We start from the raw sequence: 288,358 nt of genomic DNA, 5'->3' as shown, positions 1-288,358 counted from the left end.
TCAGGTCCTCTTACCTCAAGGCTCTTTTTACTTTCCTTTCTCCAGCTGGGTGTTCAGGGTGGGTTTGTTGGGCCCAGTCTCTCCTGCAGACAATGTACAGCTCCCTGGCTAGCGACTTGAGGGGGGCTGCAAACCTTAGTAGAAGAGGGGTGCTGGAGAAAGGCAGTGCTGCTTCTTGCTGTCACTTTCACCCCCGGGAAGGGAACGGGACACAGGCCTGCCTGCCTGTGCATTGGGCTGAGCTGGAGCCGGCCCACTCATGGTGCAGCTGAGCCAGTCCACCAGCCCTGCATCCCAGAATATGGGCCTGTTCAGAAAATCTCAGCATCTTCACCAGCCAACTCAGCCTTCAGGCCAAACTTGTATTCCCCTTTCTCCTTTGTTACACAGAAGGGACATTTGTGATGGTCTCAGCCTAGCCTTTGTGTGATGGATTTAGATTACTTAGATCGAAGAATACACAAAGCATGTATTTGGACTAGACTTCTGACTACCATCACACCTGCCAAACTGGGGAATTTGCTATGTCAGATTGTAAAGAGCAAACATTCTTACAGTTAAACAGGGAAAACCATCTGATCCTATTCAGTCTGAAGACCCACTAGCTAATACAATGGACCTTGAGCCAGGCAGGGATTGCCAAACACTTCAGAAAGTCCCAACTACCCCACACCCCACCCTTATGGATCACTCACTGGTCAAGTTCAAGACTTTTTCTTCCTACTCCAGAAACCTCAAATTCCTCTCACACCACCCTGCTTGAGGGAAATGATGGCAGCTGACTCAAAAGCACAGCAGGGCCAGAACAAATGGGCATTTGTTCACCCAGTGGATGTCCTCCCTTTTTGACAAAACTCCTGTCCAGAATTGCAAAACAGATTAGATTTGCAGGGTGGGCCCCTCCAGTTGTGTTCTGGGATCCCTGACTCTGTGACCTTCCACCGGAACTTTCCCGGCCTTACATGTTATGCCCCTGTGTGGAGTGAGGGAGACCCTTTTCAGGAGATACCCCTCCACCCCATGCCATCCAAATAGATCATCATTAAATGACTGAAAACCAAAGGACTGAAGAAAATCATGAAGACAACCAGGGAAAAGGACACATTTTGTAACAGGGACACACTGACCACTGGCTTATTGTCACAAAGCATTTTTGCATTTCAGAGTACACAGATAAAAAAAAAAAGGTTAGCCTAGAATTCTGTATCCATGGACTGCATTCTGAAGATGAGCGTGCTGCTTGGGCCACTGTCTGCTATTTCCCAGCGACACTGGCAGGGAGTGGACAGCAAGCACGGCAGCTGGGACTCCAGTATGGGATGAGAGCATGACAAGCTCGGCCACTGGGACCCAATGCCCATCCCACTGCTTCATATCTTGAAAATACACATAAATATTTAAAGCAAAACTTTCAACACTGGATCGTGAGTATATAATATATGTAGTTATAGCAAAAACAGACTAGAATTATGCATCAGTAAATTACCTATTATCTTGAGAATTTTGGTACAATGCTAATTCTACATATATACTAAAGGTATATGAAGTCATCACAAATACATATTATTAAAAAAACTATGTATAGACTTCAAATTTTTTGCAACAATACTTTTTTTCCACAAAAGTTTTGAGGTACACACATATGGTAATCCAAGAAGCAGACACTAATCATTTAATGAAAAGAGGCATGGCAAAAAAATCAATAGATTAATTGAATTCTAAAAAATATGCACACAGCAGAGCAGAATAAAAGAGAGACACAAAAAAAAGACAATGAAAACTAATAGTAAAATCACATGATATTAGTAATTATGAACTGGATTTTATATGGATACCAGTTCGTGTACCAGCAGCCCCATTTCCCATCCAGCTTCCTGCTTGTGGCCTGGGAAAGAGGTAGGCAGTGCCTTGGGACCCTGCACCTGTGTGGGAGACCTGGAGGAAGCTCCTGGCTTCTGATCAGCTCAGCTTCGATCATTGCAGTAATTCGCAGAGTGAACCAGCAGATGGAAGATCTTTCTATTTGCTTCTTCTTCTCCTTGTAAATCTGCCCTTCCAATTAAAAAAAAAAAAAGATTCTTAAGGGAAAATAAAACTAAACCAATTCTCTGCTACTTGAAACACTCGCATCAGGTATTGCAAGGTGGCTGGTATTGATCCAGATCCTTTACTTCCAATCCAGCTTCCTGCACAGGCACCTGGGAGGCAGCAGAGGCCAGCCCAAGCGGGTGGGTTCCTGCACCCCTTTGGGAGACCCAGACTGAACTCCTGACTCCTGCTTTCAGTCTGACCCAGCTCTGGCTCTTAAGGATCTCTCTTTCCCACTATTTCTCACTCTCTCCCCACTGTTGCTCTTTCAAACAAATAAATGAATACAAAACAACAATAAAAAAGAAAGCAGCCATAATAAACAAACTTCCGGAACAGCAGACAAATTGAAAACAATGAAGCTTGCTTGCAAAATAACTTTTATTACTATATAAAAACAAGTCAAGGAAAAATAGATGCATATTTTCTACAAAATTATAAAATATTCAAGATATTTAATATCTTTTCATAAATGTGCTGAGATAAAAAGACAAAGACAGAAATCTTGTCCATTTAAAGTTTTCAGCTACCTTGTAGGGGATTACAGAATCCTAACTTCTTTTTTTATAGACTTTCTTACGTGTAAGACACAGCAGTGTTCTTTCCAAAGTGTGATGGCTGTGAAGGGCTGAGATGCTGTTTAGCAACAGCACAGCTTCCGGCGAAGCCACAGAAGCACACGAGGCAAAGTGCATCGGAGGGCAGGCTGAGTCTGACACCAGAAGCCACACGCTTTGGGTGACGCTGATTCCAAAGAGAATATCCATTTGGGTTCCTCAATAAACCCCTTGACGGAGAAGGCTTGCATGTTGACTCTGGTGAGTGCTAAAACAAAGCTTTCTTTTCTGAATTTAGATTACGGAGTAAGCCAAGCCAGCGGATCTTGGCAAATAACAGATAGAAGCTATGATTATTTAGGTGCAGTTTCAATCACTGTTTTGGAATTGATACCTGCGGCTTTATTCTCTCCTTCGTCTTTGAGGGTTTTTTAATGAGAGATTTTTTGGAGGGGTGAAGGGAAGAGATGCTTTACATAGGAAATGTAGGCTTTGGAAAGATAATGGTGCAATTATCGTTAGAATTAAAAGCCCATGAAAAGAAGAAGAGTCTTAAACAGAAAGGTTTTCTAGAGATATTTTACAATGCATTGTTTTCAGAAAGGCTGAAATAGAAAGAAGATCCTATAATATCTGTAAGATTACCCACACATTAGCCCAAAACACAGGAGAAAATAGCGGCTGAGCCGAGGGGGACTGGGATCACCTGCCAAGGAGGCGTGCAAATGCCAAAACTGCAATTAACTTTGCACTGATGACCTCGTTCTTGGCCTCGATTCTCAGGGCCCAGTGTCTTTATCATTGACCCCCCCCCCCCCAAAACTCTGGTATTTTGTGGAATGCTTTTATGTGCTGAGACATCCATTTATCAAAACATCTTGGTGGGTGACCGTGCAGTTATTCCTTCTAACACCAAGTTCATGTCCTGCCCTCCCTGGGGCAGAAGTTAACCGTGTTACTGAGCGTCAGACAACTAAGTTAGAAGGATGCACGCTGCAACAGGGTAACCATTCCTGGTCACCTGTGGCATCTGAGGTGTGTGTGATGGAGTGGCACTCCCAGGGCTCTGTGGAAGCTACCATCAGTTACCTTCAAAACCCAATGCCACAGGCACTGGTAGTGTTAAGCAAATTTGTGGTCAATGGTACAGCTTTTTTACGTTTTACAATAGTTTAGTTTAAAGCTACAGGAAGGTCAAACATCAATCAATGAGAAGTATAGGCACTACTTAATTCTAGGTAGGGATGTAAGTCGGCCTAGGGCCCAGACAGAGGTTCCCATGCAGGAGGAATGGTCAGGTGAGTCTCCATCAAAACTCAGAACACCCCATTCCGGAGCCACCAGTCGGGAGGGACCACGGCTTGCCGTTGTCCTGGGGAGGAGGTAAGTGTTTCCTGGCTCCAAAGCTCCCCAGCACCTAAGACCCTATCATTATGCTTAGTTAATCCTGAAAGGTACAGATGTTCTTGCTCAAATTTGTCACCAAGATACAATTTCAAGATCAAAGGAACACCAAGGTGCACCGTGGCTTGTAGGCAGCAGCAGGAGCCCCATGACGTATTTCCAGGTATTGGGGGAGTGGTGGGGCGGTCCCCATTCACACGGGGACTCTAATCTTGGAAGAGGGCCACCGACCAAGGGAGTGCCCTTTACCAGCTCCAAAGCTGAAATTTTCTTAGGGCTGAGAGGGTCTCAGCACAAAACAGAAAAACAGCAGAGAAGTGCTTAGGGTCATGCTCCTCCATGTAGGAGCTGTGTGACCTTGGGGCAAGTCCCCTGAGCTCGCCAAGCTCTGGCTCTGTCACCTGTAGAATGAGTATCATGACACGTCCCTTACTGTCACTGAACGAGCTGGCTTTTGTGAAGTGCCCAGAGGAGCGTCTGGTGCAAGGTGCTAGCTGAGTGCTTTCAAAAAAACAGAGCCAGAAGCTCAAGGAAAGAGCTCCTTTGAGATGTGGAGAGGAGCTGAGGCTGCCTGAGCATTCGGGCGTTATCTTCAATACGACCACATTAGAATCTGGATTATACAGGACAATCATCCTGAAAAGCTCAGGCTTGGCTGACTCGTGGGGACTGTTCCAAGTTCCACCAGGAGATGATCTACCTCCTTCACCCAGCAGCTGGCCCCACATGCCACAATACAAGCCAGTTACGATGTGTGTGTCGCATGAAGGTCTATAGCCAGCCCCATCTATTCATGCTGGATTTGAAAACTTGAGGGCTGGTGCCGCCTACTTTTGTAATCACTGGGTTCCCTGACAAGAGGCAGTGGATGTTGCCAGTTTATCAAGTGAAGCAGCGGGCAGGTGCATTTTGAGCTCTGTGCTAAGGGTTTGGTCCATGAGAAGAAAGAGGTAACATCACCACAACTGATATCACCTATTAGTTATCAATCACACCCTTTCCAAATTAGATGGACCTTAATCAATGCAAACACTTTCTAGAACTCCTCTTACACGATTAAAATAAAATCATACGGCTAAATAGAAGAAGCTAAGCTTTGGGGTGAGTTTTTAAAGGTGAAGTATACACGGCTACGTCTTCATGCCACCTCACATGGTGGACCTCTGACCAGTCTCATCCAGGGCGAAGTTTCTTTTCCTCGCCTCACTGTTTGGGTCTGGATCGGATTTGTCCGGGTTGTTGGCAAGGTTTACTGCCACGGAGCCTTCCATCGCCTCTGCAGCGCCCCCGTTTGACTGAAGAAGGGTAGAGTCTGGTTCTTTGGGACGTTTCCACTGCGGCCTGGTGGCGATCCACAGGATGAGGGCCCCGAAGAGCACCATCAGAAGGCCCAGGGTGTTTGTGAAGAGACCTTCCGGGGGGGATGTGCTGTAGGCAGGGTCTTTCCTGTGAGGGGGTGGGAGGGAAGGGGGAAGGCGTTTCATTACAAATGGGCGACTCAGCACATCAGACTTCAAAGTCTCTGCTCAAAACGGACCTTAGTACCTTATGGACCGATTTCCAGGAGAAATTACATTATGCTACAGTGCACTCAGTAGCGTGTTTGGAAATGGTTAAAACTCATTAAGTTGTAAAAGGACATGGCAGCTAGCGGAATGCTTGCATTACTTACATGTGGGAACAAAAGCCAAAAACGTTATGTACCCTGTCACTGCAGTTAATAGAAAAGCACATCCAGAAGATTGGGAAGACAATTTACAGCTTCCACAGTTATTGTGGGGCAGGTGCTTAGCCTAGATTAACTCCCAGCTCTGCTTCCTGGCTGCAGGTTCCCATGGATGCAGACCCTAAGGGCAATGGGGCTAACTCAGGCAGCCTGGCTCCTGCTAGTCTACAGCCACCTCTGCTCTGCTTAAGACACTTCCCCGCCCCAGCCACTGCAGGCATGAGGGAAGCACAACAGCCAACGTGAGCTTTCCTGTCCCTGATTCTCTCAGTGGATCAACATCAAATGTTTAAAGAAGTTTTAAAAAATACACTTGTTGGATGTTTTGGTCCTTTCTAAGCTTTTTTTTTTTTAAAAAAATTTTATGGTACAATTATGTAGGATCTGGGATATCCCCTGAAATTCCCACCCTCTCAACTGATTTTCCCCCATATTGTTAAAATAGTATAGCCCTTCGTGACAGGTTATAATTGCATCAAGCTGTTATTTAAGTGTGCCCCGAGTAGAGACAATGTCAGTCCTTTCTAAGCTTTTAACATGTGTGATACAATCAGTTGTTTCAAAATGAATCTTTAGAATTTTTAAGACCTAAACTGACTTGTTACCTTTATATTGTTTTCCCATTGGAGAAGTACCTAACCTTCTACAGTTTAAGTAAGACAGTTAGGAAGAGCAGGGTAACTTACAGGACAAAAAACAGCTTCTCGGTCACTCCCATCAATGATGTTGCAATCACTGTCCCAAAGAGGAATAGTCCAGAATAAACATGGATGGGCATGGCAACTGCTCGCAGAGACACTGGAGCCCACGGGAGCAGAAAGATGAAAAAACCTAGGAGAAGCTGAACACCAAAAAGTGCAAAGGATCATTTTCAATAACTGTTTTATATCAGTATTGTAAAATGAGCAAGCCTTTCCCTAGGAGTCAAGGGCCGTGAAGTGAGAAGTTTTCTCACCCGTTCCATCAGCCACAGGTGACACCTATGACAGCCATCTTCTCATACAGCCTTCCAGAGAGTTTCTATGTAGGCATATTGCAAACAAAATGTATAATTTACATCTACATTAAACAGTCTTTAAGGTGAGACCTTGGGGCTGGCACGGTGGTATAGTCAGCTAAAGCTCCGCCTGCAGTGCCAGCAGCATCCCATAAGGGGCCAATGATCCAGCTCCCTGCTTATGGCCTGGACGGCAGCAGAGGATGGCTGAGGTCCTTGGGCCTCTGCACCCACATGGGAGACCTGGAAGAAGCTCCTGGTACCTGGCTTTGAATGCCCTCTAGTCCAGCCACTCTGGCCTTTGGGGGGATGAACCAGCAGGTGAAACATCTGTCTCTCCTTCTCTCTCAAAATCTGCCTTTAAGTGACAGAGAGAGAGAGATGGGATCTGAAAATATATACTGCAACAATTTTGTTAAGCTAACATCTCCCATTCATTTTGTTTCTTTTAAAATTATTGTTATTAGACAGACAAGTTGCAGAGACAGAAGTAAGGACACAGAGAGAGATTCCATCTACTGCTTCACTCCCCAAACGGCAGCGGCAAAAGCTGGCCTGGTTGGAAGCCAGGAACCAGGAGCTTCTTGGTCTCCCATGGGACTCAAGCAGCTGGACCATATTCTACTGTTTTTCTAGGAATATTAGCAGGGAGCTGGATTGGAAGTAGAGTAGCTGAGACTCAAACTGACACCCATATAGAAAGCCAGCACTGCAGGGGTGGGCTTTACCCACTACATCAGCCCCAGATTATTTCCATCCTTAAAGCTGCAAATGTATTTAACCATGTCAAGTTGTTTCATTTTATGAAACAGGTGAGTTTAGACTAAGAAGTGTATAGGGTGGGCCTGTGGGGTAGCAGTTTACATGCCAGTTGAGATGTCAGCATCCCATTTCAGAGTGCCTGCTTTCAAGTCCCAGCTCTGCCTCTGACCGCAGCTCCCTGCTAATGCATACCTAGGAGGCAGCAGCAGGTGGCTCAAGCAGTTGAGTCTGACTATTCACATGGGAGACCTGGGTTGAGCTCCTGCTCCCGGCTTCAGCCTGGGCCAGGATGGAGGATCTCTCTGATAACCTCTTTCAGTATGTCTGTCCTCACCTTTCAGATAGACAAATTAGAAAGAAAAAATTAGCTGTCAGAGCTAGAGATGGAACCTAGGCACTCTGACGGGAGACATGGGCCTCTCCACTATTGTACTAACACCAACTTCAAGATAACACTTTGAAAGACATCCAAAGTCATTCCTAATTACACTCTTCATCTGCAAGGGGAAAAAAATGGGATTCTTCTGAGGGTAAGAAAAAATAGCAGCCGGCCTTTCAGCAGATCAGTTTAATCTGTCACCCAGCATCCATATGGGTGCCAATTCATGCTCTACTTCCCATCCAGCTCCCTGCTAATGCACCTGGAAAAGCAATGAAATACAGGCCAATTACTTAGGATCCTGCACCCATGTGGGAGATGTAGAATCTTCCGGCTGCTGGCTCTGGCTTGGCCCAGCCTTGGCTGCTCTAGCTATCTGGGGAGTGGACTAGGAGGTGGGAAATCTCTTTGTGTCTCTTGCTCCTTCTTAAAAAAAAATTTACTCAATACCCTAACATAATATGTCCTCAGCTTTTCGCTGAAGAGGTTAACAGACCCCTTACAGTAGCCCTAAAGTCTCCTGGTGATGGCCTACAGCTCCTTGCTACACTGTTTCTCACATGTCCATCTAGTGACCCTAGCTCGGCTGTGCCCACGACTTGATCTGGCTGCTGGTACTACTGGAGCAAATCCCAATCAAGGAGACGAGCATTACTCTCCTTTCTTGGTGAGGATGCTCCCAGGTATGGGCAGTTAACATTGCTCAGTACACCTTCTCTCATCTGATGGATCAACTGGCTCTCACCCTTCCCAGTGCTTGTCTTCGATTCCCTGGTGGGTTTCTCCCCGTACTGGCAGATGATCTTACTCACTTCTCATGACAGGGTTCAGGGGGAAGTGGCTTCAGAGAAGAGCTTCAATTTCCTGTCACCAAACCAAAATGTCATCCCAAGCCAGTGGTTACTTCCTTTCTCCCTTTATGATGGATTTAGTGTCCCCTAGACGCTTCTTCCTAAATATGCGGTTAGAGGAATGTGACTCTTTGGGAGGTTTCACAACCTCTCTCTCCACCCTTTAGGCATCACGCATCAGTGTTTTCACAAGCCCACGCTTCTCAGGATGAAAAGCAGAAGTGGAAGCATGGTAGGACACCTAAACACCTGCCTTGGTTCCTTGGCCTGTCCGAGTCCCACCCCTCCCCGCCCCTCCTCCCAGGGTGGACTTCTTCCTCACCTCTTTCTTCCTCTCTAGTCTACTGCTGTCCAGCTCCTGCCCTCCAGTGAAAATGCTCTGCAGGGTCACCAGCCACTGCCCTCCCGCCCCACTCAGTCTGGCAGTCTTCACATCTTTTTTGCTGCTTTTCTCAGAAGCGTTTGATGCTTCTCTGCTCTGACCCCAAGTTCCCCTTCTCAATCACCCACTTGCTCAGACATGTGACTCTTGCTCACTCTTTATGTCATTTGCCTCAAGATCTTATTGCTTCCCCCTCTGAAATACCTTTAGGGATGATCCACCTTGCCACTGCTGCTCTTCTAAGCCACCACCACTTGTCAGCTGAGCCTCCGGAAACACCTTCAAGCTGTTCTCCCTGTGCTTACACCTGTTCAGATGAGCCTCCAGCTCATCTTCCAAACCACATTCTGAACCGCTTGACCGCCCTTGTATTTCTCAGATCAGGCAAGCTTTCCCCGCCGCACACTACTGCATCCACCCAGGAAGAGGTAGCCCTCTCAAATCAGACTCAGGATCTCAGGTCTTGGTGTGACTTCCTTCAACCCTTTGTCAAGTGAAGCATTCTCCCAGAACACTCCACAGCCACCCTGTTTACTGAATCCTCAGGTGCGGATCCTCCCAGGGAAGCTTCCCATGGGCAGGGAGCAGGTGTCTTTGAGCCCAGGTTTGTCTGGGGAACAATGTTTCCTCCACAGTCCAGTGAGTGACGTGGCACACAACAGGTATTCAGCTCTCTGCTGAGTACATGAATGAAGCTATGAGTAACATTTCCCATGACATAAAATGCATGCTGTCAACCATGAGTGCACCTGTAATCTACTGGGGAAATGTAAAATGATATCTTCAGATCATAGAGCAGCCCACCACAAGATTTACGCTTCAACCGCAACGGCTGACTGTATCATTGCACTGTGCTACGCCCTGGGCAGAGCCTTTCCATGCCTCAGTTTGGCTTTGAGCCTGAAGATTTTATGAATGGTCACAGGCTTTTGTTTACAGGTGGACAAACTAAATCCTGAGAAGCTGAGCAACTGAACCTGATTCAATCTGAGGTCAGCCTGGTTGCAAATCCAGTGTTCTCAAACCCAACCTGCTCCCTGGAGCTGAGCCAGGAAGAGGTTAGAAGCCAAAATTCCTTCTGCTGCACAAAGCCAAGAAGTTGCGAAATGGCACTTCTAAGCAGCCCAGTTAGCACAGGGAAACAAGGGCTAGGAATCTGGCCATTGGAAAGAGCAAGAAAATCCTGTGGAAATTAAAAAATCTTTGCATTCATCCACGCTGGAAATCATACTCTATGCAACTGACTATCCTAACAGAATAAAGATCATATTTGTATCCCAACAGACATAGAAAAGTCATTCCATAGAATCCACATCCATTCATGATTTAAGAAGTGAAACAAAGTTTTTTACAGAGGCAGGAGGAAATGTGAAGCATTCTATTCATTTACTGATCTTAAAAATGTTGATTTATTGATTCTCCATGAAGAGCAGCATAACAGAGACAGAGCCCTTCTGTGTACTAGTTTACTTCTCAAATGCCCGAAGCAGACCCAGCTCTGGCCATTGCGGCCACGTGGAGTTAGCCAGTGGATAAAAGATGGAAAATTCTCCCTTGCTCTCTCTGTAACTCTCTCAAGTAAAAAAAAAAAAAAAAAAACAAACAAAAAATAAACAAACAAACCAAAAAAAAAAACCTAACAAATGAGAAACTAGTTTCAAACTGGAAGAATAAGATACAGAATTACAACTTTAAGGAAAAGTAAAACTCATATTTTTTAAAGTAGACGAAAACATTTTCAACAGGTTTTTGGAAGAGAAAACACAAGTGAGATGGACATTAAAGCCATAAGAAGACAGTGTTTCACCCCCGCCAGTCTGATGCTCACGAAAAACTGCCAAAGCTGCAAGCTGGCAAGACTGTGCCATGCAGCCACGCCCATATCCTGTCGGCAGGGTTGTAACTGGGATCAGCCCCTGCGAACAAAATTTGGCCTTCTCCTTTGAGGTTTGGTGTATAATTCCACTGCTAAGCATATGCCTGGAGAGCCTGGCAAATAAGGCCTGCGAGACACAGATATGCAGGCTCAGCCAGCCAAGTGTAACAGAGGACAGCACGTGTGTCTGAGTGGGCAGGGGTGGATATAAATCTGTGCTCTGCTGACACAGGAGGAGAGAAGTGTCAACATGAATGGACTGGCATATAGAGGCATCATACAGGTACTGAATCAGTAGAGTGGGGGAAAAAGTTGTAACAGAAATATAGATGTAGAATGAGACTATCTGTAAAAAATCACAATTAAATAATAGGGAGCATCAGTAAAAATTACATAAATATATTTAAATAAAGAAATATATCGAAGCACAATCTGTTCTAAAATTACTATAAAACAGAACAAAACAGAATAAGAACACCAAGAGAATGGTTACCTTGAGGCTGTAGTAATAGATGCAGGGAAAAAAGTAGGGTGGGTGGCAGGTAGTTCAGTGGGTTTTAATTCGGGTAGTTTATGAAATCATGGGCACTAATGGATTATGGTGATGACTCATAGATTTATATCCATGTAATAGCTGAATTTATGTTTTAGGTTGAACTCCCAGGCTTCTTGCTATTTATACTGCAAGCTGGCAATTTAAAACATTCTTAGAAAAACAGAAGTAACCAAAAGAGAAGTAGATTTTGTTACACAGATTTTGAGATCCATGTCTATTTTTTTATAATGGGCATTTTCCATGAACTTTCCAAGAAACTCCTCGGATGCATGGATTTCAACATGCCTTGTACAAAGATAAACTTACCCTTTAATTCCATTTTCCACAAATCTTTTGGAGTGCCCTGGTATAATTGTGTATACATGTTAATGGGGTTCAAAGTAATGTTATGATTTTGTTGTTGTTTCAGTTGTCCCAGAACCTGCATCTTATACCCAGGACAAAATTCCTGGCTGGCCCCAGGCAGGATGGTCCGTCTACACACAACCACGAGGTTGGACAGTTGGGTATCTGCCAACTTGCTGTGGTGGTACTGTTTATGATTCGCCTGCTCCTAGAAGCTGGCTTCTTTCGGCTCCAGGCAGCGGCCACCCCACCCTGCAGGGGTTGAGGTGAGGAGTTCTGTCTGGAACATCTCCCTTCTTCCTGCTCTGCCATAGATAAGGGCTTTATAAACAAGTCACCAAAACAAAACAAAATGACAGGGGTGGGCATTTGGCCAGGCTAGCAGACAGCCACCGCAGGAGCTGCTGAGGGTCCCCATGACTGACAAGGATTTCCAGGGAGTCGCCGCTTCCTGTTCTCCACCCGCAAGTGAAGCCCCAGAAACCACAGCTCGGAGTACATCCTTCCTGACTCTGAAAAGAAAATGCCTCCCCGCTTCACTCTGAAGCCAAGAATCCCGGCAGGAACGCCTCTCTCAAAGCACATGTGTGAGGCGACTGTGTTTTTTTTTTTTTTTTTAAAAGATTTAGTTTTATTGGAAAGGCAGATATACAGAGAGGAGAGACAGAGAGGAAGATCTTCCGTCCGATGATTCACTCCCCAAGTGAGTGCAATGGCCGATGCTATGCCGATCCGAAGCCAGAACCCTCTTCCTCCCAAAGCTTTGGGCCGTCCTCGACTGCTTTCCCAGGCCACAGCAAGGCTGCCGGGATTAGAACCGGCGCCCATCTGGGATCCCAGGGTGTGCAAGGCGAGGACCTTAACCACTGCGCCATCACGCCGGGCCCCAAGGCGCCTGTGTTTTTGCAACTGCAGAGATGGTACCAAGGAAACCCTGGACACCCTCAGAAGGAAAGAGCTACGCTCCTACCAAAAATGAGGCAAGCAAGTATAGAACAGTTTTTGTTGAAAGAGTTACAGAAAGAGTAGGAAAGACAGAGATGGAGCTGGGCTGGTCCAAAAGCAGGAGCTACTTCTGGGTCTTCCATGTGGGCCCAAGCACTTGGGCCATCCTCCTGCTGCTTGCCTAGGCCATTATCAGGGAGCTGACTCGTAAGTGGAGTAGCCAGGATTTGAACTGATGTCCATATGGGATATTAGTGCTGCAGATGGAAAAATCAGCCTGCTATGTCACCTCACTGTTCCTGTAATATATAACTTCAAAAATGTTTAATGTAGTCAGATATCTTGTCTTTCCTCTAGGACTTCCTGATTTATCATCTGCCTTACGGCCTCCCAGATTATATATTTATTTATTTTGGTCTCTTTCCATTGGCTTTAGTGTTGACATTGAGATCATTCATATAACTGGAATCTTTTTTTTTTCTACTGTGCGATCAACCGAGCCTTGCTGTTTTAGTTTTCCTTTAAATGGATAACATTTATTAAATAGGCATTCTTTGCTTATTAAATTGAAACAGCATGTGTCATAGGAAAAGTTCTTAAGACACACAAACCGCTCTGTACTCTCTGTTCTTGTCATGAATGTGTTTGTTCCTGTGTTAATAACTTGGAAAAAGTACATACATCTTCTTTCGCTCTTTTTTCCAAAAAAATTTTTTGGTTATTTCTGGATATTTGTTCTGCACAAAGCTTAAGACTTCCACTGGGTATGAATTTGGAATTATAGGGCAGACTGCCCATTTGAGCCACCTGCACCCCTTATCTGACTGCCTGGACTCCAGTGTAGGCTGTTTCCAATTCCAGCTTCCTGGATGCCTCCAGCAGAGGCCCCGCCATTCACATGGGAAACCTAGCTCATGTTCAGGCTCTTGGCACTGGGCTGCACCAGGCCTGGACTTTTGCAAGCGTTTGTGAAGTAAATCAGATAGACTGCTCTATATGTCTCTGCCTATCTGCCTTTTAAATAAATAAAAATTTACATTTGAAAATTGAGTATAATGAACAGAAACATTGCTTAGGAGGGAAAGGTATTTATATATATATTTTTTGCAGTAACATGCTGGTATGGTATAATATATATCTTATGCTTCCCAAGAAGACTTTGGAGTATTTTATATATTCTGTATATGGATCTTACACTTTCATGGTTCAATTTATAGTATAATCTATGTAGTTTTTAATTTGCATTATAAATGATTTCTACTTCTTTTGAGTGGTTATCACCATTAAAGATAGAAGGGCTGTGACTGTAGCAGAGTGGGTAAAGCCACCACTTGCAACACTGGTATCCTGGCTGCTCCACTTGTGCTCCAGGTCTCTGCTAGTGACCTGGAAAATTCAGTGGAAAACAGCCCAAGTGTTCGGTCCCTGCCACTCATGCGGGAGATTAGGAAGAAGCTCCTGGATCCTGACAGAATTTTACTACAGGAATGTAATCACTTGAGCCGTCACCTGTTGCCTCCAGGAAACTGAACCCCAGATTTGAAACAAGGGTTCCATTATGGGATGCAGGCATTTCACTGCTAAACTTAAGCTTATCTTTTGAAAATAAAATGGAAGCTCTTAAGCCTATAGTCCTCTGATAACAATTTAAGACCTAGAGATTTTAAATAAAGCTTTTTCTCCTTGCTAATGCCTAGATATTCCTGAATTTTACACATTAGGATTTAGAGCAGAGTATAAACTGTTTTTTACCAGCTGTATATTAGAAGGCATATTTGTTACAGAAAATCTATTATTAATCTAGCTTGCTGTTATTATTTACTTACTATTTTCAGTTAGCATTAAAAAACATGTAAGTAACAGAAATATCTAAAGGCTCAGTAAAAAAAAATAATCAACTGGAACGCAACAATGCAAAGATCACCACTTTTAATATTTCTCTCTTTCTCTAACATTTATTTGCAAGCCAGTATTATAGAGAGAGGAAGAAACAGAGATCTTCCACTTTCTGGTTACAACAGATGGTGGCAACAGAAAATGCTAGAGTGAGCCAAAACCAGGCACTTCATTCTGATGTCCAAGGTGGGTTTCAGGGCCCAAACACTCGCGCGGTCCTCGGCTGCTTTTCTCAAGCTCATTAGCCTGGCTTCTCACTCAGTCAAAAAAAAAGCTCTGTATCTAATCTCTTTTTGATACTGCAAGCACAGCCACAGAAGCCTCTTCTAGGCCAGCCACTGGCAGGGTCTGGTGTGTTCTGTGTTGTTCCATAGACACAATCCACCAGAGAGGATGCTCGAACATGGGCTGAGCAACTGAGGGCCAATAAGGATCCTGGATAGGCCTGGCCAAAGTCCAGCTACACTGGCTGCATAGCTCTGGGAACATCACCTCCCTCTACATCCTCGGCACAGGACCTCTCACTTGAAGACATCACGCAAGGGACACAGAACACTCCACCATACACAGGCATCCTGACACATGCAGGGAAACTGGCCTTTGGAAGCCATGCAGAGGGCTGAGAAGGCTTCACGTGGTGCCCATTAGGCTGTGAGGGCCTGAAGCCACTGGGCCACTGGCAGCTTCTCAGTGGTCCGGGTGCCAGGCACATCAGCAGGTGGCAGATTAGGAAGCCACCTCGCACCAATGGTGGCCATGGTTGCAAAGGGCAGAGCCACTGGAGGACAGGACAGTTGGGCTCAGCAGTTCTGTTTGAGGTGTTTTTCTAGTTCTTCTAGACTGGGAAAATCATGTTTGATACAGGGTTTGCCTTCTGCATTCTGCTTACTACCATTCAATTTCTATTCCTAGCCCCTGCCTCCAGGCCTGGTAATGTAAACCTCTGCAATTCACCATGAACACAGAGATGTTAACTTTAACTAAAAATCAGCAAGTCTTAAGGGTTTAAAAGCCTTTCCTTAAGAAGAAAAATAAATATGTATGTGGTAAGAGGGTTTTTTTTTTAGATTAAGGATTTGTCTTGGGGTTTTGTAGATCCATCCCAGGGCCCTATAGCAGCAGAAAAGTAAACTTGACAAAGATGTTCTAATCCTGTAGCTGGACATAAAGACTGAGTAGCTCTTATCCAAAAGGCTTGGAAGCAGGTGTTTTTCAGACTATGGATTTTTTAAGGCTTTAGAATATCTGCATAAACATGATGGGAGTGAAATTTAGTGCTGCCTGTATGCCTTATATACTCAGCCTGCAGAGAAGTTTACACAGTATGTCTAGTGCCCCTGCATTTTGACTGTGATTCATCATAGAAGGTGAAGTGTGGAATCTTCCACTTATGGTATCACAGCAGCACTCAAAAAGGTTCAGAATTTGAAGCATTTTGGATCCCAGATTTTTAAAATGGAAGGAAAGTAAATCCAGTTTATAAAAGTTTTTCAACAGAGTTAACACCAAGAAGATTTTTTAAATTAACTTACTTCAGTGAGCTAGACTAGCCAAATTCCTTTCAACCACAAAAATAATGTTTAAATGCAACACTCTCAAAAATATGTGCCTTTAAGAAGGGAAGGAGAAGCAGCAGGAAAAAAAAAAAAAGATTTTGTGTCTGAACAATCTAACAAAGTTATAAGTTCAACTTCCCATCCAGCTCCCTGCTTATGACATGAGAAAGCAGTAGAGGATGGCCCAGGCCCTGGGGCCCTTGCATCCATGTGGGAGATCAGGAAGAAACTCCTGGCTCCTGTCACCAGCCTGGCCCAGTCCCAGACATTGCAGGTGTCTGTGGCATGAACCAGTGGATGGAATATTTCTCTCTGTCTCTCCCTCACTCTCCCTGTAACTCTGCATTTCAAAACTCAGAACAAAGAATCATAACAGAATAGCCAATCTTGCCTATGTAACTCAGGAAGTCAGGAGGGCAGCTGCCCTGCTGAGGAGACGGTACCACCATTGCAACAGAACACCCAAAGGATTTCATAAGCTCCCACTACCATTGCTCAACCTCAGCACTGGCCACACAGATGTTTCCTGAAAGGCGAACTCATCAAGGTATCTGCAGACTTTTGTGCATGATGATTAAACTTCAATAAAAAGGTACTTGATGTGAAAAATGTCTGGAAAACACTGACAATCTGAATTGCTCTACCATTTATACCTTGTTTGTGAGAACATTGGGTAACTGACCTGCAAGACATACAGTATGACTGCTGCCAGGCCCAGCCAGCTGTGTAGACTGTACATATTGGGGATGCTCCCGACGTTGTGGTAATCAAACACAGCCACCAGGGCGACGATGGCCAGGATGGCGGCGATGGTGTTGAGCCCTGCGTGGATGGATTTCATCAGGAACTTGCTGCACCTCCAGGTCCATGGCAGCCGGTACACGATGATGGCTGGAGACGAGGAGAGGAGAGAATGTGTTTCTTAAACCAGCACCAAACAGTGTCAATATTGTACTCTCTCTCCTGTGACACCCTCTCTTCTAGCACCTGCTCCTATCCCTGTTCCATGTTACTCTGCAGCTCAACAGCTCCTCCTGGGGATCCTCTGTGGCCATCTCATGCCAAGGTCTGTGCCCAAAAGATGTGTGTACAAGACTCTAGAAGCACCAATTACAGTTGCCCAAATCTAGAAATTCTCCCACCAAACCCCACCATAAGCAGAAAAGAATGTAATATATCCATACCATGAAGTGACACACAGCAAACAGCATGAATGATCTGCAACCAGAACCATATTTGTGGATGCAGATCCACCCATACGGTCCAAGTGTATAAAATGCAAAAGCAGGCCAAACTTGCCTATGGAACTCGAGAAGTCAGGAGGGCGCCTGCCCTGGTGAGGAAGTGGTACTATTTATAAAGGAGTCCTGCTTTCAGCAATGAATTACAAGACTTCCTTAACCAGCAAGCAGTTATTTTTGCTCCAAAGACAATTTCCTGCTACTCTCTCCTCCTTCTTGTCCTTGTCAGGGGAAACTGAAATATTTGCAAATGTGTGGCAAATCAAAAAAGCTTAAAGAATACATCCTGGAGGACCGGCAGCAGGTTCAGTCGCCACATGAAGTGTCCACGTGCCATGCCACACTGCAGTGTCCAGTTTCAGCTACTTTGCTTCTGATGCAGTTTCCTGCTAATGCATCCTTGGAGGCAGCAGATGATAGCTCAAGTGCATGAGCACCTGCCAACCTTGTGGGAAATGCAAACGGAGTTCCAGTTTCTGGCTTGGGCCCGGCCCAGTCCTGGCTGATGGGGGTATGTGGAGTGTGAATCAGCAGGTGAAGATTTTTCTCTCCGCCATTTTATGTTTCAAATAAACAGATCCTTGGGCAGGGTGAACCTCTTTGTTGGAAAATGGATTTCAGCATATGAATAGTTATATCATGGGCATTTCTGAATTTCAGTAAGAAAAAAATAAACAGCCTTATCCCATCAAGCGCGTTTGTAATGTGAATACATAAAACTTCTCAGAATCATGAGTGTGTAAGGGATTACCTAGTCCTCATTCAGACCACAAAGAGATGTGTACTTGGCTTTTCTGAAGCTTTCCGCACAACATGCCACTCTTCTTCCTCTAACCCTCGCCAGGTTCTACATCAGGGCAGGATTCCTTCTGCTTACTCCGAGCCCTGCAGCATCACTGCTCACTGACTTCACTGCACATGTGGATATCTTAAAGATGTCCTCTTACGGGGCCCGGCGCGGTGGCGCAAGTGGTTAAAGGTCCTCGCCTTGCACGCCCGGGATCCCATATGGGCTAATCCTGGCAGCCCCGCTTCCCTTCCAGCTCCCTGCCTGTGGCCTGGGAAAGCAGTCGAGGATGGCCCAAAGCTTTGGGAACCTGCACCCGCGTGGGAGACCCGGAAGAGGCTCCTGGCTTCGGATCGGCATAGTATCGACCCGTTGCGCTCACTTGGGGAGTGAATCATCGGATGGAAGATCTTCCTCTCTGTCTCTCCTCTCTGTACATCCGCCTTTCCAACAACAAAATAATAAAAATAAATCTTTAAAAAAGATGTCCTCTTACGCAGTGTTGTCATATGCCATAGTGTTGCCAGCACTATGGCATAGTGGGTAAAGCCACAGTCTGTGGTGCTGGCATTCCATGTGGGCACCAGTTCAAGTCCCAGCTGCTCTACTTCTCCTCCAATTCACTGTTAATGCATCTGGGAAAGCAGCGGAAAATGGCCCAAGTCCTTAGACCCCTGGCTCCTGGCTTTGGACCAGCCTAGCTCCGGCTGCTGTGGCCATTGGGATAGTAAACTAGCAGATAGAAGATTTTCTCTGTAACTGCCTATCAAGTAAATAAACAACGTTTTCAAAAAAAAAATGTTGACTTACTATACTTTGAGAAATGCAGACTTCCTGGATCATTATTTTTATAGTCAAAGATTTTTTCAAAGACTTGTTTATTTAAAGAGTAGAGTGGTAGAGAGCTGTTTCTCCCTTTTATCTGCAGAGCCCAAGACAGCCCCATCTCAAAGTGCACAGCTCCATCTGCGTTTCTGCAAACTGATTTTGAGGTAACTGTAGGCTCTCATTCAGCCATAAGAAATAACACAAAGAGATCTTATCTACTTTCCACTCAGTTGTGAAAAGGAATCTGAATTCAGTATAACACAATGGGGGAACAGACCTGGACACAATGCATGGCTCTTAATCAGATCTCATCAGGTTTGTGTGTGTGTGTGTGTGTGAGAGAGAGAGAGAATCACAAATGTACTTTTTAAAAAATAAATACAAAGCACTTTCCACACACTGAATCAAAACATAGCACTCACACTGATGCAAACTTAAACTAAGGAGTTCCTTCTTCATGCTTTCCCTCGCTGTAGATTCAGTGGCACACCAGCTAATGGAACCCTGGTTTCCAGGGAAAGCACACAGCCATTTCTGCAATGACTTAGGGACCTGTTATCCACAAAGTGGGGTCTTTTCTTATCTAAGCGCAAGTCTGGTGTAGCAGTTAAAACGCTGCTTGTGCACCTGTGACTTGTCCTGCCTGGGCTTGTGGTCCTGCTCCTCTACCAGTCCAGTTTCCCCCTAAGGCACACTCTGGGGCGGGGGGGGGGGGGGAGAGGTGATGCCAAGTACCTGGGCCCCTGCCATCCACGTGGCAGACTGGGGTTCTTGGCTGCTGGCTTCTACCTGGTCCAGGCCTCACTGTTGTGGACATCTACAGATTGAATCAGCAGATGGAAATCTCTCGATCTCCGTCCTTCTCTGTGGCTTTGCATTTCAGATGGGTAAGCGGATAAAACGTATAAAAGTATGTGTATTATACAAGGACCTTGGAATGCGTCATCCTGGGTTAGCCCCACTTATCAAACATGCACACAGAGCTCCTGCTGTCAGCAGTAGGCATTGTGCTAACAGCTTTATGTTATACGCCTTAATTCTCACTTTGACTCTTTGAGGAAGTCACTTTCTTGTTCAACCCCAATTAGTATTTTAAATTAATATCCATGCTATTGTTGTCATTATTATCGTCACCACTTTCTTCATTCAAGCACGGCTGGGAGGAAGGAATCTTAGATGAGTGAACTTGAGTGTCTACATATGAAAAGGAAATAGGATGCATTTGCTGGAAAAGTCAATTATGAATACCAAATCACTCTTCCAAACTGAGCGCTATTACCTCAAAAACTTTCAAAATGAAAACCAATCCCTGCAGTTACAATCTCTCAGGGGTCAGTGAGGAACAGCGATGGAACAGGAATGAGCACGGTTACCCAAAGGACGTGGAATGTTATTTCTTGATCAGAGGACCCAGGTGTGTCCCTGCTCTGCAAACACATGGCTTATGATTTAGAGACTATTATGCACATTATTCTTCACTAAGGAGTTTCTTTTTGCAATGCATTGTCAAAAGTTCAAGACCAAATATACTCCCAGTGAAGATTTTTACTCTTCCCAATACAACCGGCATCAACAGAAGCAAGTGTTAAAGTTTCCATGCAACTGTGGCAAGTGCCTTATAGCCCTGGCATCCTATATAGGCACTGATTTAAGTCCCAGCTGCTCCATTTCTGATGTGGCTACCTGCTAATACACCTGGGAAAGCAGAAGATGGCCCAAGTCCTTGGACCCCTGTACCTGTGTGGGAAACTGAGAAGTTCCCATCTCCTGACTTCAGACAGACCCAGCTCCAACCACTGTGGCCATCTAGGGAGTGAATAGTTGATGGAAGACCTCTCTCTTTTTTTATCTTTTTAACTCTACCTTTACAAAAAAAAAAAAATTCTCATACGTCTGAAATCCATCCTTTGTCAAACCTGAAGTTAAATCTCTAACACTTACTCAAATGGTTTTCAGACAAGTTGCACACTAACATTCCTTCTGCAGCAGCAACATGAATGGAACAGATTTAATGTTTTACCAGTTATTTGGATTCATCAACAAAATATAACACCTTAAACTGTAAGAGAAAGCCCTTAGAGGTTTCAGTTGGCTTGGCCCTGACTCAAGCAGACCCAGTCAATGGTAATGTTAGAGTATCCAGACCTATTTAGAGCTTCTTTTTAGGGTAGAGAGCCTAATGCTAACATCCTTCATTCCCAACAACACCAAGTTCTGGCTTATGAATTAAAAAAAAAAAGCCCATATATTATTACCAGGTATTTGAGAGACAGGCTGACTGTCATCCACTACTTTGTTTCCCAAATGCCTGTAAAAGGAGCTGAAATTTCCCACATGGGTGGCAGGGTCCCAAGTACTTGAGCCATCACTTTTTTCCTCCCAGGATGCTTTAGTAGGAAGCTGGAATTGCAAGTGGAGCCAGAATTCCAGCCCTGGTCCCCTTTAACAGAGGATGTGGGCATCCCAAGCAACATTTTAACTGCTGTGCCAGACATCTGCCTCCTGCTTACAAGTTTCTTTGTTGCCCTCAATCTTAACATCTGCTCAATCTGGATGGCGGGTACACGGAGATCTATTAGATTTTTTTAAAGCAGTTCAAAGAGTTTATTATAAAGTTGAAACAATATTTATATAAGCTTGCAAATTCAGAAGTTTTTTCTTTTTTTAAAGTCTCAACTCCCCAATAAGTAGCTTGTGGGGAGTATGGAAGTGGGACCTCCAGCTCAGGGAATTTTCAGCCTCTGTACTGACTACAGGGAGGTTCTGTCACATAACTGGGCCTGCTTTAAACACTCTCTGCATAAATAACTGCTCACTGCAAAATGCCACGTGTGCAGAAGCTGGCGATGAGCTTTCGGAATCATAAATAACCGAACTACGGCGGACTTCAGCAGAAAAGGGCGAGCGACAAATCAAACCACGTTTCTGACTCAAGCAGTGATTCTCAACGGTTACAAAACTGCCTGGAGAGCAGAATCCCAACTTTGCTGGCTTCCTGGGTTTGGCACCTACCTAAAAACCCTTCTTCTTGAGGATCAGTGGGAAGAAAGAAAAAGGCCTCTGAATCCATGAGAGCGGAAATGTTATAAAACAGCCACTTGTGACTGAAACAAGTCTTTGCTGTTAGAGAGGCTGGTTAGCAAGGCCATTTTCCCCAGAAAATTACAGGGCACGTGAACACACATGAGGGTGCTTCAAAAGGCTCCTGGAAGCAGAATTAAAATGCAAGTTTATTTTGGCGAAAAATGTTTGTGAAATCCACACAGGGTTTTTTCTGAAATGGAAAATGGAATTCAAATGTTTGTTTTGGTGCACAAGTTTTGAACTCCACGCATAGAGGATTGTTTTAAAAGTTTATGGAAAATGAGTACTATAAGATACACCATGCATGAATTTCAAAAATTTTTGGTGCCAAAAACAAAAACTTGACTTTTGGTTCCATTTTCCCACAAACTTTTGGACACACCCTTGTATTTGACAACCATGCTCTTGAAGTTCTTTAAAGAGCAGGGGAGGGGCTAGTGTTGGGGTACAGGTAATTAGGAAGAGTTACTTGTGCCACTGGCAGCCCATACAGGAGAAGCAGTTCAAATCCTGATCCAACTTGTGACTAATACACTGGGAAAGCAGCAAAAGCTGGCCCAAGTGTCTGGGCTCCTGTTCCCATGGGGGACAGCCACGAAGTTCCAGACTCCTGGCTTGGTCGTGGCTTGAGCCTGACTCAGGCCACTGCAGTCATTTGAGGAGTGAGCTTCATGAATGGGAGATTATCTCTGGATCGCTCTTTCTTGCCCCTTCTCTCTCGGTGATGATTCTGTTTTTCAAATAAGTAAATAAATCATTTTCAAAAACAATCCTTGAAAAGGAAGAGTTATGGATGGTAAAAGATGCTAACATGATAATCTCAAAATAAAAGAAAGGATTGGAAGAAAAATTAACACCTGTGTCTAATAGCCTTCTGGACAATGATGATAAGACAATAATCTAAATGTGAAGGTACTTATTATAGTACACAGGTGCCAGAGGAGGACCGGAGAATGTTTTGATTCTGGTTCTCGTGCTTACATCTTGTGATTCGTGAGGCTGGGAATGCCTATTGTGTTGCCAGTCACATCCCAGCAGTCAGCAGGGAATTTGGCACGCAGTAAGAATTCAGAGAATATGGAAGAATAAACAGGTTTCCATAAGTCATAGTAGTTTATTCTGTATTCTCAGAACTTCTTTCCATTTTTTATTTTTTTAAAAGTACAGTGACAAATATGACAAATGTTTGTATATAGCATGTGATTTTTTTTTGTTATAGAAGCACACTGTGAAATGGTTAACTCAAGCTATTTAATATACTCATCACCCCACATTCTAACCATTCTGCACTGTGAGAGATCCCCTTTTAAAAAGCACAGATCAAAACTCAAGACAAGTTGCCTTGCTGGCCCAAGAATTAGCTAACATAGGACCAAGTGATCCTTTCAAGACCATAGAAAGCATTCTGCGCTTGCACTCACTTAAGAGCTTCAAGTGAATTCAGACAGAAGAGCAAGTTATTGAGTTTGAAGTACACAGGAATTTTAAAAACACTTATAAACTCCCCTTACACACAGTGTCCCCAGTACACTTAGAGTATGATTTTTGCTTTCCTGGATAGAATGCGTCAAATAGGATCATCCATCTTTAGAACTCATTTCCTTGTGCACCCAAGAGTGTAACCAGCTGCTTCCTGTCCAAAGGCACTCAGGTTGAAATGAGAAGGCAGAGCGCCCCCTTCCACTTTCTGCAGCAGCAAAGAGAAGCAGAGCTTTCGAACACACCCACGCCTTCAGACAGACCCCAGCCTGGATGGCACACACAACCCAAGACCTTAGGAGAGGGAGAATGAAAGAAATGAGCTGGAAGATTTATGCTCGCCCCCGGCACTGGAAACATCTCTGGAGAATGCCTGAAATCCACACTAAGGCAGTGCCGGGCCAGACACTGACAGATACACAGAGGTGTTTGTGTTGTTGGAGTAGCTGTACTCTCTCGGGCCTCCTGTCGACATGAGGACACATCAGAAGCAGTACTGGCTCTGACCCGGGCAGGGTGTCCCCACCCAGCTCAGGCATGTGACATCCTGCCTGGGGAGCTAACTTGGCACTCCTGCCAGCTCTGACTATTTAGAGACTGGGATCATCTGCCTTTCTAGAAGAGATCTGTAACTGGCCTTTAAGCCCCTCCAGTGGAGACAGCACTGCACAAGGGCTGATCTTACCTGTTTGCTTCACATGGTGTAGGGCCACAGGAAGGGCTTTGGAGACACACTGAGGAAACAGACAGGATCATACACAAAGGAACTGAATGGCTGCAAGGGGAGCTGGCTTGGAAGAGTACAGCTAACTCCTGGCTAGTGACTTCAAGGCCTGTTAACCCTTTAAGAAAGTTAATACACTTTTTAAAAACGGCCTTTAAGGAAAGGGGGAAAAAAAAGTGCTGCATCTTATAAAACTGGCAGGAAACCCAGCAGAATCATCTGTAATCTGGACAGTGAGACTGGAGTCTGGTCCGCAGATGTTTTGTTGTTCGATAAGTACAATGTTGGCGGGGAAGAATATGGGGAAATATTTACTTGTAGTTGGAATTGGTTTTTTCAAATGGTTCAAAATTTTTCAAGATGATTTTTAAAAATCCTTTATTTTCATTTTATTTACAAGGTAGAGGGACAGAGAAAGATTTTCCAGCTGCTAGTTCATTCCCCCAAACATCTGCAACAGGCAGGGCTGGGCCAGGAAAAAGCCAGGAGCCCAGAATTGCACTCAGGTCTTCCTCATGGAGGCAGAAATCCAGGTACTGAGCCATCACCTGCTGCCTCCCAGGGTGTGCATTGTAGAGAGCTGGAGTAGATGAGCTGGGATTCAAACCAGGCACTCTGACACGGAATGACTTAACTACAGTGCCTAACACCTGCTCCTTAGCCTGTTTTTAAAATACGGATTCTTTCAGGAAAAAAAAAAAAAGTTGGAACACCAGGCCTGTATGGACTGACTTACCAAAAGAGGTCTCATCCAGGGTTGGTGTGATAGCCCAGTGGCTATCCTCGCCTTGAATGCGTCGGGATCCCATATGGGCGCTGGTTCTAAGCCTAGCAGTCCTGCTTCCCATCCAGCTCCCTGCTTGTGGCCTGGGAAAGCAGCTTAGAATGGCTGATGGCCCTAGGCCTTGGAACCCTGCACCTGTGTGGGAGACGCAGAGGAGGCTTTGGATATGCTCGGCTCAGGCCTTTGTGGTCACTTGGGGAATGAATCAACAGATAAAGATCTTTCTCTCTGTATCTTCTCCTCTCTGTAAATCTGACTCTCCAACAAAAATAAAATTTTTTTTTAAGATTTATTTATTTTTATTACAAAGTCAGATATATAGAGAGGAGGAGAGACAGAGAGGAAGATCTTCCGTCCGATGATTCACTCCCCAAGTGAGCGCAACGGGCCGATACTATGCCGATCCGAAGCCGGGAACCAGGAACCTCCTCCGGGTCTCCCACGAGGGTGCAGGGTCCCAAAGCTTTGGGCCATCCTTGACTGCTTTCCCAGGCCACAAGCAGGGAGCTGGATGGGAAGTGGAGCTGCCGGGATTAGAACCGGCGCCCATATGGGATCCTGGCGCGTTCAAGGTGAGGACTTTAGCCGCTGGGCCATGCCGCCAGACCCGAATAAATCTTTTTTTTTTTTTTTTTTTTAAAAAAAAGAACAGAAATGTATTCTCTCATAGTAACAATGGAAAAATCAAGGTGTTGGCAGAACTGGTTCCTTCTGGAGGCTCTGAGGGCGACTCTGTTGCCTGTCACCCTCAATGTCAGGTGGCAGCTAGCAGTCACTGGGTTGGAAGTTCCTTGCTTGGTAGACCCATCATCCCTTCCATGCCACCAGCTTTATAAGGTCTCCCTGCCCTGTGCTTAAAAATTTTGTGCTTTCTCAGGAAACCAGTCATTAGATCATGATATTCAAGATCCTTCATTAGATCTGCAAAGGCCTTGTTTCCATAATAAGGTCATGCTTGCAGGTGCCCAGGATCAGGACGAAGATCCATTTGGCAGGGTGGCAGGTAGAGGGGGTCACCAATGCAATACCTATATCTTGCAGGGATCATGGAAATTGGGCCTCCTCGGAGGAATTAGCAGTGTGGGTGCTACTGGTTACTACGTTAGGAGCAATGGGCCAGAGCTACGGTTGGAGAAGGTTGAAAGAGAACAGGAGGAAATATTTTGCATGTTGTAAGACTGGCATTTCAGAAAATAATGTGGCAAGGCCAGCAGAAAATTGGATGGATCAGAGGGTCAAGAATCTGGTTTGCTTTAAGGCTACAGAAATACAACCTGCTGGGAACAACCATTAAGAGAGACATACAGGAGGGAGAGCGGATGGAATGCTGCTGCTGGGGGATTGGAGGGGGCGGGAGGCGCCCAGCAAGAGCTGGTGCTGTGACACTGTGAGGACCCAGAGGCCTTGGCACAGGATTGCATTCCAGGGCCAGCACCATGCCCATTCTCCCCCGAGGCTGAGTGAGCCCATGCTTGTAATACGGCTGCACAGCAGCATCGCTAGGGAAAAGGACAGGTGCTTTTGCCTTTGGAGTTTATCATTACCGCCACCAGTGAGTGGCTGCTCCTGTGCATTTGGTTACTAGTAATGCAAAGATTTTTCAGAAATCACTGTTCATTCATTCAACTACTGTCTAGGTGTTCTCATGCTGGGGATGCAGCAATGAGCAAGATCATCACTTAGAAAGCATGGTGACAACTCATGACATATTATTACGATGCCTGCTCATGTTTATAAATGAGTTTGGGGCCAGCATTGTGGCAAGGCAGGAAAAGCTGTTGCCAGTGATGCTGACAGCCCATTTGGGCACAGGTCTGAGTCCTGGTCATTCCACTCCCAATCCAGCTCCCTGCTAATGGTTTGGGAAAGGCTTTGGAAGAGGTTCAAGTCACTGAGCTTTTGCCACCCACCTGGGAGGCCCAGATAAAGCTCCTGGCTCCTGATTTTGGCCATGCCCAGCACAGGCCACTGCGACTATCTTGAGAGTGAGCAGTGACGGATGATCTCTCTCTCTATGTCTGTCTCTCCCTTCCCCTCTGTAACTCAAAAATAGAAAAAGTTTTAAAAGTTGAATAAGTAAACAAGGGGTTTTGAGTTGCTTTGTCACTTCAGGCTTCAGAAGCCCCTCTCTTTCCTAAGCACGATGCTTTATTCTCAACAGCCTCCCCAAAGGCTCACTAGGGGGAGATACAGGGAATGCTCTGCAAGGTTTCACCCCAAGGCCTTTTTAAGCATATGTAAATGATATTGGAATCTGGTCACAGTTACATATACTAACAGGGTATCTCCACTGCCTTTCTTTAAAGACACTCTGTATTTGTGTGTTTGAAAGCCAGAGTTACAGTCTTCCCATTCATTAGTTCAATGTGGCTACAATGATGAAGGATGGGCCAGGCTGACATCAGGAGCTTCATCTGGGTCTCCCAGGAGGGTGACAGGGGCCTGAGCACTTCAGCCATCCTTGGCAGCTTTCCCAGGAGCATTTGCAGGAAGCTGGACTGCAAGTGGAGCAGCCAGGACTCCAACTGGCACCCACATGGGATGCCGGCACTGGAGTCGGCAGCTTTTACCAGCTACACCACAGCACTGTCCCCTTTTCACCGCCTTTTAAGAACTGCTCTTAATTTCTTTCTGTTCACCTTTTTAAATGTTGCTTAAATGTAGTCACATTGTGTCACAAAACTAAATTGAGATCATTAAACTATCTGATTACTTTTCCCTCAGTTTTCACAATAAAAGAGTTTTACAGGTGGGAAAGCAAGGGGTATAGAATTGCCAAGACTTCTTTTTCACTAAATGTAGACACCTGAATTCCCTACCTTTTACTAAAGAACACATTCCGCCTGGCTGAACCCTTTTAAAGGTCAGCTGCCACTTTGGGAGCACTTAATTGTCTCTGCCTTTTCGGATGCCTTCTTTTCAAGGCTTGTTTCTCTGATTTCCCCGTAGTATACTTATTTCATGGGAAATGTTCCTTTTAGAGAGGCACAGAGCCTCTACTAAGTGCTTCCTTATTCATGGCAGAATCTGTTAGCAAGATTTCCCACTAGTTTAACATGTTATTTTAGTGTTAGATTTCCCATAGTGTGCTACACTTTGTTTTGGAATACAGCCATTTTTCAAAATATACTAGAAATGTGGAGGAGATATGTGGCTAGGGAGGGACAGACAGACTGACTCAAGGGAAAGATTTTATAACTTCTGTGCTAGCCTTGCCATCATCAGCATGTTTCAAAGGAATCATATTTATTCTCACAAGGCTTCAAATATTGCCCACTGTGTACTGTATTTATAAAGCTTTGGGGGGAGGGGATGGCTTGGAGCAACAGCCAGTGTCTCTTTCCTCCCCTCCCCTCCAACTATTTGTAAGAACTCCACTACATCACGTTCAGTTATCAGAAGTAAAATCTGCTGGCTTAAAACACTCCTCTCTGAAATCACTAGACACTCTATAAAAGCCTGTTAAGACATGGCAGGCCCCCTCACAGCCTGTCACCTGCACCTGCCACCACTGTTTCCAGGTTCCAAGGGTCTGCAGCCAATGCAAACCATATTTGGAATTTTGAACTCATGATGGGTTGATCAGGTCAGAATCCCATAGTAAGTGGAAAAAAATTTGTACTGCCTCTTTCTTTTTAAGATTCTTCTGTAGCTTTGGTTCAAGGGCAATGTCATCCTTTCAGTATGTGTTGGAAAAGCATTGCTGGAGCCTTCCTGTGGCTTGGGTGAGGTGTATTCAGGGGCCAAGACACAGAACTGTGCCTGTGTTGACATACGCTAACAATTTCTGTTCCCATCAACTAAACATGCTATGTGCTATTCAAGTGCTTTGCAAATCCACAACCCAAACGTCCAACAGGATGGAAAGGTGGCACAAACACAATCACTAAGCCTAAAGGGTTGCCCAAGAACTGAAGACAAAAATTCCCAAACCTCCATTTACACGTTTTACCTCAAAGTTATTTCAAACAAGATTAACAGAAGTCCAAAATTTACAGAAAGAAGACCTGTTAAGGAAAACTGTAATAACCTCTCCACTGAACAAAGAGATCCAAGGTGTATTTTGGATGAAGCTTTTGTTTCTCTAAGATTGTGCAGGAAACAGGCATACTGCCAGAAAAGCAAAGAAACGAACCTTTTGAGAATCATGCCACTGAAAACCCTCTACTTCCACAGCTAAGTTACTGACTGTCCCTGCCCAGTTCCACCTGTTTGCGCCTAACCAAACACCAGCCATTTTGTGACTCTGGCATCTCTTTGGTAAGTCAGGTAACAGTTTTCCTGTTTTCACCTGTGTGTTCCTCTTCAAACCCCCCTGGGAAGTTCCTGGGTATCAGGAAGCGGCTCGGAGAAGCTGAGAATAAGCCAACTGCTATTTCTGCGAACCAACAGGTGTTGCCAGCCCCGGGCGCTGCTGCAGGGCTGGACCACGCACGAAGGAGCCTGCTCCTAGTGACAGGGCCTGTTTTTCTCATTCTGGTGCTCTGGCAAAATAGCCGCGAATTGCGCAATGGGATCACTAGGCGGCCTGATGCCAGCCTCGCAGCAGGGCAGCCTGGGCAGGACAGAGCCTCAGGGAACGGAGCACAACTTACTGCCTCTCAGGGTGGCTACCCGATGGCCACACTCGCCCAAGTTTACGATAGAATAAAACCAAAACCCACCAGTCTCCGTTAGGAAGGAGGGCGATGCTTCCTGTAGTCGTTGCACATAGAAAGTTAAATACTGGCACGGACAAGGCAGGGGTGGCATCTCTCCCAAACCCTTCCCTCTCTATGGCACAAACCCGTTTCCTCAGTACTTTCTCAAAACCACGGCCTCAACTTTACCTTCTGCAAAGGGTTACACACAGACGCTGTTGCGCCACCAGCCAGCAGACACACCGCAGCAGAGGCAAACCTCGGGGACGGGGTGGAGAGGGGGGACCTGGGGACACCGCGACGCATCCACGATCCACACCCACCACCCTGCCAGCGCCGGCTGCGTCCCCGGGATCGGGGGGCGGGAGGAGTCCCAGGTAGCCGCCAGCCCGAGACACGAGCCGTGGTGGGGAGGAGGGGATCCCGGCGCACCCGCGGGCCAGCTCCGGACTTCTTCCATCCCGGGCTCATTCGGGGCCAGGGCCCCGACAGAAAGCCCCCGCGGGGTAACTTTCCTCCAAGCGGCCTCCCACTGGCTGCGCTCCAGACCGTCCTAAGGCCGGGCAGGGCAGCGAGCGGCCCCGGGGCTCGGCCGAGCGCAGCACTCGGGGACCAGCGCCAACCACCCCTTCCCGGGGGAGCCGCGCAAGTTTTCAGACAAATTTTTCAGGCAAATTTGGCCTCCTCCATTTCCGCCCGCTGTCGCCTCTGAATTCGCAGCCTGCAGGCAAGTTGGGCAACCAGGCCGGGCCGCCGAGCGCCCGGCGAGGCCCACGCGGTGCTTCCCGCGGCTCCCGGCTCGGCTCACTGCGTGCGGCCGCGGGCGGCTTCCCGCGCGGACCGGGAGCGCTCCCCGCCCTGCTTCCCGCAGCTTCTTTCCTCGGAGCACCCCACGTCCCAGAGCGCCCGGTGCCTCCGCGCGCCGCCTCCCGCTACCACATCCCCGGGGGGGTGCCCAGTACCGATGCCCTGGATGAAGACGAAGCCGGTGACCATGAGCACCGGGTGCCAGTTAAACTCGAGAGCGCCTCCGTCCCAGCCAAGCCCCTTGCGGTAGTGGAGGACCCAGATAAGGGTGAAGATCACTGACAGGAACCCGACGAGCAGCGCCGACACCAGCAGCCCCAGGAAGCCCCTGTAGCCTTCCATGGCCATCACAGGCCCATGCTCCGCGCCGCCGCAGCTTCTGGGTCCTGGCGGCCGAGGCCGGGCGTCGACTCTCGGAGCTGTCTCCGCCCGCGGGGAGGGGTTTCCTTGGCCCCGGGCAGTCGTGAGGGCCTCCAGGGGGCGGTGGGCGGCCGGCTTGCCCGCACCCACAGTACGCGTCCCACCCCCGGGGCCGGGCCGGCAGGGTACCGCCCCTTGCCCGGCCTCCAGGCTCTCGGAGGGCGCCTTGAACTTGACTCACACCGCTGCGTTAGCCTGAGTGTTTCTGGGGCTGGGGTGCGCGCTGTTGGCTGTCGGCCACAGAGATCCCTTGGGTGGGGTGGTGAGAGGGCTTTTAACTAGTGCAGCCTATCTCCTGGTCCATGGTGCGGAGGCTCCTGCGGGAAGAGCTTGCGGGGGCATTTTGGGGAGCGGCGGGCTAGGCCGGGAATTGCAATTGACTGAGAGCAGACCGAGGCACCTCCTGGGTCTGGGCCTTGGCCTTGGCCATAAAAGTGCGACAGAATCGCCCTAAACGTCTTCAGAGAGCCCACTTACCCAGCCATTGTGACTCACAGCCTCGCCATGATGAAGTGAACCTCGCTCCCTGCCTTCTTTCCAGCGTTCACTTCACCTGATCCACAGGTCCGGGGACCCTGTCCCCGTTTATCTGCCGCTATCAGAGGTAGAAGGGTTCAGGCCATCCCGAATGCATTTGGGAACGCCCAGCCCGCTTCGTGTTGCTGCAATCCTAAGTAACCTTAGAATGTGCTAGAAGTAATATAGGGGTGATTTTCAAGAGATTCGATTTAGATTTTAAAATTAACTTTTTAAAAAGAAAACATTTGAAAGGCAGAGCTGCTGACAGAGAGGGAGGCAGAGGGAGAGATCTTAACATTCGTAGTTTTACTTTCCAAATGGCTGAGTGGGCCTGGAACCCGGAGCTCCCACGTTGGTGCAGGGAACCAAGTACTCGCGACCTGAATCAGCAGCTGGCACTGCAGGTAGTGGCTTTCACACGCCAAGCCACAGTGTCACCTGGATAAATTTCTAGACCAAGACAGGAGGGGTGTTCTGTAATGGTTATGGGGTATGGTTGAAGGATGCAGGTGACCTTTGACACGTGCCATTATTTTTCCTTCCCCAGAGGAGAGGAAGCAAAGGAAAGAGAAAGATGGGATGTAAAGGGGTGGGCTGACAGCGGTTTTGAGTGGAGACCCACAGGAAAGAAAACTGGCAAAGTATATGCACGTCCCATCATCACAGCCTCCTCCCTCTAATCTGCCGGCTGGGCCCGGGTGGCTAACCAGAATCTTAGCAGAAGCCAGAGAGAAGTTGATGGCCATGCAGACAGGTCAGCCCCCTGACACAGGGCTAGGTGCCAGGGCTAAAGGAAGTCTAGTAGGGCTACATGGCAAATCTCAAAAGACTTCTCTAGTTACTGGGACACTTTTTGTCCCTGAATGTTGCAAGCCTGTCTGTTGAATGTTAGACTGTTTTTCTTCCAGTGTGACAATGTCATCGAAGGGCTCCCTTCCTCCCCCTGAAACGTGCAGTCCTTGACTCCAGTTCTTTTCTACACCTCTTTGAACCATCCCCTTGAGTCCATTCTTGTGTTCACTTGACTTCATAGCAGCAGCAAGTGAGGTCTCTGGGATTCCAGACATCAAGCCGAAACTTGCAGAATAGAAACCTGGTCAAGTGATTCTGCTGTTGATGAACTGCGCTGAAGATTTGAGACAGAATTTTCACAACTTATTCAAGGGGAAAAAACACACAGTTGTGGCATAACAGGTTAGGCTGTTGCTTGCAATACCAACATCCCATATGAGTGCCAGTTCCAGTCCTGGTCATTCTGCTTCCCATCTAACTTCCTGCTAATATGCCAGGGAAAGCAGTGGAAGATGGCCCAGAACCCTGGGCCCCTGTGCCCGTGTAAGAGACTTGGATGAATCTGGCCTCTGGCTTTGGCCTGGTCCAGCCCTGGCCATTATGGCCATTTGGGGAGTGAACCAGCAAATGGAAGATTCTCTCTCTAACTCTGCTTTCCAAATAAATAAAAATGAGTATTTTTTTACAGGGTTGTTTGATAGTAGATTCTCTCAGGAGACAAAGCAGTTTATCATCTACTTATCGGGGTCAGCAATGCCGCATGATTGTTGTTGCATATGGCAGGTGGTTAAGGTAGCAGGACACCCTGAACAAAAGCCTGAGATTCTAGGAACATGTAGGCTCGGCCACAGATTTTTATTATCCCTGACAGAAATGAGAGTGCAGAACACTAGAATGGGTTGGTGACGTGATGGAGAATGCAAAGCTTGTCTGTGCCCTGACCCTAGGGACTGGGTACTCTAGGTCATTCACCTGGTGAACCCTGTTCATTTTCTCCTTTCCCCCCACAGGAACGCGGCCTTGCTTCTGGTACACGCATCCGGCATTCCAAGGCAAAGTGCTAATAGCTCATACATAGTGATTTGCTTTCTGGGAGAAGTGGATCTTTTACATTTTATTTTTATCCGCAATAGCATTGTGGTTAAAGACCTCACCTTGCATGCCCTGGGATCCCATATGGGTGCTGGTTCTAATCCTGGTGGCCCCACTTCCCATCCAGCTCCCTATTTATGTCCTGGGAAAGCAGTCGAGGACAGCCCAAAGCCTTGGGACCCTGCACCCACGTGGGAGACCTGGAAGAGCTCCTAGCTCCTGGCTTCGAATTGGCTCAGCTCCAGCCATTGCAGCCACCTGGGGAGTGAATCATCGGACTGAAGATCTTCTTTTCTGTCTCCCCTCCTCTCTGTATATCCGCCTTTGCGATAAAAATAAATAAATCTTTTAAAAGCTTTTTATATAAAAATTTCCAAATGTTGAAAACATGTTCTACACTTTCCACTTGGCTCTTTGTTCTCTGCCCTTAGCTGGCCTGTGTCCTGGGAGGCGGAAGTCTACAGATATCATCTGGCCCACTGTATCACCTAGCATTCAGTGGGCTTGAGTCGACGCGTAGTGCTGACAGGAGCGCAGACGGCAGGCCGCCTTATTTATACCACAGACCACAGCTTTTGCACTGGTCGCATTTGTCTTTGCTGCACGGATTTTAAGTGTCCCATCTTCCATGGCTGCAGCCCTTGCTGGAGTGTGGCATTACTGTTCCTCCTTGCCTCTATAGACTGGGCTGTTGTATTGATTTTCTCAAGTTGCTTGTTGGTGGTCTTCACCAGTCCTTCTTGGATCTCCGGAGTCCATCTGTGACTCTGTAAATAGTGCATTGATTAAAATTTCTCCAGGTCGATCTTTTGTGGGAATCAGATGTTTCTCATAAGATCCCGGTGGATACAAATGGAAAAATACTGTGATATAATCCTGCTGCTTCCCTAGCCCCACCCTGATTGTCCATGGTTCTTCGGACACAGTATGAATGCAGAAACACGTGGAATAAGAAAAGATCAAAGGTGGGAAGCACAAGATGAGGTCATACAATTCCCTTTGCTTTCTTCTGCTAGACAAGAGATCTGGCCATCAGAAAGTCAACCCAGATGGTCACAGCTGACCCTGTGACTCATGATGCAAACCCAGCGCAGGATGCGGTCAAAGGCTCCTCGGTGGAATAAAACAGGGATGAGTGTTTGTCAAGGGGAAGGGACAGCCTTTTCTCTTGTGCAGTATCTCAGAGATCTACTGGCAGGTAAATCATTCTCTCTAGGAAATCGTTAACCCCAGGAGGGGCAGTTCCAGGATCCACAAGGCCTTAACTGCCAGAGATCAAGACCGCAGCAGAAGGGCAGATAAAGTTAGTACAGCTTGAAGAGGTACAGACAGGCAGGGCATTTAAAAAACAAGTGCTGATTAGGGAGCCTGAGTATGGTTAGAGAATTGGCAAGGAAAGGAATGCCTTGGAACATTTTTCTTATAACCCAGACTTCTTTCACATAAACCAAAGTTTACAAGAGCCTCAGACTGGTGGGTGAGACACTCCGCTCTATAAAGAGCTAGGCTATACTATTATTAGGGAGCAGCCAAAAACATTACTTGACCTTTGGAGAACTTTTATTGGGTGCTTGCTTGTTCGGTTTTGTAATAACAGGAGTAAGTGTTCTAATTACACTCTTCTTTGTTGTGGATGCATTTTTTTAAAGAGCATTCCCACGCAGTGTCTCAGAGACGTGTTTCCAGAATTCTGGCTCCCACTTCTCAGGGCCCACTGATGTGTGAAGGAGCTGTGCGTGTCCAAAAAGGAACTCTAACTGCACATCCGTCAGGAAGAGGTCAGCTAATTTTGACCTACAGACAGGCTACACAGCCATCTTTGAATCTGGGGAAAACTTCAATTAAAACTGATTTTTTTTTTAGATATCAGTTTATTTTTTATGGTTGATTTACTTATTTGAAAGACAAAGTGATGGAAAGAGAAAAGTCCTCCATCTGTGAGTTCGCTCTGCATATGGCCACAGCAGTAAGTGTTGGGCCAGGCTGAAGCCAGGAGCTGGAATCTTACCTTGGTCTCTCACGTAGGTGGTAGGGGCCCAGGCACATGGGCCATCTGCTGCTGCTGCCCCCCAGGTATATTCACAGCAAGCTGGGCTGCAAGCAGAGCAGCCAGACTTGAACCACATCTCTGACATGGATGCCAACATCACAAACATCACCTTGAGCTGTGTCACTCTGCTGGGCCCTTGATTATAATGTAATACCAAGTAAAGCTATTTTTAAAGAAAAAAAATCAATTGATGTGAGCTTTGGAACTTTGAGTCCAAAATAATACAGCTGGATTTCTTTCATTTATATGTTTGTCCCCAGGCTTAGATCCTGGGGACTTGGACCAAAAGCAAGCAGCATGGAGTAAGTGACTACACTTTTATCTGTACTGGGTTATTGTATAATCAGACAATTTACCAGGACCAAAACCAGGGCTACAGGTTGCTAATCAGTGACACAAAGGCTTCAGTGAAGATTTGGGTTCTAAACCTCGTGTACATGCATGCAAAGAGCTTAATGGGGGGATGGTACTTCATTTTCACTAACTACTGACTGAATTAGGTAATTAATTATGAATACAGATGAAAGTATTTTCAGTAACCATGATATGGTCATTAACAGAAGTTAATGATATAGTCAGGCTGTGCAAGAAATGTTACAATCCATCACCCACTAAATGAGTAAAGAAATTGTATATTTACACAATGGAATACTATTCAGTCATGAAAAAACAAAGTGCTGTTTTGCCACAGAATGGGTACAACTTCAGACTATTACACTACATGAAACAAGTCAGTCCTTAAAAAGACAAGTCTTCTGGCCCAGCGCATTAGCCTAGTGGCTAATATCCTCGTCCTGAACACCCTGGGATCCCATATGGCCACTGGTTCTACTCCTGGTGGCCCCACTTCCCATCCAGCTCCCTGTTGTGGCCTGGGAAAGCAGTCGAGGACAGCCCAAAGCCTTGGGATCCTGCACCCATGTGGGAGACCCGGAGGAGCTCCTGGCTCCTGGCTTCGGATTGGCTCAGCTCCAGCCATTGCAGCCACTTGGGGAGTGAATTAACGGACTGAAGATCTTCCTGTCTGTCTCTCCTCCTCCCTGTATATCTGGCTTTGCAATAAAAATAAATAAATCTTAAAAAAAAAAGACAAATCTTCATGTTTTCCCTGACTTATGGTGAAATACAAAATAAAAAAAATGATATCAGTGAAACTGATGTTCTGAGATTTGATAGCTATTTACAATATTTACAATGCTACTTAGCATTCTTGAGGAATAGTGGTCTTTCTTTTTTAACTTAGTGCTTGTTGCAGTTTTTATATAGTGGAGGGTTAAGCTCATGATTATAAAGTAAGTTGAAGGTATGTCACTGTAAAAATTACAAGACAAATAAGAAAGGAAGGCGGAGGGAGGGTGGAGGAAGAAGCATCATTATGCTCTTAAGACAGCATATGTGAGGCCCTGTGCAATAGCCTAGTGGCTACATTCCTTGCCGTGGCATGCACCAGGATCCCATATGAATGCCGGTTTATGTTCCAACTATTCCACTTTCCACCCAGCACCCTGCTTGTGGGAAAGCAGTTGAGGATGACCCAAAGCCTTGGGACACTGTACTCTCGTGGGAGACCCAGAGGAAATTCCTGGCTCTTGGCTTCAGATCAGCTCAACTCCAGCCATTGTGACCACCTGAGGAGTGATCCAGCAAATGGAAGATGTTTTTGTCTCTCCTTCTCTCTATATATCTGCCTTTCCAATAAAATTAAAAGAAATCTTTTTTTTAAAAAAAAAAAAAAGACTGCATATGCGAAAAACATGAATTTTGCTCCCTTCATATGCATTAAAAACATGTTTAAACAAAAAATTTATATAGTTGCCTCATTAGTTATTTATGCTCAACACTGCTTCAAACTAACAGTAGTTATTAATCCAGCAACTACATCTTATTAATGTATCAATAGTGAAGGGATATGTCATCACAATTTTGATTCTGATAACTCCTTTTGGATGTCACTGACTTCTTTTCTGATCCTTTTCACTTTTCTTTTTTTTTTTTTTCCCTTGGTGCATTTTAAAGCACTCCCCTGTAGGGGTGCAGAGTCCTTGCTGGCTTGCCTGAAGTGTCCAAAGCACAGGAAAGTTTCAGAGCCCTGACTTAAGTGGCTTCTGAGCTCCACTCCTGCCTTCTAGCAGACACCCTGGACGATTGAGGTGATGAACTAAATGAGCTCATATCTTGTGACATATGGTTACTGTCCTCACAGCATGAAAATATGAGAAGTATCACATACAGAGCTTGATAGGGCTATTGGAAAACCACAACAGAAAACCTTTTATCTTCCCAACCCAGCGCTGTTAACTGCTGCGTTATCCTGACTCATTCTTCTTCAAGAATTAAAACATCTCTCTTGTTTAATCTTTATTTACAGGTGGTGTGGTAGGTAGGTTCTGTAAGTACACCCAGGCCTGGCCCACGTGCCAGGCAGGCCCTTTTGTCACGGGCATCCTGCCTCTCTTCTCTCTGCACCTTTTTCCCTATCTTGGTTCTCTGTCCCTCCACTGCTTTCTGTACTGGAACCCCCCACCCTCACAGCTGCTGAAAATTGCCAATGTCCCAAGTAGAGACTGGCCCTTCCTTCTCACTTTACCAGTATTAAGTGATAGCAGGTCTCTTTCATGCTAAGTATTGACCATCAAGGATAATACTAACTATGAAAAGTGCTAACATTTATTTATCACTCAGTATGTATCAGGCACTGTTCTGTGGATTTTTCATATATCCATTAATTTAATTTTTTAAAAAAGATTTATTTCTTTTTATAGGAAAGGCAGATTTACAGAGAGAGGAGAGAAAGAGAAAAAAAATCTTCTATCACTGATTCGCTCCTCAAATGGCCTCAACAACTGGAACTGAGCCGATCCAAAGCCAGGAGCCAGGGGCTGGAGGTGAGAATTAGCCAGTTGAGACAATGCGCTGGCCTCTCATTAGTTTAATTATTTTTTTCATTTAAAAAAATTCTTATCATTTTATAATACAACTCCATAGGCTCTGGGATTTCTCCGACCTCCTCCCAAATCCTCTTTCCCCTTGGATTTCCCCTATATTAGTAAAATAATATATTTCTTCATGAACAGTCATATGTCCATCATTGCGGGCATAGACAATGGCAAAGAGTCCAGCATCCTGTTGTCAAGATATAGTAAACAGTTTCATTGGGGGCCCATCTTTGATTTGGAAATACAGATGCATCCTGCATCATATCCTCATATCTGGAGATGACAGTCTCCATTACACAGTCACTATATATCCCCTTAAATGAAAAGCCACAAAACAAAATCAACCACAGGAAGCAAAATAGAAATTTATGACACCATGAACTTAAATAACATGCTACTGAATGACTAATGTGTCATTGAAGAAATGAAAAAGAAAATTGAGAACCTTCTTGAAAAAAATGATGCTACTGTATGACCTATCAGTCAGTGATGGTGTTGTTGTAAGAATTAAACTAGTGAACACCATTTTACAGATGAGAGAACTGAACCACATGAAAAGTAGGCAAGCAGCACAGGCTCCCACAGCAAGAGAGTACTTGGGCTGTCGTCCTTACTTACACACATATTACCTTATGTACTTAACAGATCCTCCTTTATTTGTTTATACAGACATTTGTGTTAGAGGTTTTTTCTGCTATTCTAAAAATCGCCTTCATGAATGTCTTTGTACATAAAGTCTAAACATTTCTTTTATTTTTTAAGAACAAATTTCTAAAAGGGAAGCCTCTAGGTTAAAACAAATTGCTAGACTGTCTCACAAAGGTTGCACCACTTTGACTAGGATTGTATGACTGTGTGCCCCTCTGCAGTCTTGCCAACAGGATGTTACCATTCTGTGGCTTTAAACTGCCCATTTGATGGCTGTAACATGACATCTTGCTACAATCTACATTTCTTTGAGGATGAACACATTTTATATATTAATTGATAAGCTGTTTCTTCTTTAGTGATTATTTGCTCCACTCTTTTGACTTATGCTTTGTGTAATTTATCATCCCTAATTATTTTTTAAAAGGTTTATTTATTTTTATTGGTAAGCCAGATCAGATTTACAGGAGATAAGGAGAAACAGAAAGATCTTCCATCTCCTGGTATATTCCCTAAATAGCCACAATGGCTGGAGATGAGCCAATTTGAAGCCAGGAGCCAAGAGTTTCTTCCAGGTCTCCTGCCTGGGTGCAGGGTCTCAAGGCTTTGGGCTATTTATCTCCATTGCTTTCCCAGGCCACAAGCAGGGAGCTAGACGGGAAAAGGAGCAGCTGGGACACAACTAGCATCCATATAGGATACCGCCGCTTGCAAAGTGAGGTGTTAGTCATTGAACCATCATGCCAGGCTCTCTAATAAATTCTTAATATGAAAGGTGTAGCAGGAAAAAAAAGAAAAACATTGTTTGTGTCATGAGAGTGAGTAAACCAAAATTGCACAGTGTCTCCAATGTCCTGAGAGCCACGGAGAGAATGGTCTGGGTTATGCTAGGTCACTGGAAGCTCTCCTGGCTTCTAATGAGTACACAGAGGTAGGAACAAAGGTCTCATTCTGTTCTCACATCTTGTCCTTCCAAACATCAAGTTGCTTCTCCTCAGGTCTCTACTGCTACAATCAGAAAATAGGGAAAAGAATTTCCTATTAGGCATACTTCTTCCAATCTCCTTTCGTTGTTTCTTTTTTGGTGCATGCTCTTCCCCATTCTATAGGAAATTAGACTTTTCTGCAGCACCTCGGTTTTTTTTTTAATGGAGATTTATTTATTTTTATTGGAAAGGCAGATAAACAGAGAGGAGGAGAGACAGACAGGAAGATCTTCAGTCCGATGGTTCACTCCCTAAGCGGCTGCAATGGTTGGAGCTGAACCAATCTGAGCCAGGAGCTCTTCCGGGTCTCCCACATGGGTGCAGGGTTCCAAAGCTTTGGGCCATCCTTGACTGCTTTCCCAGGCCACAAGCAGGGAGCTGGATGGGAAGCAGGGCCGCTGGGCTTAGAACCAGCGCCCATATGGGATCCTGGTGAGTGCAAGGTGAGGACCTTAACCACAACGCTATCGCGCTGGGCCCTCAGTTTGTTTGTTTTTTAAGATTGATTTATTTTATTTTTATGTAAAAGGCACAATTACAGAGAGAGTAGAGATATAGAGAGTGCTTCCACCCACTGCTTCACTCTCCACAGTGCTGCCCCTGGACAGCAGCAGCGACAGCTCAGGTAACTGGGTTCCTGCCACCCATGTAACAGACCTCAACTGAAATCCCAGCTCCCAGCTTTGGGGAGTGAACCAGTGGATAGGTAGACTCTCTTACAAACCAGTGTTTAAAAATCACTCTGTTCCTGGGTGTTTGCTTGGTATATACTAAGTGGTTGAATCAAGCATTTTACAGGTACACTTGTCGGTCAGTCAAGGGCAACCTATTCATTTAAGGATCTATAGTGGGAAAATGTAAAAGCAAAGGGGGTCATTGACTTCTAATAAGGTGGCTATTTTAATTGAAAACCTTTTGAAACGCACATCTGTGAGGTTTCCGAGGAGAAGGCAAGGCTCTAGCTTTCAGGAGGGGTGAGTGAGTTCCCTGGGCGGGGAGGAGGACCTGCAGTGTGTAAATGTGTCTCAGGGAGATGTCCGCTGAAGGACTCTGGGAAGCTCTGGAAGCATGAAGGCTGCAGGCACCCGAGGCAGCTCGGGAGAAAGTGGCCACTGAAGTGGGAGGTGACGTCTTCAGCATCTGTACCTATGTCACCCATGAGAGAGATCTGAATAGAGTCATATCACCCGGCTTGGACCTGGCCCAGCTTTGGCTGTTGTGTGCAATTAGAAAGTAAACCAGCAGATAGGAGAGTCTCTCTTTCCAAATAAAAGGTGAAAATAAGTAATTTAAAAAATTTGAAATGCCAAAGTATTTAAACATTTTATGCTTCTGTGCCATTGTTTATTATTATTATTATTATTATTATTATTATTATTATTTACTAAAGTGATATTACAGCCAAAGTCCTTCTCTTCAGGATGAAGTGCATCTTCTAAACATCTCACCTGCTGTCTCCTGGGCTGTTCACACAGTTAGCTGGATCAGAAGCATGGAGCTGGAGCTTAAACCAGGCCCCCTGATGGGGTGACTTAAATGCTCTGTCAAAAGCCTGCCCCACTTTGCCACCTTATGAAATGACTTTTCCTCAAGCAGATCCTGTCTCAGAGGTAGAGGGAGTCAGTGTGTTGGGTCCTGTGACTCAAAAGTATAAGGAAGACCGGGGAAGTTCACGTGCTGGCAGAAAGAGTCCCCATCAGGGAGCCTTGACAGCCAGAGTCTAACGTGCAAGGGGTCTGAGATCCTTTCAGACACTTAGCTGATGCCAGCAAAAAGTCTTCATGTTTCCAACACTCTGTGATTCAAAACAGTGATGTTTTTTGAAGTCTAGCATCTATCCTTCTAAAAATTAGGCCTGGAGTCAGTGTGGTGTTTCAGCACGCTAACCCTCCACTTGCACTGTCAACATCCCATAAGGGTGCTAGTTCTAGTCCTAGCTGCTCTACTTTCTTTTTAGTTCCTTGCTTATGACCTGGTAAAGCAACAGAAGATGGCCCAAGTCCTTGGGACCCTGAACCCACATGGGAGACCCAGAAGAGGCTCCTGGCTCCCAGCTTTGGATGAGCTCATCTCTGGTCATTTCAGAATGAATCAGTGAATGGAAGACTTCTCTCTCTGTGTCTCTTCTTCTTTCTCTAGAAAAGTCTGCTTTCAAAGAAAAAAAAAATCAGTAAATCTTAAAATAAATGAATGAATGAATGAATGAATAAATAAATAAATAAATAAACTGCACCTAGAACGGAAACCTAGTAGTTAAAATCCTTTCCTTTGATGTGCCGAATCCCATATGGGCACTGGTTCATATCCCAGCTGCTCCATTTCCCACCCAGCTCCTTGCTTGTGGTTTGGGAAAGCGGTCAAGGATGGCCTAGAAACTTGGGACTTTGTAACCATATGGGAAACCCAGAAGATGCTACTGGCTCCTGGCTTAAGATCAGCCACTGTGACCACTTGGGAAATGAACCAGCAGACTTCAGCAGAGAGAGGAGGAAGATTCTTCTGTCTCTCCTCTCTGTAAATATGACTTTCTGATTAAAAAATAAAATAATAAATATTTAGAAAAAGTTAAACCATACTTTCTTTTTTTTTTTTTTTAAGATTTTTTTTTTTTTTTCATTGGAAAGGCGGATATACAGAGAGGAGAGACAGAGAGGAAGATCTTCCGTCCGATGATTCACTCCCCAAGTGAGCGCAACGGGCCGATACTATGCCGATCCGAAGCCAGGAGCCTCTTCCGGGTCTCCCACACGGGTGCAGGCTCCCAAAGCCTTGGGCTGTCCTCGACTGCCTTCCCAGGCCACAGGCAGGGAGCTGGAAGGGAAGCGGGGCCGCCGGGATTAGAACCGGCGCCCATATGGGATCCCGGGCGTGCAAGGCGAGGACCTTTAACCACTTGCGCCACCGCGCCGGGCCCACATACTTTCTTTTTTTAAAAAGATTGATTGACCTATTGATTTGTAAACCAAGTTTTACATAAAGATGGGGAGAGACAGACAGAAAGTGAGATCTGCCACCTGCAGGTTGGCTCTCCAAATGGCCACAAAGAAAAAAAGAGCAAGGAATCCCATCTGAAGCTTCTGTGTGGGTGATAGGCACCCCAAGTACTTGGACTACCTTCCATTGCTTTTCTTGGTGCATTAGCTGGGGACTGGATTGGAAGCAGAACAGCTAGGACTCAACTTGGTGCTCTGATATGGAATACCACCATCATAGGCAGTGATATAACCCACTGTGCCACTATGCCCGTCCCATTAAGACCATCTTTTTTGTATAAATACCTTTAAAAAAATCATACATGTTGCAAAATAGGGTGAGAGGTGAGACCTTCATATAACATAATCAAAGAACCCAATTAAAAGGGTCAAGGTCCTTGTTGCAAATAAAAGCACAGAACAGTAATCAACACAGAAAGATAAAATGTCATTTCATAATGAGCTGCTTTTAACTCCTTACCTCAAAGCAGAAATCTGGTATGCTAGGATGACTCATATGTAAGTAAGGCCACTTTCCCCTAAATTAGCCAAAGTATTTTTTCAGCTCCGCCTTTTATACAAACTCTGGTTGAAGGATTGTATTATTTTTAATAATATAGGGGGAAAACAGTAGAGGTGAGAGGAAATGGGGAGGGTGGAAGGAGAAATCTATGAGTCCATGGAACTATAACATGAAGAATAAAATTTTTTTTAACTCCTAAAAAATTTAAAAAGACTAGATAGATTTTGATAGACGATAGATTTGGATGGATGGATGGAAGAATAGAGAGACAGATATGACAGGCACAATGCTGATGTTAACAATAGACTTAGCAACAAAGATGGATAGAGTCATGGTCTCCATAGGACTCACAGTCCCCTCTACATACTAAACCTAAGTCCAGGACCCAAATTCAGCTCTGATATGAGGAAAACCAGATTAAGGGTATTATGGTCATAAGTTAAGAGAATAGGGAAGGCAGAGACTTAAAGGGCCATTTCTTAGGGGGATTGTCTGCTGACAGGCCCCACTGAGGGATGAAGTGATACAGTGTTCTTTAGCCCCATACCCACCAGGGACAGACGGTGGGGATGTCCATTAATGGTAAAGTGAGTACAAACTTATACAGACTAGGCAAAAGGGTGGTCCCCAACAGTCCTCCCACCCAACAGTGACACTGTAATTGGCTAGAAGGCATGTCTACTCCTTTAGACTCTGCAGTCATATCACAGGTTACGTTCCACACGCAGGCTGGAAGCTGTGCCTCAAGTCATGGGCAGGTATGCTGGGTCATGCCCACCAGGTAGCAGGCAGACACAGGGGCAATCTCACACACTATTTCCGTAAGAACTGACTTTTCAATGATTTCACCCACTTTTCCATAACCCTCAATCCTTCCTACCCTGGTCAACCACGTGATCATTATCACCCCGCCCCAAAATTGACTTTTCACTGAGCTTTTCACTTCTTTGAAAGCTCCTCAGTACACAACTGAGGTGAGTTGATGTCCACACGGCAGCCTTCCTAATTAGTCAGTGCCCTCCTCACATGGAGGGGGTAAGATAAGGGTGCAGATGGAGAGGAAAAGCATGTGAGACATCTTTGCACTCGAGTCTAAAGCAGGCACACCCTATTTTACTGCATTTCACATTATGGTGGTTTTTAGAAGTACAAGGTTTGCTGCAACCCTGTGATGAGTCAAGTCCATTAGCACCATTTCTCCAACAGCATGTGCTCCCTTGATATCTCTGTGTCACATGTTGCTGATTCTTGCAAAAGTTTCCCTAATTGAGGCCAGTACTGTCGTGTAGCAAGATAACCCTCCACTTGCAGCACAAACATTCCAAATGGGAACTGATTTGAGTCCCCTGGCTACTCCACTTCTGATCCAACTCCCTGCCAATGCACCTAGAAAAGTATGGAAGATGGTCCAAATTCTTGAACCCATACACCCATGAGGGAGACAGAGAAGAAACTCTTGGCTCCTGGTCTCAGATTGACCCAGCTTTTGGCATTGCAGATATTTGGGGCGTGAACCTGCAGATGGAAGATTGTCTTTCTGTGTCCCTCTGTCTCTTTTTCTCCCTCTGCAATTTTGCCTTTCAAAAAAATATTTAAAAATGCTCCTATTATTGTGTCTGTTGTAGTGATCTTATGTTGTAATTGGGGGCATTGCAACCTTCACCCAGAAAAGATAGTGTCCTGTTGGCTTCACCAACTAGTCATTCCGTTACCTCTCTGGTTCTGCTCAGGCGCCCACATTCCCTGAGAAACATCACTGAAATCAGGCGGTTGAATACCCTCTACTGGTCAAAGTATTCAAGTGAACAGCCAGACATTTTCCACTTGGAAACAAAAGCTTAAATTTAATGAGGAGTCATGATCAAAACTGATAGAGATCCAAAGCTAGAATTCAGTAACTTCTTTTGGGAATCCAATGTGGGTGACAGGGACCCAAGCACTTGGCCATCTTCTGCTGCTCCCCCAGGCCACAAGCAGGAAGCTGGGATGGCAGTGGAGTAGCCAGGACTTGAGCCAGCATGGGAAGCCAGCACTGTAGGTGGTGAATGAACCCACTAGGCAACAATGCTGACCCCTTCGCTTTGTTTTCTAATACTCTGTATTCCATTTACTTATCTTCTCCTGATGTTTCTGGTCTGCTGCTAAAACCATCCAATGCATCCTTAAGATCAAATACTAAGTATTTGAATTCTAGAACTTCTTTCAAAAAGAATTATTTCTTTTTATTAGGAAGTCAGATTTACAGAGAGAAGGAGAAACAGAGAGAAAGATCTTCCATCTGCTGGTTCACTCCCCAAGTGGCTGCAATGTCCAGAGCTGAGCTGATCTGAAGCTAGAAGCCAGGAACCTCTTCCAGATCTCCCACACAGGTGCCAGGGTCCCAAGGCTTTGGGCCTTGCTCTACTGCTTTCCCAGACCACAGGTCACAAGCTGGGAGCTGAAAGGGAAGTGGAGCAGCTGGGATGCAAACTGGCGCCCATATGAAATCAGGCGCCAGGAACTTCAATGGGTCTCCTACGTGGGTGGCAGAGGCCAAACATTTGGGTCATCATTTGGCTTTCCTAGGCCATTACCAGGAAGCTGGATTAGGAAGTGCAGCAACTGGGATACCAACTAGTGCCTATATAGCGTGCTGGTGCTGTGGCCAGCAGCTTACCCCAGGCTGTAGTAATTTATTATAGAAGCCGTAGCAAACCAATAGATCATGTATGTCCACCTGTGAAAGGCTGCTTCCCCTGTGAGATTTCAGTTTGCTTTTCTGGTCTAGCTCCCAGTCTGATAGAATACTCTGAAACTCAGGCAATGCCTCACAGGAAAAACTAGCCTTGCAGCTGGGCTTTCCTGATTTTTTATTGGTCACTGCAGGCCCATGTGACTGTCAGAAATTACTGTGGCTTCTTTCAGTAGAGACTCTGTCTGGGGAGAACCCACTGGGGAAGAAAATAAGGTTAGACATTAGCTCAACTAGGAAGCATTCTCACACTTGAATTTTAGAATACCTCTTTCCATAACTAATACCTTTGCAAACATTATGTTTAATTTATAATTTCATCTTCCAGTTGCTCTAGCAAAACCACTGGACTACTGCAAATTAATACATTTTCTTGAAAAGGACTTCCTTAAAACAATGACAAACTGAATCCAACAAAATATAAAATTTATTACAACAAAATTGTGCTTTTTAAAAAAATTATGATCATGTTAACATATACGAGTGAATGAAATTTACCACATTGGCAAAAGAATTATGATTATTTTAATAGTTGTAAAAACTGATAAAATTCTAGATATAATCATGGAAAACTTGGTGTCTATTACTGACACAATGTAACTTCTTTAACTTGTTAAAGGGTATCTGTTGTAGAAAATCTCAGAAAAATGTTGAAATTGGTTACTCAAGTCAGGAACATACTAACAATAAAATTAGGTAAGAAAAAGAAAAAATTAAAGACAGGAGAAGTAATAAAATGAACTCATTGCATTCTGAATTACACATCGAACCACTAAAAGTAAAATTTTTAACAGATTCCATTTCTAATAGTACCAAAGTATATCAAATACCCAGAAATAAATCTAAAGGAAATGGGTTTTTAGCCTCGTGGTTATTCCAAACTGTCAGCGGAGGCTGGATCGCCAGCCTCACCTTCTGGCTCTGGCTTCTTGTCAATGCTCACCCTGAAATTCAGTGGTGATGACTCAAATAACTGGGTTCTTGTCAGCCACGTGGGTGACCTGGATTGTGAGCCCAGCTCAGGGCTTTGGCTCTGGATTAGATCAAACTGTTGCAAGCATTTTGGGGCGGGGCCAGGGTTGGAGGGTGGTGAACCCTGAATGTGACTCAAATAGATTTTTAAAAAAGTAAATTCAGTAGCTCTACACAGAAAACATACAAATGCTTTTAAAAAATTGGAAAGAATCTAATGTCAGAAAGTACCACACAGACCTATTGGAGACCTTAGAATAATGACCATTTCTCTCAAAGTTTGCCAATAAAAGCAATGCAATCACAGTCAAAACTGCACTCAGTACATTTTTGGAGAATTGAGATTTCTAAAATGTTTACGTTAGGATACAGAACAGTCCTGGCATTCTAGGAAGGGAGATGTAAGAAGATGGATACTCTTTATGAAGACATGCTATAAATACAGTAATTGAAACAGTATGACACTGGTGAAAATACTGACAAAGCGACCAGCAGCACAGAGCAGCTAAGGTGTCACTGCATTGGTGGCACCTTAGGATGCCTGAACTGGATTTTTTTTTAATAAAGTGGGGAAGGAGTTATGCTCCATTTCACATCACACCTAAAAGTAAGTTGCAGGGGGACTGTAGCTCTAAAAGTGAAAAATAAGCAGAAGGAGTGAGCCCAGAAAGAGATCTAGAAAGGGAAGAGGAGATTGACTTGTCCACATGTTCACATTTTGCACTGCATGGCATCTGCTATACCACACATAACTAAGTGACAGAGACATGGGGGTTCACGGTAATGCTCGGTGCTCTGAAGGGATCTAGACCTCTTTCCAAAAGCACAGCTGTAACCTAGGAAAAGACAGTGTTGTAAGTAATTTTCCTCCTTTCTGGTTAAGTCCTGTGAGGCCATGGAGCGCTCCTGGGCTGGGATGCCAGGTTTCCTGTCCACAGTTACATCCTGGGGGGACTGTTTCCAGACGAGGTGCCTCCAGCTGCTTCCAGAAGCATGGGTGACGGCTGCATTAGCACCTCTCCCTGTGCTGCAGAGTGCCTCATTCAGAGTCCTTCAGGAATCTGGCAAGTCCTGCTAAAAGTTCTGCCCCAATTTTTTCCCCCTAAATTATTCTCTCTCTCTCTCTCTCTCTCTCTCTCTCTCACACACACACACACACACACACACACACACACGATGATACCCAAATGACATTGTGTATTAGCATGGGTATTAGGGACTATGCCCTTCTGAATCCATCCACATTCATCGATGTTTTAAGTTAGCATCAGCAGATCTGAATATAACTTGGCTCCATCTAGAAATAATTACACTGCTCATGGTCATGCAAAAGCTTACTTTCTGGGCTTACCTCCCTGCCTAATATACACTTCCTCTAGCACGTATCCGTCATGATTCGAATGTGTATTGTTTAACTCCCACGGTTTTAAAAGCACAATTAACAATTCTGTTCTTTGTATATAAAGCACTTAACGAGTTCAGTGATCAAACTCATGAAATAGTCATAAGGACTGTGCATTCGAGTAGTCATGACTCTGGGATGACTCAAATGCTTTCCTAGACATTTCTGTGCAGTCGATTACATTCAAAGCAGGCAACGGGTATTTATCATTGCATGTGACATATTGCCAAGATTCCTTTTTAAAAAAATATTTATTTATTTTTATTGCAAAATCAGATATACAGAGAGGAGAGACAGAAAGGAAGATCTTCTGTCCAATGATTCACTCCCCAAGTGATTGCAAAGGCTGGTGCTGCATCGATCCAAAGCCAGGAGCCAGGAACCTCCTTCAGGTCTCCCACGTGGGTACAGGGTCCCAAGTTCTTGGGCCAATCTCGACTGCTTTCCCAGGCCACAAGCAGGGAGCTTGATGGGAAGCAGGGCAGTTGGGACTAGAACTGGTGCCCATATGGGACGTTTAAGGCAAGGGCTTTAGCTGCTAGGCCACCGTGCTGGGCCCAATTCTGCCCCCCTTTTTTTAAACTAAGCTCTAAAATTATATTTTATTTCAGAGGGGGAAAGGAACACAATGCAAGCTCTGCCCACTGGTTTATTTTCCATATGCCTGAAATGGCTGGGATGGAGCTGAGGTTGAAGCCAGGAACTAACACTGCAATTCAAATCTCTCACATGGCCCATAGGAACCCAATTATCACAATTCTCACCCGTGCCTTCCAGAATCTACACTGGCAGGAAGTTGGGGTCAGGAATTAGACCCAGGAACCAAGTCCAGGCACTTCAAAATGGGAATCTTTACCACTAGCCTAAGTGTTCACCCCATATTGCCAAAATTCCAAAATCCTAGGAGGCAAAGTTCAGAAGTTAATACATTAAGTTCATTATAGAATCACTATCTTGCTGTCACCTATTAGCGCTAACAATAATAAAATAGTAGGTATCAATATCACAGGATTGTGGCATGTATGTTCATTGTAGGAGCATCTGGAAGCCACAATCTGCACTGTGGGGGAAACATACATAAGGGGTATGTACAGGGGCCGGTACGATGGCTCAATTGGACAATCCTCCATCTGCAAGCATTAGCATCCTATATGGGCAGCTCCACTTTTTATCAGCTGTCTAAAGCCTGGGAAAGCAGAAGAAGATAGCCCAATACTGTGAGACCCTGAACCCACGTGGGACAACTGGAGGATGGTTCTGGCTTCAGATGGCTCAGCTTTGGCCATTGTGGCCATTTGGAATAAAGAACTGTACAACAGAAAGCTTGTCATGGTAAGCCTGAATTGGGAACTGGTAGCTCCTTTTTGTTTCTCTCACACTTCATTTTAGAGAGCAGACGAAATTTTTCATTAAAAAAGCTTTTCTTAAAACTGAACTTTGTGGCAGGGGATTATAGTTCAATATACCAATAATTAAAAACCAGTAAGACAGTCTTTTTGAAAGAATAAAAGAGCTCTATTATCTGACATCATTAAGGAAGGCTGGGACCAATTAATTAAAAAAGTTAAAAAGGAAATCACCACATTTAGACATAGACAAGTGTAAACATGTTTTGTCAATTTAAAAACATAAATGAGTACTTTCATTTGATATAGAGTTATAGACTTTTTAAAAAGATACATTTGTTGGGAAGGCAGAACCACAGAGGGAGGGAGGGAGTTGAGACGAGAGAAATTCTTAATTTACTGGTTCACTCCTCAAATATCTAACAGCAGCCAAAACTGGACCAGGTTGAGCCAGGAGCAAAGAATTCCCTCTGGGTCTCCCACACAGGTGTCAAGGGCACAAATACTTGGGCCATCATCTGATGCCCTCCCAGGTGTATTATCAGGAGGCTGGATGGGAAGAGAAGCAGTCAGGACTCAAACCATTACTGACATAGATGCCACTGTGGCAGCCTCAGGACTTTTGTTTAGGTTTCATGCTTGCTGACTCATGCTCTCTGCCATTTTTCTGGCATACACTCTATATTGTCATCATCTCTATAACACTGTTTTAAAAGCTAACCAGAATAGAGATGCAAATGAAGAAACCTGAGCCCACAATCCTTCTACATTTTTTTTTCATTGTTCCTTTTAACAGAAAGCTGCCTTAACTCAGTGGTTCTTGTCCCAGCCCTTCTCTTGTTTTAGCCATTATCGGTTGTCAAGATTATTCTGTGTGGGTTCCACAAACCCAAGGCTTACACAACTTGCTTAACAGCACTTCATGCTGCCCTGGGTTCCCCTGCCCTTTCTTAGCCATTGATGTCTAGACGGAGTCTGTCTTATGCAATCTGGAAACTAAAGAGTTATATTGTAAGGGTGAACTTTGAAGAGTCACAGATAAGAGCTGAGAGATCCACTTATTTCCCTTTCTCCCTACCCCACCCCCACAATACTGGTGCAGTTTATGTAGTTTCTGTCTATGAGATTAAGCAGCTGGTTGCACTTAACCTTGGCCAGCTTATTATTACCATTGCTTACAGATTGATTTATTTAGTTGAAAAAGTTCAGAGAGGGATAGATCTTCCTTCTGCTGGCTTACTCCACAAATAGCCACAATGGCCATAATGGGTAGGCTGAAGTTAGGAGCCAGGAGCTTCATCTGATGTTCCCATGTGAGTGCAGGCACCCGAACACATGGGCCTCCTCCAGTGCTTTCCAAGGTGCATCAGCAGGAAACTGGATGGGAATTGGAGCAATTGGGATATGAACAAGCCTGGGATACTGGTGCCATAGGTGCTGGCTTTACCTGCTATGCCACAGCACCAGCCCCTGATACATTTTCCTATTACACAAACTTTCTCTTACCCTGTTGGTGGTTTTCCATCAGTTATACCACTTTTTTGTTTCACAACAGATTGGTGTCACATTAGGATGGACATAAAGATCCCAGACATTAATGGTTAGGTTGATTTGAAGGAAATCGAAGTGCAGGAAAAACATGGTCCTGGAGTACCTACCACAGGACTGCGCTTGGCATTGTCAATAGTTTATAGCTGAGAACATGAGTTCACTTAAGTAAAATATGTCTGTGGCCTCCTTGATCCTAGGAGGTTAGACCCACGAAACTGATAATGAACTATAGCCTATGAAGGGGCAGGTTTAGTTTGCAGGGTTAAAGTCCAGTTCTGGCCAGCTTCTTGGAATACTAGCAAAACAATGAACTGTACTTTGCAGGTGGTGGCGGGGGAAGTGCAGGTTCATTGTTCATCCCATTCTCATCTAAGCAGCAGCAGCCAAGGTGACAGACATTCCTTTTGGCTAGGAACAAGCTTAGTAAAGGATCGTGATCCAGGAATGATTATTAACGTTTCTTTCACTCTAAAAAAAGTCAGCAGTTGTGCAATATAACATACGATTCCTCCAGCTCCAGCCAAAATGGCAGAGGTGATCAAGACTTTCCAGCAGACAGACAGGAAACCACTGGATCAAGAGTGTAGCTGGTAGAATTGACTGCAACCAATGTTGACAGTGAGACATTCTGCAATGCTGTTAGGAGTGGCAGTGGGGGTCAAGGAACGTGTTATATCTATACTAGACTGTCAGCACATCTGTTGGCAGATGAGGTGTCAACTGCTGAGGTTTTAGATGAGGTAGGGTGGCAGCTGAGAAATCCTTTAACTTTTTCCAGCTTTGCTGTCTACAGCAAAAAAAGAAACATTACAAACAAGGAAATTGGAAGTGAGAACAGCTTTTTTTTTTTTTTAAAGATTTATTTATTTATTTATTTTTAAAGATTTATTTATTATTGGAAAGTCAGATATACAGAGAGGAGGATAGACAGAGAGGAAGATCTTCGGTTCGATGAGTCACTCCAAGTGAGCACAACGGCCAGTGCTATGCTGATCCGAAGCCAGGATCCAGGAACTTGTTCCAGGTCTCCCACACAGGTGCAGGGTCCGAAAGCTCAGGCCACAAGCAGGTAGCTGGATGGGAAGTGGAGCTGCTGGGATTAGAACCGGCGCCCATATGGGATCCCGGGCGTGCAAGGTGAGGACCTTAACCACTTGCGCCACCGCGCCGGGCCCGAGAACAGCTTTTAAGCTGTAATTCTTTGAACATGCTTTAGCTAGTCTTGCTGTTCTTATAGACAGAGTATAAAAAATCTGTGCTTTTGGAGCTTGTTTTTAAAAGAAAAAAAAAGATGTTCAGAAACAATTACTTGAGCACATGCCCTTCTAAGAAAAATTTATAAATACCTAGTAAATAATTTTCTTTCAAAACTTAAGAAATCAACTTTTGGATGTTAAGTAATGTGCCTGAGCATGAACACTGAACACTTTCATTTATTGTATCTTTATGAATTTAGTTATCTGTAAGCCTCATTACACTTGCATCATGATCCAACTTTCAAAGTATATTTAACTGAGTTCAAGGCCGCCATTGGGTGATGGTAGATATTAACTCATATTTCTACCTTGCATGTGATTCTGTTTAAGGTATGGGCCATCAGGACTGTGATAAGACAAGGAGGTTGGCAACAACCCAGAATTTCTCCAAGGTTATAAATCCTAGGAAGAAAATAACTTGAGTGTATGACTCTTGCCTTCTGACACTGGCTCATGCAATTTTGCCTGCCTCCTAAAGAACATGAGGAGGTACAGTCAAAGATAAAAATCAGTGCTGGAAAAGGAGGATGGATATATAAAATGGAAAAATAGGATCAGGAGAAAAATCTATCATATTTGGAAAAAAAGTTGTTAACTCTCAAGAAAGGAGCAGGTGACAATGGGGTTTCATGCCGGGAGCTGTTGGACAGGCACGTACATACCACTTTCTGACCTACCTATGCCAGAAAATGCATTTAGCAAAGCATGGAAGAAGTCTGGAAAGACAAAAAATAAAAGGTGTGCTGTATAGATACAGAAGGTGTGCCTGCACAGGCAAATGTGCAAGTCTTGGACATCTACTCCAGAGTTCATGTGGAGTGGTTCAAGTTTCTGCATCTGCCAGAACTGCCTGCAACTCATCATGGGGACTAGAGTAGGCTGCTGACCCAGCCTGTACCCGCCAGCCCCGTTCTGGCCAGCTTCCTGGAATACTAGCAAAACAATGTGCTATATTTTTGCAGGTGGTAGAGGGAGTGCAGATTCATTGTTCATAGCTACTCCCATCTACCTTGCTTCCCTAAAGGAGTGAGGTTTTTTTTTTGAGATGATTATGTAATTCAAAACATAATACAAAATTGGGGAAGATGTTTAACCATGCAAAAAAATGCAAATGTCTGCCCTAAAATTTTAATACTTGATAAATGCTATTTGTATGAAAATGAAACACTGGCAAAGGGAAAAAATATATTAAATTTGCAATGCCAGAAAGTTATCTAAATTAATAAACTTTAAACTATTAATGTATAAATATCACAGTAAAATATGTTAAATTTTGTAATTCATTATCATGAAGATGATGTTAAGGTTAAAAAAAAAGTGGAGCATCAGAAATAATCTCATTTTAAATGTGGTTAAAAATCTAGGGGTCTCAGGTGGGCATCCCAAGAATTCAGGGTTGGTTTAACATTTTAAAAATTAAGGTAACTTGCCATAATAACATACTGAAATAGGAAAAACCATATGATCCTGTCAACAGACAATGACAAAGCATTTTATAAACTCCAACATTTATATTTAATAAAAACTGAGAAAAAAGAAAGAAAATTTCTTCATAGTGATAATGGGCAACAATAAAAAACTACAGCTCATATAATATTTAATCATTAAAGACTGCAATTCCAAATACACTGAATATCCGTAGGCAAAAAATAACCTTGATCCATATCTTATGCCACATAAAAATTACAGATCTAAATAACAAACACTTAACTGCAGAATTTCTGATGGTTTGGCACACAGATGGCAAAGCTCCTGCCTGTGACATCAGCATCCCACAGGGGCACAAGTTCACGTCCTGTCTATTCCACTTCTGATCCAACTCCCAGCAGATGGCATGGAAAAGCAGTAGAATACAACTCAAGTGCTTGCATTCCTGCCATCCACGTGGAGGACTTGGAGAGAGTTCTAGGCTCATGGCTTCAGTTTGGCCTAGTCATGGCCTTTCCATCCATCTGGAAGGTGAACCAGCAAATGGAAGACCTCGCTCAAATAAATAAATAAATAATTTTATAAAAAGAAAAAGATTTTTTTTATTGGAAAAGCAGGTTTAGAGAGAGAGTAAGACACACACACAGAGGGAATCTGAGAGAGAGAATCCTCTATCTCTTAATTCACTGCCCAGATGCTCCCAATGGTGGCCAGGAGCTTCTTTCAGTCTTCCATACAGGTGCAGGATCCCAAGGCTTTGGGCCATCCTCTACTGCTTTCCCAGGCTACAAATAGGGAGCTGGATGGAAAATGGGGCACCCAGACACAAACTGGCACCCATATGAGATGCTGCCATTCTCACAGGGAGAGGATTAGTCTATTAAGCCACAGCACCAACTCTGAAATAAATAATTGAAAAAAAAAAAGTTCTGAGAGGGACAGCAAATCAACCTTGCACTGGTGGCATTCTGGGCTGGTGACGTTTTGTTGCGTGTGGCTAACCAGCTCTGGTTGGTCTCTACTCATCAGAAACCAACAGAGTGGGCCCAGAGCAGTAGCCTAGTGACTAAAGAACTCACCTTATATTTGCCATGATCCAATATTGGCACTGGTTTGTGTCCTGGTAGTCCTGCTTCCCATCCAGCTCCCTGCTTGTGGCCTGGGAAAGCACTTAACAACGGCCCAAGAGCTTGGGACACTGCACCTGCGTGGGAGACCCAGTGAAGGCTCCTGGCTCCTGGCTTCAGATTGGCACAGCTACGGCCATTGCAGAAGTTTGGGGGAAGTGTATCAGTGGATGGAAGATCTTCCTCTCTACCTTTCCTCCTCCCTGGTTATCTGACTTTCCAATAAAAAATAAAATAAAATAAAATAAAAAAACAACAGAATTTTGGCTGGACAACCAAAAATGTCTCCAAATACTGTCAAATATTCCGTTAGCTGCAAAAATCATCCTCTGTTGGGCAATACTGCATCAGGCAAGCGTTTCTTACTCAAGTGTAATCTGTATATAATAAGACACACTGAACTTCATCAAAATTCGAGCTTCTTTTCTTTAAGTCATTGTTAAAAGATTGAAAGACCAGCCAAAGACTAAAAAGAAGTAAGTGCAATTTTCTTTCTTGTAAGGGACACATTTGGACTACAAGAACATGTATAGTCATAGGAGAAAACAAATCAAAGGGTACAAAAGGATTCACTGTTACCAAAAAGGTATATAAACAATGAACACATTAGGGAAATATAAATTAAAACCACATTGCGATACCAGTACACAACTATTACAATGTCTAAAACTACTAGAGTGAAATACCAGTACAGAACCAAGTGCTAGCAAAGAACAACTGCGGTTCTTTATATTCATGATAGGAATGTAAAAACATGCTACAGTTTAGAAAAGCAGTTTGGAAGCTTCTTTTAAAAGTCAGCTATACACCCAACAGCCATTCCTCCCTTACTATTTACTCAACAGAAATTAAGCACATATCCATACAAAACTGAATACAAATGTTTAGTTCCACTTAGCCCACACTGGAAACAACTCAAATGCCCAAGGAAATGTGTCTTGGTTTTCATGTTGCTGTAACAAAATACCACACGCTGGGTAAAACACCTATAGAAGTTTATTTGCTCCGTGGTTCTGAAGCCAGGGAACTCCAAGGCTGAGCAGCCACATTGGTGAGGATCTTCTTCTTGTCATAACACAATGGGAAGCATGACACGGTAAGAGTATGGGCGAGCATGAGACAGAAACAAGGAAAAGGAGAAAGGGGCCCAACCCACACTTATATCAGCAACCCACCCAAGATGATGGCATTCATCCGTCTGTGAGAGCACAGACCTCATGACTTCATCACCTCTTAAAGAGCCCACCTTTTAACAGGATTGGACAAGAATCAAGTTCCCAAAATGCACTTTGGGAGATACACTTTATCCACAACAAGCTGTGGCAGATCCATACAATGGAATATGACTACACAATAGAATGAACTCTGGATACACGTAATACAGCTGAATCTCAACATGACTGTGCTGAAGAAGTCAGGAGAAAAAAGAAAGAGTATTTGCTGTATGATTCCATTTACATTAAATTCTAGAATGTAGCCTTGGAAAGAGGGAGATGGGTGGGAAGCGTAGATTAAAATTAGAATATGAAGAACTGTTTTAGGGGTAATGTGTATGTTCATTTTCCTGACTGTGACAGTTTCATGGGTGTGTATACATGGCAAAAACTTATGAAACTGTACTTTGTGTCCAGTTTATTGGGTATCAATTTTATCTTTAAAAATCTGCTAAGAAAATTCAAAGACATTTGATAATTTCAAATAATAATCTGATTTCCTTTTGCTGATATCTTTTATTGGGTTTATTTACATATTTTGCAAATTGGATCTTGTAACTGAAAAAAGTTTGCTCAGAAATTCTTAATGAAATTCAATGTTGTCTCTAGCAAAGAATGACACTAGTACCCATTATAACACAGAGCTCAAGGACAGTGGCAGACAAATCTGCCAAGATGTTTGCTGGACTGGATCTTTTTCATTGATATTGTCAGGAAGAGGCTCCTGGTTTCAGATTGCCTCAGCTCTGGTTATTGTGGTCACTTGGGGAGTGGATCAGTGGATGGAAGATCTTTCTGTCTCTCCTTCTGTTTGTAAATCTGCCTTTCCAATAAAAATAAACAAACAAACAAACAAATAAATCTTTTTAAAAAGAAACAAACACATACATTTATATGAAATACTTGTATAAGACTGTCTTTAGCAGCTTTATTCGTAGTGGGTTTTCTCAAAAGTCAGTACCCGTCCACATATCAATCACCAATAGTGAAAAACAAACTCTGATATAGTCATAACAAGAGAATATTTAACAATAAAAAGGAAAAAAATCACTGACACATACAATAACAAGAATAAATATAAAATAATTCTGCTGAGGCAAAGCAGTATTTTACTTCGTATGGCTTAGGTTACAGAAAAACTTTAGAAAAGGCAGATTGCATGTGTGATAGGAAAAGAACAGAACTATAGTTACAACCTGAGGGGCAGGGGAGGGACAGCTTGGGAAGGGGCATTAGGAAACGCTGTGGGGTCTCTGCAATGTTCTGCATTTTCCAAGGGGTTTAGGCTACACAAGTGCTTATATTTGCAAAAACACAATAAATTTATACTTAAGATTTATACATTTTTGTTGAAAACATTAAGTAACAGAAGCTAAATAAATTTTTTACAATCAAAGGGAAAGCCTTATCTTTCTACATCCCTTTGCCTAAAATAAACAATTCTTGCTGTAATATAGAGATTCCATAACAACAGAGGGACAAAAAATTAACCCCTAAAATTTTCCTAGGATTCTAAAAGGTAAATTATATACATGAACCTGGAAAGATCAAAAAATTAAAAATATATTAAAAAGGAAGCTGAGCTACATTCAGAGTAACTAAAATACTAGTACGTTTATTATCTCCAGAAACAAGATGAGAATATAATGTTACAAATTTTATCTGGGAGGTAGAGTTTCCAGCTGCTGGCTCACTTCATATATGTGTATGAGGGTTAGGTCGAGCTGAAGCCAGGAGCTGAGGATTCAACCCAGGTTTCCATGTGAGTGGCAGAGACCATCTTGTCCTGCTTTCCCAGGAGTGTTAGCAGGGACCTGGATCAGAAGAGGAGCTACTGGGACTGGAATTAGCAGCTGTGACTTAACTTGCTCTGCTACAATGCCAGCCTAGAAGAACCATCTTTTCTGTCAAGTAATATGGGTGAACTCTGCCTTATCCAAACATTTCCCAAAATAAGTATATATTCAATAATTTAAAAACAATACTTATTGGGCCAGGTGCTTGGTGTAACTGTATCTCAAGACACTGCTTGAGATGCCTTCCATATTAGTTCTGCAGTGTAAGTGTTCACTCTGCTTCCAATCCAGCTTCCTGCTAATGTGTGCCCTGGGAGGCAACTGGCACCTATGTGGGTGGCCTCCTGATTTGGCTTGGCCCCGCATGGCTATTACAGGCATTTGAGCAGTGAACTAGATAATGAAAGCTGTATCTGCTCTGTCACTTTGCCTTTTAAGTAGCTAAAAATAAATAAAACTTTAAAAAGAAATACTTATTAAGCCTTTTACTATGTACCTAATATTGTAACTGTCAGCATGCTATTTATGGGCTAAAACAACATATATCACCTTTTGAGAATGTTGGAGGAAATTTGGAATAAATTTGCTGAACAAATCTAGATGTTCCCCATTTCTGCATCCCATGTGGGATTTGGGGGCAAACTTATTTCCATAAATCTTACTTTGCTCATTTGTACAAAGAGGAAAGACAAGGGTAGTTCATACCTCATGAGACTACTCTGAATAGTAAATGACACAACACATTTGACACATATATTATGGTGACTGGCAAATGGAGACTACACAATAAATATAATTTATTTTCCTTTAAGGATTTATTTATTTTTACTGGAAAGTCAGATTTTTACAGAGAGAAGGAGATATCTCAGAGACAAAGATCTTCCATTTGCTGGTTCATTCCCCAAAAGGCTACAGTGGTTGGAGCTGAGCTGAAATGGAGCCAGCAGCTTCCTCAGATCTCCCACATGGGTACAAGGTCCCAAGATTTTGGCCACTCTCTTATGCTTTCCCAGGCCACAAACAGGGAGCTGCATTAGAAGTGGAGCAGTCAGGACATGAATTGGTGCTCAGATAGGATGCTGGCACTTGCAAGCTGAGGATTAGTTAATTGAGCCATTGCACCATCACTGATATTTATGCTCTTTAAAGTGTGAATGCAATCTGGGGCTATGTTGTGGGCAGCTAAGCCTCTGTTTTCAGTGCCAGCATCCCATACAGGCACCAGTTTGAGTCCTGGCTGCTCTTTCCAGGACTACAACAACATCAACTACCTGTTGATGGCCTGGGAAAGCAGCAGTGGATGGCCCAGGTGCTTGGGCTCCTGCGCTCCTCCTCCATGGGAAACTGGAAAGAAGTTTCTGGCATTGGAGTGGCTCAGGTCTAGTTGTTGTGGTGACTTACGGAGTAAACCAGCAGAGGGAAGATTTCTCTCTGTGTCACTCCTTCTCTAACTCTGCCTTTCAAATAAAAATAAAGTATATACACAATAGTGTTAAAATAATATAGAACCCTTATTTTTAAAAAATGTAACAGTATTACTGCAACAATAGTAACCATGACAAGACTTGTTTTTTTTTTTTTTTCCTCCCTCACTTTCAAGAAATATTGTGGAAAGTCAAGAACTGAAAGCTTGCTGTACCCATACTGTAAGACTTTGGTCAGGAGTGAAATGCAGAAATGTACCTCTTCTCAGTTTCATGTCTATACTTGCTGACAGAAACTACACTGCTCCTCCTCTTTTTCGTAGTAAACTCAGAAACATTTCAACCTGCCATTGGTGGGTACCTAGCTAGAGTGTCTAACCAAATAGAAGAAGAGGGCAGTTAAGGTGGGACAGGATACAAAGCCACCATCCCACGCCTAAGAGAATCACAGAGTCCAACAGGTGGCAGGATGACATTAGGCAGCTGTGAAACCCTTACTAATGTGATAAGGAGGGAGCAATACTAGGAAGGAGCTGAAGTTCGCCAGCCAGGGCCCACTCTGCTCAAACTACTCCGCTTTCCACACACTGTCCCCTTTTCAGTGTAATGCTTAAACCCGTCTTCTGTGCACTGATTAATCTCTCCCTGTAGAGAAGACCACAAGTTCCAGGATGTTGACATTTGGAAGGACAGCTAGCTGGAACCATCTAATGTGGCTGGAGGCTCTGTCTCCGAGATAACCTTTAAAATGTCATTATAATAAAATGACCACCACCACCACTCCCACTATGAACCTCACAACGTGACAATTCCAAGAGTCCCAAAAATGCGCAAGGAAATTAGTGGTACTCAAGTCTGGCCCCAAACTCTGCTCCCCTGAATATTCGGGCACTACCTTTTCTATCTCCAGATCATACAAAAGGCCAGCCTGAATCATGCTGACTGCAGCTGATTCTCTCAAGTTACCCACACTCACTCCCGAGCGTGTGCTTTTACTTTAAATATATATTGTTCTCTGCTTGCTTTTATTTAAGTCTCTCATGAATGTTTTCTCATGTGGAGACAAGAACTTCGGCCAAATCTAGTCAGCATCTACCCACAACATCTTTTTGGGAAGTATACTGCATTATTTCCTATTACATGCGGTATCTAAATTCTTCACGCTCTTTGTTATCTTCTGTATCTGTTGGCATCTTTCTATCAACTGTCCTGGTACCAGTCATATACTGTTTATACTGGTTCAAACGACAGCAGCTTACATATTTACCTGGAAGCACAGCATGTACATTAGTGACACTGCCCACGATTCCTTGCTGTCTATCACACTAAGCATATTTCACACTAGCTGCTGCTTCTTCTTATTATTATTATTTTGCCAACCTTGCATGACGTTTGGACCCAGATCTAGCTAGATTTTTGCAATTTAGTTGTTTCTTGGTGGTCAGTTCACATCTAGACTAGCAGTATTGTACCCTTGACCCCTAACAAAAAAAGCAGTCAAGACTCTAAAGTATTTCCTAACACCTTTTGAACAGATCATTTAATCAAAAGAAGGCAATAACTTGTAGGGGAACGTGAAACTGAATAACCACCTTAAAAACAAACCAACCAAACAAACAAACATGTAATGTGACTGAAGTCTAAAGGCATCCTATTCTGAAATACCCTTGGAAATGGAGAACAAGCATTCTGCTTATTTATAGCACTGTGTCTGCTCTGAAACTCACATAACACTGGTTTCTTTCTTTTCTCTGACATTTTTCTCCTGTTACAAGACTTATTTTTCAAGCTGTGTACTTACTGAGGATTGAGGTAGAATTTGTGCCAAATTGAAAGTCTGGAGCAATATTTAGCACATTGTAAGTCTTCAATTGTTTTGTAATCATAATCTCATCTCTGAAATGCTTTGAAAGCTTCAGATATTAAACAGTGCTATTAAACATGCATAAAATTTAATAGACTTTTCAATTAGTAGATATAAATGTATTATAATTTAACACATCAAGATAATCTTATTGTCTTGCTCACTAGGCAATCATCTTTACTTTCCCAGATGGTTATTATCTATTTTGAATAAGATCACACTTAGAAATATCTATTTTTAGCCCACATATAAATATTTTCTTTTATTCTAAAACATTAATACAGATGAATATGATTAACCTGAAAATCTAAAATCCTCCAACGTTTGAAACTTTTTGAGTGTGGATGTGATGGCACTAATGAAAAACTCTATACTCGACCCCATGATATATTGCAGTCACAAGACAAAGACAGACACACTAAAAATATTGTATAAAATTACCAAATTACCTTCAGGTTACTTGCATAAGGCATACACAGAATAAATTAATTTCATGTTTAGACTTGGTTCCCATTGTCAATATATCTTAAAATGAATAAGAGCAAATATTCTAAAACCTTGAAGAATCCAACATTTGAAACACTTTTGATCCCAAGCACTTTGGATAAAGGGGCTCAACCTATAATCTTTATTATTGAATGAAAACACAACTTTAGGTTTGTTAAGGTTTACAAACTTGGTTAACTAATTACGTACTAGCTAATACTTCTCTCTGCTTAACTTTGTTGATTTGTAAACTTTCAAGGAAAGACTTGAGCAAAACTCACATCAGTGTTAATATGGAAGCAACCAAAAATTGGAAGATTTTAATAGAAATTATCCACTCTAAAATTCTCTACTTAAAACCTAAGCCTAAGACAGTACATAAGTTTGACTGGTGTTACCTTTATCTTATTTCATAGGTGCAAAAATATTGCCCAAACAAAATAGATAGAATGGTGCTGTGACATATCCTTGCATATGTCAAGAACTGAACAGGCTAAAATTCAGAAAAAATTCACCAAAGTTTTGCTTGGAATCTTTGACATTGTAAAAGGAGCACAAGATTTCCATGGAAACATAAAGCCAAGAGAATAAAGCTATGGAAGACTAGATAATTTGAAAACTGGAAGCAACTCATCATACTATATATAAACATAAAACAAATATATATATATAACACTTAAAAATTGTGAAGACACTTAATACATCTCATTTCTCATCCTCAAAGTTTGTACACACAACATAGAATTTCTTTTTGTATCTTTATTTTGTGTCCCTCTTCAAGCTTTGCCAATCAAAATTCCATTCTACCCTTAAACTCCCCATTGATGACCCTTCCCTCAACAACTGGATTTCAGTTTTTTCTCTAGCACTTTGCATGTACATTATCAACTACCTAAATTCTCCAAATCGTTAATCTTCTTGAAGTTCTCATCGAGTTCAGTCTTAATTATCTGTATTCAACTCAAGACCTTCCAGGAAAACATTAGAGGATGTGTTACGTAGATAAGGAAAGGGAGGACTAGACACAGGTGCTGGTGTGTCTGGCCAGAACTGTAACTGTAACTGATAAGTTACAATTAGCCCGCCTTTTAACTTAACAACTTCTGCTTATGGCTTCTTATTCTTCTTCCCCAGGGTCACATACCATCTGGTACACGTAGCAGCTGAAGACTCTGTTGGGTTTCTGTTCTATGTGTAGCACCAAGTCTCTGTCAAAGTAGACCTCATGGCTGTATGTCTGTAAGAAAAACACAATCATAGGCAATCTCCTTTTCACATAATCATATTCACTGGTGTGTCACTACAATGCTACAGCATCTAAGCTGTGAATATTCAGATTTATACTTAAAAACAGTTGCTAAAAATGGGTTTACTTCTCATTTGTGCATAAGTAGATTAATAATGAAAGAACTATTGTACAAAATGTAGAAAATTTAGAAATAAGTTGGGACTAACCAGTCTGAATACTCAGATTGTACTGTCAACTCTATTACCTATCTCATCATGTGTAGAAGCTGTTAAATCTGAAGCTCCACTGCTAAAAAAGAAGAGGCCCGAATGAAATAACAATGTATCATTTAATAATTTCATATTCTTTTTTAAAAATAATTTTATATTCTATAACAGATAATCGTGCTTGGAAATCCTACATATCATTTTTAAAGAGGAATTTATTAGTACATTAGAATCTCAGGGTCAAACTCCCTACGTCATATATAGATATGATCTCTACAAATAATTATGGGAGTTTGTGACATGATAAATTTTATTTTTTTAATGTTGTCAAACTTATTGGGAGAAAATCTAGGATAATGAGAAAGAGGGAAAGAGCATGGCTCATTTGTAGAAGGCATCTCCTAGTGTCAACAGGAAGAAGGCAAAGAAATATTAATTGTGTCCTGTGTGTAAGACAATAGCCACTTTCATGTGGTCATTGGCCCAGATGGGCCTCGAGTGACATCAACACAGTAACTTGTGTTTCAATAAATAGCATCTTCAACAAGAGCTCTTATAGCTGTATACTGTGGATTCTACTCACCACATCCCAGGACTCTACTAGTGGAATACTTTTAAGTAAAGTTCCATATTCATTACAGTGAAAATCCAGGTGAGCTTTTCCTTCAGCATCAATCTGGGTAACAGCCACCACGGAAAGCAAATCTAACTCATCTTCATAGTCCACAATTTTGAAAGTCTTGGAGGCAGATGGGTAAGGCAAAGGCAAAGAAAAGCAAAATCCAGTAACTCAGTTAGGATTGTTCCTACAGGTATAGTTTAATCATACTATTACTGACACAAATGTGGGAGAATGAATGGGTACAGGAATAGGTATGAATGTTCTCTCTAGTTATACCCTACCAAAATAGCTGCTCCTAGATTTTTCAAGAGCTCAGCGGTGTCCTATAAATTCTGACAACACAATCAAGCCTACATAGATTCTGGCCAAAATGTAACTGAAATGACAGCAAACCAGAATTCCACATCTAAAATAGGTATTCAATTGCTGCCTTAGTCATGTATTCACTCGATTTTGGTCAGGACTAAGTATACAAGACTTGATTCTGAAACCTGAACACTGCTCATGGAGCTCTGAAAGTCTCAAGCCAGAAAAAAAAGTAGTCATTTCAGTAAGAGCTGATGGCCCTTCCTACATTATCAATCACTCAACCTGCCATCCTTTTGGTTTTTAAAACAAAGGCTCGGGGTCCTATAAAGAATGAAAAAAAAATGTTGTTTATTCTTGAGGGAAAAACATTGGCAACTGAAATCCAAGTTACGGAAGAGACCTGGGTTAGCTGTCCACCAGAACAAAAGAAAGCAGACCCTAGTGCCCAGACACGCCCAGGGAGCTGCACTGACCCTAAAAACAGTGAGTTTCCCTTCACCACTTCACACTAATCCCTTACTTGTGTATCTATTTATATTTTCTGTCTCTATCACCTTAAGACAGAAATGGACATAACCAACCAATAGTTCCCTTTTTTTTTTGCCTTAGAGTAAAAATGTGACTTCTTACTCAGGTGTCAGTGAATCAGTTTTTCATCAGAATGCCTTTGGATTTTTCCTTTACGGGCTAAAAAGACTTTGTTTTCTAATCTCATGATACAAAAACTCTCTTTTTTTTTTTGGCTAACACCGCACTTCTCCCAAAAATATTTGCAAGGATATTCACGTTTAACAGTAAAAAGAAGGCAAAAGTCATAAAATCAAATGCACACATCAAGGTGAAAAAACAGAAAATTGATTGCATCTTGAAATTATTTTTGGTCATATTAAGCCTGCTACAAAATCTTATGAATAACTGTAAAACACTAAAAAGAAGACACGAAGTTACCCTGATTTATATAACACACACAATCCCACCCACCGGGCCCTCAACCCTAACCACTATCTCACATTCTGGGAGGTGTTATTCGGAGGTACACACTGGTTGGTTTTGTCATTTCTGGATAAAGTAGTACCTCTTGCTCTGGGTCATCATCCAGAAGAGTAAAAGTTTTCTTTACCATCCGTCCAGATGCTGTAACAGTGAATAAATTTTCTTTCTGTCATGTGGAGAGAAATACAAAGATATCACAAGCTCTATTATATGCGAAGGTAAAATTTTATTAACAAATTTGGTAAAATTGAATAATCCTTCTCAATGGCCCCAATCCTTTCCTTAACTAAGGAAATAGGATTCTGATCCTTCAGTTAATAAAACAACACTTTAAGTGTAATCAAATTTTCAGGCAAAAATGAATTAATTAAAAGGTAACAATTTACTTTATTACTTCATTTGTCCTTTCTGACTTTTTCTCAGTATAGGACAACACACAAAAAGTGAATCTGCTTCGGGCCCGGCGCGGTGGCGCAAGTGGTTAAAGGTCCTCGCCTAGCACGCCCGGGATCCCATATGGGCGCCGGTTCTAATCCCGGCAGCCCCGCTTCCCTTCCAGCTCCCTGCCTGTGGCCTGGGAAAGCAGTCGAGGACGGCCCAAAGCTTTGGGACCCTGCACCCGCGTGGGAGACCCGGAAGAGGCTCCTGGCTTCGGATCGGCATAGTATCGGCCCGTTGCGCTCACTTGGGGAGTGAATCATCGGATGGAAGATCTTCCTCTCTGTCTCTCCTCTCTGTATATCCGCCTTTCCAATGAAAAAAAATAATAAAAATAAATCTTTAAAAAAAAAAAAAGTGAATCTGCTTCTAGAAATCATCCTTTTGAATACTTTCTTCATTTATAATCTGAAGCAAAATTATTGTATGGAGCTAAATTATGACATTTTAAAATTTTTATATCTTTTAAATATTTATTTATTTAAAGGTAAAATTAGAAAGGGAGAGATAGAACAGTGAGCTTCCATCCACATGTTCAAACCTCAGCCACACTGGCCAAAGCAGGGCCAGGAGTCCCATCCAAGTCCCCCACATGGGTGCCTGGGCCCAAGTCTCTGGGCAATTTTCTGCTGCTTTCTCAGGAGTATTAGCAGAGAAATGGATTAGAAATGGTGCAGCTAGTTGTGCTCACAGTGTTTTAGGCAATGACTTACACCACTGCATCAGAATGCCAGCCCCAAGTATGGTATTTTTGAAGATTTATATATATATATCTCAATGAATTAGATCCCAAAATTGGTAATTCACTAATAGAATCTCAGAAATAGAACAGAAACAGAGAAAAGACAAGTTTAATACAGAACAGAAAAAGAGAAAAGACAAGTTTAATACAATAAACTCTCTTCAGATCCCCTATGTACATAAGCTAATACTGATTAGCCCATGGACAAAACAGACTTTTACAGGGCTGTGCTACTGTTTTTGGCTACACTCAAACACAAGCACATTTAAGTATCATTTCTTTATGACAAAGGGTTTTTAAAATAATCCTGACTTACTTTGTTCTCCCTATTGGCAAATATGACAAAATCTTCAGAGACCTGATGCTGAGAACTATCATCTTCTACTTCATTTAGCTTTAAAACTCTGAAAAGAAAAAAGGAATTCCAAGAATTGAAGACTTCAAAACAAGATTAATGTGCCAAAACTGAATGACTGAAATAAAATTCCACAACACGAAATGGGAGTAATAACACTGACTTAGTCCTCTTCTGATGACGAGCCTCCAACATGAACTTGTGACTGGACCATGTAAAGAAATGTCATCAAATTCAGAGATTTTATTAAACAGAAAAATGTTTAGCCCCATGGCAACAGGTTCTCCTGAACTAGGTAATGAAACTGCTGGCTCAGGGCTAAAGCACCTTCCAAAGTGGCTTAAGGAAAATTACCCTGAAGACCCTCACCTATGCTATCCTGCAACAGACTCATTTTAAATGTTTATTTGAATAACAGCTTTACAGCAGAAATCTGCATTTCTATTTTCAAAGATATCTATGCACAATACTGAAAGTTAATTTATGAAACATATTGGATTTTTTAAGAATACTATTTATGTATAAATAAGATTTATTTATTTGAAAGGCAGACAGAGCAACAGAGAGAGTGAGAGACAGAGATAGTCCACCTGCTAGCTCACTCTCCAACAGCCAGTCCTGGATCAGGCTGAAACTAGGAGCCAGGAACTCCATCCTATTTTTCCATATCAGTGATATGGGTTCAAGTAAATGGGCCACGCTTATTAGCTGGCAGCAGATGGGTAGTGGATTAGCCAGAACTCAAACTGTTACTTAGATACAGGATGCCAGAGTTGCAAAGTGGTGGCTTAACTCACTGTACCACAACACTGGCTCCACAACAGAGTAATATTTTACAATGTAAACTGGAGTGGGCATCTAGCCTGTTTTTAAGACATCTCATTATCAGAGTGCATGGGTTTGATAAATGGCCCCAGCTTTGAGCTAATGCAGGCCCTGGGAGGGGGCAATGACTGCTCAGATAATGAAGTTATAATAGCAACACTGAGTTGGGTATTTGTTACCCATATCACGGGACACCTGATTGGGTGCCTGGCTCCTGGGTCTTGCCCCAGTCTAACCTCAGCAGCTGCAGGTGGCTGGTGAGTGAATCAGTAGATGGATGCCTTCTTTATCACCGTTTCTCTGCTTCTTGAATAAAGAAAACAACCCCGCAAAAGACAATACTTTTTCTTTAGTATTATATTCAAAGATTTGTATTTCCTGAGAATAAATGGCCTCATAGATAAAGCTCTCAGTAACAGAAAATAATTTGCAGATCACCCACACAAATCTGTTCACACTGCGAACAAGCTTCAAAAGCACAAGGTTCTAAAAGCTCAGTCTCAAACGCTGGCAAAGAGGACAGCAGACAGAAGTAGCTGCTGTGGCCACAGACAGCTGGAGGCCTCTCAGTTACAGAGACTAAGAAACCAGATAATGTATTATTATTTGAAAACATATTTATTTATTAAGAGAGACAGAGAAAGCTAATACTGTCATTTGCTGTTCCATTTCCCACATGGCTGGGACTGGGATGGAGCCAGATCCAGGAGGCTGGAGTTGGGAGCTGAAGCTACATACAGAACCCAAGCACTCCAATATAGGACATGAGCATCATTTTAATGTACACATGATTTCTCACGCCAAGGGAATACACAGAATCATGCAGAACGAGAATGCTGAGTGAGAAGAAAGGGCGTAAGCGATTAAAGTCTGGGTGGAGGAAGAGGTACATGAAAGTTGGAAGTTTTGCAAGTGGTAGAAAACATGCAGATACAAAGTCAGGGAAGCCAAAGCAGAACATTCCAAGGACAGAGAAGTCAACCTGTACATGTGTCATCCTGGACAAAATAAAATATTAATTACAATACTAATTTAACCACAACTTTTCCTGTATTAAAGCTGTCTTTCAGAACAGACACATTATCTTATTTTTTTTCTTTTCTTTCTTTTTTAAAGATTCATTTACTTAAAAGGCAGAATGACAGAGAAAAACACCTTTTATACACTTCCTTCTACTCCCCAGCGGCCACACAGCTATAGTTGGGCCAGGGAACTTTGAAATGAGATATTGGCATTGCAAGTAATGGCTCAACCTGCTGGGCCACAACAATGGCCCCATCTTGTTTCTTATTAATCCTAGGGAATTAATTAAGGCCTGAGAAGCAAATGTCAATCTCTAATCCCCTCACATATCATCCAATGGAAAACAGACTCAAATATGTTTAAGTTTCAAAAAAATTTTATTTGAAAGGCAGGGTGAGAAAGACAGATGTCTCATCTACTGGTTCACTCTTCAAATGCCTACAACAGTAGGGGCTGAGCCAGGTCAAAGATGGGAAGCTTCATTTGGGCCTCTGATGTGACAAGCAGGGACTCCTCTACTTAAGCTAACACCTGCTACCTTTACGGTAGGCAGGAGCAGAAGGCTGGAATCAGCATTAAAGTATACATCTGAACCCAAGCACACTGATGTGAAATGAGCATGCCCCAAGCAACCTCTTAACTACTATTCCAAATGCCTAGACCTCAGATATTCACAAATAGCAATGATGAACTAAAAGAAAAATGTCCAGTGTTTTGGATGTCAGCTTCTAAAAAAATACCCCATAATAAGCTAATTATTTCCATAACTGGCCCAATAGCTAGCTAACCAGAATAAAGATGCCAATAAATGCTAGGGCAAACTGGCTCTAACTTTAGAAGTGCTAATGAAGTTACTTACTTGACTTGATTTGGGCCAACATGTATTATTCTACCAGAAGCATCAGGATGGAAATAGATCCAGTCAGATTCTAGAGAACAACACTCCATTTCTTGGATTCCATTTTTTGCCTGTAGTTAGAAAAAAAAATCTTGAAGATGAAGATTATGAGAAAAATCAGATACTTTCTAAATAGAACAGTGGTAATGTTATCAGTAAGCAAAGGCATGGGGAACATAAACATTACCCAGTTGAATTAGGGATGTACAAGAGGGCTCATTTGGGACACTCAGCTTTGAGAAATTCAGAACATTTGAATTCAGAAATTTTACAGATTTACTCTGAATCACACAGCATACCTGAAAAATCCTAATAATTTATCATATCTCAAATATTTTGTGTCAGAGACTGCATTAGATGCTTTACAGCCATTAGTTCATCTGCTGTTAGTGATACTCAGATAGTATTCTCATTTCATGGATGAGGGAAATGACACACAAAGAGAATGAATCCTTTGTCCATTGTTTTGACCCTATTACAGCTCCTGAACTGTGTGGCTCTGCCATCAAAGTGCACAGGCCTCCCATGATGAAACCCTGCCATGAGCACAGGGCTCCCTGAAGCTTCTTCCCTTATACTTCCAACAGCCTGTCAATCAGGAGAGTGGTAAACATAAACACATAACCAAATCTAAAGCTTCAACACAGAAACTCCGTCGATAAGTTAACTTTCATGTCCGACAAAATGTCTAATGCTTTGTAAGAGATTTCACTGTAGTATGTTTAAATACTAAAACAAACAACAACAAATCTCTGATATGTGATTACATGTGCACATATATGGATCACTGGGAACCAATACCAACAAAAATATAACTTCACTGGCTTGACTGAAGTCATTTAATTCCTTCAAGGTAAAATTAAATGATACTTATTATCTTTGCTATTAGGTACTCACAGAAGTTCTGAAATACCAGAATTTCTTAATTTTGTCAGCATAGAATCTCAATGCTACTACATTATGTTCCAGGTATCACAGTAGATATTTGTATCAGACATGAATTAAATGTATTTCTTGCTATTAAGAATCTTTCAGTTTAGAGGGGAGGCAAAAGCATACGGAGAAAATACTAACGCAGTACAGAAAACCATGGAATTTGGGCTGGTGTTGTGCAGAGTGGGTTAAGCCAGCAGTACTGGTGTATCCTGTAGGCACCAGTTCAAGTACTGACTACTCTACTGCAGATCCAGTTACTTGATAATGTACCTGGGAAAACAGTGGAAGACTGCCCAAGTGCTTGGGCGCCTGCACTCACGTGGGAAACCTGGAAGAGGCTCTTGGCTCCTGATGTCAGCCTTGCCAAGGCTTGGTCTTTGAAGCCATGTGGGGAGTGAAACATTGGACGAAGGCTTGCTCTCTCAAAGATTCTCTTTCTTTCTTTCCCCTCTTCCCTCGTCCCCTTCCTTTTCTCTCTGCAATTCTAGCTTTCATAAGTAAAAAAATCTCAGACAGAAAAAAGAAAAAAAGTAATTGGGTCTGTGTGGAGTATCATCAAGCAACCAACCTGCATCTGGGGACAGCAAAATCAGAAGCACAGAGGTGTTAATACCTACAGGAACATCAACACAAGCAGCAGCCAGACCTACATTGAGAAGTATGTGTCCAGCCACAAGACTGCAGAGGCCAGGGTGGATAAGTATTTTGTATGTTATAATTTTTAGGATGTTTAATTTAGCACATTTTATGTGTCAAATTGGTAAATGGGCTTCAAGTTTTCATAATTTTTTTTACAAGCATCCTAATTACTTCTAATGGGAATGGTGGTATTACATTTCACTATAAGAAAATGGATGCCATTGAACATCTTGGTTGTAAACTATTAAAATTAATATGACTGATTATATTAGCTACAGATGCTCCTTTATTTAACATAAAACATGTGTATAAATGAGATTGTTCTCTTCATAATATCTAAAAACTGCACACAAACTCACTTTATCCTCTTTGTGTTAAATAATAGGCAGCTTTATTTTCAGTTTCTATAGATTTTGTTATTTGGTCAAATGCCAAATTTGAAGTCTTTTTAATACAGAAAGCTATAAGAGATTTTCTGAAATCTTACATTTGATGCTTATGTGTTTTGGGGTTACCCACTCTTCTGACAGGTGGGGAGGTAAGGATATATGCATCGTGAAGGCGATGTCACTACAGTAAAACCACCCAACAGAGATGAAAACACTTGCCTGGATTTGGCAAATCTGTATGAAAATAGTCAGTTATGACATAAGGGACTAATGTATTAAGAACTTTCACAAATAATTAAACCGAATAAACAATAAAAAAAAAAGCTAAAAACAAAAATGGAACTCCCTGCTGGCACTCATGGAGTGTGTGCATATTTGCTTAAAAGCAAACTACCATACTTAATACACTGCATCATTTTTACCTACATGTCTGCTTGCTTGCCTCGTTTTTCTTTTTTGTTTATTTGAAAGGCAGAGATACAGAGAGAAGAAACACAGAGAGAGACAGATCTCTCATCTTTCATTTGCTGGTTCACTCCTCAAGTGGAGACGAGCCTATCCAAACCTAGGAGTCAGGAGTTTCTCCCTAGTCTCCCATGCGTGCAGGGAAACACGGTCTTGAGACATTTTCCACTGCTTCCCCAGATCATAAGCAGGGAGGTGGATGTGAAGTGGAGCAGCTAGAACACACACTGATGCCTCTATAGGATGCTAGTGCTGCAAGTGGAGGATTAGTCTGCCCCTGCAATTTTGCCCCTGTAATTGTTTTCCCTGAGAGAAAACAATGAAGCCCTACCCATATCTAGCACCGGATAGGCTTTCAGTTGTTTATTAGATGACAAACTGAAAGTCTAAATAATATTTAAAGAAAAATAAATTCAAGAGTAGAAATGTCAAGTATTTTACCATGTACCATTTCTTCCTACTTTAAAGAGATCCTGGGGGAAACGCAGTGCCTCAATGCCCGTGGTGTGACTTGAATTCTATTGGTTCTGCTCTAGAAGGCAAATAGCAACAACCGCATGGAAGAAGACAAGTAATACATCTCATGCACAAATTCAGAGGCAGCCGAACATACTCCATCAATGACTCCCACCATGGAGCTTGAGAGAGATTTTGTGTGGGATCTTGCTAGGAGATTGGTCAAGAAAAAAAAAATTCTTGTAACCCAAGAAATTTCAGTCAACAATTTCAAATTCTGGGTTACAGACGTGTTTTCTATATTCGTTGTACTGTTCTATATTTTAAGATCTTTTTTTTTTATTTTATTTTTATTTTATTTTTTTATTTTATTTTATTTTATTTTATTTTATTTATTTTTTTTTTTTTATTGTTCCTTACATTGTATTATGTAGTACAGTTTTATACGCTGGGGATTCCCCCCACCCCTCCCATACCCCTCCCGCCCATGGTGGATTCCTCCACCTTGTTTGCATAACCATAGTTCAAGTTCAGTTGAGATTCATGCTAGCAAACACATGCCTAGCATAAAGATCAGTGTCTTATATTGACCAGATAGTTCAGTGGCCTCTTGGGGAGACCTCTAAGTCCTAAGAAGACTAACAAGAAAGAACCGGTCATTATAAGCCCCAACAAGGCCTCAGTATCATATACAACAATATGGAATTAATGACAGAGTAAGGGTAGACACTATGTTAAAAGATAATGCAAAGGTTTTCCCATTTCTTCAAACATCTGGGTGAGACAGTATCAATGACAGGTTCAAAAAATAACCAACAACCAAACCAAAATTACTGGTTAAAATCAAGGCAAACACTGTATCGAATCTTTTGGGAGCACTCATTTTTCCCTTAGCATTATAGTTTCCATTGTGCCCCTTTAGCCACAAAGAACTGCATTTTGTTTTTTAAAATACTGATAGTATTCCAAGAGTAATGAACGCTAAGCTTCTTATCCAATCTTCTGCTGATGGCATATCGTTGCTTCCTTTTTGCAATACTGATTGTGCGGCAATGAACATAGGATGCATGTTGGTTTGTCGTAAAACATGTTTTGGATATATTCCTAGGAGTGCTATTGCTGGTCTTATGTATGCAGATTTTGAGTTTTTTGGTGTTCTCCAGACGATTTCCATAAAGGCTGTACCAATTTGCAGCTCCACCACAGTGGAGTAGGTTCCCTTTTTCCCCGCATCCTCGCCACAAGCGTCGTGTGTTCTTGTTTATGTGGGCCAATCTTACTGGTGTTTAGTGGGTACCTCATCGATGTTATAATTTGGATTTCCCTTAGTGCTAGGAGCAGAACATTTTTTCATATGTTTGTTTGCCATTTGACTTGGTCCTTTGTGATATGTTTGCCCATTTCCTTGTCCCCTTTCTTGAGTGGTTGTTGTTTTGGTTTTTGGTTGTTTGAAGTTCTTGTATATCCTGGAAATTAGCCCCCCCCTATCGCCTCTATCGTGTCAAAAGATCTCTCCACCTCTGTTGGTTGCTTTTTTACTTTGTTGATTGTTCCCTTGCTGTACAGAAGCTCTTAGTTTGATGAGGTCCCATCTTGTTTTATTCAGATCCCTCACCTGCTATTGCTTTTGGTGTCCTTCTTAGAAAGTCGGAGCCTAACTCCTAGGTCTTGCAAGGGTATTTCCTACATTTTCCTGCAAGAGTTGAAGTTCTGGATGTAGGTTTAGGTCTTTTATCCATGTAGATTGGATCTTAGTGTATGGTGATAGATGTGGGTCTATCTTTTTGTTTCTACAGGCTATCAGCCAGTTGTCCCAACAACATTTAGCGCATTGGACTTCTATTTTAAGATCTTAATAATAAAATGAATAATAAAGCAATTCTTAGTAATGTAGAGTTACTAGGCAGAGAATAAAGGATTTGAGACACATGTACTACTAAGAAGTCTGTTCAAAAAATAACAAACAACCATACATCAGACCATAGAAGGTCTCCCCAAGGGGCCACTGAACTTATCTGGACAATAAGACGCTGAACTTTATGCTAGGCATGTGTTTGCAAGCAATGAATCTCAACTGAACTTGAACTATGGTTATGCAACAAGGTGGAGGAATCCACCATGGGGGGAGGGGTATGGGAGGGGTGGGGGGAATCCCCAGCGCCTATAAAACTGTACTACATAATACAATGTAAGCAACAATTAAAAAAAAAAAAAAAAGAAGTCTGTTCACTCATGCTTTACCAAGGCATTGTCTTTTAGAGCACGGATGTGGAAAACTCCTTTCTGCTTCTTCTTGTTGGGTGTGATGATGTAGTGCCAAGGATGCCCTCCAATCTGAAAAGCACTCTCCAAAGACGACACCTCAAACAGCAGTGGTGGTGAGTCTGTAAAATGGGCCAAAGGAATTGATTAGCTTCTCTGTTCTGATGGCCTGGGAGTGATCATTACCCAAAGTCAACCTTTCTTTGCATGCACCTTCTGTGAATTCCAATTAACAAAAAGTTACTATTTTCGAGGAAATGTAATACGATCAGGAAACAGATTTTTTTCTAAGAAAAGAAAGCTAACAGGAAATAAGCATTAGGTGATGAGCCAACTTTCTAGACATGCTTGCAAAGTGAGAGCTTATGGTCGGCAGGTAAGCAGAAATAAATGACAGGCCAAAAGGTCTTATGCTGGTAAAAATGACAGAAGTGTTTTTTTTTTTTTTTTTTTAAAAAAAAAAAAAAGCAGCTGCCTTCTAATGAGCACTTGCTCCATAGAAACTGAGTTAGTTGCTCTGTTCAACTCTCATTAGAATTCTACAAGGCAATTAAGTTTAACAACTCCTTCAAATGTCAGATCTTCCATATCCTAGACTAACAGGTATGTTCAGCAAACTTTACAAGATCTGTCTTGTTTAAGATTCCCATTAGAGAAGCAATATTAGTCATAATGAATGCAACCACTTAGCATACAGCATGGAAACTTTATTAAAGGCAGCCCTTTCTACTAGTATTAGCATCAGGAAAATCAACTTCACAGTAGTTCACATAGATACATTCATTCTGTTTGGGACTACACCATAGAATAAATTTTTGCCTTTGATCACAATGGCAGGTGGATCATAACAGATACATAAATGGAAGGTATCACTGCAATTTTTTAGATGAGAATGCCTTCTGGAAGCTTTTGGGAAACTTCATGGTCTATTTGGGCAGGCAGCTAATACATGATTCCCTTATTTACTGCTCTACCTTAGAAATTTAAGTTTTGGTTTATTCACGGCTTTTAGGAAATGAGCCTGGGTGAAGGAGATGATCCATGTGAGAACCATGTTAGACATAGCCCTCTGTGATTTATTGGTCCTCTCCAAAAGTGCAATTTACTATTTAGAACACATAGGAGGTAAAACAAAACAAAAAGCAGCCCACAAACTATAATGCTGAAAAAATATGCAAAAATTTAAGTACATACACACACACATACCACACATACATACATACACAAAGTGATTTTCAACCTATTATGAACACGGTAATATACAGAATCTTTTTAAATAATAAGAAAAATAGGAACACCCCAACAAAATTACCAAACCATTGCATGTGACAATATTCATATAGAGACTACCAAATAAGTGCATGAAGGTAAGAATTACATATAAAAAGAAATAGAGTCTGAAGTTAGGGTTGAAATTTCATTAGCTATCTATAAAGAATATAAAATAAGAATTCAAAATACAAGACATAATCAGTGCAACAGATACATTTCAAACAGAAATATTTTCTCCAGAAGTTGCTAATGATGGTTCAGAAGTGCCAGCAAGTTTGCCCAACATAGTAATGAGGGGTTGCACTAACCTGCTGGATCCCTAATGACATTTTCAATAAAAAAAGCCTAGATGTTTTCAGAAAGTGGCTGAGTCCATGCCCAATGGTAAAAACATTTTAGGATGGGCCTAGGTATACTACTAAATATCCCACAGAAAGATGTTGACAAGAACATCAAGGTGTGGTTAAAGAACAACCAGTTACTGGTGGTTACTTGGGAAAAGAGAATATTAAAAATAAATTAACAGCACAGTAGGAGTGTAAAAAGAGACTCACAAGTCAATGAAAGAAAAGGTACACTCCAGAAACAAACCCACATGTCTACCATCGACTGACTGATGACAAAGACGCTGAAGCATGCACTGGAAAGTGAAACTCTCTCAATAAATGGTGTTGGTGAAACAGGATGCCCACATGCAGCAGACTGCAACTTAGCTTCCCACCCCTACTTTAATAAAATCTAACTCAAAATGTATCAAAGACCTAAATATAAGACCTCAAACTGCGAAACTAGTAGAAGGAAACAAAGGGGAAACACTTCCTTACTGCATAGGCCACAAAAGCAAAAGTAGAAAAACAGATTATATCAGACCAAGAAGTTCCTGAACAGCAAAGGACACAATCAACAGAGTGAAAACAACAGAACGGGAGGAAAAATTACTTGCATGTAATATCAGACACAGGTTCATATCCACTATACATGGAACTTAAAAAATAACACAATTTCCAATTTAAAAAAAGGCAGAAGATAAGAAGTATTTCTGAAAAGAAATAAAATGGCCAATAAACACATGAAAATAATATTACTAGTCATCAGGGAAATGTAAATCAAAGCCATAGTGATATCACTCATTTCAGACAGAATGGCTATTATTAAAGAGATAAAAATTTTCAAAAGCTAGGTAATGGCAATGTGAAATAATGGGTTAAGCTGCTGCCTGTAACACCACCTCTCTCATGGGTGCTGGTTCATGTCTTGGCTGCACTGCTTCCAATACAGTATTTGGGCCCCTATCACTCATGTGGGACACCCAGAGGAAACTCTTGGCTCCTGGCTCTATCTGGCCAACCCTGGTTGTTGCTGCCACCTGGAGAGTGAGCCAGTGCATCCAAGATCTCTATGTTCCTCCTCCGTAATCCTGACTTTCAAAAAACATTATGTATATACGTATACATAATTATGTATATACATATATATGTATATACGTAATTTTTTTGAAAGTCAGGATTACGTATTATGTATATATACATATATATATATATACACACATGCATACATACATACACACATACAGGCTGCTGTGCTGGCCTAACAGGCTACTATTCTGCCTACTGGCACGGGTAACCCATTTGGGCACCGGTACATCTCTCAGCTGCTCCATTTGCTGCTCCAACTCCCTGTTTATGGCCTGAGAAAGCAATGGAAGACAGCCCAAGTCGTTGGGCTCCTGCATCCATGTGGGAAACCAGTAACAAGTTCCTGGCTCTCACTTTTGGACCAGCCCAGCTCTGGCCAACGCAGCTGTCCAGAAGACAGTTGAAGGGGTAGGAATAAACCTGCTACTCACACTAAACTCAAGGCAACAAATGAGAAAAAGTCCTGGAGTCATGGCCACCAAAATAAATAATCATATTTCATGTGCTGGTCAGAGGATGTAGAGAAAAGGAAACTCTTACACATTACAGGAGAGAATACAAACTAGAAGAATTGTTAAGTCGTTATGGAGAACAACATGAAAGCTCCTCCAAAAACTAAAATTTCATCATCTGTCATACCCCATTTCTGAATATCTATCTGAAGGAATGAAGTCAGTATATGAAAGGGTAGCTGCACTACTATGTTCACTGCAGTACAATTCACAGTAAGTAAGCTATGGAGGGAACCTACGTGTTAATGCATGAATAAAGAAAAGGCAGTATATACAAACACAACAGAGTATTATTCAGCCATTTAAAAAACACTGAAAAATGTTTTTGTAGCAAAATGCAAAATAAGTCAGACACAGAAACACAAATGTCCCTTGTTCTCTAGCATATATGAAAGCTAAAAGTCAATTAAGAACTTAGACTGGTAATTATTAAATGATTGGACGGGAAGAGCAAAAGAGGTTGAATAACAAGCACTGAAACACAGACAGACTTAGTAAGCTTTGTTTTCCACAACATAGTGAGATGATGGTAGTCTATAACTGTGTATTACATATTGTACAAAGAACTGAAGGAGATGATATGGCAGGCTCTAAACATAAGTACTGCATTACATGTCATAAAAATGGGTATTACAGGCTAATCAAACATTTTTAAACATAAAAAAAAAATTAGGAAACAGTGCCTGGCACAGTAGCCTGGTGGCTAAAGTCTTCACCTTGCACAAGCCAGGATCACATATGAACGCTAGTTCTAATCTTGGCAGCCCCACTTCCCATCCAGCTTCCTGCTTGTAGCCTGAGAGGGCAGTCAAGGACAGCCCAAAGCCTTGAAACTCTGCACCTGTGTAGGTGACCTGGAAGAGGCTCCTGGTTCCCAGCTTCAGGTAAGTACAAGTTCAGCTGTTGTGGCCACTTGGGGAGTGAATCAGTGGATGGAAGAGCTTCCTCTCTGTCTCCTCCTCCTCTCTGTATATCTGACTTTCCAGTAAAAATATAAATAAATCTTTTTTTAAAAAATTAGGAAACAAAAAAGAAAATATATAAGAATACTTTCAATTTAAAAGTTCATATAATAATATTTCAAATGAAAGTTTAACATAAAGTGAGCAAAATAATTGTTGTTCTGCTCACAGAAGGACCAAAAATGATACGATTCTAAAATAATCTATAAGTGGAGGATAATTCACCTTATTTACTGTTTCAACTAAACACATGATTGTTTTAAAAATTTAGATGCATGTTAAGTAAGAATACAAAGGTCAGGAAAGAGTTCATACCACACTTGCCGCAACAAATATAGCAATACGGTATATACACCTATATTCTTATTTTTGCAAAACGAAGTAACAGAAGGATAAGTCAGTAACTGAAAACCAGGGGGGCAGATGTGAGATGAGTGGTGGGAAGTAACAGTATGGAAAAGCTGGGCTTAGAAACAAAATTCCTCACGATATCTTTTTATATATAGCTTTGACCTTTCAATTACATTTACATTTTCTAACTCTAGGAATAAAATCAGAAGGAAAATAGAAAGACTAAAACTGAATAGAAATGCAAACAAATGGAACTAATTGTATCAAACTGATAACCTAATATTACAGAAAAAAAGATTTCACATTGGCATTGAATGCATTACTTTCTGAGCATACCGAACCTACAGTAAGGGAAAAAAGGACAGCAGGAAAGCCCTAATCTTCACTCCTTACTGTTTTAGGTAGTAACACAGCACCATTTTAAGAATATCGGTTATATATTGTAGGAAAAAGTTTCATTAGGAATCAAGGCATTTGGGTAAGTTAAAAGAAATACCAAAATAAAATTTTTAAAAAAATGGCTAAATTTTAAAATATTAAAATGAACAGATAAGTGGTTTTTATACATCCCCAGTTCTGTTTATTGAAAGAATTAAGAATAAGAACATCTAATCACAATGACTCCCCAGTTTATGTGAATGACTTTTAAAATAAGGCCTATTTCAACAGGTATAACCAAATGAGGGGGTCATACTGGATAAGGGTGGGCCCTAAATTCAAGGACTGTTGTCATTTACAAGGGCAGAGAGGTGTGCAGGACCAGAGGGAAGAAGCCCACAAGGGGAGAGAGGGAGAAGCTGCAGGTCTTCAGCCACAAGGTAAGGACTGCCAGCAACCAGGGGACACCAGAGAGAAACAGAGGGATTCTTTCCAAGAGCCTTCAGAAGGAGGCTGGCTCTGCCGTCACCTCAAGTCCCTGTCAGCTCTAGCAAGCAAAAAGGAGACCTGAGACGCACTATTGCTCCAGAGAGCAAGGAGATTCTTCTAGACTAATGGAGTATGTCAAAATAGAGTTCTTGTCGGCAAAATCTGGAATAATTTGAGTATCACTCATAACTGTAGTTATATAATAATACTGGACAAAAATGACAAAGTCTATTGTTTTTATGTATTTTGCTGCCATTGGAAGTGGCCATTATATCAAATCTTTGCTCTGAATATTCATAATTGAAAAAAAGGAATAAGTATTTACTTTGATATCTTTTTAAAAAGATTTATTTATTTTTACTGGAAAGTCAGATATACAGAGAGGAGGAGGAGACAGAGAGGAAGATCTTCCATCCACTGATTCACTCCCCAAGTGGCCACAACAGCTGAAGTTGTGCATATCTGAAGCTGGGAACTAGGAGCCTCTTCCAGGTCTCCCACACAGGTGCAGGGTTTCAAGGCTTAGGGCTGTCCTTGACTGCCCTCTCAGGCTACAAGCAGGAAGCTGGATGGGAAGTGGGGCCACCAGTACTTCGACATTTTAGGAGGAACAGTAGTTCATCCCTACTTGATGTAGTAAAGACTTTTTTTTTCATTTATAGTAAATACCAGCTATAAAGAATAGAAGAAATGATATAACTTTTAAAACCGCCATTCTATGACTCACAGTGACATAATTAATCCAGGTAAAGACCATTAATTATTATAAATTATTCTTGTATTATTTTTCATTGAAAATTGCAATGATCTGAAGTACGACAAGTAGGCAATTGATTAAATAAATTGTAATTCATTGGCAAAATGACATGTCAGTCAAGTTGTTAACACCTCAAGGATATGCACACACATACACATAAGAAATATTTTTTTACATAAGTATTACAAGCATTACAATTAAAAAGTATTAGAAGTTGTATAATGAAAACTAAATCTTTCTTTCATCAGTATCTCCTCAAAGATGACCACCGAGTGTCAGGTTTCTGTGTTTCGCCATGCACTAAAGCAAATCAATCCAAAAGCATGACATTCCAAAAGCATAAAATTTTTTGTACCCACATTTCCTCCATTTAATAACATACCCTGGGAATTTTTCTATGCCATTGCAATAAAGAATTCCTCTTCCAATTACAATTCATGATGCATCCATAGAATAATGGACTACTGGTGTTATTTACCAATGACCTATCTTTTGCTATCAGAAACAATGGGTTTTTTTTTAAAGATTTATTTATTCATTTATTTTTAATTTTTATTGGAAAGGCGGATATACAGAGAGGAAGATCTTCCATCCAATGATTCACTCCCCAAGTGAGCACAACGGCCAATGCTATGCCGGTCCGAAGCCAGGAGCCTCTTCCTGGTCTCCCGCGTGGGTGCAGGATCCCAAGGCTTTGGGCCGTCCTTGACTGCTTTCCAGGGCCACAGGTAGGGAGCTGGATGGGAAGTGGGGCTGCCAGGATTAGAACCGGTGCCCATATAGGACCCCGGGCGTGCAAGGTGAGGACCTTATCCACTGCGCCATTGCACCGGGCCCAATCAGAAACAATGTTAAACACCTGGTGTGATGGCTCAATTGGCTAATCCTGCCTTTGCCAGTGCTAGAATCCCATTTGAACACTGATTTGTGTCCCAGCTGCTCTACTTCCTATCCAGATCCCTGGCTTGTGCCCTGGGAAAGCGGTGGAGAATGACTCAAAGCCTTAAGACCCTGCACCCATGAGGAAGAAGCTTCTGGTTCTTGGATCAGCTCAGCTCTGACCATTACGGCCATTTGGGGAGTGAATCAGCAAACAGAAAATCTTTCTTTGCTTCTTCTCTCTGTAAATCTACCTTTCCAATGAAAGTAAATAATTTTTTTTAAAAAAAGAAACTGTTAAAATTGTACATTTATCATTTTCTATATTTGTGAATAATCTAGTATAAATTCCTAGAAGTGGAATTGCCAGGTTCAAAGATCACGTTTATATGCTTTTTAATTTTTAATATAGATTGACAATAGTCCTCCTGAAAGGGCTCCAGCAATAAACTGCAGTGTTCTTCCTATCTTTTCATTTACCATGTTGTAGCAAAACTTCTAACCACTTGCTATCTGAAAGGATGTATCTTGTCATGATTCAAGCTTACATTTCTCTGAGTAGTGATCATGGACTTTACAATCCACTCATTAAAAGCCATTTATATTTCTCCTTTTGAAAAACATTCTTTGCTCATTTTTAAACTGCAATTTCACTTTTTCTTACTGAAACGCAGGAGGCTGTATATGTTGAGGAAACTGTTCCTTTTTAGCATGTTCTACAGAGTAGTAGTCCCTGTCTGCTATTTCATCGGGTTGGGTTATGTTATGTTTACCATCTGCCAAGCAGAACTTTTAATGTAATCAAATCCATCAACTCCTCTTTCATGGCTTTGAGTTTTATGTCATAGTAGAAAGATCTTCCTATATTTTCTTATAGAATTTTAATTTTACTAACTTATTTTAGAGGGAGAGAGAGAGATTCCATCTACTGATTCCCAGCACCGAATAAAGCAGGAAGCTGGAGTGAGGAGCCAGAGCCAGGTTTGTATTCTGATGTGGGATGTGTTAAGATTCTAGGTAAATGTCTGCCCCTTCTACCATTTTAAAATAGTTGGTCAACCTATTATTTATTTTGATGTAAAGAGAGCCAAGACTCCAAATTCATTGTTTTCACAAGGTTACCTATTAAACATATCACACAGAAATTGTTATTCATTGGCCCTACTTGATAGCCTAGCAACTAAAGTCCTTGCCTTGAACGCCCCAGGATCCCATATGGGCGCCGGTTCTAATCCTGGAGGCCCCACTTCCCATCCAGCTCCCTGTCTGTGGCCTGGGAAAGCAGTCAAGGACGGCCCAAAGCCTTGGGATCCTGCACCCGTGTGGGAGACCCAGAAGCAGCTCTGGGCTCCTGGCTTCAGATCGGCATAGCATCGGCCTTTGCGCTCACTTGGGGAGTGAATCATCGGGTGGAAGATCTTCCTCTCTGTCTCTCCTCTCTGTATATCCACCCTTCCAATAAAAATAAATAAATCTTCAGAGAAAAAAAGAAGTTGCTATTCATAACACACTGACATTAAAAAGTGTGTTGGGACAGATGCTTGGCATAGCAGTAAAGACGCCTCATGGGATGCCTGCATCTCATAACAGAATGCCTGGTTGAGTCTCAGCTCTAATTTCATCCTAGGAGAAAGGGTGATGGCTCAAGTACTTGGGAACCTGCCTACTGTATGGGAGATCTGGATTGAGTTCCAGGATCCTGGCTTTAGTTTGGCTTGGTTCTAACTGTTGCAAGCATTTGGGGAGTGAACCAATAGATTGAAGATCTCCGTTTCTGCCTTGCAAATAAACACAAAAAACAAAAGTAGGCTAGACTAATGGATACATGTAACAAGAAACAAACTATCAAAAATAATATCCAAAGAAGCCACTTAAAAACATACATACCACAATTCCATTTATATGAAGCTTTAGAAAATATAAATTTAATCTATAATGAACGAAAGCAGATAATTAATTACCTAGGGCTGGGACAAAGAAGGAATTGACTGGGAACAGAGGACTTTTTAGGGAAAATTAAAATATTCCAAATTTTGATTGGTGGTTTCATGGACATATACATTATAAAACTCAAACTGTAGTTAAAATGGGTGCATTTGGTTACATGTAAATGAGTGATTTTTTTTTTAGAAAGCATGTTGTAAACAAAGATTCCTGGTAAAATTTTTCATGGCTTTCAACATACAGAAATATACATACATACATGCTATACACTTAAGAAAAACACATAAAAAAGTGGTAACATGAAGAGGCCATGTGTATTTTAAATTTACCCTTTTGCTAAATCTTTATTAATTTTTTGTCATAAACTGCTTTTACAGTTTTTTGAGTTTATAAAAATTATATTTTATAGAATTTCACAAGCTAAAATAAGTATCATTTTGTACAGATCTTAACAACACTGAAAAATAAAGTTCTAGAAATGAATAGCTTGTCTTTACTGTGTGAAATAAAGACTCAAAGCTTCCAATATAACATGCCATTGTTCTTAGTCAAATATCCAAAAGTCACAGAATCATGCTGTTATCATAATTAATAATTTCAGATTTCAAACATTATTCTTTTGAAGTTAAATTTTGTAAGCCTCACACTGGTTAAGTAATTCTGCCCACCATCACATTACTAAGTAGAATTTCACCTTTAGCAGAAGCAGACTAAGATTCAGACCCTAAATCCAGCATCCCCCAGTGTTCCTTCTATAGACAGACACCACAGCACGATCTTTCAGGATCTGTGTGTTTCGTCCTTTTCACGTTGTTCTTTGTTTTACACACTTAGTTTCTGTATTTCTGCAAGAGTCATGCTACTGTTTTGAGAAACTCTTTTCAAATTAATCCATTTTAGTACTCCTAGATTCTGTAATTTGAAAATTCTTAGTAGATTTTTGTTAGTATATTCATATTGGACCTTTAGCAGGTACTGCTAGAGTTAAAACACATTGTTGAATCTTCACAAAACTGCCTAATTCAGCTTGTTCAAGGTGTCTAAATATTGAGTCATTAAAAAAAATACTGGCATGGATAATTCAACTGGCTCCTTTGAATTCTTCCAGTAATTTTTGTAAATTGTCATTTACTAGTAAAAAAGTTTTTCCTTTTTTACAATTACAATTTTTCATTTCTAATTCTTGATCTGTTGATAATACGTTAAATAATAACAGAAAAAAAAAACCTCATTTGTTTTGTCTGTACTGGAAATATCTTTGGAATTTCATCTGAAAATATGCTTATGGGTTAGAAATGGAAGAAAATATCCTGAACATGATAGTAATGATCCTTAATGAACTAAGAATAAAGACAAACATATCCTAGTATAACAAAATATATTTATTTTAATTTAGTTATATGATTTTTGTATGTAAACATTAAGTCACCCTTGGGTTATTAAGATAAATTCTGGGAAATCATAGTTTATTTCTTCTAATATGGCAGCATTTGAGTAGGGGTTGAGTTTCTTTTAATACACTCCTGAATTTAACAGTTGAATGTAGAACATTCTGATAGAAGTATGTATACTTTCTTTTTATTACTGCTTATAATTTCCTTTTAAAAGAGACCTGCATAGCTGCCTTTTTCTGTAAAGGTCTCTCTGTGACTAAATTCTACCTTCAGTTGATATGGCAATTATATTTCCCTTGAATAACATCTTTCTTAAGAGTTGGGTAAGTCTCACAGAACTGTAAAATCTTCAGTCATGAGAGTGCTGGTATGACATCATCTGCTACACCTATTACTTGTAGGAGATCAAGGAACAGAAAGGAAAAGTGCTTTGCCCAAAGCCTCTGGTCAACAAAGATCCAGACTTTCTAGTGAACAACACAGACTTTTTTTCCAACAGTTATTCAATAGAAAAGAATATGCTGCATAGGAGTAAAATAAATCAAGCTTGTACTTAATTGAGAAATACACTTGGACATGTACAATTAATAGTTACTTATATGACCACTTATTTTTTAAAGTGAAAAAATACTATATAGTAGCCATACCTGTTATTTTAATATTACAAGGAATGCCAAAAGGAGCCTCTCCTACAGTTCCAGCAGTCCCACCCCATCTGCATGCACACCCTAAGTCAAGTCTCTGTTGCATGAACTAAAAACAAAACAAAACAAAAATGGAGCTTTAGCACCTATTTATTTGCTGTCAGCAGAGAAAAAAAATCACAAATATATGACAGAGAAAATAAGTCATTTATTCAAGGGTTTTTCTGTTTCTCTTCCCCACCCATCTTTCAAAAATTACTCTTTCTGCATTTACACCATTTTGTACAATTAAAATCCATACAAGTGTCTTCCTCTGAAAGCATCTCACTTTAAAACAAAACAAACAAACAAAACAAAGCAAAACAAAACATACTTCAGACCAGACCTCACACTAAATATAACATGGCAAATTTCTGTTATCTTTACCTGTTCAGTGATGGCTTGGAAGCTATACAGCCTGACCAGTCCGGAGCTGTACATCACGATCAGGATTCCATGGGACAAAGTTGCATCTGTAACGCTCCCGAAAATCTGGGGGAAAAGGCAGACATCACCTAAGAAAAGACCAGAGAAAGTCCAGTCTTCTGAGTGTTCACAGGGGTCTCTGCATTCCTACTTAATATTCAGGGCATCACTGTAACACCGTTAACTAGCAGCAGAATTTCATCATTGTGTAGCAAACATGAAACGAGGGTGCTGCTAGTGGCAGGCACCACGCTCCCGGTTCTCAAACTGCAGCAAAAGGAAGCGCAGTGGCCCTTCCACCTCAAATGACGCACCAGCATTCCCTGGCTTCACAGCCTTGTCACTACTGATTCATAACAAAGCCCTTTCCTCATGGTACACCGGCATGCACTGAGACTATATAATTCTAAATGATTAATTCACCATTCATACCTTGCTAAGAACCCATTCTTTACTCTAAAATGTTCTTCACAAGGACACAGATGTTCAGGTGAAAAAGTTAAATCTTAGATAGTAATTGTAAGAGAAAGAGCCAATTCCATAATTTTACCACTACCTAGTTTTTGAAATCTTGAACAAAAGAAAGCTTTTTTTTTTTAAAAAGAAAAGGTAAAAACTAAACATGGACAGAAACAGCCTAGCTAATCTTGAATAAGGCTTTGGTCACTGTTTGTTCCCTTTCTGTTGTATATGTAGGAGCCTGTAAGAATTTTCCACACAGCTCTGAAAAACAACTTGATTCTATATTTGAGTATTTACCAAAAGCCCATATAAACAAATATTCATAGCAGTAAAAGGAGTAAAAATGAAGTGATAATCTGCTTGAACTCGAAACAGATTATTTAGTGATGATTTTTACCACATCAATATATAACTTAAAAAAACAATCTGAGCCTGATGTGCTTCAATCCCAGTAACCACTATCAAAACGAAATCCCTAAATGTGTCCCTTGGATAAATAAGAATAAACTGGAATAAATTAGAACTCTGCAAAGTGTTCAATCCTGTTACACACTGCAATAATGCTCAATCATTTAATCCATAAGCACAAAGAGACCAAATAAACCTTAAGTTGTTATATTTTTGTATTTTTTTTTCTCTCTCTCTCTTTTAAAAGGTTTATTTATTTGAAATGCAATTGTAATGAGAGAGAGAGAGAGACAGAGAGAGGGGATCTTTCCCCTACTGGCTCACTCCCCAAAAGGTAGCAACAGCCAGAAGCCCGGAGCCTTATTCTCCCACATGGGTGTAGGGGCCCAGGGACCTGGGCCATCTTGCCTGCTTTCCCAGGCACTTTAGCAGGGAGCTGGATCTGAAACTCAACAGCCAGAACTTGATCCACAGCCCTTATGGGATGCTGGTGAAGCAGGCAGTGACTTAACACGCTATACCACAGTGCTGATTCCTTGTTTTCTCCAAAAGGGTAAGAACAATTTGCTTCAAGGTTGACTAGCTCAGGACTTCTTAATTCGCTGATCCTGACTGTCAGTTCTGAGGAAGACTGTGTAATTCAAACATTTTTTAAAAATACTGGGTGCTATAATACATCAGACATGTATTTAAAAAAGTTTGATACATATTTTTAAAAAGATTTACATTTTTATTCATTTAAGACAGAAACAGAGAGATCTATCTGTTGGTTTACTCCCCACGGCCTACAGCAGCTGGGGCTGGCCCTAGCTGAAGCCAGGAGCTGAGAATCTCCATCCAGCTATTCCACATTCACAGCAGGAACCTGAGGACCTGGACCACCACCTGCTGCACCCCAGGCGCATCAGAGGAAGCTATATGGGAAGCCGAATACCTGGGACTAGAATTGGCTCTGTGACAGACAAGAGTGCCAAGTGCAATGCCCACTCCAGTGATATTATTCTTTAATTGTTATGCACTGTGGTATATCATGCTTCATAATGCAAACATTTTAAAGTACATTCATTATGTTTGGCTAATGATTATGCCCACAAATGGAACCTCAAGATCCTATCCTTGTGGTGGGTATCTTGTACAGTGTTTAAGATGCTATAAAAATGCTGCTTGTGATATTCCCTTTGCATTTCAAGCACTTATGTACTGGCTCTGGTCTCACATTCAGCTTCCTGGCAATGGGTCCCCTGGATGGCAGCGGGTAATGGCTCAAGTAGTTGGGTCCCTGGTACCCACATGCAACATTCAGACTGATTTCCCAGTTCCTGGCTTTAGCCTGGCCCAGTCTTGGCTGCTGCAGGCATCTGGGGAGTGAACAGTAAACAAGAGATCTCTCTTTGCCTTTTAAATAAATTAAAGAATTTTAAACTTAAGATCATGTCCCTCTATAGCATGTGAGGTGTCTATAGATCAGTAGAGCAGCCTAATAAATAATTACTCCTCAGCAGAAAGTAACTTTTTTTTTTTAAGATTTATTTTTATCGGAAAGGCAGATATACAGAGAGGAGAGACAGAGAGGAAGATCTTCCATCCGATGATTCACTCCCCAAGTGAGCACAACGGGCCGATACTATGCCGGTCCGAAGCCAGGAGCCTCTTCCAGGTCTCCCACACGGGTGCAGGGTTCCAAAGCTTTGGGCCGTCCTCGACTGCTTTCCGGGGCCACAGGCAGGGAGCTGGATGGGAAGTGGGGCCACCGGGATCAGAATCGGCGCCCATATGTGATCCCGGGCGTGCAAGGGAGGACCTTAACCACTACACCATCACGCCGAAAGTAACTTTTAAAACATCGCTTCCTATATTCAAATGAGATTTGTCATTTCTTTTCCTTCGTTTACATACTCCACAACTCAAGCACAATGGCAACAATAAAACCCCAAACTGACTGAGTTGGAAAATTTATATATTTAATTATAAGTCTTCTCTATATATAAAGCAAGCTTCAGATTCGTATCTTGCAATTAATATGATTCATTTTGTTGTAGCTTAATGATCATTTTAATAAGCTTCGAAATACTGTCTTTGGAAATAAACAACTCATTAATTTCATAACTTTGTATGACAGAAGTTTATCAATGACCACAAGTTTCCAACACCATGTACAAGAAGGGCACAGAAGATGAGGAATAGGCAGATAATTTTGAACTATCTTATATATTTTGATAAGAGGAAAACCAGGTGATAGAAGATTTTATATTCAAGAGAATGCTGCTAGTACTTTCTAGTTTCTAGTAATTTCTAAGTTTCTAAAAATTATATGGGTAATATTATATTGTTATATTGTAATATTATATTATATTGTAAATAAAATTTATAATATAAATAAGTAAGAAATGAGTTCCTACCTTTTTGCTGATCTCTAGAATCCCTACAAGTGAGAAAGGCAAAACTCGGAACACTGCAAGGTATAACAAAACAGGCTGTTGAATGCCTGCCTAGAAGAAAAGACTAAAATTACAGGCGGTTCTCAAAAGTACGTCAGAAATCTTCTATTTTCAAGAGCTCAAAACACCTATCTGTCCTGGCATGCAGTTCATGAAAATGTCCCTTTGTCTAGACTATAAAACTACTTAATATAGGAAGGGAAACCTATTTAAGGTAGTCCATTCAGTCACTAGACTTTTAGGCACACATGCACATCCAAACACACTAAAATGTACAAAAACAGAACTTTACAAAAATCTAGTTATTTGAAAGGCAGAGAAACTGAGAGGCCCATCTCCATCCTCCGGTTCACCCACTGCCACCATGGCTGTGATAGTGGTGGCCAGGCCAGGTGCAAATCAGCAGCCCAGAGTTCCTTTCAGGTCTCCCAGGTAAGCAGAAGGAACTCAGACAATTGAGCTATCATCCGCTGCTTCTCAGATTACTAGCAGGGAGCTGGACTGGAAGCAGACTAGCTGGAATTCATGTACTCTGATATGAGATGCACAGTGGCTTAACCTGCCACAACACTTTCCTGCTCCCAGGAAATTACAGCATACCTTTATATTAAACCTGGAGTTTTACTAATCAAAAGATATGTAATCATGATTATACAATTTAAAAGTGGTTATTACACTGACATGTGCCTATGAAGTGAGAAAAAAATTAACAAGAAAAGCTTGAATGATTTCTGATTCATGAGAATAGCTCACTCAGTTGAAAGAACAAGGTCCAGATAATTCTACTATGAACTATTATAATAATCTCTTGTTCTATAGTATAAGGTTGAAAGGAAATTTTTTAAATTGTGGTAGACAAAGGTATCAGCCCCATTACTGTTAAATCTTGTTCAACAGAGCCCTAAGGCTCAGACATAAGAACACCTATCAAGACTGCCACAACTGGGGTGGGCAATGTGGCATAGCAGGATAAGCTGCTAATTAGAATGCTCAATATCACATACAGTAGTTCCACTTTTGATCCAATTTTCTGCTAATGCATCTAGGGCAGGGAGACTATGATGGTTCAAGTGCTTGGGGCCCTTACTACTCACAAGGGAGACCTGGATGGAGTTTCACGCTCCTGGCTTTGACATAGCCTAGTCCTGGCTGTTGCAGGCATCTGGGAAATGGACCAACAGAAAGAAGACCTCTATCTCTATAGTTCTGCCTTTCAAGTGAACATAGAATCAAAGCAACAAAAACACCTGCCATAGCAAGGAATTAAAAAAAAGAAAAAAAAAGCAAATAACAAGCAAAAGGATACACTGCAATGTGTAAGACCCAAATTATTCTTCATTTGAAAGGGATACATTTTTATTAAATTGCCACTGTATGGCACACTGGCATCCTATATAGGGCATCTCACTTGGGTTCCTCTCTGTGTCCTGGCTGCTCTAATTCTGATCCAGCTACCCACTAATGGTCTGGGAAAGCAGCTGAGGATGGCGCAAGTGTCTGGGCTGCTGCCATCCACATGTGAGACTGAGATGAAGCTCCTGGCTTGTGGCTTTGCCTTTGCCCACAGCTGGCTGTCATGATCACCTGGGAGAGTAAACCCCCACATGGAATATTTCTCTTTCTCTCTGTATGTGACTTCCAGAATAAATAAATACATCTTAGGAAATTATTTCATTAAATCAAAATCTTCAAGGTACTGATGAGACTAAGATCCTAAGATCCTAAAACCCAAAGGAAAAGTAGTTTTTATATCCCAATCAACAAGTACTAAGTGTTGGCTGGGAAAACAATCTAGCACACAGAAATACCTTCAAGATTCTCTTAACTTCATCCAACCACAGTAAAAAAAAATCTTAACAGAGGATACTGTATAGAGTTAGGTTTAAGTTGTTGCTCTTTATTCAAATTCTTCAAAAGGCATATTAAACAGACACTTTTCAACATTGTCACCAAATATTCTCTTACTTAATTATATAATTTTTTTTTTTTACTTTACCTAAGTGGAAAGGACAACAGAGTGAGAAAGAGTGTAAAGAAAGAAGTATCAATAAGAAACAACACCTTTTTATTAGTTTGTCACACTCAAAAACATCAGAAAAAACGTAAGATTTCAATAAAAGGCACGCACTCATTTTGGTAAGGTGACTGGGTAATAAATGGAAAAAGAGTGCAAAAATACTTATAGATACCCATGGTAAAAAGGGAGAGGGAATAGCTAACAAAAAGTTAACAGTGGCCTTAGAACAAGCAAACAAGGGAGATGAAAAAGGAATGAAGAGAGTTTGCTGGCCTCGGCTGTGATGGGATAAACTGCAGGGCTGCCAAGGGAAGGCTGATAAGATCATACAAATAGGCAAAATTAGAGCAAAAGCTTTAAGTTTTTAAAAGGCATCTTAGAATTTTTTAAGAACTTTACTTGCTGATTAGTAACTAAGAGGCAGGAACCTGAGAAGCCTGCCTGTAGGTTTTTACCTTGTACCAGTGGTGTGGCTGTGGGTGACACAGTTTATCTCTCTGGGCCTCAGGCTCCTAACCCAGCAGAGAACAGTACGGAGCTGTTTTATGAACAAGGGCACTAGTCAGGCAAAGCTGAAGGAGCAAAAATTAAAGGTGAGAAAGGACTAGGAACAGATTTTGCCTCAATTTTTTTCTAGATGTCTTAGGTTACGAAGAAACGGAAAAAAAAAAACCCTTTGAATCTAAAACTTTCTTTTTAGATTTACATATTTCTTTGAAAGTTATACAAAGAGACATATATACACAGAAAGAGAGAGAGAGAAAGAAAAGAGAGATACAGATATGCTGTTTGCTGGTTTATTCCTTAAATGGCCACAGTGGACTGTGCTGGCCCAGGCTGAAGCCAGAAGCTAGAAGCTTCATCTGGTCTCCTACCTGGATCACAGGAGCTCAAGTACCTAGCCCATCTTTTGCTTGTTTACCCAGGCATATTGGTAGGTTGTTGAACCAGAGGTGGAGAAGCTGGGACGTGAATCAGTACGCACATGGGATGCCAGAATGACAGACAGGTGGCAGCTTTACTTGCTTGGGCACAATGCTGGCTCTGAAACTTTTAAGTGTTCAACAATTGTTTTTTCTTTGTTTTGCCGTATTTCCCCGTAAGTCATTAAAAGTTTCTTGATATAAATTGCTGAACTATACTTTTAAAACTGTAGTAAATACTTACTTTTTTTTTTTTTTAAAGAAAAGACAACAAAATAACTATTTCAATAGCTTGCTTTGGGGAAAAAATATCTACCTACCAAAATTGACAGCATGCTTCAGAAACCAAAGATCATTAGTTCTTCATGACAAGTTTGCAGACAAATTCCTATGGAAACAAAGTACTCATTTTATCAAATGACTGCATCCATGTCTACCTGCCGGGCCATCGCTGAGGCTTTGTTCTGAGCTGACTTGACCACAAGGACTTCTTGAGGAGTATCCCAGCTCAAGTATCTTTTAAAAGAAGAAAAAAAAGCTTATTTATATTTAAAATAAAAATACTAGAGATATTTTGTAAGCAAAGCATTTTTAAGTTAAATTATAAATGTACAGTCATATATTCTAAAAAACAAATGAATAGATAATTCTCTTTAGATTCCTTTATGGATATTATCTCAATTTAAAACATGCTTATACTTAAAGACACACATACACAAACAGATTTTAATCCTCCTCCTCTTACTGAATACAAATCATTTTTGACCTAGTAGTATTTAAAATCTAGAAAATAAAATAAAACATTTCTATGTTAAAATGGAAGTTATCAAAAGCATTGGAAATGTTACTTTCACATTGTGCATGCACATGCTGACTCAAAAATTTTCATCTACCTTATCAAAGTAATAGTTAAAATGGTTCTTGTCTTATACTTGGCAGGTAATTTAACTCAAATTAAGTCTTCAGGGAAAACTACTACAAAGTACAACCTACATGGAAAATGTTATTTGTAGAAGAAGGGTTAGCAAAGTGAACCTTTTTTTAAGTTATCTGTCAATTACTAAAGGGTTTCCTTTTGTTTTCCCCCATAAAATTTTGCATTGCTTATGAGTCCTCTCACAAGCAATACTCATCCTTCTGAAATCCAAATACAAAAAATTACTGTATATAATATTCTACTTTTTAAAAAAACAACTTATTTTTACCATGAGTGTTTCTATCTGCACATCTTCAAATACAATCACAAGTAAAGAGAAAGAGAGCAGGCTTATAAGTTAATATGTAGGGAAATCAATCTCAGGGAAAAGAAAGAGTAATATAAATTCTGAATGTAACAAAAGCAATATATTAGAATTTGAGGACCACCAAGAAACAAAAAGTTAATATGTAAGGGTCAGAGCTGTGGTATAGTGAGTAAAGCTGCTGCCTGCAATGCTGGCATTCAAACAGGTGCAGGTACACGGCCTGGCTGTTTTTCTTGTCGTAACTCTTTCAAAATCGAGACATAAATCGATAAATCAAATCAAATCAAATAAAAATTGATAAATAAATTTAAAGGCAAGGACTTTAGCTACTAGGTTACCACACTGGGCTTGACAATAAATCTTTTATTTATTTATTTTTTTTTATTAAGATCTGACTATGAACTGCAGATGAAGGGGACTTAAAAACGTCCTGGGGGCACCCAGCAGCATGGCCTAGTGGCTAAAGTCCTTGACTTAAACATGCTGGGATCCCTATGGGTGCCGGTTTTAGTCCTAGCAGCCCCACTTCCCATCCAGCTTCCTTCCTGTGGCCTGGGAAAGCAGTGGACGATAGCCCAAAGCCTTGGGATCCTGCACCCATGTGGGAGACCCAGAAGAAGCTCCTGGCTCCTGGCTTAAGATTGGCTCAGTTCTGGCCTTTGCAGTCACCTGGGGAGTGAATCAGAGGACAGAAGGTCTTCCTCTCTTTCTCTCCTCCTCTGTTTATCTGGCTTTGCAATAAAAATAAATAAATAAATATTTAAAACAAACAAAAAAACATCCTGAGCCACAGTCTCAAATTTTCATAACAAAATCTTATTATAAAATGATAAATGTGGAATGGGGCTATGGCATAGAGGATAAAGCTTGCACGTGGAGTACCTGCATTCCATAGAGGGGTTATTTCTGATTCCCTGCTGCTCTGCTCCACTTCTGATCCAGCTCCCTGTTGATTTGCCTAGGCCCCTGTGCCAATGAGGGAAAACTGGAAGAAGTTTCTGGCTGCGTAGTTATGGCCATGTGATTGTTTGGCCATTAAACAAGCAGATGGAAGATCTCTGTCTCTCCCTTTCTTTCTCTGCAACTTCAACTTTCATATAAACAAATTATAAGAAAAACACAGAAATTCATCATACCTGAATTTGCAATAAGATGCAAGGTATATTTTCTCAAGGATTTTTCCTGTATTTGCTGATATACGAAACAGCCAGTTATGAGCAGTCAGTGCAATGAGTGAGGACTTATAATCTGACGGATTGGGAAGTATTTCCCCCTAAAAAAAAAAAAATTAATGAAATTCCTTTCTCGTGTAATCAATGTCTAACAAAAACTGGTAAATACTGAAATAGTCAAATAAGAAAACTAGATGGAGAATTAAGACAAAGGTAGGTTTATGGCTAATTATTTTAATCATTAACTTACTGAGTATGCTCACATAAACATTCAGTATCTGAAATAATTTATTACTAATAATTCAGTATTCATTTATAATAGCCAACATTAACAGTAGGAATATTAATAGTAGCCCAATTAATAACAGAATGATAATAATAACAGCTCTTATACATAGTAGACATCAGGCCGTAAAGCAGGTTGTTGGGGTTTGATGCCTAGCTCCCGATCAAGCAAGCATCCTGCCGAGGCTCACGCGGGGATGCAGCAGGGATGGTTCCAGTCTCTGGGATATGACCATTCATGGAGGAGCACAGCAGCAGAGCAGCAGGTCTCTCATCTAGTGCTCTGATGAGAGCTGCTGGAATCAGCCGCAGCCTAATGCACCGCAACACATCAGCTGCAGTGAGGAGCACTCTGTCTGGATCTCAGCCTCTCAAGTAAGTCTTTATGAATAAGTATAATGGCTTAGTAAGCTCAATAATTGAGAGTTATTTGCAGAATAGATGTTCACACTGTCCTTTTTTCTTAAATTGTAGACTTCTTTTGCTTTAGGTGGAAATCAAGATGGCAGAATGGCATTTACCCCATTATTCACTGTAGTCCTGCTCTACACTCCAATGAAAAGCTAGCATCCACCATCAGGGAAGCCCAAGAATACAAGATGAATCTGGTTTTAAAAATGACCTTTTCCCCTGTAACCGTGGAGCCACCACAAGGTGGAAGTCTAACGCAAAAAAGATAAAGAAGCACAAATGGCTCCACTTTGACTTGTAGCAAAAATGGGTAGTTTGTGAAATAATTAATCAATGAAAAACAATAGACGTATAGTTAATATTATATTTGCTTCTGAAGATTTGTTAGGGATTTGTTTCTAAAAAAATTTTAAGCTTATTAACTACTGGAAGTTATACACTAAGTTTACAACAATTAATATAAACACATTCCATCAAGTCTTGTGTCATTTCACTGAGACTCTGAAGTTATTAAAACATACTGTCTATACTTTGCCTGCTAAAATTCAGTTTCAAGCTGCATGTATAACATAACTCTTTTCCTAAATGTTAAGCAATATTTCATGCATTGTCCCAAGGAAGAAAAAAAAGCAGTTGTGTATCAGTATATTTACACTGCAACATGCTTCTCAGCTTTTCCTAGTGGAAAATCTCTTTTTACTTCAAATGAGCTAAAGTCCTTGTCTTACATGCACTGGGATTTCATATGGGTGCCAGTTCTAATCCCGCTGGCCCCGCTTCCCATCCAGCTCCCTGCTTGTGGCCTGGGAAAGCAGTTGAGGACAGTCTAAAGCCTTGGGACCCTGCACCCACGTGGGAGACTCAGAAGAAGCTCCTGGCTCCTGGCTTCAGATCAGCGCAGCACTGGCCGTTGTGATCACTTGGGGAGTGAATTATTGGATGGAAGATCTTCCTCTCTGTCTCTCATCCTCTCTCTATATATCTAACTTTACAAAAAATACTATTAATAATAATAAAAAATAAATAAAACTTTAAAAAGATTAAAAATATATACATCTAGGATTATTTAATTTTTAGTTATTTATTTCCATTTTATTTGAAGGGCAGAGAAAGAGGGAGATCTTCCATCTGCTGGTATACTCCCCAAATGTCCAGAATAAGACTTTAATCTGGGTCTCCCACAGGAAGCAGGGACCTAAGTACTTCAGCCAGCACCTGCTGCCCTCCAAGTTTTACATTAACAGGAAGGTGAAATTAGAAGTAGAGCTAGGTCTCAATCCCCTCAAACAGAAGCAGTCCCATTTGGGATGCAAGTACCCCAAATGCATCTTAAACACCGTATGAAATGCGTGTTTCTTCATCTAGTCTTTTAAAGCATTTTCACATTACTAATAATGCCTTAAGATCAATTACTTCATAAAGAAAAAGAATTGTCAAAAGATAAACTCTTCTTGATCACTCTAATGATTCCTGAAACTTTGTGATATTTATATGAATTCCTCTAGGCTACAAATGCCTTAAAACAGATACTGTAAAAACAAATCTTACCACTGGGCATTCCCACAATAAAGCATCCTCTATTTTTTCTGATTTGGAACATTTTGGCATTTCATAAAGTTTTCGTGGCTCTGATGCAACACTGGGGAAAAAACATATATTATTATCGTTTTTAACTGAATCAACATTTGCTCAAATTTGAGAATTTTTAATTCAGATTTAGACTATCAAAATATACTTAGTTATTTGCTTTCTTCTTAAGAGTAACTTCGTTTCTGATCATATTATTTATGGCATACATTCATAAAACATCTGAACAATATAATAATTAAGATGGTTTAAATATGTGGAAACAACCATTATTAACATCGTGTTCATTTCCTTCAACTTTTTTTTCTTTATAACTTAGACCAACCTGGGCAATGTTTTCTAAAATTGTACCGTTTTGAATCTTTTAACTCTGAATATTTAGCATGAATATCTTGGCTGAATTCAATCAAATTTATTTTCTTTCTGATAGTTAAATGAGAATTAGTAGATAAAAAATTACTATTTCTGAATATTTTTGTAACTTTCTAATTCCTACAATTACCTTTCAAAAAGCTGAGTAATTTTGTATTTGTGCTTCTACTACCAATGCTGAGTATTGCTATCTTTTTTTTTTTTTTTTGGAGTAACAGACACAGATAGCTCCCATCTTCTGGTTCATTCACTAAATCCCCACAGTGCCTGGCACTGGGCCAGACCAAAGTTGAGGACTTCGAACTCAATCCAGGTCCCCAATTGAAGTCAGCACATACAAGCTGATAGTGTTTTGAATATCTTTAAGATATTCAGCTTTAAAAAATAAGATAAATAAGAAAAAATAAACAAAGCAATTGAAGCAAATGTTTAGAGCCCTTGAATATAGGTAAACGGTTATGAGGGGGTTTCAACGCAATTTTCTCTTTAGGTTTTCATTGGACATTGACAGACAAAGATACTGTTAAGCATCCTGGATCTACAAATACTTTGTATCGGTTGAAAAAGTTTTCTCTTACAAAAAAGGCAAGCACTTTCAAATAAAATATTTATGTTTTCCTCCAAAGCATATTTAGTAATTTTGTAACCAGCATTCTTGATTCTGGTATCTTTTATGTAGGATAAAATATCAGGCAGTACTCTGAGATATATATCATTGTGCCTGCACTAAAAAGTAGGTTTGCTTCTAGTTGGTATTTCAGACAGAAAGTTGCAACTTTAAAGAGGTTTTTAAAACAACCCTGGGATGGTTGGGAGGCTAGATGTGGCTTTTCCCCTTATCTCTTCCCTTTCCACAGTTGCAAGAAGGAAAAAAAAGAATGTGATAACAATGATTTTATCCACTTTAGCCCTTGACCCTTTGAGCCCTAATCAACTACTCAGAGATTATCAACAAAATAAAAATAAAGAGGAAAAATAAAAACAAAAACAACATGCACTTCACCACCAAGCCTTAACTTGAATCCTCTCTTCTACATTATCAAGCACAAATGTAGGCTTATCATTCTATGAAAATTACAGTTAAAATCAACAGTGAGGTGAATTATGACCAACATCATCACTGAAAAGTTACCTGCTGACACAGCACCGATAATTATCAAAATAGATTCTTCCCCTCTCATAGGATATAGGCGCCCTGGAATGAGTTGTCCAAACGTTCTTAAATGTTGTACTTTTCTGAAAAACATAAGTACTCATTAAGACTCTTCTGTGCACACAATTCCAGGTAGTAACTTTACAATTTCACCTAAGTTATTTAAAACCATTGTTTCCAGCTCCTGCTCACTTTCCGCTACGTGTTGGTGTAATGAGGTGATCAACTTCTGTAGGAAGATATTAAGAAGCTTAAAACTAAACTGATCTGGCAGCCCTATTAACGCCTATGACTAATTCCCCAGGTTCAGGTCACTTCTCTCTCTCCCCTTCTTACGCGACCCTCTTAAAGAGGGGCTGCAGGGCATACAACTGCACCCCAAAGCAGGCCTGAGCGCCACGCACCCCCTGCCCTTCGTGTAGCCCTCCGCCGGTCACCTGGCACACCAGCGCCCGCAGGATGCCCAGGTTCGTCCTCTGCACCACGCCTGCGTCGCGAGAGAAGAAGCCCAGCGTCCGGCGACTCAGCCGGCTGCACACGTTAGGCTTCCGGGTGGGCCCCATGGGGTTGGCCTAACCCTCGAGGGACGCGCCCCTTACAGTGGACAGGGACGGAAGCCGCTACCTCCAGATCTGGAGGCCGTAACTTTCGCGGGTCAGCCCAAAAAAGCTGTCACTGGGAAATGCACTGGGGACACCAAGCCGCAAAGCGAAAGAAAGCAGAGCCGCTGACGCCAGAACGCTAAACGATATCAGGACTCCCTTCGGGGCCTGCCCCTGGGGAAGCACTCGGACTGCGGACACTGCCAATGCCCCGCACCGCGCAGCCTGCCGTTGCAGCTCTGCGGTCGGGAAATGTAGTTCTCGGAGCAACCTGGTGGTTATCTAGAACTACAACACCCATCAGGCTGCGGGGCACGCCTCCGGAAGCGCCCGGGCCCCGCCTCTAGTTTATCCCGCCCCTGGCGCCCGTGGTTCCGCCTCAGCCCCGCCTCCTCCGGGACCTCGGAGGCGACTAGGTGGGACTGGTGTGCCTTTCCGGGTCTGCGCCGTGTGCGCTGCGCGATCGGGTGGGTCTCGGGGCCTCGTGCTGCTGCCTTCTGGTCTGCGCTTCTTTGGCGTGCCCGGAACTCAGTGGTCGGTTCGTTACCGCCCTGTTCCCACCCTCACATCTCTCATTCCTTCTCCCTGGTAGGCTCTGACCAGGCTCCCTAAAGAAGGGGCTCTGTGTCTAGTGCGAACCGCCTTCCCCTCCACATCCTCCCACTAAATAAACAACACACGGGGTTGGGAGCTAAAGGTACGCCCCACGGCTGGCCCTTCACTCTGTGGTTGACATCTGAGAACCCTGCTGTTGTATTCCCGGTTGGTGGTGGGGAGGGGGAGGGGAAGCGCGATGCAGAGAAGCGAACTAGGATTGAATTACTCCTTCCCAGAGGCCCGCCCTTCTGTGGCCTGTGGGGAGACGGCCTGGTTTGGGGATAATTGCTGTAATTTCCTTCCCTCAATCCCATTCTTTATGGGGGAATAGAATATGTAATGCTTACATTCTTAGGGGACTGCCTAAGACATTCCGCTTTGATTTCTGTGAGAGGTAACTTTACTAACTCCTCTCCCTGCTCCTGTGTTGAAAGTTCCCACTACGCTTAAAGTGGCAGTACCCACGTGTCAGGAGTGTCCCATTGCTGGACGCAAGCCCTTTGAGGATGCTCTCCACGTCTCTCTCACGGACTTGGCATACTCTCTTGTCCACAGGTGTGCAAGGGAAGCAAGTGATCACATCTGACACAGCAAAAGGTGCGACCCTGGGTGAGTGTCTTGAGTCAGGATTTATTTGTTCAGCCCACATTTGGGGGTATTCTTGTCTTACCTTTACTGAATTTCCTTGCAGGGGTCTGGGCTTCTGGCTGATTTTTCAGGTCCTACTTCCAGCTGGCGGTGGGGTAGGGGGAGCAGGGAGAGTGCTTTGTGTATTTTTGGAAGTGGCTGCAATAGTTAATTTGGTAATTCACGATTGTGGCTGTGAGAAAACCGGAACCCAGTAAAGATAACTGGGTTTCCTTTGGCTAAAAATGAAATTCTAATTGCTGAGTAGAATTTTATCATTTCTCTCTTTCCAACTTCCTCTTGGCTGTTCTCCCTGTCCCCTCCCCGTGGTCTTTAGCTCACCTCTATGTCACCCAAAGAAGAGTCATCCAATGTCCCCCACCAGCACTCACCAGAGGCCTGCAGGCTACTGCCGGGAGTTTTCCAAAGCATGGAGCGTGCCTTTTGTAGTTAAAACTCAGCAGAATTTCTCAAACCTACTGAATAGATACCTAGGATGCCCTGTTGTCACCCTAAAATGTTTTCAGTCCCCACCTCAAAAAAAAGAGACCATCTTGTTGATATTTGCACACATTTAAAAAAGAAGAAGAAAAAGACACATGTGACATTTTCAGTGTGTTAAATATATGGAAATATAATTCTAGGTCTAAATTCCTTACATCTTACAAACATTTGCAAGTTAAATGAGGCAAAACTCTACAACCAATAAATCCAAATGAATATGTAGTCATTGTGACCAGTGAGGCTGTTTTCTGGACCCAGATAACTGGGACAGGACTGTCTGCTGTCCCTCCCCTTAGCATGCTGCCTTATGGGAAGGTCTCAGTGTAGGAGGCTACTCAAAGCCCTGACTGCTTCTCTATATTTAAATTACTTCAGAACCTGCCTTTTTCTTCTCCTGTGACCTTATTTGACCCTCACCAGACCCACAACATTATTTACATATAATAAATAGTTCCCTCCTCTTTGTCATGAACTTATACTGTGGCAAGTGATGCCACCTGTTCAGTCGTACTCCTCTAAATACAAGTGTAAGAACTAGCATCTTGTGATCATACCCAGTTAAAAAAGTGCCTGGTCATCCAGGTGATCCAGAGTATCTTTCTGGTTAACTTTTTTCTGAAAGTTTTCTGAAATATCTGAATTTTTATTAAGTAGGAAATGAAAGATTTGCCAGGGCCAGTACTATGACCTAGGGGTAAACCTGGTCCCTTATGGATACTGGTTTGAGTCCAGCTGCTCCACTTTCCATCCAGCTCCCTGCTGGTAGCCTGGAAAGAGCAGTGGAAAATGGCCCATGGGTGGGTGGGAGACCTAGAAGAAGCTCTTTGCTCAGTGTTTCAGCCTGGCCCACCCTTGGTGTTTTGGGCTGTCTGGGAGGTGAGCCAGCAGAGTGAAGATAGGGGAAAGAAGATCTCCGTCTCTCTCTGTGTCTTTCTGTAGCTCTGGTTTTCAAATAAAGAACATCTTAAACAGTGAAGATGTGCGGGTTTCCCTAGGAAAGTTTCGTAACCATGGATGTTTGTACCCACCATAGGGATCTGTATGGCTGCCTTATGGAATGAAATCTGAATCCCTTCGAGTGGTGTGCAAGGTACTTTTCTTTACAGTGTTTTCACCTGTTTTTCCACCCCTTGCCTTTGCTGTCGTGGTTCTAACATGTTTACCTACTTTCTCAAACCAATGGGTGTTTATATTTTATTTCTCTGAGGCTTTCTTCCTCTCCATCTTGTCTCTCTATATTTTTTAAAATGTTTATTCTATTTGAAAGGGAGAAAGAGATCAAGTGCTGCCGCCCACTCATTCTTCCCAGATGCCCACACAGCCAGGAATGGGTGGGGCCAAAGGTAGGAGCCAGGCGCTCATTCCTAGGTCTGCCATGTAGATGGCAGAAACCTGGGTACTTACTGGAGCCATTACCAGGCACTCTGATGTGGGATACTGGCACATTTTTTTGCTACAAAAAGTGCCCTTCTGCCTCTTGTCTTTATATCAATATGTATCCCTGGTATCTCTTGTACTTGAACCCTTTTCCTGATCCCTGCAGTTCAGTAGCTAGCCTGGACTGTGTTTCCAAGTTCCTCCCCTGTAATTGTGTCATTATATTAGAAACATCATTTGCCTGTCTTTCCTGCTGAGTAGTAATTTCATTCTGCCCCCATAGTACACTGCGGTTCATGGGAAAGTATGTTGAATGAAAAACTGTGTTTACATAGAATGTGTTACTGGAAGCTAAGTACTTCTAGCTTAGCATCTATATAGACTGTTTTCCTTTCTTGTTTAAATTAGTAGGAAACCACAATATTTTAAAGTATTTCTAAATACTTTTTTTTTTTTTTAAAAAAAGATTTGTTATTTTTATTGGAAAGGCAGATTTATAGAGAAGAGAGACAGAAAGATCTTCATCCACTGGTTCACTCTCCAAGTGGCTACAACAGACAGAGCTGAGATGATCCAAAGCAAGGAGCCAGGAGCTTCTTCTTGGTCTCCCATGTGGGTGCAGGGTCCTAAGGCTTTGGGCTGTCCTTGATTGCTTTCCCAGGCCACAAGCAGGGAGCTGGAAAGGAAGTAGAGCAATCAAGATAGGAATTGGCACCCATATATGGGATCCTGGTGTTTGCAAGGTGGATATTAGCCACTGAGCCACTGTGCCAGGCTCAGAAAAAATAACTTGCAAAAAACTTAAGCTCTCAAGGATTTTACATTTAAAGTATATATTTGCCATTTGCTGAAGTTTAAAATTAGCACAAATAAGTACAGTTTATGTTTGGGAAATGAACTATCTTGGTTTTGTGCCTAGAAAAAACTTTAGTTTTCTTTTTCTTTTTCCCATTGTTTTTGATATGTATACATAATACTTGGCCATTTTTTATAGACAAGGAAGAGGAAATATGAACTTAGAAGTTAATAAGCTGCTTTTTGCACACTTTGTTTAATGAAGCACAAACAATTATATGTAAATGACATTGAGATTATTAAATTTAAATTTATTTGGAAACAAACATTTTTAACTAAAGCCATAAACCCTCATTGACTTGGTATATAATTACTTTTCATCGATAGTGTGTTCGAAACTATTTTATGTAGCAGTGAACACTATAGGCAAGGTCCCTACAAGTGGGAAGAGATGGAGAACAAATAAATAGATGAAAAATAATGCTGTTGCAGCTGTTTTTACAGTGAACCAATGGATAGAAGATCTCTGTCTCTGCATCTCTCTCTGTGTAACTTTAAATAAATATACAAATCTTTAAGAATAGCAGTCCTAACGAAAGGATGCCCTCTGGCAAGGTTTTCCAGGGCTTGTGATAACAAAGTTGGCTTTTCCTAAAAGCTGTGGGAAGGTCAGTGCAGCTCCCTAATGCGTAGGAGGGAGATGAGCTGCATGTAGTGGGAGTTGGGCCCTTGTCATGTTTGGCTTTGTAAATTATGGTATGGGCTTTTGGATTTTCCTCTCTTGTGATAGAAGGCTGTAAGGAGGATATGAAGGGGAAGTGATACAATCTAATTTGTGTTATAGTAAGTTCATTAAGGCCATAGTGTGAGAATGTATTGTAACAATGTATTGTAGAAGGGGCAAGAAAGATTCCAAAGTGGTTGCATTAGTCCAGGAAAGAGATGATAGTGTTTTGGACCTGAATAGTAGCAGGAGAGATGAAAGTAAACAGGCTGAGGATGTGTTTGGGAAGTCGAATTGATAGTTGATAGAACTTGTGATGTAGTGAGAGTTAAGGATATAGAAAAGGAAAGAATTGAGTGAAATAGTAGTAAGACAGAACCACAATAAGTTGTCCCCACATCCCCAGAGTAAATGGGAAACAGGATAAACGCTAAACACACTGCAGGGCAGAGGATGACAACAATGATGCTGACAGCATATTTTATTAGGAAAAATGATACAGGGAACATCATGGAGGGGAAAAAAAGGACAAAAATTTTTTAAAAATTGAATAAAATATGATTTTAAGTTCAAAAATGTGTTACCATTGAGTTAGTTGTAAAAAATTAGTTTTTTTTTTTTTAAGATTTTAATAGCAAGAGAAAGTGTAGTCATATGGGAACGTTGTACTATCTGCAACTTTTCTGTGAGTCTGCAACTGTTCTGAAGATATGGTAGATGGCCCAAAGCTTTGGGACCCTGTACCCATGTGGGAGACCTTGAGGAAGTTTCTGGCTCCAGGCTTCAGATCGGCACAGCACCGGCTGTTGCGGTCACTTGGGGAGTGAACCATCGGAAGGAAAATCTTCCTCTCTGTCTCTCCTCATCTCTGTACATCTGCCTTCTCAATAAAAATAAATAAATCTTTTTTTATTGGAAAAGCAGATTTATAGAGAGAAAGAGAGACAGAAAGATCTTCTGTCCACTGGCTAATTTCCCAGATGGCTGCAACAGCCAGAGCTGAGCTGATCTGAAGTCAGGAGCCATTAGCTTCTTTTAGTTCTCTCACAAGGGTGCAAGACTTTCTCAGACCATAAGCAGGGAACTGGATGGAAAGTGGAGCTGCTGGGACATGAATGGAAGCCCATATGGGATTATGGTGCTTGCAAAAAGCAGGATTAGCCAGCTGAGCCATCGCACCAGGCCAGTACTGATGGTTTTATGCGTATCACTCAATAAAAAGCATCTAGAAGTACTTTGTTCTTAAAGGGAAAAATCATCAGGATTATAGAGATTCAGGGGCCAGTGTTGTGGCACAGCAAATTAAGTTACTGCCTGGGACACTGGCATCCTAGATGTGTGCCAGTTTGAGTCCTGAGTATTCACTTTATAATTCAGGTCCCTACTAATTAATCTAGGAAAGCAGCAGCAGATGGTCTAAGTGCTTGGGCCTCCGCCACCACTGTGGGAGACCTGAATGGATTCCTGGTGCCTGGTTTCTGCTTGACCCTGCTTTGCCTTTTGTAGTCATTTATGAAATGAACCAACAGATGAATGATTCTCTATATTTCTCATTCTTTCTCTCTGTAACTGTGCTTTTCTAATAAATAAATAAATTTCTTTTAAAGATTTATTTATTTTTATTGGTAATTCAAATATACAGAGAGGAGGATAGACAGAGAAGATCTTCCATCCAATGATTCACTCCCCAAGCGGCTACAATGGCAGGAGCTGAGCCAATCCAAAGCCAGGAGCCAGGAGCCTCTTCTGGACCTCCCACACCAGGGTCCCAAGGCTTTAGACCATCCTTGACTGCTGTCCCAGGCCACAAGCAGGGAGCTGAATTGGAAGCAGGCCCACCAGGATTAGAACCAGTGCCCGCACGGGGTCCTGGTACCTTTAAGGCGAGGACTTTAGCTGCTAGGTTACTGTGCTGGGCCCCGTCTTTTTTTTTAAAGATTTATTTATTTTTATTGGAAAGGCAGAGTTACAGAGAGAAAGAGAGACAGAAAAATCTTCCATTGCTGGTTCATTCCCCAAATGGCCACAATGGCCAGAGCTGAGCCAGTCTGAAGCCAGAAGCCAAAAGTTTCTTCTGGGTCTCTTACCTGGGTGCATGATCCCAATAATTTGGGCCCTCTGCCAATGCTTTCCCAGGTTGCAAGCAGGGAGCTGGATGGGAAGTGGAGCAGCTGAGACACAAACTGGCATTCGTATGGGATCCCAGCACATGCAAAGCAAGGATTTAGCCACTGAACTATCACACTGGGCCCATAAAAAAAATCTTAAAAAGGAAAAAAAAAAAAAAGATTGTGAAAATTCAGAGAAAGCAGGACCTGATGTTGAGAACTCCTAGCCCAGTTTTAAATGTAAGATGGGCAGTATGACAGGACTCACTGTATTATGGATATGTATAAAGGACACACAGAAACTCTGACGTTGATTTGGTTTGTGGTGTATTCTTTATTAGAATGTCTACTCCTCCTGCAAATCAGGTAATTTTACTACCCACAGTATAAAACCCTCAGATTTAGGGTTCAGCATTTAAGATTCCCATGCTAATTGGAACAGCAGTGGGATTATTTTATGGAAACGTACAGCTGAGATCTTTGGCGCCTCTGCCTGAGAAGCATGCCAGGCCCGGCTCATGGAGGACTGAATGGCACCTGGAGTTTGGAGCCAGGAGACCTGCCCGAAGAGAGGGGGCTGTTGTGACTCTGTAACCAGGGTGACTCTTGTCACCTGTCTGAGCCTCAGCTACTGCCTGGGTCAAATGTTGAGAACACAAGAGCCTGTCCCGTGTTCCTCAGCCCTTTGCGGGACTGTTGTGAGGATTAGGTGTGAAGGCAAGCTGGCAGTTTGTTGGACTGGGAATCCAATCCTAATGCCTCTCCATTTTGCAACACGAGTCAACCCTTGACCTTTCTTAGTGATGAATGCAAATGAATAAGGTGAAACCAAAATGCTTTTGATGGAGTATCTTGTCGCAGCCTGTTTGTATCCTGCTTGTCTTTGATATAAAAAGGAGGGGGCACTCGCCTAGCCTAGAATTGTCTCTGGTACAGTAGCAGTTTGAGGAACTGGTTCCTCAGCTCTGGGATGCAGTTGGCTGATGAGTGGAAGGTGAATCCCAGGGCTGGTGGTGAGCTGTCAGCCTCTGGTCCCGGGGCGGCACTCACCAGCAGAGGGGGCACAAGCCTTCCCTGGAGCTCGCTCCTGCCTCTAGGGCCAGTCCTGTGTGCTGATTACCAAGTGCTAGCAGTGAGAGGACCAGGCTGACATGGGAACATGGTTTGCCACGTGGAGAGGGAAAACAGCCATGATGTCCAGCAGCTGTTTGGACAGGTGAATTCACCACTGGTGGACAGGAAAGGGTCCCATCCCTGGAGCCTGGCATTCTGTGTCCATTATTTACTTAATTCTCATCTTCTGCTACTTATTCCCTCTTCCAGTAATTTCTGTCTGTGTCAGGAATTTCTGTTCCCCCTGCCCTGCATCAGCATCTGCCATCTGCCTTATGTGGTGGGTCAGAGTAGGGCCTTTTAAGTGACCTTCATCTGGGATTCTTCGGGCCCAAAGTAATCAGGTCCTGAATCCAGCATTAGGTGGGTCCAGTTAGTCATACTCTGGCAGATCCTAGAGCACCTTGATTCTCCATAAAAGGGTAACTGTAAGGTTTGCCTGACCACCGGGAAAAGAAAAAAGCCTCGGCCGACTGTTGACAAGAATCCTTTATGGGGGGAAGTCTGTCACCGAGCCTTTACTCCGCACAGTGGAGAGGCAGAGAGAAAGTAGGGAGCTGCGGGGATGGAAAGCTGCGCAAAGAAGTGCACAGGAGGCTTTTATACATGGAAACCCTAAGCTGGCGCAGCTCCAGTCCTTATTGGGGGTGGGGGGGATGCAGGCAGGAACGCAGTCCTTGGTCCACCTGGGCTCCGTTTTCCTGGTGATGTGTCAGATCTACACCGCCTTGTCCAGGTCTGGCAGGAGGTACAAAGGACAAGTGGGTCCAAGACAAACTTCGCCCACCTTCGTAGCCCTGGTAACCATCAGTAACCACAGGAAAGTTTTGAAAAAAAATTTTTTTTTTCAGACAGTTTTGTTTGGGGAGTGACCAGGTGAGCAGGGCAAGCACCTCCGGAGAGAGGACTGGGAGGTGGGGTGCCTCTCTAAAGGAGAGAGGGAGAGACACTTGGCAGTTTTGGAATCTTTCTAGCATGTCTTTTCACCTATTGCTGGCATCATTTTCTTCCCAGTTCCTTCCCTGCTGTAGAACCTCCACTCAAGATGATTATAAAAATTTGTATATTTGATGATTTTTTTTAATGTGTGTTTGTTTAAAAGGCAGAGAGACAATGGGAGAGAGAAGTGAGTGAGAGAGAGAGAAGGCAGACTTTGATCTGCTGGTTCACTTCCTAAATGCTCCCAACAGCCAGGATTGAGTCAGCCTGGAACTCCATCTTGGTCTCCCACGGTGGTAACAGGGCTCAAGTACTTGGACCATCATTTGCTGCCTTCCAGACTATAATATTTTTATATTTTCTGAATATAAAGGTAATTTGAATTTGCTTAGAGAAGAAAAAGCCATCTTAAGACATATTAAAAAGAAAATCCAAGCTTTGTTTTTCACCCTTTCAATCAGAAAGAGCTTAAAAATTCCAACAAACTTTGTCTATGCATATGTATGGAGAAATAGATTCATGTTTATATTAACTAAATAGTAATATTGCTACTATATTGTTATGTTTATAATTATACTAATATCACTTGATTGTTGATATATTAATTATTGATATATTATTTCTATTAGTCTTTAGAAATGAGACCATGCTACAAATATTAATTTGTGTCTGACTTTTTTCTACCTAATAAATCATGGATATATTTCCCTATCAATAAACTTAGATTTTTAGCAACATTTTAAAATGTATCAATTTTCTTAGTTTGGATACTTTAATCAATCTTCTAAAGGTGGATCTTTAGATTACTAATAGTTTTTCAGTAGAGTATACAAATAGTGCTGTGACATACCCTTAATATAATGTTCTGATTTTATTCTTGGGGTGCATTTCTAGAATATTAGTCAGTACTAGAAAAAGTACCCTCAGGAAAGGTGGAACAGTTCACAGTCCTTCCCACCACCTGTTCCTGCACACCACTGATGGTAGTGTCTTACATTTGCCAAAATGAATGAAAATTGTTTTAATATTTTTAAGGAATTTGTTTTCTTGAAAGGCAAGGTAGAGAATTAGAGAGCCAGAGAGAGAAAAAGAGAGCTTCCATTTGCTAGTCACTCCTGCAAAGGCTACAGCAACGGGGGCGAGGCCAGGCCAGAGTCAGAAGCCAGGAGTTCCCTCTGGGTCTCACATGTGGGTCACTTGGCCATCTTCTGCTTTCCCAGGCAGAGTAACAGGGAGTGCATTGGAAGTGGAGCAGCTGAGTCTAAATCCACACTCTGGTATGGGATGCCAGTGTTGCAAACAATGCCTTAGCCTACCATATTGCAGCACTCGCCATATATATATGGGGGACTTTCCACTATCCATGTGACTCTAGAAAATTCATATAAGGCAGTGATCTATTTTTTGGTCTCAGAACTTCTTTGACATTACAAAATTGTATAGTCCCCCCACCAAAAAAAAATTTGTTTATATGGGTCACAGCCACAGATATTTACTGTATTAGAAGCTAAGTCTAATGGAAAAAAATTATTTATTTTTAAAAAATTAGCCTTGTCTTTTTCTTCAATATTTATTTATTTATTTATTTATTTATTTATTTATTTATTTATTTATTTAATTTGAAAGATAGCTTTACAGAGAGAGGAGAGACAAAGAAAGCAATCCATGGTTCACTACCCAAATGGCTATAATAGCTAGAACAGGACCAGTCTAAAGCAAGGAGCCTGGAGCTTCTTCTGGGTTTCCCACATGGTTGCATAGGCCTAGGGACTTGGATCATCTTTTTGCTGCTTTCCCAGGCACATTAGCAGGGAGCAGTCATGGCTTGTGGACAAAAACCTGCATGGGATGCTAATACTGCAAATGGAGGCTTAATGGACTATGCCACAGCACAGGTCCTGGAAAAAAATGATTAAATTTCTTAAAAGCAATAATAAGCCCATTATACTTTAATGTGAGTATTATCTTTGTGAAAATATTTTCCAAAAAGAAAAAATTAAATAATGACATTGTTTTACAATTTTGCAAACTCTCTTTAAAATTTTTAACAATTTTTTACTTTTTAAGAGATTTATTTACTTTATTTGAAAGGAAGACTTTAGAGAGAAGGTGAGACAAAGAAATCTTCCATCCACTAGCTTCCATTCACCAAATGGCCACAATGGTTGGAGCAGGCTGGTCTAAAGCCAGCCTCCTGGAGCCTAGAGCTTCTTCCTCAGCCTCCATGTGAGTAAATGGGACCATGAGCAGGGAACAGGATTGGAAGTGCAGTGGCCGTGATTCAAACCAGCACCTGTATGGGATGCTGGCACTATAGGTAGAAGCTTAATGTACTATGCCAAGGCATATCCCTGCAAATCTTATAATGTGGGTTCTGAGACATGGCTGGGTTCTGAAAACTGCTTCTGTATCATGATGCATTTGAAGAAATCTGATCTCCTTCATATCGATAAGAAGTTAGAAATGGAAAAGGTGCTGTAATAGTGTGTTATGAGGGTGGGTGGCCAACTTTGATACTGCATCACATCTCAACAAGGATAGTTTGTTCAAGATTAATTGAAGTATACGATTTAAAAGCTGATAGGTAAACTTCTAAATTTTGCTACATTAAAATCCATTGGTCTGTCTCACACTCTGAATTTATCTTTCGTTCACACATGTGCTGTTCATTTGAAAACATAAGTGACTTATTGGTTTGTGCGGGGCTTCCAAATGTTGGCACATTTCATTACATAGCATCAAAAATACCCATTGTCATTTGAATGATGCTTAAGTATTGGAAAGCTGTGAAGCCCGCAGTAGTAAACACAAGTTTTCCAGAATTCTGATTTTGCTTAATAGCTTGAGTTTTATCAAATGCAACAAATGGTGTCAGTTGTTTTCTTGACAGGCTTGCTTTTGTTTATTTTTGAGAGGATTCCAAAACAAAAAATGGTGTTCTATGACAGCATTTTTTTTATTGGTTCATCAAAGAAGTGCCTTCAGGGAGCCTGGCTTTTCCTTTCCTTTCTGTGAGTGTGTGGTTGTTGAAGGAGACAGGGCTGTTTGGCTTGGTTTGTTGCCACTGCTGTGAGTCAGACTGAGCTGCCAGCATTGTCACATTGCCTGTGCACAAGTACAGATGTCCTGGCAAGAAAAGAAAGGACATCATATTATTATTACTTATTTATTTAAGAGTTATTTGTTTTTATTGGGAAGGCAGATTTACGAAGAGAAGGAGAGACAGAGAAAAATCTTCCATCTGCTGGTTTATTCCCCAGGTGGCTGCAACTGCTGAAGTTGAGCTGCTCCAAAGCTAGGAGCCAGGAGCTTCTTCTAGGTCTCTCATGTGTACGGGCAAAGGGTCCTTAAGCCCCTCTGCTGCTGTTTTACCAGACCACAAGCAGGAAGCTGGATGGGAAGTAGAACAACTGGGACCCAAACCGGCACCCATGTGGGATCCTGGTGCTTGTAAGGGGAGGATTAGCCAATTGAGCAGTTATGTGTCTCACATATTATGTTATTTTGATGACAATCCTGATCTTTTGAAGACTTCCCCGCACAACACAAGGGCCTTGAGAGACCCACAGAGACCCCCCTGGGAACAGATTCTGAGAATCTGCACAAAGGTTAGCCCAACAACCCTTCTCTATCCAAGGTTTGTTTGGGACCAGTTTGTGGCCCAATCCTGACAGATAAAAATCTGAGAGCAAATCTTCTGGAGAGCTTCTGAAAGTTTTCTCATTCCTTAAAAGGAAGTCTAAGAAAGATATGGTCTTTTTCTTCTTTTGGAAGTGACCGTATCAGTACGATGGCTGGAACTAGCTTAATGGACCCCACCTTTGAATGAAGGGATTGCTGTGAAGAAAAAAATGTAGTATAATGAGTATTTTCAAATGTCTGGTAGTCATTTGTGTGTGTTCATGAATGATTGCTCTTGACATTAGTATATTTTCTACTGAGATCATTTCTACTTATTTCCTAAGCATTTCTTATTAGCAATATTAGTATTTTGTATTTTACAGGTATTTTTACTATTATCTTTTTAAGGTATATTTTCCCTGGCTTTTTTAAAAAGAGTGTTTTTATTTATTTGAGAGTTAGAGAGAGGTCTTTATCTTCTGGTTCACTAGCTAAGTGCTCACAATGCTCAGGGCTTACGCAGGCTGAAGCCAGGAGCCTAGAGCTCCATTCTGGTTTTCCACCTGGGCGGCAGGGACTCAAGTGCCTGAGCCTCCACCTGCTGCCTCCCAGGATGCAGGAGCAGGAAGCTGGGTCAGAAGCAAATTAGCTGGGGCTTCTGTCTGACACAGCAGTACAGCATGTAGGCATCCTAAGCAGCAGCTTAACTGTTTCTGCACAATATCTACTCTACCCATTCATTTTGTTACAAATTTATTTTTAAGGCATATTTACAGAGAGAAGGAGAGACAGAAAGATCTTCCATCCACTGGTTCACTCCCCAAGCTGGCTGTAATGGCTAGAGCTAAGCTGAGTTGAAGCCAGGAGTCAGGAGCTTCCTCAGGGTCTCCCATGTGAGTGCAAGGTCCCAAGGCTTTGTGCTGTCTTCGACTGCCTTCCCAGACCAAAGCAGGGAGCTGGAAGGGCAGTAAAGCAACTGGAACACAAACTGGTGCCCATATGGGGTGGTGTCGCATGCAAGGCGAGGACTTTAGCTACTAGGATACTACACCGGGGCCCATGTATTTTTTTAAAATAATCTACTTGCCTATTTATTTTTCTAATTTAAAAAAAAATAGCTTATGGCCTTGGTCTGATGTTTAAATGATTCTTTTCTCTCCCATTCTTCAGTAAAGCTTTCCTCTATCTGGGCTGTAAGACAAACAATCACCTCTTCTGTTTCTAGTCCTGTTATTACAATGTATCCTTTTATGGCATTAAAATTTTGAGTAATCTGGAGTTACATATATACAGATTTCAGAATTTAGGGGGCACAAAAAAAGCTTCTCTTGGGGTTTGGGTACCAGGCAGTAGTTAAGGTGAGAGACCATTGTTCCAGATCAGAGCCCTTGGGCTGGATCCCCGGCTCTGGCTCCTGACTCCACTTCCTGCTAATATAAACCTGGGGAGACACTGAGACTGGCTGAGGCCATTGGGTCTCTACCAATTATGTGGAAGGCCTGGATTGAGTTCCTGGTTCCTACCTTCGGCTTGTCCTGGCCCTGCTTGTTATGATAAAGGATTAAATCCAGAAATGAGAAAATGTCTCTTCTCTCTTTATTTTCCCATTTTCTGCTTCTCAAATACATAATTAAAAAAAATAAAAACATCAAAACAAACTTACTTTTTAATTTCATTTTCTATAAACTTTTTAAAGTTTCCTTATTGAACATTTTTGTTTTAAATTTTCTGTTTATTTTCATCCATTTGAAAGGTAAGCTGACAGAGAGAGAGAGAAATCTGTTATTTTACTCCTCAGATCCTTGCTAAAACCACAGGTGGGGCAGGCCAACACCAGGAGCCTGGAATTCCATCCTGGTCTCCTGCATAGGTGTCAGAGGCCCAAGAACTTGAGCAATTATCTGCTTGTTAGGTCCAAAAGATCCCCGAACCATGGACAGACAGGTTCCACATGCATTAATGTAAAAACAAAGAAACTTTTTTTAAAGATATATTTATTTTTATTGGAAAGGTAGATATACAGAGAGGAGAAAAGACAGAGAGGAAGGTCTTCCATCCGATGGTTCATTCCCCAAGTGACCGCAATGGACAGTGCTGTGCTGATCCGAAGCCAGGAGCCAGGAGCTCTTCTTCTCCTGGGTCTTCCATGCGGGCACAGGGTCCCAAGGCTTTGGGCCGTCCTCGACTGCTTTCCCAGGCCACAGCAGGGAGCTGAATGGGAAGTGGAGCTGCCAGGATTAGAACCGGTGCCCATATGGGATCCCAGTGCATGCAAGGTGAGGACTTTAACCACTACGCTGGGCCCAAGCAAAGAAACTTTATTGCTAGCTCGAGCTGGTCTCCAGGTCTCACCCATCGCAGTGGAGTCTTGAGAAGGACCCCACTTGTCTCTTGTCTCTATTTTTATTCCCTCCTAGTCACAGACAACACGTCTCCAGCAAGCAGGTGTTATTTTGGTACTGGTGTAGGCCACATTTCATTTGCGGATGTGTGGATGCCGCTGTTTGGCCCATCTCCAAGGTCGATTGCCCCTGCCCACTCCATCACTCTGAGGAAAATAAAAGTTTGAAGTGAAGTGAAACTTAGGCCTACTCCCTGACCTTAGGCCTGTCATGGCGTCAGTCTTGTTCTTTATGCAGCAAAGCCAAGCAACAATTACAGGAGTCAAATATAGCAGTTATGCTAACAGTTAAGAAACTTCCTTATCACTACTGTTGTTAAGAGTAAATCCCTGCTCCCAGCCTTGCACCCCCAACTCCACATTCTTCCCAGGAAGCATTAACAGGAAGCCAGATCTGAAATTGATTAGCCAGATTTACACCAGGCTTTCTGATACAGAATGTGCAGCTACTGTGCCCAACTCTGTAAATTTCTCCGCTGCTTTTTTTTTTTTTTTTTTTAGTGTGGAGTCAGGATATAACTTTTTTTTTCCCCCAAATGAGTAACCAATTTAAAAAAAATATATACTTCTTTGGATAGGTTAGCTCTAGGTCACTGATTTAAGATACATGCTTTGTTATGAATGGAATGCTAACATATACTTTGTACACTTTATATTCTTTGTCATTTGCTTTAGCTGCATGTCCTGGCAGCAGAGGCCTGGCCAGGGTCTGCTTGCTGTAATGTGTGGAAGAAGCAGCACACCCTCCCCGGTCAGCCTCCCACAAGCAGTATCACTCTTTCCCCTTCTAGTATTTTCCTGGCACTTTCTGCGTGTTTATTCTTCCAGATGAACAGTTTCCCAGAAACATTTTTGGAATTTTAATTGGAATTACTTTAATTTTATAGGTGGTTTTGGCAAGAATTTGCCTTTTTTACAGTAATGAATCCTCAACTTCAAAAGTCTGGCCTTTCTATTTCTTTTCTTTCTTTTTTTTTATACCTTTTATTTCAGAATAGTCTTAAATTTAAAAAACAAAAGTTGTGAAATAGTACAAAGAGTTACCATATTGTCCTCCTTTTTATTAAAATTGTCTTCCTTGGTTGTTTGTAGAGTTGTGTGGCTTTCTTCATGTTAATTCTGTACATTTCCAGTTCAATTTTTTCCTATTATTTTTTGTATTATTTTTGTTGCGTTTGTCAAGGGATGCTTTTCTCTCTGTATATTTTCTAGTTAAAAGTTAAAAAAACATTTGATTTGTATTTCCAGATAGTTTTGGTTTCTTTAAAAAAAAAAAGATGAATATGCATGGAGACTACTATCATTTGTGGTATTACAGTATGTACTGTGTGAACTTGATTTATGAGCTATGACTGTTTAAGACTGTTTAGGAAACAGAATATACCAGAAGCTATTATCTTAATGAATGCAGTCTTCTGAGCTGGTTGTGGAGAGTTTATGTATTTGTGGCCAGGAGAACAACTTGCTCTGAAAACAAAGGGCATTTTTCCCTTCAGCTGGGTTTGCCACCATTGAGGCTATGTAAAAGAACAATAGCCTGCTGTGGAGGACATTATCTGGAAATGGAATTTCAAAAATGTTTTGCTGTTATTGGAGTAAGGAGGAATCTCTTAAAGTGACTGATTTGAAGGGACGGTATTCACATGGGGGCACAGGTCTGATTTTTAGTTAAACATTCCGTTCTAGACACACTTTATGTTGTCAGGTGGCAAGGAGATGGCTGACAGGTTTTATGTTTTGTTGTTGCTTTTATAAAGAAATAATCATTTAATCAGATTGTTTTTTGTATTAAATAAGATTCAAGTTGCCTCAGGCTGTACAGATTGGCAGTGTTTCAGCTATTTGAGGAAAATGGAATTTGCTGGTTTTCTAAGACCATTTAAAATCAACAAACATATTTCTTTTCATCTACATTATGGGTTTAAAAAGCATATGTGGACCAGCCTGATGTCCTAATCACTACGTAAAATGTTCATATAGAAGATGTGGTTCTGAGCTCTAAACAGCTGTCTTATACATGACCTTGGGAATAAAACCTTTCATAGGTTCAAGACTACCACGTTTTCTCTGCATGATGTATGTCTTAATCTTAAATTAAGAAAATAACTAACATTTAAATTATTCTTTTTAAAATATTTATTTATTTTATTGGAAAGGCAGATGTACAGAGAGGAGGAGAGACAGAGAGGAAGATCTTCCATCTGATGATTCACTCCCCAAGTGGCCGCCACGGCCGGTGCTGCGCCGATCTGAAACCAGGAGCCAGGAACTTCTTTCAGGTCTCCCCAGGAACTTATTTCAGGTCTCCCACGCGGGTACAGGATCCCAAGGCTTTGGGCCATCCTCTACTGCTTTGCCCAGGCCACAAGCAGGGAGCTGAATGGGAAGTGGAGCTGCTGGGATTAGAACCATTGCCCATATGGGATCCCGGGGTATTCAAGGCTCAGGACCTTAACCATTATGCTATCATGCCGGGGCCACGTTTAAATTACTATTAAGCAGCTTGCTGTGACATTATTATTTATGGGTTTTTCTGAGCTGTTCTTAAGTTTCCTGATTTTTTTTTTAAAGTTTATATAGTTTCTTGGGATAAGGTTTATGATGTGTTGGGTCCAGAATGATTATATTGTGGTTTGTTTCTGTTGGTGGATGAAGAGTCCCTCTTGGACCAGGTGGAAATCTTAAGTGTGATTTCAAGTCTGTGCTCTGCTGTTTTCTGGAGGGGCTGCTTGCCATCCTGTCTCTTAGCAGGGGTAACAGGCCCAGCCTCCTGTCTGTTGGCAGAGCTGCTTCTTAACCCAGGGGCCCCTGCTGAGATCCTGCCATTCCACTCCAGACTTCCTCTCTCCCTCTTCCTCTGCTTCCTCATCCCAGGGTGTCTTTGAGGAAGCCAGTGAACACCTTATCAGGGCACTTAGGCTCCTGAAACCATTTTCCCGTTGATGCTGTATCTGCTTAGTCCTCACCCTGTGTCACTCATTGGGGAGAAAGTGGAATACTGGGAAGCTGGTACCTCTTTTCCCCTCCTGTTTGCATTGATGTAGTAAGTGAAAGCCTTGGTTCTCATTTTCAATTTGATTCGTCCAAATTGACCACCTTGTCACCTGATTTTTGGACAGTGGCATCCTAAGATGGTGTTCCTAGTTATTCGTTTTATTGGTTTTAATTTTCCTTTTCAAGGTTTAAGAGGTACCCCTTAAAATATTTCTGGAACTTACGTGATTAATCCTTGGCTTTTTATCTGTGACATCCAGTGATTTGCTTTGTTTTACAAACAAGCCCTTTGGCTTTGGCAGAGTAACTATCTCCAAAGTCAGGAATAAATAATAGGTAGCTGAATTAAGACTTGAATTAGGGGCTGTTCTATCTTTAGTTCAACCCTTTTTGTACTGTACCACCCCCACTTGTCACTGGTAAATGTCTGTCATGTTGTTGGGAAGTTGAAGCTTCTTGGCTGTTTAAAGCAGGAAGTATCTTAGTAGAAGGCTTGTTCCTATGCTCCTCAGAAAGCACTGTGGAGATTGTAAGGAGAGCCAGATAAAACAGTTATCAAGTGTAAAATAGTTACTGAACACTTAAGCATGGACCCAGCACTGTGCTATGTATGGTATCTCCTGGGAGCTTCATATATTTTGACATAATCTTATTAAGCCACATTTTATTGAGAGAGTTGGGATGAACAAAGTTAAATGCCATGCCAGAGATAGTCAAACTGAAACAACAGGCTGTGGTAGTTAAGTGGCAGAACCTGAATTCAACTTTGTCCAAATCCTTCAGCTCTACCTGAAGCTGCTTTCCAAGGAGGATGAGGTGATTTTTCACTCTTTCAGTGGATTTCTCTTTTAAAAGCAGGAATTCTCTGGAAGCAAATTTTCTTTAAAAACAGAACAAAGCAAAAAGCCCTATTTTATTTACTTGAAAGAAAGAGAGAAAGACAAAGACAGATTGACACTGCAAACCCCCTGCTTCACTCTATAAATTCTTCAACAGCCTGATTCTGACCCAGACAGAAGCCAGGAACCAGGAACTCTGTCCATCTGGGTCTCCTGTGTGAGTGGCAGAAGCCAAAGTGCTTGATCCATCATATGCCTCCTAGTGTGTGTATTAGTAGCAAGAAGCTGGATTTGGGAGCAGAGCTGGGGTTTGAACCTAGGCACTCTGAAAAGACATGCAGGTGTCCCAAGTGGCTAAGCCACTTGGCTCATCCCAAGATCGGGATCTTCTAATATTTTTCCAATGCTGATGAATAACCCTTCATTTAAGGGGGAAAAAGATTCTCAGGTCTCTAACTTAACATGCTTTGGGCCAGTGTTCAACAGGTGAGGTTACTGCCTTCATCACCCTAAGGGGGTGTTGTTTTGGTTCTGGCTCCTCCGTTTCCTATCTAGTTCCATGCTAATACACCTGGGAAAGCAGTAGAAGGCAGCCCAAAGCCTTGGGACCCTGCTCCTGTGTGGGAGACCCAAAAGAAGCTCCTGGCCCCAGGCTTTGGATCAGCTCAGCCGTTGCTGCAACTTGGGGAGTGAATCAGCAGATGGAAGATCTTTCTCTCTGTATCTTCTCTGTAAATCTGTCTTTCCAATAAAAATAAGATAAATCTTTAAAAATAAATAAATATTTCTACTCTGTTGTCTATAAACACAATCCTAAATATAAGCTCCTGATGCTTAGAGCTGTTATTCAATTATGAAATAAAGCAGAAATGCAGCCACCAAATCAGTAAAATCCAAATTAACAATATTGTTGTGATTGCTAAATATTGTATTCAAACTAAACTGCAGCCTTCCTTACCGACAAGGTCTTAACCCTAGCACACAGGTTCTTTTGACTGTAGCCCATCTGTGCTGCTGTGTGCTGTGTGTCTCCAACTCTCGCACGTCTTGACTCTTTCAGAATACTGCAGGGTCTTTGTGCAGTGTGCTGTATACTCAGATGCACCATTTACCCCTTACATCTGTGCCTCTGGCTGCCAACAAGATCATAAATGCAAACACAGGCACCAAAACCAAGTAGCAGTTACACATGTGCTGCTATTGATTTTATTTTTAGATGACTATCATAATCAAAACACATTTTTAAAAAAAGTAATCATGGGGCTTCTGTTTGGCAAAACCTGCTTTAGGAGATATGCTGAGTAGGAGACTGTTCCTGAAAAGCACAGAGTTGAGCTGTCTTGTAAGGACCTTCAGAAAAGTGAACTGAGCTGGTAGTTGGGAATCCATGTCATAGCTTCTTGTGTCAGTGCCAAGTGTCTTGCCTGTTAGGGATTTGTGTTGTGGCTTGTGGTTTTAGCTTCGCTCTAAAGTGCTTCTCATTCAAAGCACTGTGTCCCTCTCTTTGCTACCTTGTTACTTTGTGAGCAAATAAACTGCAAGTCCTAGTGGCTAACTGGAACCTCCTAGCTGTCTTCCCTTCTCCTTGTTCTTAAAACCAGACTTCAGCCACTCAAGTCCATCACTGCCGCCCTTCAGCTCTTCGTTCCTTCTACTCTTCAATTTGCCTCTTTGTTTTTTTCCCCAATTAGCTAAGACCTATTTCCTTGTTATCAGATCAAGTTTCTCTCTGCTGGACCCTCTCATATCATCATTATTTTCTGTGCTATACGACCAGACCTAGTTTAGATCAAACCACATATTTTGCCCCCAAGTGCTAGATAGCAGAGGGAATCTATAATTTTTCTATCAATTCTACCACTTATGGTTACAAATAAGTGAAAACTCAGACCAGCTTAAATAATGAAGGGAGTGTGTTGGCTAAATAACTGAAAAACACAGGTGGAAGGGTGGGTATTTGACCTGGCAATTAAGATGCCCACAAACCACAATGGAATGTCTGTGGTTAGTCCCTTGCTCTGGCTCCTGTTTCAGCTTCCTGCCAATAGCAGACCTAGGCAGGTGGTGATAATACTTCTACTAGTTGGATTCCTGTTATCTATGTGGGTGATCTGGATTAAGTTCATGTCTTGTACCTTTGGCCCCATTGGTTACTATGGGGACTTGGTGAGTGAACCAGTGGATGAGAGAGTCTCTGTTGCTCAAATAACTAGATGAAAATTTAAAATGGGGCCAGCATTGTGACATATCAGGTAAGACCATCACCTACAACACCAGCATCCTATGTAGGTACCAGTTTGTGTCTTTGCTGCTCCACTTTGGATACAGCTCCCTGCGAATGGCCTGGGAAGAACAGCAGTAGATGGCTCAGGTGTGGGAGGCCTGGATGAAATTTCTGGCTGTTGGCTTTGGACTGGCCCAGTACTGGCTATCTGAATCACCTGGACAGTGGGCCAGTAGATGAAAGATCTCTCCTCCTACACACCACCCTGTCTTTTATTCTCTGTGGAATTCAAACTTTCAAGTAAATCTTTAAAAAATAAAAGCATTGGGCCCGGCGGTGTGCTGTAGTGGCGAAAGTCCTCGCCTTGAATGCGCCGGGATCCCATATGGGCGCTGGTTCTAATCCCGGCAGCCCCACTTTCCATACAGCTCCCTGCTTGTGGCCTGGAAAAGCAGTCGAAGATGGCCCAAAGCCTTGGGACCCTGCACCCACATGGGAGACCTGGAATGAAGTTTCTGGTACCCAGTTTCAGATCGGTGCAGCACTGGCTGTTGCGGTCACTTGGGGAGTGAATCATCGGATGGAAGATCTTCCTCTCTGTCTCTCCTCCTCTCTGTATATCTGACTTTGTAATAAAAATAAATAAATCTTAAAAAAAAAAAGAAAAGCATTAAAAAAAAAAAAGAAAAGAGGTAAGACTGGCTTCAATTGAAATTTTAATTTTTTTTTGAAAAAATTTATTTTTATTTGAAAGGCAAATTTAGAGAGAAGAGAAAGAAAGATCTTCTATCTGCTGGTTCACTCCCCTAAGGGCAGCAATGACTGGAGCTGAGCCAATGCGAAGCCAGAGGCCAGGGGATTCTTCTGGGTCTCACATAGGTGCAGAGTGCCAAGGCTTTGGGCCATCCTCTACTGCTTCCCAGGCCATAAGCAGAGAGTTGAATGGGAAGTAATGTAGCCAGGACACCAACTGGAATCCATATGGGATCCTGGCGCTTACAAAGGAAGGATTAGCCAACTGGCCACTGTGTCAGGCCCTCAAATAAAATTTTATCCAATAACTTAGCAATGGGACCTGATTTTTATCTTCCCAGTTTATTTTCCAAATCACTGGCTTCATCTTTAATTGGTACCATGTCATCCTCAGGGTAGGCCCATTCATGGCTCCAAGATGACTTTGTTCTGGAGCACACTGTGTCCCTCACAAATCCATATTAAAGTCCCAACTCCCACTGTGATTCTGTGTGGAACCAGGTCCTTTATGGGAATAATAAGAGTTAAGTGAGGCCACAGGGGTGGAACCCTAGGTCAATAGAATTGATGTCCCCATAGAAAGAGGAAGAAGTATCAGAGAGGTATCTCTGTAGACGCATAGATGAAAGGCTGTGTGAGGTGATGGGAAGTGGCCGTTGACAGGCTTGGAAGAGAGCCCTCACCAGGAACCCAGTGCTGGCACATCAGTCAGGAACTTTAAGCCTCCCAGACCCAAGCAAAAATAAGCTTTTGTTGTTGAAGCTGACCAGTCAGTGATATTTTGTTAGGCAGCTCTGGCTGACTACATATGTCATGTCTCCTTAGATTTCTCTTGACTCTGACAGGCTCCCAGGAAGCCGTTGTTTTTCAACGACCTTGACAGCTTTGAGGAGAGCTGGTCACAGATTTCTTTTTTCCAGAATGTCCCTGAACAAGGGTTTGTCTGCTATTTTCCTGAGGTGATGGGATCAGGAGAGGAAGAACATAGTGCTGTTCTTATCACATCATGTTGAGAGTACATACTGTCAACATGGCCTGTTGCTGTTAGTGTTAACCTTGGACACCTGGCCGAGCAAACGTTTGTGCAGTTTCCTTCCCACCGAGTTTTTCTTCTCTCCCTCTCCCCCATTCCATACTGTCTTCAAAAGGAAATTACTGTGTGCAGCCCATCTGTAAACAATGAGGAGTTGTAGCTTGCCTCTTTGTGGATAGGGCATCTTTATAAACTGGTTGCAACACTTTACATAGAAGCTTCATCCCTTCTGCCTTACTTGTTTGGCCCAGGCATTATAGCACTATGGACACAAGGGCATTTATTTTATAGTTTGGATGGTGATGCAACCATTGGGAATTCTTGTCAGTTGGTTCCTGTATTCTTCAGTCCCTTATCATCGTAGGTTTAATTCATTTTTGTGTTCCTCTGTTGAGGACTTTCTTACTTTCTAAAGCCTTGCACTGTAAGATGCTCCAGGCTTACTCTGAATATTTCCTACATGGTCCTACAGTCAGCCATTTTTCCCCCAAGGAGCCCTGGTTCATTTTTGTTAAAGAGTGAGATCAGAGTATTCAACGTGCTTGTTGCTACTTATCGAGGAATGGGCTGACAATAAAGAAATATGTGTGCATATCTTACCCACGTCTATGTACATTTCTATAAATGCTTCTGTGTATCATATTTTATTTGTATGAAGTAAGAGCTCATGCTGATGACTTTCATTCTAATCCATTACCAAATGACTTATTCTGGTCTTCTGCCCTCACTTGTCTGTAACCACCTGCTCTAGCAACTAGAAACCTACTTTTACCATATACCATGTATCTACTGATTGTTCAGTTCCAATTGACTTGTGTAGTACGCTAAGAACTGTTAACCCTTCATCAACTAGAGTGCTGTGCTTCCTACAGTTCTTGTTGCATTTAGTTTTACAGACTTAGCTTGTATCTGGAGTTACTTAAGTCAGCACCCTTTTCCAACTTACTCTGTGCTTTTCTGAATATCCTGTATACTCTCACAGCTCTTCATCTTTATTTTTACCAGTCCCTCTGCCTGAGATGCTCTGGCCTTGCCCCTTATCTCCTTGGAGTATAGTATTCTTAGCCATTCTTTTACACACAGCATAGATACTGCTTTCACCAGGAAGTTCTTGGAGCTGTTAGAAGCAGGAGCCATCATTAGTTCCTTTGTGTTCAGATAGCACTCTCTCCTTAACTTCTGCCACACATCGCCTCTTCTGTACATCATCCAGAATTCTGTAGAATTGTGTATTGCTTGCTGAGAAACTTTCAACTTGTCTGTTCTCATGTGGGAATTGTACCCTTCCTATGAGTTTTGATTGTTCTTCAGACTGTTGTCTTATTTTGGTATGCCTCCTGTGGATGGAGCAGTGAGTTTTACCTCATATTCACAGTATAATTTGGTTTTTTTTAAAGATGTATTTTATTTTTATTGGAAAGTCAGATATACAGAAAGGAGGGACAGAGAGGAAGATTTTCCGTTCAGTGGTTCACTCTTCAAGCGACTGCAAGGGCTGGAGCTGAGCCAATCTGAAGCCAGGAGCCAGGAGCCTCTTCTGGGTCTCCTACACAGATGTTGGGTCTCCCAAGGCTGTGGGCCATCCTTTACTGCTTTCCCAGGCCACATGCTGAGAGCTGCATTGGAAGCAGAACCACTGGGATTAGTACCAATGCCCATATGGGATCCTGGCGCTTGCAGGACAAGGACCTTAGCTGCTAGGCTACCATACTGGGCCCTATATAATTTGCTTTTAAAGTTATAAATAGTTATAATCCCCTGAAATAGAATATGCATGGTGCTATAAACTATGTACCTGGATTCCATGTTTTTAAAGTATGTATTTGAAGGACAGAGAGAAGCAAATCTTCCATCCATCGGTTCACTCCCTAAATGATTTGAGTGTCTGGGATTGGACCAGTCTGAATTCGGAAGCTTCATCCCTTATAAACCTTGTACAAAGTCTCCCTTGTAGGTGGCAGTGGCCCAAGAGACATCAGCCATCTTCAAATGGTTTCTTGGCCTTTTAGCAGGGAGCTGAATCAGAAGTGGAATAACTGAACTCTAGCCACAGCTCATACGGGATAGCAGCATGGCAATTGTCAATTTAAACAATGGTGGCTCCATTGGACTTCTGTTTAATGGTATGGCAATTAAAAATTTAAGCCCAACATGTATTTAGGACTTAAAGTTTTTATACTACTCCATTCCCAGTCAGGGAAACCTTATTGACATGTTAGTCCAGACATGACTGAGAACATCCTAAAAATGGATACAAGCCTCTCCTGCTCTGTAGAATACCTACAGTTAGAGATCTTGGTAAGGCCAGAGCTCCATTCATCTCTTCCATTGAGGACAAAGAACACATAAAGTAGGAATGCCAGTTAATTCCCCCTTTTCAGCCTACCCAGTTTGCTTAACACTTCCAAAAGTGCTGTAGCACAGACACAGATGTGAAATACCAGTTGGATGAATTAAATCTGATTTCTTTCTGGGGCAGTATAATGTGTTTGGAGATGACTTTCAGGGTGATTTGAATTGTAGACCCTGCAGGTATTCTGGGTTCCAATGAGCTTATGTCAAATCCTTCAAGAAATCCCCTCTTGGTCCGTCAGCCCCTTCTGTGTGAGTGCCTTGTGCAGCCTCCCTTGAGGGCGGTCCTGGAGAGCAAACATGGAACATGAGATTCCCATTTTGAAACTGCAGAATAGCTGACGTCAGCGTGATCAAAGTGCTCTGCAAATACTTACTGTAATTATTGTTGTTGTTTCATTCTTGCTAATAACCTTATTTATACCCTGAAATTATAATCATCCAAAGAAAGATTAAAACAAGATGTGTAAGTTGCCTGAGCTGTTTACCTCGCACATGGTCACCCTCAGAGCTCTCTGAAATTGCCAGGGTTAATTGAAGTTTCAAGTTTCACTACAGTGTAGTTGATGCTGAAGTATTTCTTACCTATTGGTTTTCACTCTTCAAAACAGCACAACAATAGCACTTTAATTCGTTTTCATTAATGCTAGCCTCTCAGGTGCTGCTCAGTGCAGCTTTGTCTGCATGGCATTTGCTTCTCTCAAAGTTACTTCCATCCCAGCTGGCCAACCGAGAGGAAAAACTAAACAGGCTGGGAGAACCTGTGCTGGGCCAGGCTTCCTGCTGGGGATCCTAGCTCCCCATCTACCTCTGCCAAGTGGTGGGTGAATCCTAGGCTTGTCCAAGCCCAAGGTCTGAGAATTTTCTCCATCCGTAATGATCATGCTGCAGGTGGATCTTGGATGGCTCTGGGCATGCTCAGGATCATGGCTGTTGTTGGGCAGAGTCCAGGTAAGTCTGCTCAGAGGTGTAGGTGTGTGTCTCCCAGCCACGCAGCTGTGGCTGGGAGAACCCGTGCCAGGCGAGGGTTCCTGTGGGGCATCCTAGCTTCCCGTTCACTGCTGCCAAGCAGTGCGTGAATCCTGGGCTTGTGGGTGGCCAGAGTGACACTAGAGCTGGGTTTTTCCCGGTGGCTGCCTGGCAGCTAACTCTGGAGTCTTGGAGGTCTGGAATTGCTGCCCAGGGACATCTGTGGATAAGGGCACTGTATGTGTAGGTGAGGAATGAATCCTGAGGGACACTCAGTGCTAGGGCCACTGTACTTACAGGTAAGTGAGGAGACTAAGACCTGGTAGTTTGGAGGGGAGAGGCTGGAAGATCTGTATGGATCAGACTCATGCACCAGCCCACATGGGATCCTAGAGTTGGTCTTGTTAGCATGGTACGTTGCTGACTACCATACCCCAGTCCATGTGAAACCTAGGGCTGGAGTCCTGTCTGGCAGGACTAGATCCCAGTACCTAACTGAATGTTGACACGGGATGGGTCACATTAGGTAGGGCCATGATACCAACCAGCAAGCAAGAGAACCATGTTGGGGGTAGGTTCTGTGGGAGATATGTGGGCCCAACCATAGGGAAATCCAAGTCCCGATGGTTAGCTCAAGAGTTGAAGTGGTGATGGGCAGAGCTAGGTGTGACCGTGGAACCTGCCAACACTCACAAATACAGGGACTGAGAATAGTCTGGGCCAATCCAGGCTGCAACACCCACATGCGCATCCTAAAACTGGGTTTGGGGCAGGCAGGGCCGCAAGATTCACCAGTTCATGTTAGGACAAGATGGAGGAGCAGACTATGCTGGGCAAGGACCTAGCCCCTGCTGGCATGCATAAGATCTGGGTGTTGGAGTAGACCAAGTGAAGGAACTTGGAGAACTCCCATACTGGGTCATAGCTCCCATGGTTCAGGCCTGGCAGTCAGGCAGTCTGGGCAAGGTAGCTCCAACTGTTGGCTAATATGTAGGTTGGTTATGGAAGGGGGTGGTAGGGCAGGGCCGAGCAAACCTTAGTTCACTGGCAAGTGCAGAAACTAGGCTGGAGCACAGCTCATGCTGGGCTAGGCTATCATACCCGCCTGTTTCCATGAGCCAAGGATGGGAGCAGACTGAACAGGACCAGGTTCCAGCACTTGCCAGTGAGAGTTGGGACTGGGGGCAGGCTGGGTCAGGCCAGGCTACAGCGGCCAAGGCAAAGGCCAAGGCAGGTGAGGGACTATGCCAGGCTGGGTCAGAGCAACCACTGGCATGCATGAGATCTGTGGTTGGGAACAGGCCTGGTTGGGGAGCAAAGGGGACACCCTGGCTGGGTTGGACTTCCCACTAGTGAGTGCAAAGGCCAAAATGGGTGCTGTTGTCTAGTCAGGGCATGGCTGCAGTATTCCATGGCACATGTGTGGGCTGGGTCTGTGATGTGCCAAACTGGGCTAGACTCCAGTACCCAGTGGTACTTGCGAAAACCAGGGTAGGTAGAGGACAGGCTAGGCTGTTTCTGCCTCTGCTGAGCCATGTGTAAGCTGTGTCTGGGTTTGGACTAGGCTTGGGTGGGCTGTAACACTCAACAGTAAAAACTGGAATGGGTGAAGGCTGGTAAGGAAAGGCCACTGTTCCTGCTAGGACAGGAGATGGACTAAGTAGGGCTGGCTCATCAACCCACCAATTGGTGTGAGAGCTGGCATTGGAAAAGTTCTGATGGAGGAGCTTGGGTAGCTCCTCTGTCAGGACACAGTCCCTGCAGGTGAGCACAAGAACAATGATAGGGAGCAGCCTGGACCATGCCATGAAACAGTACCCACTGGCATATGTTTGGTGCAAGTCAGGGGCGAACCAGGTTGGGCCATTTCATATCACCCGTTGGCAAATCTGAGCACCAGAATGGAATGTGGGTCAGGCTGGGTTAGGTCACAGCACAAAGCAGTTCACATAAGAGCCAGGACTAGGGGCCGGCTGGACTGGGCTAGGCTATCGCCCTCACCAGTGTGAGTTGGAATTGGGGGTGGGCTGGGCCCAACCAGGCTACAACACCCACTGGCAAATGTCGAGGAAAGGCAGGCCAAGCCAGACTGGGCCACAGCACCCAACCATCACACATGAGACCCAAGGGAGTGAGGGGGTGAAGCTGGTAGTGGGACCCTCCCCTGCTGGACCACCATTCCCACTGGAAAGTGTGAGTTGGAATGGGGGCAGACCAGACTGGGCAGGGCTACAACCCCTGTTGGCCTCTTGTGGGCTGTGGGCTGGATCAGGGGAAAGTCCGGCTGGGTTGACTTCCTACTGGTGGATGCATATGTCACAGTGAGTGTACATTGGCTGGGCTTTTGCCACAGTATCAGCTGGCAGATTCAGGCATGGGGGGCTAATTCTGTCAAGTTAAGCTGCAGAACTACCTGGAGAGTGCAAGATCCGGGAGCGGGAGTCAGCCCATGTGGGACAGACTGGACCTGCTTAACATCCTGACAAGCACAGGAACCAGGGCAGGGGGCGGGCCTGGTGGGGGTTATTGTGGGTTGCTCTGACAAGGGTACAGCTCCTACAGCTCCCACTCATGTCTGTGAATGCCGAGTGTGCAGTGGGCAGGATCAGGCTGGGCTGCAATACCCTTTTGTTTGTGTAAAAGACAGGAATGGATACAAAACTGACCTAGCAACAGTAGCCACCAGCGTGTGAGTAAGCTGACTGGGGTGACAGACTGTGCCAGATCCTGTATTGGCAAGTACACACAAGAATCAGGTCTGGGATCACCTCAGATGAAGTTTCCATGAGGATCCCCCCAAGTGAATTGCTGGACTCAGAACCCCAACCATGAAGAGAATTGCAGATTCCATGGTCTGACTGTCGAGTGCATGTGTCAGAGCTGGGCCTCTTCAGTGATTTAGATGAAGTAGTGGACAGCATATCTAGGTGCACATGGACAATATGGCAGTACATTGGAGCCTGCAGAGGATACCTGGTGCCACAACAGAAGACAGATATCAGAACAAATCAATCAACTACTCCAGCCAAATGTTGGCAGCAAATAACTGGGCAAAAGGAGATTCTAAGGTGGACTATGTCAACCAGTAGATTCTGGAGACATATCATTGTGCTTAGAATGGTGAGACTGGCAGTAATTCAGAACTGTGAACTGATGAACTATTGCAACCTCATGAGCAGACCCTCCGAGCTTGCCCCATGTCGGGGACCCTGAGGTGGTGTCAGGTGGCTGCCCTCCATCCCTGGGTGCAGAGGCAATTTGGGAGGTTGGGTGTGGCATCTCTCCCTGTCTCCTCCTTTCCCCAAGATACAGGAAGGAAAAAAAGAGAATTTGGAAATGGTGATCTCACCCACTTTCCTGTAGCCCTTGACCTTAATGACCTTAATCAAATATGTAAAAATCATCAAAAATAAAAATAATTAATAATTTTCAAAAATGGTAGGCAAGTATTTGGTATATATTAATGGCAATTTCTCTCTCTGGGATTCTTGTGAGCTGCGACAACTGGGAGTCATTCTTAGGGAGTCTTACAAATGCTTTTTTTTGTGCAGAACAAGCTCAGTGCTCCAAGAATAATCATTATAGATTCACAAAAACAGCAATACTGTTTGCTTTAGTTCCTTGGTGTTCCTCTATTTGTATTAAAATGTAAGAAAGCAATTGTAAAAAGCAGTGGGTGATAAGATGTTACATGGTGGGGTGGGTGGGATGGAACACAACATTGTGATCCTATATTACTGACATCCCATACTACTACTTGTTCCAATCCTAGCTGCTCTACTTCTTTTTATTCTTAAAGATTTGTATAGTTATTTGAAAGACAGTTAGAGAGGTAGAGGAGAGGGAGAGAGAGCAAGATCTTCCATCTGCTGGCCACTTCCCACGGAAGTGGCCAGAGCTGGGCCTGTCTGAAGCCAGTAGCTTCTTCCAGGTCTCCCATGTGGATGCAGGGGCCTAAGTACTTGGGCCATCCTCTGTTCCTTTTCCAGCCCATAAATGGGAGGTAGGAGAGAGCTGGGTCAGAAGTGGAGCAGCTGGAAATTGGAGTGGTGCCCATTTGGGATGTCGACTGCAGCTTTACCTGCAATAGCACCAGCCCCATCTGGCTGCTCTACTCCTACTTTGTTCAGTCATCCTTCAGCAAACCTCTGCACTACCATTCTTTTCCTCCTCACACCCTCTTTGTGATTCTAGTCTGACTGAAGCCCCTCCACTGGACCCTCTACCTATTACCCCCTGGACACCTCCTCCTTACTCCCACCTACTCACCCTTCCCCAATGTACAACCTGACTCCTGACCTGTGCCTGGGAAAGCAGTGGAAGATGGCCCACATTCCTGGTTCCTGCCAACTGTATGGAATACCTAGATAGAATTCTTGGCTGCTGGCTTCACTCTTGCCCAGCCTCAGTGTTGTAGGCATTTGGGGAGTGAACCAGTGGGAAGATCAATGTCTCTCTGTTTCCCTGTGTTCTTTTTTCTCTCTTTCACCCTCCTCCTCCCTTCCTCTCTCTAGCTCTGTATTTCAAATAGACAAAATCTTACAAAAAATATTAAGCCATAGAGGAGGAGCCCTTCGCCTATATTTTGAGATTTCCATACTAGAAAATTAGAGGGTAGTAACAAAAGCTGTAGATCTGCCTTTTGGTTCCTTACCTATATGACTGAAAACAAATCCAAATTTCTGCTTGTTTGAGAAACCTCCCAACCTCCTGCGTTCTTCCTCAGCCAACTCAGCTGTCCCTCAGCCATTAACCTTTGCCCTCCAAGGTGGAAAAGCCCATACAAACCAACTGAATCCCGCCTATCACTTGCCCACCCAGAACCTAAACTTGCCGTGGCTGTGTAAATACTGGGTTTGTAGAGAGTTGGAGCAGCACTTTCTATCCTCACCAGTGTCTTTTTCAGGTTTGTCTCCAAATACAACTGTTCTCCCTGTTGAGTTCATGGTCTCTCTTTTTTGCTTTGTTCCTATACTCTAATAGTTGGTGTCCCACATAGGGAGGAAGTTAATGATTGGTCCCCTTGCCCACCTAAGTGCCTTAGAGTCTCATATGACTGGTAGGCAGTCAGGGGAGAGTTCTCCTTGTGCCTAGCTGGCAGCTTATACCTGCCTGCCCTATGCCAAGGGCTCCAGTATCTTCTGGGTGAAAATCATCACTTGCTTCCTCCTCTTGGTTTTCTTTTCTCTTGTAGTGAACTAGAGATAAAGACCACAAGGTGACTGCGATCATCTAGCTCTCATGGTGCCCTTCATTCCTGAAGGGTAATCACAGCCAGCCTCTCCCCAGCACAGCTGAACTCCTGCCCAAGATCTCTCACCCTCTGTTCCCCTTTTTCTGATTCTACCACTTCCTTCGCAACCGGCCCAATTAAATCTGCCCTTACCTTTCCATCTTTCTGGTGTCACACAAACTCTAGCCAGGAGCCTCTTGCTGAATCTCTCCACTACATGCCACAGTGGACTTGATTCCCAACCTGTGGATTGGTAAAAAGTTGGCCTGTCTCTCCTCAGGGTACCTGGGGCAGACCAGAAACAGATCTTTCTCTTTGTTCCCTGAGGGATTTGATGGGGGGGGGGGGGACACTTATCCTACACATCTTAGCCTGGGGGCACCTGGCCAAGTGTTGGGATCCACTTCTCCACAGTGAAACTATTCCAGCTAACTCCTTTCCAAGGAGATACCCCAGAGCTGAGTGCCCAACCTCCACTTTCTTTTTTCTGTTGTATGAGTTCAGTTTGCCCCTGGCCTGTTTCCTAAAGAATCTATCAGCCTTGTGCCTGAAAGGGAAAGTAAAGCCAGATGTGTACTACATCTTGTCCTCAATGTAAGTTAAAAATGATTCTCAGTGGCAAGAATTTGGTGCTTTAAGCCCTCTTACCACCATTCTCTTTGTGATTCTGATCTGGCTGCTGACCTTCCACTGGCCACTCTGCCTGTGCCTCTTCTGAGTGCCCCCTTCCACTCCCACCTACCAACTCTTCCCCCAGTGAACCGCCTGACTCCTCACCTGACTCCCTTCCCTCTCCTCCTTTTACCTCCTCTCAAAGCCTGCAACTCTGGCTGGTTCTCCTGCTCTGCGAGATGGCTGGAGGGAAAGGTCCAGTTAGAGTCCAGGTCCCTTTCTCCTTATCAGACTTTAGTCAAAGAACCCTGAGGCTTCCACCTAGAGAACCCTTCCAAGTATCATAAAGAATTATTTACCTGACACCATCCTAACATATAACTTGGCAGGACCTCTGTCATTCTTTCATCTGCTGTAGCTCCAGATGAGTAGGAGCATGTTTGGTGTATTGCTGAACAGCATGCAGATGAGTTACACTGCCAGGTCCCCAGACCACCAGAGACCACCCAGGCCATCCCAAGGGCTACCTTTGTCCCAGAATGGACCTGTCAGCCCAGAGGCTGGGGGATACAGGCCCAAGATCGCATGATATTCTGCCTATTGGTGGTTACAGATAGAAATAGCTTTAAGCAGGTCAAGTATGACAGGTTTTGCAAAATCACCCAGAGGCATGAAGAAAATCCCACTCTCTCTATGTCCTGCTTTATAGAGGCAATGATAAAATATTCCAACATGGATCCAAAATCCAGAGGAAATTTTCCCTTCCTCGCCCCTTTTTAAAAAAAGATTTATTTATTTTTATTTGAAAGGCAGATTTACAGAGAGAGAATGTGAGATTGTCCATCTGCTGATTCACTCCCCAAATGGCAACAATAGCTGAATCTGGGCTGATCTGAACTAAGCAGCCAGGAGCTTCTTCTGGGTCTATCATGTGGGTGTTGGAGCCCAAGGCCTTGAAGCAACTTTCACTGCTTTCACTGTTGCATTAACAGGAAGCAGGACTGGAAGTGGAGCAGCCAGCACTCAAACCAATACCTGCGTGGGATACAGGGAGGATCCCCTCTGGGACAGCCCTCTGTTCCACCAACTCTGACACAGGAGATCTCATCTCTGTTCAGGTTAACAAATGAGGAGGCCCAGATCTGATAACCTGTGTTGTAAATAAGTCCAAGGGTGAGAGGGACAACATCTGGGAGGCAGAGCTCTTTCTTGGTGGATACTGGGGCTAACTTATCTTTTGGATGAATAGTGTGGCCCACTGCTTCTGTCTCCATTATTGGCATGAAGGACCCCATTGAAACATTGAACAAAACTTCTTTATATTGCTGCTTTGGAGATACTACCCTCCCGCACTCCTTTCTTGTCCTCCCTGGCTGCCCTGCTCACTTTGTTCCACCAGTTAAGAGCATCAATCTTTGTTATGCCTGGGGATAAAACCCAAACATTTATCCCCCATATCAACAACTTACCTCTCCCCATCTCTTTATCCCAGGCCCCTTCTCTCCCTCCCTCCCATTTTTCTTTTGGTTTACTGTGTACTGTGGATTATACTCCACCCCATAATTACTACCCACTGCCCTCCTGTTTGCATCTCCCTAAAGGATTCCACAAAAACTTGTTGTTCAATATCCTAAAAGTCCAGAAGGTCATAGAAACCCAAAGTTGATTATTAACCGCTTCCTTCAGGCTTACATCCTTGTTCCTACCTGCCAGCCATGTAACACACCTTTAATTACCAACAGAAAATCACATGGCTCCTTCCATCTAGTAGAAGACCTCAAACGCATTCCCTTTCCTGTGCATTCCACCTGTCCACCTGTGCCTCTTCTCCCAAATACCATGCCCTCTCCCCACACATAATGCACACAGCATTTTTCTCCATTTTGCACCTAAAGGATGCTGTCTTCATCATTCCCTCAAATCATCCTCTCCACCACTCTCTGCCTTTACTTAGTCTGATCCTAATTTCCACCTTTTCTGACAGCTTACCTGGACTGTTTTACCTTAAGATTCTCAGGACAGCTTCCATGACTTTGGACAGGCCCTCCAGATGGACTTAGTTTCAATCAGCCTTTCACCAAGCACGCCTCTTCTACTCTGTAGCTCCTTTCAGGAAACCTTTTTCAACATGCCACAACTTTTAAAAAATTTTGTGATTGGTAAGGAGTATCTCAGGAAAAGCTCCAGCAATTCTCCACTTTTGCTACCTTCCTGGGACTCTCATACTAGTAGATGCTCATGCAACCTCTTCAGCTTGAAAACAGACTCTAAGGTACAAGCAGTCTCCTGGCCCAGGTGGCAGGAGGCTCTGCCACCGCTGTGGCTTGCCTCCATAAGCACATGGCCAGAGCTGGCCACTGAGCCTGAGAGTCCTGGCTGCTGCTGCGCTCCTCATCTCTGGGGCTCAGAAACTCACCTCGCACCAACCACTACAGATTTGGTCCTCACACAGGTCCTTCCCAACCATCAGCCTCTTCAGTCCCTATCACCCTCTGCCACTCAAAGTCTGCACTGAACTGTCCTCCAGCCTACTGTCACCTTCCATCTGCTTAACTCAGCAACTGCTCTTCCCACTAAGGTCTCTTATCCCCTCAAGCCCCATTCCTGCCCTGATTATCTTGACTTTTCCCTAACCAGATTAGCATATCACAAACACATTCCACTAGCTTCTCACTGGTTTATTGACTGTAGTGCCTACAACCTCCCCTCCCCTTTTCTGCTGAACGTGTGATAATTGAGTGACATCATCTTGGTATCTTCTCTTCTCCCCTCTCCCCCCAAGGGTCATTGACTCTTAATCCCTACGTAAGGGCATAATCTCCCCACATTTGAACTATTGCCTGGACTTGAGCCCTGACTTTGGCCAAGGGAAAAACCATTTGTATCTGCATGGATTTCTGACATGCTTATAACATCCACTCCAATACCTGGATATGGCAATAAAAGAGCTCCCTGACCAACCCAAAGAATTCCTATAATAAATAGAGAACTAGGGCCCGGCGGCATGGCCTAGCGGCTAAAGTCCTTACCTTGAACGCGCTGGGATCCCATATGGGTGCTGATTGTAATCCCGGCAGCTCCACTTTCCATACAGCTCCCTGCCTGTGGCCTGGGAAAGCAGTCGAGGACGGCCCAGAGCATTGGGACCCTGCACCCGTGTGGGAGACCTGGAAGAGGTTCCTGATTCCCGGCTTCAGATCGGCGCAGTACCAGCTATTACGGCTCACTTGGGGAATGAATCATCAGACGGAAGATCTTCCTCTCTGTCTCTCCTCCTCTCTGTATATCTGACTTTGTAATAAAAATAAATAAGTCTTTAAAAAAAAAATAGAGAACTAGTAAAGGCCCTGCTAGATGCTGCCCTACTACCCATAAGTGCTGTTATCATCCATTGTAAAGAACATGAGAAAGACAAACAATATTTGTGGGAGGCTGAGAACCAAGCCCACCTAACAGCTAAAGCAGCTGCCCCCAGCAAAACAGTCCTATCATTTCTCTTAAGCCTGTTTCCTTTCTACTCAGATTTAGAGATCACTTGTTTTCAACAAGGGGACTCCATTAAGGTTTCTAGATACTATATGCTCCCTTTTTCTAGTTTACTTTTCTGAAAAAACCCTCCACTTTCTGTATTATTCAAACTCAAATCCTCCTCTTCATTTTCTAAAATCACACATATACCTGACTCCCACTATACAGGAAATTCTACGTATCATAACCCTGACATGTAACATCTGTCCAACTGTTCATTGCAATCTCAGACACCTCCATTCTGTATTCACCAGGCCCTTGGATCATTCCTGGGGAGGACTAGCAAGTTCATTTCACTCATGCCACCAGTAAAATAGTTATGTTACTTTCTGGTTATAGTGGATGCCTTCTTGGGTTGTGTGCAAGTTTTACCACCACTAACAAAAGAGCCTTCTTCATTTCTGCTATCCTGTTAAGACACATTCCCTGTTTTATACTCCCTGCATTCATTCAGTCAGATAATGGATCAGAATTTAATCTCCAAGATACTCAACTAGTATCAGCCTTTCTCCATATCTCGCAGCATTTCCACATTCCCTGTTGTTCCCCCCCCTTTAGGAAAAATAGAATAAATGAATGGAATTTTAAAACAAGCTCTGACAAAGCTCTTGATCCAGGTCCACCTGGACTGTGAAACGCCTTCCTCCGGACATAGGAAGAATTAGATATCTTCCCTGAGAGCAGTTAATGCTCAGCCCTTTTAAAATTCTCCCTTGGTGACATCTTTTACTAGACTCCCTCCCCTCCTTCCATAACTCTGAAGCCATTTCTTTCCCTACCTTCCCTTTTCTCAATAAAACACACTCTTGTTTATGGACCTATGTAGATATACCTCTACCCAAATCATACCTTCTTCCTTCTGACTGCACTCCTAGATTTGTCTGAAAAAATGAGGCTGCCTTAAAGCCACAATGGAGAGAAACTAACAGGTGACATTGCCCACCTTAACCGCTACTAAACTCAGGGGACACCCTCTCCAAGTACATTTCCCTGCATTAAAATGAGCAACACTTCCCCTCTTAGCTTCTACTCCTACAGGTCCCACAACTGTCAGGCTGACATGGCTCCCCACATTACTGGAGGAACAACCTCTTCATGCCCTTGACAAATCCTGAATTCCACAGATTCCTGGAAATAATTTTTCAGGAAAGAGTGGTATTCAACTCCTTCAGCTTACCTGTTTGACATGTCTTCAGAACTGTGGCTTCAGGGTGACTTTGTGGCTTGACTCCCACTCAGACATCCTTTTTAAACTTTTTGTTTACATCTCTTACTGTAACGTATTGCCACAGCCTGTTACTCTCTGTAGTTACAGACTTAACCCTAACCTTCGTCATAGGTTTGACATCAGTCACTCTAACCAGCTGGGCCTTGTGGGCGGGAATAAAAATTCACAGCTCTCTTTTACTTCTTTTTGACCAGATGAGTCTTTTGCTATCATCAGCTCCCCTTAGGTAAACATGCTTTCTTTTTTTTTTTTAAGATTTATTTAAAAATTTTTATTGCTAAGTCAGATATACAGAAAGGAGGAGAGACAGAGAGGAAGATTTGTCCATTGATTTACTCCTCAAGTAGCCACAATGCTGGAGCTGCACCGATCTGAAGCCCAGAGCCTCTTCTGGGTCTGCCACACGGATGCAGGGTCCCAAAGCTTTGGGCTGTCCTCTACTGCTTTCCCAGGCCACAGGCAGGGAGTTGGATGGGAAGCGGGGTTGCCGAACCTGTGCTCATATAGGATCCCGGTGTGTGCAAGGTAAGAACTTTAGCTGCTAGGCTTCCATGCTGGACCCATGTTTTTATACTGAGTCTTTAACCATACTTGGCAGCTCTACCAGTGAGAATAGAATAATTTTCAAGATAATATAATTTGCCAATTTGAGATTATACCTTTTCCCCATAAGATTAGCAATTAATGTAACCAAAACTTTCACCTATCAAACCATCTAGTTTGATACATATGAAGTGATACCATGTGAAAACCTGGAGAAACATCGGCTTCTTAGTTCCGCAAAGAACTATCTTTGTTCCTAGTCTTGCAATGGCTGTGATCAAGTGTGGTGGGCTACCAGACATCAAGAAAGGTCAGCAACCACTCAGTTCCCAAATCAGGGGAAAACAAAAAATGTTCTTGTGCGAGTTTCCCAGCACCTAGACAATTCTAGAGCTATAACTTCCAGTGATCCCTTGACTTTTGGCATTAGGTTATCATTCAGACCCTGTAGGATGACATCCTCCAGTTAGTTGGGCCACTCCAAAATCCCATGCAGACATATGTCTGTTATGCCAATTCTTTGCTAAATAATCTGAAAGTGAATAAAAGAGGTCTCAATAAAACTCTCCTATTAAAACTCCTACATGTCTATCATATGTACTAGCTCTCATCTGTTCTTTGGGTATTATTCCAACACCTCTTTGTGTTGGATCTGTACACATTTCAACCCCAAGGGCTGACAGTCTTCCCTAGCCACCACTGGCAAACAGCCAATGTAGGAGTGGGCATAGGGTTTAAGACCCCACCACACCCTAAAGTAAAACTGCTTATTGATCAAAACAAAATCTTCCTGGAAAAGCCCTTGCAGTTTGAAATCCTTGGAGTTAATAGAACAACTACTGGATACAGGCAAAATGACCTTTTAAAAGATTTATTTATTTTTTACTTGATGGAGAGAGAGAGAGAATCTTCCCTTGATCTTAGCCAAAAGGTCGAGAAGCAATGAGAGAGAGAATCTTGCATCCATTGTTTCATTCCCCAAATGGCTGTAATGGCCAGAACTGGGCTGGTCCAAAGCCAGGAACCAGGAGCTTCTTCTAGATCTCCCACATGGGAGGCATAACTACCTTTCTCTCTTATACAAGGCCCCTTTGCCATGGCCCCACTCATTGGCCAGGCTCTCTGCCTCACACAATCTCCCTTTACTTATTCCTGTGAAATGGGCTCACTGCCCAACACAACCTGTAAATGAAATTAAAACTCTCCCTGTTCCCCAAAATAGTTCGTTTAAACACACCTTTCACTGAATAACACAGCTACTGTGGCATCTGTTTGCCATGTGCATAAATGATTGCAAAGCTTGCAGCCTGTTTCCTTCCTTCTGATAAGATGTATAGGGCCAAACGTGGTGATCCGGCATACGTTTGTCTCCCCACTAACTGAATAGGAACTTGTCCTATCGCTTTTTGGTTTCCTACTCTGTGCCATATTCTAGACTGGTCTTGATTTGCTTCCCCCTAACCAGACATCGAGAGGGATTTGGGACTTACCTGTTGTTAATCATGCTGGGTGTCCTGGCAAGAGTGGGACAGGAGTAGCAAAAGTGGCATCTTGGCAGAGAAGGCAAATATAGTCGAAAACATATCTTGCTCACTCAAAGATTGCTTTCACACCAATAATTCAGATGTGGTAAGAGAAGGGATAGGATGCATAAAAAAGCATGCTAATGGAATCTGTTCCTAGAATAATCCCACTTCATCTTGGCCACCTTTTCCACCATGGCCAATTTCCCTAGCATCTCCTTTTCTGACAATCACAATGCTTCTATTCCTACCATGTATAATTAACATATTTGAAAGGTTCTTACAAGAACAAATAGATGCCTTAGTCTGCGCCACCACAGAGGAACATTGTGAGATTTACCCAAAGAACAGACACACTGCCCTCCCCAGCAGGATGTATCCAGAAAGACCCAGAAGCCCATCTCTGGATCTATACTTAGAATCAGGAGGACTGATGGAGCAAGGACAAATGCTTTGGAACTGCTTTTCCATTCCTTGCCGATGTGACCAGAACAGATTGCAAACTCACTCTGCTGGGAAACTTCCCAGCCCCCTGCATACACCCCAAAAACCAAAGCCAGTGATGGCTTTATAAACACTTAGTCTGTGCCTGAATGGTGCTCTCTCCCCTCACTGGTAGTGGGTCCCTACTCTGGCTGTTGAGTTAGTGGTCTGCCTCCTCTTTGTCTTATGCCCTAATGGGAGGAGAATAAATATACTCCCTTAAGTCTCAGACTGTTGCCTGCCAATGACATTGGTTGCTATTTGAGTCAGGTCCAAGAAAAAAAAATTGAACGATATAAAGGGAAAGAAGACATTTGGGCCTCCTTAAATTATTTGCAATAAATTTGAAACTCCTGTAAAGACTGGAGAATCAATTCCTTGACCCTCCATGAATATGTAGAATCCAGTAGCAGAAGGCAGGTGAGTGAATGGTATTTATATGAATAACAAAAGTTGGTCAGAAATCGTGTTGACTGTCCAGTCAGGCCGCTTGAGGTAGAATGGCTTCTCCATCCCTTTTTAATTGGATGATCTTAAGCATGTTAGTTTACTTCATGTTTCACACAGTCTCCTTTCCACCCCCCAAATAATAGCTCATGATAAGGAAATGGAAATTCAATAAGATAATATAATTAGCTTTCCCTTCCCATTGGATCCGTGACTCAACCAACTGCTGACAGAAAATATCTGGGAATAAATGGCACGTGTGCGGAACATGGCTGGACTTGTTGTAATTCTCTAAGCAGTACCATATAGCAGTTACTCAATAGTGTTGACATTGTATTCTGTAAGTATTTTAGAGGCAGAGGTTGGAAACTTTTCTTTCAAGAGCCATTTGGATATTTATAACATCATTTGTGGGCAACACAAAAATGATCAACTTAAAATCAGCATGCAATGGCGTATTGAATTTCAAGTTCTGCCTGTGTTTACCTTGGCAGAGTCACACCAAATGATTTCAGAGGTCTTCTGTGGCCCCTGGACTAGATATTCCTTAACTCTGAAGATATGTGATATGATTTGTATAGGTTCTATACAAAATATTGTGCCTGTATTTTCACAATATGCTGTAACGTTTTGATTATGTGCAGATCTTGTTCTCTCCAAAATCAACGAAGACAGCTCAAAACCATTCCTGTAGATATTGCAGGATGATTGTATGTGTAAAGTGCTTAAAACAGAAACTCATGTGTGACAAATACTTAAATTTTTAAAAATTGATTTTTATTTATTTAAAAGAGAGGCAGACACATGGAGGTCTTTTATCCACTGGTCCACTCCACAAATGCTTGCCTTAGGCAAGGCTGGGTCAGTCCAAAGCCAGGAGTTGGGAACTCAAGCTTGATCTCCTACATAAATGGCAGAGGAGCCGGACCACTTGAGCTACCTACCAGGGTGCACATCAGCAAGGAGCTGGGATTGCAACCTAGGCTACTATGGAAAGCAGGCATTCCAAGTCCCATCTTCGCCACTGTTCTAAAGAGTGCCCCAAGACTTTTAAAATGGAGACTTAGGTAAAAGAGGTGTTTCAATTGATGTTTTACCTTTCAAAATGTCTTTTCAATTGGTAAACATATTGTTGAGAGTCTGTTTTAACTAAAATCATCCTTCTTATATATATAAAGAGTTCTTAAAACTAACAATGGCTTAATTGGCTAATCCTTCCCTTGCAATGCCAGGACCCCATATGGACACTGGTTCATGTCCTGTTGATCCACTTCCAGTTCAGCTCCTAAGGCCTGGGAAAGCAGTGAAGGATGGCGTAAAGCCTTGGGAAGCTGTACTAGCATGGAGAATCTAGAAGAGGTTCCTGGCCTCTGGCTTCGGACCTGCTCAGCTTGGGCTGTTGGCAATCATCTGGAGCATGAACCTGTGGATGGAGGATCTTTCTCTGTTTGTCTCCCTCTCTCTATAAATTTGTCTTTCAATAAAAATAAATAAATCTGGATAAAAAAATATGTTGGTTTACAAAAATAAAATTGCAGTTATATTTATTGTTTACATTTTTAATGTATGAAACATCCACTTTACATATTACAGAAGAGTATGTTATACTTTGTGGCTGTGATCAGACAGATAAGTAAATCATTGTGAAAAGGGTCTCATTTTGGGTGAAGGCAAAGTGTCAGACCACAGTGTGTCTCTAGGACAGAAATCTGTTGCCCACATGTTGTCCTGCTCTTTCAAGGCCTTTTCGTTTGCTCCTAAGCTCAGTGTGGTATTTGAGTGGTGGTTGACTGAGAAAACTGGTTTTAAAACCATCTCCTTGGCTTGTCATACAAGATAACGAACCCACGTCATTTTATATTTGTTCTTTTCTTTCTCTTCTAAAATAGGCACCTACACCTAGAGCTGGCAAGAAAACTGTCAGCTGCTCATAGCATACCTCTGAATACTTTGGTAGTGTGGTAAATGCTATTAATAATGTCACTCTGTCAATCTGATACTTGTGTGAGCTTTGACTCTTCTGGGTAGTGTCTTATGTCTGCTTTAGCCAAATGGCTATTCATAATTAAGTCTTGACATTAAGATATCAAGGACCCTGGCTATGAAGTCAGGTGCAACTCTGGTGTGTGTGTGGGTGGGGGGAGGGGTTATTTGTTTTGTTTTGCTTTTATAAGGATTTATTTATTTTTATTTGAAAAGCAGATTACAGGGAGAAAAGGAGAGATAGAAAGATAAAGATCTTCCATCCACTGGTCCATTCTACAAATTGCTGCAACAGGTAGAGCTGAGCTGATCTGAAGTCAGGAGCCAGGAGTCTATTTCCGGTCTCCCAGTGGGTGCAGGGTCCAAAGGACTTGGGCCATCCTGTACCACCTTCCCAGGCCACAAGCAGGGAGCTGGAAGGGAAATGGAGCTCTGGAATGCCAGCACTACAGAATGAAGGATAAGCCTGAGGAGCCATGGCACCAGCCTCACAACTCTGTTTTGTTTTGGTTCTTTTAAGGAGAGTCTGTAGGCGAAAGAAGCTTCACTTAACTCTATGGAATAAAATTTGGTATGGCTCAACTCATTTAGCCTCAAAAAAGGGTCAGGACCATACAGGAGCATACAAGTACCTCAACAGGATAGGAAGATTTCTGTTGTCATATTTGTATTTCCTGTTGGTTGTTAGATCTCTGCGCATATCCTACAGATTTCTAACTTCCTATCCTTTGACCTTCATCTCCATAGTCCTGTACCTTTAATCCCATATCCACTAATTACCAAGTTCTCCATTCTCTCTTCCTACCAACCCTTGCAAACACCACTTTACTTTGTGTCTCAATGAATTTGTCTACATGGAACTTCATGTGAGAAGAATCAAGCAATTTTTGCTCTCCCCTGAATGGCTTGTTTCACTTTACATAATGACTTTAAGATAGATATCAATTGTCCTTCCTTTTTAAGGCTGCTATTCCTTTGTATATAAGTATTGCATTGTTTTGTCCATGATCTGTTGATGGACACTTGGTTGTTTCTAACTTTTGGTTGTTGTCAGCAGTGCTGCTAGCATCATCATGAGTGTACAAATAATTACTTTGAGTTCCTCCTTTCACTTCTTTGGGGTCTACACTTCAGTAGAATTTCTGAGTCATATGGCAATTCTATATTTAACTTTTTGGTGATGTGCCGTAGTGTTTTCCACCATAGCGGCTGTGTATAAGGGTTCCAATACAGCCACATCTCCACCAACGCTTTTTGTTTTCTGTGGTTTTTTTAAATGTGTATTTTAAGAAAATAATAGTAATAATGGATCTGATATTTGTTTTGATGCTAATTCTAAACTTATTTAATAAATTTAAGATTATTTAGGCTTTCTCCTGTGTTTTCTAAAGTTATTATATTAAATTGTGTTTTCCAAAAAATGTATCCTATCTAATGAGTGGAATAAAATTGTTCGTAATATTCTTGTATCAGTTTCTCCATGTCTGTGAAGTTTGTGGTAGTGGCGTTCATTTCATTCCTGTTGCTGGCAATCTGTGTTCTTGGAAGCACAAATGTTTGTGACTGATTTTTCCAATGTTTATCAGTTTTATTAATCCTTACAAAGGATTGATTTTTTACTTTGCTTTTGCTTGCTTTGTCCATTTTTATTTGCTTTTTGATTTTTAATTATTTACTTTTTTCTACTTATTTTGGACCTAACTTACTCTTCCTTTTCTAATTTATAATGATAGAAGCTGATTTCCTTGTTTTGAAATGCTTCTTTATAACAAATGATTTGAAAAAATACAAATTCATACCTAAGCATTGCTTTAGTTGCATCCCACCACATTTTGAAGTTGTAAAATTTCATTGTCATTACTTAATATATGTTCTGATTGACTCTAAGATTTAGTTACTTTTTTTTTTTCAGATTTGGTTCCTTTTTTTTTTTAAAGGACTTTTAAAAAAAAAAAAATAGTTGCAAAGAGAGGGAGAGACAAATCTTCCATCCTCTGGCTCATTCGCCAAATGGCTGCAGCAATCAGGCCTTGAGCCAGGTCAAAGCCGAGAGCTTCCTCTACATCTTCCATGTGGGTAGCAGGGGCCCAAACATGTGGGCCATCTTCTGCTGCTTTCCCAGGAAAATTAATAGGGAACTGGACTGAAAATGGAGTAGTTGGGATTTAAACCAGCACCCATAAGGGATGCTTGCTTCACAGGCAGTGGCTAACATGATACCCCATAATGCTTACCTGTAAGAATCAGAGATTTTTGTTGTTGTTAAGATCTATTTATTTCTATTGGAAAAGCAGAATTTTAAAGAGAGACAGAAAGATCTTCCATCTGCTGATTCATTCCCCAAGTGGCTGCAATGACCGGAGCCAAGCCAATCTGAAGCCAGGAACCTCCTCCTGGTCTCCCACATGGGTACAGGGTTCCAAGGCTTTGGGCCATCCTTCACTGCTTTCCCGGGTTACAAGCGGAAACTGGAAGGGAAGTGGGGCAGCTGGAACACAAATCAGCACCCATATGGGATGTTGGCACTTGCAGGCAGATGATTAGTCAATTGAACCATTGTGCCAACCCCAACGATTGGTCTTTTACCTAGATTATTTAGAACTGTATTGCATAATTTCTAAATATTTGTGAATTTTTCTAGCTATTCTACTGTAATTTTGATTACCACAGTAAGAATCAAAAATATGCGGCTTGAGAGAGACACTCTTAATTATTTAAAAATAATTTGATTTTTCAGTTTTTATTTGTTTTGATTTTATTTACAGATGGAGAACAGAGATAGATCTCCTGTCTAATGGTTTATTCTCTTAATGCAAACAGGTGCAGGGTCTGGGCTAGGCAGAAGTCAGAGATGTAGCACTCAGTCTACTGTGGGTGGTAGGGACTTGCCACTTTATCACCTGCTTGCTCCCAGGGTACACGCATTAGCAGGAAGCTAGAACTGGAAGCTAAGCCAGGACTCAAACCCAGGCCCTCTGATACAGGTTGCAGGGCTCACAAATGACATCTTAACAACTGAATCAAACATCTGCCCTGTGAAGAGCACTTTAAATGTAAGAACATGAAAGATTACATTTTTTAGAAGATATATACAATATTGCATTACACTGCTGATGGAACTATATTAATCAACCAATTTCAAGAAAATGGATTTCAAGAAAATGTTTATTACTAGAGGTAAGGAGGAATATTTAAAAACTCAATTTGTCAAAATATTAGCATTGAATATTGCATTAGAAAGCATTGTCTGTATAATTTCAGCACTTTGGGATTTATTGGTATTTGTTTTGTAGTCTAGCCTGTACAGTCTTGATAAATATTCCCTGTTCATTTAAAAAAATGTGTATTCTGTTGCTATTAGTTATAGTGTTCTTTCTATGCATGTCTTTTAGGTGAAGTTGATTATATCTAAAGTTGCCATAGCCTTACTGATGCTTTGTGAGGGTTGTTAAAAATTGCCAAATGTGGGGCCTGGCTGCGTGGCCTAGTGGCTAAAGTCCTCGCCTTGAACGCACTGGGATCCCTGTTTCTCCTTCTAACTCTGCCTTTCAAATAAAAATAAATAAATTTTTTTAGAAAACCACTCAAAGTTTTACTGTGAATTTGTTAGTTTCTCCTGTTAGAAAGTTCTGTTCATTTTCCTTCATTTATGTTAAAGCCTTGTTATTAGGCATGTGCATATTTAAGATTGCTTAATAAATTGGCTCTTACCTTTATTAAATGTTCCTCTTTATGTCCTTAAGAGCCTTTTCTGGTATGGCCTTTGTCTATTAATATAATCCCTAAATCATTCTCATGTAGTATTTTCATGGTATATCATTTTTTCATTTTAATTTACTTGTGTATTTATTTCCATATTTAACATATTGTCTTATAGGCAGTAATGAATGTATTTATTGTTGGGTCCTGCTTTTTTATCCAAATTATAATCCACATTTTCATTGTAATTCATTTATATGTAATTTAGTTATCAACATGGCTGGGTTTAAATCTTGGTATTTGTTTCCTGTTGATCCTTTCTGTTTTTAATTCCTCCATTTTCCTTTACCTACCGACTTTTTAATTTGAAAGACAGAATGACAGAGAGAGAGAGAGAAATAGATTGTCCATCTGTTGGTTTATTCCTCAGATGTGACAATGGCCAGAGCTGGGCTAGGCTAAAGCCAGGCGCCAGGCACTCCATTGTGGCAGGAACCCAGCTATTACAACCATCATCTGCTGCTTTATGTGCATTAGGAGAAAACTAAACTAGAACTAAGGGGACAACATTATCTATTATGCTACCTTCATTGGCCCAAATAAAATATGTCAAACTATCCCTACTTGTATTATTTGAGATAAAAAATTATTTTTCCAGGTAATTTCATTGTGTGATTATCCTAGTGAATACTGTGTTCAAATTAGAGTATATCAGATGAGTTGAGAGAGTACCCAAGGGAGTAAGAAAATCACTACTGTGGCCAGACACACTCTCTTCTACCAAAATCCTGTTTAAGGCTGTCCCTGCCCTTCTGTTCCCATCACAAAGTGAAATCATGATGTAGCAAGCCTTTTGCCAACACAGTCGTCAGAGCAAAAGCACATATTTGTTAAGCATTGTCAGTATAACCAGAGAGCTGCCTGGGTATTATCATACTCTCCCATCACTTCCTTCTTCCTCACAGCCAGGATCTTAGGAGCACCTTCCAATTTGTGTTGGACAGATGTTATTTTTAGATAATTGGTCAAGCAGTTAATTCATGAGCAGCTTGGCAGGGCTTTTAGCAGCTTGCAATGCAGTTAAGGAGGCATTCATATACTTTTTTTTAGATTTTTTTTTTATTGGAAAGGCAGATTTACAGAGAGGAGAGTCAGAGAGAGACTTTCCACTTGCTGGTTCACTCCCCAAATAACCATAATGGCCAGAGCTGAGCCAACTGAAGCCAGAAGCCAGGAACTTCTTCCAGGTCTCCCACATGGATGCAGGGTCCCAAGGCCTTGGGCCATGCTCTACTGTTTTCCCAGGCAACAAACAGGGAGCTGGATGGGAAGTGGAGGAGCTGGGACATGAACCAGACCCATATGGATCCTGGCGGTTTCAAGACGAGATTTAGCCACTAGGCTGTCATGCTGGACCCACATTCATATAATTTTATCCTGTATTTATCCATAAAGAATGTATGCTAGTGTATAAAAATTCTATCTTTATATAATAAAAAATAGCAATGCAAGGCTGCATGTGAGTATTACAGATAATGAATAAAGAAATAGATTTCATTTAGCTAGGGAAGGCGCTGCCTATGCAAAGAAACTGCTGCATGTTTAGGCCCTGATCATGAAGTGCACTGTCTTCAGGTCAGCAAATGACAGGGTACACACTGCTGACATCTTTCTGAATTGTCTAGTATCTGGCTAGTTTTGTCTTTCTGTCTCTGACTGCAGAGGTTCTTCATCATTTTTAGTGAGAGAAATCCCTGCCTTTTCTTTCCATCTCTCTCCCTCTTTTCTAACTATAGATAGATGTGGATAAGTATCACATGATTATCTGAAGAATTGAGATTTCTCTTTGATTTGGCTTTCATAGATGGGAAATGTTTGCATCATTTTATACAAATTGCCTTTCTTTCTAGATGCAATCACTTTCTCCTCTAAAGCATATAGCAGATTTTATGAATAATATTCAATGCAGAAAGAGCTCCAAAAATAATTTTACAGGTAAGGTGTTGTTAGGCTGATGTGGAACACTGGCAGGCGAAAGAACAAAGGCACATCACGGGAAGGGTAGCAGGAGGCGGAGCGTTTCGTTTCATTCGTTTCACCGAAGAGCTTACATTTAGTAGAGCAGGAAAAACAAACAAGCAGGAGCATCTGCACTAGCTAGTGAGTGCCTCATCCCTTCCCACGGCTTAGTCACAGTGGAAGGGAACCATTACAGTGTTTTGGGTGTGTACAACTAAACTCCACTGTCCCCTTTTATCTCTAAAAGGAAAAGCTTGAATTTTGTGTTTAAAACCACAATGAGGGTTTGTCGTTGTTGTTGTTTTAACATTCTCCAGTTTGTTTTGAAATTTATAGTCTTAAAAATCCACTCATTTCAGTAAGGCGGTTAAGGTACACACTGCATGGTGTTTTTATGCCTAATAGCACCTCTGATAGTCCCTAATGCGTATTATGTACACACATGCCTTTTAGCATCTGGTTCTACCTGACAGCTTACAGCATTAGGCTGAACATTGTCATGAACAAGTAAAATGGCAAGCAGTGTTACAATGGATTCATACCAGAAAAAGCAAGCCCTTGTAGAACTTCTGCTTAATACCTTTCCATAAAGATTATAAAGTGACGTATTTACCAGCACATAATTAAGATGTCATACTCTTTAAATATTTAAATTATTCTTCCAGAAGTGGGATTTGGGCCAATCAGTTGATGATTCTCCTCTTGAGTTAGGATTTAAGCATGCTTTTTTAAAAAAAAGATTTATTTATTTTTATTGGAAAGGCAGGTTTACAGACCCACTGGTTCACTCCCCAAATGGCAGCAATGATTGGAACTGAGCTGGTGTGGAGCCAGGAATTTCAGGGAGCTGGATTGGAAAGGGAATAGTCAGGACAATAACTAGTACCTATAAGAATGCCACATTTGAAGGTGGAGGATGAGGCAATTGAACCATTTTACCAGCTCCTAAGCATGCATTTTGTATAGGAAAATCTGTTTTATATCCTTATTGCTGCTTATTCTTTTTTTTTTAATTTTATTTTAAAAAATAATTATTGCATAGTTGATCAGGGTGGGAATGATCAAGGTTTAGGGAAAATTGGGTGAATTTGTTACTTCCAAATTTGCCATTTCTTGTTGTTCCTGGGGAAGGGGAGAACAAAAGGGAAAACCACTCATGACTTTCCACACATCCCAGTACCCAGGGATGGGGAGCCGCCATCTCATATCAACTCAGAGTCTCGATGTGTACATATTCCGAGGGTTCTGTCCAAGTGGTTTGGATAGTTCTGAATTGCTGATTTCACTGATCCGAGGATGATGTCGCCCTCCCAGTGTCCATGGGCTCCATTCACCGAAATTATTTGCTGTCTTTGTTCGCTTGGGGTTGTTGTCCAGTTAGTTCTGTTCTCCTGCTACAGCATCAGATGTGCTGTCTTAATCTTGTTTTACATCATGGCCTGTGTCCACTGCTCCACCTTTTTTTTATCAATTAGGGCGTGTTCTTGCAGGCGAGTAAGTCCAAGAAGCTGGGCCAGGTGTCCCAAGCATCGCCGGATCCTTCACCCCTGGGGTTTGCAAACCCAACACCCACTTCTTATGCCAGCCCTGAGAGTCAGACCAGGAGACCCAGTTCCCACCAGATTCCCCACCCCAGGGTTCATGGGACAACATCCACCTAGAAGGTGGGTCCCAGGATCTGAGCCAAGTGACCCACACCCCACCAGTTCCCCCTGTCCCTGGGGCTCAGGAACCCATCCCCCACCACCTGTGTGGACCCCATGACCTGAGCCAATCTACCCAACTCATATCAGATCCCCTGTCCCTGGGATTCATGTACCTGGCCCCTGTTTGGCCCAGGCTGGAATGACTCGCTTCACCTCAGCTTCCGCAGTCTTATTGCACCGCCTGGCCTAGTCGAGTCTGTCTGCTATTCCAGCTCCTGCTGGTGAGTGTTGCAGCCTATCCCCATCCAGCCTGATTGTTGTCCTGGTCCTAATGTGAACAGGTTGGTGTTCTAGCCCGATCTGGCTCCTCCTGCCAGATCTGGTTCTCAGATCTGCCAATAGGTATTATGTGCTGGCCCAAACTGGTCTGTCCCCAGAACTGATCCACATGTATACTGGTGGGTACTGTAACCTGGCATGGTCTGGGCTGCTTCTTGCCTTGCTTCTTACGTTCTCCTGCAGGGTCTATGTCCCAGAGAAGGAGTTTCCTAAGCTCTTCATCGAGTCTCCTCCCAGTGGCAGTTCTTGTGCACACCATTGGGTCATTGACCCCAGGTTGACTTTGTCCAGCTCCTGTTGTGGTAAGAACAGTGGCCTTGCTCAACCGGCCATACCCATTCTGATTCTTGTTGATGGTTTTGTAGCCCAGCATTACCTGGTATGCACCCAGACACAGCTTGCATGTAGTTCAGCGGGAGTCAAGACCTGGTCTGGCCAATTCTACACCCAGAATGGCTCTCATGAGTACCAGTGGGGGCTGGAGTCAAGCCCAATTTGTCTCACCACCGCCTCAGTGCACACGCATGCCGGTGCAGTCAGTAGCCATGTACACTCATGCCTGCTGCATCCAGTCCTTCTCTTGTTCTCACCAGTGGGAACACCAACTGATCTGGGGTGCTCCCTTAAATCCCCAGCTAGACCAGACACCATCCTCAGTTATAGGAGGAACCAGCAGAGATTGCAGTTCTACAGGGGTGAGCCCACATTGCCCCCACAGATTCTGCTAATGGACCAACTTATCTCACTCTTGTTCCCCTTCCAAACCACTGTGTGGGTCCCCTACATATATACACATGTCATGGACTTATCAATGGAAGTCCCTCAGCTGTGATTACTAACTTGGGTATAAAAAATAAAGGTCCTCTCCCACTGCTACCTGTGCAATCCCATAATCCTACATTAAGTCATGCCGCTTGAATCATGAGGGTATGCCCCCGGGCTACAGGTACTCCTGTGGGTCAAAAAACCTGGCCTCCAAGATGGGGTGGTCCTGGAAACATGCTGAGCCTTCCTCCCCCAAGGGAGCCAGTGTGCTCAGCTGCTTGTACCTTTTGCCAGGGTCGAAAAAAGCTGCTTATTCTTGAAAACTTTTATACAGGGGCTACCATGATAGTTCAATTGGTTAATCCTCCACTTGCAAACACCAGGATCCCATATGGGTGTCTATCCATGTCCAGCTATTCCACTTCTCATCCAGCTCTCTGCTGGTGGTCTGGGAAAGCCGTTGAGGATGGCCCAGGGCCTTGGGACTGTGCACCTGTAAGGGAGGCCTGAAAGAAGCTCTTAACTTCAGATTGGCTCAGCTTTGGCCATTGTGTCCATTTTGGGAGTGAATTAGCTGTTGGAAGATTTTTTTTAATCTATTTTTCTCTCTGTAAAAATCTGCTTTTCCAATAAAAATGAATAAATCTTTTAAAATTCTTTTATTTTGATAATCTTTACATAGTTGATTAGGGCACAAAAGGTCAAGGGCTACAGGAAAGTGGGTAAGACCATTGTTTCCACATTTTGTGTGTGTGTGTATCTGGGGTAAGGAGGGAGATAAAGGGAGAAGCTCTACCCATCCCAGGGTCCCTGACGAGGGGCATGCTCAAGTGGTTTTGATAGTTCAACAGTTCTGAATTGCTGCCAATCTCACCATTCCAAGCATGATGAAATCTCTCCAGAATCCACTGGCTGACATAGTCCACCTTACGGTCTCCATTTGCCCAGATTTTCACTGCCAACGCTTGGCTGGGGTAGTTGCTCAATTTGTTCTGTCCTCCATCCTCTGTTATGGTACCAGGTGTCCTCTGCAGGTTCCGATGGCCTGCCATATCCTCCACGTGCACCGGGATATTCTGTCCATTGTTTTGTCTGAGCCTCAGAGGAGGCACAGCTCTGACATATGCACTCCACGGTCAAACCATGGAACCTGCAATTCTCTCCATGGATGGGGTTCTGAGTCCAGTGGTTCAGTTGCGGGTATCCCCAAAGAAATATTATCTGAGGTGATCCCAGACCTGATTCTTGTGTGTACTTGCCAGCTCAGGGTCCAGCACAGTCTGTCGCCCCAATCAGCTGGTGGTTGCAATTGCTGGGTCAGTTCTGTATCCAGCCCTGTCTTCTACATGAACCAATGGGTGTTGCAGTCCAGCCTGATTCTGCCCAGCATACACTCGGTCCTCACACAAACCAGTTGGAGCTGCAGCCTAGTTGGAGCGACCCACAATAACCCCCCTTGCCCGCCCCCCGCCCACGCTTGCCGGTATGTACAGCAGACTTGTCCAGTCTGTACCACATTCTGGGCTTCCATGCTTTGACCACATATTAAACATTAAATAAGTAAATACCCTTTACAACAGAATTGGTCAGGGCTATGGCTTGCGAAGGATGCCAGCAATGTAACTCATTGTGAAGATGCCTTTTCCTTCTGCTGGCCTGAAAATACTTGACCCAGAAGCTGTCGTGGGTCCCTCCACTTTGGAAAGGTTTCCTTTCTCTTTCTCTCTCTTTTTAAAGATTTATTTATTTTTATTGGAAAGGTGGAAATACAGAGAGGAAGATCTTCCGTCTGATGGTTCACTCCCCAAGCGGCCACAATGGCTGGAGCTGAGCCAGTCTGAAGTCAGGAGCCAGGAGCTCTTCCAGGTCTCCCACATGGGTGCAGGGTCCCAAGACTTTGGGCTGTCCTCAGCTGCTTTCCCAGACCACAAGCAGGGAGCTGGATTGGAAGTGGTGCTGACGCCCGTATGGGATCCTGGGTACATGCAAGGTGAGGACTTTAATCACTACGCTATTGCACCGGGCCTGAAAGGTTTCCTTTCTCTATCAGGCTGTACACTTGGTGAAGCAAGTCTTGACCATGCGATAGCTAATATGATCCACATTGACTAATGAATTCTTTCCAGGTCCTGTTGAAGATGAATGTGCTTTTGAGAAATCGCCTCTCGTGTCTGATGCTCATGACAGTGCCTCACAGATGCCAGAGTGGTTCCCCGCCAGCTGTCCCCCTGGGGTCAAGGATTTTAACTGACCCAGCCCGAGTGTTTGAACACAATATGTGGTGAGTTTCTTTTTTTTGTCTGACATTGTGTATGTGGTACTTAAATATCACCCAGGGTATTATTTTCCTTTGGTACCAAGAAAGTGTTTTTAAAAAGCGGGTGACCTAACTTAGGTCACAACAAGCCCAGAAGTCAGGTTAACAAATCTCTGCACCAGTGCTGGCATTTCTTTGGAACTGGAATCGGAAGTCTGAAACCTCCCAAATGCTTTCCAAAGCAACTTTGGGATGCTTCCGGGCCCTCTCTGTTTGTCTCTGGTCCTGACTTGCCATTTATCCCTGTATGTGGGCCTAGGGAAGCTTTTCCTAGGTAGGGTCCTCCATGCTGCTTTTACAAATACTTATTAGTTGGGAAATGTATATTCAGTACTTCCTCCTTTCTGAGCACCAGTGAGAACACATTGGTGTGACCCTAACCCATGCTTTCTGGAAATCCACACTGTTTATAGGAAGAATTGGTAAGTAGCAATGTAAAGCCGCCAACTGGGGTGTGAGATATTTAGTGCAGCAGTTAAGATACTTCTTAGGTTGCCTACATTGGAGTACTTGGTTTGAAGTTTCTCTTCCAATCTAGCTTCTTACTAATGTACATCCTGAGGTGCCCAGATGATGGCTCAGCTATCGTGATCCCTGCCACCCACCTCAGAGGAGCAGATGAAGTTCTAGGCTGCTGATTTCCGCCTGACCTAGCCTTGGCTGTTTCAGGCATTTGGGGAGTGAACCAATGGATGAAAGATCTGTCTGCGTCTCTCAAATAAAAGGAAAATTTAAAAATGAAGGAATTTTTTTTCAAAGGAAGCAAATTTGCAGGGCCCAGGGAATGTTATAAATCACATATCTTGTAAGAAGAAATCAGTCACTTAAAGCCACTTCTGTGTGGTAGGCATATTCAGGAAGAGCTCTTAACGTGAGTGAAGCTGAGATTAGTTATTGCTTATTCTGCCTTCAGGACCTAGCATAGTGTTGGACACATAGCTGTCTGTTGGATAATGATTTGGATAGGCAAAGCTAGAGATCAGGCATTCTAGGCAGGTGGAAAGTCATAACACATGGAGATAAGAAAGGTTAAGGCATGTTTAGGAGACAGTTATCTAAAGAAACAGCTCTTGTAGGAGATTGCAGAAAGGTTGAAATGATACAGGCCAGATACAGGAGTGGGAACCAGAATATCCCTGGCCCTGAATTCATGGCTGGAGCACAAGGCATTGCAGAGCCACTGAAGATAGGTGACGTTAGGCAGGATTTGTATTTGGAAACCATGTGCTGGACAGATCAGCAGGGAGATCTAGATTCGCAGAGCTAGTGCGTGAAAGAGATTACAAAGGAAGATTGACTAGAACTTGGTGCGTGTGCAGAATAATGGATAAAGAAGAATTGGACTCTGGAATTTACCTTAAGTGATTGATAGAAATCAGAAAATCAAGAGGCAAATTCTTTTTTATTTTGAAACAAATAAGGTGAATTTAGTTTTAGACAGTTTGAATAGACTTTGAGAGCAGATCGCAGATACTGCCTTCAGGAAGGCAGAAAAAAGGGGTCAGGGCTAAAGATGTGGACATTTGGGTGTGATGCTTGCGGGTGAAACTGTTGCCAGAGGAGTTTCTACAGCAGGGTCACCAGGGCTGGGAAAGTGATTCTTGGCCTTATGTTTTTATGACAACAGATTGTCCATTTTTTTTTAAGATTTATTTTTATTATTTTTTTATTGGAAAGGCAGATATACAGAGAGGAGAGACAGAGAGGAAGATCTTCCATCCGATGATTCACTCCCCAAGTGATCGCAATGGCCGTTGCTATGCCGGTTCGAAGCCAGGAGCCACTTCCGGGTCTCCCACGCGGGTGCAAGGTCCCAAAGCTTTGGGCCGTCCTCGACTGCTTTCCCAGGCCACAGGCGGGGGCTGGAAGGGAAGCGGGGCTGCTGGGACTAGAACTGGCGCCCATATGGGATCCCGGGCGTGCAAGGCGAGGACCTTAACCACTGCGACACCGCACCGGGCCCCAGACTGTCCATTTTAAAAAGAAATGCTGCATATCTCACTAATTAGACCTGCACTGTGCAGGAAGGTAGTTTCCAGCTAATATGTGGTTACTGGGTACATGAAATGTTTGGTTAGAATTGAAATATGTTGTGAGGATATGAAGACTTAATACAAAAAAAAGTAAGGTATCTCATTACTTTTTATATTGAATTGCATGTTGAATCAGGTGAATTTTTAGACATGTTGAGTTAAAATATTAACAAAATTAATTTAATGTCATTATCTTCTTTTAATGTGGCTATTAAGTATGCTCATAGGTGGTCTGTATTATACTTTTGGTATCCAAAAATGAAATTACTGAGTGAAACCATTTTGACTTCATCACAAATATGGACAGTTTGCAATAACTGCAATAACAGCCTGCAATGGCTGTGAGACAAAATGGACCTTTTGCCAGGCAATTAAATCTCCAAAGGAACTTCTGGTTCTGGGCATGCTCCTGATTTACCTTTTTTTTTTTTTTTCTTTATTAGACCATACAGACTTTGCCATTGCCATTCTCTTTTTCTGTTTGCTGCCACCTGCTCTTTTTGCCTGAGATTCTTACCTGCTGATCCAAGTTCCTTTGCCACAGTCTTTCAGGAAAGCAAGGGTGATCTGGTTCAGTCTCAAACACTGTGTGCTGGTTTTGAGCTGGCTGCATGAGAGTCCCTCAGGGAGTTACTGTTTCACTGAGACTCGAAGTATCCCCAGGGATTTTTAACTAGAAAGAGTTCTTTGGATAATTCTCTTCAGTAGCCAGCTCTTGGAAACCCTTGGTCCAGTTCAGTGATTTTCACACTTCTGTCTCGTAGCAGAGTTTTTCTCAAGTGAAATTTTAACATGGGGTCGCAGGATTTATTTATTTTACAGTCGATCTTAGCCAAAAGGCCAAGATGTGAGGATTTATTTATTTTAATGAATTGATTTCTTTGGGTTTATTTGAGAGCAAGAGAAAGAAGACAGCAGTAGAGAGCTTCCGTCCATGCTCTGGCTGTCCTGCCAGATGCTGACAAGTGAGAGCCACCAGGAGCTAGAAACTGAACCCCAGTTAAAGAGAGAGAGAGAGAGATCCCTACTTATGACCTGGGAAGGCAGTCGATGATGGCTCAAAACCTTGGAACTCTGCATCCATGTAAGAGACCTAGCTTCAGATCAACTCAGCTCTGGCCACTGCAGCCATTTGGGGAATGAACCAGTGGATGGAAAATCTTTCTCTGTTAACTCTCCTCTCTGTAAATCTGCCTTTCCAATAATAACAAATGAATCTTGAGAGAGAGAGAAAGAAACAGTATAAAAGGTTACTATAAATAGTTAAGACAGCAAAGACTATGGGAATTCAGAATAGGAGGAGAGAGCAGGTAGGATTTAGCTTGAGCTTTGTAAAATGAGGAGTATTTGAATATAGAAGATCATTTGTCTTAGGATAAATAGAGGCATAAACAAAGATTTTGATTTGGGAATAGATACAGGAATACAGGAATTATATTCTAAAACATGTTAAGTAGACCAACACTATTGGGTGAAAGATTTCGTATTTTGAAAGTGGATGGGCCATGTGAGAGAAGGACTATGTAGAATGATAGCCCTTGGAGTGACTCTTTTATCCCTATTGTTTTGATATGTTGATTTGTGCCTGTAACTGGGCTGAATTCTGTGTAGAACTCTAAAAGAGGACTGGGAATTAATCACTGCTCTAATTTCACAAACAAGCTAGAACCTTCCAGGTAAAGAAGATGGGATGGATCTGAAAAACAAGAAGCTTCCTGCTTCAAAATAAACGAACAAGAAGGGATAAAAGACAAGCAGAACTATAACAATAGAATCGCCCCTGCCCAAATGCCAAAAGCACAAAAGACTGGTGACCAGGGAAAAGAAAGATAGAATCTATTGTGCCTCAACTTGGCTGTTAACCCAGTCTCTGTCCCTCAGAAGCAGTACCAGGAAGGGAAACTTAACTGCCAAATCATAAAACTCATTACTCATATGCATTAGGCTAGTCTGGCATAGGCTGAAAAAAGAATGCTTAAAAATGAGTGTTCTCAACTATTGCAACAGAACTGGAGTTCTTAGCCATCAGGGAAAGTGGCAGGTTCGCCATTGTCCGAGGTTCGATGCTAAATAGAAAGAACTGTCTGAAGAACAAGGCAAGCATCTCTTAGGAACAGGATATCCCTAAGTAACAAGTGAATCCTAGCCTAAGATTTAGTGAATCGCAAAACATGACAGAGTGTTTCGGCTTTTAGCTCAGGGAAGGCCAAGATACAACTTTCTTTGTCCTGCCCCAATGTTCAATTGACACCAGTTACCTGCATGCCAGGTAGGTGCAGCCCAGTGTCACCAAGTACCTAAAGTGCACCTGTGTGGAAACCCTGGCTTCCCAGCTTTCCCCCTAGGTCTTTCTCCAAAAAGAGTTGATGATGATGTCACCAGGGCAACTGGTGGCTGAACAAGTGGAAGGATCATAGTGAGACTGAATCTGTAGGACCAGCAGGCCAGGTTGAGGTAGTACCTTCTGCTCTTCCCTGATCCCAAAGCCCTCTGGGAACCACCACAGACAGACAGACAGAAACAGAAAAACGCCAGGCTCACTGCAATGATCACTCTCAATGCGATTATTAACATCGCTTGACCTTGGAACTCCCTCGGGACTGCCCACCTTGTCAAATTGTAGGACTTCACAGATGACATCAACAGTGACACAGTGGAGTGTCCAGCTGGTTAAGAACTGCAAACAAAAGTATTTTAATAAAGAATCATTTAACAAAAGAGCAGACCCAGGCCCACCTAGAGGCTGCCTGCTAGTGCAGGGCAATGTTATCCGTGCTCCACCTCCCCAGCTCTGCCACCTCTACCGCAGACTTACTCCAGACCACAGAAAAATGGAAACAATATATAGTGCCTGGGCATTAAATGGAGTTTTCAAAGAAAGGCACCAGTGAGAAGTGGGGTGTCAAGCAAAATTTACCTGTCAAATAGTGGAACGAAGGGAGGATAAATCATAGACTGCATTGTGGGCTAATTTGCATTTTCCAATGTTTTATTGAAGAACTATATGTATTCTCTTTGAGTCGGCCTTCTTTTGCCAAAGCATAATTATCCTCAGGCTTACTGATCTCATTGCATGTTGTCAGTAGTTTGTACCTCTTTGTAGCTGATAAAAGATTCATAATCAGAATATATATTTTTTTAAAACTGTCAAAATTCAATAATAAAACAAGCAGTTTGGTAACAGTGAGCAAGAGATTTGGACACACAGGTCAGCAAAGAAGATCAAAGGTGATAAATAAACATACAGAAAGATGCTTCGTATCATTAAATATTAGAGAAATGTGACTTGAAGTCACAACAAACTATCAATTGACACTTTTTAGGTGGCTAAAATTCAAAATGCTGACAAGGAACCAAATTTTAAAGTATTTTTTAAAAGATTTATTTATTTCAAGACAGAAGGAGGCCAAGAGTCTTCCATCTACTGGTCTACGCCCTAAATGGCTGCCATAGCCCTGGCTGTTGTCGGCTGAAGCCAGGAGCCGGGGGCTTCATCTGGGGACCCCACATGAGAGTCATGGATCCAAAATCTTGGGCAATCCTCTGCTACTGCCCTAAGCACATTGGCAGGTAACTGGATCAGAAGCAGAGCAGCCAAAACTCAAAACTGGTGCTCTGAAATGGAATATCAGTTTAGCAAGTGGCAGCTTAACTCACTGTGCCACAATATTAGTCCAGAAATAGAATTTTCTTTTTTTTTTTAAGATTATTTTCTTTTTTATTGGAAAGACAGATGACGATTATTTTCTTTTTTATTGGAAAAACAGAATGAAGGAAATGCAGAGAAAAAGATCTTTCATTCGCTGATTAACTCCCCAAGTGGCCACAATGCCCAGAGTTGAGCTGATCTGAAGCCAAGAGTCAGGAGATTCTTCCAGGTCTTCCTTACAGGTATAGGGTCCCAAGGCCTTGGGCCATCCTCTTCTGCTTTCCCAGGTGACAAACAGGGAGTTGGATGGGAAGTGGAGCAGCCAGGATACAAACCAGCACCCATACGGGATCCCAGTGGATGCAAGGTGAGGATTTAGCCACTAGGCTACTGTGCCAGGCCCCAGAACTTTTTCATACTGTTATAGCAAGGATATCAGATCTTGTAACTATTGCTTGTCTGTTTCTTTTGTAGCTTGTCAGTTCCTTATGGAGTTAAACATATACCTACTATTGATATACACAACAGCATGAATAAATTTCAAAATAATTGTGGTGAGTGAGAGGAGCTAGGAATCGATTACAATAGGTACCCCCTTTTTCCACGGTTGTGTTTTTCTCTTTCAATAACTCAGGGTCAACCACACAGTTCAAAATATTGAAAATATTTTTTAAAAATCATTCATGAGTAAGTAGCTTGTTATAATGCATTATCTCAGTTGTTCTATTTCATTGTTAGTTGTTGCTAATCTCTTAATGTATCTAATTTATAAACTAAACTACCAGAGGTATGTGGGAAAGGAAAAAGCAGTATATACAAGGTTGAATACCACGTGTGGTTTTAGGCATCCACTTAGGGTCTTGGACCATACCTTCTATGGATAAGGAAAAACTGTTGTTCGCACTGTAATTTCTTGTGCTGTATTAGAAAATTAAAACAGAGATCAGATTAATGGTTATTGGTGGGGAGTCAGAGACTGGTGAAAAAGGGTGAAATGGGCAGAAGGAATTACAAAGGGTTAAAAGGACACCTTAAAGGGTGATGGTGGGGCAGGTGTTTGGTGTATCCCATACCAGCATACCTGGGTTCAGATCCCAACTCAGCACCTCATTCCGGCTTCCTGCTAAAACACACCTTGAAAGGCACTAGTGATGGGTGAAGCACCTGGGTCCCTATCATGTACAAGGGAGACTTGGGTTGAATTCCACACTCTTGACTTTGCCCTTTCCAGCCTGCTTCTTGCAGTCATTTCAGGAATGAGCTGTTTATGAGACATATCTGTTTCTTTATCTCTGGTTTTAATGAATATGTAAATATTTTAAAAATTAAAAGCTTTGAAGAAAGATGATGGAAATGTGTATGTTTATTTTCTTGATTGTGAAGATTTCACAAGTCTGCACATATGAATAAATTAAAATGCATCAAACTGTATACTTCATATACATATAGTTAACTATATGTCAGTTAGGGCTCAATAAGGCTGTTTTTAAGATGTAGTTACAGAGGCTGGGGTTGTAATGTAACCAGTTAAAACACTGCCTCTTTTGCTGGCATTCCATATGGGCACTAGTTCAAGTCCAAGCTGCTCTACTTCCTGCTTGGCTCCCTGCTAAGGCACTAGGAGAGCAAGGAAAGATGGTCCATGTTTTTAGCCCTTGCACCCATGTGGAAATCCTAGCTTCAGCCTGGCCTAACCCTGGCTGTTGCAGCCATTTCAGGGAGTAACCTAATGCATGGAAGATATCTCTCTCTCTCATCTCTATCTATGTAATTCTGGCTTCCAAATAAATTAAACACACACAAGGGGAAAAAAGGATTGTAAGGGCCAGCACTTGGCACATAGGATAAAGTTGTTGCCTGCAGTGCCAGCATCCCATATGGGTACCAGTTTGAATTTAAGCTATTCCACTTCCCCTTCTTAGCCTCCTGCTAAAAATTCTGGGAAAGCAGTGGAAGATAGCCCAAGTATTCAGGCTCCTTCCTGTACCCAGGTGGGAGACCTGGATAAGGCTCCTGGATCCTGGTTCATCCCTGTCCATTGCAGCCATTTCAGGAGTGAATCAGCGGATGGAGGATCTCTTCTCTCTGTCTCTAACCCTGCCTTTCAAATAAATAATTTTTTTAAGATTTATTTTATTATTTTTATTGGAAAGGCAGATATACAGAGAGGAGAGACAGAGAGGAAGATCTTCCGTCCGATGATTCACTCCCCAAGTGAGTGCAACGGTCGATGCTATGCTGATCCGAAGCCTGGAGCCTCTTCCAAGTCTCCCACACGGGTGCAGGGTCCCAAAGCCTTGGGCCGTCTTCGACTGCTTTCCCAGGCCACAGGCAGGGAGCTGGATGGGAAGCGGGGCTGCCGGGATTAGAACCGGCGCCCATATGGGATCCCGGGCGTGCAAGGTGAGGACCCTTAACCACTGTGCCATCATGCCGGGCCCTCAAATAAATAATTTTAAAATATAGTTATATCTGTATATTGGCAAACAGTGTAGTAGTTAATAAAAATGAAAGATCTGTGCCTACTGATACCAAGAGATGGCTGTGACATGTTAAAGAGTGGTCAGGTTTATTAAGGAGTTATTGTACCTGTATTTGTTGTTTAGATAGATAGATAGATAGATAGAATTCTGGAAATCTCTACATTATCCTGATAAAAGTATTTATCTCTGGTCAGGAATAAGAAATGGAGATGAATGGAAATGAAAGCTTTTATTTTTATATACTTATTATAATTTGAATTTTGATTTTAAGAAGTCTCCTTTACTCAATCCCACCTTGCTGTCTACCTGATAATTCTGTATTCTGTAATACTGATTGCAACTCCTCAGCCATTATGAATTCTACCAAATCTTCATCATTTTTGCATCCTCAGTTCCTAGTCTAGTGCCTGGAAAGTACGGATTCCAAATGACTATTTACTATGTGGTGTGGAAATGGGTTTCTTCCCACCACTCTCCCCTTGTGTGCAGAAGTAGGAAAGTGGATTCTGTGGCCTGTCTGTTATTAATCTCTCATGACTGAGTAGGCAGCTGATTTACTAAAAACAACAGTCAGCTGAAAGAATCTTTAAAGCCAAAAAGAGAAGTGAGCAGTTACAAATCAAAAGTGTAAATCAGTATCAGATATAGAAATGTAACTAGAGTCAGTTCAGTTATTAGCTGATCTGCCCATAACAGCCCTAGTTCATCCATTCTGAAACTCACATAATTTCACCAATTAACATCTTTGAAATCATGACACTTCTTACAATTAATGACTTCTTAAAACTAACTGCAAGTGTTTCTTTCTCACTGGTACAGAAAATAATGGCATGTTAGATTGGCTGAAATGGGATCATTATAATCTGAGTACTTAATCTTAATTTTGTACTGTTTTGGGAACTTTTATTTTACTAACACAAAAATTGAGAGAGAAATTATTTGCTGCTGCCACACATCAAGGTTAACATATGGAATATGTGTTGGCTGTTAGAAAAAAGAAATTTGTTTTTTGAATAAATTTTGTTTTATGGATAAATGGGCATTGAGATAGACAGGAAAAGTTGATGCAGATGAAAGAACATGTGAATGTAGTAAAATATTCAACAGTAAAATAAATAGAAATTAAAACAATAAAATGGAATAGGCATTTTGTAAAATGGTTAAAATGCTCCTTGGGATACCCACATCATACTGGAGTGCCTAGGTTCAGATTTTGGCTCTGCTGCTAATTTGAACCTTGGCTAGTGCTCACCCTGGGAGGCAGCAAATGGCTCAGATCCTGCTTCCATACTACCAACATGGTAAACCAAGACTGAATAGCCTGACACAGCTTTGGCTATTGTGGGCATTTATTTGGCAGGCAGAGTTAGAGAAAGAGAAGGAAACGCAACAAGTGAGAGAAGTCTTCCATTGGCTGGTTCACACTCCAGTCAGACCCTGTTTCTCTCTCCTGTACTTTCAAATATATAAAATATAATATTAAAAATTTTTTTAAACCAGTAAGGCACTTTTTAGATCATAGATGCAAGTCCCAGCTTTACTTCCAGTTCCAGTTTCCTGTCTCCCACTTGGGAGACCTCAGATGAATCCTGATTCCTCACTTTGGCTTGACCAAAGTCTTAAACCATGCAAACTTTGGGGAGTGAACCAGCAAATTAGAGTTTTCTCTGCCACTTTTTCTTACTCTGAGAGATATTTACATATATATATTATTTTATAAAATTTATTATCAGAGCCAGCGCTATAATGCAGTATATTATGCTGTTCCTACAGTGTTGTCATCCCCTATAGGTGCCAGTTTGAGTCCCCACTGCTCCATCTCCCAACCTGATCCTTGATAATACATCTAGGAAGCAAGGGACAATGGCTGAAGATCTTGGGCCCCTGCATTCATATGGGAGACCTGTGTATAGGCTTTTAAGAATAAGCAGTAATTGTGCCCAATCCCAGTTTCTGCATGTGCAACACTCTAGTCTGACCCACTCCATATCACAACTGGCTCTCATACACACCCATGAGTGCTGTGGCTTGGCTCAGCCTGACCCACCCCCAGAGCCAGTGCACACATATCCTGACATATGCTGTTGCCTTATCCGACCTGGCCTTCCCCCAGCCCTAATTCTCATGCTCATCAGTGGGAGCAGCAGCCAAGCAGAGCAGTTCCTATAGTCCCACTGCTTGCCTCACTTCCAATCACAGATCTTGCACTTCCAAGGGAGTACCGAGGTCCAACCTGACGTGACTGGCACCCAGTCTTGGCAGTTGGCCAGTAGAGGCTTCAGCAAAACCCAGCTGACCTGTACTTGTTCTGGTTTTTGGATATTCCAGTGGATGTGGTAGCATAGCCTAGCCCAGCCCTCCCCCTTATCTAGCTCTCATGCTGGGTGACAGGTGTTGCATTCCTGCCCAGCACACTCTGCCTCCAGTCCCTGTTCTCACACTTACCAGTAGAGTAGTGACCTAACAGGGAAGTCCCCTTAGCTTCCCTACCAGGCCTGTTTCCAACCTGGATCTTGCATGTGCTGGTGGTGCTCTAACCTAGCCTGGTATGGCCTACCCCCAGTCTAAGCACTTGCCAGTAGATGCTGCAACTGGGCCTAGCCTGACTTGTTCCCAGTCCCAACTCTTGCCAGTGAGTGCTGCAACCTAGCCCTGGAAAGCATGCCTGCATCCTTGGATCACATGTGAACAGGCGGGTGAAGTAGCCTAGTCTGGTGCCACCTATGCCCCATCCTGGCTTCCATGTATGCCAATGGGTTCTGACTTGGCTTGGCCCATCTACCTCCCCGAACCAGCCCAAACACATACTGGTATATGGTGCAGCTCTGCCTGGCCTGGTCCACCTCCAGCCCTAGCTCTCATCTCACCAATAGGAACTGTGGGCTAGTAAGGGAGTTCTCCAGCTTCCCTCACCAGGCCCACTCCCAGACCCCAATCTCACATGTGCCAGGGAATGCTAGGCCTCTGCCCAGCATACTCCATCCCTACTCCTGGTCTTTGCATGTGCTGGAGGATGCTGCAGGCTGGTCCAGCCTGACCTACTTTCAACCCCAGTCCCTTGAATATCAGGGAATTCCATGGGCATGCCTAGCTTGGTCTGTCACCACCCCCAGCTCCCACACAAACCAGTGGTTACTGCAGACCCACAAGGGTGAGCTTACATATCCACCACAGAATATGCCCCTAGACCCCTAGACCAGTTTCTTTCACGTACTGGTTGGTGTCATGGCCTAGCCTTATGTCAGCCCTGTGCCAACACTCACTGGCACATGTTATGTGGCCTACCCCTGCCAGGAAGCCCCCTAACACACACACTCACACACACTAGATTTGTGTGTGCTGGTGGGTCGCAGGCTATGCCACCAAACCCAGCCCAGGTCTTCTATGTGGGTGGGTGCGGGTGCCTTGATCTGTCTGAGACATGCCCTCTTGTTTCCCCTCTCCAAACTACCTGGTCTCAATTCCCTCATTTGCCTGTAAGTACCCTTCCCCCAGCAACCTACAGTTCCATCCCCTGCCGTCTCATGCCCACTAGTCCCCTCCCACATATCAGTAAAATAGATTAATTAATTAAAATAGGCAACTATGCTGTCATACTGGCATAGTTATCATGGAATTGGCACTGCCAGGCCCAGAATGCTTACCAGCTGTTGGCTGATTTTCTCCCAGCAGTGTAACATTCTAGGCAGTTGCATACTGCCTGGGATTGTAAGTTGTATAAAATAGCCTTTACAGATAACTGTGTGTGTTTTTCTTGAAATTGCCCCAAACCATATTGGTAATTGCTTTGTTGTACTATGGAATGTGAAGTTATATTCTGCTACATTATGATCCACTGACATACCTTGCACTTTGCACCTTTATGGTAATGGATTCATTTTATACATTTTATAATGTCATGCACAGATAATTTGTAAAACATTGATTTCCTGTTTCATATATGTATCTTCCAAGTGTTGATACATTTCATTATACTACGTACATATGTTTAAACAATGATTCTATTGTTTGAGTACAGAGTCTTATTTATGCCACTAGGGCAGAGGCTGTGGATGGCTCACATCTTCAACTAGGAGGGAAGACCCGCTTAGTCTTGTATTAAGCCAATCGGTCAATGCGGCTCTCTGTCAGAATCAGACAGAATTTGGCATCCTTATCCTTTCTCTCCCGTTCAAGGTGCTTTCGCACAGCAACGGTTTTCTTAGTTAAATGATAGATATCCTCAGGGAGATCAGGAACCAGGCCTTTGGACTTCAGGAGCCATACAGTCTTATTGCCTATCATGAAATGCAGTTGAGCGAATCCATGGGAGTCCCTTAAGATCACACCGATCTGGGAGGGCGTCAGGCCCCTTTTTGGCCAGTTTGTAAATGTGCTCCTTCACGTCCTCGGACGTCAGCTTCAGCCAGGTGGGGACGCTGCAGCAATAAGGCACAGCCGACTGGGACAGGCTCTTCCCAAGACCATGCATGCGACCATGATGGCGTCCAATAGGCAGCAGAGAGTGAGTGAGCGAGACTGGAAACGCCTGCAGGAAGCTACCCAGCACGCAGGAAGTGACCTGTCATGCACTCATGTCCTCGCACGCAGGAGGTGGGGCTCTGCTGTGCTCATTATACTATATTTTAAAATTACACATTTTATATCTTTGTATTTACTTGTTTTATTTATTTGAAAGGCAGAGAGACAGAAATTTCTCATCCAGTGATCCTCTCCACAAATGCCTGTAAGTGTCCAGGATGGCTGGGCCAGGCCAGAGCCAGGAGCTAGGAGCTCAAATCAGTCCTCCTCCATGGGTAGCAGGGACCCAAGCACCTGCACCATCACCTGCTGCCTCCCATGGTGCTCCCTGGTGGGAAGCTGGAGTGGAGAGCAGAGCTGGGCCTTGAACCCAAACACTCCAATATGTGTTGTGGGTTTGTCCCAAAAGGGTAACCTAATAATTGCACCAGATGCCTGCCCCAAATCATGTTTATTTATATTAGCATCAGGTTCATCAGGAAAATGTGTAAGTATTAAAAACTATCATCCTTATGATGGTTGTGGACACAGGTTTCCAAAATCCTTATGTGTGTATGTGTGTGTGTGTGTGTGTTTGTGCTTAAAAACAAAATTTATCTTGAGTAACAAATACTGTCATTTGTTTTCTTAAAGTAACAGAATAACTATATTTGTGTCTATAATTACCCTTGCAAATAAAAATAGCATTCCTTAAAAAAAAAAAACAGCTGGTGTTGGTTCACCATTCTAGCACAAGAAAAGCAACTATTTCAGTTCACAGTTCATATAGTACAAGTAAATTTGCTCAAATCAATCATTGCACTTTGGTTTGCATCAGAAATGCATTATGCGTGCTCTCCATTTTGTCAGAGAATATTTAAAAGATATATGCCCAAGAGTTAGTATTTTATAGAATTAATGTTTTTTCCTGCTTCCACCAGTGAAATTTATTTATTTTTATTTTTTAGACAAAAACTGGGCGTATTCCTTACCACTCACTGTTTGGTGGCAATCCATATTGGTGCCACTACCTTCTGTCACGCTAACACAGTTGTAGCTTTACCCATCATTGCTTTCACGTCATCAGTGCGATTCAACGACATCAAAGAGGCAGAATACATTCTTGTTATGAGGCAGCACTTGCCTTGAGTGCCCACACCCCGGAGACTGCAGTGTGCTTACTCAGCCTGATACAACCTGCTCAGAGTTAATGTTGTACTTTACTTAAACTGCAGAACTTCATATTGTGATCCCATTTATCATCTCTCCGACATATGTGCTGTTGACATAGTTTACCCCTACATGAAATGATTTTGTAAAGTTTGTGGAAAACACAATTTAAAGATAATGTGCTTTTCCATGAACATCTTATTTACCCTCTGATGCATGTTATATGTGCCACCGTCATTATTTTTGCTATGCCTAGTAATTTCAGGAGTTTAGAAATTAAGTACCCTTTCCCTGTAGCCTATGGAGCTTTACCATTTCTTTTATGCAAACTCTGATGGTAACAAATGAGCTGAAATTGCATTTAAGTGAGAATGTTTTTATTTACAAATTGTGAAGTTGCTTCACTGCATACAGCCAGTTTCCCCCCAGCACCTTAACAATGTCGGTGCTTTGTTTTCTGTCAGTTAGGTATCACTATAGTGTGCATTTCTTTTCTTCTGTCTATAGTTTTAGTCAATTTTTCTTACATTACCTAAGATTTGCTGAGCTTTCTGGATCTGTTGGTTGCTGCTGCTATTTTTCTTTAATCAACTTTGTTCATCTTTTCCTTTAAATCTTGTATTATTTATATAATTATTTGTTTGTATGAGGAGGACCGAGAGTGCTTCTGTCTGCCAGTTTACTTTCCAAATGAACAAAATGGCCAGGGCTACATTGGGCAAAGCCAACATTTAGGAACTCAGGTTTTCCTAAGTGGGCAACAGGGATAGGAATCTGCCTGCCTATTTGGGTCATCCCTGCTGCTTCTCTTGATCTGCACTGGCAGGAAAACTGGAGTCAGAAACTGGAAAGTTAGGGGCTGGCTTGGTGGCACAGTGAGCTAAGCTGCAATCTGTGACACCAGCAGCTGGTTCATATCCTAGCTTCTCTACTTTGGATCCAACTCCCTGCTATAACCTAAGAAAAGAGAGGAAGAAGGTTCAAGTGCTTGAACCACTGCAACCATGATGGAGATGCTGATAAAGCCTGTGGCTCCTGGCTTTGGCCTGGCCCAGCCCCTGCCATTGGGACCATTTGGGGAGTGAACCAGTGGATGGAAAATCTTTGCTTCTTTCTCTGTAACTCTGCCTTTCAGATAAACAACTTAATTAATTGTTCTTAAAAAACAAAAAGAAGGGGCCTGGCGTGGTAGCCTAGTGGCTAAAGTCCTCCTTGCATCCACCAGAATCCCATATGGGTGCTGGTTCTGATCCCAGCTGCTCCACTTCCCATCTGGCTGCTTGCTTGTGGCCTGGGAAAGAAGTTGAGGACAGCCCATTGCAGCCACTTGGGGAGTGAACCAGCAGATGAAAGATATTTCTCTCTGTATCTCCTTCTCTCTGTATATCTGCCTTTCTAATGTAAGTAAATATATAAATCTTAAAAAAAAATTTTTTTTAAATAAAAAGAAGAAGAAAATTGGAAAATGGTTATTGAACCCAGGCACTCTGATATGGGCTGCAAGCAAATGGCCATAGTTGAACAATATTTTTTAAGCTCTTTTAAAGAACTTGTATATTCATTTCAAAGGTATTTTCTCAAAGCTTATACTTACTAACTGCTTTTTCTCTTAAGTCACATGTCCAGGAGTTTTTGATTATATGTTGGATATCTTGGATGAGATCTTGTCTTCCTTTAAAGACACTGAATATTTTTTTCCTGGCAAGTTGTTATATCACTGCCAGGTCTTGTCTGGGTGTTGTTTGATTTTACGTGTTGCCAGGATAGGTCTGTTTTGATATTGTACAGAATCTAGGGGTGGTTCTTACTCCAGTGGCATGACATTTCTAAGATCCAAGTACCTCAAGTGTTGAGAGAGATTTCTCTATCCTGACTGAATCAGAACTGCAGTATCTGCTAGCACCACACTGTCTCCAATAAATTCTTTTTGCTGTACCCCGCCACCACCACATCCCCAGAATCCTGTGTCTCCCCAAGGCACCATAGTCTTACCTCTTGAGCTGGCAGTCAGCACTAACTAAACACCCAAGGGGAATTTTCTTGCAGACTTTAGAAGCCCTGCCCTCTGTCCAGCTCTCCCGTGTTCAGTGGCCTCTTACACAAATGCTTGCCACCTCTGCAACTCTGAACTCTGCACTCTGCCTCTTCAGCTCACGGACACTCACTGAGACAGCACCCCCAGCAAGGACTGTGCCTCCCTGAACCACAAGTGGAAATATGTCCCCAGGCAGGAGAGATAAGAAAGGGGAGTCCCCTTGTACATGTCCCTGCACCTGCTATATTGTAGTCCAATGCGAGAAAACAGTTGCCTCATACATTTTACCCAGTTTTATAATAGTTTCTGGCAAGAGAATAAGTCCATTAGCCGTTATTTTGGCATGCTTAAGATCACAAGTCCTGGAAGCAATGTTAAGTCATAATAATGGTGAAATTTTTATAGCTGTATAGACAAATATGTGTGCATAAACTGCAGAAGAAATATGACTGATATAGAATCCAACATTGTTGAAATAGTTTTAGACTACAATTAATGAACATTTTCTTCCTTTAACCTAAGAATAAATATGGGAGTTTTTCTATTCCTTGATCAATTTAGTTGAATTTGTCTTTATGTTCTATAGTCCGTCCTTCACATACAAAGCAGATGACAAATTCAAGAAAGCAGTCTATCTGTGTAGCTTCTATTGGGTACTTTGATCTATATGTAACTATTAAAATTGTAACAAGAAGCAGCATCATAGTCAGCAGGATTTTATATAGGCAAGAGCCTCAAAAACATTAGTTTCCAAGCTAAATGATTGGTGTTTGTCTCATAAAACCTAATTAAAGGTGCAATTATTTAAATTGCTATTGCCATCAGTTGTACTATAGCTGCAGAAATAATGGGATTAGGGAAGCAGTGTTGGGGTACAGTGCCATCTCCTACAATGCTGGCATCCCAACTGAGTACCTGTTCAAGTCCTGACTTCTCCACTTCCAGATTAACTCCCTGCTAATGTGCCTGGGAGGACAGCAGAAGGTAGTCCAAGTACTTGAGCCCCTGCTATTCATGTAGGAGTTCTAGATGGAGTTCCAAGCCTCTGGCTTCAGCCTGGACCAGCTCTGACCATTGTGGCCATTTGGGAAAGTGAACCAGTGGATGCAGGATCTCTCTCTGTCTCTTTCTTTCCCTATCTTTCTCTGTAACTCTGCATTCTAAATAAATAAGTAGATGTTTTTTTAAAAAGAAATAATAGGATATAAAATAACATATTACATGTCTGCCTAATACTCCTATGAGTTGCCATAGGATTTTTCAGTTGTCTCTCACTTAAGTTGTTTCCAGTTTTTTGCTATTAATGTTCCCAGTGCATGTCTCCAGACACATATTTCTCTGTACAGAGCATCTTTGTTCTTTTTAGTTACTTTGATACAGTAAGTTCCCAGAAACACAGTTTATAAGCCAAACCATGCAAACCATTTTTCCTTTGGTTTTGTTTGTGGTTGTTAAATAACTGATTATTTTCAGTTTGTTTGTTAGTTGCCTTGGTGCTTGAATTCTGTGGTTGTATTTATTATTTATAAAAACATGAATGATTCTTTTTGCTGGCTGTTAGGTTTTTGGTATATGTGAATCAGATTCTTCTAAAATAAAGAACTATGATAGAGCAGCAGGTGTGGCGGAAGTCCCCATAAATATAGTAGGGACATGTTTTATAGGTTTCCGTGGGGATTCTGGAACTGTGAAGTGGGACGATCTGCTCTGCAGGAGCTTAGGGTATAATATTCCCCTCACTAAGCAGTTAAGAAAATGAAGCAGCATACAGAACACCACCAGAAGTTAGAGCAATTTAAGAAATAGCTAAAACTATGAAATATTGAAGAAGCAGCAAATTAAAACCAAGAGTTTAAGACAAATGCTTAAAGTTGAAGCCCACATATGCTGTCATTATCTCACATCTTGCTTCTTTACAGAGAAATTTATAGTTCTGTTTTCTTTCCTACATGTTGTAGAAATTCCTGGACAGTAAACTCATTCCCAGCCTTAGAAATACTATGTTTTTAATAAATCACTTGTTGCTCTTAATGTTGTAATTGTCATGTCATGGGGTTTTTAAGAATATATTTACATTTACAGAATATAAAGTAGAATTGCCAACTGCAATTTAAATGTCATTACATAAGCAAGTCAAACAAAAATCTAATCTCATTCATTAAAGCAAATGACAAAGCTGCTAAATGATTATTTGAGTTATACGTGATTAGGTTTCATTGAAGCACTGGTGGTTAAAATTTCACCTGAGAAACTTAGATTGTTTTTTAAAGATTTATTTACTCATTTGTTTAAAACTCAAAATTAGAGAGGAGAAGAGAGAGAGAGAAAGTCGGACAGATCTTCCCATCCACTGAGTCCCTTCCCTGACAACCCCAGCAGCCAGCGTCGATCCCTGCTGAAGCTGGAAACTTCATCTGGGTGTGTCCTGTGGATGGCTGTGGCCCAAACGTTTGTGTGACTTCCCTCTGCTTTCCCCAGCCATTAGCAGGCAGTGGAGCAGCGAGGATATGAACTGGTACCCATGCAGGATGCTAGCATCACAGGCGGGGTTTATCCACCATGCACCACAATGCCAGCACCTGAAACTAATTTTTACATTGTCATTTATTTTTTTGGGAGTCTTCAGGATATCTGTTTTCATCATTTTTAAAAGGAAATAGTATCTTACCTTCCATTGGTATATTTATAGCCCAGTCACTGGAATATACCCTCTCATTTCTGATTGCATATGTGTGGTTTAAAATATGATTAGGTTTATCATCATTCCACCCAAAGCACTCATCCTCTTACTGTTATCCTCTTTTACCTATATAGTCAGTGTGAAGACAATGGAACATCCTGAGTCTTCTTGTTCTCCTCCTCCAGTAGCTTCCCCAGGCCACAGCTACAGCTTTTTCAGAGTCTCCCCCTCCCCGTTTCTGCCTCCCATCACTCCAGTTTGGGCCTGGGTCTCGTTATATCTGACCTCTGCAACAGTGTGAGCGATCTCCCTCTCTGCAGTCCCAGTCCCCACCCAGTGTTGCATCCTGTACAGTACTTGATGCCTCAGCCCCCCAGAGAAGACCCTCAGGAATCTCCCCCTCACGTAGATGCCAGCTTTTCTCTGAAGTTACAGAGAGGACCAATCCAACTCCTTTTGTTGTTTTGTTTTTTTATCGTTCTCTGTTACTGGTATCCGTATTGCCAGCTTTCTTAATGACATTAACTATTGTCCCATCACCTTTCCCCTAGCTGAAGCCCAAGCCCACGTTTGTCTTAACACGTTTCTGTTGGTTCCACTCTGACTGAGCACATGTTAACCATATAAACTTCATTGTGATGTCCTTGCTGCCACAACTAGGAGAATATAAGTCCCTGATGGAGGCCAGAAGATAATTCTAAATCTTTCAGCATTCCTCATTGCTTTAGGAGACAATACCAGACTAAAAGGTTGAAAAGGTGGACTTTGAAGTAACTCAAACATGGGTTTGAATTCTGGTTTTTCCATGTCCTGGTTTATATGACCCTGAGCAAGTTACTTAATTCTATCTTCTCACATGCAAAATATGCAAAATCATCTCATGGGGCTTATGAAAGGATTAAATAAGGCATGCTTATTAGTGCGGTGCCTAATACAGAATAAATAATAAATGGTGGTAATTGTAGTGTTATTATAGTAATTATGATCATGTTAACAGCTCACTCAGTGTTTGTCAGTCACCAGGTGATTTTTTATAATTTACTCTTTCTCATCAGTCAGATAACGATAGGTATATTGTGACACAACTGTAGGGTTTTCATTATACCTATCAATAGGTTGAGGAACTTGATTGCGGAGGTATCTGATTTTTTGTTTAGAAAAATGATTTGTTTCAAGAACTTATTCATTTATAATCTTACCTAATAAACAAAGAACAAGATCAAAGCAAAATCACATGATTTTTTTGTGCAAACAGATACTGCTTTTATTCCAAGAAGACATTTCTTTGAAATGGAAAATAGTATCTTCTCCAATAGGAAGAATAACTTCTGAACCTAAAAATATTTATAATATGTGCTAGATCTTCAAAAAATGGCTCTCTTTTTAAGATTTATTTATTTTTATTGCAAAGTCAGATATACAGAGAGAAGAGACAGAGAGGAAGATCTTCCATCTGCTGATTCACTCCCCAAATGAGCGCAACGACTGGAGCTGAGCCTATCTGAATCCAGGAGCCAGGTGCTTTCTCTGGGTCTCCCATATGGGTGCAGGGTGCCAAAACTTTGGGTTATCCTCGACTGCTTTCCCAGGCCACAAGCAGGAAATTGAGTGAGAAGCTGGGCTTCCAGGATTAGAAACAGTGGCCATGTGGGATCCTAGCATGGTCAAGGCAAGGACCTTAGCCATCAGGCTACCCTGCCAGGCCCCAAAAGATGGTTCTTTCATATGCTGTATGCTAATTACTCTGTTATTTGAATGTAAGTAGGTCAATTGTTAGAAAGTAAGATAGCTAATAAAAAAAATGAGTATAAAGTCATTTAAAATTTCAGGGTAAGAACAATGTACTTTAAAGCATCTCTTTGGCAGCCAAATATTATTATAAAATTATATCCCTTTGTTTCTCCCCTGACCTCAGAAACGGAAAAAAATGACATTAGTGTGGAAACAATGGTATTACCCACTTTCCTGTAGCCCTTGACCCTTTGTATCCTAATCAACCAAGTAAGATCATTTTAAAAAAATAAATTATTTTTTTAAAAGTATATTATGAAGCAGCATTAAGGAATAATGCAAGGCTCCGGCCTGGCACTATAGCGTAGTGGTTAAGGTCCTAGCCTTACACGTGCCGAGATCCCATATGGGCCCCGATGCTAAGCCCGGCAGCTCCACTTCCAATCCAGCTCCCTGCTTGTGGCCTGGGAAAGCAGTCAAGGACGACCCAAAGCCTTGGGACCCTGCACCCACATAGGAGACCTGGAAGAGCTCCTGGCTCCTGGTTTTAGATTGGCTCAGCTCCAGCCCGTTGCAGCCACTTGTGGAGTAAAACATCAGATGGACGATCTTCCTCTCTGTCTTTCCTCCTCTCTGTATATCCGCCTTTCCAATAAAAACAAATAAATCTTTTTTTTTAAAAAAAAAAGAAAGAATGCAAGGGGCAGGTATCTAGTCTATTGGGTAAGACACTGGCATCCTTGGCATCTCAGTGCTAGAATTCAATAGTCAGCTGCAGCTCCTGACCCCAGAATCCTGCTAATGTAGCTCCTGGGAGTTAGTGGTGATGACTCAAATAGCTGGGCTCCTGCCACTCATGTGAGAGACTTGGATTGAGTACCTGACTTTACCTGGCCAGTCCAAGCAAGTGTAGGCATTTGGGGTTCTGAGGAGAAGGCGAGGATTTGAACCAGTAAATGAAATGTGCTCTCTCTCTCTCTTCTGTGGTCTTTCTTACACACATATGTAAAACATAAAGCAAGAATGCCCTGTTCCTTCAGCAGTCTACTTCCAAAGGTGGCTTCAGGGCTTACCACACAAGCTGGAATTCTGTCAACAGAAAATCTGTAGGAGGTCCAGCACCATCAGCAGAAACATCTGACAGCATGTATTCATTTGTCACAGAATTACTTTTTGTTGTTTCTGTTTGGCTAATCTAGAATAAAGGATACAATCCTTATCACCTTTTTTATTGCCTTGTTTAATTTTAAACAGCATCTTTTTTTCTCTCTTTCTCTCTTCTTCTTCTTCTTTTTTTTTTTTTTTTTCATTAGGGATCACATGCAGTGGTCTAAAGAAGAAGAAGCAATAGCCAGAAAAAGAGTAGAGGAAAACTCAGCAGTGCGAGTCCTGCTGGACGAACAAGGTAGCCCTGGTCCCGGCTTTTCTGGTTAGACTTTGGTTCATTCCACACGCTGTTCACTTTTCCTCATCCTTGGGTCAGTATATATTCAGTTCTAGCTGCTGCTTTTCCAATGCACTTCTTCCATTTGCTAGATTTCTCATTCCTTCCAGAGTCCTGGGCCCAAAGCTAATGAAATACATGATATACTCATCCCATTGCTGGTATTTTGGTAATCACACTATTGGTTTTTCTCAGAACTCTGAGATATTTCAAAAAAGTTCATGAAAAATTGAATTTAAAGATAACGTTTAAATTCCATGCATTTTAAGAAAAATATTCCTTTCCTATGCACTTTTTGAGGACCCTTTAGTACACATAGGAATTCTAGTTCAAACTAGACATGAAAGTAACTTTAAATTTTTCTTCTTTGCTATAATGCTTTTAGTTTGCTATTACGCCTTTTCTTTTTGGCTTGCTAGGAACTTTGAAGAAGGTAAAGTTGTATCAAAATGTTATTCACCTGTTAGACTGAACAATTTCATGGATTGAAAACTTTCTGCCCTAGCCCCGACAAGCCCTTGTATTTAGAACTTAATTTAAGCAAAGTCATGCCAAGGTTCATAAATCATGTTTTTAAAATTGGCCTAAGCTACCATAAAAAATAGGGAATTGCAATGTTGGTAAGGAGATAGAGGCATTGAAACTGTGTGTATAATTGATGGGATTATAAAATGGTGCAGCCAGTATGAAAAACAGTATGGAGGTTTCTTCGAAGTTAAAAATAGAACTATCAAGTGATCCAGTAATCCTAACAGGGATTATATTTAGAAGAATTAAAAACAGAGCCTCAGAAAGGTATTTGTAACAAAAGATGAAAGCAATCTAAAAATCCACTGTTGGATGAATAGATTTTTTTAAGAAGGGGTATATATATATTGTATATATATATATATAATTTTTCAGTCTAGAAAAGAAAGAAAACATGGAAGAACCATGAGGACATTTTGCTAAGTGAAATAGACTAGTCACAAAAAGGCAGATACTCTGCAACTGCACTTAGGAGATATCTGAAGTAGTCAGGTTCACAGAAACCAAAAGGTGAATGTCAAAGGTGAAGCCAAAGGCAAGAGGAGAGTTGCTTGATGGAAAACAAAGTAATAGTTGCAAGATAAAAACTTTCTGGAAATAGGTACGCTATTTATCATTTATCATTTCTAGAAATGATAGTGTAAATTACTGAACTATACACTTAAACATGATTAAGATGTTAAATTTTGTATCACTTTTTTAAAATCGTAATTTAGAAACAGTATACTTTAAAGAAAAAAAAAAGAGCCATGTTCTCACCACAGAGCTGGGACCCCACTGATACTTTAACTTCTGCACTCTGGTTGTAAGTTTTTCTATCTAATTTTATTTAGAAACCTTTTTCCTTTAGAACATTGATTCCTTTTTCCTTTTTTTTTTTTAAAGATTTATTTTATTTTTATTGGAAAGGCAGATATACAGAGAGGAGAGACAGAGAGGAAGATCTTCCGTCCGATGATTCACTCCTCAAGTGAGCGCAACGGACGGTACTGTGCTGATCCAAAGCCAGGAGCCTCTTCCAGGTCTCCCACACGGGTGCAGGGTCCCAAAGCCTTGGGCCGTCCTCGACTGCTTTCCCAGGTCACAGGCAGGGAGCTGGATGGGAAGCGGGGCTGCCGGGATTAGAACCTGTGCCCATATGGGATCCCGGACGTGCAAGGCGAGGACCTTAACCACTGCACCATCGCACCGGACCCTCCTTTTTCCTTTAAAAAATAATTTATTGGATACTTGACAGACACAGAAATTCATGTAACTCATAAATTTTCACCAAGTTCAGTGACTTTTCACAAAGTGGACACACATGTATAAACAACACCTGCCTCAAGAAACAGAACATCAACAAGAACCCAGAAGTTTCCTGACTCCCCTTCACCCCTCAGACCACATCAGGATCAACCAGTATTCTGGCTTTTATTCCCCACACGGATGAGTTATGCAAGAACTGTTTGATCTGGGTCATCATTTCTCATTCTCTTTGTAGCAACATCCTGGTGACCATTTAATAGAGCAAGGGGCAGCAGACTACAGCCTATGAACCAAATGTAGCCTGCCGCCTGATTTAATAAAGTTTTGTTGGAACACAGACACACTCATTTGTTGACGCGTTGTCTGTGGCTGCTTTTGTGTTCCACGTAAGAGTTGAATAGTTGCTAACGAGGCTTATGAGACCTACAAACACTGAACATTTGCTATCTAAATAGATCTCAATTGATTGATCAACTGTCCTGAAAACTACTGGGAAAAGCTGTTTGTGCTCTTCTGTGTAAACCACATAGATTGAAAGCCCTAATCCCATTGGTGGCTAACTATTGATCCTCATTCTGTGCTTGAGACTGAAGTTTGAGGCAACGGTAGCTAGGGAAACTGAGCTGATGCGAGAGCCACCATTCACAACCAGTGCAGGGGACAGTGCCAACCAATCTTGTCATATGGCATCATTTGCTATTCCTTATAGCTGATTCTCTCTGCTCACCCTAAGCATGAATGTGTCCTGGGGAATGGGCAGGAAAGAGGAACCCCTGATCCACAATGGAACCCTTGTGTTTTTATGAGCTCCAACTATGCAGCCCCAATGAGTAACAGGGCCAGGGAGCTGGGGTTGGAGTTGAGGTGCATACCATTGGGGTTCTGCCTGCAGGTCAACTAGCCCTCAGTTGCCTTGCAGGAATTCTGTCGCTCTGCTGCTATGGCAGTGAAGCTGCAGCTTTGCCAACAGCTGCGCAGGCATATTTTCCACATTACTCAAGCTTCTGCAAGTGGCCACCTGGATGTGATAGACAGTCAAACCTAAACTGAACGAACAGTTATCAGTCATTTAGGATTCATTTCCAGGAAGTGAGCAATTATCCATGGCATGGTTTCTGATACTATGAGAAACTAAGGGGTTTCATGCACCTGCTTTTGAATATTTCGGTCCAGAATATAGAGGAGCAGTGCTGATAATATTCCCTTAAAGTGCTCTGTGCATGGCTGCTTATTTTGTCCTATTTGTGTTAACAATGCACTTGAGTGAAGCTAATGAGAAGGTTATTTTAGGGCCTTGGAAGCCACAGTAAAGGAAAATGACAGTTCCCACAGAACCATAGTGTGACTGAAATAGAAAGGTGGTGACTGGCCTCTCTCTATAGAAGCAGGAAAAGCAGGCGGAAGAGCACTGATGATCCGTGTGGAGGCATTTGATTTGCTTATTAGGATGACCAGTCTCTTTGAGCAAGTGTGTTGGCTGCTGTGGGGACACAGAACAAAGGATTCCAGTTCAAACTGGTTCAGAGATGTGGGGGTCTCTGCTGGATCCCTTGTGCATACACCCCCCCCCCCCCACCAATCGCACTAGTCAGTGCAATGGACTTCATGTGGTCCAGCAACTGCTGCTGGAAGAGACACGCATCACAAGGTGACCGTCTGATCACTCGCACTACAAGGTCATGCAGAGCAATAACCAAGGTTGCCTGGGACACTGCAAAGAATGAAGCTTTTGTTCTGGGGAACTGTGTTGAGCACAGGGCATCACACTGACAGCCACCCAGTGCAGCTTCTGCGAGGGATCGTGGACCTGCCAGGCTGCGGAAGCCCTGCGTGAGGCTTCTGTTTAGATCTTCCTTGTCTCTGAGGAATGTGGGTCAAGGTGAACAGAGATTCTTGACAAACTATTCCCAAACTTGGTATGAACCGGAAGGATTCCCTGGTCTGGCTTTTCCGTGTGGGCCCCCAAGAACTTGTTTTCTCTCAGCAAAGACTCATGTTTTGGAAAACCCCAGTTTTCTCACACCACAAAACATGCTGAATGCAGATAAGCATTCAGGAATGGACCGCTCTTTATTGATCTTATCTCACATTATGTTAATACCACTGGGAGGAAATACTGGTTGTTCTCCCCTGCTGGCCAACTCTCGGGAACATTACTTTTGGTCTCTGCATGGGTTAAATTCTCCTGCCACTCCTAGCTGCCGTTTCTCACCTATTTCCTCAGCCGGTGCTGAGCTGGAACATCAGGAAACACCCTCCACAGTCTGAAAATAAGGATGTTTGAAATCACAAATCGTTGTCCTTGCTGCCAGAAGGTTGACATTTCATTTCTGGGATTAAAATGTGTAGCATCCAGGCTCTCATTAGCAATATTTCTTCCTAATAGATTGCCCAGATTAATGATTTTTAATTCCACATTTCCTTTTCATAACTTCTTTTCAATTTTATTATGGCTCATATTTCTTTTAAAAGCAAGTTAACTCAGAGAAATGAGAAGGATACATTTGGCAGTTTTTTATTTAACATGATTATATTTTATAATTTCCTAAAAACATCTCCAGTGTGTTACATCTCGACTGGCCATTTAGCAAATGTAATGGGTTTTTTAAACTTAATAATAAAAGCAACTTCTATTTTTACTTTAAAATATCCTTTAAATACCTACCTACCTAAGGTAACTTCTTTATCAAGGAAACCAGTAAGAAGAGTTTCACTATGCCTCATGTTGTAAATGCCTTAATTTGAAAGATTTTGGGTTTGTTTGTTTGTTTGTTTGTTTGTTTGTTTCTACATTTTATTATTATTGCAATTCAGTATTCCCTTATCCCCTCCCCAATTCCCTCCCCCCACCACCTAGTTCCTCTATATTATTACTAACATATAGTTCTTCATAAAAGTCATATGTCCATCATTGCGGGAGTCCAGAATCCTACTGTCAAGATATAGTAAACAGTTTCATTATAAGTCCATCTTTGTCTGGAAGCAGAAATGCATACCACACTGCATCCTCACATCTGGATATTAGTTTCCATTTCACAGCTACTGTACATCCCCTTAAATGAAAAGTCATGATATAAAATCAACAATAGAAACAAAAATAGAAATTTACAATGCCATGAAGTTAAATGACATGATACTAGATATGACAGTCTCCATTACACAGCTTCTATACATCCCCTTAAATGAAGAGCCACAAAACAAAATCAACATCCAGGGGGAAAAAAAAGAAATTAACAACCAAGAAGTTAAACAACATGCTATCAAATGACTAACATGTAGCTGAAGAAATGAAAATCAAGAACCTTCTTAAAGAAAATGACGCCACTGCATGATCTACAAGTCATTGAATGATTTAATCAGAAGAAAGTGTTTTGAAGAGATGAAACCAACAGAAAACAACAAAACCCATGCGATATAGTTTCCCCTGATCTTTGTCGAAGTGTGTCTCCTCCAGACAATAAACAGATGGGTTTTGTTTTTTAATCCAGTCTACTAATCTATGACTTTTGATTGAGCTTAAGCCATTTACATGCAGAGTTAAATATGTGTGGGTGGTACTTTGGTCCTGTCATTTTAGGAATGGATTGTCCATTAGTTTAGTCTTCTGTTGTCATTTTACTGGGATGTTCTTCCCGTTTGCCTTTGGTTTTGGAAGGTACTATTCCTCTTCTCTGTCAAGAGAACATCTTGAAGTATCATTTGTAGGGCAGAGTTGAAAGAGACAAATTCTTTTAACTTTTCTTTACTGTAGAAGAATTTTATTTCATTTTCAAAGATGAAAGAAAGCTTTGCTGGATATGTTATCCTAGGCCGACAATTATTTTCTTTTAGAATCTGGAATATGTCAATCCATTCTCTTCTTGCTTGTAGAGTTTCCTGTGAGAGATCTCCTGTGAGCTTAATTGGCATTTCTTTATATGTCAATTGATTTTTTTGTTGTTTGTTTTAAAGATTTGTTTACTTCATTTGAAAGGCAAGAGTGACAGAGCTAGAGAGAGACATACATCTTTTACCCACTTACTCTTTCCCCAGTGTTCACAACAGCCAGGGATAGGCCAGGCCAGAGCCAACAGCCTAGCACTCCATCCAGGGTTACCATGTGAGTGACAGGAACCCATGTGCTTGGGCCATTTTCTATTGCCTCCTGAGCTTGTAAGCAAGAAGCTAAATTGGAAGTACAGAGTAGCCAGTGTTGTAACCAGGCACACCAATATAGGATCCAGGTAACCCCAGCAGTGGTTTAACCCACTGCACTACAACACTAGCCCCTGGGAGAATTCTGTATGTGTATAAGTTTTGTGCTGATAAGTTTAGAGTGCTTGTTTATAAGTTGGCTTTGATTACATAAAATTTAATACCATACTCTCAGAAAAACACTTTTAATTTCGTCACTCAGTTTTATTTCATTAGATGATAAAGTTTATCAGTGACATGTGGAAATTTCCAGTTTGAGTGCTCAGGTATTTGCATAATTGATTTGCAAAAATAACTTTAAATTGCCTTTTTGTTACATGGCAACTTAGAATAAATTTTCATAACTCAGATTAATCATATCATATATGTCAGATACATGAATGCTTTAATTCACTTTTTGTGATGTTCAGTGTGATTCAGAGTGATTTCTGAATATTTCAGAATTGGTTAGTGTGCCAGATTCCTTCTTGCCCTCAGCAGTGTTGAATTTAATAAGTGAATAATTGAGAAGCTGCTTCATCTGGCTGTGGTTAAACAAATCACGACAACCCGTTTATTGCCACTAGCATAGAGCAATTAACCCTGAATCGGCAGCCTAGGAGAACAAAAATGTCCCTCCAAGAAAAATCTAGAAGGTCAGTCAAGAGGAAGACAGGCCAGATTTCTCTGTACTCTAACATTTTCTTATTATTGAGCTGTACTAGTGATGGGTTAACAGCAGATTGAAATAGCACTTTTCATTCATGATCAGTGAATTAACTCCTCCAACATCCCTGTTAGCACAAATTTTTTTTCAGTTCAGGAAATCAGGTCATATGCTGCAGGTGTTTTGTTGTCGCACGATTGTCATTATGAATCATTTCAGCTTCTGTGAGGGTCTTGGAAGCTATCACAAATTACTGGGAGCTCTGGGACTGGGGCTGTCACCATTCAGTGGCGATAGCTTTGAGAGCTTAAATTTATGCTTTAAAGTATTATTTATTTTCATTTTTAAAAAGACAAAGTAAGAGAGATATCCATGATTTTACTCACCTAGATGCCAGCAACAGCTAGGTTGGGCCAGACCAAAACAGGAGCTAGGAACTTAATATGGGGCTCCCACATGAGTGGCAGAACCCCACACACTTGAACCATCACCTGCTTCATTTCAGAATGCACTTTAGCAGCAAGCTGCATGAAAAATAAACTCCAGCCAGACACTTGGTTATGGAATGCAGGCATCCCAAGTGACAACTGCTGCACCTGCCGCCAAACCTGAAAGCGTAACCTCAAAAACCAACTAAATTCCCAGCCTTTGGTAATGTTTCTTGGTTTTGTTTGCCCCACAAACCTATGTATAGGCATAGAACATTTTCTGTTCCTACTGCTCATTATAATTCCTTCATATATACTTACCTGGCTTATATTTTAGATCACTCAAAAACTGAAGTTCAATAATGCTTTTTTCTGATTGGTTATAATAAATTGCAATCAACATTGTTTCTACAGCTTACTCATAACTGACTCTCAGTCACACTGAAATTCTAATTTATGTTTTTAACATATATTTATATAATTTTTATAATAAATATATTTTTGGCGATGTTTACATAGTAAAGATGCATGCCCATATGGACCACTGATTGAAGTGGAGAGGGTTGAGGAATAGAGGAAAGTGAGTGAGACAACTGCTTCCAAATCCTTTTGTTCGTGTATCTGTGGAAAATGAAGAGAGAGCTACTCTTAGCAGCCCAACCACATCACTGCCCTAGGATGGGGAACAGCCACCCAATATCACTCCAGAATCCCCAATATGGAACATATTCTGATGGCTTCATAAAGTGGTTTTCATAGTCCTGAGATGCTCTTGACTTTGCTGCTCCAAGGATGTAGAAATCCTTCTAAGTACCCAGATACTTGCCATCAAAGCTTGCCTGGGAAAGCTGTCCAGTGTGTTCTGTGTTCCATGGTACTAGATGTCCTCAATGAACAAGTTGTCATAACCGCCAAGTTCATCTGAACATGCTGTCCACTGCACAGGCTCCAACAACTGAATATACCTAGTTCTGACACATGCACTGCATGGTAAGACCACAGATCCTGTAATTTCCCTCATAGATGGGGTTTTGAGTCCAGTGGTCCAGATACTGTCTGCTGGCTCTTGCATGTCTGCCCCCAGCATATCTTAAAAAAAAGAGGGAACTGTGTTGGCACACTGGTATAGTTAGCACAGATTTGGCATTAACCAGAACCACCAGCTATTAGCTCCTCTTCTCCCAGCAATGTAACGCTTGCCTAGGTACAGTCAACCAGGCTGGGGTTGAAGTTATAATCTCAACCTAATGTCTCAACTATAGTTGAGAAGAAAGTAAGAAACAAAAAAACAGATTTTTTTAAGTAAGATTTACTTATTTTTATTGAAAATCAGATTTATAGAGAGAAGGAGAGACAGAGATCTTCTATCCACTGATTTCAATGCTCAAGTGGCTATAGTGACTGGAGCTGAGCCAATATGAATCCAGGAGCTGGGACCCTCCTCCGAGTCTCCCACACATATGCAGGGTCCAAAGGTTCTGGGCTGTCTTCTACTGCTTTCCTAAGCCACAGGCAGGGAGCTGGATGTGAAGTGGAGCAGCCAGGACACAAACCAGTGCCCATATGGGATCCCAGCACATACGAAGCAAGGATTTAGCCACTAAGCTACTATGTGGGCTCTTCCCCCAAACAGAGTATTTTCTAAGATATTTTGGAAGGATTTATTTTGACTTTAGGTTAGAAAGACAGTGATAGGGTATTAGATAAGAATAAGGTCATAGGGAGTAGTGCTGTAGTGCAGTGGGTTAAGTTTCTGTCTGCCACTCAGATATCCCCTGTGAGTGCTGGTTTGTGTCCTGGCTGTTCCACTTCCCATCCATCTCCCTGCTGATGCACCTAGGAAAACCAGTTAAAGATGACCCAAGTACTTGGGCGCATGTCACCCATACGAGAGACACAAAAGAAACTCCTGGCTGGTGGATTTGGCCTGGGCCAGCTCTAGCCATTGCAATCAGTTGGGGAATGAACCAACAGGTGGAAGATGCTTCTCCTTCTCTGTAACTCTGCCTTTCAAATAAGTAAGTAAATCTTGAAAGGGAGGAATAGAGGAGGAGAGAGAGGAAGGAAGGAAGAGAGAAGGAGGGAGGGAGGGAAAGAAAAAGAAAGGGAGAAGAGAAGGAGAAGAAAAAAAGAGTAAGGCCATAATATTTGATAGACTTTGAACAGAACTGTCAAGCTGAGTGGACTTGGAGGAATTTTTTGTTTGCTATGACCTTGAATTTATTTGACTTTAAATTGAAATAAATTTTGTTAGGGTTAAGTGGTGAAAAAAAACATTTGATGTAGTGTGCAGCTCATAATAAATACCCCAAATGTGTGATTATTGTTATTTTTAATGCTACTATTATGGGCATAATAATTTATGTGATTGTTTTTTTTTCCATCCAAATTTTGAGTAGATAATACTTATAAAAGAGGCATAAGAGAACATAGAGTAGCAAGCCTTGACTGTTGCCTTCTAATAGAAGTCAGATCCTTTTTAAAGATTGCATAGATGAGGATTAAATTTAGATGCTTGATGTGTTTAGTATCTGAGCCAGATTGCAGTCCTGTCACCACAGATTCACTTTCCTTGCAAACTGTAAAAATTTAAACAGTAGTATAGGCTCATGTTTAAACCATTTTTTTTATATTTTGTAGATTTTTTAGTTCTAGAACTGGTAATGTTTAATGTTCTCCATAAATGTATAATGTTTAGTAGGAATATAGAATGTTTAGAGTTCAAATGAATTTTAGAGAATATTGTAAATCTACCTCTTCATCAAATGAGGAAATTGTGTAGGTAATAGTGGGCAAAAAATTCAGCTGATACTCTTTTTTTTTTTAAAAAAAAAGATTGATTTATTTTTATTACAAAGTCAGATATACAGAGAGAAGGAGAGACAGAGAGGAAGATCTTCCATCCGATGATTCACTCCCCAAGTGGCCACAACGGCCAGTGCTGTGCCTATCCAGAGCCAGGTACCAGGAACCTCTTCCAGGTCTCTCACGTGGGTGCAGGGTCCCAATGCTCGGGGCTGTCCTTGACTGCTTTCCCAGGCCACAGGCAGGGAGCTGGAATGGAGGTGGAGCTGCTGGAATTAGAACCGGTGCCCATATGGGATCCTGGCGCATTCAAGGCAAGAACTTTAGCCGCTAGGCCACGCCGCCGGGTCCTAGCTGATACTCTTTATATGTGGTGTATATGCAATTTAATCATTAAATTGTTGCTATTGCTATATATTTTCATCTAATTGTGATGAATCAACATAACATGAAATATTGGGGTATTTAGCCTAGTGGCCAAGGTACCATTTGGGATGCCTACAACCTATATCATAGTACCTGGGTTTAAATCCTGATTCCAGCTTCCTGCTAGCATGAACCTTGGGAGACAATAGTAATGGCTCAAGTGGTTTTTTGTTGCTTCCTGCCCACAGGGGTAACCTGAATACCCAGTTCCTGACTTCAGCCACCACAGTCATCTAGGAGTGAACCAGTGGAAGGGAGCTCTACCTCCCTGTTGCTGTGTGTCTCTTGGTCTCTCAAAAAAATAAATAGATTAATTTAATAGATAAATTTTAAATAGATACATGTAATTAATCTATTGAAATTGTATTTAGTTTTGTTATCAGAATATTTATATATGTACATAACTATATATCATATCTTTATTTTTCAGTTGTGCCATAAGATTGCCCCATTTGTGTGTTGATTCCCATGTTGTTAGCATTTGAATTCTCTCACTTTTTCTATTTTAAAAAGAACTGCTATACACACTTTTTATCAGGTTGCTCCTCTGTACTCTCCCACACACATACATCAGTTAATTTACAGAATATTCCCACAAATGAAGCAAGAAGTAGTAGTACATTGTAGCTAGTGGTAATTAGGCTCAAGCCCACTTCACAAGTCGTTGCTTATTGGAAACTCAAATATTAAAGATCTGACTAACAGTATGTCAACATAGGTAGCTGCTTTAAGAAAAAGTTTTAAGAGTTACTCATTTACGTGAGACACACAGTTACCCAGAGAGAAGGGAGAAAGAGACATCTTGTATCCACTAGTTTACTGCCCAAAAGGCTGCTTTGTCTAGGACTGGGCTTGGCCAAAACCAAGAGCCAGAAATTGCATTAGGGTTACCATGGTTCAAACACTTGCGTCAGCTGCTTTCCCAGGCACATTAGTGTGGGGCTGGGTTCGAAGTAGAGCAACCAGACCTTGAATTCAGTGCTTTGTGGGGCACTGGTGTTGCAGGAAGCACCTTAAACAGCCGTGCCACAGCGCTGGCCCCAGGTGGCGACTTTATATTAGGCAGAGAATGTCTTACCTGTATGCAGTGAGTTACAGAGCTTTCAAGGTAAAGGAAGTAGAGAAAGTTTGAGAAGATCCTGGGAAAATCTAATTTCTCCTGAGCCCAATTTCCAGAATGCTGTTTTGTTTTCTTACACAAGTGTATGTGGTAGACTCCAGTTGTTAAAAGTAGAGACAGAACTGTTTTTTTAAAGATAAACACCCATTTTTAGATCCAGTATAATAGGCTTCCTTCCATTAGTGCAGACGTGAGCCTGTTTCACTTAATGTTATGTATTTCTTGCAGAGATCCACTTCCATTTCATAAACCTTAGGGGGTTTCTGTCTTTATAGTGGTCATGCCAGATACAGTCCTGATGGGATGGATGTCTGTGGCCAAGTGGGTGGGGATCTTAGCAGAAGGCCACAAAGATAAAAATGAAAAAAAAAAAAAAGGGGGGGGGGACAATTATAACGATTTTGGAACAGGGCTCTGTTTTACAAGGATGGGCCTGGTCAGATGCAGCTGTTTTGCTGGGTGCAGGGGCTTCTTGAAAATTATGAGAGAAGTGGGTCCTTTTTAATTTTTAGTTTATTTTTGGAATGGGTCAGAAATTCATTTACATCAAAATTCAAATGAAAATTCTCTCTCAACTGTGATACCTGCTCACCCCACCTCCCTCCGTAAAGACAACCAGTGTGGCCCAGTGGTGTGGCCTAGCGGCTGAAGTCCTCACTTTGAACATGCCGGGATCCCATATGGGCGCCGGTTTTAATCCCGGCAGCCCCTTTTCCCATCCAGTGCCCTGCTTGTGACCTGGGAAAACAGTCAAGGGCGGCCCAAAGTCTTGGGACCCTCCCCCACCCCCCATCCCCCCACACACACACGCATGGGAGACCTGGAGGAGGCTCCTGGCTCCTGGCTTCAGATCAGCTCAGCTCTGGCTGTTGCAGGCACTTGGGGAGTGAATCAGTGGATGGAAGATCTTCCTCTTTGTCTCTCCTTCTCTTTGTAAATCTGACTTTCCAATAAAAATAAAATAAATCTTAAAAAAAAAATAAAGACAACCGGTGTTACTATGTGATTATGTTCCCAGAAGTGTTTTGTGCCTATGTAAGTAGGTAGTATGTGTGTGAAGGAGCTTCACAAAGTTCATGGAGAATGCGCATTATCTTCTAATTCCACTTTTCCTTGAATCCTTTGAAGCCCTCTTCTGTAGACAGATATGTATTTTTCTTCTACTTAATGAATGGTCGCATAAAACACACGTTTTCTGTATTTTGTTTTCTCACATAGCACTGACTGTAAATTATTCTATACACACATAAAGCTTCTGGATTCTTTGAAATCACTGTTTAAAGGTCATATACCTATATTGGTTGAAAATGACTCTTCATCCACCGATTATTACAATAGCATTTAAGAAATCTGAAGGGGAGAATTATTTTGTTAATGTAAGGCAATTCTCTAAAATGGAAGAGGCATTTGACCACTTGGGAAACCCTCGTCCCACATGTGAATGCCTGGATTGAGTCCCAGCTCTGCTCTGCATTCCACATCCAGCTCATGTGCATCCTCGGACAGCAGGTGAGAACCCAGACACTCAGGTCCCTGTCACCACATCAGAGACCTGACTGAATTCCCAGCTCCTGATTTTTGCCTAGGTCAGCCTTGGCTATTGTGGGCATGAGGGAGGTAAACAACCAGATAGGAGCTTTCTGTCTTTTCTCTCTCTGCCTGTCAAATACATAAATGGGAATTTTTAAAAAAATTCTGTTTAGGTCTTTATGTTGGGACAGTAGGAAGAGATAGTTCTAGTAGAATGGAAGAATGGAATGTGGGGATGGCCTGTAGACTCCAAGAATGGGGGACTTGATACTGGCTCACTGAAGGCTATTCTTCAATGTAACACAAGATTAGAGTAACTTATTTAAGTGAATCCTTCTAGATCTGAAATTATGTCACTTAGAATTCCACAATTAATTAAGCTGATCCACTTCTGATCCAGCTCTTTGCTTATTATATGAAAAAAGCAACAGAGGATGATCCAGGTCCTTGGGACCCTGCAGCCTTGTGGGAGACCTATAAAAGGTTTCTTATTCCTGGCTTTGGATCAGCTCTCCTCCAACCTTTATGGCCATTTGAGGAGTAAAACAGCTGATGAAAGATCTTTCTGTCTCCTCTCTGTAAACCCGCCTTTCCAATAAAAATAAATAAAACTTTTTTTCTTTAATGGAGTGGCTTTTTCTCTAAGACAATAAAGAACCACACAGGTTATTGGGAAAATGTAATTTTTAAGATTTATTTATTTTTATTGGAAAGACAGATTTACAGAAAGGAGAGTCAGAGAGAAAGATCTTCCATCCCCGGATTCACTCCCCAAGTGGCTGCAGCAGCAGTGGCTGAGTCGATCTGATGCTGGAAACCAGGAACCAGGAGCTTCTTCCAGGTCTCCCATGCAGGTGGAGAGTGCCAAGGCTCTGGGCCATTCTCTGCTGCTTTCTCAGGCCACAAGCAGGGAGCTGGATGGTAGGTAAGGCAGCTGGGACATGAACCAGCACCTGTGTGTGATTCTAGCACTTGAAGAAGGGAGGATTTGCCAATTGAGCCATTGTTTCCAGACCCTAAAAATTGTTGACATTCCACAATTAAACTACAGAAAATAATTTATAATGACTAAATTATTCATAGCAGTTAATCACCCAAATTATTAAGATAGAAGCAAACTTATGGTGCTAGGAAACTTATTCCACACTTTGAAACGTTTTGGCAGAATTATATAAAGCTCTTTGTTTTAACCTTTTATAAGATAAATGAAAGTTAGGAAGACATTAAAGTTATAGTAAATGTATAAAGTCACAGAAAATGCACATTATCTTTTAATTCCATTTTCCCTGAACTTTTTGAAATATGCTCATAATTGTTAAAAATGATAAATAATGTACTAGAGGGTTTTGAAAAGTTCATGGAAAACGCATACCGATAAAAAACTGGGCATGGATTTCTTTTTTTACCAACAGAATAAATTTCTCTTTCAACTCCCTCTTTTTCCACATCCCCCTTGTATGCTATGAAAGTAATAGCTAATAGTAAATATAATTTATGGTAAAATCTTTTTCTCTTTTTTTCAGTTAAATATGAGAGTGAAGCTAGCAAATACTGGAATACATTTTACAAGGTTCACAAGAATAAATTTTTCAAGGATCGTAATTGGCTGTTGAGGGAATTTCCTGAAATTCTTCCGGTTGGTGGAAAAGCTGAAGAAGAGACCAAAGAATCGTCTTGGGCTTGCCTAAAAACGAATTCTGCAAATTGCTTCCCAGCAATGCACTGCCCTACTATGCCTGAAGGAAGAACTCAGTATAAGGAGAGTTATGGCTCAGCAGATGGTCAGAGTGAAAGAAGGCCTCATTCTTCCCACTTGAACTCTGAAGAACACAGAGAAAGTTGTTTGAAGGCCGAGTTATTTCCTGGGAGCAATGCCACCTTCAGAATACTAGAGGTACTGGGCTCGAGAGACGACAAACACGGGAAGTGGCAAATAAAAGCTATACCTTCCATATTATTTTATCAGTAGTCTAGTTTTTTAGGTGCAAAATGATTAAACATGAATAAGTACTCAGTGTACTTTTGTGCAAAAGAGTATTCAAGGAACTCACATTTCTAATACCAAGTTAGAAATTTATAGTTTTAATTTTGCTTTTTTTTTTTTTTTAAATTTGTTTCCATTTCACAACTGGAGGCAATTGTAAGCACCAATGAAATTTTGGCCTTAATTTTACTCTCTCTGTAGTTAAAACTTTTTAGGGAAAATGGAAATGTGAAATAAATAATTTTCTATAATCTTGGCTTACATTTGGCTTAGTTTTGGCCATTACAGCTACTAGGGGAGTGAACCAATGGATGGAGGATATTTTTATCTCTCCTTCTTTCTGTAATCTACCTTTCCAATGAAAATAAAATAAATCTTAAAAAAAAAAAAAGAAGTGAATCAGCCAGGACTTGCACCAGCACCCATACAGGATGTCAGAGGTTTAGTTAGCTACACCGTACTGCTGAACCCTGTCTGGTTTTATTTCATGAGCCCTTCCGTGTTGTTCACACTGTGTTGGTTGCCCTTTACTTTGGTATATTTGAGGTTTTAAGCATGTGTAAAAATTCTAAATACTTCCATGGTTAAATTTTTAAGTGTTATTCTTGTGGTTTGCCTTATTGCTTTTGAGTTTAGAAACCTCTACCATACCCAAAAATCCAATAAATTTGTTCCTGTTTTTAAAATGGGAAATTTAACATTGGTAATGAAAATTTGACCTTGTTTTTATGACATTTGTTTATTCTTTTGATTTTAGGTTGGCTGTGGTGCTGGAAATAGTGTGTTCCCAATTCTGGACACCTTGCGGTAAGCTTTTGGCATTTCCTCCTATAGAATTTTACATATTTCAGTAATGTTGAGAAATTCTATAAAAATGTTATCATGGAAATGTGCCACCCAGTAGTGTTCTTATTTCCAATATAAACAACAACTAAAGCAACTTCAAAAGAAGTGTCTTAGTGTCTCTACTTTCCCATGAACTTGGAATTGCTCTGAAGGTTGTGCTTCACATACAGGCTGTCCATCATGGGTTTAAACTAATATTGTAAGCCTGTTCATGTGGATGAGAAAAATCAGAAAAGAGCAAGAGATGTGATCCTCCCACTAAAGTGTAAACTGCTAAACTGCAGAGATTTTTTTTCCTCGTCCTGGATACTTAGATATCATTTTACACGTAAGAGAACTGAAGTTAAAATTTAGAATTTAATCCCCACTTTTTTATCATCACTTCTGAAACAACACCCAATTTAAGACCGTCACATGTCAGATTATCTTGTCTAGCTTGAAATTGTGCAGGGGTAGCATGAACTAACCCCTAGTCTCAAAGCACAAGTCAATGAAGGGATGGTGCTATCTCCTGTGAACTCCCCCAGTTATTTCCGTGATGAAATAGACACACATAACAGAGCTATTCAAGCACCTCTCACCAAAGCCCAATAGGTTGTGATAGTCTTTGTAGTGTTTATCTATTTATTTTTATTTGTTACGCAGAGTAAGAGAGAGATCTTCTGTCCACTGGTTCCCACCCTAAATGTCCACGACAGAGATAGGCCATCCTAAAGCCAGGAGCCCAGAACTCCGCGCTTGTCTCCCAGCTGGCTAGCAGGGCCCTAAGCACTTGAGCCATCATCCTCTGCTGCTTCCCAGGTTGTGTTATCAGGAAGCTGCATTGGAAGCCAAGGGGCCAGGACTCAGATGAGCACTCTAATATGTGATGCAGGTGCCCCAAGCAGCTGCACCACAACCCCAGCTTCAAGTTATATTGTTAGATTTTGCTGAAGCTTATACTATAGCTTCCATCTTATTGTAAAGTCAGTGCAAGTACACTGCAGAACATTTCCATTAGAGGAAAATGCGAGAGGTGGGGTTCACCCATCACTCTAACTTAGCCACTGGTGGGATTTTTTTTGTTCTTAATTCCTTTTGGTCTTTTCTGTGTGCATATCTTTAAATTTAGTGATGTGATCTTTTTAACTTTTCTGTATGAAAATGTAAAAGCTTTTGAAAAAAAAGGAGTAGAATAAATGTCCTTATATCTGTCACCTCAATGCAATAATCATTAACATAATGCAACATCATGATAGTTTATCCTTGATTGTTCCAGATGTATGGTCCCAAAAGACGGGACATTCTCTAATACCCTTAAGAATTAATACAATGAGGCCTGGCGGGAGTGGCCTAGTGGCCAAAGTCCTCACCTTGAATGCGCCAGGATCCCATAAGGGCGCTGGTTCTAATCTTGGCAGCTCCACTTCCAGTCCAGCTCCCTGCTTGTGGCCTGGGAAAACAGTTGAGGGTAACCCAAAGCCTTGGGATCCTGCACCCGCGTGGGAGACCTAGAGGAAGATCCTGGGTCCTGGCTTCAGATTGGCACAGCTCCGGCCATTGCAGTCACTTGGGGAATTCATTAATCATCAGACGGAAGACCTTCCTCTCTGTCTCTCCTCCTCTCTGCATATCTGACTTTGCAATAAAAATAAAATAAATCTTTTTAAAAAAAAAAGAATTAATACAGTGAATGTTAAGTAATTTCCTAGTAATATTAAGTAATTCCCTAATATCCTCTAATGACCAGTTAAAGATAGGCAGCTCTGGGAGCTGCTGATGAATTTACAGTTCTAAATGATCTTTCCCTTTCTGTATGTATTACCTTTTTTTTTTCCTGTCTCTTGTTTCTAGGTTGAAACAATTTCCTCATCTCTGATAGCCTGGTTTCTTTACCCCAGTGATCTCTGAGTTTCTAATACCATAAATACACAGCACTGGCAGCTGATTATGTGACACTTTATGACTGATCTCTAGATCTTATTTAGCATGTCATTTCTTCCTGCCTTGTTTCTCCAAGCCACTTTTATATTCCTTTAGAGCGTACTTCATCTTAATTTGATTTTCCAGGTTGCCTACCTGTGCAATAGAGATTGTTAGGACTCAGTACATATTGACTGAGTAATGTCTCCAATCCCCCATTCATTAGTTGTATTTCTCCCTCCTTACTTCTCCCTCCAACTAATCATTGGAAGCTCTTGGCTCGTCACTCCCTGACTGTTTCCTTTTTAATATGTCTTTGTTTGCCTCCAGTCCATGTTTTAGAAACCATCATACAAGACCTGAGATATTTGATTTATCTTTCAAAGATAACCAGTGATTAGCCTTTCAAAGTGAGGCTTAAACCTTTTTTTCTCACCTCAGAAATTATGTTTTATTACTTTTGGAGAGTAAAGGATTAATGTTTCACATTTTCAGAATATTTTACCATAATTAGAACTCTGGAATTGAGAGGTCATATCATTCTCCAAGGACCATTTAATTGTTAAACCCCCTGCTGGGAGAATGCTTGGTGTTGGGGTGGTGGTAGTGGCACTTGCACCTGTTGGCCGGGAGAAGAGCCAAGCAGTCAGCTGATTTTACAAAAAGACTCTGGTCATAAGACTGCAGCTTGGGGTGCTGATGCAGTGGGAATTCAGCCTCAGAGGTCATGCAACCACTCTGGTAGGACACATGACAAAGGGCACCTGCTTTCGTTCTGTTGTGGGTATTCAGTAACGACTGCCCCAGAGTGACTGCATACTTTTCATTATGAGCTATGTATACCAGTGTCCCAAAAGCACTTTGAGTACATAGGACTTTCTTCCAAGTTCACAGATGGCAGAGACAGATTTCCTTTAATAATAATAGTAATCATAATGATAATAGGAACAAAAATTATAATAGTGTCCTACATTAATGCGGTGCTTATTCTGAGGTACCTTCCCAGGAAGTTTAACTGTATGAACTCATTCAGGCCTTAAAGGCCACCTTGGATATTATATTCATCTCTGACTTAAAGACAAGGAAACAGTTACCAAAATTACCTAACTGTTCTCAAGGTCACAGAACTCAGTGGGAGAGCCAAATCAAACCATGAATAGTCTGACCCCAGGGCTGTCATCCTTAGTGCATCATAGTGCAATTATGCATCTAAGAGTCAGCCAAATATTTCAGTGACATGTGACCACCCAGCAAATAACATGGATTTCATAGGAAACAGCAGGGATATATGTGAGAAAAGACCAAGACATGTGAGAAAGAGACATGAAAGAGAAGACCAAGGGTTAAAGTTTTGGCTTTGGTTCAGTGCTGGCTAACTTCATAACCAAGGCTTATTTTCATCACACTTTAACTTATCTAAACAGAATCCAAATCCCCAGTGCCACAGTATAGCTATATTCTATATGAACATAGTGCTCATCAATGAGTACTGGTAAGTGTTAGACCCTGGGTGAGATTTTGTTAGAATCATACTTGTTTGTATTCCACATTGTTTACAAGTCCACCTCTGTTAGTCAGCTTTCATTACTTTAAAATACATGAGGGCATGAGGGGAATGCTGAGGAAAGAAGGTTATTTATTTCAGTTCACAGACTAAGATTTGGTGGCCCCATTGGTTTAGACATCTGTTAAGCCTATTGAAGAGGGCAGAGGGATGCTCACTTGGCAAGCAGCAAGCATGTTTGGCTTATGTAACCAAACTGGGCAGACTGCCTGTGACCTAAAGACCTCCTGTTAGGACCACCTCTCAGACATCATAACTAGATCAAATCTCTAGCCAATGCAGGCCAGCATTGTGGCATGCAGGTTAAACCACCGCCTACAATGCTGACATCCCATATGGGTGTCAGTTTAAGTCCTTGCTGCTCTACTTTCCATCCAGCTCCCTGCTGATATCCCTGGGAAGGTAGTGGAAGGTGGCCCAAGTAATTGGACCACCACCACCCATACAGGAAACCCAGGTGGAGTTCCCGACTCCTATGTTTGGTCTGACCCAGCCCGGGCCATTGCAGTCATTTGAATAGTGAAACTGGTACCTGAAAGCTCTCGCTCTCTCTCTCTCTGTAACTACCTTGAAAATAAATAAATAAACCCTTTTTTAAAAAGTCCTCCCTTGATCTATCAATCATTGACATTAATCTATTAATCATTAACACAAGACTTTGGAATTTAAACATCTTTCTTAGTTTGGGGAGCCCTGTCTTAGTCAAACCATAACCCCATCTTATCTGAAATACCTCTTGAATCAAAGGCCTACCTCTGGTCCTGCCACAGGATATGAAGCACTGCTTCTCATCGCTGGCATGTGAGCCCTGCCCATAAATCCTTTTACTGTTGGCCCTTCTCCTTACTTAGTGCAATGTTGTCTTACTCCTTAATAGCTTGTAATACTCAATCTTCAAGGTGGCAGGCCTTTCCAAACCTCTACAGAAATTGTGTAAAACCAGTCATGTCCTCCACTAGACTATGAAATCCACAAGAGCCAGAACCACTCTAACCCTTTCTGTGATTCAGTAGTCAAATATGAGTTAATTTAGTTCCAAAGTGCATTCTCTTACTATTTAATATATTTCCATTTACTACTTTGTATTCTAGTACTTGAAACATACATGAGGCTCAAAACATATATAACAATAACTTGAGAAGAAAATCAAGGATTCATCTGTCAGTGTTTTATTCATTTTTAGAAGTTGTGTTTACATGTTGTTTAAAAAAAAAAAAACCCTCTTGTGTGTTTCTGCCCTACCAGGGCAGCAGAGCGTAGCCTGATGAGTTGTACTGAGAAAAGGAAGAATGAAGCATCAGGTCTCAGAGGCTTGGGAGAAGGAGTGAAGGGAGTGAAAGGGGGTGGGGTTCAGCCAAGAGGAGCTGTGGGGTCTACCAGTGAAGGTGAAGGATGAAGCAGTGCTGGCCGAGGGTCTAAGAGGCTTCCCATGTGGGCCTGTGATACCACATGTGGCAGATTGGCCCAAGTAACAGAGAGCCTTGGATCCAGGCTGTGGTTGGCAAATTACCTCATCATTAACCAGTATAGGGGACATTACAGGTTAGAAGCAATAGGAAGGTACCCACACACCAGTGTAGAGAACAGTATTCACAAAGAAGGAACGATGAACCAAATGTCAGCCAAAATTATATTCAAGAGACACTTATTAACAATCTCCTTTCTATTGTAATTGGGCAGATCTGAATTCTAGACTTAATCATTTCTTTTTCATGTCATAGAAACACTCCGGAGTCCTTCCTTTACTGTTGTGACTTTGCCCCTGAAGCTGTGGAGCTTGTAAAGGTATGCCTTGCTCTCACCTCACAGAGCATCTATGTGAAGGTCTTGCTTATTCACTTTTGAAGAGGTTCTTTGGAAATCTTTCCAGATCATATGTTATCTGTGACCATTTTAAACTGAGCCTTTATGAGTTTTAAGAATCATACCAGGGCCCAGCATGGTGGCGCAAGTGGTTAAGGTCCTCGCCTTGCACGCCCGGGATCCCATATGGGCGCCAGTTCTATCCCGGCAGCCCCGCTTCCCTTCCAGCTCCCTGCCTGTGGCCCAGGAAGGCAGTCGAGGATGGCCCAAAGCTTTGGGAACCTGCACCCGCGTGGGAGACCCGGAAGAGGCTCCTGACTTCGGATCGGCATAGTATCGGCCGTTGCGCTCACTTGGGGAGTGAATCATCGGACGGAAGATCTTCCTCTATCTCTCCTCTCTGTATATCCGCCTTTTCAATAAAAAAATAATAAAAATAAATCTTTTTTAAAAAAAAGAATCATACCAATAGTTGATCCCTAAGACACTACCCTAAAACCATTAAAGTTGTTCTGGATTTAAGATAGATCTTGAAGAATTGGTACTCCTAGGGAGGCCAGCACCAATTAGGGCTGACCAGGCAGAATCTGACTTAGAAAATTAAAAGGATAGGTCTACATATGAATAATCATGATGCAAGCAGAACTTGATTATTTTAAAAGAGGCCAATTCAAATCAGGCAAGATTTTCATATGGCTAAAACACCACCACCACCACCACCACCACCTAAGGAAAAAAAAAAAACTTAGATTTTTTTCAATTGTCTCTTGTAAAGGGATCTTATTCATGTTTGTGTCCCTGGAGCCATTCGTACAGTCTGCACACAGGAGGGAATCATTAAAACTGTTGAAGTATTTTTGAAAAATCTGAGAAGGCCAATGATAATGCAAATCAAATTGTCCGCTATTATAAGGAAAACACTTGGGGGACTTGTATTTATTGTTGAATCCCTGATTGCTAGTGTACTTTAGAATGAAGATGAAATGGAAAAGGAAAGGAAGTTATACTAACAAAACTGTATGATAGCCAGCTCTGCTTTTAGAGCAGAGATGGTCTCCCCAAGAAACTGTTGAATTGATCTGAACAATAAGATGCTGGACTCTATGCATGGTACATGCTTGCAATGAAAGAAACAAGACTGGATTTGAACTGTAATACTGCAATGAGGTGGAGTAATCCACCATGGGGGGAGGGTAGGAGGAGGGGTTGGGGGAACCAAAGAGCCTATGAAATGATGTCATACAATGAAATGCAATTAAAAACTGTATGGTAAAGGTATAAATTAAGTAAAACTTTTTGAAAAAAGTCATTTCTGTTTACCAAAGTAATATAGATTTTTTTTTCTTTTTTTTTTATTGGAAAGGCAGATTTAAGAAAGTACAGACAGAGAGAAAGATCTTATATTTGCTGATTCAGTCTGTAAATGGCTGCAACGGCTAGAGCTGAGCTGATCTGAAGCCAGGAGCCTCTTCTAGGTCACCCATATGGAGCAAGGTCCCAAGGCTTTGGGTCATCCTCAACTGCTTTCCCAGGCTACAAGCAGGGAGCTGGAAGGGAAGTAGAGCAGCTAGGACATGAACATATGGGCAAGATGAGTGTTCAGCCACTGAGCCATCACCCTGGACCCAGATTGTTTTTCTTAAAAACTAAAAAAGTTAAGTGGTAGGATACTATTTCACCTGTAATGATACTATCTAGGGTGAATCCTTGTTAATTTTTTTGGTATGTATTTTTGTGATATTGTATATGTAGGCAAATTTTGTATGTATTATGCTGATCCAGTTTTAAAAATAACAGCTTTATTGACATCTAGCTCACATACCATGAAGTACACCATTTCAAAGAATACAATTCAAGGAGCCCAACACCATAGCATAGTACATTAAGCCTCCAACTGAAGTGCTAGTATCCCATATGGGTACCAGTTTGAGTCCCTGCTGCTCTACTTCCCATCAAATTCCCTGAAAATGTGCCTAGAAAGCAGCAGGAGATGACCCAGGTGCTTGGGCTGCTGCTTCCTGTTCTTGGCTCCTGGCTTCTGACTGCCTCATTTCCATCCATCTGGGGAGAGAACTCCAAATGGAAAAATATCTCTTTCTGTCTCTCCTTTTGTCTCTGCCTTCTACATAAAAGTAAATAAACTTTAAAAAAAAAAATCAGGAGCAATCCTTTGGCCTGGAAGTTCCTGGCTCTCTGCTTCAGCCTAGCTCACTTCTGGCCCTTGTGAGCATCCACGCAGAAAACCAACAGATGAGCGCTCTCTCCATGTGTCTATCTGCCTGACACTGTGTGTCTACTTCTCTAACAAAGTTTAAAAATTGAAGTTGGGAAAAACAGTTAATTCAGTGGTTTTTAGCATATATCTTCAGGGTTGTGCAACCACCACTATTATGTAACTCTGGGTATGCCATGTGTGGGATATGTGTGTTTTAAGCTAAAGGAGGCAAGGAAAAGGAGTGGGGAGAGGGTTGCCCTTCCTGTGCCCGTAGACGACACAGGCAGGCCTCCAGCAGTGCTCCGCATCCATGCTTAGGGAGGGATCATGACGGATATTGCCACATCCAACTATTAGAATTCAGTTTGGCAGGGAGAGAGTTTGAAATAAGCTGAAAGAATACTGAATTGGAAATAGACTCCATTTAAATTCACAAGGAAAGGGGCTTGGGGGAAAATGTTGACTTTTTAATATATATATAAAAGAAGAAAATCCCCAAAGTGTGTTGACCTCTTTTTTCTTCCTTCCTCCTGACAGTCGCACTCGTCCTACAGAGCCGCCCAGTGCTGTGCTTTTGTTCACGACGTGTGTGACGAGAGCTCACCTTTCCCCTTCCCCGATGGGATCCTGGATGTCGTCCTCCTCATCTTTGTGCTCTCTGCTGTTCATCCTGACAGGTGAGTGAAGACAAAGGGGCACAGCCAACATGTGAAAGCTCCTTTCTCCTTTCTCAGGAGTAGTTTTCAGACCTATCAAAGCGAAAATGACAATTCCTGAATTTATTATTTAGTGAACTACATTATGTATAATATGCAGCCTTTTAAATGCAGGTGTTTTTTTTTTTTTCCTTTCTTAAGACTTTTAGAAAGAAACTGGTCAAACTACTTCATTAGTGAGCTTTCTGTCACTGTCAGAATGAAGTGAGTATAGTCTGGCAAGACACATACCTATTAAAAGTGACAGTGCTTCAAGGAAATTACAAATTCAGAACAGCCTAATAGACTCCCAAGAGGGAAACTGTACTTGGTGATCAGAAACAAACATCTTTGATTTAGCATCTTCCGGAATGTTCATGAAGAGGCGGGCTGCAGATCTGCTTGGCTTCACACACGTCTCTTGATGGGCTCTTAAACATTTGTTTGTAGCAACAGATGTTTAGCCTCGTGGTTAACACACTGATCAGAATGCTCATGTGTCACAGCTGAGAACCTGGGTTTGATACACATTTCTGCTCCTGATTTCAGCTTCCTGCCAATGCGGACCCTGGGAGGCCATGATGATGGCTCAAGTTATAGGATTCCTGTCCCCCCAGCATAGTGAGTGCCTGGCTCCTGGCATCTGGCATGGGCCAGTTTCAACTATGGCAGGATTTGGTGGAGTCGATCAGTAGATGAAAGATCATTGTCTCTGTCTTTTTTCTCTCTTAGTCTCTATCTCTTTCTGCTTCTCAGCAAGTTAATTCCAAAAGTTAAAAAAAAAATTCTTTTTTAAAGAATCCCACTATGAAAATAGATGTTATTGAGATTTTTCTCTTGATTTAATTAATTTGAAAGACAAAATTAATTTGTAATTAATTTTTACACATATGTACACACACACACACACACACACACAGAGGGAGAGAGAGATGTTCATTTGCTGATTCCCTCTCCAAATAACTGCAATGGCCAAGGCTGGGCCAGAGTGAAGCCAGGAGCCTTGAATTCCATCTCGCCTCTCAAGGTGGGTGGCAGGGGCCCACGGAGGTAGGCCATTTTTCATTCCTTTCCCAGGCATGTTTGCAGGAAACTGGATCAGAAGTGGAGCAGCTAAGACTGACCCAGAGCTCTTAGGGGTGTCAGCACTACAGCCTGTGGTTTAATTTGCTGTGCCTTAAGGACAGCATTGGGGTTACCAACGTTTGCCAGATTATCCTTGGACTTTTATGTTGTAAGTTTGGCCAAGTACCATCATGTAAAGACTTACGATGTACATTTTTAGATTTTCATGATGTATTAAAATAACTGTCTTCCAGCGAGGACACATAAAGAGATGTGACAAACACAAGAATGCTGACCTTCCTCACCAAGGTGACAACACGCTCTTTGTGCAGAAGCACACATGGACAGCATCAGGGCTTGTGATTTTGTAAGGTTTCATAAGCTTGAGCTTTCACAGCCCCTGGGTGGGAGATGCAGCCTTGGATCAATCACGTTTGGTCTGATGAGTGTGGATTTTTTGCCACAGAAATTTGTTATCACCAGTTTGTCTCTTTGCAATTCTGAACTCACTAAGACCCTTCAAATCAATCTGAGAGAAATTTACGTTTGCACCTGGCTAGCTCTGTCAGGCTCCAAGAAGCTTCTTTTCCTTCCCAGTGTCTCTTTCTTTCTTCTTTCTTTTGACTAAAAGTTATCTGTTTGAGAGGCAGAGACAGAGAGAGCGAAAGCTCCCATCAGCTGGTTCCTTCCCTTCCCAAATGCTTGCGCTGGCGGGGCTGGGCTAGAGCTAAAGCCAGGAGCTGAGATTTCAATGCAGGTTTCCCATGTGGGTGGCAGGGATCCAATTACTTGAGCCATCAGTACTGTCTCTGGGAGTCTGCCCTACTGGGCAACTTGACACAGAGGCTAGAATCATTAGTAGCATTGGGTACTCTCATCTGGCATGTGGGTATCTCAACCACAATGCTAAATGCCTGCTCTCTCCCAGTTTCTATATCTGTTTCTTTCTCCTAATCTATTTAGATGATTGGCATTGTTCAAGTACTAGTAGAAAGATGTTATCTATGAATTTTGTTTCCTTATATGAATACTAAAAGGATGGAGTAAGTGGGTGGATGGTGAGAGAACAAGATTTCCTATTTGACATTCATAACAGGAAATATTTAAATTCTAAGTAAGACCACAAAAAGACTATTTGAAATTAGTTTAGATAATGTATTTTTCTCATGATTTGAATTGAATGTTAAAGCGAAGGAGAAGCAGATGTCTTGAGAAGACTGATTTATAGTACGGTATTTCACTCTATTTGTTGTAGAATAGATTCAGATGTATTGTGTTAGTGGCCAATTTCTTTTACAAACCTGGAAGTTATTTAAAAATAGGAGTAGGTGTTATGGCAATGCAAGTTAAACCACTGCTTGGGATGCCCACATCTGCTATCAAAATACTTGGGATCAAGTGTCTTACTCTGCTTGCAATCCAGTTTTATGCAAGGGATGATGGTCTAAGTTCTTGATTGAAGCCATACGTAGGAGTTTCTGGCTCCTGACTTTGACCTGGCCCAGCTCCAGCTATTGAGGGCACTGGGGGAAGTGAACCAACAGATGGTGTCTCTCACTATCCTTCCCTCCTTCTCTGCCACTCTACCTTTCAAATAAATGAATCTTTCAAGACAGTAATAACAAAGTAAGTGGATGGAAGAAAGCTAACAGTTAGTGAAAAGGCAAAGCCATGTCTTCAGGGTCATGTAGGGCTACAGCGTTCAACCCCAGAAGAGCACTAGAAAAGTAGTTCTTTTGCAGCCGGGAAAATCTTGACACAAATGAACAGGAAGCAGTTCAGCTGGTCCAACTTCAAAGGGAATTGATCATAGGAGGCTACGAAAGTGGAGCTAACTATCTCTTTTCATGGCAATAAAAGATGCTTTTTCCAGACCCAAACTATTAGTAAAAATTTTTTTAATCTGTTCTTGTTCTTCTCTCCCTCTGTCCAGAGACAGGTGAGGGCAGCAGCTGACACAAGAGGGACACAGAAAGGAAAGGGACTTTCTCCCTTCTTATCTTGTTCATGTCCTCCCAGCCCATTCCCCACTGCCATTCTTAGGAACTGAACCTAGAGCTGAGTGCCAAACCAGGGGGGTGAGCAGGAACAGCAGCCCACCCCACCCATCTGCCCTCAGCCCTGAACAGAAAAGATGGGAATAAGGGATTTGCAGAAGGAGGTGGCTACATTTCCAAGTACCTTGGTTTTTTACTTTCCTACCTTTTAGTGTCACTCTTGTTTTACTAATAATTAAAGAAATAGATTTTGTTCCATGCAGAAAACCTTTATCCTAAATGTGTATATTTTAAGGTTTAGATATGGTTTGTATTCATTGCTAAAACCTAAGGGTATAAGCACAGTGTTAAAAATAACCTATATTGAAAAAAATCCTCTTCTTTTTCCCTTTCCTGTATTATGTTCCAGTTTTTAATAAGAACTCTTCAGCTAATCTCCACCATCTCCTTCTATTGTATTTTTATCTTGTTTTTGTAGTTGCTTGCATTTTCTCTATACTTCCTTCATAATAGTCATAATCTGGCTTTCACCTCCCCATTCTATTGAACAGTATTTTAATTGAAAGGAATCTACAGATTATCTGACACAAACTGTTTTTAAAAATAAATCCTTGATAACTTTAAGAAGCTTGGATATGGAGAGGATCCTGGTGTGATGTTCTCAATGACTAAATCCTTGCTTTGCATGCTCCAGGATTCCATATGGGTACTAGTTCATGTCCTCGCTTCTAAACTTTCAGTCCAGCTCCCTGCTTGTGGCTTGGGAAAGCAGTAGAGGATGGCCTAAAGCCCTGGGGCCCTGAACCCATGTGGGAAACCTGGACAAAAGCTCATGGCTTCTGGTTTTGAATTGGCTCAACTCCAACTGTTGTAGCTACTTCAGGAATGAATCAGTGAATGGAAGATCTTTCTGTCTCTCCTCTCTGTAAATCTGCCTTTCAAATCTTTAAAAAAAAAAAAGTACAAATAAATAAATAAATACGTGGAACCTTGGAGGAAGCCAAGGCAGCAAGGACTTAGCCCATCTCTACTCACAGCAGACATTGGTAATCGATTTTGTTTTCTGATCATCCTTCCCAGAAAGTACCCTTAGTCTTTCTCAACAGAACTCCATAGGTGTCAGTGCCAACCATTCAGTGTTGAGGCAGGATCCTAAATCTTTGTCCTCCCTGGCCCCATAATCACACATAAAACTATGAACACTTAACCAGAAACAGTACATCAGGATCAGTTATAAGGCACCATGTTTGATTGGAAGCCAGGGAAATAAAACAGTGAGAGGAAGAAAGCATAGGCTTCCAGGTATTAAGCAGTGACATGCAATGTGAATAAAATTTAAATAGGCAGAAGGGAAAGAAGAAAGAATTCTTAGAGGGAAAATTCTTTGCGGGCAAAGGCTCAGACTGTTCATAGCCAAGCACACAGTAGTTTTGCTAAAGGAGCTGCGTCAGGTGGGGAAATAATGGAAAGATGTTGGAAAGACAAGGCAGCAGCTGTGAGTGGGAACTCTTAAGAGCTCGACTAAGAAATTCACTGTTTGTCCTGTGAAAACAGGTATAATGCCCACATCCTATAGGGAAGTATCTGGTTCAAGTCCTGGCTCCTTCTACCATTTCTGGCTCCCTGCTAATGCTTACCCAAGGTGGTCCAAGCAGTTGGATCCCTGTGACCCATGTAGGAGTCTGAGATGAGTTCCAGGCTCCTGGCCTCAGCCTGATCTTGCCCCCTGGCTATTAGTTGGTATATCTCTGTCTCTCTGCCTTTCAAATAAAGTAAAAATAAATTATTGAGTTTTTTTAAAAATGCTATCATGTGGATTGAAGTCAAGAATTGTTTGAGCAAAGCATGGTGTTAACAGCAGAATTCATTGGTAATAGGCAAGAGGAATCAACTAGGGGAATCATAAAGCATGCTGGAAAGCAGTTCCTATTTCCAGGTCTGAGGCTACAAGGCTGTTTGCACTGAAGGAGTACAGATAGGAAATAAGAGAGGGGAAATATAAAGGTAATGCATAAAGGGAAATATATGTATCAAAGATATTTTATTTTTTCTTTGATTTATTTTTATCAGAAAGGCAGATTTACAGAGAGAAGGAGAGACAGAGAGAAACATCTTCCATCTTCTGGTTCATTCCCCAAATAGCCTCAGTGGCTAGACTGAGCCAATCTGAAACCAGGAACCAGAGGCTTCTTCTGATCTCCCACATGAGTTCAGGTTCCCAAGGCTTTAGGCCATTCTCTACTGCTTTTCCAGGCTACAAACAGGGAGTTGGATAAGAAATGGAGTAGCCAGAACCCTAACTGGTGCCCATATGGGATGCTGCACTTGCAGGCAGGGAGGATTAACCTATTGAACCACAGCACTGGGCCCCAAAAACATCATTTTTAAAAAGAGACTGGATTTAGTGGTCAATGTAGAATATAGTGAGAGAAAAGCAATTTCTCTTTCGTGAAGTGGATGAGAATACTTTTGAGCTAAATAATGAAGTCAGAGGGAGGATGAGCTGATTTTCAGGGACAGATGGAGTCCCTGTTTAGGTTTGTACAATTTGAGATGATGCTGTTATATACATACAATTTTAATAACGCAGGGAGAAAGCAGTGTGTTCCCTCTTGTCAGCTTCAGAACCACCGTGGTTAGCCTTGTCTGCCAGGAAACACCTGTGTCCTGCAGCTCAATTTTAACATCACCCATGAAGCTCTGTGCAGTTGCCGCTGTAGCCATTTTGGATGAGTTTTTGATAATGTGGATCTTTTGAATCTGGTCATAGAACAAGTTGATGTCCTTTTTGTTCCTGCTTCCCAAATTATTTCTGTCTTTGTTGCCCTTAACATGTAAGGTTTAGATTTTTTTGTTCTTTGTGAGCTTTTCTGATTTTTTGTCTTGAAGAAAGTTAAATCTGGTACAGAAAACAAGTTTCCATAAACAAGGTATCTTCCTTTGTTTTCAAAGGATGCAAAGTGTTGTCAACCGATTGGTCAAGCTATTGAAACCTGGGGGAATGCTTTTGTTTCGGGACTACGGAAGATATGACAAGACCCAGCTTCGTTTTAAAAAGGGTAATAAAAGATACAATTTGGGATTATTTCATTTATTTTAATGAATTCCTGGATATATTTCATGTCAGATTATTTTTGTTTTTTATTCATCTATTTTGAGGAATACTGGGTTTCTTTTTTTTTTTTTTTTAGGACATTGTTTATCTGAAAATTTCTATGTTCGAGGAGATGGTACCAGAGCATATTTCTTTACAAAAGGTATGCTAATCTACAGAAGGAAATAATAAACTGTAAAAACTTTGGTTAGTATTTGTAAGGAGAAGCTGAAAAGATGTAGGAATAAAGCTGCAGCCGTTGATTAAACATTGAATGTCTTCATCCTTTGGTGCCTGTCTCTGTTCCACATAAAAGCTTGAAAATAGCCTTTGTGCCTTTTCTTCTCTTCGTAGTTAAAATTGCTTGAAGGAGTCACTTATGTCATGCCCATACCCCCGTGAAGGTGCGGGCTGTTTCATTTTGGAGATATTGTTAGCCCAGATATGAAAAATATGGTTGATAGGCTGCAGCGAATGGAGGGAATTTTAGTGGATAAGTCTCCAGAAAACTACTTATCTCTTATCAGTTTTTCATTTTAAGAAAGCATATCTGACAGTAAAAAAAAAAAAAGTCATACATTCTAGGATTTCCCAGAACTTGTTTGTGTACCTCTTTAATGTGACACGTTGAGTCTTGCAACCAACAGCAACCCAAATGGAGGCACCTTTCAAAACACTGAGAACAGCAAGTGCTAGTCTTGTGTCACTGTTTATGCCCTGTTGCCTCAGCCTATGTATGCTCAGTATGTTTCTGTGATGTAGAAGAAACTACTTGATGACACAAGTTTCCTTCACCAACTGGTGCCAAACAGTCTTCCTTGGTTTAAATGAAATTCAGATAGTCCATCAGTCCATCACCGTTCTCCCCCGTCCCCCACCCAGCCACATGTCATATCTTTGATTGCCATTTTTGTCTCATAGGGGAAGTCCACAGTATGTTCTGCAAGGCCGGGTTAGATGAAAAGCAAAATCTGGTTGATCGTCGCTTACAAGTTAATAGGAAAAAACAAGTGAAAATGCACCGAGTGTGGGTTCAAGGAAAATTTCAGAAACCATTGCACTGGACTCAAAATAGCTCCAAGTTCATGTTTTCGCTCCTTCCTTGTGACTGAACTATGTAACCTGTTAAGGGACAAAAATCCAGAGGACTGTAATCTTCAAAGACTTCAAATGTTTCCTTTTGTTAAAGCTAATCAGTAGAAGAGAATTTGTGTTTCCTGATCTTTTATCATTGGTGAGCTCTTTTGTGCATTTCAAGCACATGTTTCAAAGAGTATACCATCTTCTTTGTTTTCAACGCCTGATAGGCCCACGCTTGTTTGGGTTTATTGTATATAATTATTTGTTTATTGAATTTTATAGTAATTATTAAATTACTGACAAGTCAGATAATTTTAAGAAATGATAACTTCCTGTTTTTTTAGAGGTGGAAAACTCATCTACCTTAATTATCCATTGGACTTAGTAAACCATTTCCCAAACAGTCCCCATTTGTCCTTTATCGGGTGGCATAGCCTGCATGCCTGTTTCCAGGGAAAACTACAAGATCAGGAAAAGCCCAAGATCAAGGCACATTGTTTCTCTGTCATGTTGTCTGTTTAAATGCTGAGGCTGATGTCTATAATACAATTTTAGTTTTTCTTTCCTCCCTAAAAATGGGGAAGTGTGGCCCTTTGTTCACAGTACTTTGGGGCTATTCTTAGATGTACAAGTTGCTGTAAGCTGGTTTTTTTTTTTTTTAAACAACTGACATACCCAACCATGCAGACTCTTGCAACAGTTAAACAATTTATTCACCCCTTTGACCCAAAGAGGATACAAGCTGCAAATCACACCTTTTAAAAATGGAGTTTCTGACTCCTGATATGCTGAGTCATATGGACTAACACAGTAAAGTCCCGGCCACATCTTCCTGGAGCACACAGGGAATGTAGCTGTGGAGCCACAGGTGCATCTTCCAGACCTCTAAAGCCTGACCTAAAGACCATATGAACAGATACTCAAATAGGAAACCATACCAGCCAGTGGATTTTGGATTTTTTATGAGCCACAGAAAGCTGAAAGAAAAGGATGTAGTTTTGAAAGGACCACCATACCATGACTCAGTCTCCTGTTTTTTCCTTTGGGTTTGCTTAGAATTCAAGTTCCTGGAGGAATGTAATCCATTGGCTGAGGTCACAGGTTCATCTTTTTTTTTTAAAGATTTATTTTATTATTTTTTATTGGAAAGGCGGATATACAGAGACGAGAGACAGAGAGGAAGATCTTCCGTCCGATGATTCACTCCCCAAGTGAGCACAACGGCCGATGCTATGCCGATCCGAAGTCAGGAGCCTCTTCCGGGTCTCCCACGCGGGTGCAGGGTCCCAAAGCTTTGGGCCGTCCTCTGCTGCTTTCCCGGGCCACAGGCAGGGAGCTGGAAGGGAAGCGGGGCTACCGGGATAGAACCGGCACCCATATGGGATCCCGGGCGTGCAAGGCAAGGACCTTAACCACTGTGCCACAGCGCCGGGCCCACAGGTTCATCTCTTGACAGACTGGGGCAGAACAGCTTAATTGCTGCTGCCAACCAGAATTTACATAGAAAGTGGAAGAAAATTTCTTACAAGAAAATTAAGATACTATTATTTTAAATGAGGAGAAAGGTGGGTGTTTGGTATAACCGTTAAGGCAGCACTTTTGAGATGCCTGTGTCACGAATCTAAGTAGCTAGGTTTGGGTCCCTGTTCATTCTGGTGTCCTGCTCATTTATTGCACGGGAGGCAGCAGATGATGGTGCTGATTATTGGGCCCCTGTCACCCAGGTGGGTCATCCTGATTGCATTCTTCTCTGGCTGCAGTCTAGCCTTGGCACTTGGCACTTGGCACTTGGGATTTAGGGAGTGGATGAAAATTTCTCTCTCTCTCTTCCTGTCTTCTTCTTTTTCTTTTTTTGTTTTGCTCTCTCCTTATATCCCTGTGAAATAAATAAATAAAATTGAAATTAAAAAGCTAATTAAAGAGCTATGTATTATTTTTAAAATATGGAAATGAGAGCTGCCTAGTCACGACACATAATATGGAGGCAGTAGCTTTGGTCACAGTAGTTTCAGAGAGAAATCTGTGAAAAAGAATGAGGCTGAGTCAAAGATTCATGAGAAAGTGGGTCTAAACTCATCCTTGAATATCAGAAGATAATAATAAAAAAAAAAAGTCTGGGTTGTATGCATCATTAATGGTGAAGAATAATGGAAGAAAGATGGGAGGAATCAGCTTGTAGAAAGCCTACCATAGTTCTGTGATGACCTCTAGTCTTAAGACGGGAGCCATCTGTCTGACGGGTCAGGTGGCTTCTGTTTAGTTCTAGTCACGACTGGTTATAAATAGAGTATTTGGAGAGATTGATTGAAAAGTTGTCTATGAAACAGAACAGAGTGAGGTCAGAGATGAACGGCAAGGAAGAGGAAGCCCATGAAAAGGTTTTGGCATACTCTCGCCTTGGCATCAAGTGCTCAGAAGTACAGTTAGCAAGTTTTCTGTTGAAATGTGTATGTCAGTAAATGTAAATGTTAAAATTCGCCTGAGGTTCTTAACTCAGTTATATTTCATAATTAAAGTATACATTTGAAACATCTAAAAGTCAAACTAGCAAGGAAAGTATTACATACAACAAGGGCAGTTTAGATAAGTTAATGTTGCTATGGGAACCCAGCAGATCTTCTTGTGTCTGGATTTAAAAATCATGGCCCAAGGTGGTTTTTAAAAACAACAGAAGGTAAAATTATTCTCACAATCTCACACATGTAAATTGTACTGTCTCTCTTAGTTCTAAATAGCAGACTCAAGCCAGCCTCTTGACTGGCACAGTAAAATTCAGCTCATGTCTCTCTAGAATGTATTACAGCATGTGAGGTAACCTTTAGAAGCTGCAAAAATACATCAACCAAATTGGGACTGTGAGACACACACTGAGCTCCTTTGGGCTGGATCCAGCCCTGGCCTCCTGCTCCCCGCAGCTGCACAGCTGGGCCTCTCCCACCTGAGTCTCCTGCTGGTCAGGCCCAACCCACTCTTGGCCCACCTGGGTCAAGCTCCATCTCCAAATTTCCTCCTGGACAGAAAGGTGGACTTGGGGCTGAGAAAGAACAGGCAAAGACCGATTTAGAAGTTTTGCTGTACATATTAGCAAATCTTGGAAGTGTTGCAGATGTACATGCCTAAGTATTCGTTTAGAATATTTCTAACTCCATGAAATTCGAATTCCTCCATCACATATCTGGACCACTAGGACCAGTTGGTTAGGCAAAGTTTAATATTTAAAACTTCATCTTCTGAAAGAACTGAATTTCAAAAAGATCATTTTCTTTCTAATAGAGCAAGGTATATTTCTTTATCCTCTTACAGTACCGAAACAAGGAAATATTTTTCAAATACAGTGTACATTTTTCTCCATCTCTAAAAACTTACTTTTGAGCATTGTCTATATGTTAAAATTGTCTATATGTTAAAACACATGTGCACACAAAGAGAGAACTGTTTCAGGAGGCTGTGAAAACAATAAGGGTTGCAGTTTCTATTATTAAAAGTTTTGCATTCGGTTTGACACATTTGTGCACATCGAAACCCAAGTTCACATTGTTCCCAGGACTTGTATGCTTTGCTTGCCTCAGTTCCATACACTTTGCCTCCTAATTGTGAACACATCTCAACTTCTACCAGTCTGCAATTCTAAATCATTATTATATCTAGTTTGTACATGAAAATTCAGCCAAATGCAAATAGAGGCCTTCCTGGAGCAAAATTGAAAGCCATGGGAACCATCTGGATTCTTAAGCTTCAGCAGAGTTGCCCTAAAACTCTTGGACTGTGTTCCTATGGTTTTCCAGATCATTCTGGCTCTGAAGTGAAATGTACCAGGCATTGTTACTTCTCATGGATTCTGCTGGGTACTATGCCCCTCACACAAGTGCAGATAGCTTCATGCTTGCATGGCTAACAGATCTCTTTCAAAACCCCTCCTGCTCCTTCTGCCTCTCAGTCATCATTGGCAAGGGTATTTTCCCCACTTGTGAAAGTGCATGCTAAATTCTAGAGCACGCAAGGTATGTGGGGTACTGTTATTAATAACAGCACTCTCAGCCTGCAAGGCAGCACGCCCAGGATCAACCATCTTTAATCATTTCATGAGACAGTGTGGGACAGTATCATGCTATGGAGAAAGTCTTACCTCCCCGTCACACAGGAAACATGCAGTTCTGGTTCCTTTTGAATCACTTAGTTACTCTTTTTTTTTAAGAAAGATTTTTTTTTAATTGGAAAGGCAGATTTACAGAGAGAAGGAAAGACTTTACAGAGAAAGATCTTCCATCTCCAAGGCTTTGGGCCATCCTCTACTGCTTTCCCAGGCCACAAGCAGGGAACTGCATGGGAAATGGAACGGCCGCAGCCAGGGCACGAGAACCAGCAGCCAGGGCACGAGAACCAGCGCCCATATGGGATGACGGTGCTTGCAGGCAAACCTTTAGCCTGTTGGGCCACAGCACCAGGCTCTGCTTAGTTACTTATAATTTACTCTGAGTGCTAGGTTTTGTACACACTATATACCTTTAACTAACCCTAAAATTCCCTTGAATTGGATTTTTTTAAAAAACAACTGTTCAGCAGAGGAGAATGAGGGCTTTGAAATGTTGGATAACACGCTCAGGATAAGAGGCCCCTCTACTCCATCTCTGCCCCCCTTCCCTCCCCCTTTGTTTTTTTTAGGAGCAGAGATAACACAGATCTCTCATGTGCTGGTTCACTCCCCCAATGTGTGCAACAACCAATGTGGGCCAGGCCAAAGCTGAGAGCCTGGTACCCAAATCAGGTCTCCCACACAGCGGGCAGAGACCCCATTACTTGAGCCATCCACTGCTGCCTCCCAGGAAGCTGAAGTTGGGGCCAAATTCTGGCACTTGGGCCCGGCATGGTGGCGCAAGTGGTTAAGGTCCTCGCCTTGCACGCCCGGGATCCCATATGGGCGCCAGTTCTATCCCAGCAGCCCCACTTCTCTTCCAGCTCCCTGCCTGCGGCCCGGGAAAGCAGTCGAGGACAGCCCAAAGCTTTGGGACCCTGCACCCGCATGGGAGACCTGGAAGAGGCTCCTGGCTTCGGATTTGCATAGTATAGGCCGTTGCGCTCACTTGGGGAGTGAATCATCGGACGGAAGATCTTCCTCTCTGTCTCTCCTCTCTGTATATCCGCCTTTCCAATAAAAAAAATAATAAAAAATAAATCTTTAAAAAAAAATTCCAGCACTCCAACAGGAGACCCAAATGGCATCGTAACCTTTAGTCTGAACACCCACTCTGCTGCAAGTTTAACTGATCAAAATGATCAGTTTAGAAAGACTCCATGGAAGAAGGAGCGCTTCTGAATGGAGTGGAGTACTGCTGCAGTGTGAGTTGGGGTCAGTTGACCTTCAAGGTCATGGCTCCTTCTAGAGTCAGTCAGTTCTGTAAAATAAGGAGGTTACATTTATTCACAGTTACAAATTGGGAAGGAAGAGAAGGAAAGGAACTGAGAGGAATGACAAAGCAAAAAGCTTTCAATCAGTTCTTTTCAGCATTCTGCATAAGCTAGCTCCCCTCCCCCGTCAGTCTTCAGCCTTGCGCTTGGCATGCCTCCTAGCAGCGCACTCATTACTTGCATACTCCTCACTTAAAGAAGAACAAAATCACTGTACTGCAAAGAGAGAGGGGGAGGGGAAGCCTTTAAACTGTCTTCACAAGGACTCAGTTCTACCCTATTGTAAAATATGTAAAATCGAGAATTGTCAACAATAAAATGCAAGTGAAGACATCTTTATTTAAAACATTGTATGTACATTTGTGCCACATTAATGCCAATTCAGGCCTGACATGTTGAGCATTTCTTGGAATATAGTTTGGGATTTGAGAAGCACAAAGCTACCTGCAAGATGGCTTTGACGCAGTAATAAATACAAATGGAAGTAAAATAACAGTTGCATCTTCATTTATAATGAATCCACATTGTGGCCTCCGAGCTACAGAGGAGAGTAGATGCCAAAATCTGTCTTTCATTAACATATGCCTTAAATGACAAGGAAGAGGTAGGTGTTGAAGACAAAATTACTTTTTCCTATGAGTATGAATCAGCAGCATGCAGTAACAAGCAAGTAATAATAGTACTGCGTGTGAGTGCCTACAGAGAAGAAGAAAAATAGCAGCACACTGAAAAGGCAAGTGCACCTGCAAAGGGCCCAAGAGGCCACAAACCTTCAGCTCCCTTGAGCACATACTCCAAGAGTCTGAGTTTACTGAACTCCAGCTTGGCAAATCAGTTTGCCATGAGATGGAAGGGGCCTATGACTTTGAGATGGCAAAAGGTAACCCTCTCACAGCTGCCCCTGGGGCTCATCAGGGACAAGCTACAAAGCCCCACTACTTAGCCCAGGATTCAAAACATCAGCTTTGGAATATGTGGTACCTGCAGTTTCACAACCACTTAACCTTTAGCATGGAGCAGCTAGAAGCAGGTGAGTAAATGGTGTTAACATCCCAGAAAGAGGAAAAAGCAACACTTTAGGAGCATATTGACTTCAAATAGTGTCCAGGTAGCTGTGTCCTTGGCATCCCCATAATCTGCATCTTTGATTTTCTCCAGCAGGTAGGCCCTAAGTATAGAACTTGGGTCCCCAGAAGAAAATGTGTTTTTGTCTGATGTTGCCTACCAAATAAAATGAGCCATTGATTACCTTGTAAAAGCCTCAAGCCTCAACTCTCCCAACTTAGGCTGCTAAGATTTGGTGCACAGATATTGTATATTCTGTTATATTTGGGGAAAATATTTTCAACCCTGGTTCTTTTTTGTGACACTGCATAGTTCTTACAGAAAGTGCAGAAATTATTTTTTCCCCTCAGTTAATCTTTCTGGATCAATATTTGGTGTTTCCAGAAACACTGGGTAAGGGCAATCACCCACCAGGCATTTAAGGCTTTTTCAGTGGAGAAAAAGTGCTAAAACTGTGTGACTCCCTAAAATTAATGGAGATGCTGTTGAGTCAATCGCCTTAGTGGGTTGGTTTATTTATTTTTTAACGCTATGTACTTAGCACCAGCAGCACCATGCAATTACTGCCTCATTTCTCTCTCCTCCTGACTCCCAAGGGGAACCTGTCTTCCTACTTAGGCCACCCTGGTGAACAGAATGCAGGGCACAGAGAATGCAATGGCTCTCTATACACCTTTCATTGTGTCCTGTTCCAACAGGTGAGGCAAGACAGCCTCCCCTAGCCTCCCCCACAACTCAGCCCCCAAGCAGCATGTGGAACTGGCACAGAAAATCACCTAAAAGAGAATGGCTGAAATTGCCGGCATCACAGGCTGCATTGAAGCAGGAAAGACATTTCTGCCTGTAAGGATAATTGGTTTTCTCATTGCTCATACCTCTTCCCTCACAGCCCTCATTTATTTTAATATAGATGTTCCACTTAGACTTTCTAGAAGATATCATTCAAGGTTTTTTTTTTTTAATCCAAATGAAAGATAAACTTCAGGAACCAGAAAAAGCATTTCTTCTATTTATCCTTTCCATGAATGTGTTCCTAATCACTCAGCCTCTCTGAGTGTCTCTTCATTTGCAGCTTTGTCTCCTAACAAGACTCAGGGACTCTGGAGATGACAGAGACAAAGCTTCATTATTACAACCATCCACGCTCCGATCCCATTTCTTGTAGGCTTTCTCTTCCTAACTCACTCTCCAGGTGCTCCATGCTCTTGCCAAATAGTGCAAGGAAATACTTTTGCAGATCTTTTGTTTACTTTAGAAGAAAGCTTCCATCCAGGCTTTCCCAACCGGGAGTGCTGCTTGTTTCCTGACTGGCCTTTAAAGTTTGGCTCAGAAGCACCTGGGGATTTGTTTTCTACCCTGAGTGAAAGGAGCTGGGTGCCAGCAGCCCCATGCTGGAACCAGAAATGAGTTACGCTCATTCCCTGGGTAAGCAAGCTGATGTTTTCCTCTTGGAGTTATTTTTCCATTCCTCAAAGCTTAAATGTTTAGTGACTAGCTTTGATTTTTTTTTCTTTTAACTCAAAAACATAAATATATTTAATTGTTGCATAATTAATTGCATGTATTTCTCAGGCACACTAAAATTTGTTGATACGTGTATACTACATGGAATGCACAGATCAGGGTAACTGGTATGCTCATCACCTCAAATTAATCTTTCCTTTGTATTGTTAGCATTCAAAATCCTCTCTCACCACTGTTTTGAAATCTACGATTGATCATCGACAACCTTGGTTGCTCACTGGGCTGCTAGAGAACGTGAAGAACTATTCCTCCTGTACAATACCATCCCTCTTAACTTTTCTCTCTCCATCCTTGCCTCCCCTATATCCTTCTTGGGCTCTCTCCTATTCTGTACTTCCATGAGATTAACTTTACAGTTTCCACATAAAGTGAGAACATGCGGTATTTGTAGAAGATATGTAAATAGAATTGTTTTACCTCCAAGTGCACGCAGCAGAGATCATGTGCAAGAGCAAGTTCTCAGAAATGAAGAATTTCCCCCTTTCTGCTTTTCACCTCCTCTGTGACATACATGTCGCTACTCAAATTCCAGTATCAATTACCTGACCAAGAAATTTGGCTTTGGATACCTCACTTTCCAGGCCAACAAGACTGCCATGTTAATGAACCTTTGGTTATTGCATAGTTTTGGACCATGTACTTATTTCACGTACATTTTACAAAATTGTGCATTCCTTTCTTTGGCACATTTATATTAAATTTTATTCTATACAGCTGTATCTATACTATATTTAAGAGGGGGTCTTCGGAAAGTTCATGGAAATGCATATTATGAAATGCATATTATGAAAAATCAATGCATAGATTTAAAACTTTTTGCACTAAAATAGATTAATCTTTTAATTTCATTTTTCTGCAAACTGTTTGAAGTACGTTCATATGTTTATATGTGAATATGAATTACTCTTGTTTCAATCCTACTTGAGTGAATTTATTTAAGTTTATTTTAAGATCCCTAAATTTTCCAGGAGAAATGCTTTCTGAACCTAGAGCCCATGCTTTTATATATTAATGCATTGTTATTTACATTAAAAGAAGTTTGGGAGGTTGGCATTGTGGTGCAGTGAATTAAGCTGCCACTTGCAATGGCAGCATCCTACTTGGCACTGGTTTGATTCCCTGGTGCTCTTCTTCCAGTCCAGCTCTCTATCAGGGCACCTGGAAAAGAAGTGGAAGATAGCCTAAGTGCTTGCTCCCTGCTACCCACAGGGCAGACTTAAATGGAGTTCCAGGCTTCTAGTTTTTCTCTAAACCAGCCCTGGCCATTGTGGCCATCTTCTCCAAATACAAGGTCTCTGAATTGCCCTGTCTCTCTCTCTCTTTCACTATATCTACCTTTCAAATAAATAAAATAACTCTTGGGGTAGGAAGAGATGTTTGGGCTAGAAAAGAAAGATGAGAGTAGAAAACAAAAGAATCTTAAATACGTAAGGTGGAATATTGATTTTCTTAAGGACTTCATTTATAATACAGTCTGGCAAATCATATACCATATTCGGGGTGATTCAGCCAAAGCCATTGGCATAGATGCAATCCAGTTGAAGAAGTATCACCTCAACATGGTGACAAGCAACCGAGGGCTGGTCACTCCCCTAAACTCAGACAGGCATAGGATAGTACGCTGAAGGAAAGCTGACCGCCAGCAGAAGCCACAGCACTCTGGCCTTGCAGAGACTAGGCAGTGTCAGGCAGATTAGGCAAATACCACTTCAGTGACCCAAAGAAAAATGCAAAGTCAGGGGCAGCTGCTGCAAGAGGGACTTGTAACGGAAGCTCATATAACTGGACTGTATGCTTGAATGCCCCCACCCAAGTTCACAGGACGAGCCAAAGAAATCATCTAGCTAGGCCTGAGCAATAGGAAGGCTGCAGAAACCAGGAGCTGCTTTTTTTCCTGCTCACCTGCCTTACGGAACTACAAAAATAACTAGTAAGATATTTTGTCTTTTCACACTTTTTAGAGCAGCAAATCATTTATACCTGGTTCTCCTTTTGACTCCAGAGCGCTTGGACTTTCATCTTTGTTTAACTTGTGACACATCACAGGTGTGACTTGACTGATCTGTCTTAAGCCTGTAGAGGTGGGGGTGCAGAGGCTGGGAAAACACAACAGAGAGATGCAGGAGGAAGGAGACATTGGTCGGTCAAGCCAGTCATGCTTTCCCAGGTGAGGGAAGGCACACTGCTCCTGCTTTCTAGAAGGGAGCAAATTAAGTATCAGTGTAGTAGAGTCACCATGTGGTTGGGGTGGTGTGGGGTTAGAGCAGAACAGACAGAACACAATACAGAATCACTGTCCTCGAGTGAGGGATGAGAGACGCCTCAAAAATGACTGCCCCGCCTTCCCCGCCCAGGTTTTAAATCAGTGAGAGACGACAGAGGCTACAGATGAAGATTAAAATTAGCTCAATTATTACTGATGCAGCTGATACTGAGACAAAACAAACCATGGATTTGGGGAATTAGGATCCACTGCTGGGCAGCCACTGGGCTCAACTGATGGCCCCCTCACTCCCATGAAAGCAATTGCGGAGTGCTTTCCTACAAGGAGAGGAAGGGCTGCTGCCCCACCGACGTCCACTTGTCAGGTCACTCCAAGAGTCCCAGGGAGGAGGAGGGGGAGGGCTGAAATACAGAATTTTCTTTTTTTTTTTTTTTAAAGATTTATTTTTATTATTTTTTATTGGAAAGGCGGATATACAGAGAGGAGAGACAGAGAGGAAGATCTTCCGTCCGATGATTCACTCCCCAAGTGAGCCGCAACGGGTCGATACTATGCCGATCCGAAGCCAGGAGCTTTGGGCTGTCCTCGACTGCTTTCCCAGGCCACAGGCAGGGAGCTGGAAGGGAAGCGGGGCTGCCGGGATTAGAACCGGCGCCCATATGGGATCCCGGGCGTGCTAGGCGAGGACTTAACCACTTGCGCCACCGCGCCGGGCCCCGTAATACAGAATTTTCACTGCCGTTCCTCAAAGCAGTAAGAAACAGCAGGCAGAGGGCTTGCTGGCACCTTCTGGGAGCATTGGAAAGCACACGAGTCAAGGCCACGTCGTGCTGGAGTGTTCTCCATTTTGTCTCCTGGCATTTTTCACAAGTGTGCCTGGATAGGTCCCCTGTGGGTGGAGCTGCAGCATTTATCCACGACGCCGTTGCAGGGCCTCAGGTTTGTGAGCCCGGACCTTCCTGTTGGATGGAATTGGCAGGGCGCAAGTTGTCACCCCACATGACTAGACGCCTGAGGACGGCCAACAAAGGGATCTGCCAAGTTACACCCATTGGCTGGTGACAGGAAGTCTCCTCGCCACATGCACACCAGCGGCCGGAAGACCGAGCAGCGCCTGCGCGTGCGCGGTCGCCTCCACAGCAGCGCTACGCCGAAGGCTGAAGCAAACGACCAGCTGTGGCTCCTTGTTGTGGGAACGTCCAGTCTGTCGCAGACCGAGCTTTCGGTGAGACAGTGAAGACAAATGATTAGAAAACAGGAAACTCAAGTGCAAGCCGCGGTTCTTGCCATTTTACGTCGCGGCCTCGATCTAGTCAGCCGGGGAGCCCCTGCAGACGTGACAGGCGCAGCTCCAGGTGGGATTGAAGGGATGAAGGGGGGAAGGAAAGAAACAAAACAATTGCTCAGGATGTGCGTTCTAGTCAACTGCTGCGACATTACCCCTCACAGCCCGGCAGTGAAGCGGTTCGAAGGCCGGCAAGGGCCCAGGGCTGAGGGAAGTCGCCAGCGCGTGTCTCCCCAGGGTGGCCACCTTGTCTCTGTTGTCGCTCCTCACCCGGACACCTTGGATCAGCACTTACGCTCTCGTGTGCCTAGTGAACATGGGGTCACAAGGTTCCACTGGCTTCTTTGTGGCGTTCTCTTCGTGGGCTTGCCACGTCCCAGCCCTCACAAGGCCTGCTCTTGGCTGTTGTTACTGGCATTTGTTCTTTTTCTTTCAGAGTCTGACTTGCGAAAGGGGGAGGGGGAGACACGTGCAACATCATATATCTGAAGAGTTTTAATGGAAAGAGAGGCCGTTGTCGACTCTCACTGAATTCTAAATGTTATGGATTGTGTGTTTCACTGTGTTACTTAAAATGCTGGATTGAAGCCAGATTTGGGGAACATGGAGAACTTGGGAAAAGGCCAGAGACAGATGAAAAAATTACTAATGGTTTGGTTATCACGGCTGTGATTAGAGGTTGAGGAAAATGTGCTGTGAAAGGAAAGCATACCAGATGAGAATGACAGTGTCCTGGTAGAAAAAGGTAAAAAGCAACCTCAAAGAAGAAACCAGCGTTGTTGGCTGTGTGACGGTGAGCATGGCACTTCATACTGCAGAGCCTCAGTGTCCTCGGCTGTTCAGGGGAGTTGGTAACACTTGCCTGCTGTGAAAATCACCCATAATGCTTGTTAAAGTGCTGGGCATGGTACCTGCAGTTGAGGGCAGCTGGGTCCCTAGTAATGAATTCACTATTAACAGATTTTTTTTTTTCCTGCACACAAGACAATGATCAAGTCTTCATCACTAAGGAGAGAAGAACTAGGTTCTTCCTACTGTAGAAATCATTTTAATTAGCCAGAAGAAACTGTTCCTCACTGTGAAAAGTTGAGTTTTCTTTTTAAAAGTTGATTTTTCTTTAAAGAAAAAAATGCTGATTATATTTATTATCAGAGGTACAGAGACACAGGGAAAGACACACAGATCGTCCATCTGCTGATTCACTCCCCTACATAACCTCAGCAGCCAAGGCTGAGCCAGGTGGAAGCCAGGAATCAGGAACTTCATCTGGGTCACCCACATAGGTAGCAGGGGTCAAAGCACTTAGACCATCTTCTGCTGCTTTGTCCAGGCCGTTAGTAGGGAGCTGGACCTGAAGTGGAGCAGCAGGTGCAGGAACAGTGCCTAAAAGGGATTCCTGAGTCACAGATAACAGCTTTACTCACTATGCTACAGGATCAACCCCAAAAGTCGAATTTTCTAGTTTCATTAACTTGTTGCTATTTCCCAGGTTTGAGTTCAATCTAAGTTAACATTATAGGGCCCGGCGCGGTGGCGCAAGTGGTTAAAGGTCCTCGCCTTGCACGCCCGGGATCCCATATGGGCGCCGGTTCTAATCCCGGCAGCCCCTCTTCCCTTCCAGCTCCCTGCCTGTGGCCTGGGAAAGCAGTCGAGGACAGCCCAAAGCTTTGGGAACCTGCACCTGCGTGGGAGACCCGGAAGAGGCTTCTGGCTTCGGATCGGCATAGTATCGACCCGTTGCGGCTCACTTGGGGAGTGAATCATCGGACAGAAGATCTTCCTCTCTGTCTCTCGTCTCTGTATATCCGCCTTTCCAATAAAAAAATAATAAAAATAAATCTTAAAAAAAAAATAAGTTAACATTATAAGGCATCTCTGTGTGCCAGAAACTGACACCATGAATATTGAAGTGAATGAAACTTGACCCTGGTTTTTTGATAGAATTTTAGCTTTTTTTTTTTTCAAAGATTTATTTATTTGAAAAACAGAGTTAGAAAGAGACAGAGAGAGAAAGCACTTTTCCATCTACTACTTCACTTCCCAAGTGGCCACAATGGCCAGGCTTGAGCGAGGCTGAGACTAGGAGCCAAGTACTTCATGCAGGTCTCCCAAATGAGTGACAGGAGCCCAAGCACTTGGTCCAGCCTCTGCTGCCCTCCCAGGCACATTAGCAGGGAGCTGGTTCAGAAGAGGAGCAGTAAGGACTCAAATTGGTGCTTATGTGGGATGCCAGGGTTACAGGTAGTAATTTAATGTGCAGTGTCACAATACCTGCCCTATAATTTTAGTTTTGATATAGTCCAGCTTACAGTGTTTTCCCTTTTGCTGACATTTCCTATGACATCAAATTGATAATTCTCAAACATTATTTTGTGTCCCATCTGCCAAATGTTAAACTTGGCTCTTGGAGCTGGCTCAATGGTTCACTTGGCCAGTCCTGCCCCTGTAAACACCAGCATCCTCATATGGGGACTGGTATCAGCAGGCACCCTAAACAGGCACAAGTTTTCTTCCTATTTCTTGTATTTTAGTTTGTTGAGGTTCTTCAATCTGTGGATTTGGAGTTTTTATCAACTTTGAAAAAATTTCAACCAATACATCTTTTTTTTTTTTAGTAATTTTCTTGGGCCCAGCACAGTAGCCTAGTAGCCAAAGTCCTCGCCTTGTATGTGTCAGGATCCTATATGGGCACCGATTCTAATACCAGTGGCCCTGTTTACCATCCAGCTGCTTGCTTGTGGCCTGGGAAAGCAGTTGCGGACAACCCAAAGCCCTGGGAGACCTGGAAAAGGCTCCAGGCTCCTGGCTTTGGATTGGCTCAGCACCAGCTGTTGTGGCTGCTTGCAAATGAAGATTTTCCTCTCTGTCTCTCCTCTCTGTGTCTTACTTTCCAATAAAAATAAATAATAATAAATAAAATATTTTAAAAATAATTTTCTTGAAGCTGGCACCATTGCTTGGTATCCTAAGCTTTTGCCTATGGTGCCAGCATCCCATATGGGCATCAGTTCTAGTCCAAGCTGTTCCATTCCACTTCCACCTCCCTGTTTGCAGCCTGGGAAAGCTGGAGAGGATGGCCCAAAGCCTTGGGACCCTGCAACTGTGTGGGAGACCCTGAGGATGCTGCTGGCTCCTGGCTTTGGATCAGCTCAGCACTGACTGTTGCAGCCATTTGGGGAATGAATCAGCAGACAGAAGATCTTCCTCTCTGTCTCTCCTGCTCTCTGTATATTTGACTTTCCAATAATAAATAAATAAATCTTCAAAAAAACAAAACAAAAGCTTGGCACTAGAGATAAAGCCTCAAAGAGCTTGTAACCTAAGATCTTGATTTATTAAAAATTCAAAACTGTCAGTTCTTGCTCGACACAGGATTATTTTGAAATTATTGAATTATGTATAAAAAAATATGAGAGCACTTCAAAAAGTTATTGAGAGAGATTCCATTGTGGTGCAGCCCATTGGGTCACTACCTGCAACAGCAGCATCCCATGTGAGTCCTAACTGCTCTACTTCCTGTCCAGTTCTCTGCTGATATGCCTGGGAACATGATGGAAGATATTTCAATTCCTTGGGTCTCTACCACTCCCATGGGAGACGTACATGCAATTCCAGGCCAACTTGGGAAGTAAGAGGCAATGTGGAAAGCTTTACCTTACTGATTTCAGCATTTCCTTGTAGTTCTCTTGGGTGGTTAATGTCATTCACTGGGCTATTTATAAGCAACAACTTGACTTTTTCACAGTTCTAGAGGCTGGGAAGTTCACCAAGAGTACAGATTCAGTATCCAGCGTGGTTCTGCTTCATAGATAGCATATTCCTGCTGTGTCCTCACATAATAGAAGCCACAGCCGGTCCCCTTCGGGGCTCTTTTTAAAGTGCCCTTATCCCATTAGCTCTCCTGACCTGGTCACCTCCCAAGGCCCTTCCTGCTAACACTCATTATAAGGGTTAAGATGATAGCATGTAAATTCCGACCATAAACTTTCATATGGCAGCAGTGACTCAATTAAAATTTTCAGTCATCTCAAAAGAGGCCAAGCGTTTTTGTCTTTTCTTTTCTTCTTTTCATGAAAAAAATGTTAGGATTTTGTTAGTTGCCTGTTTCTGTCTTCTGTATTCAATAGTTAAGCATCCTGCCTTGATTTTCCTAGATCCTTGCTACATTCAAAGCTGGTGAGCAGACTAGTGCTGCTGGGGGCTTCACTGGACAGACTGTTAACAGATCCATATCTCATGCCAGACCCAGACTTAGCAAACAAGCCCCTGCATTGCAGCAAAGTCCCCCTCCCCGTCCGTACCCCCCCCCCCCGCCCTGCCCATCCCCATGATCCAGGTGCACCTGAAAATTAAAACTAGCCTAGAAAGCTGCTAATTGCTCCTGTTGGAACAATTGAGATCTACCATGGCCACACATTAAAAGCTCCCACATAGCTTTCAAAACCTCTAGATTCCTGCCTCTTCCTGCCACATTCTGATTTCCATGCTTTTACCAGGGGACCTAAGTGCTGTTGTGAATTTGTTTTTTATTCTCTAGGTGATTTTGATGTGTAGGCAGGGTTGAAAGCTATGAAATGATGACTTAAAAAGGAAAATATTACAACCAGTTCCGTGGAATATGAACTGGTCAGTGTTGTAGAAAGAAATGCAGGTCCAAAAACCTGTGTTGTTCTTAACCTAAATAGATGACTAAAGCGTACCTCAGATGATCAGTAGAAGTGATTTCCCCCCTGCAAGTCTTCTTATTCTTTATTTGTCTTTTCTGTTTCCTTAGTCCCCACAGTGCCTTGACAGCTCTCTTAATCTGTAGATGGTGATTTCCAGGGCTTCCCACCATGCCAGACCATGCCAGGACCCAAAGCTGTGCTGCTTCCTGCTGCTGGCTGAGGGCCCCAGTGCAGAATGCTGACCGGCTCCCTCACTGGCCTCTCATCTGCTGGTGCTGTGCTTGGTTGATGCTCTCAGAAACTACACTGAAAGTCACCTGAGTAGGCATGCTTGAGGCCACAGTGAGCACCCCATGCTCTTACCTACTGCGTGCAAAGCAGCTTCATGACCTTGACAGATCCTGCCCCTGTCCCTCTCTGCCCCATCATTGGATCTGCAGCTTCCAAGACTTTTTTAGCTTCTTCCCATCTTTTCTTTATTTTCAGCCATCTTTTCAGATAATTTAGTCATAAACTACCATAGTCTAAAGAGAGTTTAAGAGTAGAACTCTTCCCCTGTCAATTAGGCTCTGGGGAAATCCTTTTCTTTTTTTCATTCTTTAATTTTACTTATTTATTTCAGAGGTGGATAGGGAGAGAGAGCTGCCATCCCCTTAGTCACTCCCACAGATGCCTGCAATGTCCAGAGCTGGGCAAGAGGCAAAATCATAAGCCAGAGTCAAACTCTGGGTCTGCCGCATGCTTGAGCCGTCACCATTGCCTCCCCGCGTCTGCACTGGTAGGAAGCTAGAGACAGGAGTCTGAGCCAGGATTGAACCCAGGCACTCCAGGTTGGGTGTGTCTGCATACCCAGGTGACGAGTGAGTACACAAAGCTCTCTTGGCAATTCTGACTAATCATTTATGTACTCACTCATATTCTTCATTTCTATCCCAGAAAATAATTTAAAAAAAGAGATTTAAATAGATTTTTGAAGCAGTGGTAGAAAACATTCTTTAATATCTGAAAATGAAGTTTAGTTTAATTGACTTATCAAATGTTAATTGAATTCCTGCGGTTTCCGTCATTGGAAAATGACAGGCAGATTTCCCATTGTTATTGAAATATTCATCTTCTTTGTAAACATTTTGACAGTTTCTGAAGTGCCAAGATGTGTATCATGTGTACATGCAGTCAAGAATAGACAGAGCTCTTGTTTTGGCAAAAAGCTTCCTTCAGGTGGGGAAAGGAGGCAGTTGATATTACAGACAAAAAAGTATAATTAGGCCAAAATAGTCGTTTTTATTAATGTGATATATATCAAGGTAAGATTCTTTTTTTTAAAGATTTATTTTTATTATTTTTTATTGGAAAGGCGGATATACAGAGACGAGAGACAGAGAGGAAGATCTTCCGTCCGATGATTCACTCCCCAAGTGAGCGCAACGGGCCGATACTATGCCGATCCGAAGCCAGAAGCCTCTTCCGGGTCTCCCACGCAGGTGCAGGTTCCCAAAGCTTTGGGCCGTCCTGCTTTCCCAGGCCACAGGCAGGGAGCTGGAAGGGAAGCGGGGCTGCCAGGATTAGAACCGGCGCCCATATGGGATCCCAGGCGTGCTAGGCGAGGACCTTTAACCACTTGCGCCACCGCGCCGGGCCCTCAAGGTAAGATTCTAACAGTTTAATTTCTTTGCAAGAAATGTATCCTAAATGGCCATGCATCATTTTTTAGAGTTGTAAGTTCTGAATGCTAATTAAATACGTGTCACTGAGCAAGTCAGTCTCTCTCTACTTTAGAATATTTAAGCCATAAAATTAAGAAGTTGCATTAAAAGTCTGATAAAGTCCTCTCCACTCAATGATTCCGTAAATTCTAAGTAATGTATTACCAAAAGGCAGAAACAGAATCTTCTATTTTTACCCAGCTCCTGATTTTGTCATTATATGGAAATCAACAAAAATAAAGGTAATTAAGAATCTTTAAAAAAAGGGGCTTAACATTATACAATCTGATACTTAAAGTTTCTTGAGCATATGTATACATGGTATTACGTAGTTGTAAGCACCAAATGTGTAACGTCTTATGTTTTGTCTACTCATTTGATATTATATAACTTTTTAACAATATTATCACTCATGATAATACTTCAAATGACTATGTGGTATTACATTTCGTTAAGGTGCAATAGTTGACTTAAATATTCCTTGTATTTGGAGTATCAATTTGTTACTGGTATTTGATAACAAAGAATTTTTAGGAAATGTTTATTTTCATCTACTTGAAAGGCAGAGTGACAGGGCAGGAGAGAGTGCTTCCATTCACCAATTAACTCCCCAAATGGCCACAAGATATAGGGCTGGGCCAGGCTGAAGCCAGAAGTCTAGAACTTTAACCAAATCTCCCACATGAGTGATACTAAACAATCATTTGCTATCTCTCAGAATGCAGTAGGTTTTTTTTACTCATATACATAGGCTTCCATCTTGGCATAACTATGGCTCTCTCATTCATAATTCCCATCTTACCCTTTATGTGGTCCTAATAGTGATCTCAAGCCTATAGTAAGATAAACCTCCTGAGACCTACAGTCTGTCCAGTTATTATTCCTTGAGAAAGTCCAGGTACACCATGGTAGCATTGGGCTACCTCTTTCTTTTGGCTAATGGCAAGGGATCTGTCTGTCTTGTAGGCACACCCACAATCATGCAGCCATTCACATGTCTCTAATAAATAATTCTTTGTAATCTTGGATTTGTAGGCCTCTTTTTTTCATTCTTTTAAAATTAATTTTTGTTTTTATTTATTTGAAAGATTTATTATTATTATTATTATTCTTTTGCTTGAAACTAAGTTACAGAGAGAGATTGTCCATCCACTACTTCATTTTCCAACTGGCCACAAAGACTAGAACTTGGCTGATCTGAAGCCAGGAGCCAGGAATTCTCTCAGGTTTCCCATGGGTGCAGAGACTCAAGGACTTGGACTGTGCTCTGCTGCTTTCCCAGGTCATAAGCACAGAGCTGGATTGGAAATGTAGAGCAGCTAAGACTCAAGCCAGTACCCATATCAGATGCTGGTGCCACTTGTAGAGGTTTAGCCTGTGATGCCATGCCACTGGCCTCTGAATTAATTTTTATTTTTAATGCTTTTAGTTTTTAACAGATGCGATGTAGTCTATAGATAAAATTCTAAGACTATAGTGATTTTCCCTCTATTTCATTTTTGAAGTAACATTTTTAATTTACATTATAATCAAGGGCTTATTGCTCCATTTAAAAGCAAATAAGCCCCGGTTTAACATAAATATAGGCAAGGACTAAAGACAATAATCAAATGAAAAGATGACTGTTTCATCCACATACACCAAATTTCTTTTTTTTTTTTTTTTAAGATTTATTATTTATTTGAAAGAGTTTCAAAAAGACAGAAGCAAAGAGAGGGGAAGCAGAGCTCTTCCATCTGCTGGCCACAATGGATGAAACTGGGCTGGTCCAGATAGGAGCAGGGATCTTTTTCTGAGATTCCCATGTGGGTGCAGTGACTCAAGCACTTGGGCCTTCCTCTGCTGCTTTCCCAGGCACATTAGCAGGGAGCTGGGTCAGCATTGGAGCAGCCAGAACTTGAACTGGCACATATATGGGTGTGGTGCCACAAAACCCACTATACCACAATGCTGGACCTTACCACATTTCTAAGTATACACAGATCATTAAAATGATACTACTAGATCATTCTTAAGCATTGGTTTGACCAAAATGAGACAAAGCTGTATTTTCAGCAAGTCTGATCTCACAGGCATTTCTTCCTTCTCTTGTTTCTGTTTTTTGAGTATTTTTCCCATTTTAATTTTAGTCCCCACACATAAGAGAGAACACATGATATCTGTCTTTTCATGTCTGGTTTATTTCACTCGGCCTTATGTCCTCCAGCTGATCCATTTTACTGCAAATGGTAATTTCATTCTTTTTTTTTTTTTTTTGCAATTGAATATTCCATTATGTGTGTATACTACATTTTACTTATTCATTTGATGATGAATATCTTGGCTGATTCCAGATTTTGGCTACCATGTAAACATGGTGGTAAGGTTTCTCTTTGATACAGTGTGTTCACAGCTTTGGCCTATATATCCAGAAGTGGGAGTGCTGGATCACAGGGCAAGTCTATTTAGTTTTCAATAAATCTCCACACTGTTTTCTTTAAAGGCTGAGCTGATTTCCTTTCTGCCATCAGTAGATAATATTCCTTCTTCTCAACAACCTCTCTAGCATTTGTTACTCTCTTTATTTTGGATTTAGCCTTCAGACAGGGTGAGGTGATATTTCATTGTGGCTTTTGTGTATCCCTGGTTGCTAGTGTTACTGAACACGGTTTAATCAACTGCTGATCATTCATGTTTCTTTTTAGAGAACTATGTGTTGAAGTCCTTTGCTCATTTCTTAAGTGAATTGGTTGTTTTGCTGTTGCTATTGTTGAGTTTGTCCAAGTTACCATAAGTAAGGAATATTTTTTCCCTTTTTTGTGGCTTGAAGATTTTTTTAAGATTTATTTAATTTTGTTGGAAAGTCAGATTTACAGAGTAAAGGAAAGACAGAGAAAGATCTTCCATTTACTTCCATTCATTCCCCAAGTGGTCACAATGACTGGAATTGAGTCAATCCGAAGCCAGGAACCAGAAATTTCTAGGTCTCCCATGTGGGTGCAGGGTCCCAAGGCTTTGAGCCTCACTCTACTGCTTTCCCAGGCTAAAAGCAGGGAAGTGGATAGGAAGTGGAGCAACTGGGATACAAACTGGCGCTCATATGGGATCCTGGTGCTTGCAAGGCAATGTCTTTAGCCACTAGGCTACCGTACTGAGTCCTGTTTGATGATTTCTGATCATCAATGTTGTAATTTCCATTGTAAAGATACTTCACTACTTTGATGAAGTTGGTTGTTAAATATTTTATTTTTGTGGCTATTGTGAATGGTTTTTCTTTCTTGATTTCTTTTTCAATGAGTTCCTCATTAATGTATAAAAAAGCTACTTGTTATGTTTATTTTGTAACATGCAACATTACTGACTGGGTGTATAAGTTCTGACAGCTATTTGGAGGAGTATTCAGGTTTTTTCGGGTATGACATGTAATTTGCAAACACAAATATTTGGACTTCTTCAATTTTGGTGTCCTCCTTTACTTATTTCTCCCCCATAATTATTATTGTTTTTAAGAGAAGGAGAGACAGAGAGAAAGATTTTCCATGTGCTGCATCATTCCATAAGTGGCCACAACAGCCAGAACTGAAGCAATCTGAAGCCAGGAGCCAGGAGCCTTCTCCAGGTCTCCCACGTGGGTACAGGGTCCCAAGGTTTTAAGACATCCTCTGCTGTTTTTCCAGGCCACAAGCAGGGAGCTGGATGGGAAGTAGAGGAGCAACTGCACAAGAACTGGTGTCCGTATGGGATCCTGGTGCATGCAAGGCAAGGATTTAGCTACTAAATCCTGGCTATTTGCCAGGCCTCTTCCTAATTATTCTTGCTAAAACTTCCAGTACTGTACCTGGAGTGAGGGCTCAGTGCTTAAATCCTTTTCTTACTCGCACCATATAGGTGCCAGATTGTATCCCATCTGTGTGTGGGAGACCTGGAAGAAGCTCCTGGTTCCTGGCTTTGGATTGGCTCAAGTATGGCCATTGTGGGAGTGAATTCATACTTGGGGAGTGAATCAGCAGATGGAAGATCCTTCTCTCTGACTCTCCTTCACTTTGTAAATCTGTCTTTCCAATAAAAATAAGCAAATCTTAAAAAAAAAAATTTCAGTACTATATTGAGTAAGAATGGTGTAAGTGGACATCCTTTTTTTATACCAGACATGATAGGAAATATTTTCAGATTCTCTCTTCTCAGTATGATATTAAATGTAGACTTCTCATATTTAACATTTACAATTTTGTGATATGTTCCTTTTATGCCTAATTTGTAGTTTTAACTTTTTATCATGAAGTAGTGTTCAATCTTATCAAACACTTTCTCCGCATCTATTGAGATGACGTATGGGTTTTGTTCTTCATTCTGTTGATATGATTTATGACATTTACTGATTTGCATATGTTAACCACTCTTGCATCTCTGAGATAAATCTTTCTTGAACGTGATGTATGATCTTTTTGTTGCTGTTTTAGATTTAGTAGCTGTTATTTTGAGGATATTCTGCATTTATGTTCTCCAAGGATATAGTTTCTTTACATGCTGTATTTTTGTCCACTTTTGGTATTAGAGCGATTTATTAAAGGTTTGGAAGAGGCTGGTGATGAGGCATAAAAAGTAAAGCCAGTGCCTGTAGCACCAGTCTCCCTTATAGGCAGCAGTTTCTATCCTGGCTTACTTGCTATCAAGTTCCCTGTTAATGTGCCTGGGAAAGCACCAGAAGATGGCACAAGAGTTTGGGCTCTTGCCACTTATCTAGGAGACCAGATGAAACTGCTGTTCTTGCATTTGGTCTGGTTCAACCTTGGTCATTGCAGCCACTTGGGGAGTGAACCAGCAGATTGAAGATTCATTCTCGCTCTCTCTTACTCACTCACTCTCTGCATGTATGTGTGTATGTATAAATCTGACTTTCAAATAAATAATCTTTTCAAAAGATTTATTTCTTTTTATCTGAAAGGCAGATTTACACAGAGAGAAGGAAATATATGAGAGAGAGCTCTTCCATCTGGTGGTTTACTCCTCAAATAGCTGCAAAAGCAAGAGCTGGATTATTAGTTCCAAAGCCAGGAGTCTGGAGTTTCTTCAGAGTCCATCACATAGGTACAGGGGTCCAAGGCCGTTTTCCTCTGTTTTCTCAGGAACGTTGACAGGGAGCTGGATTGGAACTGGAGCAACTTGAACTTGAACCGGAGAACATATGGAATGTTGGCAGCATAGGCTGAGGCTTAACTTACTATGCTATAGCACCAGCCATAGTAAATAAATCTTTTTTTTTAAAGAAAGAATTGAAAGATTTCAATCTTGTTTAATAGTTAATATTTCAGAATGGTTTGCAAAGTATTGGAGCTAGTTTCTCACTGAATGTTTTGTAGAATTCAGTAATAAAACCATTACACCCTGTACTTTTCCTTGATGGAAGACATTTGTTTACATTTAATGTCGTTGCTTGTTAAGGGTCTATTTAGATTGTCTATATTTTTTTATTTAATCTTTTTAAACTTCCTTTTATTATTATAATTTTATGACACAGTTCCATGGGTCTTGGGATTTCCCTTATCTCCTCTCCTATCCCCTCCCTCCATCACTGAGTTCCCCTATAACATTACTATAGTATAGTTCTTCATACACAGTCGTATGTCCATCATTGCTGGCATGGACAATGACAGAGAGTCCATCATCCTATTGTCAAAGTATAGTAAACAGTTTCATTGGGAGTCCATCTTTGGAAGTAGAGATACATACTGCATTGTATCCTCACATCTGGATATGATCGCCTCCATTACACAGTTACTGTACATCTCCTTAAATGAAAAGCCACAATACAAAATCAGCAACAGGAAGAAAAAAGAAAGAAATTAACTACACCATGAGGTTAAATAACATGCTACTAAATATGACAGTCTCCATTACACAATTACTATTACATTCCCTTGAATGAAAAGCCACAAAACAAAATCAACAACAGAAAGAAAAAAAAAAAGAAGTCAGCAACACCATGAAGTTAAATAACATGCTACTGATTGACTAACATGTCACTTAAGAAATGAAAAAGAAAAGAACTTTTCTGAAGAAAATTATGCTACAGTATGATCTATGAGTCATTGAAGAATTTAATCAGAAGAAAGTGTTTTGAAGAGATGAAACTAAAAAAAAATCAAAATTCATGAGATGGTTTCCGCTGATTTGTGTTGGTGAAATTGTCTCTTGTAGGCAACAAATAGATGGGTTTCATTTTTTGATCCAGTTTTCTATCCATGACATTTGATTAATGAGTTTAAGCCGTTTACATTTAAGGTTAATACAAATTGGTGGTAATTTGGTCTTGTCATCTTAGCAACGGGTTGTTCATTGATTTAGTCTTCTGTTGTTATTTTACTGGAATATTCTTTGCATTTGGATTTGATGTTGTTTCCCAATTCTTTTTCTAGATCAGGGGAATTTCCCTTATTATTTCATTAAATACATTTTTAAACCCAGCTTCTCTTTCTGTACCTTCTAGGACTCCCATAACTCTTATATTTGGCCTTTTAATAGTGTCTTTCGATTCTTGAATACTTTTTTTTAGCTTGACCAAGCTCTGCTTCCAGCTTTTGTTTGTTTCCCCCTGATGACAGGAAATATCTTCCAATTCTGAGATTCTTTCTTGTACTTCATTCATTCTATTTTGGAGACTCTCCACTGTACTTTTAATTTGTTCCACTGTCTTCTTCATTTCTGATATATCAGCTTTCATTTGATTCATTTCTAGTGTGACATATTGCTTAAATGCCTTGGACTCCTGCTTTACGTGCTTCTCTCTGTTGATAAGAAGTTTTGTAACCAGTATTTTGAATTCTGTATGCCCTATTTTCTCAATGTCTTCCTCAGTGAACTCTGAGGTTGGCAAAGGTGTTTGCTCCTTTGCAGGGGAATCTTCAGTAATATTCATTGTGCCTCTGTCTCTTCTTTTGCTCTTGATCATTGTACTTCTGGTTAGCATATTCTTCTCCTTGGGGCAGGTTTCTAAGCTGTGTCACACACAGGTCTACAGTTTGATTTCACTTCTTGCAGTTCGAACATGGCTCTTTGTTTACAGTCAGTTGTGCCATTCCCTCCAGTGAGTTCCAGGTCTGGGTTGTTATGTTATGACTTCCACCATGGTCTCCTTAGCACCAGCTCCTGGCTCACCAGTCTCTACCTCCTGTGATACCATGCTGAGACTGCACTGTTGTCTGTACAGACTTTCTCCCAGGTCCTGTTAGAGCAGTTCCCAGGATTAGGGAGACACCAGGTATCATACATAGCTAGGTTGTTGGTGGTGCTGATCTTGCTGGAACCTGTTGGCTGTTAGGTCTGAGGGGCACACAAGCTTATTTTGACCCATATGTTGCCATAATTTGTATCATTTTCCTGTGGGACTTGTGCAATGCACTCACCGAGCTCAGCTCATACATGTGCAGCTCCCTGTTGTCCCTGCAGTCTTAAATTCTTTGCCACAGTATAGGAAATGGTACCCAGTGTGCCACTACTAAAGCTCTTGATTGGCTGGCCCTCAGTTCTGAGGGCTACCTGGACCTATCCTGGGTGAAACCTGTAGGATGCCAAGATGTTGCAGTTTACTGAACCAGAAGTGAGTTCACTCCCAGCTCAGTGCCTGCACAGGACTGTCCCATATCCTTTGCCTCCCTACACCAAATGGTGCCCGATTTGGCTTTAAGGAGCAGACTAGGTTGTGAAATCTACCCTGTTCCCACACTGCCCATCTGGGATCTGCCACTCTGTCTCTGCTCTTGGTCAAATCAAACAGACCAGCAGGATGGGCAGTTCTTTGTCTGGGTTCACCTCCTCTTCCTCCCTGGTTGCTGTTGTAGTTCCAGCTGCCAGTGCAATTTGGATCACCACTGGCTGAATGCAGCTGGGGTATTGGTCACTGCAACAGCACACTCTTGTGTCCGCAGCTTTTCCATGTCTGTCAGTCTCCTGGTACCCCTTTGCTGTTGTTCTGCCCCCTCCTGTTTCCTGGAATGTGCCCTCTCTGCTTCATACTCGCTAATGTTTCTCCATCTTTTTAAACGTGTCCTTACCCTAATTTGCCAACTTGATTCTCCACTTTTTATTTAGTCTTGATAGATTATAGATATCCAGAAATTCATTCATTTCTTAAAATCTTTCTAGTTTATTTATTCAGAATCTTTGTAGTTTTCTAGATGTATAAATAAGAGGCTGGCACATTGGGTCAACTGGTCAATCCCCCACGTATAAGTCAGGCATCCCATATAGGTGCAGGTTTGTGTCTCAAATGCCCCACTTTCTATCCAGCTCCCTGCTTATGGCTTGAAAAAGTAGCACAGAATGACCCCTGTACAGATGTTGGAGACCCTAGAGAGGCTCTGGCTTCCAAATAGCTCATTCCCTGCCATTGCAGACATTCAGGGTGTAAACCAGTATTGAAGATCTTTCTGTTTCTCCTTCCATCTGTAAGTCTGCCTCTCCAATAAAAATAATTTTTCATAAAAACATCTAAAAGTAAATGAGATTTTTAAAAATCTATTTGAGGGCCCGGCGCGGTGGCACAGTGGTTAAGGTCCTCGCCTTGCACGCCCGGGATCCCATATGGGCGCCGGTTCTAATCCCGGCAGCCCTGCTTTCCATCCAGCTCCCTGCCTGTGGCCTGGGAAAGCAGTCGAGGATGGTCCAAAGCTTTGGGACCCTGCAACTGTGTGGGAGACCTGGAAGAGGCTCCTGGCTTCGGATCGGCATAGTATCGACCATTGTGCTCACTTGGGGAGTGAATCATCGGACGGAAGATCTTCCTCTCTGTCTCTCCCCTCTGTATATCCGCCTTTCCAATAAAAATAAAAAATAAATCTTGAAAAAAAAAATCTATTTGAAAGGTAGAGCAACAGAAAGAATAGGAGACAAGGGTGGCAGGCAATGGCAGATGGAAAGAGAGAAAAATTTTTCATCAACTAGTTTAATCTTCAAATGAAGCCAGAAGCCAGTGGCACCAACGGTTGAACCATCATCTACTGTCCTCCTAAGCACCTGAGCAGGGAGCTAGAGCAGAGCGGAGTGCTCAGAACTAGGATGCCATTGTCGCTGGCAGTGGTTTTAATGGACTGCAGCACAGTGTTGGCCTCTGTCTGCCTCTTGGTTCAGTTTCATGGCATCTTCTGCCTTTGGCAGCCAGTTTTTATATACCAGATTTCTGTAACATAAGTTGTCTCTTTCTTTTGAATATTTTTCTAAGAATAAATTTCCAGGAGTAGGATTATCTAGTTAAAAAGGGAGCCTCTTGCCATTGTTTGCTGGTATCAGCAAATGGCTTTTCTAAGAGCTTACACTGCTTTTCCTTGTTGTTTCTGTGTCTGAGAGTAACAGTTTAACCAGACCTCCCAAGAGGTGTTGTATGAAAGGAAATTTAATGTTTTAATTTACATTTCTTTGATTACTGGCAATCTTGAATATTTTTCCACTTGAGATTGCATTTCGTCTCGTGTGAATTGTCTGGTTGTGCCCTTTTTTTTCCATTTATCTGGCTGTGAAACCATAAGTGAGTCACTCAGCCTCTCTACCAGAGAGTAATTATAGTACCTACCTCATAGGGTTGTTGGATTTCTCAATGGAAAGCATACAGGACAGTGCTAGTGTATCATATGTGGAGAACCTAAAACAAACACACACACCTGCTAATATTAAAAATAGCATTAGGAATATTGGTGATTTTCATTTCAATTTATTATTTCCTTTAGCCTTGTATAACTACGTACATCTGCTTGACTGATTTATAAGAATTGGTGTAGCAGTTAAGATGCCACTTGGAACTCCTGCATCCCAAATCAGAGTGTCTGGGTGTGAGTTCCCAGCCTTGCTTCAGATTCAAGCTTCCTACTAACATGCACCCTGGGAAGTTAGCATATCATGGCTTAGGTGCTTGAGTACCTGCCGCCCAGGTGAGAGCCCCAGACGGAGTACCCTACTCCTGCCGCCCAGGTGAGAGCCCCAGACGGAGTACCCTACTCCTGGTTCCAGGCTGAGCCAGCCCTGTCTGTTGCAGATATTTTGGGAGTGAACCAAATGAAAGATCTTTCTGTCTGTTCCTGCCTCGCAAAGAAAGTGAAAATAAATAAATTAATAATGGTTAAGAGACAAATCTCTAATAAAATCTTTTCGAAGAATATTTGTAAGTAAAATGTAGATATGAATCTTTGGCTCTATCTCCCTCAGCTTGCTGTTTTCATTTGCATCTTAGTTTTGCATGCGTGTCCAGACATAAACCGGCAAGCAGAGGAGTATGCATTTTCAACCAAGTCCAGAAATACAGTGTCTGTGCAAAAATGGCCTGCTCATAAAAATATTGACAGCCTGACAGTGCTTAGAAGAGCGTGCTCAGTTCTGTTGAAAAGCAATCGAACCAAGTCCTTTAGAAAAATAAACACAGCTAAAGCAAAAGCAAACCACATCCATACCCACACTTGCACAACCCAAACCAACACCAAACAGTGTGTACACACACAAAGAAACAAAACCCTGTGTGTGTTAAGCCAAAGAAATGAAAGAAATTGTAAGCCACTTCTCTTTAAGAGGAACTGATTCTTTGGGTACCATTATTGCCTGAATCCTGGCACACTGAGATCTGATGGAGACCATGTGGAGGAAAACCAAAACAGTGGCATCAGAGTTCACAGTGTCATGGATGGAAGAGATCTTCGAGGAGGGCACGAAGCACAGCTTATAATGGCAAAGGTAGCAATGTTGAAGACCTAAGTTAATCATCTATGCGGTGAGTGATTTGGAAGGAAAGAATAAGAAGCAATAAAAAATATAACATGAGTAATGGGAGGAACTGATGAAGCCCGCTGCCCAGATGAGGATTGGAAACTATTTAAACTGGATAATACAGTATGTGTTTTGGCTCTGAGAAAACAGAAGTTGAACTTTTCAGTAGTAATCAAGGACTTGGTCTCAGAGTATTTGCAAATAGTGCTGGTATGGAGAACAGATGCTGACATTATTGCCACTGGGAATCGCAACGTGATAGTTGGAGTGAGAGACTAAAAGAAACCACAGGGAATTTTTGTGGAAAGCTCAGCATTGAAAATGATTTATGGTTGATTTAAGAAGGAGACAAGGAAAATAAGGCTGCAGTGTATACCATCTGACTGCTGCAGACAAAGGATGTAAACAGTCAGCCACAGCTCTCCAACCTCCTGGAAATCAGAATTCTGCTCGTACAGAGAGGCGCCAGAATGTTTGTGTGAGTTAAGTACATACTTCTCTTTTAGCATCTAAGAATAGTTATCCTTCTTTCCTCTCCCATTATGGCTGGTGTATCCTTAAAAATCCTTACCAGCTATTAAATACTCAGGAGTTACCCAAAGAAATCTTCAGCAACTCAATTGCTTCTTAAGAAGGATCAGAGAAAACTTCCAGGAAGGTTCTACACTTAAAAGGTGGGCATCTCTGTTTCATTGTTATGATTACATGTGTGAAGTACTTTTAGATTAGAAAATTGAAGTTTGGAGGGCTCAGGAACCTGAGGCAAGTGATCCAAAAATATCTAAGGAAGTATTCTGAGAAGGTGCATTGAAGCAGGGGAACTGTGATCAATTCTTGGTCTTGGGTCACCTAGGCTGTATCCTCCTCCACAGAGAACAATTGTTCTGAAAAACAGGAACTTCTGGAGCTGTCCTAAAGACAATCTGAGCCATGAAAAGAGGAAAGATAAGGCCGGGTGCAATGGCTCAATTACCTAATCCTCCCCCTTCAAGCACCAGGATCACATATGGGCACCAGTTCATGTCCCGGCTGTTCCACTTCCTATCCAGCTCCCTGCTTGTGACCTGGGAAAAAGTAGAGGACAGTCCAAAGCCTTTGGACCCTGCACCCACATGGAGTACCTGGAAGAAGCTCCTGACTCCTGGCTTTGAATTGGCTCGGCTACAGCCATTGTGACCACCTGGGGAATGAATCAGCGGATGGATCTTTCTCTGTCTTTGCTTCACTCTGTAAATCTGACTTTCCAATAAAAATAAATAAAATAAATCTTTTTTTAAAAAGTAGGGGTAGGGGAAGACATACATAGTTGATGAGAAGTAGTAGGATTTTCAAATGCCAGAGTCAGACTCCAGTGATGTTCATGTTGGTCCTTGATGTCCCTGAGATCACTAGAGAAATGGGGCTCCCGTAAAGGAAGAGAGGAACAACAACAATAGAAGCACCAACAAGGACAGGAAAAAATGAGCTTTCACAACAGGCCAGTAACAATGCTTACTGCACAGCAGAGAAAACAGACAAGAGAAAATACCGCCAGGCTTTTTGCCCAGGAACCTGAGCCAACTAAGCCACCCAGTGATCCGAGTTATGCTACCTGAGGAAAATGGGTCCAGGTTTTCTCAATACTCCTGTTTCTCAGCATTCACTCCATATAGATGTGAGGATGCCTCAAAAAGTTTGTGGAAAGTGGAACCCTAAGACAAATCTTGGTATAAATTTTTTTTAAATCCAAGAAATTGATGGAAATATGTATTTTGAAAAAAAATATGTAAGTATTTGATGAAAATTACATTGAAACAAGCTCATCTTTTTATTTTTTAAAATATTTAGTTAGTTATTTTATTGGCAATGCAGATTTACAAGGAGAAGGAGAGACAAAGATCTTCAATAAACTGGATCATCCCTCTAGTGGCCTCAATGGCTGAAGCTGAGCCAATCCGGAGCCAGGGGCCAGGAGCTTATTCCAGGTCTCTCACATGCATACAGGGTCCAAAAGCATTGGGCAGTCCTCTACTGTTTTTCCAGGCCGCAGACAGGGAACTGAATGAGAAGTGGAGCAACTGGGATACAGACCAGTGCCCATATGGGATGCTATGCTTGGAGGTGGAGGATTAGATCCTCCTTTTTTGTCTTAAGTTCATCTTTTATGATCATTTTTTCTATTGTTTTTAAAAAATTTATTTCTTTATTCAAAAGGCATAGTTATTGAGACAGAGACAGGGGCACTGAGACAAGTCTTCTGTGGGTTCACTCTCCAAATGGCCACAGTAGTCAGAGCTCTGCCAGTCTGAAGCCAGGAGCCAGGAACCAGGAGCTTCTTTTCAGTCTCCAACATGGGTGCAGCAGCTCAAACACTTAGGTTATACTCTGCTGCTTTCCCAGGCATATTAGCAGCAAGCTGAATTGGAGGTGGAGCAGCTGAGACTCAAACTAGTGCCCAGACAGGGTGCCAGTATTGTAGGCAATGGCTTTCTATGCCACACCATAGCATCAGCCCCACCATAATTTTTTTAACTACTCATAGTTCATCACCACAGTCTTTCCCTTGTTTTCTGATTGAGTCTACTTAGAAAGCTTCTGCTCCCAAAGACTGGTGCTAAGATTGAGCAAGTCCATTCATTGAACACTGGATCAGAATCTCACCAGGTAGATCCAAGAGTACCCTAATAGGCAGGATGCCCATCAGTCAGAGAGGTGCTGACCTGGCCAGGGCAAGGAGCAAGGAGGACTGTTTGTGAGGCTTGCACTGTGCCTTCTCCTGTCTTGTTTTCTTGGCAGAATCCTTTGACCTTCAGAATCCACTCAAGTGCTAAGGTTGAATCTCCCCTCCCTCAAGCCCACAGATGGAAAGAGCGCTGTCTCCAAAGCTTTGTGTGCATAACATTAACTCTGCATTTGCTTTGTAGTAATTTGCTTGTCTGCCTCTCTTTCTGAATCATCAACTCCATGATGTAAGCAACAGTCTCTTTCATCTCTGTATCCTCAGCCTTAACAGTATTTGAAATTACTTGAGATGTGGTCTGATGTGGTAACCAATAGCGACATACGGCTATTGAGTACTTGAAATGCGACTAGTTGTGCAAGTATATGACACACATCAGATTTTGATGTCCTGGTGGCAATAATAGAATGCAAGATACCCCCTTAAAAATTTGTGTAATAATTATATATTAAAATTGCGATATTTGGAGTGTGTTGAGTTGAATAAAAGATATTAAAAATTGGATTTGGGCCACTGTTGTAGTGCATGTGATACCAACATCTGATATGAGTGCCATTTCCAGCCCTAACTGCTCCAGTATGCTGTATGCTAATGCCCCCAGAAAGCAGCAGAATATGGACCAATTACTTGGGAACCATGTTATGCCATAATGCTGGCCCCTCAGTTTACTCTTTTATATGGTTATTAGAAAGTTTAACATTGTATATATAGCTGCATTATATTTTATTGGACAGGATTGGTCTAGTGCATAGCAGGGGCTTGATGGAGCCAGGATCTTATCAGGAAAAAAAGACTCAGTGTTGATTTTGAAGAGATTTCATTGAGGCAGAGTTCTCAGAAGTGTTTGTAAGGAAATCCACAGAAGACCCTGAAGCAAACCAGAACACTGGAAAAAACAGGAGCAACTAACACTCAAGGTTCTGGGGCTGGCACAGTGGCAAGCACGTTAAGTTGCTGCCTACAATGCTGGCATCACATATCAACAGTGGTTCAAGTCTTGGCAGCTTCACTTTCTATCCAGTTCTCTGTAAAAGCTTCTAGGAAAACAGTGGAGGATGGTTCAAGTCTCTGGGGCCCCTGCACCTACATGGGAGACCTGGATGAAGCTCTTGGCTTCTGGCTTTGGCCTGGCCCATCTGTGGTTGATACAGTCATTTGGTAAGTGAACCAGTGGATAAAAGATCACTCTTTTCCCTCCTCTTCTCTCTTTCCTTTCCTCTTCTCCTTCTCCTCCTTCCTTCCCTCCTCCCTTTTTGTTGCTCTGCCTTTCAAATAAATTAATTAATTAAAAATAAACACTCAAGGCTAAAAAAGAAGGTGAAGCAATTATAACGATATAACGATATATAGTGAGCCCTGGGGTTATTGGAGGAACGCCTAGCAGAAGTTCTGTCATTGTGGTCATCACCACAGGCTTGGAACCAGCAGTCAGAGAATCCACTTTGGATCCCTCTTGTTCTTGCTGCCTGTATGGAACCAAAAGGCAAAGGTCAGGAGATTCTGAGTTAGGCTAGTCAGTGGTTACCTCCCACTTCCTGAAGCATCAGCAGTGCAGAGGTCAGAGCATGGGGCGGGGAGGGAAGGAAGCCATATATAGAGAAATAAGCACAGAGTCAACAGGCCAGTGAAATGAGGGTATGAACGAAACTAGTCAATGAGGAAAGGGAGATGGTAATGAACTCTTCTTTTTCCTCCTCCCGCCTCCCATGTTAGAGCATCTGGATTGGATTGATGGCTCTAACTCCTGACCCCAGCTTCCCAATAATGTAGATCCTACAAGGTAACAGTCATGGCTCAAATGATTGGGTGCCTGCCACCCACATGACTGACTTGGAATGCTGGCTTCTAACTAGTCCTGGCATTTAGGAAAAGAACCAGTGGAAGGGAGTGAGCTCTTGTTCATCCTCTTAATATATATGTTTTTTTTTTTTAAAGCAGAGTTTGGTGAAATTACATTAGGGATTCCACAGACGTTTTCCCTGTGTTTTAAATATGTATATTTCCTGCTATTTAAAACATTCTACTAAAACACAACATGTACATCCAAATGTGTTATATATCAAAATCTTTAACACATGGGAAGCAAATTATGCATCCACTTGTGCTGCCAGGTACATTTGCTTTTGGTGTAAGCCTAAAAGTAAGAGTTCCTCTTCTCTCCTCTGTGCTTTTGTTTGTTTGTTTATTATTTGAGATGCACAGAGAGAGAGGGAATGGAGACACCTCAAATGCCTGGGGCGGGAGCAGGCTGAAGTTTGAACTGGGAACTCAGTCTGGGTCTCCTGTATATGGGTAAAGATCTAAGTGTCTGTGCTATCATGTGCTACCTTTTAGGGTATGCATTAGCAAGAATTTAATTATCCCAAGCTGTATGCAACCTAGATAGTTGTACCTAGGCAAGTGTTACATTACTGGGAGGAGAAAAGCAACCGGTAGCTGGCAGGCATTCTGGGCTAGTTAATGCCAAATTTCTGTTAACTATGCCAGTATGCCAGCTTAGTTGCTTACTCTTATTATTTTTTTTAAAAGATATGTGGGGAAGGTGGGAATGCCAGCTGGGACATGGCATCCCACTCTTGGGGGCTAGGAGTGGGTCAGACTGGCCTAGGCTGCTGCAACTGCTGGCAAGAACTTAACTGGGGGTAGGCTGGGAGGACCCAGGCTGTAGCACCTGCTAGTGCATGCTGAGACTGGGGTCAGGCCTTCTCAGACTGTATCACAGCACCCATTGAAATGTGCAAGACACAGGGCTTGGAGAGGGCCTAATAGAAAAACATCTGGGAGTCCCCTGCTGAGCCATGCTTCCAAAGATGAGCAAGAGAGCTGAGACTGGGGGCAGGTGAGGTTGTGCTAGGCTGCCACACCCTCTGGCATGCACAAGAACCAGAATGGGTGTGGGCTGGCTGGCCGGGCTTGACTGCAATGCCCCTGGCAGGCACAAGATCCAGGGCTAGGAGTATGCTTGTTAAGGGAGCTGTGGGCACTACCTACCACTGATGAGTACAAAAACCTTGCCTGTGGGTGGGCCAGGCTGGACAAAACAGAGGCATTTGTTGGCCTCCACGAGGGCCAGGCCTGTGGGTGGAGCAGGCTGAGCTAAGCTGTAGCAAGAGTTAGATGGTTTGTGTGCTGGGTCAGGCTAAGCTACAGCAGAGACTGGCAAGCACAAAAACCAGGGTTGGGGGCAGGCCTGTTTGGGGTTTACTGGGGGTTACTCTGACTAGGCCACAGCACCCCCTGGAAGGTGTGAGGACCAGGTCTGTAGTGGGCTGGTTGGACTGGGCTACAGCTCCATGAGTTCACATGAGGTATGAGGCTGGGGCAGAATTGACAAGGCAGCTGTATCCACTGGTGTGTGCCTTTGCTGGTGCAGGTGACAGACCTAACCTGACACAACACTGACTGGCTCACACAGGAGTCAAGTCTGAGGTCACCCCAGATGAAGTTTCCTGAATAACACCCCCACTGGACTCAGGGCCTGGCCATAGGGAAAATTCACAGGATGTGTTGTTCAAACCTTGGAGTGCATGTATCAGGAGTGAGCCACCTCAGTTGCTGATGCCTGTGTGGTGGACAGCATGCCCAAATGCACACAGGGAACATGGCATCCAGTTCATCTAGGCCAGCACGGGATGTCAAGTGCCTTGTCAGAGAATGGAAAGAACAGGTTGGACAACTTTGCTGGCCAAGTTTTATAGCAAGTGTTTGGGTATATGGATGCACTAAGGTGGACTTTGTCAACCATCTGTTATCAACCATTCTATTTCCAAGGTCTGTCCTTGGAAAGATTTTCTCAACCCTGGAGCAATTAAATCAACAACATCTCAGAACTATCAAATCCACTCAAGTAACACCTTCAGAATACTCTTCCCCACATCAGGGTCTCTAAAGTGTCATCAAATGACCATTCCCAAGTGCTGATGCAGTTTGACAGCAGGGAGCAGCCTCCTCCCTTTCTTCCCCTGTGGATATAGAGGGGGAAAAAAAAAAGGAAACATTTGTCCCACCCACCTGGCTTCATACCTAACCCTCCATGCGCTAATCAGAAGCCCACATGGGCGTGCATCCTTCTCAATCGTGTAAACAATATTTAAAAGTTTAAAAAAAGAGGTCTAATTGGAATAAAAGCAGATTGGTCAAGAGCAAAGGATATGGCAAGAGTTTTTTTGGGGGGGGGTTGGGAGTCAAAGCATTTTGCTTGTAGACATTTTGGAGGGGTTAAGTGATAATATCTGTTACCATGAGAGATATTGCATCTGTTTTTATGAGAGCTTGTTTTGTTTAAAAGGTTATCAAAAACCTTAGCAGAAAACACCCATGAAATCCTCACCCCAAAATCCTCCACCACACGAATGCTCCTGGTCCTTTTTCTCATTACACAAGAGCAATTTTAAAGAGTTTTTATAGGAAATCATTAGGCATTCACCTGATAGACATGATTCATTTCCTCTGACTCCTTGTTTATTTCTTTAAAAGTGGAGGAGGTAGGCAGAGAGAGAGAGAATATGCTTCCATCGTTTGATTCACTCTGTAAATGCCTGTGCTGGCCAGAGCTGGTCCAGGCTGAGCCAGGAGCCTGGGACTGAATGTGCGTTTCCCCCATGGCTTGCAGAGATACCAGTATCTGACCCATCATCTTCTGGCTCACAGGGTGCACATCAGGAGGACTCTGGAGTGAGAGAAACCTTCCATTGGTTGGTTCATTCCTGAATTGCCCCAAACAGCCAAGGGTCAGCTGAGGCTGAGGTCAGGAGCTGAGAGTTGGGAAATCACTACAGGTGCCCAACATCGGTGGCAGGAACCTAGTGAGCCATCACAGCCACCTCTGAAAAATCTGCATGATCAAGAAATTCGAATGAGGAGCCAGAGCCAAGAGTCAAACCTAGGCATTCCAAAATAGACTGACTTCTGAATCCGTAATTTAATGCATAGTCCCAATTCCCACCCCTGGTTCCTAATCTTTTTTTTTTTTAAAGATTTATTTATTTTGATTGGAAAGTCAGATTTACGGAAAGGAAAGATCTTCCTTCCACTGGTTCACTCCCCAGGTGGTCGCAATGGCTGCAGCTGAGCCGATCAAAGCCTGGAGCCAGGAGCTTTTTTCTAGGTCTCCCACATGGGTGCAGGATCCCAAGGCTTTGGGCCGACCTCAACTGCTTTTTTCCCATGCCACAAGTAGGTAGCTGGAAGGGAAGTGGAGCAGCTGGGATTAGAACCAATGCCCATATGGGATCCTGGAGCATGCTAGGCAATGACTTTATCCACTAGGCTACTGTGCTGGGCCCCCTGTTTCCTAATCTTAAAAAAATCTTTAGAGGGCCCATACTTTTTTCTCAGGTACTAATGTAAGAAGGACTGTATTAACATAGTTAAGTTACCAGTGTCCTTGGTTCTTCAGGAACTGAAAGGCTGATCATCATTTATAAACATATCTTAATTTGATGAGGTTTATGTTGAGAAGGAAAGTTTGTAATTTTTATCTTTTAACTCAATTTTTTCACAAACTCTTTGAAGTCTCCTTGTTTCTTTTAAAAATGTATTATTTTTTATATAAATTATATTTTTGATACTTTTCACATGTTTGATTATGGTGTGAAGGTTCAAGGGCTACAGGGAAGTGGGTGTGACCATTGATTTAACATTTTCTTTTTTTCCTTCCTGTATCTGCGGAGAGGGGAGAGGTAAGAGGGGGAAGCCACACCCAGCCTCCCAACCATCGCAGGGTCCCTACGTGGGGCATATTCCAAGGGTCCTGCTCAAGTGGTTTTGATAGTTCAGCAGTTCTGTATTGCTGCCAGTCTTGCCACTCCAAGCATGATAAAATCTCTCCAGACTCTACTAGCTGACATAGTCCATCTTAGAGTCTCTGTTTGCCCAGGTATTCACTGCCAACTCTTGGCTGGGGTGGTTGATTTGTTCTATCCTCCATCCTCTGTTATAACAGGTCCCTTCTGCAGGCTCTAATGCACTGCTATGTCCTGCATGTGTATCTGATTATGCTGTCCACTGCTCTACCTGAGCCCTGAGGAGGTCCAGCTCTGACTCATGCACTCCATAGTCAGACCATGGAACCTGCAAATTCCTACATGGTTGGAGTTTTGAGTCCAGTAGCTCAGTTGGGGGGTTCCCAAAGAAACTTCATCTGAGGTGATCCCAGACCTGATTCATGAATGTGCATGCCAATACAGGGTCCAGCACAGTCTGTTGCCCAAATTGGCCTATACACACCCTGTTAGTTGCAATTGCTGGATCAGTTGTCTCCAGCCCTGTCTTCTACATAAACTAATGGGTGTTGCAGTCCAACCTGATCCTGCCCACCGCACACTTGGCTTCTACATATGCCAGTGGGAGCTGAAGCCTAGTGGAAGCGACCTGCAATAACCTCCACCAGGTCACCTCCTGCCCTGGTTCCCGTGCTTGCCAGTAGGTACAACAGACTGGTTCAGTCTGTCCCACATCCCATTCAGCTCTCATACATGTCAATGGGCATTGAAGCCTAGTTCAATCCAACCAGCCCCACTATCCAGGCCACACATGTGGTTGTGGGTGCCACTCTCTGGCTAGTCATGCCTGCCCCAGTCCTGGTTCTCATTTTTACCAGAGTGGCTACCCAAGAGGGAGGTGCCCAGTGTTTCCCTAATGGGCCCACTGCCACTCCCAGATCTTGCTTTCTCCATTGGTACTGCAGTTTAGCTTGAAAAAGTGTTCTCCCTGTGCCAGCATCTGCCAGCTGATGCTGCAGCAAATCCAACCAACCTTCATCACACCCTGGCTTATGCATGTACAAGTAGGTACAGTCTGCCCAGCCTGGCTTCTCCCCAATCCAGCTTACATGCAGGCCAACAGGTGTTGTAGCCCTGCCCACCATGATCTGCCCCTGATTCCAGCTCTCATGCTCACCAATGGGAATAATGGCCCTGTGGGGGATCTCCTTGAAGCCCCCCTACCAGGTTTGCCCACTCTTCCCCAGGTCTCACACGTGCTGGTTGGGGGGTGTGGCCCAGTCTGGTATGTATGGCCAGCCTCACCTTGGCATTTGCCCATGGATGCTGTAGCCTGGCCCGGTCTGCCCCACCCCTCCCCCAGTTCCAGCTCACACTGGTGAGGACTACAGCCTAGCCAACCCAGCCAGTCCCCAGTCCTGGCCCTAGTGTGAACTGGCTGATATTGCAGCCAGACGCAGCATGACCCACACACCATTCTGGCTCTTGGATTTGCCAATGGGTGATATGAACTGGTCCAGTCAGACTTGTGCCAATCCTGAGCCAAAGGTAAGCCCATGGGTACCGTAACCTGGCCTGGTCTGGGCTGCTGTCTCCCTTGGTTCTTGTGCTCACTGTAGGGACTGTGTCCCAACAGAGGAGTTGCCAAGCTTCTCCATCAGAACCTCTCCCAGTGCCAAATCTTGCACACACCGATGGGTCCATGGGCTAACTCTGCTTAGTCCACCTCCTGTCCTAGCAGGAACAGTGGCCTTTTCTGACTGGCCCTCACCCATTCTGGTTTGTAGAAGGACCACTGTGGATCTTTTGCCTTGCAAAACCAGAGCTAGCAGCAATTCCTCCAGAAGTTACAAGGAGCAATTGATGTGGAGATGAATGAGCAGGAAACTTCCTGGTTCACAGGTTTAGATAAAGGACCTGCTAGAGGATTGGGAAATTGTATCTTGCTGTTGAGATGTCCATTGCTGCAGGACAGTGGACACTGGTTTTTATTGTTGGGTACTACAGCCTAGCCTGGCCTGGTCCAAACCCAGACACAGCTCACACATGGCTCAGCAGGGACAGGAAGTCTCCTTGTTCCTGAGTGACAAAATTTGGTTTTAGAAATTGCTTTTCCAAAGATTACCCAGTACAAAAACATTGTCATTTCCCTCTGAAAAGTCTGGGAAACACAAATATTTGCTAATGAAACAACACTATTGTAAATAACCTGTGAGGCCCAGAGTGAGCATTGCAGAGCAACAGGTTAAGCATCTGCTTAAGATGTCTTCATCCTGGCTCTAGCTTTCTGCTAATGCTCACCTTGGGAAGCTGAAGATGATGGCTGCCTCAAGTTTTTGGGCCCCTGATATCCATATGGAGACCAGATGGAGTTTCTGGCTTCTGGCTTTGGCATGATACAGCCTCAACAGTTGTAGATATTCAGGGAGTGAACCAGCAGAAGGAAGATCTCTCTCTCTCTCTCTCTCCTGTCATTTTGCCTTTCAAATAAATAAAAATAATCAAATAACCAAGGAATTAAAGAAGAAATCATAAAACATTCTTAAATGAGTGAAAATAAAGATGCAGCATACCCCAAAGTATGGTCGGCTGCTACTGCATCCTTCAGACTAAATACATGTGCCTGTTTCACTTATTTCTGTCCCCCAGGTCCCCACTTCACTGGAATCTCTTTTGAAAAGCTATTTAAGCAACACTGACTAAAAGGCTAGAACTGGGCCAGATTGGAGCAACCAAACACAGCCAGAGCCTTCCAAGAATTTGCTAGGCAGCGGAAGCACATAAACTAATGATTACACCAATTGGCTGAAGGCTCAGATCAGGATCCTTCTCTGCAAGATCAGGAATCATATATTAACCATTCAGTCTGTCACTGTCTGATTTTTTTTTTTTTGGTCTTTTATTTTAATCTCTTCCAGCTTTCCTTTCTCAGCTATCTCACAGCCCCTTTCTTTCACCATGTTTTCTTACTCAGTCAATTCCAGGTGATCCCTTATTAATTTCATACTATTTCTGCTTGAATCTTGACCACTGTCATCTGAATTGACTCCTCCCCAGCTCTGCTTCCTGCTCCCATGATGAATGCTCAGGGAACAGGGATTAGCTGTAACATTAGCCCCAGGAAAGTTGAATTAGACCAGCATTACTTTTCACCACTCCCTCATCCCCTGTTCACCACAGAGTTTGGGATCCCTTCCCAAGCCTCATAGGAATGATATTTTATTTTGTATTTTCTCATTTATTTGTTCCATCACCGTTGGCACAGATACAGTAAGTTGATGTCTTCTGACTTCTTTCTTTCCTGCTGTCCCTAGAATCTGGAATGTTGTTTTGAAATTCTTCTTTGGATTTTTGTATCCAAATTTATATCCATAATTCCTAGCATACTGACTGGCACATAAAAGACGTCCAATAAATATGTATATAAATGAATCCAAACTAAAGGATAAAACTAATCAGATTTGTGTGTATGTGTGTGAGACATATTGCTATAAAAAGGGACCTTCACAAAGTTTGTGGAAAACATGTATTATGAAAAAAGTATGCATGGCTTTCATACCTTTGTTCTTAAAAATAAACTGATCTTTTAGTTCCATGAAATTTTTCAAAACATTTTATGCTTAAATTTAGGGGCTTGTGTGTTAGTTTCATTCTTACAATTATGTGGATCTTGAAGAACAGAAAATATAGCCTTTGTACTTTGTGTTCCTTCCTTTAAGCCTAAAGCAGTCCCTGGCACAGAAAAAAAATATTTTTAAAAATGTTTCATTTATTTATTTTACTTGAAAAGCAGCAGGAGAGAAGGAACTCACATCTACGGATTCACTCCCCACATGGTCACAGCAGCCAGGAGCTTGGCCAGGCTGAAGCTAGAAGACAGAATCTCCATCCAGGTCTCCCGTGTGGATGGCAGGGACCCAACAGCTTGGGCCATTACCTGCTGCCTCCCAGGAAAAGTCCTAATTTGTATTTGTTGAATGAAGCATGAGCAACTTCTAGATTCTCAATAACCATCTGTGCTTGATGTGGATGAGGATTTATATCAATAATGTTATCTTAAATGTGTTTTGGAACAAGGGGTAAGTCAAGTATAAATAGTATTATAACAATGTCATGGAGAGGAAGAAACCACACTGATGAAACTCATGCCATGAGAATCCATCCCTTAACATGGGTGTGCCTGCCTGTTTTTTTTTTTCCCCTGGAGGGAAACTGGAGCTGAGCTCTGGAGGTAGCTTTGCACAAAGGAATGAGAGTACAAGAGTGTGAACATGTGGCTGTGGGATTTCTGTTAATGTAGTCATTTCCTTCCAAACACTTGAAAAATACTTTTCCTTTAAAATTCCATTCTATTAAAAAAAAAATTCCATTCTATTGCCATTGCCTCTGTGCTTTCTTCTCATTTCACATTTAAATTCTATGAAGCGTCCAATTCATGTGGACATGCATAATAAGTGGGCCCAGATCCTATGCTCAATGGAAGCCAGAACCAATGCCCAGGCACTAGGAAAGGATAATTACCCCGAGAGCAGAGTTGTGTTTTCTGGGAGGGCTTTTATCAGTGTCTGTGGGGCCCCAAATGTATGCTTCAGCATTAGACAAGGAAAAAGATTTATGAAACACATTTCTCCTCCTTCCTGGGAAAAGAAAAAGACTTAGAGTACATCCTGACCCTTGAGGGGAAAAGGAAGAAATTTCTATCAGAAATCCCTGCATGCTAAAACAATACTCATTCAAAGTGGGGAATGATTGATTCTTTCCATATGTTCTAATCCTATTTCAATTTAAATTAATTTTGCAGGAGTCATTAACCATCTCCACAAAATGGGCCAGGTTTTCTTCTAATGCTGGCTTTGGCACACCTGCAGCCAGTGCATGTCTTTATGGTTAATCTGTAGAAACCAAAATTAATTTCAGTGAAACAGCTAAATGATCCCCTGGAGTCTTTCCTCATGTGTCTGCTTAGTATTCACTGAGGGTGGTAAACACAGCCTGACAAAGGTGATAGAAATGTTTCAAGGGATTTTTTTTCCATGTTCTTTCACTATCTCTCTCTCTCTCTCTTTTTTAAATTTTGCAGGTGCAAAACTTCCATTTGTAATTCTTTAATTCCAAGGGCGATGGGTGTCTTGGGGTCTCAGAATTCAGGACAACTGGCCAGCTGGGACACAATATTCTGCTTGCAAGTCATGGCAGGTGCAGAAGGAGGGCAAGCAGTTTAAAGTTTGGCCCACTCTCCTTTTTCTCTTTTTGTCTTTCCTTTTTCTTTTCTAGATGGGTGTACAATTACACAAGCTGAATTAGTTATCTCCCAAAGCTGTGCTGTTGTACATCCAGGAAAAGGACTTGATTACTCAATCCATGTTTCCAGGAGCCTTATTTGGGTTCTTTTGTGCAGCAGAAGGAAAAGTGCTGAGTGTACCCTCTACTTGTCTTGCAATTTGCCTGCTGGGCATATTACTTGCTATCACTCTGCTTTCAATAAATGGCCTTTCCATCGAGGTTTTAGCATGTCTATATTTAGAAAACAATAAAAGATGTATAAGATGGAAAAATAAGGGAAAAATAAAAGTGTGCTGTGCAGTAGAGGGAAGGGCCGGAAACAGTCCTGGATCCCTTTGGTGACAAGAGCCGTCCCTGGCATCCAGGCCAGAGTCCTTTCTTATTTTGCCAAGTGTTTGTGCATTGTGAAGCGATTATGTGTGGAGAATAAGAGAGGAATAATAGCCAAGGAAAATATGGCTCTAGCACTCTGCAATGTCAGAGTGAGTTTTGCCAAGCTTACACTAGACACAATGTGAGACTTGAGGAAGGGGCAGACATGTCAGTGTGGCTATTATGGCCACATAGAATCTTTTGACAGGACTTTGTATGTGAGAAGCCAAGGGGGTTCATGACTTCATTCTGGACCAGAAATTATTTGTGTGGTTTTTCTGCAGGTGATGGAGAAGCTTAGTTTTGGGGATTTCTGGGTTGAATGTAATAGGTTCTGCTTTATCTTCATTCAGATTTTGATACTTGGAAAGATTAATAAGAAAAATACTCAGAGATAAAAATCAAAAAAAAGAAAAAAGAGAAAGAAAAGAAAAATAGCTCAAAGGCTAGGGAAGAATGATGTTGAAGTGGTCTGCATCTCTTAGTGTCCGTGATATCACATAGTGGTTTATTTAGTTATCTATGGGCTTGGTGTTAGTTTTGTTGTTGTTGTTTTGTTTTGTTTTTAAGATTCACTGAGCCTGGAGTGATGGCTCAGTGGCTAAATCCTCACTCACCTTACAAACGTGCGGAATCCCATATGGATGCGGGTTCATTCTCAGCTGCTCTACTTCCTATCCAGCTCCCTTTTTGTGGCCTGGGAAAGCAGTTGAGGACAGCCCAAAGCCTTGGGACTCTGCACCCATGTAAGAGACTCAGAAGAAGCTCCTGGCTTTTGGCTTTGGATTGGCTTAGCTCTGGCCATTGTGGCCACTTGGGGAGTGAACCAGCAGACGGAAGACCTTTCTCTCTGTCTCTCCTTTCTGTAGATCTTCCTTTCCAATAAAAATAAGTTAAAAAAAATTTTTTTAAGATTTATTTATTTGAAAGAGTTATAGAAAGAGAGAGAAGGAGAGACAGGAAGAGACGGAGAGATATCTTCCATGTGCTGATTTAGTCCCGAGATAGCCACAATGGGCAAGACTGAGCCAGGCTGAAACCAGGAGCAGGGAGATTCAACTGCATCTCCCACATGAGTGGTAGGGGCCCAAACACTGGGGCCATCCTGCTCTGCTTCTTCCAGGCCATTATCAGGGAGCTGGATCAGAAGTGGAGCAGCCAGTTTTCAAACCGGTGCCCATATGGGACGTTAGAATCGCAGGCAGCAACTTAACTTGCTATGCCACAATTCAGGTCCAGACTGTTTACTTTAACATATTCTCTTTTATTCTGTGGGGTAACACTGCAAACTTTTACATATTTCTGTATACTTTCACTCATTGATTTTACAGTGTAATTAATGAGGATATACATCAATATGTGTACTTAACGAGCAGACATATGAGTTGCCATATTAACAGTATATGTATATTAACAGTAGAATGTGCATCACATTCCCTTTTATATTAAAAAGAAAGAATAAATGTGTTCATAAAAATGTAACCTATCCAGAAAATTTTAAACTGTTTAATTGAACATAAGTCTCTTCCTTAAAAAGTCTAAGGCCATGCCTGTTTTAAGTAATGTGATTAGGAAAAATATAATTGTGTGGTAAAATAGCTATTGTCAGATTGTAGCTGGCTTTTCCAGAAGACTAACCTTATCTCAAAATAACTGATTTTGATATTGTGAATTAGAAAGTTAAATCAAAAATTATCCACTTACTATTGCCTCCTGCATCAAGTTGCCTTTGGTTTCTAATTGGAAAGTCTTGAATGTCAAACCTTCCTAAATACTTCAGGCTGGCCCTCTGTACTTTCCTGGCTCCAATCTGTAATAAAATTTATTTCTTTACTGTAGTCTCCATACAAACTAATACTGTTAGGTATCAGGGACTTCAAGTTGTACTTGAAGTCAACAAGGTCAACCTCCCTTGTTAGCTGTAGGCAATTAGGCTTCTCTCTCTGGTCCTCAGTCCCTCATGGACTCAAAGTATATGACTTTTTCAGATATTTCCAAAGCCCTCTTTATAGAGTGACAAGTCATAGAAAGTACAAGGCGCTGGAGTCCGTGCAATCTGACTAATTCTTCAACACAGAATTCATTCAGCATCTGCTAGGTGCCATGCACTGTTCTTAGATCAGAAACACTGCTCATGTTTTTCATCTCTTCTCTGTTCTGTGTGACTTTAAAGTCATGGACCAACACTGAATTACACTACAAAGTTTACAAATTTCTTTATTTCCTTAAAAGCAACTTCATTTATCAAATAAATTTCTTTTTAATATCTTCTACACATTAACTTCCAAGCTGGCACAGGGAATATGGAAATAAATGAGACTTTCCAAATCTTGCTTAGGATCAGAAGAGTGAATGCATGAATTTTGCCGGAATCTCACTTTTGAAAGTCTTATTCTTTCAGAGTTTGTGTTGGTTATTGGATGTTTAGGAAGGAAGGGAGGGAGGGAGGGAGGGAGACAGACAGAGAGAGGGAGGGAGGGAGGGAGAGAGAAAGAAAGAAAGAAAAAGAAAGAAAGAAAGAAAGAAAGAAAGAAAGAAAGAGAGAGAGAGAGAGAGAGAGAGAAAGAGAGAAAGAAAAGGAAGGGTGATAAAGGGAGGGAGGAAAAAGAAGGAAGGAAGGAAGGAAAGAAGGAAGGAAGGAAGGAAGGATCAAGCAGTCCTTTATTTGTCATGTGTATTAAGGCTAGGTTTTACTAGAGAGACCCGAGGCTCTGTCTCTGAGACCCTTGGCAACCTCACTGTGTTCAGAATGAAACAGATGGTAGAACACATGGTTCCTGTAGCTGCCACAGAGGCAAAATTTCAATCTATCAATCTTTTTTCTAACTAGAGGAAATCAATCAGGTTATTTACTCTAGCCTGTCACATGACTAGTGTTGTTACAGATATTTCCCAGGATATACATAAAAATAAGATACTTCAGGAGGTACAAGTCAATACATCACTGACACCCACCCTCAAGGGAGATGGTAGAGTGTGTTCATTTATTTATTAACTCTCCTGTTCAAGAAAAATCTGTTTAGTAAGCACAGCCTTTGAGGAATTGCTCTGAGTCCTGATCCACTAAGCAGGGCAGTCATCAATGCTCCAGAGGAATGAATGGAATAAGGATTTCTTGAGCACCTGTTATGTGCCAAATACTGTCACTTTACTCACATCATCTCAATGTATTCTTCGGAGAACCTTAAAAAGCCCCAGCAGTATGCAGTGTAAGAAGCAGTGCCAAGAAAGATCACAGGAGAGGTGGGAATCAGTGCCCTCAGGGGGTGGTTGAAGCTTCACAGAGAGCTTCACTCCCCAAATGTCTGCAACATCCAGGGCTGAGCTAGGTTGAAGCCAGCAGCCCAGAACTTAATCCAGGTCACCTACATGAGCTTTGGGAACTCAAACACTTGGGTCATAACCTCTGCTCCCAGTGTATGCATGAGCAAGAAGCTTGTATTGAGAGTGCAACCTGGACTTGAACTCTGGTATGGGATGCAGGTATCCTGAGAAGTATCTTAAACATTGTGTCAAATGCCCACCCTGAAGCTTTCTTCCTGATACAGGAAGATGCTATGCTTGAACATGATGTGTTCACACTTAAACTGATGATGTGGTTCAGTCCGCAATTGGACAATGTTGAGACATGGGATCTGGGCAGAGGTGTTTGGATTATGCTTGTTTGTGTGGGATCACATTAGTTACTGCAAAAGTTGATTCCTGCAAAATGAGTTCAGCTAGCTTAGCTTTCTTTTGCTTCTTTTCTGCACATACCTGTTCGCCCTTTCATTTTGCAGTGGGAATTGAAGAAGCATAAGGCTTTCGCCAGATGCCAAACAGATGCCAGCACAATATACCTTGGACTTCCCAGCCTCCAGAACTATTAGTGAAAAATCTCATTCTTTTAAAAGTACTGTCTCAGGAACTCACTTATGGCAACAGCAAATGGACTAACAGGGCTGACATTATGGCACAGCACGTTAAACAGCTACTTGTGATGCTGGCATCCCATACCTGAGGGCGGTTTTGAGTCCTAACAATGCTTCTGAACCAGCTTCCTGTTAATGCTCCTGAGAAAGTAGTAGAAGTTGGCCCATGTGCTTAGGCCCCTGCCACCTATGTGGGAAACCAGAGTGGTGTTCTATTCCTGGCTTCAGCTTGACTGTTGTGGCCATTTTGGGGAGTGAACCAGGGGAAGCAAGTTTCTCCCAGGCTGACATATGCTCAAGTTCCAAATTGGTCCTTTATTAGCTGGGTTGATGTTGGGCATTAAATCTCTGCCCAAATTTGAGTCACATGATTGAACCAAACTAATGGGTGACATACAGTTCAAAATTTGTAGCCAATGAAGTAACAATTTGGATACAGCTTCTTACCTCTTTGTTCTTTGAATAAACAGATTTAATTAATTGGTTTCATCTGCAGCATTAAGGCCATAGAGGAAAAAAATAAATAAATAAAACCAGCTACAGATTGCCTATTGAACTGGCTTGTTCTTCATTATCTAATTGAGAAAGCTAACTATCCCTGATTTTGAAGGATTTATTAGGAAGTGTTTCTTACTGAATATTTATGTGACACCACTGTGTCTTAGAAGATCTGTTATATTTGGAAAATCACCGTAATTGAAGTAGCTGAACAGTCCATATATAGGAGGCTAGAACTTTCAACCTACGCTTAAGTTTTTTATAATTATTACTTTTGGGAATCTTTGCTATCTGCAGGCACTATTTTTAAAAAGGTTTATTTCTTTTTATAGGCAAGTAAAATTTATAGGATAAGAAGATACAGAAAGATCTTCCAGTCTGCTGGTTTCCTGCCCAAGTGGCCGCAACAAGCACAGCTGAGCCAATCTGAAACCAAGAGCCAGGAGTTTCTTCCAGGTCTTCCATGTGGATACAGGGATCCAAAGATTTGGCCATCCTCCACTACTTTTCCCAGGCCACAGGAAGGGAGCTAGAAGGGAAGTGGAGCAACCAAGACATAAACCAGAACCCAAATGGGATCCCTGCACATGCAAGGCAAGAACTTGAGCCACTAGGCTACCATGTCAGGCCTACTAGGTACTGTTTTAAGCATTTTATTAGACATTAACTTACTTAATCTTAGAGCCACCCTAGCAGCTAGGCAATATCACTGTTTCTACCTTAAAATAAGGAAGTTGAGGCAAAGAGAGGGACAGTGTCTTCCAGATTAATCGGAGGCAGAATGTGTGCACATCACATCTGCTTTAGCCTGTGCTATAAACCATTCTTCAGTTCCAAAAGCCAACTTCTTTCAAAATAATTGTAATAATAACATTTTATGTTCTAATTATAAAACTAAGCCATGGTAAAAATTTTTGAAAATAGAAGTGGTAAAGAAGCCAAAAATTATTTGTATTTTTATCACCCAGTGATAATGTTTATTAATATTTGGGTCTATTTCCTTTTGGAAATTAAATTGCATATATAATGTTCTTTTCAAATAGCATAACCCTGCATGTGACTTTTAAAATTTAATGCTACCATTTGAGCACTTTCATGTTATTAGATATTCTTCTAAACCATAGATTTTAATTGCTGCAAATCTTCCTATTATCCTGAGGTACCATAATTTACTTTTAAAGTCCCATAATATTGGACCATTAGGTTGCTTTCAATGTTACTGAAATTTCTGTGTTGTGTTCTTGAGGGTGCCTTAGTGTGGTGCTCCAAAGAGCTACTGGTTTCATTGGAAGGGAGTGTGCCTATCTCTGTCTCCCCCTGGTAGGAGCATCCCTGAGCCATTTGAAGCCAGAGGAGAATTTTGAAAAGTCCCTTGTGTGTTCGAATTCTCAGTGAAGGTTAAGAATCTTTTAATTGAATAATTGTGTAATTTTTCCTTGTTTTATAAATAAAACTTGAATTTTATAAAGACAGTAGAACATACAAATGAGCAAACATGAAAAAAAGATGAAATTCATCTCAGCTTACAGCACTGTTTGGTAAATATTTATCTTTCCACTCTACATGCTGTCTTATACCTGTTGTTTTACTCAGCAATGCATCCTGCACATTTTCCCATGAGTAAATTTAGATCACCATACCAAATGGTTGCTGGTCTCTACGCAACCTCGCTCCAACCCTCAGGCCTGACCCCAACAATCACTTTAATTGTTTTATACTTAAGCATAAGTAAACCTAAAACATTCTTCCTCCTTCCTCATTGAGCTACACCTACCACAGATGAGTTGCTGGGTGGAAATAGCTTCCCTGCCATCAAGGAGTCTGCTTCCTCCTTGGGAAAGCAAGATTGTTTCTTCTTGAGAAAATGACAAATAACACAAGTCTATGAAAAAGTTGATTCAAAGTGAGCACATATGAGAATAAGGAAATATCAAAATCATTTTACAAATAAACTGCTTATTCTCTTTTCAGATCATCTATAGTGTCCACTTGGCACCATGTGTCCCACCACGTTGAGCTGACACAGAAGGAGTTAAATGACTGAGCTGTGCCTGTGCACAATTCCCATTATTAAATGCCTACCTCAGACTTCTTTTTCCCAGAAGCAGATGGAAAGACACACATATATGTACACAGCTCCCATCCAATGTTTCTTTTTACAGTTAGTCAGAACAGCTAGGCCTGGCCAAAGCCAAGAACTGAGAACTCAATCCATGTCTCCTGTGGGTGCCAGGCCCCCAGTTCCTTGAATCATCACTGTTGCCTCCTTGTGTCTACATTAATAAGAATGTTGAAGTCAGGAACCAGAAACAGGTAGCAAACTGTCTTACTCTAGTATGAGACACAGAGGTCTTAACCAAAATCTTCTCTGCTAGGCAAATGCTCACCCCTATTACTGATTCTTTTAAAAGACAGATCTATTTATTTTTATTGGAAAGGCATATTTGCAGAAAGAAGGAAAAACAAGATCTTTCATCTGTTCATTCAGTCCCAGATAGCTGCAATAGCTGGAGCTGACGTGATCCAAAGCCAAGAAGCTGGAGCTTCTTCCAGGTCTCCTACATGGGTGCAGGGGCCCAAGCACTTAGGCCATCTTCCACTGCTTTCCCAGGCTTCAAGCAGGAAGCTGGATGGAAATTGAAGTAGCCAGTATACAAATCAGCACCCATATGGGATCCCAGTGCTTGCAAGGCAAGGATTAGGCAATTGAATCATCGTGCTGGGCCCCCTGTTTTGATTTTTAAGGATACACTTCTGTGTCCCTCTTCCAAATTTTTTCCAAAAAGCAGAATCCTATTCAAGTTGCATCAAAAGTTGATCCTAAAATTATTTCAAATGATTCTATTTCAAATTAGTACCACCAGATTCGGGCAATCTTCCCACCCGCAGTGTTCAGACAACTGAAAAAGGTCTTATACCCAGAGGAAAGGTAAGAATAGATTCACCCTGCTAAGATCACGAGTGGTACAGAAAAGCAGATGACGCAGTAATCTTCTTGATTTGTGACCGAACCAATTCAGAAAGAGGAAAATGTGGTTTGTTGTATATTCTTTCTTAGGGAATAAGCAATTCAGTGTAAACTCTAGAGCTCTCCCAGTTTCATAACTTCAGGCTAACCCCACAGCAACTCTCTGAACATGTTTTTGTTACAAGTACTTATCATAATCCCATGATATCTTATTATTATTTTTGCTTCAATTATATTTCAAAAAATTTTATTTAATTTCAAACTCAGTTACAGAGAGTGAGCAAGAGACACAGAGAGAGGTTTTCCATCTGCTGGTTCACCTTCATCTCAAGTGATCACAACAGCTAGAACTGGGATGGTCCAAAGCCAGGAGCTTTCTCTGGGTCTCCCATGCAGGTATCCAAGCTTTGAGTCATCTTCCACTGCTTTCTGGGGATTATCTGGGAGCTGGATTGGAAGTAGAACAGCCAGGACTCAAACAAGTGCCATTTGGGATGCCAGCACCACATTCAGGGGCTTTACCCAATATACCATAGCAATCCCTCCCCACCCCCCACTGCAAACAGTTATACTTTAAAGAAATTATTTTATTTGAGAGGTAGCTGGCTTACCTCAAAAATGCCTGCAATGACTGGGACTGGACAAAACAAAAACCAGGAGCCAGGAATTCCATTCCATGGAGTTAGCAGGAACTGTTACTCAAATAATCACTGATGCTTTCTACAACCTACATTGGCAGGAAGCTGGTGTCCAAAGCTGGAGCTGGGAATCAATCTCAGGCATTCCAAGGTGGGATCTAAGTTTCTTGATCATTAGGCTAACTACCCACTCCTGAAGAGATTTTAAAAATAACAAAAGACAGGGCTGCACATTGGCTCAACTTCTAATTCTTCATCTCCAAGCATCAGTATCCCATATGGGCACCAGTCCATGTCCCAGCTGCCCCATTTCCCGTCCAGCTCCCTGCTTGTGGCCTGGGAAACGGTCAAGGACAGCCTGAAGCCTTGGGATCCTGCACCCTTGTGGGAGACTTGGAGAAGCTCCTGGCTCCTGGCTTTGGATTGCCTCAGCTCTGGCCATTGTGACCATTTTGGGAGTGAATCAGTGGATGGAAGATCTTTCTCTATCTGTCTCCTTTTCTCCATAAATCTGATCTGCCTTTCCTATAAAAAAATAAATTAATTAAAGAAAAATAGCAGAAGAATCTTACTACTTACTACCCACCAGGCTACTGCATCTGGTGCTCCTCTTTGCTTTGCATAGTTTCATACTTCCATCTGATGCCTTTTTATTCCCACCTGAAGGATTTCCTGGAACACATCTTCCAGTACAGATCTATAGGTGAGAGACTATTCTAGCTTTTGTGTATCTGAGGAGTCTTTTTTTGGCCTTCTGTCCAAACGATGTTTTCTGTAGGTATAGAACTCTAGACTGGTGGTTTTTGCTATCAGTTCTTCAAGGTGGCACTTCTGGCTTGGATTGTATCTGATATGTCTGCTGGTCCACTGTTATTCTCAACTTCTTCATTTATAGCATGCCTTTTGTTTTTCTGATATTTTCAAGCACTGATTTGGAATAATTCTTGGAACTATGGACTTGGAATTTTTATCAACTTTGGAAAAATTTCAGCCAATACATGCTTAAATTTTTGAAAATAATTTTTTATGGGATGCAGCATGGCTACAGCCTTTACAGCTATTTGGAGAGTGAACCAACAGATGGAAGAACGTTCTCTCTGTCTTTCCATCTCTGTGTGGATCTACCTTTGCAATATAAAAATAAATAACTCAAAAAAATGCTTCTTGGAAGGGCCTGCAGCACTGGCATCCCATATAAGCGCCAGTTCTGGTCCCAACTGTTCCACTTATGATCAGCTCCCTTATAATAGAAGCAGCAGAAAATGGCTGAAGTACATGGTCATCTACACACATTGGGGAAGCCTAGAATAAGCTCCTAGTTTCAGGCTTCAGCCTGGTCTAGCTCTAGCTGTTGCAGCCAACTGGGGAATGGATCAACAGATAGAAACTTTTTTTTCCTCTCTCTCTTTCTCTCTCAGTCTTCCAAATAAATAAATAAATCTAGAGAGGAAAGAAGATGAAAGAAGAGGAGAGGTGAAGAGAGGAGGAGAGAAGGGGAGGGAAGTGAAGGGGTAGGAACAGGAGATGTTTCAAGGTGCTGCTTGAAACAGCTTCCTGCTAATGTACATCCTAGATAGCAGCCAGTAATGGCCCAGTGGTTGAGTCTCTGACATCCATGTGAGACCCTGGATTGAGTTTCTGGTTCCTGGCTTCAGTCTTGTCCAGCTACAGCTGCTGCAGGCATTAGTGGAGTAAAGTATCAAATGGAAGAAATCTCCCTGTCTCTTTTTCTCTCTGCGTCTGTGTGTGCCCTTCAAATAAAGAAAATTAATTTTTCAAAGATTTTATTTTTACTATTAAGGCACAGTCATAGAGAGAAGGAGAGACAGAGAGGGAGAGAAAAAGAGAGAGAGAGAGGAAGAGAGATATCTTGCATCTACTGGTTCACTGCCCAAATGGCTGCAGCTGGAGCTGAGCCCATCCAAAGCCAGGAGTTAGGAGATTCTTTCAGGTCTTCCTTGTAGATGCAGGAGCCAAGGACTCAAGCTATCCTTTGCTGCTTTCCCAGGTAGGAAGCTGAATTGGAAATGTAGCAGCTGGCACTAAAACTGATGCCCAAATGGAGCAGTGCTGCCACAAAGATGTAGGCTACTATTGCATACTGCCAGCCTGCCCCCTCAAATTGTTTTCAAGTAATTAAATGAAGTTGTAGAGATGGGCCCTAATCGAATATGAATGGTGTCCATATAGGAAGAGGAAAGAATGCTAGGGATGCACACACAGAGAAATGACCATGAGAGCACATTGCAAGAAGATGGCTGCTGTCAGGTCAAGGTAGGAAGCCTCAGGGGAAGCAAAACCTGCCGCCTATTCAACAATTTTTTGTATAAGTTTGAAATTATGTCAACATTAAAAGTTACCAGGGGAGTGTTGTGATATTACTGGTTAAGCTGCTTCATTGGATATAGATATTGCATACTAGAGTGCAAGTTGAAATCCTGGCTACTTCGTTCTAATCCAACTTCCTGCTAATACACTCTGGGAGGCAGCAGATGATGACTCAAGAGTTTAGGTCCCTACTGGCCACATGGGAGACCAAAATCAAGTTCCTGGGTCCTGGCTTTGGCTGTCAAGGACATTTGGGGAGTGAATTAGCACATAAAAGATCTCTCTGTTCTGTTTCTCTCTCTCAGGCCTCTCCCTCTTGCTGTCATTCTGCCTCTGAAATAAATAAATGAAATATTTTTGAAAAAAATGTAATGTTATCATAACACAGAGGACACTGAGCTCCCCACCTAAGTGCCTTTTATCGGCTCCTCTTCTTGGAGTACATTCAACTCCATAAAGGGTCAGATTTGTCATTATTTCAATTCATCCCCATTGCAGCAGAGGGGGTGGTTATTTGCCTTATTCAAGAATAGCTGGTATGGAAAATTTTGTGCAAGCTTCTTCAGAATTTATGGTGTCTACATAACTGAACTACTTTCCAGACATTGTATCCAAGACAGCTTGAAAAAAAAATCTGTCAGAGTTGATCCTGAGCATACATCAAAGTACCAGTGTCTTACTATCAACAACTCTGATTTGTCATTAAAAGATCAAACAGCCACACTTTTAGATTTAGCAGCTCATCATAAATACCTTGACTGCGCATTTAACTTTTGTGAATTTTATTGTATGGCTATTATACTTCAATCATGGTGAATTTTTAAACAAAAATTTAAAAATAGGTCAGTTCTATTTTATTGCCCAATATTTTATTCCAGTAGATATTTGGTGTTAGGATAATAATAGCTGTCCTAATAAGTCATAAATAGTAGAAATCAATATATGTTTAACAAAGGTACACTTAGGATGACCTACATTTCCATCTTTCGTTTTGTCAGGATAAATGAGAAGTGAAAGAGACAGTGGTTAACATAATGGAGTCTGCTTCTCCAGAAGGCTGCTCCTGTGCATTATTTGATCTAAAATGTGAAAGTGATAACTGTGGGCATCGTTTTAGCTCAGATGCATCAAGTCCACTGTCTGATCTAGAGCAAATATTAGAGGGGCAAATGAATCTCATGCTGTAGAGATATCTCAGGACTATTTTTAAACTTTTTTTTTTTTTGCCAGAAAGAAGAGAAACAAAAATCCATTGGCATTAAAGCCTTTACCTTTTCCACTGAATTTTCTGAGAAGACTAAATATATACATATGTGTATGTATATACATATATATACATATGGAGCTTTATGAAGTAAATAGCCAAACAGAACACTTTTCAGAGTATTTAGGAGAAAATGAAGTGCTCAAGAAAATCTTGTATGAAAAAAACAAAAAAAGAAAAAGTTGACCAGTGACAAAGCATCAGATGCTGCAAATATTTGTCTTTCTTCGAAGGCAATGGAAACAGTAAAAAAAAAAAAAAAAGTACAGTCACATTGAATTATTCTTTGGGTTGGTGTGCAAGACACCAAAGAACTTTCAATCTGGAAAGAGCTTGTAAAATTTCTTTTAGCAATAAGGTTGTTGAGAGATTTGGGCAGTACTCAGGATAATCGATTATAACATTGCTCACCAACATTCATTTTCTCTTTTTCTTAGCCACAAAGTCATTCTTTAGATATCAGAAGAGTTAAATTTAGAACAATGTAAACTATCCAGGGAGAAAGAGGTAGCACAGAAAATTCAAGATATGAAAGAGCCATGTCTAAAGATTTCACAGTCTCCACTTTGTATTTGCTGGAATAATTCATTAACTCTCAGTAATAGGTAAAGAGTGTGAGGTGGCCCATGCAAGTGGGGCAGGAGAGTGTGGAGGCTCTGGGTATTAGCTTTATTTCTCAATTCACCATGTCTCATTCATTGCAGACTTGCTACTAAACTGTTGGAATGATCCTTCATAAAGGAACATGGTACAGCAGCCAGTGAAATAGGTCGAAAAACTGTCAGTTCCAGGAATAGTACTGGGGAGGAGAGGAGAGTTGTGAACGTGGAAGTGAAATTTCGCCAAACAGATCCAGTTGGTTTTGTGTTATTGTAGTTATTTTAATGTCACATTTGACAAATTCTTCCTGAGTTTCAAAGGGGAAGAGACAAATAAGCTTTGATTTTGTCATCAATAAAACTTGTAAGGGCTTAAATACCATCTTAAGAATAAAATATAGAGACAACATGGCAAGCTATTGTAAAAAAAAAAAAAAAAAGGAAGAAGGAAAGTAAAAAGTAAAAGAAAATGAGTGTGGTAGGAAAAAAATAAACAAACAGAAAAACAATAACAGCAAAATTTTTCTTGGGGAAAGCTGGGAGTATATTTCCTTAGCTGAAAATCTAGTGTGAATAAAAGGGGTGGAGATGACATCTTGAAAATGCCAAATGAAGTGGTAAAACAAGCTTCTGTTTAATGAGATCGAGACACCTGTAGATGGGTGACTGGGTGTGCTGGTCTTTTGGTGCCTGAGGCTGTTTATTATGAGCTTAAGGATGTTGGCAAGCCTCAAAATGCTTTTGAAATCACTTCATTGTGATGCTCTTTAGTTCTGGAAAATCAAATAAATGCCTATAGCTTTAGATTTCAGGAACTAAAACAGCATAAATGTGGTACTGTAACAAGTCCAAAGTGTTTGGAAACCATTGTGTCTGTAGATTTGAATGTCTGAAATTGCAAAAACAGTTATAGAGCTGATGGGCTGGGGTGAATGTGCAGTAACTGCGGAGCTGCTGCTTGGGATGCCTTGATTCAATGGTCAGCTCCACTTCTGATTCTGGTTCCCTGCCATTCCAGAGCCAGGATTGTATATCTAGAATCGTAAAAAGCCCAGAAATTTTACCTGGGTTCTCATGAGACACGACATCTTAAGGAAATAATTTTTCTTCTTGGCTAATGAGGAAATACCTTTTCTTTCCACTATATATATAACCATCCCTTCATCCACTTTATCACTTATCTATCTAAATCTATTTCTATGTCTTTCCACATTTATCCAGCTATGATATGTAACAAAAACTTTCTCAACCTTTACTACATACTAAACACTATGCCATGTGCTACTTTTAGTTAATGAGTCTCTCATGGAGTTTACATTTTAGTGGGTGGTCCCCAGATAAATAAGTCTGTAAATAAACATCATACCTATAGATAATACAATTAGCCACACACACACACACAAAAAAAAAAACAGGTACAAAAGAGTGAATAAAAGTTGGTTGCAGTAAATAAAGGTCACATTAGTTAGAGTGGTCAAGTCTTGTCTTGATGGATTCAGAAGAGCTAGGCCTCCCAGTGTAACAGCCAGCAGGGAAGGAAAGAGTGTTTCAGGGAGAGAGAATAATAAGGATGAGGTCCATGAAGTAGAAACATGGCATGGCATGCTCTAGTGCAGTTGGAATGTGATGAACCTAGGAAAGAGTGACATTACATGAGAGTGGAGAGACAGGAAATCAGGGTTTGGGCATGGGTGCTATGCACAATGATGCCTCTTGAGAGGTCTGCATCCTCTCTCAAAATGCCCAGGTTTTCATCCTGGCTGTTTCTCATCGCAGCCTGCTGCTACTGCAGACCCTGGAAAGCAGCAGGTGATGCTGAGATGGAACAACTCCCCCAAACTGGTCAAGAAGTTGCTACAGAACCTCCAAAACAGGGTCTACTCACCTGATGGACAGAAAGCAATCACTAACTACAGGGTAGGGTAAGAAATAAGGCATTTATTGACAAATGCAGAGCAAGGAGGTGGCAGCTCCTGCTTAATTCTTGGGCTCCCACAGTGGGTAGGGGGTGAAGATTCTTACAGATTGAAATAATGCTGAGATGTACAAGTTCAACTTGCATCCAAGTTCCTGGTTGGTCTGCAGTGCTCATGGATGGCCCTTTTTCAACTGGCAGGTGATATCATGTCTTTTTTAGGATTTTGATGATGGCAAAAAGTTTTCAGCTAGTTTGGGGATTACAACAGCAAGTGGTAGTTACAATCTGCTTAAGATCCTGAATGCCTGGAAACTAAAGTCTTCAAAAGAAGACCCAACAGTCAAGAAGTTATCTTTGAAGAAACAAATAACCTTTGAGTGCAGGATAGCTAATCTTTGAAAGAAGCTGACCTGCAGTCAAAAAGCAGGGCTAAGAGGAGGAGGCTGACAGACCATAGAGGCTAGAGAAGTATCCATATTCAAGACACTGGTTAGGGGCTCAGTTTCAGTGGCTCAAATACTTGATTGCTGCCACCCACGTAGGGGACCTACATGGAGATTTTAGCTCCTGGATTTGGGCTGGGCCTGTCCCAGCTGTTGGAGGCATTTGGGGATTAAACCAAAAGATGAAAGATGTCTCTCTAATTTTCAAATAAATGTATTTTTAAATATGAAATTAGAATTTTATTCTATCCAAGAAGAAACCAATGGTGGTATTTAAGCAAAAGGCCAAAGCTTGGCAGATAAATAAGATCACTTTTGCTGGAAGGAGACAAAATGGATGAAGTAAGACTAGTTAGGTGATGGAAAGTGATGTGGACTTATTCTATCCAGTGAGCGGGGGCTCTTTATCCCTTCCCCTTGACTTTGGATATGCTTGTAACAGCTTCCACTAATAGAGTAACTGCAGGAATGACTCAGAACTTCTGCATTTAGGCTATTGAGGACCAAGAGGCCTCTGCCTTGTTTCCTGGACATTGCTCAAGAACCCTACATACCCTGATCCTGCTCCCACATGAAGGAGCCAGCTGATGCCCCAGGTAACTGCTGGTATCAGCTACCAGGTGTTCATACCTGAAGATGTCTCCACAAGATTTCAGGACCCTTGTTCAGTCTCCCCCATTGTCTGAGTCCTCTCACCTGAGAGTCCCAGGCATCATGGAACCAAAGTCAGCCAGTCCTACTGTGCCCTTTCTGAATTGCTGCATCGTTGGGGTGTGAAGTGGTGTATCACGTAGTGACAGGAGCTAGAACCCTGGGAGAGGATCTCTGAGGGAGATAAGGAAGAGTTGCACATGAAGGCAGCCATGGAGTGAGATTTCAGGGAGTCAGTTGTATAGAGCAGTGGAAGCAGACATCAAGGCTGCAGAGGTGCCACTGGCAAACAGCATATGGACCCCAGTTAATGTATAAGACCAGGTGAGACTCCCTAGGGCAGGAAGTATGTGGAGAAGAGGAGCTGGTTTGGGACATCATTCTGAGGAAGCCCAGGATTTAGAGGTAGGGAAGAGAAGAAAGAATCAGAAAAGGGAATTGAGACAGAGTGCCCAGGTGGCAAAGATACAAAGAAATAGAGAGAGAGAGAAAGAATGAGTGAGAGAATGGCTTGTCACGAAAGCTGAGGGAGAATATTATTTCCAGAACAAAGGGAGCGGTCAACTTTGTGAAAATATGTTGAGAGTTAAAAAAGATAAGAGAAAAATGGTCATTAGCTTTGGCAGCAAGAGATCACTTGTGACCTTGAAAAGAAAACTTCTGTAGCAGTGGATGGATCAGAAACATAATGGGAGCTTTGATGGTTCAGAGGAGGAAGAACAGAACATTAGCAGAAAGGCTTGGGTCGGTCATGCCTTGCACACCAGCTTAAGTGGGACTGAAGCCGTTGAATTTACCTGTGTCGTTAATGGCAGAAATTGTTGGCACCAGACAGAACTGGGTTGGAATAGCTAAGGACAAATTATTTAAGCACACTGAGCCTTAGATTCTCTAACCATAAACTGTAGGGGAAGTTAAAAAAAAAATGCCTCCTCTTCTGCAGTTGCGGTCCTGGAAATTAAACTGAAAAGACAGATTAGCAAGGTAAAAATAATTTATTAACACCTGCAATGCATGTGGTAAGAACCAGGGCTGGTCCAGTCTGAAGCAAGGGACCTGGAGATTTAACCAAGTCTCTCACATGGGCACAGGGACCGAAGAAATTAGGCCATCCTTTGTTGCTTTCTCAGAACAGCAGCATGGAGCAGAATCAGAAGTGGAACAGCCTGGACTTGAACCATCACCATCATGAGATGCTGGCATTGCAGGAATGTCTTAACCTGTTGTGCCATAACATCTGCTCTCCTATTTAGCATGTTAAGAAAGAAAAGGGACTTTGTAGAGAAGTGGCAAAACAAAGTACAAAAGGACTTAAAGGAATTTGATGCATAGGCACAACAAACTAGAGAAAACTAAACTCTGGTGAAGAGACTACAGAAAATCAGGGCTATTTTAGGTTTGGTGTGTAGATTTTTCTTTTTTAAAAATTTTCTTGGGCCCGGCACAGTGGCCTAGCGGCTAAAGTTCTCACCTTCAATGTACCAGGATCTCATATGGACGCTGGTTCTAATCCCAGTGGCTCTGCTTCCTATCTGGCTCCCTGCTTGTGGCCTGGGAAAGCAGTAGAGTATGGCCCAAAGCCTTGGGACCCTGCACCCACGTGTGAGAGACCTGGAGTAAGTTCCTGGCTCCTGGCTTCGGATTGGTTCAGCACCAGCCGTTGCAGTCACTTGGGGAGTGAATTATTGGATGGAAGATCTTCTTCTCTCTGTCTCTCTTCCTCTCTGTATATCTGATATTGCAATGAAAATAAATCTTAAAAATTTTTTTTCTTTGGTCCAGCGTGGTGGCCTAGTGGCTAAAGTCCTCGCCTTGAATGCGCTGGGATCCTATATGGGTTCCAGTTCTAATCCCGGTGGCTCCGCTTCCCATCCAGCTCCCTGCTTGTGGCCTGGGAAAGCAGTTGAGGATGGCCCAGAGCCTTGGGACCCTGCACCCGCATGGGAGACCCAGAAGAGCTCCTGGCTCCCAGCTTTGGATCAGCGCAGTAGTGGCCGTTGCGGTCACATGGGGAGTGAAACATTGGATGGAAGATCTTCCTGTCTCTCCTCCTCTCTGTATGTCTGACTTTGCAATAAAAAAAAATAAATCTTTAATAAAAAATTTTTTTTTTCATTGGAAAGGCAGATCTACAGAAAGAAAGAACTTTCATCTGCTGGTTCTTTCCCAAAATGGCTACAATGACTAGAGATGAACCAATCCAAAACCAGGAGTCAGAAGCCTCCTCCAAGTCCCCAACAAAGGTTCAGGGTCTTAAGACCTTAGACCATCCTCCAATGCATTCTCAGGCCATAAGCTGGCAGCTGGCTAGGAAGTGGAGCAGCTGGGACATGAAATGGTACCCCTGTGGGATGCCTATGCTTGGAGGTAGAGGATTAGCCAGTTGAGCCAATGCGGCAGCCCCAGTTGTGTAGATTGTACTTGGTGCCCTAACAGTCTAGAGTTGATAAGAGTATAAGAATTTCTCTCCAGAGCTGGCATAGTGGGCTGTCATTGGCATGTCCTGGCTGCTCCATTTCTGATACAATTCCTTGATAATGTCCTGGAAAAAGTAGCAGAAGCTGATTCAACTATTTGGGCCCTTGCACCCATTCGGGAGTTCCAGATTAAGCTGCTGGCTCCTGGCCTTGAATGTTGTGGTCATTTAGGGAGTGGAAACCAGGGATGAAAGATTTTTCTTTTTTTTCTAACTCTGATGTGAAATACATAAATCTCAAAAAAAGGGGAAAAAAATACCCTGTTCTTCCTTGTGTGGGGAAAAAGAGATAGCTTTACAAGCGGGAATTTATGTGTTGCCCCTGAGCAAGTAAGCAAGAGGGCGGGGACTTTTGGGTTTGTGCCATTCCTCAGTTGCCTTCAGCTTAAAATAATCCGTGTGTCGGGATAGTAGTGTTCAGCAAATGATACACCAAGCGTGATGTTTTAAAATTACCTCCATTGACCTCCCCTTTAATCCCCTTTCTCTTCCTAAATAAACAGCTGTGTCTGAAGCTCCCTTTTCTGCCCTGATATGCTCACTGAAGAGGCACGGATACCTTCAGTCTTCTTAGTAACATTTCATTAAGGATGGACAGGTAAGCACCCTTCCCTGAGAAAGACACTGAAAAGCAAACTCTACCCCCAGAGCCTAGAGGAACTTCTCAGACCCAGCCTGTTCTGGGCAATACTATCCCTTACAAGTCATTTACTACTCTATAAAATTGCCAATAGTTCCCACTATCTTCTCCCCAAGAAGCTGGATCTATAAGTTTCTAAATCTCTTTGATCCAGTGATAAAATATTAATCAGATTTTTGTATCTTTGATATTATTATGTAAGTTTGTGATTCTATGTGCTTTCCTTCTCAGTTTCTTTTTTTTAAAAGATTTATTTGGGCCCAGCACAGTAGCCTAGTGGCTAAAATCCTCATCTTGCATGTGCTGGATTCCAATATGGGTGCTGGTTCTAATCCAAGTGGCCACATTTCCCATCCAGCTCCATGCTTATGGCTTGGGAAAGCAGACAAGAACAACTGAAAGCTTTGGGACCTTGTACCTGCATGTGGGAGACCTGGAAGAAGCTCCTGGCTCCTGGCTTCAGATTGGCTCAGCTCTGGTCATTGCAGCCGCTTGGGGACTGAATCAATGGACAGAAGATCTTCCTTTCTGTCTCTCCTTCTCTCTGTATATCTGACTTTCCAATAAAAATAAAATAATTTTTTTTATTGGAAAAGCAGATCAGATTTATGGAGAGGAGAGACTGAAAGTAACATCTTTCATCCTCTGGTTTACTCCTCAAATGGTCACAGTGGACAGAGATGAGCCCATCTGAAGTCAGGAGCCAGGAGCTTCTTCTGGGTCTCCCATGCAAGTGCAGGGTCCCAAGAGTTTAGGCCACCTACCACTGCTGTCCCAGGCCACAAGCAGGGAACTGGATTGGAAGTGGAGCAGTGAGTACACAAACCAGCGCCCGTATGTGACCATCATGCTTGCAAGGTGAGAGTTTAGCCAACTGAGCCATCCTGCTGGGCACTCTAGGTACATTTTAAAATGGAGATAAATCTGTTAATTATTTTGGTACTCCCAGCCTTCTCCCTACAACTGATCAGCTTCAGTCACCAAACACCTACACAGCCAGCTCCGTCATGTCCAGGGAAACACTCAACAACAAGACTTCCCCCTCCACCCACCAAAATGCTTTCTATTTTCTCCATGCCTCAAATCCTTTTTAATAAAAACAAAGCTTGTCATTCCACTATTAAAGATAAGGAGTGCAACCCTAGGAGGTGGAAAACACTGGCCTTATCATCCAGGAAGTGTGTGATATGATAGGGTCCCTTTAAGAAAATCTCCCAGAGCCTGGACACCCCAGGTCATCTCATTGTGAGTCTTGGGGAACACAGGGGGTGACATTTGTCCATTATTCTTAAGCAAGTCACAAGCTATATATGTATTCTCCTTCAGAAGATGGGCTTTATATCTGCTTCATGGGATGAGAACATATGCAAATATTGCCCTTTGTTTAGGGATCATGCTCACTCTTTATGTGATTAGAAAATGAAACAAAGACATTTGCCCCATAGTGACTCCAATAGGCTAAAAGAATTGTGATTAAAATACCGCCAGGGGCCTGTACTTTCTGCCTTGAAGAAGAAAGGGTAAAAGCTCACAGTTCTGTGGCCTATGAGCAGAAACTGCTTACAGAGACTAGGTCGTGAGGGAAGAAGCCTGTGTATGCTCCCAGCTTTCATAAAAAAAAAAAAAAAAAAACCCAGTTCCTGGGCCTGAACCATTCTGAGACAGGAGAACCTCAGCTTCAAAGATCAGACACCATGTACGTACTGCCTAATGCTGACTCGTTATAACAATTTTATAAATGACCTGCTTTGGGGGGGGCATGATTGACACAATAATAACACATACTTGGAATGTGCAGTTTCATTAAGTTTTGACATACATTTCTAACAATGGAATCATCACCACCATCAAGATAATGAAAACACTCCCCATCCTGCAAAGTTTCCTCACACTCTCTCTGATTCTTACTTCTGCCGCTCATCATGCACCAGGAAATCACCAATCTGCTTTTTTTACTCTCAGTAGTTCACATTTTCTAGAAATGCACAATACTCTTAAAACATCTTCTTTTACTCAGTACAATGTTTGGGGGTATCGTACACAAGTTTATTCCTTTTTATTGTTGAGTAGTTTCCTGTCAGGTAGATATTCTACAGTTTGTCTTCCTTTTGGATGATTATTAGTTTGGGGTTATCACACATGCAGATGCTGTGAACTCACATATATAATTTCATTTGTGTTAGGTAAATACCTAGGAGTGAATGGCTGGCTTGTATGATAGGTATAAGTCTTGTAAGAAGCAGACAAACCATTTTAAATAATGGTTGTACCATTTGTCTTTCCATTAACAAAATATAAAAATTCAACTTCCTCTTCCTCCTTGCTGACACTTAGCTAAGTCAGGCCTTTTAACCATTAAGTAGATATAGTAGTAGTTTGCATATTCCTAACGTTAATGAGGCTATGCCTTCCTTCATTGGCCTCAGATTCTTATTTGCCATGCATCTCTGTTCAAATCTCTTTCTGTTCTTATTGGCTGGTTTGTTACATCAAGGTTTGAAGTTTTTGAAATATATATGTATGATGCAAATCTTTTATTGGAGTAAGTTTTACAAAGGTCATTTGTAAAAGACTTTGTTAACAAATAAGAATAATAAACCTATTTTTCTTTTCATAGATTTTTCCGTTAGTTTATTTTATATTTCATTGATTTCCTTTCTGGATGTGTGTTAGTTCCTTCCTTCTGCTTATTTTAGATTTCATTTGCTCTTTTAAAATCTAGTCTCTTAGGGTAGAAAATAAAGTGTCATCTTTGGGTAATTTTTTTTTCTAAAATAGATACAATCATGAATTATCTTTTAAGTATTTCTTCAGTAGTGTCATACAAATTTTCATGCTTTATTTTCATTCCAATTGAAATATTTTCTGGCTTTTCCTTGTGATATTCCATGGATTACTTGGAAGTATATTATATAAATTCCAAACATTTAGGAGCTTTTTAATATTTAATATAATTCCTTCTAGTCAATTTAACTTACTAAATTCATCGAAATTTGTATTATAGCGAGAATATTAAGTAGCTTAATAAATATTTTAAAGTAGAAACAATATTATTTTTGTGTTGCCTGTTGATGCCAATTAGGTCAAATTGGTTGCTAATATTGTTCAAGTCTTCTTTGTTACCCACCACCCTATCGGTACTGAAAGAAGAGAGTTGAAATCTTTGGATATAATTGGATTGCTTTGTTTATGCTTACTGCTCATCATCTTGTCCTACTTAAGAATTAACTCCTTTATCTTTATAAAATGACATTTCTTATCCTTAGTAAATATTTTGTTCTGAAATAGACTTTTCCATATATTTATATAGCCATTCCAGGTATCTTTAACTAATACTATGATAATATATATTCCTCAGCTTTTTATTTTAATCTACTTAAGTCCATGGCATATAAAATGGTTTTCTTCTAGACAGCCTAGTATAGTCTTACTTTTTAATCCAAATTAGGTAATCTCTCTCTCTTTTTAAGAGGTACTTATTTATTTACTATTTGGAGGGCAGAGCTACAGAGAAAGAAGGAGAGGTTGAGATAGAGATTTTTCATCCACTGGTTCACGCTCCAAATGGCCACGGTGGCCAGAGCTGGGCCAGTCTGAAACTGGGAGCTGGGAGCTTCTTCTGAGTCTTCCACATGTTTTCCTAGGGCATGAGCAGGGAGCTAGTTGGGAAGTAGAGCAGCTGGGACTTGAACCACTTGGCCTTGTGGGAGATTGGCACCTCAGTTGGAGCCTCAGCCTGTTACACCGTGGCACTGGCCCTAATAATCACTTTCAACTGAGGCATTTGGATTTAATATGGTTATTGCCAAAGTTATATTTAAATCTATCACCTTGCTATTTGTTTTCTATTTGATCCATATATACCTGATTCTGTTAGCTTTTTTTAAAGTGAGTTTATTTTATAATTCCATTTTATTGACTAATTACGTATAACTCTTTGTTATGCTAGTGACTATTTCAATGTTTATAGCACTTATGTTTAATTTATCATAGTCTACTTTCAAGCAGTGTTACACCACTCCACATACTGTGTTACAAAGTTTATGGTGGTACTTTCACTTCTCCCTCTCAGCACTATGCTATTACTTTCCCATATTTTCTTTATGTATGTTATAATCTCCTTAACACAATGGCGTTATTTTCATTTAAGCCGTCAATTATTGTTTAAAAGATATAAAGACATTACATTTATAGGAAAAACAAACCTTACACATATATGCCCATGTGGCTAACATAACTTTTATTGCCAATCCTTCTTGTGTACAGCCATATTTCCATCTGGTATTATTTTCCTTCTGCCTGAAAATTTTCCCTTAACACTTCCTGTATTGCAGGTCTGTTAATGATTCCTTCTTCTAGCTTTTATATAGTAAAAAGGTCTTTCTTCTACCTCAATCTTTGAGTGATATTGTTGGTGGGAATACATTTCTAGGTGACAGTTTATTTTCCTCTCAGTAGCTTAAAGATGTTGCTCTGCTGTCTTAGCACTGTATTGTTTCCCGTAAGGAATCTTTGCCATCCTTCTCTTCGGTATTCATTTTCTAACATTTCTCCATTATGGCTGCTTTTGTATTCTGTCTTCTTCATTCATTTTGAGTAATTTGATACTGATATGCCTGACAGTGCTCTTTTTAAAGCAGACTGACAGTAAAGAAAAATGGAAAAAGGTTTTCCATCTACTGGTTTACCCCATAAGTGGCCACAGTAGTCAGGGCTCAGGCTGAACTGAAACCAGGAGCCAGGAACTCCACATGTGTCTCCAATGTATATATTATAATGTATGTATCACAATGGTTGCAATAGCTTCTATACACTGTTTTAGGTCCTTGTTTTCTTCTAGCTTGGAGTTCTCTTGCTTCCCCTACCTTTTTGTGACCCATTGTCTCACCTAACTTGAGCCACCTGTCAGCTGGGAAACCTTGGGGACAACATTTTTTTAAAGATTTATTTATTTTTATTGCAAAGTTGCAAAGTCAGATATACAGAGAGGAGGAGAGACAGAGAGAGGAAGATCTTTCATCCAATGATTTACTCCCCAACTGGCCGCAACAGCCGGAGCTGAGCTGATCCAAAGCTGGGAGCACGGACCCTCTTCTGGGTTTCCCACATGGGTGCAGGGTTCCAAGGCTTTGGGCCATTCTCTACTGCTTTCCCAGGCCACAAGCAGGGAGCTGGATGGGAAGTGGGTCTGCCAGGATTAGAACCGATGCCCATATGGAAGCCTGGGGCACGTTCAAAGCGAGGACTTTAGCCGCTAGGTCACCTGCGCCAGACCCATTCATTCTTACTTTTAAGCTTCCTTTCTTCCATGTTTTTTATTTTTGAATCTCAACTATTATTATGTCTTCAAGTTCACTAAGCTGGCATTAATACCTTCAGAATAATTTTCCTCCCAAATAATAGTTTTTAACTTTAGAAATTTGACTTATGTGTATGTGTATTTCTATTAATAGCTCATGTTTCTGATTTTAAATATCTGGAATATGATAATAACTATTTTTAATATCCTAATGACAAAATTCTTATATATCCATACATATATATGTATTTTTAAAGATCTGTAGTAAATAAATATATACATATGCACATATATTATAACACAAATATATACATATATTTATTTACTCCAGATCTTTAAAATTTTTATTATTTTTAGTTTTTGTAAGATTCACTTATTTATTTGAAAGGCAGAGTTACAGAGAAAAAGGGAGAGACAGAGAGAAAGAGGTTTTCCATTTGCTGACTCACTCCCCAAATGCCCAAATAGCCAGGACAGGCAGGGCTGAAGCCAGGAGTGCCAACTCCATGTGAATCTCCCACTTGCTCTTGGGCCATCTTCCACTGCCTTACCAGATGCATTAATGGAAAGCTGGATTGGAAACAGAGCAGTCAGCACCTGTCCCATGTCAGTTTTTTTTATTTGTTCATTTGTTTAATACTGTTATCAGTTTCAGATGGTTGACTTGATTCTTCTTTATGTATTTTATGTCCCTGCTTGTTTGAATATTTGGTATTTTTTTTTCTTTTTTTGGAAGCATAATTCTGTGCATCAATCTATTAAGTGCTGGATGTTCGATATTCCTAGAAATGTTTTTGAACTTTGTTTTGGAACACAAAGTCCTTAGCAACACTGAATCTTTTACATCTTGCATTCATGATTTGTCAGGTGGGACCACAGCAGGGGTTTTCTAGGGATAATTATTCCCCACTATGGAGGGCAGGTCTCAGTACTTTACTAAATATCTTGTACTAGAAAGTACCTTTAGATGTTCAGGGATTCCCCATTCCCATCACTGCAGAAGCCACATCATCAAGTGTCCCAGCTGCCTCCTTTTTTTTTTAAGGTTTATTTGTTTTCTTTTTTAATTTTTAATTTTGATGATACAATTCCATACACTCAGGAATTTCCCCATTTACCCTCCCCAATTCCTCTCCCCCTATATTATTATCATAGTATAGTCTTTCAGCAACAGTTATAAGTCCTCATTCTGCTATTTAAGTGTATCAAGACATTGTAGGTATAGACAGTGGTAGAAAATCCAGCATCCTATTGTCAAGATATATTTAACTGTTTTACTGGGAGTCCAGCTTTTATGGGAGTAGAGATGCAAAGATTTATTTGTTGGAAAGGCAGATTTACAGAGAGAAAGAAAGAAAGATGTCCCATCCACTGGTTCACTCCCCAAGTGGCCACAGTGGCCACAATGACCTGAGCCAATCCAAAGCCAGGAGCTTCTTCCTGGTCTCCCATGTGGGTTCAGGGTCTCAAGGGTTTGGGCTATCCTTTACTGCTTTTCTAGGCCACAAGCAGGGAGCTGGATGGGAAGTGGAGCAGTGGGTATGTGAATCAGTACCCATATGTGATGATGACCCTTGCAAGGGGAATATTAGCCAATTGAGCCTTCATGCTGGACCCATGTCCCAGCCTTCCTTTCAGCTGATCATAAACACAGGATCCTGGATCCCCCATCAGATCCACCCACACTGAAGTCAACATCTGTGTACAGGCATCAGGCACTGGCTGCAGACATTTCTGACAAGATGCTAAGAATGCCGTTCTAGTTTACAGGGGCAGCATTGCCAAGGCTCCTATCAGTCCTGCCCAGTAACTGGTGTTGGGACTGTTAAAAACACTTTGGATGATGGAGGTAAAGTCTCCCTGATGTCAGTAATGGTACTCTTCAGTAAATTTCGTGGCTCAGTTGCCCTTGAGCTTGGCCCTCTTGGAGAATCTGTGTGTGATCAAATAATCTTTAATGCAGGGATTGGCAAACTCTTTTTTTTTTTTAAGATTGGTTAGTTGCTGTGGACTGTTTGTGTCCTCTCAAAACTTATTCATTGATGTTCTAGCCTCCAGTTTGGTGGTATTGGGAGACATGGCTATTGTGATGAGATTAGTGCACTTCCAAGAGGAATTAGAGCTTGCTCTCTGTCTCTCTCGGCTTATGAAGACACACCCAGAAGGCAGTCTTCTGCAACCTGAGAGAACCTCCATCAGATTCCATCTCTACTGGCACCTTGATTTTAGACTTCCAAGATCCAGGGCACAAGAAAATATGTTTCTGTTGCTTAAACCATCTGATCTATGGTATTTTGTTATGACAACCTGAGATAAAACAATATTAAAGGTCCTAGACTTTGTTAGTTTCAAGGTTGGCCACAAGCACTAAGTATTGCTGCTGCAACATGGAAGCAGCTATAGGCAGGATATAAGCAAATGAGTGTAACTCTGTTCCAAAAAACATTTTTATTCATGGACACAGAAATGTTAACTTCATATGCTTTTCACAGGTCATGAATATCATTCTTTTGAAAATCTTTTTGCCCAACTATTTTAAAAATGTGAAAATTATGCTTAGCTTGTAGGCCATACAAAAATAAGTGGCAGGTCACATTTGCTAACTTTTGCAAAAATATGCCTTCTCTGCTTAAACAACCTACTGTTGGTTTCTGATTTGCAACTAAGAGTCCTGATTGGTACATTTAATCTATGCCTGTTTCAAGAGAAGGCTTATTTTTAAGCTACTGAGATGAACAAATTCTTTTTCTGTTTTTCTTCAACTGCCAGAGAAGAATTTCCTACGTAAACTTCTATGGGTTACCTGCTGCAGTTTTTAGCAAGCTATCAACTTCTTGTACTGTGTAACAGAATCCCAAAGTTTTCTCACTAGGAAGGGTTCTGAATAATTTTCTGTATCCCTCTCCTGTGAATCAGCCTATGCCATGGAACCCTTTCTCATCTGGAGGAACTATTTGCCTCTTTGTTGCTTGGACCACATGACTGTAGATAGACACAGCTCAGCAGCCATAGCCATAGCTCAGGTTTGCTGTAGCTGACAGAAAAGATATGTGAAATAAAATACGCAGAAATGACAATACAATAAAACAGGCTGTGATATGAGAGAAAAGGTCACTCCCCGACTTCATTTCTTAGGTGAATTTAGGAAACTTTATCACTTGATTCTGGAAACCTGAAGCAACCCAAGTCATTGACATTTAGAGTCTGTCCGTTGTTACCCATGCAATTCACTGCAAGACCAGACTGCATTTCCAGCAGCATACCTAGCCTAATAAAAAATAGGATGCTTAGCAACAGCAATGCATTACGACTATATTTAGCCAAACCAAAGCTGTCTAAAAATGTACTGGGCAATATGATTGACATGACTGGCAATCCTGCAGTCTTTTACTGATTGCATCACCTGGTATATCTTCTGACGTGAGAAGACACTCTTCAGTCTGTCATGGCCTTATTTATCATGAGACCAGTAAGAGAGCAAAGGCTTAGTTAGATAACTAAACTAAGAAAATTAAAAAAAATCAAAACAATAGAATTCCTGTCTACATTAGGCACTTTCATCTCCTTTGACTATCAGAGTGCCAATTTTATTTTGGAGTTATTATAACTAATCAAAAGAGAAGGCAAGTCCATGTTATCTGGAGACCTGGACAGAGGTACTTAGATTGGGCAGAAAACGCGGCTTGCCAAACATCTTCAGTGCTAAGTCATGTTAATAGTACCTCGTCTGGATGTGATGTGAGAAGAGCTGGCTCTGTGGGCCTCTGCCTTCAGACCCATAAGCTCAGTCTAATCATGAACAAAACATCAAGCAATTCTCAGGTGAGGAACAACAACACCTAACCGGCACTCTTCAATAGATCTTTAAAAACAAGGAAAGCCTGAGGAACTGTCACAACCAAGAGTAACCAAGGACAATGACAGCTCGGTGCAATGCAGTGTCCTGAAACCTGCAGCAGAAAGAGGAGTTAAGGGAAAGTGAAGGTAATTTCAATAAACTTTACTTCAGTTCATAACAATGTGATAATACTACTTCGTTTAATTTTACCACATATACTATAATATGGTATATCTAAAGTATGTTAAATGCGTATACCTCACATTCAACATAATTCTATGTATCTGAAGTTTATTAACCAAAAAAACCAGAGAATTTTCCTTTTCACTAGATTTCTTCCCCAGCCATCCAGGATGACCAGAGATAGAATTCACAATTTGCACAATTGCACAATTCACAGTTGCACAATTTGCAGTGATCTGCAGTTCACTGTCTCACTTATAGATAACAGAAAATATACATAATCAAACATGTATTTAACTGAACCTAGACAGTAACTGGAATTAAATAGTGTAAATGGAAGATTAACTTCCCAATACATTTTGTCATTTGTCAATGTGAATTGGAATTCAACCTTTTATTTTAACACAACAGCTGAACTCTCAGTGGTTGCCTGCAATAACCACTATCATTGCCCATAGACAGCACCTTTTCCAAATTGAGGAACATTCCTTGAAGTTCTCATTAAATGCATATTACTGATTGGAGGTTGACATCCTGGGAGCTGTGGCTGTTCCAGTTGCTCTTTGCTGCTGAGTTGAATCCTTATATAAAGCGGAAGCAGATGAGAAAATGAAACCGTATTTTGCAGAGAGGTTTTGTTGTCATCATGCTATTCAGGACACTATCTTCTTTGGGAATTTTATTAGAGAAATATTTTCTGATTCTTACCTCATGACTATGTTTTTAGCAATAATTATTCCCCTTAAAATGACTTTACAGAAGTCATTATTAAAAGGTTTATTTATTTTTGTTTAAAAGACCAGATTTACAGACAGAAAGAGAGATAAGGAAAGACAAGGAGAAAGATCTTCCATCCGCCATCCAAATGGTCACTATGATTAGAGCTGAGCCAATCCAAAACCAGGTGCAAGGAGCTTATTCTGGTTCTTACACGCCAAGTGCAAGGTCCCAAGGTTTGGGCCATTCTCCACTGCTTTCCCAGGCACAAGCAGGGAGCTTGATGGGAAGCGGGGCTGCCGGTATTAGAACTGGTGGCCATATAGGATCCCTGCTCATGCAAGGTGGGACTTAGGTACTAGACTGCTGCCCTAGACCCTTGTTTTGCTTTTTAGGGCAAAAAAGCAGGGAACAAAAAGTCCCTTTCTGCTACCTTTACTCCCTGTGTTTGGAGTTTGCAGGTTGCCCTGAGTACTGTTGACACTACCTTTCATCTCTCTAATCTTTACATGAAATGATTTTTTTTTTCTTTTAGTTCTTTTATTATTATTACTATTATTATTTTCACTTTATGATACAGTTTCATAGGCCCTGGGATTTCCCTTATCATCCTCCCTAAGTCTCCTCTCCACTCCCCCTACTGAGTTTCGCTGTATCATTATTCTAGTATAGTTCTTCATAAACAGTCATTGTCCATCATTGTGGGCATAGACAGTGGCAGAGTCCAGTATCCTATCGTCAAGATACAGTTAACATTTTCTTTTTTTTTTTATAAAGATTTATTTATTTATTGCAAAGTCAGATATACAGAGAGGAGGAGAGACAGAGAGGAAGATCTTCCGTTCGACAATTCACTCCCCAAGTGAGCGCAAAGGCCAATGCTATGCCGATCCGAAGCCAGGATCCAGGAACTTCCTCCAGGTATCCCACATGGGTACAGGGTCCCAAGGCTTTGGGCTGTCCTCAACTGCTTTCCCAGGCCACAAGCAGGGAGCTAGATGGGAAGTGGAGCTTCCTGGATTAGGACTGGTGCCCATATGGGATCCTGGTGCATTCAAGGTGAGGATCTTAGCCACTAGGCCACCGTGCCGGGCCCTACAGTTAACATTTTAATTGGGAGTCCGTCTTTGATCTGAAAATAGAGATGCATGCTGAATTGTATCCTCAATCTGGATGTGGTGGTCTCCATTTCAAAGTTACTATACATCCCCTTAAATGAAAAGCCACAATACAAAATCAACAATGTGAACAAAATTAGAAATTATAACACCATGGAGTTAAATAACATGCTATTGGATATGACAGTTTCCATTACACAGTTACTGTACATCCCCTTAACAGTACAAAATCAACAACAGAAGAAGTAACCCTAACTGCTGTTAGGGGGAAATGGGACGGTGACCACTCTGGCTGCTTCCTGCTGACAAGGGATGTAGTTCAAAGGCAGCAGTTGGGTATTCCTCTGGGGGTCGGTGTAAGGGTCCTCAGTAGAACGAAGAAGTCATCAGAGGCACTAGATGACAAAACAAAGACAATTGTAATCTCTTCCAACCTAGAGTGTAGTGGGATCAGTTGGAAACACCAGTTTGAATACTTGAGTTTTAGAACTTAGATATGAGAAACATTTTGTCAGAGCAAACATTGACTTGAGCAGTTTAAGACTATGAACTAGATTTATCAGTTTAAATCAACTCTTTTAAAGCTGAAGTTTTGAAACAGTTAAACTCAATGAACATAATAGAATACATAAAGCTTTCTCAGCTATATGAAATTGTTATCTAGGTCCATTAGAAGGCACAGAAACAATGAAAGGATTAACATGTGGCATTAGGACATGAACCCATACAGAGCATGTAAACATTGAATTTCCATGGAGTGACAATTTCATCTAACATTGACGATTCTGAATTAAGATTTAAACTTACTTGACTTTTGAAAATATTATAATTGCTTAGTATACAGGTGATGCATTTTTTAAAAAATAACAATTGTACTTTACCAGTTGCTGGAAACCCTGAGAGTGTCAGAAGACATTGAGCCTAGAACATAAAGCACAACACTGAAAGCATTTCATTACAAGACCTATGTGGATCATAGCATAGATGGCAAAAGTTTAAACCCTAAACTAGGTAGGGTTACGTCTTCTGGGGGGTGGAATGTGAGAGCAGTTAGACTGGGTAGTAGGCAGCTAGGGTATTCTGGGTCCCCAAGTCATTTTTCCTCAAATATAAAAGGGTATTTTTCCCCACCATGTCTTGGATTCGCCAGAGCACATCTCTCCCAAGACAAGTGCATATCTTAACTTATCAGGAACACTCTTCCCCAAGGGACAAGAGCAACATTAACGTATCAATTCCCCACCTGAAGCACCAGCCCATTCTGTTTCTGGCCACTGCCAAGGGGGAGGGCTTCAGACTGGCCTCTTTATCGTTAGAAAGGGACCAAGGAAGAGGTACCATGGAAACCAGGAATTTTCTATGGCAGGAAGTAAGGGTCCTTTCTGTCTCAGAGCCCCCTCCCGTCATTAGGACGGGGAGCCTCTCTTCTCAACTTTTCTAATAAATCTGCCTTTAAAACTAAAAAAAAAAAAAAAAAAAAAAAAACCAGAAAGAAAAAGAAATTTAAAAGTACATGAAGTTAAATAACATGCTACTGAATGACTAATGTGGCACTGAAGAAATGAAAAAAAACAAGAAACTTCTTCAGGAGTATGATACTACTCTGTGATCTATGAGTCACTTTATGAGACAAATTTAATGAGAAAGTGTTTTGAAGAGATGAAACAAAAAAAAACTCAAAGCCATGAGATATAGTTTCTGCTGATTTTTGTTGGTGTGATATGTAGCAACAAATTGAAGGGTTTTGTTTTCTAGTCCAGTCTACTTATTTATGATGTTTGATTGATGAATTTAATACATTTACACTCAGGTTTAATATGAATGGGTGGTAATTTGGTCCTGTCATTTTAGCAATGGGTTGTTCATTGATTTAATTAATCTTTTGTTGTTATTTTACTAGGATGTTCTTCACATTTACCTTTGATTTTGGTGGGCACTATTCCTCTTCTCTGTCAAGAGCACATTTTTAAGTATCATTTCTAGGGCAAATTTGGAAGAGGCATATACTTTTAACTTTTCTTTACTGTGGAAGAATTTTATTTCATTTTCAAAGACAAAGGAAAGCTAGGTATGTTATCCTTGCCTTTTAAAATCTGGAATGTGTTGCTCCATTCTCTTCTGGCCTGTACAGTTTCATATGAGAGGTCTCCTGTAAGTTTAACTGGCATTCCTTTATATGTCAGTTGATTTTTTTCACATGCACATTTAAGGATCTTTTCTTTATATTCGATTGAAGAGAGCTTGATTATCATATATTGAGGTGAAGATTGCTATTGGCCAACCCTGTTGGGAGTACTCTGCCCCTTCTGGATATTGTTTCCCAATTCTTTCTCTAGATCAGGGGAATTTCCCTTATTATTTCATTAAATACATTTTTAAACCCAGCTTCTCTTTCTGTACCTTCTAGGACTCCCATAACTCTTATATTTGACCCTTTAACAGCGTCTTTCAACTCTTGAATACTTTTTTTTAGCTTGACCAAGCTCTGCTTCCAGCTTTTGTTTGTTTCCCCCTGATGACAGGAAATATCTTCCAATTCTGAGATTCTTTCTTGTACTTCATTCATTCTATTTTGGAGACTCTCCACTGTACTTTTAATTTGTTCCACTGTCTTCTTCATTTCTGATATATCAGCTTTCATTTGATTCATTTCTAGTGTGACATATTGCTTAAATGCCTTGGACTCCTGCTTTACGTGCTTCTCTCTGTTGATAAGAAGTTTTGTAACCAGTGTTTTGAATTCTGTATGCCCCATTTTCTCAATGTCTTCCTCAGTGAACTCTGAGGTTGGCAAAGTTGTTTGTTCCTTTGCAGGGGAATCTTCAGTAATATTCATTGTGCCTCTGTCTCTTCTTTTGCTCTTGATCATTGTACTTCTGGTTAGCATATTCTTCTCCTTGGGGCAGGTTTCTAAGCTGTGTCACACACAGGTCTACAGTTTGATTCCACTTCTTGCAGTTTGAACATGGCTCTTTGTTTACAGTCAGTTGTGCCATTCCCTCCAGTGAGTTCCAGGTCTGGGTTGTTATGTTATGACTTCCACCATGGTCTCCTTAGCACCAGCTCCTGGCTCACCAGTCTCTACCTCCTGTGATACCATGCTGAGACTGCACTGTTGTCTGTACAGACTTTCTCGCAGGTCCTGTTAGAGCAGTTCCCAGGATTAGGGAGACACCAGGTATCATACATAGCTAGGTTGTTGGTGGTGCTGATCTTGCTGGAACCTGTTGGCTGTTAGGTCTGAGGGGCACACAGGCTTATTTTGACCCATATGTTGCTATAATTTGTATCATTTTCCTGTGGGACTTGTGCAATGCACTCACCGAGCTCAGCTCATACATGCACAGCTCACTGTTGTCCCTGCAGTCTTAAATTCTTTGCCACAGTGTAAGAAATGGTGCCCAGTGTGCCACTACTAAAGCTCTTGATTGGCTGGCCATCAGTTCTGAGGGCTACCTGGACCTATCCTGGGTGAAACCTGTAGGATGCCAAGATGTTGCAGTTTACTGAATCAGAAGTGAGTTCACTCCCAGCTCAGTGCCTGCACAGTACTGTCCCATAGCCTTTGCCTCCCTACACCAAATGGTGCCCGATTTGGCTTTAAGGAGCAGACTAGGTTGTGAAATCTACCCTGTTCCCACACTGCCCATCTGGGATCTGCCACTCTGTCTCTGCTCTTGGTCAAATCAAACAGACCAGCAGGATGGGCAGTTCCTTGTCTGGGTTCACCTCCTGAGCTCCCAGGGTACTCCCCTTCCTCCCTGGTTGCTATTGTAGTTCCAGCTGCCAGTGCAGTTTGGATCACCACTGGCTGAATGCAGCTGGGGTACTGGTCACTGCAACAGCACAGTCTTGTGTCCACTGCTTTTCCATGTCTGTCAGTCTCCAGGTACCCCTCTGCTGTCCTTCTGTCCTCTCCTATTTTCTGGAATGTGCCCTCTCTGCTTTACACTGGCTAATGTTTCTCCATATGTTTTAATGTGTCCTTACCTAATTCCAATATCTTGATTCCCTTGCCCATGAAATGATTTCTTATAATGCATCTTTCTGCCTTCTTTTCTTCTCCTTGCATAGTCAAGATTTATGAGGGAAAGAAGAGCAAGGTCCTAGGAATACATTTCACCATTTCTAACTTTGTCACTCAGTGCACTTAGTTGCTTAAGCTTTGGTTGTGCCTCAGTGTCCTGAGCTATAGAACCAGATTCATAAGGCCTGCCCAAATTATTTCAGGGTTACCCTGAAAGTCAGTGATCATAACAGATATCAGTGGGATTTTTTTCCTAGTTTAAAAAATGAAGCCTATGGTCTTATTGGCACTAAACAAGGTCGATAAACTTCTTGTTGCTTTGTTCATACTCTCTCTGTAATGCCAGTTTTGGAGAGGATAAAGGCCTGATTACTGGCCAGGGATAGGCTGAAGGTACAACCAGCTTCCTAACCCTTGGGGGAAGGAGTGGTGGGGATATTGGCTCTGGGGAAATCTTTGTGGATGAGGTAGGATGGAGCTGCTACCTGAAATGCTAGTGACACAAGTTCTGATTGGAGGGGATTGCAGTCAGGCCAATCACAATGTTACCATATTTAGTAATTTCCCTGAGGATTAGGAGCTTACAGAAGAAGGCAGCTGGGGGAGTGGACACCTGATATCACTATTTAGCTACTTTAAACAGAACCACTCAAAATTTCTAAGTGTCTCTCAGCTCCTCGAAAATAGCATTATACTTGTGATCAAGGTGTCAGAAGCTACAATTGGATCCTATGTTTCACACAACGGAGACAGACTGTGGATGGGATAGTCGAGGTGGAGGGGAGGGGAATGGGGCAGTGGCAGGCAGGGGGTTCTCTGCCGTATTTGTTGTCTGTGTGTAGCTGATTTGTTGTCTGTGTGTAGTTGGAGATAGACCTTTCTCATGGACTTTGCCCACATTATGTAATCCCACCTTCCAGTGCGGGAGCTGAGAAAGGAAGAGCTGGCTTTTTTCTGCTTCTAAAATGGGAAACAGATGTGTCTCCCACTAAGACTGCTAAGGTGGGATGTCCCCAACAAAGGGAAAAGACTTGGGAGCTCTGCAGTAACCCAACAATGATAAATATCTCTTGTGCAGATTCTAAAGGGGTGGCAGAAGGGGCTGCGGAATGTTGCAGAGACTGTAGATAAGCACACTGGCCTCCTGGCTGCCCACATATCCTGTGCCCCCATGTGTGACCCCTGATCCTCCACATAGCCTTCCCCATGCCCTGCTGCACCCTCACTGCAATATAGACACCCCCCCCCACTACTTCCCTGTATATCGACAGTGAGTTCTTGTTTCAGGGAGGCTGCCAGTGATACAGGTCAATAGGATGGTGTGTGGTATTACACAGACTCTCAAAAAGTTCTACTTTCAGTTTTTGGAAATGTTAGTTCCCTTCATTATCAGCCATGTTCCCTCAACAGTTTGTGCAGGCACTTTCCTGATGGTGCCTGTGAGTGCCAATTACATTTTTAAAAGCTTCTTTTCACATTTTCACTTGATGAATATAGAACCTGAGCCTTGCTCCGAAGATGAGAAAGGCCTTCTCATATCGAAGTTTCTAGAAAATGCCTCCAATACCTGTAATGCTTCCAGGGGCGCTGGGGCTCAGCAAGAGAGGGGATATGCCAGGGAAAGGTGGCAGGGAGGTCGAAGGCCTCCTTGTACCCAGGAGAGCTGCCAGCTTTCCATTTGCTTTTAGGCAACAAGGAGAGACCATGAGGTATGTGCTGCAAAAGTTATTTTCAGAGCTGTTAAGATTTAATCATTTCACTGTTTTCAACTGGAGGAACCTTTTATTTCTTTACCATATTGTAACAAAATTTAAAGGGAAAGAATAGACAATTTCAAACTTAGAAGAATGGGCTCAGAAAACTTGCTTGTGTCCTCTCTGGCTATGTTACCCTGACTGCCCTTCAACAGGCTGCACATAGATGAACTCTATCCCCAGCCCTCCCCAAACACTCTGTTTATATGCCTGATTTGAGCCTGGCTCAGTGTTAGACAGAGGGGAATTTGATGTGAAGCCAGTTAAATTAGGTCTTCAAGTACCCTCAACTGCATGCCTTTCTTCCAAGGATGCCCCAGTAAGTTAATTTTCATATGTCATGCTTTCACAAAATTTGCCTTTTAAAAAATCATTTATCCATTTATTTGAGAGGCAGAGAGAAATAGAGCTCCCCTCCACTGGTTCATTTCCTCAAATACTCAAATTTGCCAGACCAAAGCCAGAAGCTGGGAAGCCAATCCATATCTCCCATGTGGATGGCATAGACCCAACTATTTGAACCATCATTGCTGCTTTCCAAGGGTCTGCACTGATGGGAAGCTGGAATGCAAGCCAGGGCTGGGACTCAAAGCCAGTCACTGTATCCCACTAGGCCAAACACTGTCCCAAAAGGAAAATTTATTTTTTAAAGATGTATTTATTTGAAAGGTAGAGTTAGAGAGAGAGAAAATGAACGAGAGAGAAAGAGATTGATTTTCCATCTACTGACTCACTGCCCAAATGTCCACAAAGCCAGCGCTGGGCCAAGAACCAGGAACTTGTTCTGGATCTCTCATGCAGGTGCATACGTCCAAACACTTGGGCCAGACCAGAAATGGAACAGCCACCACTTGAACTAGCACTCATATGGAATGCTGGTGTTATAGGTGGCAGCATTACCCACTATACCACAACACAAGCCCCATGCTGGAATTATTGTACACCTGCAGTATATCTCTTCAATTATCTCTTTAACTGTCCATTCGATATGCCTATCTTCTCAGGATGCACCTGTTGCACTTGGTAGTATTTATGAACTTTGTATTTATAATTTGTCATGATGTATTTATACCTAATTACATATTCTTTTGAAAAATTCTTCCCTTCTTCAATAGCGTGTGCTATGATTCCATTTAATTCTGACTCTACCACCTTAAGTTGGTGCCGACCACATAGGTTAAGGGCAGAGGCCCACAAGGCTGCGCCATCATTTTCTTCCTTTCCAGGCACATTATCAGGGAACTGGATTGGAAGTAGAGCGACTGGAACTCAAACCAGTACCCATATGGGATGCTGGTGCTCCAAGTAGAGGCTTAGCCTACTATACCACAGTGCCAGCACTCCAAAAAGTGGTTGATTTTCTATAGTGTGCCACATGTTATAGAAGTTGAAATGTGATGAATTAGTGTTTAGATTATATGCATTTTTTAAGAAAACTGGTGCTTTCGGGAAATGGGCAAACATTTCACAAAGGAACAAGTCCAAATGGCAAACAAACATATGAAAAAATGTTCTAGCTCCCTAGCAATAAGGGAAATCCAAATTAAAACATCGATGAGGTACCACCTAACACCAGCAAGATTGGCCCACATAAACAAGAACACCAACGACGCTTGCTGGCGAGGATGCGGGGAAAAGGGAACCCTACTCCACTGCTGGTGGAGCTGCAAATTGGTACAGCCTCTATGGAAATCAGTCTGGAGAACACTCAAACAACTCAAAATCTGCATACCATATGACCCAGCAATAGCACTCCTAGGAATATATCCAAAACACCTGTTTTACGACAAACCAACATGCATCCCTATGTTCATTGCAGCACAATCAGTAATTGCAAAAACATGGAAGCAACCGAAATGCCCATCAATAGAAGATTGGATAAGAAAGCTTTGGTTCATCTACTCCATGGAATACTACTCAGCTATTAAAAAAAACAAAATGCAGTTTTTTGTGGCTAAATGGGCACAACTGGAAACTATAATGCTAAGGGAAATGAGTGAATCCCAAAAGATTAGATACCACATGTTTGCCTTGATTTAACCTGTAATTTTTGTATGGTTGTTTGTTATTTTTTGAACCTGTCATTGATACTGTCTCAACCCAGAGGTTTCGAAGAATGGAACTTGCATTATTTTTAACATATTGTTTACCCAATACTATGTCAATTAATTCCATAATGTTGTATATTGATATTGAGGCCTTGTTGGGGCTTTTAACTGACCGGATCTTTACTCTGTTAGACCTATCTTCAGACCATAGAAGGTCTCCCCAAGAGGCCACTGAACTTATCTGGACAATAAGACGCTGAACTTCATGCTAGGCATGTGTTTGCAAGCAATGAATCTCAACTGAACTTGAACTATGGTTATGCAACAAGGTGGAGGAATCCACCATGGGGGGAGGGGTATGGGAGGGGTGGGGGGAATCCCCAGCGCCTATAAAACTGTACTACATAATACAATGTAAGCAACAATAAAAAAAAAAAAAAAAAAAGAAAAGAAAACTGGTGCTTGAAGATAAATGAGTGCTATCTGGCAGCACTCAGGTTCCTGACTTCACCACAAGAATGAATTCAGGAGTGGGTTGGGGAACAATGAGGGACAAGCAGCAAGCATTTATTGAGAAGGTGCAAATACGCACTCCATTGTTATAGTGTGGGCCCACTCTGAAAGGGCAGGTTCACTCTCACTCTCATAGGAAGGAGGAATTCTGTCTTTCTCTCTCTCTTTTTTTTCCCCCCCGGGAGGTAGGTGGAGACTTCCTGGAATCTGGCTGCCATCCTTTTCACTCCTCATTGTGCTCCAGTGGTTGCTATCATGGTAGCTGGTAGGTGTCATTGAGCCTGGATGGATGATGAGCTGTAGGTCAGTGTAGGTCAGCCTTGGCACCCTAGACTGGTAGGAAACCCATCTCAGAAGGGAGTTTATCTTCAGAATAAGAAGAGGAAAGCATATATGCTGAAAGCCTTGAGCTAACAGGAACTACCCTGGGTGATTCAGCCATCCCCTCTGCGTCTGTCTCTTGAAATTATACGTGACTCAGCATTAGCTATCTAATTTATTAAGTATGGAATATGAGGCTGCTATTCTGTCTTTGTGGAACAGAAGAATGAATTGCCATGTCTGGGTGATTTTTAAGTTTCTTTCCAGTTTTTTGCTTGTTTCACTTTAATGAATTCTTAGCATTCTGAAAACCAAAGCTAGCTGGTGAGAAAGCTCCCCTCTGGTGGTTCACTGCCCCATAGGACCAGATTTGACTGGGCTGAAGCTGGGAGCTGGAAACTCAATCCAGGTCTCCTACATGGGTGGAAGAGCCCAGTGACTTGAGCTTTCACTGCTGCCTCTCAGTGTCTGAATTAACAAAGTCCAGAAGAGTCTACGTAATCTACTCTGATGTGGAATGTGAGCATTATATTTACCACTTACCTAACTATTTGCCCCATCCTTCCTATGATTTAAAGGGGAAAATTAGATTCAGTTTACATATATTTTATTAGTAAAATTGAAAAAAAAATATTATATTTGCTTCTAATCAGTATATGTACTTTAAAGGAACTTATTTATTTAACATTTGATTAGAAAGGTGGAGAGATAGGCATAGACCTTTCAGTTATTGGTTAATTCTCCAAATGTCCCCAACAGCTAGGGCTGGGCAAGGCCTGCTACTCAATTTGTGCATTCCATCTGGGTAGCAGGAACCCAACCCTGATACGAGATGTGGACCTCAAGCCATGTTTTAGTCAATGTATCAAATGCCCAGACCTGACTGAGATTATAAATTAACTGAGCTATGTAGACTACATGTACAATGGTGCTTTAAAAAGTTTAAAGAAAGGGGCTGGCATTATGGTATATCAGGTAAAGTTGCTACCTGTGCTGCTGGTACTCCATACTGGTGCCAGATTGGATCTTGGATTTTTCACTTCCAACCCAGCTCCCTGCCAATGCATCTATGAAAGCAGTAGAAGTGGCCCATGTACTTGGAACTCAGTCACCTACATGGGGTTACTGGATGAAGTTCCCAGTTTGTGGCTTCCATCTGAACCAGTCCTGGCCACTAGAGCTGTTTGGGGAGTTAACCAGCAAATGGAAGATCACTGCCTGTTAGTTTCTCTTCCTCTTTTTATAACTATGACTTTCAAATAAATAAGCAAATCTTAAAAAAAAAAAATGTTTGCACAGGGACACATATTGTGGTGTAGTGAGTCAAATTATCACCTGAGATGCTGGTATCCCATTTGAGCTCTCATTAGAGTCCCAGATGTTCCATTTCTAATCCAGCTCCCTGCTATTGGCCTGGGAAAAGCTGCAAAAGATGGCCCAAGTGCTTGGGCCTTTGCTAGCTGTATGGGAAATGCAGAGGAAATTCCTGGCTCTTAGCTTTGGCCTGGTCCAGCCCCAGGCCATTGCAGCCACCTGGGAAGTGAATCAGAGAATGGAAGATCTCTCTCTCCTTCTATATAATTATTTCAAGTAACGACATCTTTTTAAACATTTGTGGAAAATTGAATTAAAAGATGTTTATTTTGATATAAAAAAATTCTGAAAGCTATCCAGAGTTTTCTCATTATACTCCTAGGCTTTTTTGCTCAGCCTATGCATGCATTTTTAAAATTCTTGACAAAAAGATAAGCATTTTTAATTCCATTTTCTACAATTTTTTAAGTTCCCTTTTACCTATACTTTTACTATGTGATAGCTTATTTTTAAATGGTTCTAGTCTGTTAAGAAGTATTTAAAATTTTTTTTTAAAAGCGTCTTTGAAGATTACAGGTTGGCCAGAGCCAATTGTAAAACTGCAGGGTTTAGCAAAGAAGTCTCTTAAGCTAATTGAGAAGTGATGAAGGAGGAAGTTAATTGAGTGGATTAGTAGCTTGGTTACTGAAGTAAATTTTTCCTGATTGAAAGGAAACAAAGAGGTTAGATACAGACTTTGGACAGAGGTAGAAGCAAAAGCAGAGAGACACATGATTTTATTCAGAACAGGAAGAAGCAAAGAAGGGAGATATTAAAGAAAATAGATGTCATTCAAGCCTTGGAAGTTATATTGCTTGAGATTCTGAATTAACAGAGAAAGGGGAAAAAAAAGATTGTCATGTTTACCATGACTTTGAAAGATCAATTTATTCCTAGCATGTCCTAGGTCCCAGAGCTTTAAAATTGATAGAAAAAGAGACTTATGAAAAATAAAGAAAAAATAAGACTTTATTGAAGAGTGGCTATTTTAATGATATAGCAACAAAAGTACACTATTTTGATCTATTTCACTGTCTTTAAAGTTGCCTTGATTTTGTATATCTAAAATATGTCTGTAATCAGTGTTTCAGTGTGGTAAAGTGATTAGTCTTCAAAGACAGGCCAACTCTGGGTTCTAATTAAGACTGGGAACAAATTCCCTGGCCTCAGTTTCTTCATTTGTAAAAGCCAAGTAAAAATTGTTGGTGGGTTGTTGAGAGGATTCAATCACAGAGAGATGACCTTGCCTACGTCCTGTGAGTTGTGATACCCAAAGGAGAACTGGTTTACATCTGAATCTTTGAACCAGTAATTGTTGGAACATGGCTGTTCTTCAATCTCATGCAAAGTCATGA

At 42.0% G+C, this 288,358-nt stretch overlaps 3 protein-coding genes and 1 pseudogene across 7 annotated transcripts; 1 reads left to right on the top strand and 3 right to left on the bottom strand.

The window, feature by feature from the left end:
• Nucleotides 1–2,455: 2,455 nt before the first annotated feature.
• On the bottom strand, nt 2,456–31,147 carry LOC121150660 (plasma membrane ascorbate-dependent reductase CYBRD1). 2 transcript variants are annotated; one of them, XM_040971709.1, is made up of 4 exons: nt 30,850–31,140; nt 17,003–17,211; nt 6,462–6,616; nt 2,456–5,495 (listed from the first exon to the last, which is right to left on the bottom strand). In XM_040971709.1, exons 1-4 carry the CDS (start codon nt 31,040–31,042, stop codon nt 5,198–5,200), a joined length of 855 nt encoding a protein of 284 aa, XP_040827643.1. In that variant the 5' UTR covers nt 31,043–31,140; the 3' UTR covers nt 2,456–5,197. The 2 variants fall into 2 exon arrangements, with proteins under 2 accessions (XP_040827643.1, XP_040827644.1); XM_040971710.1 differs by lacking the exon at nt 17,003–17,211 and having other exon boundaries at nt 5,168–5,495; nt 30,850–31,147.
• A 31,338-nt stretch (nt 31,148–62,485) lies between these two features.
• Nucleotides 62,486–99,780, bottom strand: DCAF17 (DDB1 and CUL4 associated factor 17). Of its 4 annotated transcripts, XM_040971704.1 has the most exons (14): nt 99,408–99,771; nt 98,950–99,053; nt 97,407–97,497; nt 95,127–95,263; nt 93,184–93,262; nt 89,768–89,857; nt 86,460–86,564; nt 86,037–86,142; nt 75,016–75,158; nt 69,851–69,960; nt 67,105–67,192; nt 65,691–65,774; nt 64,268–64,423; nt 62,488–63,466 (listed from the first exon to the last, which is right to left on the bottom strand). In XM_040971704.1, exons 1-14 carry the CDS (start codon nt 99,531–99,533, stop codon nt 63,347–63,349), a joined length of 1,539 nt encoding a protein of 512 aa, XP_040827638.1. In that variant the 5' UTR covers nt 99,534–99,771; the 3' UTR covers nt 62,488–63,346. The 4 variants fall into 4 exon arrangements, with proteins under 4 accessions (XP_040827639.1, XP_040827638.1, XP_040827640.1 ...); XM_040971706.1 differs by lacking the exon at nt 62,488–63,466 and having other exon boundaries at nt 64,317–64,423; nt 67,101–67,192; nt 99,408–99,778; XM_040971705.1 differs by lacking the exons at nt 67,105–67,192; nt 69,851–69,960 and having other exon boundaries at nt 62,486–63,466; nt 99,408–99,776.
• Nucleotides 99,781–100,028: 248 nt separating this feature from the next.
• Nucleotides 100,029–205,919, top strand: METTL8 (methyltransferase like 8). The gene is made up of 11 exons (XM_040971703.1): nt 100,029–100,269; nt 100,725–100,778; nt 151,717–151,871; nt 173,502–173,593; nt 188,081–188,451; nt 189,299–189,348; nt 194,575–194,638; nt 197,409–197,548; nt 203,581–203,687; nt 203,820–203,885; nt 204,644–205,919. Exons 3-11 carry the CDS (start codon nt 151,729–151,731, stop codon nt 204,832–204,834), a joined length of 1,224 nt encoding a protein of 407 aa, XP_040827637.1. The 5' UTR covers nt 100,029–100,269; nt 100,725–100,778; nt 151,717–151,728; the 3' UTR covers nt 204,835–205,919.
• On the bottom strand, nt 164,099–164,543 carry LOC121150658 (annotated as a pseudogene).
• Nucleotides 205,920–288,358: the final 82,439 nt, after the last annotated feature.

This window comes from Ochotona curzoniae, unplaced genomic scaffold, assembly GCF_017591425.1.
Source record: "Ochotona curzoniae isolate NIBS_2020 unplaced genomic scaffold, NIBS_Ocur_1.0 contig_2210, whole genome shotgun sequence".
Taxonomy (NCBI): Eukaryota; Metazoa; Chordata; class Mammalia; order Lagomorpha; family Ochotonidae; genus Ochotona; species Ochotona curzoniae.
The sequence above is the reverse complement of the archived record's forward strand: the minus strand, read 5'-3'. Positions and strand labels throughout refer to the sequence as shown.

Excerpts from the sequence above, each read along its gene's own strand:
- LOC121150660 (XM_040971709.1), bottom strand. The coding sequence starts at position 31,042 with ATGGCCATGGAAGGCTACAGGGGCTTCCTGGGGCTGCTGGTGTCGGCG. Across the intron at positions 17,212-30,849 it reads CGTCTTCATCCAGGGCATCG|CCATCATCGTGTACCGGCTG; the intron begins GTACTGGGCACC and ends CCTCGTCTCCAG. Across the intron at positions 6,617-17,002 it reads TCATACTGTATGTCTTGCAG|CTTCTCCTAGGTTTTTTCAT; the intron begins GTCAGTTACCCA and ends TTTGGTGTTCAG.
- DCAF17 (XM_040971704.1), bottom strand. The coding sequence starts at position 99,533 with ATGGGGCCCACCCGGAAGCCTAACGTGTGCAGCCGGCTGAGTCGCCGG. Across the intron at positions 86,565-89,767 it reads TTCTAGAGATCAGCAAAAAG|ATTTTCGGGAGCGTTACAGA; the intron begins GTAGGAACTCAT and ends CTTTTCCCCCAG. Across the intron at positions 65,775-67,104 it reads TTGCCAATAGGGAGAACAAA|AAAGAAAATTTATTCACTGT; the intron begins GTAAGTCAGGAT and ends TCCACATGACAG.
- METTL8 (XM_040971703.1), top strand. The coding sequence starts at position 151,729 with ATGAATGTGCTTTTGAGAAATCGCCTCTCGTGTCTGATGCTCATGACA. Across the intron at positions 151,872-173,501 it reads GTGTTTGAACACAATATGTG|GGATCACATGCAGTGGTCTA; the intron begins GTGAGTTTCTTT and ends TTTTTTCATTAG. Across the intron at positions 189,349-194,574 it reads CCAATTCTGGACACCTTGCG|AAACACTCCGGAGTCCTTCC; the intron begins GTAAGCTTTTGG and ends TTCATGTCATAG.